The sequence below is a fragment of the Lutra lutra genome, chromosome 7 (assembly GCF_902655055.1).
Source record: "Lutra lutra chromosome 7, mLutLut1.2, whole genome shotgun sequence".
Taxonomy (NCBI): domain Eukaryota; kingdom Metazoa; phylum Chordata; class Mammalia; order Carnivora; family Mustelidae; genus Lutra; species Lutra lutra.
The window spans coordinates 3588217-3790988 of record NC_062284.1 but is presented as its reverse complement, the minus strand read 5'-3'; the positions used below and the strand labels follow the sequence as shown (position 1 = coordinate 3790988).

Genomic DNA, 202772 nt, shown 5'->3' with positions numbered 1-202772 from the left:
CCCTGCATCAGGCCCCACGCAGTTGGGAATCTGCTTGAGATTCTCTCCCCCTGTCCCTTCCTCCCCAACCCCCCCATCACCTCCTTCACCTGCTCTTTCTCTAGAGTGGGTAAATAAATAATTTCTTAATTTTTAAAAAATATTTTTATTTGTATTTTTAAAGATTTTTCAATCTTGAAATTTTAAAAATTTTGATTTAAATTTTAAATCTTTCTCTAGAGTGGATAAATAAATCTTGTTATTTATTTATTAGAGAGAGAGAGAAATAGCAAGAGAAAGCATGAGTCGGGGGGCGGGTAATGAGAGGGAGAAGCAGGCTCCCTGCTGAGTAGGGAGTCTGAAATGAGGCTTGATCCCAGGACTCTGGGAGTATGACCAGAGCCAAAGGCAGATGCTTAACTGACTGAGCCACCTAGATGCCCCAATAAATCTTCTTTTTTTTTTTTTTTTAAAGATTCCATTTATTTATTTATTTGACAGAGAAACAGAGAGGACAAGCAGGGGGAGCAGCAGTGGGAGGGGGAGCAGGCTCCCCGCTGAGCAAGGAGCCTGATGCAGGGCTCAATCCCAGGACCCTGAGATCATGACCTGAGTCAAAGGCAGACGCTTAACTGACTGAGCCACCCAGGTGCCCCTAAATATTTTTTTTAAAAGAAAGAATATTGAAAGAACTAATGGGCAGAAATAATTGCACTTGAAAATTGATTTGAATACCTAGAGTTCTTTACAGAAACTCTCAGGAGCTTAGGAGCTTCTAAGTACTTATGAAATTAAAGAAATATACTCTTTCTTGTGCAAGTCCTCATCACCTGGAAATAATGCTATAATAAAGTCACAAAGAAGCAAACAAATGGGTCTCCCACCACCCTCCTTTTTCCAGCTGTCCTCCCTGACTCCTGATACCAGGTGGGGAAGCATTTTTCTAAGTTTCTCAACTGTTACACTACTACCATGTATTTATTCTAATTTCCTCTTCAAGTTTATATTTCCTATTCCTGCCTCCTAAATATGGGTTTTCCTGAGGCATATGCCTTGGCCTTCTGCTCCTCTCTATATATACTTTCTCCTTTGGAAAGATCATATACGCTGATGATTTCAACTGTTGTTTCTTCACGGATGACTCACACATTTACATATTTAGGCATAACCTCTCTTTCTTCAGCTTTAGTCCCGTATTACTAACATGCCATCACAAATTCTACAAATCTTCCTGAGCACGGTGCTAACTCCTGCTTTAAATTAACTCACCCTAGGGGGTCCCTGTGTGCCTGGGCAGCTCAGTCAGTTAAGCCTCTGACTCTCGGTTTCAACTCAGGTCATGATTTCAGGGGTGTGGGGTTGAGCCCCGTATCTGACTCTGCCCTTGCACGGAGTTGGCCTGGGTTGAGATTTCTCTCTCCCTCTGCCCCTCCCCTGCTCTCGCTCAAAGAAATAAAACCCACTCACCCTATGGCTATCCCTTCTCAGTCCCAATTTCCCAGGTTTACAGGGCTGCAGTTTTCCCTGATTCCTCCTAATCCTTTTCGCCCACCATCCACTCCGTTACTAAGGAGAGTGTTAACTCGAGTTACTGCAACCTTGCTCTTCCCCTCTCACCTTTACTATCCCACACAGAAACTACCAGAGCTCCTCATCCATAGTGTCCTAGCCACTTTGCTGGCTCAGTGTTTGTAAAACATGGCTTGGAACGCTCACAGCTCCACATTCATTCCACATTTATTGAGGGCTCGCTTTGGGCAAAGCACAACATTACACATTCCAGAACGTAGGAATGATAAGGGTCTGTTTAGTCTAGTATGGGGAAGAGTTGTACACAATTTTAGTTCAAAATTAGAAAGTGGTACTATCTGAATGAAGAATGGTCCAGAAAGTAGGATGGACATTCAGCAGGAAAGAAAACTTATTTCTAGATGGAGAGGTCACATTTATCTGGCTTTAAAGACTGGACAGAATCTCAGCATCCTTAGAAGATGGGAGGGGAGGGTATTCCAAGGAGAAAGAGACAGGAGCGGTCTTTAGAAAGGTAATGGGTAATTCATGCAAGAGGTGCTTCCTGCGACCTTGCCGAGGGCAAGGAAGAACGAAAGGAGAACAGCAAAAAATGAAGTTAGAGTTTTTAAATCAAGTTAATAAATCTGGCCTTTAACCTACAGGCAACAGGGAGCCAGGGAAGATTTTTGGTCACAGTGAAGATCACAGCAGCTCTGTCAGCTGGGCCGGCGGCAAGTGACGCCAGAAGAAGGGTACCTAGGAGAAAAGCCGTGCGTTTTCCCCGTTCAGGGCTGGTAATGAGAACGTGGAGGGTGGACGGTGGGTAAGGAGAGTGGATGCCGGCGCTCCTGCAGAGGTAGGATCGACAGAACTTGTCAACGGACGGCAGTCAAGGGGGGAAAATGTCAATTGCGGACTTCCAAGCGTCCAAGTCGAAACCGGTGGTCACGCTAACAAAGCGGGTGCGCCGTCTGGAAGGACGGGGCCCGGTTACATGTGGGAAATCCCGCGGGCACGACCGCAGAACATCCGGGAAGGAACGGCCAAGACGCTTGGCGGTAGCTGAGCGCCGACGAAGTCAGCTGGTGCAGAGGGGGTTTTGGCAAAAACCGGTTCAGAGCGGACGACAGACACCGTCCTCCCGCCGGGCGAGGGGCGTGGCACCGCCGAGGGCCTCCACTGGAGCCGGCCGTCCCCGGCAGCCCTCACCTCGCCGGAAGTGGCCTCCCCCCCCTTCTCTCCGCATATTTCCTGAACGCCTGTCCCCACCCGTCACTGGCGCCCAGCCAGAGGGACACTTCACACACACATCCCAGGGAGCGAAGGCTGAGGGCGCCAGCGAACCTTGCCCTCCGGCTCTCCGCCCGCGCGGTCCGCACGTCGCCCCGATTACCCGCGACTGCGAAGAAGCCGCAAGGCGAGCCCGCGCTCTCGCGATACCTGGTGGGCCCGCCCCCGCGCCTGCCCGCCGGAAGCGGAAGTGGGGCGAATGTCGGCTTGTCGTTTGAGTGGCTGCGTTACCTTGGAGAGCTGAAGTGGCGGGCGATCTTTTGACCGCGGTGTGGGCCGGAGGTGGGTGTTCCTGCGTGTGTGGCGGGCGGGGTGCGGCCCGAGGGGGATGGACGCGGCCGTCGGCGGGCCGGTCGCCGGTTGGGGAGGCCACGGGGAGCAGGGAGCCGGGCGGGCCGAGCCGAGGGGCCCCACGGAGCGGGAATCCCTGTCGGCCTCCACCGGCCGTCGCGGCCGGGGCGCTGAGGGGCCCGGGGAGGGAGCAGACCTGTCAGGACCGTGGTGGGCAAGCCCTGCCGGGCCCTGCTGGCGGTCTGCGTCCGTCTCCCGGGCAGCGAAGGCCCAGGCAGGCAGTCGCGTCCGGCGCCAGTCGGCCGCGGGCAGCTGCGGATGGTGTTACTTGCACAGAAACGAGTGGTGTCGGAGGACGAGTCTGAAGGGCGGCCCCCTCCTGTCCACGAGGAGAACGGAGCTCGTTCCCGGTAGCGCTCGGACTAGCGTACTGGTTTAGAGGAGGCCCGGCGGGGCGCTTGTAACCAGCCGCCCCCCCATTCTTCTGAGGGTTCCTTGGAGGGAATCAAGCGGGTTTTTGCCGCCCTCAGATCGAAACAGCGTAAACATTAGCCACTGCAGCTGCCTCAGATCGCTCGGGTAAGTAAAGCTCGGATCCACCGGAATTCTGTTTAACTCTCTCAGGAGCGCGCATGAAGACGCTTGCCCACCTGTGGGAGGGGTCGTGGGAGTCGCACTGTGCCTTGCCCTATGACCTCTCCTCCCTGTCTGGGGGGTGTGGGCCGCCCTTCCGAGATTCCCGCATTCCTGTGGAAGTCCAGGCGCGGTTTTCCGTAGCTGAACTGACGACGACACACCAGTCAGCCAGTCCCAGACACACTGGGAGAAAGAGAACGCGTCGGGGTGGTGCCTCTTGCACCCGCACAGCAGTCTTGGTGTCGGTTTGCTGGGGTAAGGGCAGGAGGGTACACACTGGCGTATGTTTGAGGGATGCCGGGGAGAATCAAGGAAGGCGCGGTCTTCCACCATCACGTGTGTTTGTCAAAGGTGAAGTAACCCAGGAAGAAAAGTAACTGTCGGATGTCAGGCGAGAGGGCGAGATTCAGTTTAGTTTTAGCATGTCCCACACGCCCGAATCAAAAAGCAGGCTTTAGGAGTCTTGAGGCGGAGAGGAGAGCGACGAGAAGATGAAGTTAGGGTTAGGAGAGGCGGGGGATGGGAGTACTGACCACCGCTTGGCCGAGGAAGACGGCAAGGGGGCTACCTACAGAATAGTGATGGGGCTTCCAGGCCGTGCATAAGGATGAAGAGAAGTGAACTCTTGGTCCCCTGGCTTCTCAAGGATGAGGCTCTTGTGGCCTGAGCCAAATCTTTCCTCAGAGGTAGAGGGTCTCTGAGAGTGTGGGTGCAGAAATAGTACTCGGCCTGCAGAACCCAGCTGATAAGAGGTTTCAGGTTTGTTTGTTTTTTTTTTTAAAGCTGTTAGATAGTATTTATCATATTTTTCATTTTGTTCCAGAGTAAGACTACATTGGATGCCTCTATAAAGTACCCCAGAGTCGAGTAGCTGTTCATTTAAATGCCTATTTGCCTTTCCATTTTCACATCTTTTCTATATTTTCAGTTTCTCTTTCTTACTGGTTTTCTTTTCCTATAAACAACCTCAGCGACACTGTCCTGGGAAGACTGGAGGTCCTCATCCAGTAACCCCTTTGCTACTACTCTCTTTCTCTCGTGTTCAGTGAAGCATTTCGAAAGCTCACTCTATAATCCGTGTAGATTTCTAGTTCCTTAGCTTCCAGTTACTTCTCAGTGAACTGCCGTCCTGCTTCAATCCCTAGTACTCTAACATAATGACCTCCTGATGGCTAAGTCCAGTCAATTTTCTGCTCTTGGTTCTGTCACTGTGCCATTCCACACTGAGGACCATTCACTCTATTCTCCTGCCTCCTGCGGGAAGCTCTTGTGCATCTGATCTGTGTGTATTCTCCTCCTATCCCTTCTTTATCTCCAACTTCCCTATAGGTCAGTGTGCTCCAGGATTCTGTCCCTTGATACACTTCTTATTCCACAGCCTTCCTGAGAAATCTCATCCCCTCTCACAGCATTAACCATCAACAAAATTGCTGACGTCTCCCATATGTATCATCACCCTAGTTCTCAGTCCCAAAATGGGTAACTGGGAGCTGGTTCTCCCATGTGGATGTACATCCCATAACTAACTTCAGACTCCATAGCCTCACCCAGCCTTTTTCCTGTGGTTCCTATGGCACCACAGCCCATCTGGTCATTTGGCTAGAAGTCTGAAAGTTATCCTTTATACCCGCCCCCCGCAACATCTAGTCATTGTTGTCTAGTCAGTCAGTCCATTAGTCAGTGTAGTCCAATGTAATCAGTCCATTAATTTCTAATGGAATTCCTACCAAACTGCATGTGCGGTTGCTGCCTCAGATTCAGCGCTCCAGTCCTGCAGCAATCTGCCTTTGGTCTATCCTCACGAGTCTCTTCCCTACCCTGTTAGCAAAGAGGTCCTTCTAAGTAGTCAGTTTGCCCTAGAGGCCTCCCTGCTTAAACCACTAGGCTGAAGACTTCCCCTTTCCTACCAGAATAAGGGCAGGGTTGTTTGCCTGGAACACAGTTTTTCACAGTTTGGTCCCTGCCCATTTTTCCAGCTTTGTTTCTGGACATTCACTGTTTCTCCCTAAGTATCGGCACCAGGTCTGTCTCTTACACTAGACTGAGAGCTCTTTTGGGGGGGGGGTGGAGGCCCCAATATATTGTTCATCTTTATATCCCAGGTGCCAGTTAGCACAATGCCTGCGGTACTGAAGTCAGGAAATACTGAATGAAGTATCTAAAACCATCTTAAGTTTAAAAGTATACAAAGACTGTTACGCGTACCTTGCCTAAATTGTTCATTTCTTGGTTTTTCACTGTCAAGTGAGAGAGTATTATATTTTTTAAAATTCTCATAGAAACCTATTAAAACCTGTGCAGAATTTCAGGATGACAGACACTTCTGAAGCTGTTCCCAACTTTGAAGAGATGTTTGCCAGCAGATTCACAGAAGCTGACAAAGAGTACCAGGATTACCTGCAACGCCCTCCCGAGCCCCCGCCGGTCGTCGAGGAATGGACTAGCAGAGCTGGTGGGAACCAGAGGAACAGAGGCAGTCGGTATGTGTTACTTCAGGAGACGCAGGTGGCTGATGTGGGAGAGTACGGCTTTGCTCTGTGTGTCCGTTAAGGCCAGTGAGGCCAGGGACCAGTGTTTCTGTTCAGAACCTATACTTCGTGCCTAGTCACTGCCTACACGCAGTGAGTGGCTGGTAAAGATTTACTTTAACGTTTTGTCAGCCCCATGTGTTTTTTTCCTTGCTGTTCAGTTGTATATGTGTTTAATGTTGTTTTTTAAAATATTCTTTCTGTAGACTAACATTTTATTTTCTCTGCTAATATATTCTATGAACCTGGAGTTTTCTACAAAACTTTATGCTCGGTTCCATAAAGAAGGCCTTGTCTTTGGTTTTACTTTAACAAAGTTATATAGTGGGATTTCTTCTATTTCATAATTCAGAATAGCTCTTGTACAATCGAATAGACCTCAGTTTAATTCAGAACTGTCCTACTGTTGTGAGTTTCGTGTTGTGGTCTGCCTATTTCTCTGCAAAGTGTATCCAGTATAATACTGGAAGAATGATTTAGATCTTAGGAAAGTTATGAATAATTGTTTCTACATATAACATTCTGCAGAGAAAAGTGTTTTTACACTTTTGTTTATGGAGTATGAGGTTGAGAAATAAAATGCAGCGGGATAGATTTGTCATTTGTATTTTTTTAAAAGGGAAGTATAAAAATCTTTTTGTTTTGTTGTTGTAGGTTGCAAGATAACAGACAATTTAGAGGTAGGGATAGCAGACGGGGGTGGCCAAGTGACAATCGATCCAATCAGTGGCACGGACGATCCTGGGGTAACAATTACCCGCAGCACAGACAAGAACCTTACTACCCCCACCAATACGGACACTATGGTTACAACCAACGGCCTCCCTATGGTTACTACTGATGGAAACGTCAGCAGCTTTTTGTGAAATCATTTCCTCTGTTAACATGACAAGTTTGTGTGTATCTTCTGTTGGTCATAATTTTATATCTGATTTCAGAGAGTGGATTATAAACTTTTTAGAACTTGTGACTTAAAAAAAAAAAAAGATCTTACTAGAGATGTGCTGGTTCAGTATTCCCCTAAAAAGGTTGTGGATTCCATTGCCTGACTTCTACCTCAGATTCTTCTTTGTTTCATGACTTAATAGTGCTTTGAACTTGGTGTCTGTGTTCCTTGTTTGACCTCCAGGAGTTCTGTCTTTGTTTTACAGAGAAATAAAAATTATAAAGTGGAAAATGCTTGATTTTACTTTGTAAGATAAGGAAGTATCTGTGTACTCAGATTTTCTCATTCCCAAATTTTTACAGTGGTTAGTACAGTCAACTCACGAATGCACAACTATGCGCAGTTGTAACGTGTTGTACATGGCATCAGCAGTTGAAGGTAAAACGACTGTAGATGCTTCTTTTGGCTTTCGTTGTTGTGACTGTGGTATTTTTTTGTCATTACTCCAGGTAAGAGTGACGTCCACAATCGCTTTGGTCTCTTTTTAGAGGATGTCAAAAATAAAACCTTAAACTGGGGAAGGGAACATTCTCAGTTTCAGTGTCTTGAGCTAGTGGTGGGTGAGATTGGGGCACACAGTCATTTTGTTACAAACCGTGAGGCTTTTTGCTAAGTTAAAACAGATCAAAATTCACATGTTCTAAAAGAAAGTTTAACTCTGTAAATGTTCTCCTTTCCTTTTCAGTAGTGTGTATATAATGCTGCATTCCGACTACGTACTTTTTTTTATGTACTTATGTGAATTGATCATACAATGTTATATTCACTTCCAAACGTGCATCTTCGCTGCTTCCTCTCGTATAAATACCGTGATGCCAGAACTTCCTCTCAGACCGATCAGTATATTCCAGATCATTTTAATGGCCTTTTAAGTGCTTTCATTCAAATAAAGTACTTACAAGATTAAGCAATTTCTCTCTCAAGTTTTGGCAGTTAGACCATGCATTAATGTGATGAACCTTTTGGTTTTTTATTGCTGTTTCCTTTATATCTGTTGAAAAGGCTTATTTGGCTTAAGAGTAATATTAAGAGTAGAAACTTCATCATAGGGAAAAGGAGTATAAAGGCAACTCCCTAAACCTGCCTTCTGCTGCCTTCTCTCTTAGCACTGCACTCTAGGCCCTTGAGGTTGACTTCTCCATGCTCTGGACCCAAATCTCCCCTCTACTCCCCTTCATGAAGAGCCGTCCTTTCAGGTAACTCTTTGATTGGAAAGGATCTAATAAATCAGGTCTTCACACTGAGATGTAAATAAAATTTTAACAGTAAGATAAGGGTTTCCCTATACCCCTCTGATTACATCAGTAGGCACAGTGCTGGTACATCTCTTTCTTGGTACTGCAGATATGTAGCCTAGAGAGTCCAGAATGGCCTCACTGCACACCACGATCTCTGCAGGCGCGTGGGTTATTAAAACTACCCATCAATTGACAAAGCACAGGCACTGACTCACTGGGGTGGCAGCAGCCACAGCTTTAGAGCAGGACCCTCAGGGCTGTCTGCCGTGCTGGCTGCTGGCACTACTTAGGGGGACCTGTGGGCCCACGGGGCAGGGCTTGGAGTGAGGGATGGTCTCCAAGGAAAGGTTATTTTCTAATAGTATTGAAATATTCACAGATGGCCTGAGTATCAGCCCTGCTGGAAAATACGATGAGTCCTTTTAACATGAATTATTTCTGTATTCTGCATGAACAGCCCATGTGGTAGTGGTTTGTCTTTTTTTTTCTTTTTTAAACAGTCACCATTAGACTCCCCTCTATGCTTAAAACAGAGAGGAAATAAAAGTCCTGGTTTCTGCTTCATGTGGGAGAGACAGAAAATGACGTTAAAAATTTTAAGGAAAATTCAGAGAATGATCTGAAGAAAGAATTAAAATAGTGTTAAATGGAATTAATCTCAACTAGTCTGTTGTAATAGCCTATAGCATTAAGCCTAAGGAGCCCTGGCTTCCAGTCCTGTTCTTACCAGGTAGAGGACCTTGAGAAAAATTGGTTAAGCATGGAGCTTACGTGCTCACCTGTAAAACTGAGGAAAATACCCTGCCACTCTTCACAGGGTCATCATAAAAAAAGTGACCAGACATACAAGAGCTTAAGATAGAAACTAGGGCTTCGGACCATTAACCCCCACTGGCGCGTAACTGGTGCTGCATGAACACTGGCAGAGTCAATGGGAGGGAAGTATTGGTAAATTATAAAGCACAGTGTTGATCTAAAGGGTATAGAGTAACTGACAGAACATAAGGTAGAGCAGGAGACTTATTGAGAGTAAAGATTTGTGATTCTTAAGTGAATTAATATGTGAATTAGCAAAAGAAGAAATTCTGTCCTTCAGAATAGAACAAATTTCAAATATCAAAGAAAATTTATGTAAATATTGAGCTAAACTTAGCATTTGCTGTTTGAAATTGACACATTTTAAAATGTCAAATGCTGATTATGGAAACATACCAGATTAATATCCTTTTGAGACCAGCTTGTTAGAGACTTGAGCTAGAGGTTTGTTTTTTTTCTTTCTTGAGTGCTAGGATTTGAGGTTATCCAGATACTCAGAACCACGGGTCACGGTTCTGAGGACAGTTTGAACTCTTAAAACCCAGATCAGAAAAAAGCCATCTGGTGAGATTTCTAGCATGGTTTTGGTTTTCAAAGCTGCATTCCTTATAATGCTCAACAGACAGGATTTAATTTTAATTTTCCCTTTGAAATTTACTCACCTAAGGGAAAATCTAGAATTTTATGATAGAATTGAGTAGTGAAATGTCAGTTTTAAGTTTAGAATCCTAAAATGCAAGGAAATGATCTCTTGCCCTAAAGATTACTAGTAACAGTAATTCTGAATTCCACATCTTGTTTCTAAAGATAGTTTTTTTTTAACACCTTAAAATTTTTCCAAGACCCATTCCCTCTGATTCATTCAACCCAAACACGGATTTGGCTGTGTATGGAAACCTATGCCCCTGGCCTTTGACTTCTTTTATTTAGTACTATTGCTTATAGTGAAAGGCAATTTATTGTTTTCATTAGAAAATGTAGGAAATAGACTCCCAGCTCACAGCAACTTGTAGTATGATTTAATAACTTCAGTTAGCTGGGAAGCTGGCTTGTGAACGTGCTTACTTTGGTAGCGTTCGACAAACAGGTATTATAAACCTGAAATTCATATAAACCTTTTCATTCACCAAAAAGCTTATTTGGGATTTGTCTTTCAATATCTTGTATTTTAACCACAGAATCATATTTGAGATATAAATGAGGATTTTGAAGTACTAGGTAGACTTTGGCTAATTCTGTGTGAAAAACCCAATTATATAGGTCACTCAGTTCCTTCCTCTATATATAAATTTAGAAATGTGTGCTTTTACAATCCTCTGGCTTTTAATTTAGAATGAATTAAGGCCAACAGGAGTAAACACTCTTGACATTGGCAGGAGTTATGATGTTAATTTTTAGATTTCTACTTCAGAATTCACATGGACTCTTCGTGCTGTGTTCTGTACTATCTAAACAAAGATTTCTCTTGGCTCCGGATAAATTATTATGGAGCCAAATCAACAACTAGATTCAAATAGATTATACCATTGGACTCCAAGGTAGCCTTGGGCAAGTATCTCCTCGTCTCTAGAAGTCCACACCTCTACTAGGACCAAGTTTTGAGGAAAATAGGGACAGTAGTGGAGATCCCTGAACCCGTGGACGTTCTGGGAGAGAGTGGCCTGGGTCGGGCCGGCTGCATGGGCCCCATCGATAGGCCTGGACACTGTCAGGACGAGCCAGGGTTGAAGCGGCAGCTTCAGCTCCTGCACCGCTGCGGAGGCTGCCAGGTGCCAAGAAACATTATCTGAGGAGCTGGCTACCAGTGCCCTTAGACTGGGGAAGTGGAGAGAAGTTGTGGGTCACACCCCCCGGATTTTAAGACTTACAGGACAGGATGAGACAGTAAGAGGACAGGTCTTCCATCAAAACTGCTAACGTGTAATCCGACTGCCCCCTCGCAGGATTAAGTGAAAGCATTTACAGAAAGCGTGCGCCACGGGGCGGGGCACATGGGAGGTTGCAGGTCTGGGTCAGCTGTGCGCGCCCGGAAGTGCAGTGGGCTGGGGGGTACCTCTGAGCTCGCCTGGCGCAAGAGACGCAGCTCACACGTCTTTCCCCAATGTCTCCATGGGCTGATGGGCTAATTCAGTTGTTTTCATTCCTGTCCCTAAGGGACACACAGAGCCCCATGTATTAATTACCAGTTAGATTTTCTCTGGGTTTCAGTGACTTCTCTTGAGACAGCTTCAGGGGATTGATGTGATGATGATCTCATGGTTTTTTTCCACTGCCAGTGCCTTTAACTCCCTAAAGGCTCTCCAGCCTTTGTCTGAATTACATAAATAAAGCTGCTCTCATTGCTAAAGGCCAGAGCTTTTGCATTTGAGTGTTTTCTCATTTTAAAATTTCCTTCACTGTGTATGTTTGGTGTGCATACAAAATAATAAATACTGTAAAGAAGTGAAACACTACTCATCCGGCGATATGGCCTGTTGTGTACGCTGCTCTCTTACCGTGCCCACACAAATATGTGTAAATTTGATAGTTTTCCTTGTTTACTAAAGTGAGATTGTATATAAATATATATACACACACATCTATCATTCTTTGTTCAGTAATTATACATTAAAAATGAACAGCCTAATACTCTCACATATGGATTTTCTGTTGATAATATAATTATTCTCCAGTAGGTATACATTTAGATTATGTTTCCCCATTTTTGCTCATATACTCCTTGGCATTTTTATTTTTGTGTGTTCTATGAGGTATTCTCCAACGTAGAATATTAGGTTAAAACACCTATATTTTTAGTTAAGTGCCACATTTTCCAAAACACTGTAGCAGTTCACATTCCCAGGTGACAACATATGACTGTACATATGCGTCTCCCCTCTCCCTTCCTAGGGCTTCAACTTTTTGTCTAGATGGCCACGGGCGTTGTTTTTGAATTCCGAGAACTTCACTTGGTTTTATGTCCTTGTCAGCCATGCTTTGTCAGTGTTTCCCCTGGGATGCTGCACATTTTATTCCTTAAAATCCTTTTTTTCCCAATATTTTCTTGATTATATCTTGAAATCCTTGTTCTGTTCCACTTTTTGGGTTTTCAGGACCCCAATTATGTTGTTGATTTCCCTTTGCCTGACTTTTAGATCTGTCATTTTCCTTTCTTTGCTCACCTTTCTCCAACCTGCCCTCCAAATTCTGTGCCCTATTTTCAACCTCTTCTCTGTTGTTTCCAACGAGGCCTTCTTTTCCATGATGCTTTTGTTTAAAAAAGAAATAATCTGGTAAGCCACCTTTCAAGTGCTCAGTAAGCACATGTGCCTAGCAGCTGCCATCCTGACGGCACAGTTTCGGAAGAGGACTAAAGGCTTGGAGTTCCGTTGACCTGCCTCACTCCCCTCCGCCCCAGTTCTCCAACCCCCCAGGGTGTCTCTGGAGAAACACAAGGCCCTGACACAACCTGAAGGCCAGTGTGGTAGCAAAACCCTATCATGGCGGCGTCTCATGTAGAAATGACCACTGAGCCTGTGAATTACGCTGCCAAGTTTGGGGTCCCCCTGCCCAGCTCTGTATCAAAGGGATTAGATGGACCCTGTGGCACATAGCCAGAAAAGAATTACGAAATGCTGAAAAGCTTATCAACTGAAGTGTAGAGGCAGAGGAAAGCCTATCTGGGCAGAAGTAGGCGGTCTTCTCACAACCTTGAAAAGGGCAGCTCCTGTGTGAAGAAGTGTGAGTGTCCAGTGTTGTCCCAGGAGAGGGGCTGAGACATGATGAGTCTCTTCGATGGTCCGAGCTCCCTTGCCTCATCCCCTAATTTCTTTGGTTCTGATCCCACACTCTCCAAGCAGTCTTCGAATGATGACTGGCTTCTTGAAGAGATTTCCCAAAGTAACACAAGGTGCTCACTAGAGGACCCCCACTACACAGTCCATTTGGCAGGTACAGGTTCTTCACTCACATTAGTAAACTGGCATTGTGTTTAGAAATGAATTCCTCGCCAATTTTCCAGCCCAATTCCATTTTCAAAAACACCAGCTAAGCTGGAGATTTCTGAAAACTGCAGAATGGAGACACTCGGGGCCACGCTGACTCCACTGAGGTACTGAGCCAGGACCTCTGAGAACCTAGCCAAGGAGGTTACACCATGGAGCAGTTAACACCACACTCTGGCCGGAACCGAACTCGAGGAATGTGGGGTTAAGCCTAAGTAATGTCTCCAAGACCAGACAAGAAGGATTAGCGTGTGACACTGGTAGTCAGGCGCTACGGAAGACATCTCCTACTAGTGCTGCTCGCTTCAAAAGGAATTGTCAGTCCCTTCAGAGTTTCGGTGGCTTCCTGCTGTTGCATTATGGTGCCATCTCTTGGATGTAAACTGAAAATCTAGCTTCTTAAAATTTTTAGTCTCTACTCACATGCATTTTAAAAATCCATAGTGGGGGTCACAGTGTGTTTTGGGAACTTATATTTTGCATTACAGTTAAAAGGAACTACTTTACCAAATCCCTTACCACAAATTCCTGGTGGTGGGGGGTATGCTAGCAATTCATAGCCCAGAAAAAACCTGCCTCCTGAAGTCTGAGTTTTTGGCTGTTTGGAACTTTAAACACTGCAAAGGTGCCACCTACATTCTCCGGTTCTCTCCCCCACCCCCCAAACCCTTAGACACAAAGGAGCAGGAAGAAGCTTTAGAGCTTTTAGAAAATATCAGAGCTCTTCTCGGTGAGTGGCCTCTTTGTCTGTCGGAGGGGGTGATCTATGGTCCTGAAACCTAGACCTGTTGCCTTTTTGCCTCCATGAGGGAAGCGGGCTTAGGGCTGAAGCTGGCCCTGCTAGCTAGAGTGAGTCAGGTAAGGAGAGAAAGTGGGTCCTTGTGAACTCACTTAGCTGCTCCATCAGGCTAACCCCTAAGCCAGCCCTGCCTCTAGACTCCCCAGGTAGTGGGCCAATAAATCCCTTTGTTGTGTAAGCCAGACAGAGCTGGGTTTCCATTAATTGTCAAGGAAAGCATCCTAACAGTGATCCATGTAAAACAAAACAAAAGAACCACAAGTAAAATGCCGCTAGCACACACGCTGGAATGTATGGGGAAAGAGTGGGAAAAGTTCTGAAGCTGAGATCTGGTACAGTAAACCACTTTGGGGGGCAATATGGCATAATGGCTTCAAAAAGAAGGCAGCTGAGCATAACTCATGTTCTGCCATTAGTACTGGCTATGCTCTTGGGTAATCCAAGTGATTCTTCTCGTCCTTGGCTCCTATCAATAGAATAAGAGTTGTAAAAGATAATTTTTATTATTAGTCCTTGGGGACTTTGTATTTTCAAACATTTTGTCTACTAATCTATTTTCTCAGGTACTTAGACAAAAGCACAAAACTGCTTTGATTCTGATCAGCAAAGGTAATGAATTATTTACCTGACCAAATCACTGTAATTTGCATTGGATATTTAAAAACAAGGCATTTATTACTAGCTTTTGAACCTTTAATGTAGGAGAGATTCCTGATAGGCTTTTACAAATATGGAAAGTAGCTTCCAGGCCCTCTTCTTTTAAGGATCTTTGGAGATTCACAGGAACTACCAGATTTGAAGACTACACCCTCCAATGAGGACAAAAATTCAGTGACTTCCCCAAAATAATAGTAAATTACAAGTCCTGAAAACTTAGTTTTTCGCAAAATGCTCCATAGTTTTCAAAAGACAAAAAAGGCATTTTTGTATGTAGATAAGCCTTTTAAAATATAAAGACAGACCACAAAGCGGTGTGACAGTTTTTTTTCTGTCACTTGTAAACTCCAGACAAGGCAATCCTCAGAACCCTAGAGGTGCTGTGGAAACCTCTTCATTTACGATCGGCATAAAATGCGGCCAGGAGTCAAGGGACCGTGGTTCTGGCTGCCATCCCTCATGGTGTGATCCCGAACAAGTCTCTGAACTTCTGGAGAGTGGAAGCCCCATCACGGGATCAGAGGGGTGACAGGTCATCCTGAAGGTGTCTTCTAGCTCTGTCATTGTGTAATGCGATGAAATCGGACTGATGTGTTCCAAACTCTTTGGACGTCAGAACCTACACTGAACATACAGTACTTTTAAAATTCCTACTTCTCTTCTGAGTCCGGTTCTTAAATTTTTTTTCATGTTCTTCAGTGCCCTGAGGTATATTTTCCTACTGAACAGCCTCTTCACGAATAGCAATTAAAACGCTTCTTGAGGACGTACTTCTCATAACTCGCTTTTATTGTTTTTCAACTTGCTGCTTTAATTTCTCCAAGATCTCCTCTGCAGTTGTGGACGCTAACAGCTTCACCACTTTTTCACGAGATTTACCGCCCTGTACCAAAAGTAAAAAATGGTGTCAGGACGACTCACCAAACAGAGAGCGTGGGGATCGGCCGTGTCCTCAAGGCTGCCCTGTGGCCGCAGCCTTTCTGACCGCTGAGCTACAGCGCCTTCTCCTGTCAGTTCTGTATTCCTGGTCTAACCGATGAGTGTATCTTATGGTCTCCTTACTACAAATGTTGACAATTCTCCAGGGTTTTTACCTTCATATATCAATCTCTCTAATAAAAACTGGCATTCAAATTTCAAAACGAATAGAGTCCAGACGTAGAATACTGTGTTTTTAAGTAACTTTTTTGTTTCAAAGTGAAAATTATTTTCTAAATTACCAAATATTGGAATTTTCTATAAACTTTGTATAAAAATAATTCCAAATACAGAACTATTCTGTTACACATTTCTGAAAATTCAAAAAAAAAAAAAAAAAAAAAAAAACAACCCACCCACCAAAACAAATGCTCCAATTCCACAACCAACTGAGCCAAGAATTTCATTTGGAAACATCCTTTAAAGAAGGTAAAATCTGAGCAGGGATCATCTACTGGGGTAGAAGAGTGGGAAGCCCCTTTCAGGCCAATGTCAGAGCGTATGCACTGACAAAATCAGAAATGACCTGCCACAGGCGGGAGAGCTATCGAGGGAAGTGGCAGAGGGGAGAGATTTTTAGATGCAGCCTATTAACCAACGACCGACTACCAGCAAGAACCTGGATGCAGAGAGTGAGCCAACAGCAGCACGGCTGAGTCCCACTCCTGCAAGTTCTCTTTCAGTAAGTCTTGAGTGACACCCAGGAACGTGTGTTGTACACCTCACTCCCAGGTGACCTGATACCCACCCCCAGAGGAAACCCATGATATTAATGACTTCATCTCTTCCTCTCTCTTCCTAATGAGCTTCTCCAGGGAGCCAGGATAACGTGGGGGACCAGATAAACTTGATACGAGTCACTAAAGGACCCTTTCAGACTTCTTAACATGGTGATGACTTGAAGAGACAGACAGATCAATCTGACAGCAGGTACAGAAATACACGTAGAAAGGAGAAAATGCTCAAAATGGTCACAACCAAGGAATAAATGTACAGAGCGTGGTCAGCCTAAGGATCAAGCCAGTAGTAATGAAGGTGACTACACAGAATTCACACATTTTAGTGATTAAATGGATGAGAGTTAAAAAAAACAAAACACAAAAAACCCTAGCTTTTCAATTACTTGGAAAAGAAAGAACCCATATTTATAAAATAATGACTGATGTGTAATCATCAAAACTGTTTCCAGAGAGACCTACCTTATCCAAAACCACGTCACTCTTCCTGAGCTCCAAGACCTTGGAAAGGTACCGACAGAGCTCAGCATTAGCCTCTCCTTCCGACGGGGGGGCTGCTATGGCCACGCTCACCGCTTCCGCTGTCACGTCTGGAATGAGATCAGTGCGGACTGTGTCCTTAAGGAGTGAGGATATTTTGCAAAAGGGTTTGCATTTCCCTGGCACAGAGTGGGTTTTCCATCAATAACTACTGTGTGAAGAAATGAGCGAATAAACTACTCACACCTGAGGGAACGTTATAATAAATACGGCTCCCCCGTTTGAGGAAAGAAATGCAGAGAAAATTGACATTTTCCCTGTCCTGCAGACCAAGATGGGCCCGGACTCCTTCCTGGGCCTCACGCAACTGGAAACTGCCGGAGTGGTACACAGAGCCCTACGGTAGGATCAGGAGCCGGGTGTGAACGAGCCAGCCCACAGGTCCCACCATCAGGAAAATGAGAGCACTGGACTGATTCAGCTCACGTGAAATGCCTCTAAGGTTTTTAAAATGCAGCATTTAAACATTTACACAGCACTTGTATCCACTAATTCGATGGCACAAAAACATGTTTTAAGGACTTCACAAATATTAACTTGTTCAATCCTCATAAGAGCTTTATGAAGAAAATATTAATGCCACTATGATCTCTGGTTTACAAAAGGGGAAACAAATCCAGATTTGCCCAAGGGCACGTGGCTATAAAGCGATGTTGTGAGTCAAAGTTAAGTTTAAATGCATGCTTTGACATGCTGGGCCAAAGAGCTTTGCTCTGGAAGAGTACTCCTGCCTCCCTGGTCGATGCGGCCTCTATAAAGCACGCCTGGCCCTAGGCCCCCATGGTTATTCCGGAGAGAGAGAAATGTCTACTCAAAGGGATTTGCAAGTGAGCTGAAGCTGGTCCCCAGCTGGGGTTATGCAGGCATTTCCACACACTTACACCATGCCCGTGTGAACGACATGGTCACAGAATCCATAAGCACAAAGTGATACAAGCCCCCTCCTGTCCTGTCGCCAATTACCATACTGCGATGTGCCCTCTTCCGCATTTTAGTAGCTTTCACATCCAGACGGGTCTCACAACAGATGGTAAAGAAAGTGTTCACATGGATTCTGTCTCGCCGGTATGCAGAATACTTGTGTACCTTCTAGTGGCTGGCATCTCAAGACCTGACCACACACGATATACCGACAGCGGACCATCAGCCGCAACTACTCCGAAAGTGCTGGCCACAGGGGATGCGGCCCACACAGGCTAACGCAGCCGCTAGCACAAACCAGGCCCAGCACCCCAATTAGGAGGTCTTGTTTTCAAAGTGTAAAAAAAGAAAAGGAATAAAGAGCTTTGGAGGAGAAAGAGACCTTCACAATAATTCAGATCAATGGTTCTCAAACTTTTCCCCCACCCAGAATGCCGCCCCCCACACAAGTTCCCCTGGACTCCCCACATTCACAGTAAATGAAAACACAGCTACTCAGGAGCCCTGCCTGCTGGCCTCCCGGTGTCCACCTAAGAGATCCCTGAGGCACCTTTTTGGGCTCCATGGAATCACCTGAAAGCCTCTTAGTTCAATATCCCTTCCAACAGATAGAAAGAACTGGGCCCAGAAAAGTTTTGCATTTAACTCAAAACAAGTTCACACAGGAGCTGACGACCAGGGCTCTCAGAGACCAGATTTTCTCTTCCTCCTTGGGCCCGTGGTCTTTAAACTCAACCAAAATGTCTCTTCTTTCTTTCTCTGGCCAATGTCTCCAGTTCTGAAATAGGAGAAACTAATAATTCTAGGCTACATATCTTTCTAGATGTGTCCTTTCTAAAATACCATTTTTATTTATTTTTAAAGATTTTATTTATTTATTTGACAGAGAGAGATCACAAGTAGGCAGAGAGGCAGGCAGAGAGAGAGGAGGAAGCAGGCTTCCTGCTGAGCAGACAGCCTGATGTGGGGCTCGATCTCAAGACCCTGGGATCATGACCTGAGCCGAAGGCAGAGGCTTTAACCCACTGAGCCACCCAGGCGCCCCTAAAATACCATTTTTTAAAGGATTTTTTATTTATTTGACAGAGATCACAAGTAGGCAGAGAGGTAGGCAGAGACGGGGGGGGGGGGGGTAGCAGGCACCCTGCTGAGCAGAGAGCCCGATGGGGGGCTGGATCCCAGGACCCTGAGATCATGACCTGAGCTGAAGGCAGAGGCTTAACCCACTAAGCCACCCAGGCACCCCTAAAATACCGTATTTTTAAAAAGGAAAATATACAATGTTTTTTTCCATCGAACTTGGTATGCTGTAACTGTGGTATATTCATTCACTTTTGACACTGGATTTACACCTTTACATTAATTCTAAAACGGGGACGCTTCTAATTGCAGATGTGAGAAATACACCAACTGTAGATCAACCTTCAGCTCACCAAGGCAAAGGGAGGACGTGGGGGAGACTCCTCTCCCCCGCTTATGCCCCCCCCCCGCCCCCAGTGTCCACATATACCTGTGACAGCGTTTTGTTTGGACCCGGGTTTGGCATGGATGGCTATGGTGACACAACCTTTAGGATCAACTGCCACAGGACCTAAGGGAGGAAGTGGTCTCTCTGGTTCCTTGCTCTGGCTCTTACCCTAAAACGACAACAACCACCACACTACAACTTTACAGGCTATAAGACACCTTCCCACACGTTCGAGCCTTCCACGACTCTCTTTCTCTTTAAACCGGGACGAGCTAGTCGCGCCCGGGCATTTCTGGCCACCTGGAAAGGTTTAACAAGCATCCCCAACCAATTCTCGCACGAAGCCCTCGGATGAACCCAACCGAGTGTTCTTCCGCGCTGGGAAGACGGAATTCTGGCTCCCACACCTCAGTGCTGGTCCCCAGGCGCAGGGACCGCTTCTTACTCGTCCTTGCGTCTCCGGCAGCACGAGCTGACAAACTGCTGTGCGCAACCAGGCGGTTAGAGTGTGTGGGGACAGGAAGGGCCGGCCGCGGTCCCGAAGGCCTGCCCAGCGACGGAAGCTGCGGCCGGACTCCGCGTGCAGCGGGGCGGCAGGTGCGCGGACGGTGCGCACACGGGGAGCGAGGACGCGAGGCTCGCACCGGAGGCCCAGCGCGGGAAGGCGCCTCCCTGGGCCTCCGACGCCGGGGGACGCTGGCCCTGCGGGGACGCGGCCGTCCGGACAGAGTGGGGCGGCACAAGACCGCAGGAGCCCCGGGTCTGGGGGGGCCGTGAGCCGCGGGCCCCGCCTCTCTCCCTCACGCCGCCCACCCTCCCCCTGCTACGGGGCTTGCCACTGGCCTTGTTCGTCGCACCGGCTTTCTTGGGCATCTCGGCGCTTAAGGAGAGCCGGGCAGAGGCTCGGAGCCCGCGTCGCGACACTAGCGGCCCCAGCCCGCAGCCCAGCCGCAGCATCCCCGCGGGGGAGCCGGGCAGAGACGAACCGGCGCCGGAAGATCCCTCTACGCCTGCGCACGCGGGCAGGAGCGGCTCCGCAGGCCCGCGTCTGCGCTCCCGCCCCAGGGCGACCCCTCCCGGCCGGCGGGAGCATGGCCCCTCGTCCTGAACAGCAGCCCAGGACTGGGACGGAGAGCTGGGGCTTGGATCCCGTAGTGAGGGATGGCCTCCCCAGACTCCCCAGGGAGGAAGACTGTGTTACCGCTGGTCTTCTCTAGCCTCCTGAGAACAAAGGATAGCAGGGAGCACAGTCCATGTGTGGATGGAGCACCTGCTTTGTGCCCGGAGCTGAGGATTCCGCAGTGTGAGAGGAGAGGAAATACTCTGATGGGCGATGGGGCAAGAGAGGAGGCGGGAGGCGGGGCGGGGGGAGGAGAGAAGGACCCGCCGCTCAGACGGACGACGGCAGTGGGGCCGAAAGCGAAGAGTGGATCGTCTCTGGGACGTTCAGGAGCTGCGGCTGGGGAAGGAGACCTGGGTTTATAGTCTGCCTCCCCCCGACGACCTTTTGAAACATGCCATCTCTCTGCCCGTGAAGTGGGTTTTATAACAGTCTCCCCTCATACTGATGGGAGGCACAGAGGTGAGCTCCTCAGTGCACAGCCAGCACCCAGCGACCACTCTGGTGTCTATGAACACCAAACAACCATCCCAGAATGACAAGACATTCTCCCACCTCCTGAGATTAGATCAAGAGAGAAAAACTGGAGGCCACAAAAAAGGATCAAGCAGCAGAGAGAGGGCAGCACCGATTCCCGCATTCCAGTGACTCACTCCAAGGCGGCAGTGAGGCACTCTCACTTTGTGTTGAATTACCTCCATAAATTAAAGGTTAAACCTCAATCAGCTAGAACCCTTGTTCCCAGTGTCTTACACTCAACTTTCAGAAGAAAAAGACAAATGACAAAAACCTAAAAGGATAATAGATATTTATTTATAAAATTCCAGGGGATATCCCATATCAGTAAACAGTTCCATTGCTTATCCCTTCTACAGCTACCTTCAGTGACAATCATTGTTCAGTGCAGCATACTTGAAAAGCATTTGAAATGCCTCAAATGTCAAAAAAACATTAACCGCCATACCCAGGGCATGCCATACATCATAAGGTAGAATTACTTTCCGTAACAGTTACTATCGGGTGTTTGCTGGTTAATCTTTAATCAGAACCACACATTTCATCAATATTCCAGTTAGCTGAGGTTTATATCCACAAGATACCAGAGATAGAAAAATGTCCCTTCTTCAGCAATTTTGAGACCTCCGCCACCAACACACCTTACTACCTTCTTGAAAATATAAAATGAAGTACTATTTTAGATGAAAAATTTTTGTCCTAATTACTATTATTTAGAAAACCTTAATTCGTTTTAAGTTGTTACTTAAAAGAACTGACTTTTAACCATCTTCCCAAACTATTTGCATATCTTAAACTTAATTACACATAAGCTTTTTTTTTTAACAAGATAATCACTTTGGAGGGAAAAAGAGAATGTTATTTATATAAAAATTTTGCTTTATAAAAAAGTATACAAATGTTATTCTACCAGATATACTCCCCATCCCCTCCTAATACAGCTGTACCTGTGACATGAGCTGAGGTCAGAAATATGAAACATATCTTACTTCTTGGGTAGAACCGTGTAGGTGACAGAAAGTATACTTTTCAGCAGGAATGATTCTGTTGGCTATCTTTAAAATCTCAAAGTAGTCGTTAGAAAGGTCAGTATTTTATTCAGTTTCCTGTTATTGTAAGATTATCGCCACAATGCTGAACTGATGCTGGCTAGCTGGTGGCCCCCAGCAGCGCCGTCTCGACCTCGGGCACTCTCAAAGGCATCCCCCACACAGACACAAGGAGTACAATGGTGCAGTTTAGTGATAAAGAATCCAGTCTTAGACTCTACCTTTAGATCCTCTGTTTATGTCACATTATTGTGAATCTGTACAAACTCCATTTATAGTTTTAAATTGTACTATGTAACACGACTAATATACTACTATAAAATATCCTTTTTTGTAAATACATGGAGAATGCTCTTGGGCATTTATTAGGCCTACTTCTAGCAATATTCTGAATGCTAACAACCAGATACTTCAAAACTCCGAATATAAGGTCAGTTTTCTTAATTTTCTGAAATTAGTTATGTGAATTAATAGGAATTCTGTAGGAATACTGACCTGTCTCATTCCATATAACCTTCAGAATAGATAAGCCTGTTTAAGTCCAACTCACCTAAACTTCACAACAGTTGAAAGAACGACAATAACAACAATGAAACCAGCTGTCTGAAACTAGAATCTTTCTATAAAACGGTGGAAAGACCATGAGTCAGCTGATTTATGAAATTATACAAGGTAAAGCTGAAAGCTGCATTTTTTTTTAAACACTTATGCCCAGTTCTCTTTTCCTCTAAGGTTATAAGAAAATGTAAAACTCCTTTTAAACCATGCACAGAGTTAAATCAACATTTTTCATATCCTCTAAGAAACTAAAATGTTTCTTATAAATATTATAAATATTCATGACACTGAAACTATTTTTTGTGGCCAGTTTTTTATGCCTTTGAGACTAGATGGTACGCTACTATTTAGCCAAAATGTCCAGAATGCTGAATTATGTATAAAATATTATTTCTGGTATCTGTCCATCTTCTATTGAAGTGCCATTATTATTGCCGGGAGAACTGAAAAAGAAAAAAACAGTCTTGCTAGCAGTAGGTGTCTCATGCATGACTTTCTTCAATCCTTTTGTGCCATAGTGGGAGTCTGGACCCTAAATGAGAACAAAAGGTTCATTAGTAATTTTCATTTCATAAGCACTCAATTTAATGTGGTGCTTTAATTAGATTAATGATCTATTATATTGCATTATAATCCTTGTATGAAATTTTATGCTAAGCCATTTCATGGAAAATGAAGTTTTTGCTACAAAGTCAGTTAATTAGTAAAAATCTGAATGTAGAAGTCAGTTTTTAGGTTAACAGTGAACGGTTTTAAGAAAATAATTATTTTATCTTCTGTCAAACATTCAAACTCCTACTCAAGCAAAGGGCTACTTCTTGTGAAGAACATTTCTGAGCAGAGCTGTGCTGAGAAGCACTAGAGCACTTTAACTCCCAGCCTCCTTCCTTCCCCTCTTCCTAAAGGCTTTATTGTCAGGGACTCTCATTGTCTGTGGAAGACCCCTCTGTAACATGCAAGAGGAAATCCACCAGTTCACCCTCTGGAACATTCTGGAAGACTTACTTTGAGTGTTGCGCATGCCGTATAGCACACATTGGGCAGGATCTCTATGGGTTCTTTGAACATGACTCTGAATGTGTTAGCAGTCCCATCACAACTGAATCCAGTATCGTTCTGTCCCAGGGTTTGTTTCTTTTCATATTCAATGATCTGTAAGTTTTCAAAGAGAAGGTACACCTCAGTTACATCACCTGAAGCCAGGGTTCACAGAAAGGAGTATGGAACCCTGAGGAACAGCGACTGCGTCCCTGTCGTGTAATTCTTCTGTACTTACCGCGAACCCCCCGAGAGGTCTCTAATAGGTTGTCAAAAGCAGGGGGATGCCAGCTAACTGGGGCCGGGCTCCGATAGAGGGGTTTCCACAGAAGACACAGAGCTCGGGAGACTGCTTTTTAGAGCATCTGAATTTTATTTTTTATATTTTTTAAGATTTTTGTTTATTTGACAGAGAGACAGAGAGACAGAGAGATCACAAGCAGGCAGAGAGGCAGGCAGAGAGAGAGGGAGGAAGCAGGCTCCCTGCTGAGCAGAGAGCCCGATGCGGGGCTGATCCCAGGACCCCAAGATCATGACCCGAGCCGAAGGCAGAGGCTTTAACCTACTGAGCCACCCAGGCGCCCTGAGCATCTGGATTTTAGACACTGAGGAAAATGGGCCTTTACTCCTTGCTAGCCTGTGTCTTGCCACTAGAAAATTCCCTCAGCATTTCCTGTTATTTGCTGAGATTAAAATGACCTGAAATTCAGGTACGCAGATACTGAAAATATGAACATCGTGTTTTCGATTTAGCTCCATACTCCGCGCCAGGCCGCAAGGACACCCCCTCACGGAGCTTCCCGGCACCGGCCATGCACGCGGGGCGCTTCAGCACGGCGCCTGCAGCAAGCGCCCGCGGAGGGCGAAGCGGCTCCACCGAGGTCAATTTTACTCCATCGCGAAGGGGTGAGGCTGCACAGAGGAGAGTTTTAAAAGCTCCAGTCAGGGACGCCTGGGTGGCTCAGTTGGTTGAGCAGCTGCCTTCGGCTCAGGTCATGATCCCAGCGTCCTGGGATCGAGTCCCACATCGGGCTCCTTGCTCATCAGGGAGCCTGCTTCTCCCTCTGCCTCTGCCTGCCATTCTGTCTGCCTGTGCTCGCTCGCTCTCCTCGCTCTCTGACAAATAAAATCTTAAAAAAAAAAAAAAAAAAAAAAAAAAAAAGCTCCAGTCAGAGCTTCCCAGGACACAAAACCTGTGTGAGGGAACAGGCCATGCAGTGGCCAAGGCTCGCAGAACCGCCTTTTCGCACCCATCAGACAAAAACAGGGCAGTGGTCATCTCCGCAGGGACGGTGACTGGAAAGCTCACAAGGGGTCCCCCGGGGCGCTCTAAGGCCCTGTTCCTTGATCTGGCTGCCGGCTGCACAAGTGTAGTCAGTGTGTGACAAGCAAGCCACGTGTGCCACTTAGAAATACATGTACTTCCCTAAACGTCCCGCACAGTTCCATATAGAACTTAAAACCGGGGTGCCTGGGTGGCTCCGTCGGTTGGGTGACTGCCTTCAGCTCAGGTCACGATCCCGGGGTCCTGGGACTCTGTCCTGCATCAGGCTCCCTACTCACCGGAGAGCCTGCCTCTCCCCCTCCTTGTGTGCACTCTCTCTGTCAAATAAATGAATAAAATCTTTAAAAAACAAAACAAAGCAAAATAACAGGTAAAACTGCGGCAGGCTGGTGTCCCCCCACAGCAGACCCCTGCACTTCTCTGAACCCCAGTCACACTGGTTCACTGGGAGGAACACTTGCTTCGCCTTCTCCCTAAGGCTACAGGGAGAATGCCATCAGAAGCTATACGGCGGGCGCCACGGCTGCCACAGCAGACAAGGAAACTGAGGCTGGGAGATGCTGCCTGACGTGGCCACCGTCACACCTCAAGGTGGTGGAGCTAAGACGCAAACCCACGAGGGTCTACCTGCTGCTACATTTGGAGGGTGTGTGATGCTAGCCCCTGGGAAGAAAACAGAGACAAGTCCTATTTCTATTCATTTTACTGAGTTTTTATATTTTTCCATTTCAGTAGACCTACATCCCTGATGTCCTCTCTTGGGCCTGCAGATTACAGAGCCTGCTGAGGTGGGCTCACGGGTCCTACTGGGACGGGATCCAACACTACTTATAAAGTGAAATAGGGAGCACCCGTGAAAAGCTTTTATACCCCTCAAGAGGTCTGCTGTGATTTTACTGCACTTAACATGGTAAAAATAAAATTTTCTAACCTTTAAAATCTTTCAAATAAACAATTTTAGTGGGTTTTGGAAGTATTTGTTAAAAAATATTAAAAATGTCACTTTCTGGGGCGCCTAGGTGGCTCAGTCAGTTAAGCACCTGCCTTCGGCTCAGTTCACGGTCCCAGGGTCCTGGGATCAAGCCCCACATCAGACTCCCTGTTCAACAGAGTCTGCTTCTCTCTCTGCCCCTCCCCCTATTCATGCTCTCTCTCAAATACATAAAATCTTTCCCAAAAAAGTCGCCTTCTAGTTGGTTTGTAACGGTAACAAAATGACACAAGTAATGTAAATTTATCAGCCGATTCCTTACTTTATTTCTTTAACCAATCTCCATACCCAAGGAGGGACTCAAACACATAGCCCCCAGAATCAAGAGGTGTATACTCTTCAGACTCAGCCAGTTGGGGACCCATCAGCTGAATTTTTAAAAAAAATATTTATTTATTTAGTTAGTTAGTGATTTGAGAGACAAACAGAATGAGCAGGAAGGACAGAAGACTCTGCACTGAGCACCGAGCCAAACATGGGGCTCCCTCTCATGACCCGAGGCAAAACCCAGACTCAGGGCCTAATGGACTGCAGCCGCCGAGCGACCCAGCTGAAGTTCAAGGTGCCTGCAGCAGACAGGATTAGACGATGAGCGCGATGTCATGAGCAGGGCCAGGAATGCGGCTCTTCCCTCGGATGCCGGTGTCTTTGTGAGGCAGTGAGGCATGTTTTTCAACTGTCATCAAATGAGATGTTTGAACCAATCCGTATTTTGAAAACTAATGATGTATTCTGAACACAAAGTTCACCAAGGTTTTTACTATTAAAATAATATATTAATAACATTTTAGAGAAGGCAGTTATTTTCTACTGATAAAAGTTTTTAAACACTGTTTACTTCCTGTTCTCATTTCTATTTTTTGTTTTAACTTACGCAAAATATCAAAGTACAGTATTAACGTGCGCAGTAAATACAAGTCCAGCGTAGATGTGTTTCGAAAACAATTTTACTAACTGGTGTGATCACGACAGCAGGAAAACACTGGTTTACTGCAAGAGAATGCGAAAGGTCTTTAACTTTCTTCCAGGTTAAGAACTGGGGTGGAGGGACGCCTGGGTGGCTCAGTTGGTTAAGCCGCTGCCTTCGGCTCAGGTCATGATCCCAGCGTCCTGGGATCGAGTCCCACATCGGGCTCCTTGCTCATCAGGGAGCCTGCTTCTCCCTCTGCCTCTGCCTGCCATTCTGTCTGCCTGTGCTTGCTCTCTCTCCCTCTCTCTCTCTGACAAATAAATAAATAAAATCTAAAAAAAAAAAAAAAAGAAGAACTGGGGTGGAGAAGATCTAAAGCACGAGGCAGGGTCTAGTCAGACAATCAGAGATCAGAAGGTGTTCATAGTAGTTCTGAGAAATTAAACAGTTTCAAGCCCTAGAGTTCGAAGTGCCACAGAAAAAGCCAGTGGGTGTTTTAAGACGATGCACAGCAGGAATGACCCACAGAAGTGCTTCCTGGAGAAAGGAGAGCTCCTTCGATGCTAATGCTTCTAGGAAAAACCCCAGGACCCCAATTCTCTGAAACCACTCTTGATCAGTTGTCAAAGAGAACTTTCTAGGCTTTCTGATGCCTTTGATAATTATATTAAAATCTGGTTTGTCAAAATGAGATCTTACTGTAAAAATACGTTTGTTCTATTTCAATTATACAGTGAGAAAGAAAGTATACCTGTATATTCACTTGATAATCCGTGGGACCATGAATAGATCCGTATAAACCAAATCCGACAACAGAGATTCTTCTATTAACTGTGAACCTGAGAATGAAATCAGACATAAAATAATACACATAATTCAGTGAATATTCATATTCTGAAGGCCCATAAAACTTCTAAGTGTTACCTGGAATAACTAATATTACTCATAAAAAGGCAAACTGTCATAAATGTGATATCCTTGGAGGGGTTATCTGTTTACTAAAAAACTCTTTCTAGAGTAAATTTTAACTTAAGTAACTTAAGTAGAATTTGTGTTCTGTACTGTACATTTCTGACAGTCAAACATCCACTTTTACTGTAATGATAATTTTAATGATGTATTAGTCCAAATACATGTGCCCATCTCCTTCATGAACACAAACGTGTGAGCCATCAGGCCTGAAGCCCAGTGGCCCGAACTAGAAAACTTCTTGGCAGGATGAACACTTACTCAAGGCCTATCAGACTTGGGCACCGGGCCTGGCACCAGGGAAACAATGGTCAGCAAGCTCGTCTACCCACACTGCACCTGTGGCCTAACAGAGGACGCCAGTAACAGGCAAGTAAGCGAAGGACTCAGTCGGTAATTCCAGGTCGGGCTCAGAGCCGTGAAGGAAGCCGCTGCCGTTCCCAGAACACGGAGGTGCAGTGCGGGGTCAGGACCCGATTGACGCAGGCGGATTGGAATGAGATCTCCAACAACAATTACCAAGTCCAGTTCGGTCGTAACAGTTAAAAAACAGACCCACCTTACTCCATTTTATGAATGTACAAAAACTGACAGGAAGTACAAACAGCCCCGAAAGACCCTATGACCAGCGGTCATCGGTGACATAAAGCAGGGCCCCTCGGCCTCTTCTGTAGCAACGTCAGTGCTTGCTACTCCCACACACCGAGTCCTTCCCCGGCCAGATGCAGGGCTTCGAGATTTTACATTATTTCCTTTAATCATTATAACAGCTCTATAAACTCAGTAACGCAGGGCTGTTTTTATTATCCTCAGTGTTGACGGTTGAAGAAACTAAGGTTTAGAGAAATTAACTTGCTGGGTCACAAAGTGTGGCATAGCTGGGACAGGGCTGCAGACCTGCTTGGGCCAAAACGCCTGTGCTCTTACCCACTATAGTCCAGGGCGAGGACCGCCTCAAGAGTTTTAAATATATCGTTTATAACACAGGTTTTTTTTCTTATTTTAAAAATGTAGGGGCGCTGGGGTGGCTCAGTTGTTAAGCGTCTGCCTTCGGCTCAGGCCATGATCCCAGCATCCCGGGATAGAGGCCCTCATGAAGCTCCCTGCTCAGCAGGAAGCCGGCTTTTCCCCCTCCTACTCCCCCTGCTTATGTCCCCTCTCTCGCTGTGTCTTTCTCCGTCAAATAAATAAATAAAATCTTAAAAAAAAAAAAGGTAATATATTCTCTGTAAAAAAAATCAGAAAATGCAGCTAAACAAAGACAATTTTTAAAGCATCACTAAGTCTATGACCCAGAGAGAGGCCCCACTTATCCTTTGGTACATTCTCTTTCCAGACTTTTGGTTCTGTTTTCTAACAATGGGAAAGTAAGACTTATTTTCTATGATGTTGCTTTAAAACATCATCTCGGAACATACACACACATACACACACACACACACATATATATATTTTGCAACTTTTCATTTAAAAGGCTGAACAATTACTACTAGTCCACTACATTTAACTAATTTCTCATTGTTGGATAATCTAGGTTACTCCCAATTTTGTTATTATACAACAGTGCCATCATGAATAGTCTTGCAGGGCCTTAATTATGTCCCTAGTATAAATTCCTAGAAGTAGAACTGCTAAGGAAAATAAAAGGCATATTCTTAAAGCTTTAGATAAACATTATCAAATTGCTTCCCGGGAAGACTAGCACACTTTCCACCCCACAGGGAACAAAGATTGATTCTATCTCACGCTCAGCAGTCCTGAGTGTTTTCATGTCTTTGTGCCACTGAGAAACTGATGACTGACAATTCTATTTATATTTCTTTGATTACTAATGAGTTAAAACATTTGCTCATATGCTTACCGTTATTGGATTTTCTCTTTAATGAAATACTCATGTTCTTTTCCCATTTTTCTCTGCTGATGAGTGTCTTTTTCATGTGGATTTGAAAGGCCATGTTATATAGCTGTGCTTTGTCAGTAAACATCCACTATGGAAAGTATCCTGTTTGTCATTTATTTATTAACTTCATGGTGGCTTTGGAAGTAAAAATGCTGTATTATCTGTAGTCAAATTATATGATCTCTGCCAAGTTCAAAGAAGCCTATCTCACCGCACTGTAACATTCATCTCCTCTAGCACTGTCATGATTCCATTTTTTTAATGTTAAAATTTAACTTTATAAAGACAGTGCTAGATGGGATCAGAAAGGATCTAACTTGATTTTCCCAGAGGTTAATCCTTTCTTCCCTTTCTAAATTTCCTCCCTTATATTCTAAATGCTCATCTATGTTAGGCTGGTTTTTGAACTCTCTAGTGTGTTCCATACAACACTTATTTTAGCATTATAATACTTCTCACATTCGATCCATGCTGCTCTTTTAAAGAGAGAAACATTTAGTCTTCCAGGTTAACTTTAGAACAGTTTTGCAGACCACTCCTCCGTACCAAACACACGCAACTTCTGAAAGGAACTGCACACACAGGGTTAATCTGGAAAGATGCGGATTCCAGTCCAAGTTCTCCAGTTTTTCATAAAGGTAGTCGACTGTGTGTTTCTTAGGATTTATTCCTGCTCCTTTATGTTGTCACTGTAAGTGATATGTTTTTTATTTAATATTTTAACCGAATATCTAAATATTTTTCAAATTTTGTCTTTTTATGGTGGCAAACTACACAACAAAACGTACCATCTCAGCCATTTTTTAAGTGCTCAGCGGCACTGAGCACACCCAACCCTTGCCACCACCCGTCCCTGTAGCTGAATTCTGAGGACACGCAGGAACGCCACTGGCTCTTGCACGAACCTTTCACAAGTGGCCACTATTCTCTTTCACTGCTTCCAACAGATTTTTACTGATCCTGAGGTTATCCAGATGGATCCCTTGTTCTCAAAACGAGTCCGGTCCTCAAGAAGGCCAAGCTCTCTTTGCACCAAGGTGTAGGGCCAATACTGGCAGGGAGCCAGGGGCACCAGATTAACTGCAATGGTTGGGACAGTCTCCCAAAACAAAGAATCCCCATCAACTTTCAAGTGTCCTATCAGAATTCATGCAGGTGAAAAACTCGTTTATAACTACATGAGTTCAACCTAATTCTACCTAATTCCTAATTTATTTGTAAATAAACAAACCAAACATTTTTTGTCGTCGTTGTTATAAAGATGACTTCTGCAGAGAGGATGTGTCTTTTGTCTGTGCAAAGGATGGAATTAGGGCATTATAACTAGCCCTCTGTTCTCTTTGCAAAGTGGGGTCCCCAAGTCCCTAGCATCACACAGTGCTTCAACACAAACCACAGATTTTTTATGACAATTTTAATATTCACTGACCTTTACAAGAGGTGATCAATATAGAGCAGAAATATTATATATATATAATATATAAATATTACATAGTCAATTCTTGTATTTGTAGTAATCATATTCTATAAAGTTGCACAAATACTAAACCATTGCTCCTGGGGGAAACAGACACACACACACACATGCACCCCTCACATGGGTTATAATCCTAAAAACAGCTCATCGTAGTATATTCCATTTTCTTTATTTTACAAAAGAGAAAACAAAGGTTCAGAAGTGTTCCGTGACTTGCCTGAGGTCCCCCACCAACAGGTGCAGAGTTAGGGTTCACATGGCCCAGTGAACCTGCACGCCTGCACAACCCTGCGCTGCCCTCTCCTATCTCCGTTCGCACAGGACAGAGAAAATAAGAAGGCACAGAGCATCTTCTTGTGTGACCTCACATAGGAATACAGTCCCCAGCCCCAAAAAATTCTCCTGTGACTTAAGAAAGCACCGCAAGTACTGATCTGGGGAGTATAAATAAGTTTTAGCGAGTCAGCGAGTTGCAAATCTGTAAACAAAATAAATAAGAGTGACTGTATTTTGTTTTATTTGAAACCTTTAAAAAAAATGACACGATTAGCAGCAACACTGCTCCTGGTTTTTGACACATCAGGATGCTACACCTGTCCCCCGCCAGCATAGTGGTCTCGGCACGCTGGGGTGCATGCGGACTGCCTGCTTCTGTCTGTCCAGTGCCCACAGACTGAAGCACGGCTTTTACTTGATCTCAGTTATGGTTACTGCTCCATTACAACTAGGTCATCATGGCAATTAAAAGCAATGTGTGAAGCATACAGTCTATGAATTTCATCAGTTTAGTTAAGAGGGAATATAAAATATTTTATTATAAAAAAGAACTGGTACTAATGTAGATAATGTCATCTGCAAATAATGAAAAAGACTTCTTCCCTTCCAGTATTCAAGTATTCAATTCAATTCAAAATTCAATTCAGTATTCAATTTCCTTACTCTTTATGACAATCAAAAAAATCCCATCACCCAGAATTATAATACTGCTGAAACACAGCAAGGCTGGCCAGCATTGCTCTCTTGAGGTTTTGACAGTCTATCATGTGAAAGAATTTTTCTAGACCAAGTCTATGAACACTTACATCTGGAATGAAGGTGAGATTTTATCAAGTCTTTCTGACACCTACTGAAACAATCATATTCCTTTTTTTCTTTGGTCTGCTACTGTGGTGAATGGGTATTTAATGTATTTCCTAATACTGAGCCATTTTTTCAATCTTCACATACACCCTGTTAGCTCATACAGTACTGGTTTTCTGAGGTATTGCTAGGTTCAAGACACTGGTATCTTATGCAGAAGTTCTTTCTGTAGCAATGAGACTGACCTAGACATGTTTTTGTCTCATCAGACTCCTGTATAAGGGTTATGCTTCTTTTAATAATTAACCAAGAAGTACTTTCTCCTTTTAAGCCTCAAGGAAATGACCTGTTCCTTGAAGGTTTGATAAAACTCACCTGTAAAAACCACCTTGTGAAGGGACAGTTCTTTGATAACTTTTAATTCCTTCCACTGGTAATTGGTCTATTCAGGCTTTCTTCTCCAGTCAATTCTGATAATTTATATTTGCCTATAAAATGATCCATTCCATCGAGATGTTCAATTTATTAGCACAGAGTAAACTCAGAAGTAAAATAAAAACTGCCTTAGTATATGATATTATATCCCCACTATTAATGCTAAATGTATGTTTTCTTCCTTTACTATTTTTGAGGTTTATTTATTTTGATTTTTTTAAGAAACCAGCTTATGGATTTCTTAATTCTACTGTTTTAAATTCATCAATTTCTACATTTTTCCATTTCCCTTCTCTTTTCTATTTTTTTTTTTTGCTATTCATTTTCTAGCTACTTGAGCTGAATGCTTAAAATTATTTATTTCTACCCTGATTTTATTTATTAAAAGAAGGTTATTATTACTGTCCTTTTGTGTGACTTTGGCCTCATCTCATAAATTTTCCTATATAATATTCTCATTGTGAAAGATTAAGTAGTCCACAAATGCATTTATTTCCATTTTCACCCAATAATTATGAGTCCTCCCCCTCAGAATTCTATCTTTTAACAAACTTATTATTAGTTCCTCGTTTGATACTAAAGTGCCATCACCTAAGTAAAAATCCATTTTACAAAAACTGGTACTTACTCTATTTTTATATTTAACCTAAAGAAAACACAACAGAGCAAAGATAAATTCCTCAACAGGTTTATATCCACGTGTCTTTCAGGACTCTTTGATTTTTTTTTCCCATTCAAGCTTTTGTGACCTCCCGTGCAAAGGGAACACTCAGGCTAGATGCCCTAAGAGCAAGGGTTTGCTTAATGAAGGTGCGGAGCCCGCTGCCCAGCAGTGGCCATCGGAACAGAGCCCAGGCCGCAGAAGCCCGCCCCAAACCTTTCTACCTTCACTCGCTTCCTGAGAGGTCCTCGCAGTCACGGTCCAGCGAGGAGACGGCTGTGCCTCCCTGACTCTGGACCTCGGATCACACACAGTCGCAAACAAAACCCGGTCAGCGATCTGCAGCGGGAGCCTCGAGCCGGCCCCCGAACGAGGCAGCTACCTGATGCGGTCGCTGGTCCCGCTGTAGCCCCAGCGGCTCTCCACCTGCTGGAACCTGTTGACGCAGCACTCCTTGCCCCGCAGGCAGCACCGCGGCCGGTCGATGTATTCCACCCGGGGTTTAGGATTGACGGTGAAATGAAGAAAGAGATTGACAACCTCGCGGTCGGACAGAATCCCAGATTGAGCGGGACCTGCAGAGAGAAAGACAGAGCCTCAGGAAAGCGCCTGGACTTCAATTCCTAACCCTCTAATATTCACATGATAACGTGCATTCAATCTAGAGGACGTAAAGTAACAGAGAGGTAGAGAAATTCTGGTTATGTATTCAAAGATTTCTAAACGCATTTGAGGTTACTCTAGTGGAACATAAGCGTTAATAGCACTCCCTCTCTAATAAATAAATAAATCTTTAAAAACAACAACAAACAAAATCTTCTACAAAGAACTCTATAGATCCTCACTGGTGAATTTTCCTAAACACTTAAGGAAAAAAAACCACCAATCTTATACAAACTCTTGAACACTGAAAAAAGAAACATCTGTAACTTTTGTATGCGACCAGTAGAAACTTGGTAATCAAAATTCCACAATTTCATTCCAAGAAAGGAAAATTATAATTTCTCTCATGAAATAGTCATAAAAATATTTTTTAAAGTTTAGCAAATTAGGGGTGCCTGGGTGGCTCAGTGGGTTAAGCCTCTGCCTTCGGCTCAGGTCATGATCTCGGGGTCCTGGGATCGAGCCCTGCATCGGGCTCTCTGCTCAGTGGGGAGCCTGCTTCCCCCACCCCCCTGCCTGCCTCTCCGCCTACTTGTGATCTCTCTCTGTCAAATAAATAAATAAAATCTATTTATTAAAAAAGTTTAGCAAATTGGATTTGGTAACATAGGATAAAGAATGACAACTAAGTCTGGCTTATATAAGGAATCCAAAGTAGGTTTAATTTGGAAAAACAAGTGGAGTTCACCATATTAAGAAAATATGGCAAAGAGCATCTCTCTGCTTGCTAGATGGGATGCTGCCCAACTCATGCATTGCTTAATAAAGTCAATTCCGTATTTGAAAAAACAAAAATAAAGGGGGGAACTATTCTATCACTATCTGAAAAGAAGAGAAGCAGCTGATAAATGATAAAACTCTCAGCAGACTAGAAATATTATAAAATATTGTAAGTATTAGTGACAAGTAATATTATAGAAATGTCAATTATCTCCACACCAATCTCCAGATTCAACACAATTCCAATCAAAATCCCATGATTTTTTTGGGGGGGGGGGTGGAAACTGACAAGCTGAGTAAAAAATTTATTTATACAAAAATGCAAAAAGACAAAAAAAAAAATTAAAAAAAAAAAAATGCAAAAAGACAAAAAAGAGCCAACATAACCTTGAAGAAGAATAAAGCTGGAGAATTTTCAGCACCAGATTTCAAGATCTGGTGTAAAGCTATGTAGAACTGGTACAAGAATAAACAAATATAACAACGGAGCAGAGCACACACTCCAGAAACAGATTAATTCAAACAAAATCACCTGATTTACAACAAAGTTGGCCCTGCGATGGATGGGGCAAGGGTAGTTTTTTAATATGTAGTTACATGGGGAAAAATGAACCTTAACTTCTACCTCATACCATATACATGTGTGAGAAAATAATACAAAAAACCCCAAAAATCCAATTGGTTTACAGATCTAAATGTTAAATGTGAAACATTAAAACTTCTTTAAGAGAACTTAAGAGAATATCTTAATAACCTTGAGGCTGGCAAATTTCTTAAAGACACAGCCTTCACCTTACTAAAGAAAAAGATTGATAAATGAACTTCATTAAAATTAAGATTTTCTATTTATCAAAAGCCAAGACAGAGAAGCAACCCAAGTGCCATCGACAGACGAAAAGATGAAGAGGATGCAGTATATATTAAAAGGGAATACTACTCAGCCGTAAAGAAAGAATGAATCTCGCCATCCCCAACAACATGGACGGAGCTAGAGGGCATGACACTAAGTGAAGTAAGTCAAACAAAAACAAATACCATATGATTTCACTTATGTGTGAAATTTCACTTATGTATTTTCACTCTTAAAAAGACTAGCAAACAGGGGCTTGAGTGGTTCAGTTGGTTAAGTGACTGCCTTCAGCTCAGGTCATGATCCCGGAGCCCTGGGATCAAGTCCCACGTCAGGCTCCTAGCTCCATGGGGAGTCTGCTTCTCCCTCTGACTTCCCCTCTCATGCTCTCTCACTCTGTCTCTCTCTCACTCATAAATAAATAAAAATTAAAAAAAAAAAAAAACTAGCAAACAAAAATAAACAGGCTCTTTTTCTGTTTCAAAGATTTTATTTATTGATTTGAGAGAGAAAGAGAGTGAGCAAGAGAGAGCACTTAACTGACTGAGCCACCCAGGAGCCCCCGATCGACACTTCTGATGTTAACTTAGCGAGGAGTCTGCTGCTCTCTCTCTCTCCCCGCCGCCTCCCCACTGCCTGTGTGCACGTGCTCTCTCTCTCTCTCTCTCTCTCAAATAAAAATCTTCAAGGATGTGGAGAAAGGGGAGCCCTCTGGCACTGCTGGTGGGCAAACTGATACAACCACTCCGGAAAACAGTATGAAGGTTCCTCTAAAAGTTAAAAACAGAACTCCCCTACAGTCCAGCAAATCACACTAACTGGGTATTTATCCAAAGAATAAGAACCACTGACTCAAACAGACAGATGCACCCGGTGTGTACAGGAACATTACCTACGACAGCTGAGACACACAAGCAGCCCAGAGACCATAAACTGATGAATGGAGACAGATGATGTGATGCATGTGTGTACACACACACACACACACACACACACACACACACACACACACGAATAGGACTCAGCCATAAAAAAGAATGAAATCTTTCCATTTGCAATGACCTTGATGGAGCTAGAGAGTATAACGCTAACTGAAGTCAGTCAGAAAAGACAATTACCTGATGATTTCACTCACATGTGGAATTTAAGAAACAAAACAAATGATCATAGGGGTAAATAAAAGAAAGAGACAAACCAAAAACAGACCCTCAGAACTGATGGTTACCAGAGGGGAAGGCAGGACAAACAGGTGAGGGGGATTAAGGTGTGCATTTAGGGTGATAAGCACGAGGTGTTTAAAATAAAAACTAAAGAAGTTCAAAAACAAAACAAATTTAAAAGACAAAACTAATTTACAGGCCCCTCCTTTGGGAGGGAGAGCAGGGACCTGGAGGACCACGATGAAGGCTTCTCAGTACTGGTAATAAATGACATACTGATAGCAAGTGTGGTTCTGCAGGTGTGTTCACTTTATTGTGTGGCCGTTATACCTCAATAAAAAAGTTTGCAGAAAGAAAAAACATTGATTCCAACAAAAACAAATTCGGAGAAAATTAGAACATTTATGATAAATCAACAAGAAAAATGTGAATACCCAACAGAAAAAACAAAAGTCACAAATGTTAAGAAAAAATACAAATGGCCAGTAAATAAAAATATAGTTTTAAACAATAATGAGATTTCCTTTTCCCTTTAAATTTTTTTTTTTAAAGATTTTATTTATTTATTTGTCAGAGAGAGAGAGGGAGAGAGAGCGAGCACAGGCAGACAGAATGGCAGGCAGAGGCAGAGGGAGAAGCAGGCTCCCTGATGAGCAAGGAGCCCGATGTGGGACTCGATCCCAGGACGCTGGGATCATGACCTGAGCCGAAGGCAGCTGCTTAACCAACTGAGCCACCCAGGCGTCCCTGATTTCCTTTTCCCTTTAAATCAACCTGGCCATGACTTAAAAGCAGATAATACTCAATGTCAATATGGATAAGGAGAATGGGTCATAGAATGAAGACTCAAAACCACATATATATGCATATATATACACATACATACATACATATATACATATTTATTTATGAGATTTTTTTTTTTTTTTTAAGATTTTACTTATTTGACAAGAGAGAGAGATCACAAGTAGGCAGAGAGGCAGGCAGAGGGGGAGCGGGAAGCAGGCTCCCCGCTGAGCGGAGAGCCTGATTCGGGGCTCCATCCCAGGACCCTGAGATCATGACCTGAGCTGAAAGCAGAGGCTTAACCCACTGAGCCACCTAGGCACCCCCTACTAATAAGATATTTATTTCTTTGAGAGAGAGAGAGCATGTGCACACAGGCAGTGGGGAGGTGGGGAGAGGGAGAGAGCAGCAGACTCCTCGCCAAGCAGGAAGCCTAATCAGGGCTTGATCTCAGGACCCAGAGATGACCTGAGCTGAAGGCAGATACTTAAGCCACCCAGGCACCCCTGGGTCTCTCTGATTTTACATCAGAAGCGTTGAACAGGGGCACCTGGGTGGCTCAGTCAGTTAAGCGTCTGCTTTCGGCTCAGGTCATGATCCTGGGATCGAGTCCTGAGTGTGGGCTCCCTACTCAGTGGGGAGCCTTGCTTCTCCCTCTCCCTCTGCCCCTCCTGCTCCCCCACCCCTCCCCTGTTCATATTTGCTTGCTTTTTCTCTCTCCCATGCTCTTTCTCTAATAAATAAAATCTTTTAAAAAAAAAGCAGCACTGATCTTAAGAATCAGAAAGATTTATCATTATAACCTTGAGCAAGGCACTTAATACCTCTCAGGTTCAGTTCTCTAATCTATAAAAATATGATTTTTATATATACTCATAGTATTTTAAAAATATAACCTATATTCACTCATACATGTGGAATCTAAAAAAACAAAAACAAAATAAAAACAAATGGATCGGCAGGATCAGACCCATAAATACAGAGAACAAACTGGTGGTTGCCAGAGGGCAGGGGGGGGAGGGGGCGCTGGGCAAAATGCATGAAGGAGAGTGGGAGTCCAGGCTTCCAGTTATGGGATGAAGAAGTCACAGGAACAAAAGGCTCGGCATAGGGAATGCGGTCAATGCCACTGTCATAGTGCTGCGTGTTGACAGACGGTGGCTACACTGTGGTGAGCACAAGGCCTTGTAGGACAGAATCACCTTGTTGTGCGCCTGAAACTAAAGTAACCTGCATGCAACTCCACTCTGAGGGGGAAAAAGAACCCAATGCACATGTCAAAATAAATAACGTATAATGTTATCTTGAAGGGCTCTCAGGAGAAGTAGATGAAATCACACACACTCACACTCACGTATCATGGGACTAAAACTCCTAAACACCAGCTGCTTCTCCTCTTGCACACAAAGGCTGGCGGACAGCTGGTTGCACACAGATTCTGGTCAGGGTGCAGCCCTACCTGCTGCAAACTCCTCAATGGTCATCAGCGGAAACCGGATCAAGGACAGTGCTTTTCCTAGAACTTTCTGTTTGTTTCCAAAAGTCACCGGCAATTGTTGTCTTTGACATTCTGCTTCTGCCCATCGCACAACAGCTCCAAAAAGTCGACTTTCTCTAATACTAAGTGTGTCTCTCTCCAGAACTGCACAGAGTGTGTCTACAAGTAAAATACAAAAATAAAGCAAATTAGGAATATTTTGCTCTTTAACAAAACAATACCAACAAACAGCCTTACGTTAAGTTTTCAAATTTCAATAAAAAACAGGCTAGACACTTAAAACTATAAACTCTATATAGAAAAACATTGAAGAATGAAAGCAATTAAACAGCCAAGATTTCTTTAAAAAAAATTGTTATAAGGTTAACCCTCAACTCCTTATCATACATGGAAACTCAGGTGTAGTATCTCCTTGTGTATCTGTGCCATTTATCAAGCAAACCCCAATATCCAGAGTAAGATTAACAGTAGGTCAGTCAGAGAAAATGGCTTCAAATTAGTAACATACATAAATTCACAAAGTCTAGAGATAACCATTTATTCATTCCCCAAATACTCCCCATTAGGTACTCTTTATGTGTCAGGCACTGTTCTAGATAGTGAGGATACATCACTGAGCAAAAAGTTAAAGGTCTGCCTTATGGCACTTAAATTCTAATGGAGGTAAACATTATTATGTTAGATGATAAGTGTAGGACAAGAGCAGAGTAAGGGGAACCGTAAGTACAGTTTAAAATAGGACGGCTTGGGTGGCTCACCTGAGCTAGTAAAACTTGATCTGGGGGCATGGGGGAGTCAGCCAAACAGAGGCCTGGCCAGGAGTACCAGGACTACCTGTGCAAAGGCCCGCATATGAACGTGTGCCTGGCAACTGTGAGGACCCACCCGGAGGCCAGCGTGTACAGACTGCAGTGAGCAAGAGGGAAAAAAGTGGTCGGCGATGAGGCCACAAATGGGGAGCAATGAGGTGTAATCCTACAGTACCCTACAGATCATTTGGCTTTTACTCTGCGTGGGAAGGGGAACCAAACCCCTAGAGGATTGGGGGCTGGGACATTTTATGTTGTAAAAGGACCACGCTGGCAGCCGTGTTGAGAAGAGACTCTAGTGGGGGCAGAGTGGAAATGAGATCAGTTAGCAGGCTCCTGCCCTGAGCCAGGTCAGAGGAGATGACGGCCAGGACCAGCAGGAAGAAGTGAAAACGATCAGCTTCGGGATGCATTCGGAAGGATGACTCAGTGTTATGTCCTCACAGACTGAATATAGAGGGTGACGGAGAGGGGTCAAGGATAATTCCCGACTTTACAGTCTACACAACGAACAGATGACAGGGGCATCGACTGAGATGGGAAAGCCTGTGAAGGAGGTTTTGAGGGATGGTGAGAGGTGTGATCTGGAGTTTAATCCGGGACATCTTCAGTCTGAACTCCCTATCTGATGTCCAAGTATAAATGTCATGCCTGGAACTCAGGCCTTCACTTGGAATCCTTCTCCTTTTATCACAGGCAAAATTTAAAAAAAAAAAAAAAAAAATCAACTCGGCTTCTCTACAGTAGACCAGAAGCAGAAGTCCAGAGGGTGCCCTAGAGGCCAGCAGACTACAGTAAAATGACAGCTACCCACAACAGGGGCTGAGAAGAGAGGAAATCTGGAAAGTAGATGCAGGTGTCTGAAAAGCACTGGAGTCAAGAGTCTTTCATACAATGAGGAAGATTATAAAACACAGGGGCAGCTGCGTGGCTCAGTCGGTTGGGCATCCAACCCTTGGCTTCAACTCAGGTCAAGAGCTCGGGGTCATGGGATTCGAGCCCTGAGTCAGGCTCTGCGCTCAGTGGGGAGTCTGATGAGGATTCTCTCCGGCTCCCTCTGCTCTGCACTCACCACCTCCCCGCTCCAAAATAAATTAATAAATAAATCGTTAAAAACAAAATAAAAGCACACAAACAAACAAAAAAAAAACACTTCAGAGGTCTGAGGGCTTCACTATACAATAACTGATACTCATAATAATGAGCACGAATAATCACAAAATTCAAATAAAGAGGAGGATGCCAATACAGCAAAAATCAATGAAGACATTAAATATGCTTAAATTACCCGGTATTACACATCTAAGAAAAAATTTTTTCCTAAGATTTTATTTATTTATTTGTCAGAGATCACAAGTAGGCAGAGAGGCAGGCAGAGAGAGAGAAGAGGAAGCAGGCTCCCCGCTGAGCAGAGAGCCCGATTTGGGACTTGATCCCAGGACCCTGAGATCATGACCTGAGCCAAAGGCAGAGGCTTAACCCACTGAGCCACCCAGGCGCCCTAAGAAAATTTTATCTTAAAAACATTGCATTCTGTAATGGTCTACACACTAAGTATCTGGTCAGTATCAAACCACAGCTATCATTCCAGCAAAGACGTCTCAGTCCCCAGAACACAGCAGGGGCTCAATGATACGTTAAAAATGAAAAGGTCATACATATGTATTTTTTTTAAATCACGTTTTCCTTCTCTTGTAGCTGAGTAGATGAATATAAATTAAGGCTCCATAAAACTTTTCACAGGTAAATGGATGTAAACCCTTATGCCTCGATACTTGAAGGGTTAGGAATATACACTCACCATAACTGATCACTCGTCGGAAAACTGGATCTACTAATCTCTACGCTGTATGCTGACAAGCTTCAGTAACGATAAACACAAAAACTTAAAATATCAGCAGGGGGAAAAATAGCACATTATACTGCCTTTAGCATAATGTAAATTTGCTTTTTTCCTATCGGTGTGACCTATTGTCTTCTTCCCTTAGCAAACAGCTGTGAGAGAAATGGTAGCTCTCTACTTGGAAAATGGCAAGCACATCCCTCTAGCACGTATATTCCAATCCCAGAGGAGAAAAAGCTCCCCTGGAGTCTAAAACCATAAACTGCATGAAGAGCTCGTGGAGCTCTCAGCATCTAGGCTTCTCTTTCAATCACAATTTTTAACAAGTGCATTGGAGGCCAACTAGACTGGGTGTGGAAACACACAGGTCTTCTATTGGCAGCTGAGCCTAATAAAGATCATAAAAACATCCAAGACTGTTTTGCAAACATAATGCAAGGCTAGATTTTAACACAAGCAGCTGGGGGGGTCAAATCAAATCAACCAATATTTGGAGGGTCTACACCCCCTTCAGGGATTCCAGGTTCTGAGGGCGCGCCGACCACGAGGGCTACTTCGAAAACAGCTTCCAGGAGGAAGCCACCCAGATGCAAACAGTATTATGTCAGACCCAGAAAGAAGTACTTGCCAACCCCTTCTGGGGAAGAAAATCAGGATGAAGCAGTGATTCCTCAGCAATGTGGGTGGTGCCTGGGGCTCTCCGTCATCCAGTCAGTGGCCTACTAAGTATAGCGGGGAGGAATCTAGCCCTCGCCCTTCAGGATAATTGATGCGAAATGAGTATAAATCCTTCCCAAGGTACTGCCAGACGGACAGACAGAAATGCTGTCAATGGGATGTTATTGTAACCGAACACACTCACTGTCACTGAAGAGGGTGGGACGTTAGCTCTTCAGAAAGGAGTCACTGCAGAAGTAGAATTTGAGCCAAGACGTGAAGACTGAGTGAACTAGCCAAGGCGGAAGGAAAGGCAACGTTCTAGACAGTCCAGTTGGGTGAGCAAATGTTAACTCAGCACGTACTATGTTCTCCTGTCGTCAGCGTTCGAGACACCATGGTAAACAAGGCAAAGTCCCTGCCTTCAAAAGAGTTGACAGTCAGGAGTAGCTGGCTGGCTCAGTCAGTAATCACATGACTCCTGATCTCAGGGTTTTAAGTTCAAGCCCCATGTTTGGTGTAGAGATTATTGAGAAATAAAGTCCTTAAAAAAAAGTTTATAATCTAGGTGGGGAAGCTAGACAACCATCATAAACAGACAATACTTAAGAATTTCAAGTAGTAAAATGTATCATGAGGAAAATCAGTCAGAGCAACAGCACAGGGATAGTTCAGGGGAATGTGGTATCTACTCGGACTAAGGTCTGAGGTGTCCCTAAGGTCTAAGGTGGTCTGTCTCAGGTCTCGTTTAACTCGGTATCAGAATAATATAAAGGAGGAAGCCACATACAGATTCAGGGGGAAAGGATTCTAATCAATGGAACAATAAACACAAAGGCTTAAAAGAGAAATGACCCTAGCCAGTGCATATGAAAGGGAGAGAATGATGGGAGAGCACGGCCAGAGACTAGGTCAGGCACAGACTAAGGCAGCAGCGGGTGCTGTTTTCTCTTCTTTCTGACCTTCCTCGGAAGTTACATGGGATCATGAGACTGAGTTTGAAACAATGAGGAGTGAAAACGCCGGTTCCACTTCACGGCCAAAGCTTTCAAGATGGGGGTGTTCTCCCTGGCCATGCTTTTTTCTGTCTGCCAGCAAGATAGATAATAACAGACAATCACAGATATCGAATATACATTGTGTCCATCATGATGAAGATAGTATTTCAGGTCACAGGCCTGGGTCAGCTCTCTCAGCTCTCCTGTAACAAGAGTCAAACTCTTCCACTGTCCTTAGCCAGTCCCATGCAGCCCGGCTGACTGGCCGCACACCGCCCACCCCCCCATCCGCTTTTTCCTGTGGTTCCACCTGCCTCGAATGCCCTCCCCTCTGCACTACCCAAATGCTACCCATTCTTCACTGCCCAGATCAGACTCTCCCCATCAAGACTTTCCTAACGCTATTCAATGGGAGGTAATCATTCCATGTTTTGGATTTGCATAGTGACTATTTTCTATATCTCTAGCTCAGAAAAGGCAAATCACATTTTGCTGTATGCTATCCAGAATTTTCTGTGTCTTAACTCTTAAATTTCCAATATGTGTCCCTTGAGTCTCCAATTAGATCATAGTTTCCTTAAGAAAAATCACATCTCACTCTGTATGTCAATGACCCGACTATAATGTTGCGCAATGGTATGCATTCATTTTTTTTTTTTTTTACAAGGTTGTGAAGTAGATACAACCTTTAGGAATATATCACCACAATAAAGCAGCACTCTTAAGAGACAGACTTACCCAATTTGGTACAAAGTGCCACTTTACAATAACAGCCCACCCGGCAGCGAGGCTGACTGACACGGCATTACCGTCCATAGGCAGCACGGCCCTCCCACGGGCGCACTTACCGATATCGATGTCGGTAAAGCCCTCTGCGCTGATCGCATCCATCGTGCTTTTGTCTATCGTGTCGAGACAAAGACTAGCAAGCTGAGGTTCATCAAACAATCGAGCCTAAACATACAAAAAGATAGTTATTTTATTTTCATAGTTATTTTACTTTCAGACCATACATATTCAAAGTTAGCACTGCAAACAGTTAGTTATAATTGCTAATCATGTAAAACACCTATCTTAAATACCATTATAATGTGTACCTATTTTTAAAACTTTCCATTCTGTAGCCAGAAATGACAAGCCAAAAGCACAAAGGCCTTGCTTAGACAACAAGTTCACATTACCACTGGCAACCTTATTACTTTTCTTTTCATACGCTCCTATATATACACACTGCCTGGTTCTTATTCTTATTTTGATCATTCCCAAACACTCTAGGTTAGATGAGGCAGACATTATCATCCCATTTTCCAGATGTGGATCCAAAGGTATACTGACTTGCCTAACATGATCCAACTAGTTATACTGTAAAGTCATTACTTAAATCCGAGTTTTAGGATATTTTCACCAAATGGTATCAACTGTCAAGCATACCAGTACAAACAGACTTCTTTCCCCTTCCATTTTCCGTCTTGACTGTGGAGAGAGAATGAAGTACAAGAGTTTCAGAGCACGCGAGCTCTGGGTGCCTGAGGAAAAAGCAGGCCCAACAACAGAAAAGCATATAGTCCCAGGACCGAATCCTACACAAGAGAGAGCTACAGCCACGCACAATGATATGAACAAATCCCACAAACACTGACAAACAAAAGAAGCCCCAGCATAAATTGAGCAGAACTGTGCTGCAGGATTCCAAAAAAAGTCATCTGGGCTTTAAGAAGTCAGAAGTCAAGCTGATAATGTGGTTAATCAGGGTGCGTATTATAATTAACAAAAAAAAAGTTTGGGGCACCTGGGTGGCTCAGTCAGTTAAGCGTCTTTCGGCTCAGGTCATGATACAGGGTCATGAGATCCAGCCCCACACTGGGCTCTGTGCTGAGCATGGAGCCTGCTTAAAATCCTCTATCTCTTGGGGCACCTGGGTGGCTCAGTGGGTTAAGCCTCTGCCTTCCGCTCAGGTCATGATCTTTGGGTCCTGGGATGGAGCCCCACATCGGGCTCTCTGCTCAGTGGGGAGCCTGCTTCCCCCTCTCTCTCTGCCTGCCTCTCTGCCTGCTTGTGGTATCTTTCTCTCTGTCAAATAAATAAAATATATATTTTTTAAAAATCCTCTCTCTCTCTCTTCCCCTCTCTTTGCCTCCTATCCTGGGTTGCTAACTCTTTAAAAGAAAAAAAGATAAAATAAAAACAAAAACAAAAGAACACAAAAATAAAAACAAGTTTAGGGGCACCTGGGTGGCTCAGTGGGTTAAAGCCTCTGCCTTCAGCTCAGGTCATGATCCCAGGGTCCTGGGATCCAGCTCTGCATTGGGCTCTCTGCTCAGCAGGGAGAGTGCTTCCTCCTCTCTCTCTGCCTGCCTCTCTGCCTACTTGTGATCTCTCTCTCTGTCAAATAAATAAATATAATCTTAAAAAAAAAAAAACAAAAAAACCCCAGAAGTTTAAAAGTCAGTCGTGGAGGAAAGGGGCAGAAAATTCAAACTCTGATGAGATTTAAAAACCATTAACACTGGGGGACCTATGTGGCTCAGTTGGTTAAGTGTCTGCCTTCAGGTAAGGTCATGATCCTGGAGTCCCAGGATCAAGTCCTGATTTGGTGTTGTGGGGGTGGTTCCTGCTCAGCAGGGAGTCTGCTTCTCCTTCTGGCCCTCACCCCGCTCGTGCTCTCTCTCTCTCTCTCTAATAAATAAAATCTTTTTAAAAAACCAACAAAATGCTGAAAAAAGATGTGATGATAACAGGTATGCCGATGACCAAGCTTTCACCCTGGCCTAGGATCAGATCTATTTACATTTAACAGTATGGACAAACACAAAACACACGGAAGTATTCACCCCGGGTCACGCAGAATCCTGCTGACAATAATGCCAATTAACTAACCATTACCTGGCATGACTGATGAGTCTTCATTTATTTATAAAATAAAATCCATTTTCAAAGGATTCAGTAACTCAGATGCCACTGAATAATAAACGTCCCTAAACTCAACCGTTATCTTGTGTTTTATGGGGGAAAGAAGAGAGCAATGAAAACAGTGGATTAAATTTAAAATAGATATATATATGGGACCACCTGGGTGGCTCAGTCGGTTAAGAGCCCGACTCCTGATTTTGGCTCAGGTCACAATCTCAGGGTCATAAGATCGAGCCCCACATCAGGCTAGGCATGTGGTGGGGAGTCTCCCTGAGAGTCCCCCCTCCATCTCTCTGTGCCACCCCTCCTGCTTGCTCGTTCGCGCTCTCTAAAAGAAAATCTTTATTAAAAAAATAAAAGATAGGGGTGGCTGGGTGGCTCAATGGGTTAAGCCTCTGCCTTCGGCTCAGGTCATGATCTCTAATTTGCTTAGTCAAATTTTTCCACAAAAAAGATAAAATCTGATCTAGGAGGATAAAATTAACTCTTTCTTGTAATTTTCTCTTAGATTTTTAAAATTTAGAAATACTTTCCAAAAAAAGAAATATTTCAAATTTACAGAAAAGCTGCAAGTGAAAAGAACACCCATACACCTTTACCCAGATTTACCCATCTAAATGTTACTTGTCTTGTTCCATCATCTGCACTCTCTCTACACACACAGACACATTTCATGTATATACTTATTTGTATTTATACATACATATACATATATATATAAATGGGATAATAATGTGTAAGAAAACAGGCAATGTATAGTGTCTGCATGTGTACTTGAGGCAAACTGTTCAGGAATAAATGACACACATCCCTGCCCTTACCCTTAAATACTTCAGTATGTACTTCCTAAGAATAAGAATATTCTCTTATATAACCCATCGTGATTAACTTTGGCAAATAACCATATAATATTTTTACCTATTGTATTTCAATTTTGCCAACGGACCTTTTTTTTGAGAGTGAGCGAGGGCACACACATGTGCAGGGGAACAGGGGGGCAGGTGGGCAGAGGAAGAGGGAGAAAGACACTGAAGCAGACCTCGAGCCGACTGCGGAGCTGGCCCAGGGCTCAATCTCATGACCCCGAGATCATGACCTGAGCCGAAACCAAGAGGTGGTCACTTAACCAACTGCACCACACATGGGCCCCAAACCAATGTTTTTTTATAACACTTTTCCTTCTGGAAGAGGATCCAGTCTAGGATCATAGTTCATGCATTTTTAAAATATGGACACTAGGAGATCAGCTAAATAGCTTATCTAAAGATTGCAAACACCTACAAATCCAACGGGAGATTGAAGAGAAGAAGAACAGCAATTCTAGAAACAGAAAATCAACCACTTTCTGCAAGGTAGGACTGGCGGAGAAGTGAATCCAAAGCGACGGGAAGATAGACCGCGGGGGGAGGGGCCGGCTCCCGGCGAGCGGCGGAGCAACGGAGCAAAATCGGGACTTTTAAAAGTCTGTTCCGCTGAGGGACATCGCTCCAGAGGCTTAACTGGGGTGAAGCCCAGGCGGGGTCAGCGCGGCCTCAGGTCCCGCAGGGTCGCAGAAGGATCGGGGGTGTCTGAGTGTCGCAGAGCTTACCGGTATTAGAACGGGGAAGCCGGCTACAGAGACAGAGCCGAGGAGTGACTCTCAGCTCGGGGTTGCCTTGAACCGGTCGCAGGCTCGGTCGGCTCGGAGCGCGGCCGGAGGCCAGGGTGGCGGGAGTCATTGGGCGCTGTTCTCTGAGAGCGCACTGAGGAGTGGGGCCCTGGGCTCTCAGCTCCTCCAGGCTGGAGACCGGGAGGCCGCCATCTTCGTTCCCGTCTTCCAGAACTCTACGGAAAGCGCTCAGGGAACAAAAGCTCCCGAAAGCAAACCCAGCAAACCCGAGAGGATTACTCAGCCCGGCCGGGTAAGGGCGGTGCAACTCTGCCTGGGGCAAAGACGCTTGAGAATCACTACAACAGGCCCCTCTCCCAGAAGATCAACGAGAAACCCAGCCAGGACCAAATTCACCTACCAAGGAGTGCAGGTTCAATACCAAGGAGAGCGGCGGAATTCCAGAGAAGAAAGCAAAGCATGGAACTCAAGGCTTTCTCCCCATGATTCTTTAGCCTTGCAGTTAATTTTTTTTTCTTTTTCAATTTTTTTTTCTCTTCCTCTGCTAAATTTTTTTAACTTTTACCGTTTTCTTTTTTAACGTTTTTTAAATAGTTTATCTAATATATATATATATTTTTTTTCCTTTTTATATTTTTTATCGGCTTTCTTTTTTTAATAGTTTCTTTTTTTTTTTTCTTTCTGAACCCCTTTTTGTCCCCTTTCTCCCCCCTCACGATTTGGGATCTCTTCTGATTTGGCTAAAGCATATTTTCCTGGGGTTGTTGCCACCCTTTTAGTATTTTACTTGCTCCTTCATATACTCTTATCTGGACAAAATGACAAGGCGGAAAAATTCACAACAAAAAAAAGAACAAGAAGCAGTACCAAAGGCTAGGGACCTAATCAATACAGACATTGGTAATATGTCAGATATGGAGTTCAGAATGATGATTCTCAAGGTAGGAGAAGAATAAATGAAACAAGATGGGATTGGGAGGGAGACAAACCATAAGTGACTCTTAATCTCACAAAACAAACTGAGGGTTGATGGGGGGAGGGGGGTTGGGAGGGGGGTGTGGGGTTATGGATATTGGGTAGGTTATGTGCTATGGTGAGTGCTCTGATGTGTGTAAACCTGGCGATTCGCAGACCTGTACCCCTGGGGATAAAAATATATGTTTATAAAATATGGACACTAGTACATTTTTATCAAATGAAATTCTAATATCAGGAAGTATTTTAATGGGCCAACTCAACTATATTTGTAGTTAGTGTTTATGTTAAAACTTGTGTTTCAATTTTTGGTAAAAATTGTTTTATTCAGAATAGCAATATTTCAGTTACTCCTCAGGTTACACAGGTAATATTAGGTTTCCTATGGGATCTAGTGTTGCTACTTAGAGTAAAATATTTTCCCAAAATTTAGTTTGGGTCTGGCATTACCTCTGAAAAAGTATCAGTATGGTTGTTTCACTTCATAAAAAATGTTCTTCCCCTGTCTAACCCATGCTGGTACAGCATACTGGCCTTTTGTGTTAGCATGAAGCTGGCACAGGTCCTCTCAAATAAATGAACATGTTCAGTTCAAATGACTCACTTGGCTGAAATAAATTCACATGACACTTTGTGGGCTAAGTCACATGACCCCACCAATGAACATGTGCAATAGTACTGGGTTCTCAGACCAACAGGGCACTGAAAAGTTCCTTTTTGTTCTCTAGTGACATGTGTTAACCCTTACTACTCAAAGTGTGGTTCAGAAGCACCGGGGTCCTCTGAAAGCCCGTGAGAAATCCAGACTCTCAGGTTCCACCTTGGACCTGAACTAGAAACTGTACTGTGCTCATGGTTTAGTTTATCGGTTTCTGAATTTTTCACTCAATTTTTAAAATAAAAGTAATTAAGTGATCCTCTCCACATACCTTAAAAGCCTTGGACAGCAGAGAATCTTATGAATGCCTACTGCCGTATTAGATCTTCATCACATACTCAGGAGAGGAAGAAATGTAGGGAGACGCTGCCTCATAGTTCTATAACCTTGATTATTTCATGTCTCTGCCTCGACCTCCTTAACCATAAAATGGGGACAGGAAGAAAACGCTCCCCCAGAACACCTGCGCCTCCCAAAGTTACTGCCAAGACGGCACACGAGGGGCTGGCGCACCGGCGTCCCCCAGTGCGTTCTGCTGCCGTCACGCCATCAATACGCCACACCTTAGCCACCACTGGCTGAAGGTTGCGATCTTCGTTTTACCACTTGCTGTCTAATGTTAAGTAAGATGCTTCCCAGCGCTTTCATTTCTTCATCGTCCAAAAGGGGATAACAGTAAATTACAGCAGAGCTGGAACGCACGTAACCGTGGTAATTCTACCACATGCTGCGGTAAGTTAATGCGCTGATACATGCAAAGCGACCAGCTCAGGGCTGGGCAGGCTATATACGGACATCGGTTCTGAGATCACGTCCGTATGTCAGCATGTTCTTTCTTCCATAACTACACACGTGTGATGACAGAAGATGGGAAAAAACCCAACAACAGAAGGTACCACCAGACATTCTCTATGCAACAGAACGGATGCAAGGCCGAAACCCTGAGCTTGGGGCTCCGGCCCCAGCTAGCCTGCAGCTCAGCAGCCCAGGTTTTAGTTTTTCCATTTGGAAAATGAAAGGGTTGAGCAGGTCCAACACTAATACTCAATAGGATTACATATTATCAGCTTAGAATTTTTTTTTCTTTGTCCTCATTTTAACTTGCTTACCCCTGTAAAGACCCCATCTCCAAATCAGATCACATTCTGAGGTGCTGGGAACTAGGATTTCAAACATACATTTTGGAGACATAATTCAGTCCTTAACAAATGGCTATAGGCTAGCTTATAATTTTTTTTTTAAAAGATTTTATTTATGTATCTGACAGAGATAGCGAGAAAGAGAACACGATGAACAGGGGGAGTGGAGAGGAAGAAGGAGGTTTCCCGCAGAGCAGGGAGCCCAACACGGGACTCGATCCCAGGACCCTGGAATCGTGACCCGAGCTGAGGGCAGACAGACGCTTAACGACTGAGCCACCCAAGCACCCTTATCTTGGAATTTTTAAAACAATTCATATAAGGGTACTATAAAATTGTCTAAAGAGAAAAAACAGTGATTTATTTATAGCTAAAGTATAAAGTTCAGATTACAGGCATCTAATAAATGCCAACTAATATGGTAAAGACTGCTTAATGGTTCCATAGATGTGTTCAGTACGTGAAAATCCATCAGCCTGTGTATTTACGGGAATGTGTACTTCTCTGTATATATACTGCCATTTAGTGAAAATGTTTAAATATCAGAGAAAGAGTATTTCATATAAATCTTAAATTCTAACTCCTCCAAGCTTTCAGATTAAGTCCAAAGACAGTAAATCTTAGAACTTTTCTGGACTTGAAACCTCAATTTTTACTCCAGATCCAACAAAAATTAAGACCAAAGATGTCCAGAAAACCTCATGCTATCATCATACTCTCAAATCATACCAAGAACAATGGATGTTTATTTCAACTCCAACCATAAAGAATTATGTATCTTTGAGTCTACTTAACGTAAGGCTTCACTTCTCCACCTATATGATACTGTATGGACTCTAATTTGCTTTTCTATTCTAAAAGCATTATGAATCTGATATAGTTCCCTGAATGGTACTATAAAAATAATTACATATACTTTAGGTTAATGATCTAGAACTAATTCTCCAGGAAATATGAAATACTCATATGTAGTTATACTCAATCTTTAAAACTATGATGATACACATATTAGCTACATTTACTTACCTGAGTAAGTAACATAAAGGCATTATCTGCCCGAAGATGTTTGGTGAGAAATTCCACACAATGAGCTTCCAGGGCTGGGACTGCATATTTCTTAGCAGTATACAGAGTGGTCATAACTGTCTCTGGGCCAATTTGAACTTCATCTGAATACAGAAATCTGGAAAGCAATTGGGAAATGACAGAGATGGCCATTAATATTTTAGACAAGCAATCCATCAGAGTGAAACCTCTGAGGAATATTTTAAAAGATAATGAGCAAACTGAAAAACAACCTGATAGTGATATGAGACTTTGCAGGCCACAGGGCATTTGCACATACGTCATCTCATTTATTCTTACTCAGGCCCGAGAAGTAGGTAGTGTCTCCATTTTACTAACGAAACTGAAGTTAAGTGAGATCTCAAGACAGACCCATCTCTCTTAAACCAAATTTTCAGAGGTCTTTTAGCACTCCACTGCAGTTCAGGGCAGCAGTGGTTCACTTACATCTCTTTCACCAAAGGATGTTCATTTAAACAAATGTACAGGTAGCTGAAGTTCACATCTCTAGATGACAAAACATTCATTTATTTGCTGATAATGGTGTCTTGTTATTCTGGGCATCTTTTAACCTTTCACTGTTATTCCCAAACTAGCACAATGCCCAAAGACCAGCATACTGAGTCTTTGGAGGAATAAAACAATTTAATAATATCATAAACGACTCATGTTGTTTTGTGCTTTTGGGTATCTAGGTTTAATTTTCTCTCAAAACACTTTATCAGTCCGATATTGCCTCCTCCCAGTTTGCTGCTTCTAACTGTTAGACTGCTGGATAGACCATCTTCACAGAACTGCAAATAAGGCAGAAGATTCTCAGTGAAAGCCTGGACAGTTCTTGAGCGATCTTGGGAGCTTCTCCCTATCAACTTTAGGCCTCTTTTGTGGCTCCTCAGAGACCCTGTATATACTGCCCAGTTCTCAACTATATACAGGAAGCTGGGAGTGGGGGACTGCAGAGAAGGATGGCATGAAGAATAAAAATTGCATTTTAGTGGGGTGCCTGGGTGGCTCAGTTGGTTGGGTATCTGACTCTTGATTTGAGCTCAGGTCATGATCTCAGCCATGGGACTGAGCCCCACATTGGGCTCCGTGGTTAGCAGGGAGTCTGCTTAAGATTCTCTCTCTCTCTCTCTCAAATAAATAAATCTTCTAAAAATTGCATCTTAGTGATATTAAAGACATCAGAATAATTATATGTATATTGCTAGGATCCAAGTCATAAAACAAGAAAACCCATTAATATTAACCCATTAACATTAATGTAAATATGAAAATAAGAAATAAGAAAATAAGAAAGAAAGAAAATAAAAATAAGAAAATAAGAAAACCCATTAACATTAACATGTCTCCGAACCCTCTATTACACTGGAGTGAAGGAAGGAAGTTCTAACTCATGTCCCCACCCTCTACTGTTCCACTTCCTCTTCTTTCATTCCTGTCTCCATTATCACCACCCAAGATGAAACCCCAGCCCATGACAGCCTCCAGCCTGTCGCCCTAACCAAATGCCTGTGCGCCTCTAACAACATCTCTGTGCTTACAACTATCTCTAGCCGAGACTGTTCATTCTCATCCTCCTCTATAGCTCAGCCTTCAAAGTGAGGGTTGCTGATTCTCAGGATCACACCATTTAAAAAAATGTTTTTCCCCAAAACCTTTTTAGAGAGTCAAGTCAACCGGCTGTATTACCCTCATAATATTTTCCTTAAAGTTACGTGCCACATTGTGATGAGTACAGGGAATTAAAAAGCAAGTAAGGCATCATCGCTTGCAAGTCAGGGGAAGGGGGACGGACAGAAAAGAGAGAGAGAAAATCACCATTTGTTGATTTGTTGATTCAGCGCTCCCACAAGGCAGGCAGTGGCTATTACCCTGCACGGGGAAGGTGGGGAAAAGATCTACCAGAGAAGCCGCTGCTTCTGGGCCCAGGCCTGCTTCCAGGGTGAGACTGGCAGGCCCCCCAGGTGAGGGCTGAGTGTTCTCAGGACCTCAGGCTCCGGTTTGAGCCCGTCCCATCACTGCCAGCTCTGGGGCTGGAAACAAACTATCATCGTTGTTCCTTTCTGAAAAGAGAGTGACAGCATTTCCTTCATCATGCTCTCGCGAGGATTAGCATAAACCGAAAAAAATGAAATGTTTTAAATAGTGCCTGACAAGTACTCAGCCTCGGCAAATGCTGGCTGTTTATTTTACGTTGCTTCATTTCTTCCTCTCTGCCGCTCCATGTTTCAGAAGCTGTCCGTGCCGCTGTCTCCTGGCCTTCCATTCCCCCCAGGAGCGCGCACTCACGTTCTAAGAATTCCTGCTTCTTTCTTAGTCACGCCTCTTCTCCTCCACGGCACTGTGTCTTGGTTTCATGGCGGCAAAAACGTCTTCAAGCCTCCGAGGTGATATTAACCAGAGTGTTTCCGGTTCCCTTCTGTGGCCGGTTCTGAGGATCAGCTGCTCTGGGTCTCGGTGCACATTCTCCGCCCTCACACGTCAGTGATCAATGGCGGTCTCCAGTTCGGCGTTCCAGCAGCCGGTGTAGGTTCCCTTGCCGCTGTGTAGATGGGCCTACTCTCCAGGTAAAAGCATCCCCGAAGCGAACAGGCTGGCTGAGAGCTCTGTGCGTGTGGGAGGCCTGTTGACTGGCGCCTGGACCCCCTAATGCCATGACTCTAGAGTCCCTAAGCTCTCCCAGGCAGTTTGTTCAGTTTATTTAAGAAGAGCCTGCCAGGAGGCTGTCCCTAGCGGTTAGTCTGCAAGAGCTGGCCGACGGTGCATCTGTAAGCAAGCTCCACGTCAACTCCGCCGGGGGCGCCTGGGTGGCTCAGTCAGTGAAACGGCTGCCTTGGGCTCAGGTCATGGTCCCAGGGTCCTGGGATCAAGTCCTGCACCAGGTTCCCTGCTCAGTGGGGAGTCAGCTTCTCACTCTGCCCCTCCCCCTCCGCTCAATCTCTTGCTTTCTCTTTCTCAAACAAATAAAATCTTTTTTTTTTTTTTTAAGATTGTGTTTATTGGACAGACAGAGATCACAAGTAGGCTGAGAGGCAGGTGGAGAGAGAGGGGAAGGGAAGCAGGCTCCCCGCTGAGAAGAGAGCCCATGCAGGGCTTGATCCCAGGACCCCGGGATCATGACCTGAGCCAAAGGCAGAGGCTCTAAACCCACTGAGCCACCCAGGTGCCCCTCAAATAAATAAACTTTATTAAAAAAATTAATTCCCACATTTTAGCTCCACCTTCTCATTTCACACATCTCCCTACCAGCTCTGGCCTAGAACCACTGGGGGATGTGGGGGGGCGGTCTGCCAGGGAAGCCGGCTGCAGCTCCCCGAGCTCTGGATTCTGGGGTCCTGTCACCCCCTCCCTTTCATCAGCAGCACACTCTCAACTGCTCGGTCCCTTTTCCACAGTTGGCTCCCACCCCATCTCCCTCTTCCCCTTCACTCTATCAGATTTAAGAGAAGGCCTACTGCATGCTCCGTTCCCTTCTTGAATCAGAAACCTGTGACATTTTTTTTTTTTAAGATTTTATTTATTTATTTGACAGAGAGATCACAAGCAGGCAGAGAGGCAGGCAGAGAGAGAGGAGGAAGCAGGCTCCCTGCTGAGCAGAGAGCCCGATGCGGGGCTGATGCCAGGACCCTGAGATCATGACCTGAGCCGAAGGCAGCGGCTTAACCCACTGAGCCACCCAGGCGCCCCAGAAACCTGTGACATTTTAATTTAAAGGGCAAGGTAGGAAGAATCTTTAATCTGCTTTAATTTTTTTTTTCCAGGCAAAATACCAGAGTTATAAAATAAAGAGCAGAAACATGGGGCCTTTATCACCATTTGCCTTTGTATGTGCCGCGGCAACAAGGAGACAAACGCCCATGTTGAAGGACATGGTCTTACAGGCCTCTGCCAGGGGCTTTGTCAGCGAGATCTGCAAGAACGTCCTGGATAAACGTCTGCTTGAGATAAGACTAAAGGATGACGAGAGGGTGGGAAGAACACGCCAGGAACAACAGAGAATTGTTTTTAGGCTCTTCTATTTGAGATACACACACACACACGCCCATTCAAATGCTTTTATTAAATTCCACTTTGGTAATATACCTTTAGCTTATAGCAAGGAATATTTTTTTTTTAAGATTTTATTTATTCATTTGACAGACAGAGATCACAGGTAGGCAGAGAGGCAGGCAGAGAGAGAGGAGGAAGCAGGCTCCCTGCCGAGCAGAGAGCCCGATGCGGGACTCGATCCCAGGACCCTGAGATCATGACCTGAGCTGAAGGCAGAGGCTTAACCCACTGAGCCACCCAGGCGCCCCATAGCAAGGAATATTTTAAAGAAACATTTACATCTAAAGACAGACTGAGGATACTGTTGACTTCAGTAATGCCTTTTTTTTTTTTTAAAGATTTTATTTATTTATTTGACAGAGAGAAATCACAAGTAAGCAGAGAGGCAGGCAGAGAGAGAGGAGGAAGCAGGCTCCCTGCTGAGCAGAAAGCCCGATGTGGGGCTCGAACCCAGGACCTGGGATCATGACCTGAGCCGAAGGCAGCGGCTTAACCCACTGAGCCACCCAGGCGCCCCTCAGTAATGCCTTCTTTATGAGCAAACTTCACAAGCATTTTCTCGTTGGTCAGATTATCAGACAGAGTTGGCATTCACTAAGCAGATACTTTGTTTTGTTTTTAATCTGACAAACACTATGAACTGTACTGACTAGTTAGGTTTCTCCGTTAGCTGCTAAACAACTAAAATTAAATTTGTAGGGGTGCTGGGTGGCTCAGTTGATTAGGCAACTGCCCTTGGCTCGGGTCATGATCCAGGAGCCCTGGGAATGAGCCTCGCATTGGGGTCCCTGCTTGGTGGAGAGCCTGCTTCTCCCTCTCCCTCTGCTGATCCCCCCCACTTGTGTTTGTTCTGTCAAATAAATAAAATCTTTAAAACAATTAAATTTAGGGGCACCTGGGTGGCTCAGTGGGTTAAGCCTCTGCCTTCACCTCAGGTCGTGATCTCAGGGTCCTGGGATCAAGCCCCTCATCTGGGATCTGTGCTCAGCAGGGAGCCTGCTTCCCACCCCCCCCCGCCCCCGCCTGCCTCTCCACCTACTTGTGATCTGTGATAAATAAATAAATAAACCTTTAAAAAAATTTAAATTTCTAGCTTACCTATAGCATGCATTTTTATATTAGCTTCATCTTGGCTTTATTTCTTACCTTTTGTGTTTTTTTAAGATATTTTAAATTCTTTCTGGAGCAATGCAAGTTATAAATGATGTTCTATTAACAATAAGGGGGGCCCCTGGGTGGCTCAGTCAGTTAAACGGCTGCCTTCGGCTCAGGTCATGATCCCGGGGTCCTCGGATCGAGCCCCGCATCGGGCTCTCTGCTCATTGGAGGGCCTGCTTCTCCCCCCTCTGCCTGCCTCTCCGCCTACCTGTGCCGTCGCTCTCTGTGTCAAATAAATAAAATCTTAAAAAAAAAAAAAAAAAAAAAAAAAGAAATGGAACTCTGTGTTTCCCATACTTTCTATGTGCATTTTTCTACAATACCTAGCTCGGTGTGGGCACATGGCTAAGCATTAATCGGTACATGTTAAGTAACTAGACAATTCAGTACAAGTTTCTATGTAACACAACTGAGGAACCATACTCACTTCTAATGAGAAAACAGACTACTTAAAAATCCAGGAACCATGTTGGTTCGTATTTTACTTATAAGTTTCTTACCTTCTATTTAATTATTAAAATTGCTATAATAAAAAAAATAAGCCAAGGTTTATAAAATATAATTTAAAATTAATCAATTACCACAGGTTTTTGTATTTTTTTAGAAAGACTTATCCATTTATTTGAGAGAAAGACAAAGGGACGCCTGGGTGGCTCAGTTGGTTGAGCGGCTGCCTTCGGCTCAGGTCATGATCCCAGCGTCCTGGGATCGAGTCCCACATCGGGCTCCTTACTCAGCGGGGAGCCTGCTTCTCCCTCTGCCTCTGCCTGCCACTCTGTCTGCCTGTGCTCACTCTCGCTCCTCTCTCTCTCTGACAAATAAATAAATAAAATCTTAAAAAAAAAAAAAAAAAAAGACAGAGTATGCGTGCGCTGCGGGGAAGGCCAGAGGGAGATGGAGAGAGAGCACCCCCAGCGGAACCCCCACTGAGCGCAGAGCCCAATGCTGAGGGTGATCCCAAGACCCTGAGATCACAACCTGGGCTGAAACTGAGTCAGATGCTCAACCAACTGGGGCCACCCAGGTGCCCCAATTCTTTGTATTTTAAAATGAACCTTTCAGCCCTCATTTACTACCTTTAAGGACAAGAGCACAAGAGAAATGATATGTCATTAAACTACTCCTTTTCCCCCACCCTAAAGATTAAAGGTTTTCTAACCTAATTTAGGTTATATTTAGTAAAAATTTTAAAAAGCTACGGCAAGGGTGCCTGGGTGGCTCAGTGGGTTGAGCCTCTGCCTTCGGCTCGGGTCATGATCTCAGGGTTCTGGGATCGAGTCCTGCATCGGGCTCTCTGCTCGGCGGGGAGCCTGCTTCCTCTCTCTCTCTGCCTGTCTCTCTGCCTACTTGTGATATCTCTCTCTCTCTCTCTCTCTCTCTGTCAAATAAATAAATAAATAAAATCTTAAAAAATAAATAAATAAAAAGCTATGGTAAAAACTTGATCTTAAATTACAGAAACCATAAGATCGTGCATAAGAACCTTTGGATCACTACTGACTCATTCATTAAGGACTCCCTCTTGGTTGAAACACTTTCTTCAACTTGACTTTCAAGAAAGATCCCAGGCTCCTTGCTTTCCAGTCTAATTCACTGACAGCGGTGTCTCAGTGTCATCTTATTCTCCTCAGCTACAACTCCACACGGTAGAGGCCCCCAGGGCTCATCCTGGCACCTCTTTCACAACCGCATCCCCTCCCTGGGTAACCCCATTTGGTCTTATGGTTTAAAGACCATTCACTCTTAGCTTTCAAATTTATGTTCAGCAAGAAGCTCTTCCCTCAACTCCAGGTTCATATTTCTGGCTGTACTCTTTTTGAATGCCTTAGAAGTCTTCTTGGTTCTACCTTTACAAAATACAGTTGACCCCTAAACAACACTGCCATTAGGGGCATGGCCTCCACTCCCTATCCCCCTCCCTCCAAACGGCTGAAAACCTGCATATAACTCTCCCAAAACTTTACTAATAGCCTACTGTTGACCAGAAGACATATCGACAACAATTAACACATTATATTGTATGTTGTATTATTATATACTGTATTCTTACAATTGCGTGGGCTAGAGAAAAGAAAATGTCATCAAGAAAATCCTGAGGAAGAAGGGGTGCCTGGGTGGCTCAGTTGTTTAAGCGTGTCTGGGTTTGGCTTGGGTCATGATCCCAGGGTCCTGGGATGGAGCCCCACATCAGGGCTGCTTGGTGAGCAATCTGTTTCTCCCTCTCCTTCTGCCCCTACCCTGCCTGTGCGTGTTCTCTCTCTCTCTCTCTCCTCCAATAAGTAAATAAAATCTTTAAAAAATTTTTTTAAATAAATGCATTGGGGTGCCTGGGTGGCTCAGTCAGTAAAGCATTGGACTCTTGGTTTCAGCTTGGGTCACGATCTCTGTGGTTGTGGGATCAAGCCCCATGTTCGGTTCTGTACTCAGTGTGAAGTCTGCTTCAGCTTCTCTCTCCCTCTCACTCATCCTGTCTCTCTCTCTTTCTCAAATAAATAAAGTCTTTTTCTTTCTTTTTTTTTTTTTTAAGAAAGAAAATCCTAAAGAAGAGAAAATACATTTACAGTACTATACTGCATTAAGTGGGGAAAAAAATCCACGTATACGTAAGCCCACATAGTTCAAACTCACGTGGTTCAAAGATCAATCATATATCCACAGTCTGACCGCTTTTTATCCCGTCTATCACTCCCAAGCTGGTAGATATAACCCAGTAGCATACCTCTTGCCTGGACTACTGCAAAAGCATCTTAATTCAACTCCCTGATGCCCATTTTACTTCCTCCCCAGTCTAATCTCCAAACAATTGCCCAAATGAGTTTTTAAAAATGTAAATCAGATCATATCACATCTGCACTGAAAACTCTCCAAATGTTTCTCACCACACACCAAAGGCCTCCCGTAGGCTATCCAGCCCTGCACAACCTTGTCCAGCCTCTCCTTTGGAACTCATTTTCTACCACTTTTCCCCCGATTCATTCTGCTCAAACAGCACTGGTTTATTCTTGAAGTTCCTCCAGCAGGAGAAATTTAGGACCTCCGACATGCTTTGCCTTGCTTAGAATGCTCCTACCCTCAGAGCTTGATCATTTTTCTTTAAAATATTTATCAGTACTTGACATTTTATCTTTGCTTCTCCTTACTAGATTATAAACTACCTGAGGGCAGGGACTTTGCTTGTTCACTGCCGTATCCAACATCTGAAGCAGGGACTGGCACAAGGGCACACAGCGTTTCTCAAATGAACAACGAAGAACGTCACTTCAAGGTCAGGCAGATCAAAACAAGCAGGTTTTTATAACATTAACTAATTCAATCTGTAAACATAATAAAAGTAGGCCCAAGCTAACTTGTTTTCCCCACTCAGCAAGTACGAACTATGAGACACCTGTTTGTCACACAACAGTAAGTAAGGACAGCATCTACGCTCCACGGCCGGCCAATACCTTTTGGTCCAGGTATCATGTAACAATCAGGCCAGATATCATTTCAGAACAGAACAATGACTGGAATCTGAAGAAGGACAAAAACCATGACCACGCTGAACACAGGAAAATTTCAAGGACTTTAAAATTAATTCACCTGGGGCGCCTGGGTGGCTCAGTGGGTTAAAGCCGCTGCCTTCGGCTCAGGTCATGATCTCAGGGTCCTGGGATCGAGTCCCACATCGGGCTCTCTGCTCAGCAGGAAGCCTGCTTCCCTCTCTCTCTCTCTCTGCCTGCCTCTCCGTCTACTTGTGATCTCTCTCTGTCAAATAAATAAATAAAATCTTTAAAAAAAAAAAATTAATTCACCTACTTTCTGTTGACAGGAAAGGATTGAGTGACCACCAGCTTCAGTGAAAATACCAACTAAACATTTTTCCCTCTTCGTTCTTACTCTACCCATCTCTAGTTTTAAAGGAAAAAACTCGACAGTCTTTTTAGATCAGTGGCTCTCAGATTTAGCTGGTATTATTAGTATTTACAGAGAGTATTAAAAATGCTCTCAAGGCCCCACCTCTAAACATTACAATACTTCAAGGAGGGAGGAAGGATCTGCACATTTAACAAGTTCTCCAGGACGCAATGCAGGTAGACCAACAAATCCCTTTAAACACCTATAGTGTAGAAAACCAATCCTCCTGTCAATGCCAAACCAAAACCAAAAAGACCTAGATCCTAGCTTTTGAGCTGGCTTTTTCCTCTCTCTTTATAAATATAATTTAACTAAACTGCAGAAAATATGCGAAACAAAAAGAAGGAAAAAAAGGCAATTATCATCTTAGCACTCCAACACGCTTCGGGTGCGCTTCCTTCTCTCCATATCTCTGGGTACACGCTGGCTCTGCTCCTTCTCACTTTCATTCCCAGCAACAGAGCTTCAAGTGCTATGTATTATACACATTTCCCATGTGAACAGCATCACCTGGTCTTCGTCAGTAGCACACTCAGTCGCATTACCCTGCTCGAGGGCCCCTATGGCTGTTTATCTAACCATTCCGTCGAGCGGACTACCTCCTCCCTACTGTAATAATCCAGCCGTAAACATTTTTATATACAACATTTTGTACAGTACCTGAGTCCTGGGGGGGGGGGGGGGAATCTATAGTGCCAAACTATTTTACCACCACCTGTATCAGAGAGGACTTTTCCAACAGATCTCTAAAATACTGAGGAGCCCCACCTCACCCCACTTACATTTGTCTTGGGCTCAGGTCACAATCCTGAGGTCCTGGGATCGAGCCCTGCATCGGGCTTCCTGCTCAGGGGGGAGTCTGCTTCTCCCTCTGCCCCTCATCCCTGCTCTGCTCTCTCTCTCAAATAAATACAATCTTTTTTTTTTTTTAAGATTTTATTTATTTATTTGACAGACTGAGATCACAAGTAGGCAGAGAGGCAGGCAGAGAGAGAGGAGGAAGCAGGCTCCCCGCTGAGCAGAGAGCCCAATGCAGGGCTCGATCCCAGGACCCTGGGACCATGACCTGAGGCGAAGGCAGAGGCTTAACCCACTGAGCCACCCAGGTGCCCCCTAAATACAATCTTTTAAAAAATTAAATACTGGGAGGAAAAAGTGCTTTGCTTTTAATTTCCACTTCTTTAATTACTGAAGTTAAACATTCTTTGTTAATTAGCTGTATTTTTCTCTACCTATCTATCCTGCCCTTTATCCATTTATTTATGGGATCTTGATATCTTCTACTTGGTTTAACTTTATATTCAGCTTCCCACTGAGCTTCCTGATTGAGCTTTGAGCCTTCGTGGACTATGTGCCTGTTCACTGGTCTGTTTTTTGCCTCTGTACCAACCAAGACTGTGTTACTTTGGTGACACACTGTCGTCAGGCAGCTAAAACCCTCTCGATGTAATGAAGCACGCATGATCTTCCTTATGAGGTTGCTGTTACCCTGGCCAGTCACTTGACTTTTCCGGGCCCCGATCCCACTTGTAAAAGTGTGGAAAACACCACCTACAGCTCCCCAACCGGACTTTCGTAAATACAAGCTAATAATGCCAAACGACTGGCTCCCTTCCGTTAACCACAATTAATCAGAAGTCAATGTATTACCCCCAAGTAAGCCAAAAGCAAACTCCTAAGAACACCGGAGTCTGGCTTCGCTTTTAAGCGAATGTGACCTTGTCTGCAGAACCGCGGCGGCAGGAACGGCCGCGCCTACCTGTCCCGGTACTCGCTTCCCTGGGCCCCGACAACTCAGACACACACTAACAGCGAAACCCGAGTCAGGACCTCAAACACACACAAAGGCCCTCGGTCCCACGCGACTTTTCCGCTCTCCCCCTCTCCTCGGCAAGAACCTAAACAAAACTACGTCAGCAGGCCCCGGGCCCAGCTGGGCCCCGCCGCAGCCCCGCCGCTCCTCCAGCCCCGAGGCCGGGCCCCACGCCCGGAGCGCACCCGAAGGGCTCGCTGAGCGGCCGCAGACGCGCGACGGCGCCCCGACCGCGGGCGGCCCGGAGGCGACAGGCCGGCGCGCGCGGCCAGCGGGGAGCCGCTCACCTCAGCAGCGCCAGGAAGGCGGCGGGCTCCACGTCCGGCAGCTCGATCTCGGCCGACGTGGTGGCCATGCCGCCGTTGAACATGGCGTCGAAGACGGCGCTGCCGGCCGCCAGCACGAAGCGGTGCGCGGGGATGCGCTGCGGGCCCCCGGCGGCCGCGGCGCCGCGGCCCTTCCCCAGCACGAAGCGCACATCGCTCAGCAGCTCGGAGTTGAAGAGGAAGGCGAAGCGCTCCTTCAGCGACGCCTTGGTCGCCTGCCAGTTGTACAGCGGCTCCCGCTGCAGGGGCAGCAGGGGCCCCAGAGAGGACGGCGGAGGCGGCGACGGAGGCCCCGCGGCGCCCGGCTCCGCCTCGGCCCCCGGCACCTGCTCGTCCGCAGCGGCCGGCCCGAGCGAGGCCATCCTCCAGCGGCGCGGCTCCTCGGGCTAGGCAGAGAGCTCCCGCTGCCCAGCCGCCATCGCCGACGCCGCCCCCGGAGGCCGGTGCCGCCTCGGTGCCTTCCGGGAAAGGCGCTTCCGGCGGCCGCGCACCTCCCCGGCCCCGCCCAGCCCCCGGCCCCGGCCCGGCCCCGCCCCGCTCGCGGCTACCGGGCGCGCGCCTTCGCCACGCGGGGATGCGGGCGCGCGTGCGACCGCCCGAGCCGGGCCGGCGCAGCGTGGAGTCGTTCGCGGCGGGCGGGGCGTCGTTTTCGGCGCCCGGTGCACCCCTCCCCGGGAGGGCCGACGTACAAGCCCCCGCGTCTCCTCCGACCCGGGGCGCCCGCCCTCGCCTCAGGCCCCTCATCATCAGCTGGAGCGCCTCCCACGTATCCCAGGGGCAGGTTCCTGGGCTGTCCCTTCAGGAGATTCCCGGCGTGGAAATGGGGGGCACCGAGGCCTCGGCAAGGGAGCGCGTGGGAGGGCGGCAGGATGACCCACGGGCCCCCTTCCCCAGTAATTTCCAAGTCACCCCTCCGGAAAGGGGCGGAGCTTGGACCCCTCCAGGTCGAGCAGCCCACATTCTTCTGCTCTAGTGTCTCAGTGACTGTCACTGTGGATCACGGAACGTTTTTTAACGTTTTACAATCCATTGCTAAAAATTCACACTATTTTAGGGCAACCCTTTTGGGTCTCTTCCCTCCCTGGGAACTCTGTACCATCACCTTGATATCACTCAAACCTTGTTTTGATGCCCACCAAAAATAATAATAAACAACAATATTTTAAATATCAGAAAAAACCCACAACCTCTCAAATGTACCAGAGGTCAAATAGTAGAGGCCGCATTATCAACAATAATTATAATAGCAGAAAATATGAGGACACTGCATATGAAAACTTGTGGAATGCAATCAACGCTGAGTTCAAGCTAAAGTATAGCCAAAACCACTCTTTCTGCAAAACTGGAAATAATAAAATGAAATAAAGTAGAGGATTCTGGGAAGGTGGCAGAGGAGGAAACCCCAGGAATCTGTCTCCCCTCCTAGACAGCAGCTGTTGGCAGGATCTGTCTGATGTGGCTATTTTGGCTTTCTGGATCCTGTTAAAGGCTGGTCATTTAGGGGAAGATTTGGACTAGACACTGCTGTTAATTTCTGTCAATTTCAGTTCTGTGCACAGAAGCAGCCACTCATCCCTCAGCCCCAACCACATGGAAGGGAGACAGCTGCACCCAGCCTGTGGGAGCCACGTGGGCAAAAGGAACCTGCCTTCCAAATATCTGGGCTCCGGGCACTGATTCCTGCTTCTAATCCCAGAGTCCTAAGAGGCGCGGCAGGTTGTTGAACTTCCCGCTTTGTGGCAAGCATCTCCCTCCTCCAGCTGAAGTAATTTCCACTGCATTTAAAAGACCAGTACCCAATTCACCCTCCTTCATTTTTTCACCATTTCCCCTTTGGGGACACTGAGCTCCTCCTCAAGATGGAGGAGCCTTTGTAAAGACAAGAGATTTGTGGCTGAGATCCCGAAGGGCCACGCTCTAGAAGTAGGGGTTACACACCAGTAGTTAGAGAAAAATTAATTAGCTACAGCCAATCTTTGACAAATTCAAGGTGCTCTGTACAAGCTGCCATAAGGAGACTAAATCATATTAATCAAGATATATTATCCAGAAAGTCAACATTTTTTTCTTCTACAATGTTGTAGGGGAAAAATTAAAATTATGAGGCATGCTAAAGAGGCAGAAGAGATAGAGAAGGACCAAGACTAGACAAGAGAATCAGATCTATGGATGGTTCGGATATTGGATTTATCAGACAAGGACTTTAAAACAACCATGTTTGATATGATCAGGAAAATAGAAGAAAGATGGAGAATTTCAACATTTAATCCATGAAAATGGAGGCTCCTAACCTGAAAAAAAAAATACTATAAACACATTAATACCTAAATAATGTGTGTTTAATAGCCAAGTAGAGCAGAGCAGATGATGACTATAACTAGAACACAAGTCAGTAGAGGCTGAAATTGAAACACAGGGACAAGGGCAGAAAATACAGAAAAGAATGTATGTCTGTTAATCGTATGAGAAAGGACTAATATATATTGCAGTATTAGAAGGGGAACAGAGAAAGAGGTGGGACAGCATGTGAAGAAACACTGGCTGGACACTTCCTAGAGCAAGTGTCCCAAGAAAACCAGGTAGAGCTGCATCACTCTTTTGGACATAGCCTGGAAGTCATGCAAGGTTATATCCACCGCATTCCATTAGTTACAGATGCTAATCTGTAATCTGGCCCATCCAGATTCCAAAGGTATCAGAGAATTTGTGGACATGTTTCAAAACTACCACACTACAATAGCTCTGGCTGTTGAACTCCTAGGTATATACCCAACAAAAACTAAGACATATGTCAATCCAAAGAAAATATGGAAGTGTGCCTAGCAGCTTTACTCATAATAAATGGCCAGTGATTCTCAATAGTAGAGTACATAAATGGTGGTATAGTCATACGATGAATGAAAAAGAACAAACCTTAATCCTGAAACAATATGGATTAATTTCATTACTTATTGAGCTAAAGAGCCAGATGAAAATACATCACGATTCCATTTATATGAAACTTCACAACTGGCAAAACTAAGACGTGGTGCTAGGGGTCAGAATAGTGATTACCTTCCACTGGATGGTTGACTAGGAGGGTGGGTGAGGGAAACTTCCGGGTTAACAGAAACTTTCTTTATCTAGAACTGGTGGTAGTTCCATGGGTGTTATTCAGGGTATATATTACTGTGTAAGAAACCAGCCCCAAACCCAACAGTTTGAAACAGTTACTTGTTTTTCTCATGAATCTGCAATGTGGGCAGGGCCTGGCAGGGAATGCTCATGTCTGCTTCACCCAGAATCATCTGGGGTGGCTTGACTGGGGTCTAGAAGATCCCTTTCCAGGGCTCACGCCCGTGGCTGCAAGTTGATGCCGGCTGTTATCTGGGAGCTCAGCTGGAGTTGAGGACCCAGAACCCTGGTTTCTCTCCGCATGAGCCTCTCCGTGTGACTGGGCCTTCCTCACAGCATGGTGGCTCCAAGGGCACATGGTGGTCTGAGAGAGAGACAGAGAGAGATAGAGAGCGCACCAGGAAGAGGTTCTATCTCCTTCTATGAGCTAGGCTTGACAGCCACACAGAATTTCACCTCCCCACTGAGGTGGTCACAAAGCCCTGCCCAGGTTCAAAAGGAAAGGACTTGGATTCGACTCTTGATGGGGGAGTGGCCAGCCACATTGTGAGAGAGCCACATGGGACTGGAGACCTTGTTAAATCGTCTTTAGCAAAGACAGTAGGCTGTAAGTATTCACATATGCAAACTAATGTTAGTTTTCTACTTGGGACTTGTGTCCTCTACTACATGTAAGTTGTACCTCCCAAGAAAAGTAAAATGTGAACGACTTATAAAAGTATATATTGAGATAAAGGCACAGGTGGAGACTGACAATTCGTGCCTTTCTTTCTTGTGTAGCCACTCAGCAAGGGTCACTATCGGTCATTATCTGTTTGATATGTACACTTTTAGACTATTTCTTGTATACTTAATTAAGAACATTGTCTGTCTACCTGCCTATCCAAGCACATAAACCCATAAATACAATTTAAAAAATAAGAACAGTTTCATATTGTTTCTGAAGCTTGATTTTTTTTTTTTTTTTTTTTTTTTTTTTTTTTTTTTTTTTACTTAATACCTTGTGGAAATCTTCCCGGGCCATGCAGTTGGGAGCAGAGTGTCTTCAAATGTTCAAAGAACAGATGCTAAATAAATTATCGAAAGCTTAGAGGATGGGTTCCAAATTCACATTATGACATTGACTCTGATACTTAACCCTGAGACAGCTCACAGGAAGGAAGCTACAGATAGACAGACAGACATCAACCAAACACATAGATGGATAGAATATGGGAATCTCAAATATGGTAACAGCAAATTACATTTGGCACTAGTGGAGAGCATAATTAACCACAACTAAGTGCAATTTATTCAAATAATTCAGAGGTAGATCCATATAAAGAAATGGCACTGGTAATGATTACCTCCACTACGGACATCTCAAGCCTAGTATCAAAAAGACGTCTCCATATATTCTTTGACATAATAGTTTCCCCTCTTGGGTATTGATCTGATTTAAATATATTCCCATCTTGGTGAAATGACATAAGTACATGGATATCACGACAGTTTTATCTGTAATAAGAAGATGGCAATTTCCATCTTTTTGGGTGGCTCAGTCGGTTGCGTGTCTAACTCTTCATTTCAGCTCAGGTCGTGATCTCGAGGTCGTGAGAGCCAGCCCCGCATGAGGCTCCCTGCTCAGTGGGGCGTCTGCTTCTCCCTCTCCCTCTGCTCGACCCCCTGCTCATTCTCTCTCTCTCTCAAATTGATAAATAAATCCTTTAAAAAAGAGAGAAAGACCTGGCTAAATTACAGTATATTGGAGCACGATACAGCCATAAGAGAAAATAAATGAGGCAGTATGATATGTACTGATAGGGAAGCAGTTCAAGTTATATGGTCCAGTGAAAAAGGAAGATTAAAAAAAAATAGGGGTGCCTGGGTGGCTCAGTGGGTTAAACCCTCTGCCTTTGGCTCAGGTCATGATCCCAGGGTCCTGGGATCGAGCCCCGCATCAGCTCTCTGCTCAGCGGGGAGCCTGCTTCCTCCTCTCTCTGCCTGCCTCTCTGCCTCTTGTGATCTCTGTCTGAAAAATAAATAAATAAATAAAAGTCTTAAAAAAAATAGTAAAATGAACTACAGGGGCACCTGAGTGGCTCAGTCAGTTAAGCGTCTGCCTTCAGCTCAGGTCGTGATCCCAGGGTGCTGGGATTAAGTCCCAGGTCAGGCTCCCTGCTCAGCGAGGAGTCTGCTTCTCCCTCTCCTCCTACTCCTCCCCTTGCTTGTATTCTCTCTCTCTCCAATAAATAAAATCTTTAAAATAAGCTATACACTGAAATAAGGCAAAATTTAATAGGGCATTATAGTGCATGACAATTCTCCTACGTGACAATGTATTATTCAACTGTTGACCTTGTCCTCTCTCTGCCCCAGTTTCCTTGTCTGTATATTTATTATTACATCATAATAAAAGCTCTATCATAATATCATAGACACAGGCTTTATGGGTCTGAATCTTATACAAGAAATTAATGCAAAATCAAATAGAAATTCGGAGTATGGGTCTTCATTGCACCCAGCCTTTCAAATTTTTGTTTGAAATTACCAGAAAAATTAGAAGAGGTTATAATTGAGGAGATAATCATAACAAAGCACACTTTTTTAAAAAGATTTTATTTATTTATTTGAGAGAGAGAGAGTGAGAGAGAGCATGAGAGGGCAGAAGGTCAGAGGGAGAAGCAGACTCCCCATGGAGCTGGGAGCCTGATGCGGGACTGGATCCCAGGACTCCAGGATCATGACCTGAGCCGAAGGCAGATGCTTAATCAACTGAGCCACAGGCACTCACAAAGCACACATTTTTAGAAAGCCAAAAAATATCACAAATAGCGCAAACCCGGAAAAATAACATTATCCTTTTTTATCAGATAACTGCCTGAAACATTTCAAAACAGCCCTGCCGTTTTGGCTTCATACCCTTTGATTGTCGCTTCACATAAAAATGATTTTGGTGTGTCATTTCCTAGAGAAAAAAATGAAAAATTATTTGTGTTTTTCCTCCAGCAGGATAAAAAAAAATTTATTATTGGCTATTCAGCAAAGTTTCTTGAGTATTAGAACTTGTTGATGAAAATATGCACATTTTCAGGACTATCGTGAAATCTGGGAAAACCCTCTTAACGCTCTGTGATGTTTCTTTTCTGTACAAGCTGTAGCCAATCCTTAAACAGGACAGCAAGAGAGTTGTGCCCCACAAACCCAGGCATTCCAATATATGTTATTTTGTGTGATTCCTGTTTCAAAAGAGTATGATTATCTTTAAGTATAATCAATGAATTATCAAGACTATTCCTGACAAGGCAGGACTCCTTTTTTTTTTTTAAAGATTTTATTTATTAATTTGACAGAGAGAGAGATCACAAGTAGGCAGAGAGGCAGGCAGTGGGAGAGAGAGAAGCAGGCTCTCTGCCAAGCAGGGAGCCCAATGCGGGGCTCAATCCCAGGACCCTGGAATCATGACCTGAGCCAAAGGCAGAGGCTTAACCCACTGAGCCACCCAGGCGCCCAGGACTTCTTTTTTGACCAGGTGGTCATAACCATATTTTACACTTTGATGGACTAGAAAATATTCCGCACGCTAGTTTCTGTTGCCATATATTTTTAACTTATTTTTCTCCACTAACCGTATACTGCTAGAGCTGGGACCCAGAGGGGCCCATTTATATTGTAATAGCACCACGTTGGGTGTAGAGAGTACTTAAAAATAAAATCTTTAAAAATGAAAAGAAAAAGGGTTCCAGCTCTGTACTTTTGTGTCGTGATGCTGGGTAAGTTGGCCTAACAGGGAGGAGGAGTATTTGTGGAAGCTATTTCTGTAAGGGGCATTGAGCAAAGTTGACTGGTAACCATACAAGGAAATCCCACTAAACCTACCTGAATGTATTCCGGACTCAGCTTCTCCTTAATGCCAGAGGCCATTCCAGCGATATTGGGGTACTGTGAAGGAAGATTTGTCAGAAACAGTGGTTTCTTAACCAATTGTCATTGCAATATCTTACTCTGCAAATTTTACCAAATATAACATTGTGTGAATAACGTGCTAGAGCCCCTCCCAGGGTCCAGGAGGAGGTTTGTGCAACTGAAGGGCCGCGAAGCTTAGCTTCATTCAATACATTATAAATCTGCCTCTGCAGAGACTTGATGGGACAGTTAATCGAATTAATATATGGAAAACAGACAGCCTGGCAAGAGGGTAAGTGATCAATAAATATTATCTATTATACATTACTGATACAGAAATAAACAGACAAATACAGCAGACTAAGAAGTCCAGAAACAGGTCCAATTTTATGTGTGTATGTGTATGTATATATGTACATATATACATACACACACATATATATGTGTGCATATATACATGTGTGTGTATACATATATGTATATATACGTACATATGTGTATATATGTATATATACGTATATATACATATATACACATATGTACGTATATATACATATATGTATACACACACATGTATTTTTAAACTGGAGTTAGATTATATGTCATTTTATACACCAAAATATATACCTGAAAGAATAAATCCATATATAAAAGATGACAATAATAAAGAAGAAAAAGAATAACATTAAGATATAAGAGAACCAAAATGAAGTGCAAGTGAAATGATCTGGTCTTGAGGTGGGGAATGCTTTTCTAAACAGAATACCAAAGACTAATCCATAAAATACAAACACTGACGGATTTGACTACATAAAAATGTTAAAGTCCTATTTATCTACAAATAAAGCATAATATTCTTAGAAGTAAAAAAAAACACAGGAAAAATTATTGTATAATTTATGATTTTATGAAACGGGAAGTATCCTTTACATATAAAGAGCCCTTACAAATCAATAAGACAAATAGCACTCATCTCCTTTCTTTAACAAAGGACATGAACATGGAATGCATAGAAGTATAACTTATTGTAAGAGTGATTCAGAAGGGGCGTCTCGGTGGCTCAGTTGGTTAAGTGTCCGCCTTTAGCTCAGGTCATGAACTCAGGGTCCTGGAACTGAGCCATACATCAGACTACCTGCTCAGTGCAGAGCCTGCTTCTCCCTCTGCCTCTCCCCGAACTCGTGCTTCTCTCTCAAATAACTAAATAAAATCTCAAACAAACAAACTGTGATTCAGAAATGTGTGTCACAGTTTAAATCTACATATCTTTCTTTTTTAAAAAAGATTTTATTTATTTATTTGACAGACAAACCACAAGTAGGCAGAGAGGTAGGCAGCGGTGGGGAGGGGGGGGGAAGCAGGCTCCCTGCTGAGCAGAGAGCCCAATGCAGGGCTCGATCCCAGGACCCTGGGATCATGACCCAAGCTGAAGGCAGAGGCTTTAACCCGCTGAGCCACCCAGGCGCCCCTTGGTACAGAATTTAAAAACAACAACAAGGATATCAAAACATGATAATTTTTAAAAATGAAAACAACCCCCTACGGCCAATAATACATTATATGTTAATAAAAAATTATAAAAATTAAAAAAAAAAGAAAACAACCTAGGCAGATGATTGCTTAAGTAAATTATTGAACAATTGATCGTGTAATGGGGCAATAAATGCCTACTGAAGAGTGTTTACGGATTATGAGAGAATGTTCTCGATCCACAATGCTGAGGGAAAGCAGGCTACAGAAAAAGGTGTGCAGCCTCCCATCTTGCCCTAGGGGCTCAGAGTACACCATCTTGTTTAAATATCTGAATTATGTATATCAAAGACCGGATGTTTACAACCACTGTTATGAATGTGGTATTTTTCAGTGTGATGGGATTGTGAGTGATTTCTCTCCCTACTTTTTTATTTGAGGGTAAGAAAGGGTCTTTTTTTTTTAATAAAAATATTCTGAGATTTGGGGTGCCTGGGTGGCTCAGTTGTTAAGCGTCTGCCTTTGGCTCAGGTCATGATCCCAGAGTCCTGGGATCAAGCCCCGTGTTGGGCTCCCTGTTTTGGGTCGAGGCGGGGGACGGGGTGGGAAGTCTGCTTCTCCCTCTCCAACTCCCCCTGCTTGTGTTCCCTCTTTTGCTCTCTCTCGTCGAATAAATAAATAAACAGAATCTTTAAAAAATATATATATTGTGAGATTTGACTACATATGATTTTTGAGTTAGGTAACCGGTAATCTTTGGCAAGGACAGTAGCATGCCCACGCCATAAGATGGTTTATTTCTTTGATGTTCTCTGACCTGCTATTAAGTATCACCTCCCATTTGACTAAACACAACTTAACTCAGATCCACACTCAGCGCAAACCCCTAGGTTCAAGGCACTAGACATGAGATTGCCAAGATGACTAGAACATATGACTTGCCCCAGAGAAGCTAATAATTTAGTAGGAGGGGGAAACCCACTGGGACTTACTTAGCTAGAAATAAAACGTCTTTTTTGGATTAAAAAAAAAAAATGCCCTAGCAAAGGCAATTTGCCATGCCCGAGACTAAATTCAGCTTACTTAAGGAGCCCTTCTTTCTTTCTTTGCTTGTCATTGCTTTCTGGAATTCAGCCTAGGAAAGTAATATATGTCACCATGTGTGCTAGTTTATAATTAGAACAAATGTGAGGACTTATAAGAAAAAGACCTATTGGCAAAAAAAATTTAGTAAAACTCTAGAAAGGCAGGCAGGAGAGAGAAGGAGGAAATGATCTATTTTGGAAATTAATTTAATGCCAAAGAAAGAGGAGACATTTAAAAAGTATAAAAGGCAATTATTATGTCCTTAGGATTTTTTACATTCCAGGAGAGCACGAAAATGTAGCTGCTATTGGATTACCCTCGATTTGAAAGGATGAGCATTGTAGGTATAAATAGAAGCTAAGGTCAAGAAGCTAAAGGCAGAAAAAGACTCACGTGTCCCGCAGAGGCCGATAAGCATGTGAAATCATAGCCCCAGCTCATAAGGCTCCAACCATGCCTGTGACCCGAGTTTGAGCTCCAGGGAAGAAGGGGAGGGTAAGAGTCAGATGGACCCAAGGTTGCCCTTCTTGTAAATCTCAAACCAGCCCCAACCTTGAGCAAACTTCACTCTAGCTGGAACCCAGAGCAGAGACTTAGTTCTAAGATCTCTGAGCTGACGCAGTCATGTTCTTCCCACACTTCACTGGTTTCCAGCTGGGTATCAACAACACAGTTCAGAAAGGTGTGGTTGGCCTTGGCCCTAAAATCCCAGGGGAGGTTGCCCTCGCGGTTAAGGGTTATTGGTTTCTGAAGGTTTCCTGGGGGCTTGCCTGAGAAGACTTTTCTGGAAGCATGGCCCCCAGAACCAAAGAGCAGACAGGTAGAGGGTCACCCCGAGTCCGAAGCAGCTTGCTTTTCTACCGTCTTTCCACACCCTAGCCCCTCACTTTGCTGACCTCCTCTGTCAGAGTCCCCACCATCCGTCTCCCCACTTGGACAGAGCAGGGCTGTCCAGCTTTCATTCTTCTCCTCTGTCCTGTCCGCTTTCATGTCTCCTCAGACTGCAACAGGACACGTCCCTGAGTCTCCCCTTCCCCTGCTGCCTAGACCGTCCCCTCTGTCTTGGGCTCCAAGTGGCAGTGAGCTACCTGGGCTCTCTGTGGGTTGTCTCTCTCTTCTTTACGTCTGACCCCCATCCCTCGATGTCAGACTGTTTTTCAGTAAGAGGAGAGAGAAGCCAGGGATGTTCCTCAGACAGGCCTTGCCTCCAGGTAGAAAGAACATTTTCTTCTGACTTTGCCTACAGGTCATTCTTCTGGACCTGAATGAGAATCGATTGACCGACACACAGTTTTAGTCTGTGCCTCGCCTGGGAGAGGGGACAAGTCTACCCACAACAAAGAGATTTCTAGCCCTGAGGTATTTGGCTCCTGGCTGAGAACAGGAGATCATGTCTGCACTCCCTTTACCTGTGGACCTCTCCTATCTCCAAGATTCCCTCGGGCAGGAACATTCCTTGGATCCAGCTTTCTGGGAGATGAATGTGGGAAAGCTGTTGTTTGTAACTTCAAACAGCCCTGGTTTCTTCACTCCAACAGCTGTCACGTTGGCTGGCCCCAAGCCAGAGCATGGTTTATCTTTACTGCTTTCCCACCATATCCTTAGGAACCCCCGATCCTACAAAATTCTCACGGACTCCCTGAACCCATGATCTTATGTCAAAACTTCACCCTGTTCCTCTGACCTCATTAGAGCTTGCATTATCCTGGGCCAGGAGAACAGAACTAAATGTTAGGTTTTTAGCTGACTAATTGGTTGTTCAATAAAGAGGAGTGTATAGGGAAGCTTGACTTGTTAACCAAGTAGAAATCTAAGTCGGGGTACACTGAGTACAGTGTATGTAGACACTGCAATAGTTGTTCTAATGATAATTTCATGTATCTATTATGAATCCTTCATAATAACTTCTTTTTTAAACCCTGGCCTATTGTTCTTAGATATATGTCCTCTTTTCTCTCTTTTACAAATGGTCGACCTCACACGATCCCCCCAAAGTCTATTCCAGATCTAAATGTGAAAGACTCCCTCCGAAAAAAAAAAAAAAAAAAAAAAACAAACCAGGAGAACATACTGGAACAGACAGAAATGTCACAAAAAGGAAATAAAGAGCATTTCGCTCACCAAAGAAAAATGAATAAGTTGGCTTATAGTGAAATTAAGAACCCCTGCTTAGCAAAAGATGCCAATGAAGAGAATAAAAAAGGCAAGTCATAAGTTAGGAAAATATATCTGAATACGTACATCTGACAAAGAACTATCATCCCATGTGTGTAAAGGGATAAAAGAAAGGAAGCTAACTGAATACAAAATGGGCAAGAGATTTGGGTAGACCCTTCATTAAGGAGGTAATGCAAAAGGTCAGAAGCACAGGAAAAGCTTTTCGACATTGCCATCATCAGGGAAATGTAAGCTAAAACTATAGTAAGATACCACTGCACCAGGACCACTATGGCAAAAAATTAAGTGGCTGGTAACAACAAGTGTTGGCAAGAACGTAGAACAATCAGAATGCTCATACTATCCTGATGGGGATGTAAATCAATGCCGTGGTTCTGGAAAACGATTTGACATTATTTCACAAAGGTGAACACACCTATCATCTATGACCTAGAGATTCGACTCCTAGAGATAATTCCAACAGAATTACGTACACATGTTCGCCAAAAGCAGACTCCCCACTGAGCGAGGAGCCCGATGCGGGATTCGACCCCAGAACCCTCGTGACCTGAGCCAAAGGCAGGTGCTTAACTGACTGAGCCACCCAGGTGCCCCATAGGAGTGCTATCTGTGATAAAATCTAGATGCTAGTGTTCATCTTCAGTAGAACAGAAATATAAATTGTGGCCTACTCATGCAATGAAAATCTACAGAAAATGAATTGATACATGTAACAGAATAAATGAATTTCATAAACATACTATTGAATTAAAAAGAGCCAGACCCCAAGGAGTATATGATGTATGATCCTGCATATGTAAAGACCAGAACCAAGAAATGAATCTTTGGTGTGAGAAGCCAAACAATGGAAACGGCATGAGGGGGGCTTCTGGTGTTGCTTATGTTCTGTTTCCAGATCTGGGTGTTACTGAAGGGGAGTAGAACCCATTTTGAACATTCACTGAACTATACATTCAGGACGTGTGCCAGTTTCAGTGAAGATTAGATTCCATTAGAGTTTTCCAAAAAATGTTGGAGATCTGTTCTGCAAATGCTTGCAGTTCTTCAAGATGGTTTAGTCAAGAAATTTTCCTTAGGCTCTTCCTTTTACCGTCATTTTCCTTGGATCGGTTTTTGCCTGAGTATTGGTGACGATGTTCTGCACACAAGAAACGGTTGTGTTTTATTTCCCTCTTACACAGTGTTCCCTCGTAGCCTTCTCTCTCTAAAACAGGAGGCTTATCTTCCCAGAGCAGGGAAGGGTGAATGTTTGGCCTCTTTATTGAGGTGAATGGTTTAAAATTAGGGTGGCTAGGGAGAAGATGCAGTGTTCACTCCTGAGCTTCTTTTAGCCCCCAGGAATCCAGGCTTGAGAGCCAGCGGCCCCGCCATGGATCTAAAGGGATGAGGGTAAGGTGACCCCACTGCCTGGACCTCCTGGTCAGGGGCCAGATGGACAACGTGGTAGTGATTCAGTGGAGCCCATAGGCCAGTGAGAGCCAAGGTGAGGTAGGGCCAGCTGGAGAGCAACCCTCGGGCTCCAACCAAGAGAAACAAGACTGGACTATGGGTGACAGCAACCGCAGGGGTCAGCTGTGGACACCAGAAGCCAGGGCCCAGGCCAGTTACACTTCAGTGGTCACCAGCCCAACACAGGCCCAAAGGCCAGCATGAGGTGGCAGTATCTTGAGGTCCCACGGGGTCCCTTCCCAGAACCCAAATGCTACTGGAGATAAGCTGGAGAGGTGAGTGGGTGACGGACTGAGTGGTTTTGCCTCCAAGGCAGCCTGACTTAGATCAGTCACAATCCCGGCTTGGACTAATTGTGCTGGAATAGACTAGAATACATTTGTTTCCTTGTCATCTGATCAGTGGGACCTGGAAAGACCAGATCACTTAAAAATAAACAAAGGAGCTGTATTTCAGCAGGCAGCACTTCTGACCCTAGTGTGACTAGATTTGCAGCTCTCTTCTCCTCTTTTGTTCATTCTTCTTTGACTTTTTTCAACGCGTAAACTTTCACTGCTGCTGAAAATAGTTCGTTTTAGGACTTTTTCTAGGTATTTGAACAGAATTTGAGAAGAAATCTCCTGGCACTGCAACTGCCCACCATCATCCCTTTCTTCATGAGTAAAACAATTTGTTTCTCTTACTTTGTCAACTTATTCATCATCCGACCGTCTACCTAACCCACCCAAACAATAACCACGTGCCAGGTTTTGACCTAGAAGAGGAATGGCAGTCTTGGGGTGGCTCAGGCGGTGCAGTGTCCAACTCTTGGTTTCAGCTCCGGTCATGATCTCATGGTCATGAGGCTGAGCCCCACGTTGGGTTCCACACTCAGTGCGGAGTCTGCTTAAGACTCTCTCTCCCTCTGCCCCTCCCCCGCAAATAAATAAATAAATCTTCGAAGATGAATGGCAGACCTTGCCAACAAATTTCAAAGACAGAGGGCATGCAGACAACCAACATGTTCCCTGGTCACCGTCCCACCTACGCCTGTGGGCTTGTTTTCACCTCTGGTGTCTAGGCATTTTCACTGTCAGCCAGTCACTGCTCAAAGCGCTGCGTTTCGGAATCATAGGACACGAGGACAGTAGTCTTGGAGAGCTTCCTTGCTTTGGAGTATCTGCTGCCCCAGACCTGGAATCAGCCTTTTCCTCTAAGGAACCTTCGTTCCTTTTAGTGAGAAATATATTTAGAAACCAGAATCTGGCCTCTAAGGAAGTTCACTTATTCTGGGTTGGTTACTATTTCTAGTTCTCTTCAGTGGACAGAGATGAGAGAAAGAAACACAGGAGAGGAGCGGATTTTAGAAGGTAAAGGAAAAACCAATTTTTCTCAGTGCTTTTTCTGATATTGATCATTTAGATTGCATTTTTATTATAATAAGGAATACAGCTAAAGTGCCTTTATTTGTAGCTTTTCCCCCCTTTGAATTCATTTGCTGAGGATAATGTCCTTTCGTAGCCTCATTAGGACAGAGGGCAAGAACACTCAGGTGTCTTCGTAATTATTTCCTCAGAGACTATATGCAGGACCTGCTACATACTTTGCGGCACCCTAAAAAACGAAAATGCAGGCCTTGGTCCAAAAAGCAGTAAATAAGTAACACTAAGCTACTCAAACGGGAAACTTTGTTTTTTCCACTGTCCCTCCCTCTTATCCCCTCCCCATTTGTCCTGGTGTTTTCTGTTTGCTATTTAATTTAATGTGCCCATCCCTGGGCACAGGGATACTGACAGGCTCACAGGTGCCCCCAGGAGCCGTCCCCAAGCAGCATGTCAGGACCATACCAGCTGCCAGTGCCCTACCCCCAGCCAGCCACCTGAGTGATGTCAGAGATGTTCCCCTCCCATGGACCTGCTGCCCCAAGCCATTGGGATGGGCACCCAAGGGCACTGCAAACTTCATGCCAGGACTTGGAAGGTACTAGGTCTGGGGGTGGGTGAGGGATTTGCCCTGTGGACTGTCTGCTGAATGCACCATGGCATTTCCACTCCTGGGGTATGTCAGGTGCGGCCAGGCCTTCCTCGGAATCAGCACAGGGTGTATGTGCCAAACTCGGGTCCTTCCCATTCTAAGCCAAGGCCCCCACCATGGATGAGGGTGACCGTGGTTGCTGGGCAAGAGCTGGGAGGGGAGGCCAGGTAAGGCCCAAGGCACCAGGGAGGAACACGTGACTTGAGTTGGTCCCTGGGAAGCAGGGAGGCAGCAGGAGGGGGCAACAGTAGATGAGCCAAGGTTCTAAGCCTTGGTGCATGCCCCATCTGCCCATCGGACTTCACCTACAAAACATAAATTCAAAGATAAAATCTCCCAGGAATTTAAAGATGGGGACAGCAGAGCATAAAACCTACTTAGCATAGGGTCCTGTGTGACTGCACTGGTCCCATGCCCATGAAGTTGTCCCTTCCTGTATGGTATTCAGCAGCAGGTTTTAAAATACGATCAGGGCCCCTGGGGTTCTTGGGGGCTCCAGGGGTCCTGTGAGGTCAAAACTACTTTCAAAGTAACACAGAGACATAATGTACCTTCTTCACACTCACTGTCTCAGGAGCGCAGGCTGAGCTTCTCCCAAAGTTGCCTGACAGTGGGGTATTTTAACAGGTTGAAAGCAGAAGAGAGAATTCCGCTGTCTTTTATTAAGCCAGGCATTCGAGAGGTTTTTAAAGGTGTCAAGCAATCCCACTCTTCTCCCTAATCTCTGTTGTGGAAAATAAAGTTATTTTCCATAAAAGCATTTTGCTCTTATTTTAAAATTTTACATATTTATTCCTCTAGGTATTCTTTTTGTTCTTATTTTAAAACGAATGCCTAGGGGCGCCTGGGTGGCTCAGTGGGTTAAGACTCTGCCTTCGGGGGCGCCTGGGTGGCTCAGTCCTTGGGCATCTGCCTTCAGCTCAGGTCATGATCTTAGGGCCCTGGGATCGAGCCCCACATCGGGCTCCCTGCTCTGAGGGAAGCCTCCTTTTCCCTCTCCCACTCCGCCTGCTTGTGTTCCCTCTCTCGCTGTGTCTCTGTCAAATAAATAAACAAAAAATCTTAAACAAAACAAAACAAAAAACCCCCAAATACCTAAAGATACTTTACATTTCCCCGCTTTGATTCCTGACACAGCAAATACCGATAGGTATTAACCCCAAACGAAAGCTCAAAAGCTCGTGCACTTCCTCAATGCTTTCTTAAGTAAATACATTGTAAACATTGAGGTTAAATTCATAGAACGCAAAATTAACCATTTTGAAGTGCACAGTTTGGTGGTGTTTAGCATAATCGCTCTACTGTGCAACCATCCTCTGTTTTTAGTTGTGACATTTCATCGGCCCAGAGGGAAACCCCACGTACATTAGGCAGTCACTCCCTGTTCCTCCTCCCCTGAACCCCTAGTAACTGATGGATCTTGAGTTCTGTCTCTATGGATCTGGCCGTCTGGTATGTTTCATACCGAGGAAATCGCCCGCTCTGTGACTCATCTTTCACAAATACAGTTTTTTTTTTGTTTGTTTTTGTTTTTTGTACCATGTTTCTGAGGCTCACACAGGGTAGCACGTACCAGTACTTCACTCCTTCTTATATCCCGTTGTACAATCTATATATCCTATTTTCTTTATCCATTTATCGGTGGGTGGACATTGGGGTTGTTTCTACCCTCCAGTTGCTATAAACAGCGATGCTGTGAATATTTGTGTGCACGTATTGCTGGGATGTGTGTTTTGAGTTCTTTGGAGTATGATACCTAAGAGAAGGATTGTTGGATCATACGATGATTCTACATTTACTTGTTTGTTTAGAGAGAGACAGAGAGTGAGTGTGGGCACAAGCGGAGAGGAGGGGCAGAGGGAGGGAGAGAGAGACGCTCTTAAGAGTAGGTTCATGCCTGGGGCAGAGCTCAACATGGGGCTCCGTTTCAGGACCCTGGGATCTTGACCTAAGCCCAAACCAAGAGTTGGTTGCTTAAGCGACTCAGCCACCCAGGCACCCCTCTACATTTCATTTTTGGGGGAAGTGACAAACTATTTTCCAGAGCAGCTGCATCGTCTTATATTCCCACCAGCAATGTAGGATGGTTCCAATTTCTCCACGTCCTCTACATTTGTGGCTTCCCATTTTTTTGATCGTAGTCATCCTAGTGGGTATCAGGTGGTACCTTCTTTGTGGTTTTGGTTTGCATTTCCCTAATGATTAGTGATGAGCATCTTTTCATGTGTTTACTGGCCATTTGTCTATTCAAATTCTCTGCTCATTTTTAAACTGGTTGCCTTTTTGTTGTAGAGATGGGCTGTTTTTTGTTGTAGAGTTGTAAAGGTTTTCTATATTCCAGATACCAAACCTTTATCAGATACATGATTTACAAATATTTTCCCCAATTTTGTAGGTTATCGTCTTACTTTCTTGGTAGTGCCTTTTTTAAAAAAAAAAAAAGATTTTATTTATTTATTTGACAGACAGAGATCACAAGTAGGCAGAGAGGCAGGCAGAGAGAGAGGAGGAAGCAGGCTCCCAGCTGAGCAGAGAGCCCGATGTGGGGCTTGATCCCAGGACCCTGAGATCATGACCTGAGCCAAAGGCAGAGGCTTAACCCACTGAGCCACCCAGGCGCCCCTTGGTAGTGCCTTTTGATGAACAAAAGTTTTAATTTAGATTAAGTCCATTGGTTTGGTTTCTCTTTTGTCACTAGTGGTTTTGGTGTCATTTCTAAGAATATCTTGCCAAACTCAAACTCATGAAGATTCACCCCGATGTTTTCTTCTCAGAGTTCTTAGTTTTACCTTTCACCTCTAGGTCTATGATCCACTTTGAGTTACCTTTTGTATATTGTGTGTGGTGGAGGTTTAACTCCATTCCTTTGTGGGGGGATATCCAGTTGTCCCAGCACCATTTGTTAAAGAAATTTCCTTTCTCCATTGAATGCTCTTGGCATTTTTGTTGAAAATCAATTGACTGGAGATTTTTGGACTTATTTTTGGTCTCTCAATACTATACCCATGATCTATATATCTGTTCTTATTCCAGTACCAAATTGTCTTGATTCCTTTTTAAAAAAATGATTGTATTTATTTATTTGGGAAAGAGAGAGAGAGAGAACACAAGCAGGGGTGGGGGAGGGGCAGAAGGAGAAGCAGACTCCCCATGGAGCAGGGAGCCTGATGCGGGACTTGATCGCAGGACCCCAGGATCATGACCTGAGCCGAAGGCAGATGCTTAACCAATCACTCAGGCACCCTGTCTTGATTCCTATATCTTTTTTTTTTTTTAAAGATTTTATTTATTTATTTGACAGAGAGAAAGAGAAGCAGACTCCCTGCAGAGCAGGGGAAACCCGATATGGGACATGATCCCAGGACTCTAGGATCATGACCTGAGCCGAAGGCAGTGGCTTAACCCACTGAGCCACCCAGGTGCCCCATGATTCCTATACCTTTGAAATTGGGAAATGTGAGTTCTCCAGTTTTGTTTTTCCTTTTCAAGGTTATTTTGGCTATTCAGGGCCCCTTGCAATTCTTTTTTGATTTTACAATCATCCTGTCAATTTCTGCAAAAAACAGCATTGGGATTTTTATAGAGCTTTTATTGAATCTGTAGATTACAATGGGCAGTACAGCCATTAAAAAAAAAGATTTTATTTATTTGAGAGAGAGAGCACACACAGGGGGAAGGGACAGAGAGAGAGGGAGAAGCAGACTTCCTGCTGAGCACGGAGCCAGATGCAGGACTTGATCCCAGGACCCTGGGATCATGACCTGAGTCAAAGGCAGACGTTTAACCAACTGAGATACCCAGGTGCTCCCAGTATTGCCATCTTAACAGTATTAATAAGTCTTGTAATCCATAAGCCCAGAATGTCTTTTCCATGTATTTAGATCTTTATTTTTTTCAGCAATGTTTTGTGGTGTTCAGTGCACAAGTCATAACACCAACTTGGCTGAATTGATTCCTGTGTATTTTTATTCTTTCTGAAGCTATTATACCTGGAATTGTTTTTTTTTAAGGATTTTATTTATTTATTTGACAGACAGAGATCATAAGTAGGCAGAGAGGCAGGCGAGGGGTGGGAAGCAGGCTCCCTGCTGAGCAGAGAGCCCGATGCGGGACTCGATCCCAGGACCCTGGGATCATGACCTGAGCCGAAAGCAGAGGCTTAAGCCACTGAGCCACCCAGGCACCCCTGGAATTGATTTTTTTTTTAATTTTATTTTCAGATTGTTCATCACTAGTATATAGAAGTATAACTGATTTCTGCATGTCAATCTTGTATATGACAATTTTGCTGAATCCAGTAATTAGCCCTAATAGGTTTTCTGTGGCTGTCCTCTTTGGGATATTCTATATATGATGCTATCTGCTAACAAAGATAATTTTACTGGGGCACCTGGGTGGAGCAGTCAGTTAAGCATCTGACTCTTGGTTTCGACTCAGGTGATGATCTCAGGATTGGGAGGTCCAGCCCCACGTCGGGCTCTGTGCTTATCATGGACTCTGCTTGGGATTCTCTCTTCCTCTCCTCTGCACACCATCCCCCCACTTGCACATACTGTCTGTCTCTTTCTGTGTCTCTCTCTAAAATAAATAAATAGATCTTCTGGGGCGCCTGGGTGGCTCAGTCAGTTAAGTGTCTGCCTTTGGCTCAGGTCATGATCCCAGGGTCTTGGGATCGAGCCCCATATCGGGCTCCTGGCTTGTCAGGAGGTCTGCTTCTCCCTCTCCCTCTGCCTGCCTCTCTGCCTACTTGTGCTCTCCATCCTTCTGTTAAATAAATAAAATCTTTTTAAAAACTTTTAAATAAATAAACAGATCTTTAAAAAACAATTTTACTTCCTCCTTTCCTTTTATCCTTTTTTCTCCCCTTCCTCCTTTCCAATGTGGAAGCCTTTATTTCTTTTCTTGCATAACTGCTCTGCCTGGGACTTCCTGTACAGTGACTAGCAGTGGTGAAAGTAGGTACCCGTGTCTTGCTCCTGATTTTAGGTGTAAAGGTTTTAGTCTTTCATTGTTGAGTATTTTAGCTTTGGGTCTGTTGAGTGTTTTCAGCACGAAGGGTCGCTAAGCTTTGAGAATGTCGCGGCTGCTGCGGGAATAGAGTACTGGCTCCGAACAAGGCTCTGAAATCCAGTGCCGGGCTTCAGGTGCGGCGGGGTCACCTCCTTGCTTCACGACCTTGGACAAGCTGCTGAACTCTTGGAGTAAATGCTCAATAAACATTAGCAATTATTCAAAGAGCTGAACCAATTTCAATGTTCCCTGGCACTTTCCGTATTGCTCTTTTCCTAAAGTCAACCCCACATAGATTGGATCATTTGACTTTGCTTTTGATTACTTAACAGAGAGAGCCTCATTTTTCTTTTTTTCTTTTTTTTAAGATTTTATTTATTTATTTGACAGAGAGAGATCACAAGTAGACGGAGAGGCAGGCAGAGAGAGAGAGAGGGAAGCAGGATCTCCGCCGAGCAGAGAACCCAATGCGGGACTTGATCCCAGGACCCTGAGATCATGACCTGAGCCGAAGGCAGCGGCTTAACCCACTGAGCCACCCAGGTGCCCGAGAGCCTCATTTTTCAAATGACATCGATATTCCTGTGATTACATTGGAACGCGAGGCAGTTTTTAAATTTTTGTCACCGTTGCGGCTTTTTCCCCTTTTTAATCTATTTTAACTGTCCAGTTATACTCTCCTTATCAGCTGTCTCACACACTACTCTGATGCAATCAACAATAAGATAAATAACCGAAGTGAGTCCGGTGTATACCCCCATTATCAAAGCTGTTGTCATGTTCATAAAAATAGTATTAGGGCTCCAAGGACATTCAGGAGCTGGAATGATCTGCCCCATATGTTCTGAGCCTTTGAAAGCAGCCACGGAGGCTGAGCGGTTGCTGAGATGGCTGCGGGGAACTAAATATGACCTTCCACGAAAAAGCATGTCATGGCCAGAAATGCGATTCAGAACAGCGGGCTGGGTTTCAGAGTCCACATCCCTAGGACATGCCGCTCTCCGGTTACAGGAAAGTAAATATAGACCAGCCTGATTATGTGAACACATTTCATTTAACTTTGCCCATCTCTACTCATTTCCCAGCAACAGACACAAGATTAACCCAGTTCTAAGTAGGTCGGCTTCTTACTTCCCCATCCGCCTCTGAAAGGAACCTTCTTTCCGAGGCTGGTTTGTCTGCCTTCGCTCTGAGGTCATTCCCTCGCTCTCTTGCTGAATGATCTCCTTTCTTTCTTTCTTTTTTTTTTTTTAAAGATTTTCTTTATTTATTTGACAGACAGAGGTCACAAGTAGGCAGAGAGAGAGAGGGAAGCAGGCTCCCTGCTGAGCAGAGAGCCTGATGCGGGGCTCGATCCCAGGACCCTGGGACCATGACCCGAGCCGAAGGCAGAGGCTTAACCCACTGAGCCACCCAAGAGCCCCAACGATCTCCTTTCTTTCTGGAGACTTCAACTCTCCCTTCCTGCTGGCACTTTTTGCTGGTACCCACAAATACTTACATATGTCCCCTAACAGAAAAGGTGTCCTCAACCCTCTGTCAGCCTCGAAGTGGCCCCTTTCTTTCTCCTTCCTATCACAGAATCTTCACGGCACGTCTTTATCTCTTGCCATTGCCCAAGCCAGCAAGAGTCTGGCTTTGGCCCCACTCCGCTGAGCACCTCAAGGCTGTTGACTGACTGGTCATCCTCTAACTGCCAAATCCACATTTCATTCGATCTTGCTGGCTGTGGTATGGGACCAGGCCCTCTGCCTGGGTTTTATGCTGCAGTTTGGTGATTTTTTTTTTCATACCTCTCTAACCTTTCCTTCTCAGTTTCTTGCATGATGAGCTCCTTGTCTGTCCCCAGCCATAAGCACTGATACCTGATTTCCCTTTCCTTTTTCCTCCTCCAAACTCACTCTCTGCACAACCTCATCTGTTCCCATGATTTCAGCCAATGCAGGTGATTCTTCTGTCTCTGTCTTCACCCCTGATCATTCTTCTTAGCATAACCCTGGTTTGGGATATCTGAATGTCCACTAGAAATGCACCTACTGGAGCCCCACAAGCACATCAGACTGAGTCAATGACATCTCCTTCCCTGGAACTTCCTCCAACACCTTCTAAAGTTAATTGCAGCTACCCGGCTTAAAAAAAAAAAAAAATCCAGCTGATCCTGGTAATCAAGTGAAAAGAACGTCTGGCTGTTTAACTTTAGCCTGTGGCCTCAATAGATCAGTTGATGTCCGAATGCAGCAGAATTGTGTTCTGTATGTGGTAAAACTGTGTTCAGGGCTGAGGGAAGCCATGGGCTCACACCCCTGTCCCGGTGTCAGCGGGAGCTCTGGCTGCAAAGCTCAAGCCTTTCCTGGCCTGCTCATTGCTAGTGAGGTGAGCGTGGGCAAGGTTTTCAGCTCACTAAGCGGCCACTTTTCCATCTCTCAAACAAGGATAACAGCATTGTGGATCACCTACCTGAGATAACACAAAAGTCGGGATTCTTCCATCAGACTCACAAGAAATCAGAGATCTTGTCCAGGATTGGCCTTTTCTAGTAATTCCAAAGCTCCGGGAGACTTTGAGACTGGAGACAGGAAGAAGTCTGGGCCGCCCAGTGTAGCTTCACGTCCTTCCTCATCACGTGCGGGCGCGCCCTGGTCCAGAGTGAACGTGAGCGCTCGTGAGAGCTGCATGTGGGGCACTGCGTGCGGAGAGGGGGCAGGAAACAGCTTCGCTTTACACTCCGGTAATGACCCAGCTCCTGCTTTCCTGTAGGTTAGGCCACACCAGGTCGTCCCTTCCCGGCTTGTTTTCCATAAGGAACTTAAATAAACCAGTTGCATCCTGGCAAGTGCCTCGTATAGATAAGGCCTTTTTGTTTTCCTTCCCCTGTAAACGCTATCAGGAGGTGTTTAGGAGGAAGCTGACTTGGGGCATTTCTTTTTGTCTTTTTGTCCCCCTTCAAGACTCCTGGGTCTTGAAGGCAGGAACTATGACTTAAGATCACTACCTACCTCTTATCTCATCTTTCTAGGCTGTAAGACCAAATTTCATTTGGGCGACAACACCTACAAGGAAGGCACCGGGCCACCGAGAAAAGCTGTTAATTGGTTGGAGTCTCGCCATTCCCCTGTTCGCGCCTGGTCTGCAAAGAGCGCACAAGCAGCCAGGGGGACGGAAGGCGTCCGGGAGCAGGCTCTTGGGAAGCATTTCGCGGGCCAGTCAAAAACAAAAGGAGAGAGGGGCGCCGGGCTGGCTCAGTCCGTGGAACCTAGGACTCTTGATTTAGGGGTTGTGAGTTTGAGCCCCAGGTGGGGTGTGGAGATGACTTAAAAATGAAAACATAAATCTAGGGGCACCTGGGTGGCTCAGTCGGTTAGGTGGGCTCAGGTCATGACCTCAGGGTCCTGGGATCGAGCCCCACACTCGGCGGGGGCGTTTGGGGGGAAAATCCCTGCTCAGCAGGGAGTCTGCTTCTCCCTCTGCCCCTGCTTGCACTCTCTCTCCAATAAATAAATAAAACCTTTACAAAAATAAAATAAAAATAAAATAAATCTAAAAACATAAAAAGATAGAAGCCAAGAGAGCAAAGAGCTGTGTGTTGACCAGTTTAAGGGGGAGAAGCCACCGTGCTGAGGATGGGGGTTAGGAAGACGGAAAGTGGTTCTGGATCCTCAGTGACATCCTCGGGCAGCTGCAGTAAACCGGGAAGCTGCTTTCTCCAGGATTCTTGTCATGTCGGATTTTCATCTGTCTTCATGGCTTAAGCCCAGTGTGAGTTATCTTGTTACTTGTAACTCCAAGTGCTCCGAATAGCCCTGCAAAGTGGTCCCAGTTCTTTCTCTCCTAGTTTCTAAAACTTGGTTTTATTTGGGCAGCAGCAAGCCCCAGGGAGGAGGACCGTCTCGGAGCCTTAGAGGAGAATCCAACAGGTTTCACTACATCTGAGCCTTCGAGTTTAGTAGAAATTCATATCTCCGACAGTTAGAGAATGGCTGTTCCTTTCCTTCTCCCCAGCCGGTGGCCATTCCTAATTCCTCCTCTGGTCCCTGCTCCTCTGATCCAAGTAGCCACAAACTGTGATTTCGAGTCCTAATTAGCTTGTCCTTTCTGCCGTCACCCTATCTGCCCTGATTGCAAACTTTGTTTTTTGGCTTCCATTACTGCTCCTCTCCTCCTTCTGCCCCTGTTTCAGCCACCTCGATCTCTCCACGTCTCTCAGGGTAAGCTTCTAAGAGAGCCAAACAGAACCTATCCCCCTACAGCGTAAAATTGTCACTAGCTTCCCTGCCTGGGGTTGGGGGCGGGTGTCGTTTGCACAGGCATTCCTCTTGCGCACCAGCGCTTGGAACGGTGGTAAAATGTACAGTCTGTGTAGTCCTTACAGATCCTTCCTTCCTCCTTCTCTCTGCTGCCCACCATTAGGCCAGTTTCTTCCATGCTGGATGTCAAGCAGGTGGTGAACCAATGACTGAGCTGTGAACGTGGCTGTCAGGACAGTCAGTTTTCCCACAAACAGAATTCTTATGGACTATTCGTTAATCAAGACCCCACAGTTTGAGTTTATGTAAAGTGACAAAAGCCATCAGCCCTGCAGCAAGTTCACCAATGAACTGGTCCAGGGTGAAACTGGTCCCCACTGGATTAGCCTCAACGTCTATCCCTGCCCATTGAGAGAGCGGCTTTTTATCCCAGCAGTCAGCCGGCGTCTCCTGGATTGCTGGGTTGCGGAATTTCACAAAGTTGATGAAAGCGATGCCGGAGAAAGGCATCTTATTCTACAAAAGAGAACTTGATCATAAAACCAATTAATAAACGAAGAACAAAGTGGCAAAGACGAAGACGTGATGGGTGCCCCGAAGATGGCGATCCAAACATGAAAGCATTAAGAGCTCCCTTTGGGAAACTGAGTCCTCTCTTGAACGCTTACGCCGAGATGCCTATTTTGGGATCAAAACTGTCTTGTTGCAAAAATCAGCAATGAAATGAGCGCTGTCTGACGCTATCATACCCATTCCGTTTACTGGTTTATTTTTATCAAAGTTATATGTGTATCGAATGAAAGTACATGGACAAGGCTTGATCTGAAGGCCGGAGTCCCTGACCCGACCTTCCCACCTTTGATTTCCGCCTCCAAAGGCGACCTCCCCCAGTGCTAGCTTTTGCTTGCGTATTTCCAAGTAACACATTGACGCTGATATGTTGTGATTTTTCTCAGGTCTCAGGGTTATTTATTGACTTTCTACTATGGGGAAATGATGACGGCGTGCTTAGTTTCGACTTCCTCTCGCTACTTCAGCCTCAAACTCTGTTGTTTCTCCTCTAAGTACCTTCACACAAAACACTCGGTCACCTAACGATTCCATCATTTTCTAGAGATGGCTTTTCTGGAGTTGCCTTCCTCCTGCCCTAAGCAGCCTGCACGTTCTCCAGGCTACACAGCTGCTACCCCTCATCCCGGGACCCCTTGGCCCTTTCATGGGCTAGAGCTTGTTTCTGAATCCCACGTCCTCCCCTGCATTTGACACGTCCCTGTATCAGTGCAACACATCCTCCAGGAGCTTTCTGAGAAAAAGCTCAAGGGAGATTGATTTTTTGAGAACTTACATTTCTGAAAATGCCCTTTTGGGGGGGGCACCTGTTACCTGATAGTTTAATTTTTTTCAAGCTTTCTTTCAAGTTAAATTTCTGAGCTATCTGGACCGAATCATCTGCAAACTCTCCCACTAAAAAAACACCTGAAAATACTCACATATAATTCGTATAACAGAATCACTTAAGCACATGGCTAGACCTGCACAAACATAAGGGAAAGCCCCAGAGGCTAAGAGGAAACCAGGCTTGGGGGCTTGGAGTGTGTGAGTGATAAGGCACGTGCAGCTTAGGGAGGTTGTCCTTTCAATAACTTGGAAACTTGGTTTTCACGTCGATACTAGGCTGGGACACCTGGCTTGAGTTCACTGGTTGCAGAAGGTTGAAATTGACATCGCTGAAGACAGCTGGGACCTTCAAGGAGATACACACCTGTGATAAAATGGTGAACCACCCAAACAGCATTTCCCATCATTTAAGAGTTAAAAATGAAACTTATGTGTCGTGACTTGAATTCAGAGTAGGGGGGAAAACTCTCCCTTGTGAAACTACAGCCATTCTATACCGCTGTTTGAGATGTGAATTTCTACCACCGTCATGTTCTGTGAGGAAATGGCTGATTTTCCCATCAGGCTCCTCTGATGATCAATCGCACCTCTCTTCTCGATGCCTGATTTAGGTTCGCAGATGTCGTCTGTCTCTAGCTGGATTGGGACAGTGTTTCTCAGGATGTAGAAGGGAGCAACTTGCTTATTTTCCAGGCTCTGCTGTTGTTAATGTTAGATGACAGTTCTGTTTCTCGTCCTATTGTAGGAAATCCCAAAGATTCTAGGATCTGTTTATATTCGGCATGTCTATCTAGATTTTAACTCAATTCAACACAAATATTTACTCATGCCTACTAGATGGCAGGTGCCAGGGTTCACTGAACAAGGAACAAATCGGAAACAAATTCCTGTCCTCCTGGAGCTCACAATTTAGAAGGGAAAGGCGGATCATAGATTATATGCACAATGGATAAGAAAGTTGTATAGCATGTTAGCAAGTGGAAAGTGCTCTGGGAAAAGGGAATGAGTAGATCAGGGTAAGGGAGGTTGGTAAACTTAGCGGGGAGAGTTTAGTCTTTTTAAATTTTGATTAGTGGGCCTTCTCAGTCTTGAGTACTCCGGGATTCCTTGAGTTTAAGAAAATATTGTTGTTCCTTCTCTGGTAATTTTCTCTCCCTACTTTCTCTATTCTTTCCTAATCAGACTGATGCTGGATCTCTTGGGTTCTTCTCCACGCTCTCATACTGTCTTCCTCTTTCTTCTTCTTGCTCTACATTCTTTAAGATTCCATGATTCTAGATTAACTGCTTGGCCTTGCACAGCATCGAAATTACTATTCAGCCCCTTAACTGAATTTTTCCTATTGCAATCCCATTTTTCATTTCCAAGAACTTTCTCTTGTTCTCTGTTCCCTTCTGATGGCCATTCCTTCCCCTTAGGTGACACACCTCAAGTTTCTCTAAGGATATTAATTGCAATTTTATGAAGTCCTCTCTTCCTTCCTAAACTGTTCTGTTTCCTCCAAGGTCAGCTTTTCTTTTTCTTCTTCTTCTTTTTTTAAGCTTTTATTTATTTACTTGAGAGAGAGAGAGAGGGGACACAAGCAAAGGGAGTGGCAGAAGGAGAGGGAGAAGCAGGCTCCCGGCTGAGCAGGGAGCCTGATGTGGGGCTCCATCCCAGGATCCTGAGATCATGATCTGAGCCAAAGGCAGGTGCTTCACTGAGTGAGCCACCCAGGCACCCTCAAGGTCAATTTTTCTGTTGGTTTAACTTGACCTTCCTCTTCCATGCTATGGATTTTCCTACTACGTTTAGCAACCTCGCTTTTCTGTTTGCAGACATGACGGAAGGGCTGTGTGAATGAGCCTGGGTAGCTTCCATGAGCCTCTGCAGATCTTTCGGCCCCTTTCCGGCCTCTCCCTTGGCCAACAGAGCCGTCTGAGGGTTCTCTGGCCATGGAGTTCCAGACACAGAAATCTTTTTGGGTACCAGGATGAGAGGCAAGCAGTCAGTCAGGCTAGGGACCCCCACAGTTGTCCCAGAGGGTCCTGCTTCATTCCTTGGCCCTACAGCCTGCCTCAGACCTTCTCAAGGCAGACCGCCCAGCATCTCCACAGAGCAGGGCTCCAGATTAACACCCCTGCCTCCGGCTACTCCTCCTGAAGACAGAAGGATGGCCTGATGGAGTGGCCCGCGGCGCCGCCCCTCCCTGAGCGCTGTTCAGAGCCGCCTCCACTCCGTGTCTATTTACTCTGAACGTGGACCTGCTCCTTGTCTCCCTTGGGAGGCGTCCCAGGTGCGAGCCTTACGTTCCCTCTGCTCTTCCTCCAGCTCCGCTTTCTGCTCTCAGCCGTCAGCTGCTGCACGACAAATCACCCCAAACTTCAGTGCTTAAACACCAAAAATGAGTTCTTTTCTTATGATCCTGTGGGTTGACCATGCAGTTGTTTTGCTTCATGGGGGGCTGATGTCGGGAGGGTCAGGAGGTCTGGACCAGTCTTCCTCCATGTGGGGGCTGGCTGCTGGCTGGGATCTCAGCTCGGGCTGTCAGCCCATGCTCGCCTCTCTGCTTGGCTGCTCGGGCCTCCTCACTGCACGGTGGCTGGCTTCCAAGACAGTATCCCCAGAAGACACACTGTAACGTGTAAGCTCTTACCGATATCTATTTCAATTACGCTAAGGTCCCACTGGCCAGAGCAAGCCAGCCACACGCCAAGTCCAGAGTCCAGGCGGTAGGGATCTACCACGAGGCATGAACGGTGGCAAGTGTGGCTCGTGGGGCCACCAAAGCAAAGGCTACCACAGTCTTCTAGGTATCTTTCACATTTCTGGTTGACCAGGAGTATCCTTTCTTGTTTCAAGTGCTGGATTATTTCTTATTTCTTAAAAATATATAGTTATTGGGGTCACCTGGGTGGCACAGTCGGTTAAGCATCAACTCTCGGTTTCAGCTGGGGTCCTGATCTCGGGGTGGTGAGATGGAGCCCTGTGTCAGGCTCTGCTTGGGATTCTCTCTCCTTCTGCCCCTCCCCACTACATGCGTGTGCGTGTGCGCTCTCTCTCGCTCTCTCAAATATATATATATTTGTATAGGTTCCTACCTACGTAAATATATATATATAATATGTGTATACACACACACACACACACACACACACAAAGATTTTATTATTTATTTAAAAGAAAGAGAAAACATGAGTGGGGGGAGGGGCCAAGGGAGAGGGAGGAGCAGGCTCCCCACTGGTCAGGGAGCCTGGCCCAGGGGTGACCTAAGCTGAAGGCAGATGTCATTCAAGCACCCCCCAAATATATATACACACATTTACTAGCCAGTTAATAATGTTAATTATTCTGTTACCTATTATGTCACCTCTTGAATCAGAGGTTCAAAAGGCATCTAGAGTAAGGGAGGTAACTGTCAAGGAAGCCCCCTACCTCCTCTCCAATCACTTCTGTCCAACCCAAACCCTAACTAGGAGGTCTTTCTGCTATCCCCCAGGAGCGGTCTGAATACCGCGGCAACCCTGGGTTTGAAATTCGTCCTTGTCCAAGTGTTCAGCTCCTTCACACAGGAATGTCAAGTTGCCCTCCGTTGGCTTGTCAAACCGTAACGTTCTGTCCTTACTTAACAACGTAGACTATTTCTTCCTTCTTGCCAGCCCCTATAATTTCAAACTTCCTATGGTCTTGTTTAATGAAAACATTATTATATGAAATGATATTCCTCAAGCATAGCCTGGAGGACATTGCTGGATACCCTTTGACCCCAGCTGGAGATGGCTTCAGGTTGGCAGGGAGAAGAACCCTTCGGGGGGTTGAGAAGGTCTGTGAGGTGATGCTCTATCTCCGTGGGAGAGCTCTGCCCCCATTATAAAAAGCAGCACGGCCCCACGCCAAACCTTCAGAGAGTTGCTTATCTGGCGAAGTTCTTTTGGCTCCTTGAGTAGGTCTTGGCGCCATGCCGATCACCCGCACTGAGGCTGTACTGAGAGACAACTGTTCAGAATTTGATTCTATATTTATTGTAGGAATGTTGCTAAGGACATACTGTATGACACAGTGTTCCTTTAAGAGGAACCAGGGAAGAGCTTCTGAACAACTGATCTGTTTTTATCCTATGGATACTGTGAATGTTATTATGTTTCCTTCCTTGCTTTGGTTGCTAGGAAACCCAGGGCAACGGTCCAGGCCCCAACCAGCGAGTGCACTAGACCTTTTGACAAACATTTTATATCCTAACTTCATCTCTCCTTTCATTTATTTCATTTATTTCCTTCATTTCATTTCATTTATTTCCTTCTCACTTTCCTGCAGACTTCTGTCTTTCCCTCTCCCTCTATCTCTTCACCTCCCCTCCTTTTTAAATTTAAACCCCACCTTCCCTTCCTCTCCCCCTTTTTCTCTCCAGTCCACATTTATTGGGCATCTGCTCTATGCCTGGCACTGTATTAGGTGCTGGACAGACAGCAGTCGTCACCCCAAAATGCCCATGTCACTAACTGCAGCCCTTGTCAGGGTACTCATGGTTACCAACGAGAAATCTAGTGTTGAGTGTGACTTAGTGTTTAGAGTGACTTGGGTTTCTCTGAGGGGTTTCATCACTGTCTGGTGCCTTCTTTGGACAGGATCCTAGTGGTCTACCCACTAAGTCACAGCAGCCTTACCTTGGTCACTCTCAGGTTACTTGTCCCGTCCCTATATACCCCACAAACCAATTTGTTTGATGACCCCTTGCACGTTCATCTAGAGCGTGCAGACTTTCATAAAAACATGAACACAACGTTTAAAGGAGGATTAAAAAGGGCGAAACAGAAACGTGCAGAACAAGAGCTCTGGGGCTGGGGGCCAGCAGACGTGTGGGCTGACTTCCACTTTACTCTTTCAGAGGAGTTATTCTGTCTTAACCCTCCTGACGTTCTTTCTTAGCTCCTGATGACCAAGTTCCCTCATGTTCTGCTTTCACTTCCCCTCTGAGGCATAAACGGGCATGGTGAGGGCTGCTTCAGTTGAATTCCTGATCTGTCAATTATTTTGAATCAATGTGACAAAAACCTGTGTCTTTCTTACCACAGAGAATGGTGCGTACCTCCACGGGTCTATTTTTGCTTGCTTGCAGGAAGCTTGGAGTCAAGTTTCACAGCTACAATATTAGTCTCCATGGCTTGCAAGATTGATGCTCCTAAAAAACATACATACACACAAACTCACAACAAAATAAAAAACCAAACTACTCTGTTGTCTGAATACCATTTAAGTCATATCCACCCCTTTTTCAAGATGGGAATTTAATTCCTACTGATCGGCATGGAATAGAGCTCCGGACCTCAGCTTCCTGAGCAAGGAGGCAGCTGGCTAAGCCTGTAGCGCATCCATCCACCATTTCTAAGGTGTCCAACATGGTGCTCAGTGAGCTGTGGCAACGTGGGTCTAGGGACTTAGATTCAGTCACTGGGCATAGATTCACAGATATAGCGACTGAATTCAGGTTCACCCTCTCTCTTAGCCTTTTGACCTTGGGCAAGTCACGTCGCCTCTTTGAGCTTCACTTTCTCCATCCATAAAGGGCTCTCTCCTTCTTCAGAGAGCTGCTGTGAAGCTTAAAAGAGATAATATTAGTGGAAATACCCTTGACCCTGGAACAACATGGGTTTGGACTGCATGGACCCACTTATACGTGGATTTCTTATATGTAAATACAGTTCAGTTCTGTAAATGTATTTTTTCTTCTTTATGATTTTCTTAACGTTTTCTTTTTCCTGGCTTACTCGATCATAAGAAAATAGTGTAGAATACAGATAACATACAAAATATGCATGAATCAACCATTTATGTTATTGGTAAGGCTTCTGATCAACAGTTTTTGGGGAGTCAAAAGGTATATGCAGATTTTTGACTGAGCGGGTGGAGGGGGTCCCTAACCCCCCTGCATTATTCAAAGGTCAACTACACTTTGGAGTCTCCACAGTACAGTAGTGTTGTGGAATGAGATTATTTTCACTGGGTTTGCGCAGGTTGCTGGGGAGGGTTTCTAGCACACAGGCTCCTCGACTACAAGAGTTCTGGCTACTCATACTTTCAGCATTAAGAGAAACTATTATCAAGAAAATCATAATCTCCAACATGTATATCACAGCACCTGAGCTTTGAGGTGGCCCCGGGTCTCTTGCGGACTCTGAGGGAACAGCTCCTGAGGTTGGGGTGTTGAATGCCTATGCCACTGCGTTCAGATGCCCTTGGGCTGCTCTGCTGGGAGCAGGGCTCACCACCCGCTCTCTGGCCATGTCTGTTACTATTCTCTTTGTCTCTACCCTCTTCCTGGGACAGGGAATTCATCTCCTTGCTATTCAGCCACATCTCCAGGCTCCTGACCCCCCAGATCTACATCTGTCGTTTGTACCTCTCTTGGTGCCACAGGCTGGTATCCCCAGTTGCCAATGAGACCATTCCTCCTGGGAACCCATGGGCACTGGCAGCCCCACGTGTCTGAAACCAAACCTGTGCTAAGCCCCCACCTCCCAACTTTCTCCCCTTACGATCCCTCTCCAGACCCTTTTCTTTCTTGAACTTCCTTGGTTCAGGTCCTCATGATCTCTCGCTGGACCATTGTTCTAGCTTCCTAGTTGGCCTTCCTGCCTCCTGTCTCTCCTCTTTCTAAACCGTGGTCCCCACCAGCTGCCAGGCGGGGCTTTGAAGATGGTACTCTCTCCCACTCATGAACCTTACATGTTCCCTGCACTTGAGGTCTTCCGAGATCGAGTCCTGGGTCACCTGTCCACCTTCACCTCCTGCCAGCCCCTTTGTGCATGACATCCTGGTATTTTCAAGCAAAGCAAGTGACTTGAAGTTCACCAAGTGGCATGTGCCCACCCATTTCTGCCATCACGTGTGCTGTCTCCACTGCCTGGGAAGCCCCACCCGTTCCTGGTCTGCTTGGCCAGCTTCTACTTGCTCTTCAAGTCTGGGCGCAAGCCTCACCTCCTCCTCGTAGCTTCTCTTGACTCCTCCAGACAGAACCGTTGGTTCCTCTAACAAGCTGTACATACATCTTTGACGCCTTTTATGGTAATTGTTTACATATCCCTTTCTCGCACCAGATTGTGGACTTCTTGGGAAGATGTGTTTATAATTCATCTTTGCATGACCATGTCTTAGAACAATGCTAGCAACATGGTAGACTCTCTGAGGACACTTGAATAAGCTTATAAGTGATTTAATATCACACCCATTCTTGACATTAGCCAGCAGAGAGCACAGCTGAAGCCAGGAGAGTACGAGAGGGGGAGAAAGTTCTAGAACCATGATTCCGGTACAGATGCCACTTGCCACATGTGGCCGTTGAGTGCTTGAAATGTGACTAGTCTGAAACAGAATATACTGTTATGTGTAAAATACATGAAATTTGAAAGACTTAGTGTAAAATATCTCAATATCTTTGACACTGATGACTTGTTGAAATAATCTTTTGGACATATGGCTTCAATAGACTCTATCATGAAAAATAATTTCACCTGTGTCCTTCTTCTTTTGTAATGTGGCTGCTAGAAAATTTAAGATTACAGGGGCACCTGGCTGGCTCGGTTGGTGGAGCGTGTGACTCTTGACCTCGGGTTCTTCAGTTCAAGCCTTATGTTGAATATAGAGTTTACCTAAAAAAAAAAAATTAAGATTACACATGCGGCTCACATAGTTCCAATGCACAATGATGACTTGAGCATTCATTCACTGAACAATGATTTCTTGAGCACCTCTTCTGCTAATAGAAAGGATAGGAATAGAACTATAAACACGACGGGTGCATTCCTGACCTTGCCGAGCTTACGTCATAATGGAGAGAGAGACACAGAACAGAAAGCAGACACGTAAGCAAGTTAATCTGGAAGAGTGGAAGCTCTCTGAAGAAAGCAAAGCTTGATGCAGGGGGAGGGAGGCCCAGGATGGGGGTCAGGTGAGGTCTTCTAGAATTGGCAGCATCAGAGCCGGAGAGACGAGGGAAGGGGTAGGACACGGGAGACAGACCCCGACAAACTGTGGGGGCACAGACTTGAGAAGTATTTGGAAGGGAGCGCCGGCAGTGCTGCTGGAACCAGAGGAAGGGGGATCGGCCAGAACTGAGGTGCATTCCCAGGTGTCTGGCTTGGCCTGTCGGGTGAGGGGTGGTGCCACCAGATGAGAGGAACCTGGTCTCGTGGACAATGAGGAAATCCATTTTGGCCATGTTGACTGTGATGAGTCTGTGGGACGCCCATGCGGCAGCACTGAGGGGAGACGCCAGCAGGAGGACCGTAATTTGGGATCTCTCAGCAGAGCTCGGGCATTAAATCGGAGTGTGCGTGAGAAAGGAGAGAAGGTGGCGAATGGAGAGGAGCCACTGGCCCAGGGAGCCATGTCTACACTGGGACGTAGTCATGCGTGTGCCTAGGTTGAGGGGAGGGATCCAGGGCAGCCAGAGGGGTTTAAGGTATAAGAGAGAAGGCAAAACTCATGCAGCGGGGTTTGGGTGGTGAGGGAGGGGCTGGGCTGACCTCAGGGATGGGCTGGGAGGAGAGTGGGGGGCTCAAAAGGGGGTTTTGTTGTCTGGAAGAAGAGAGAGTTTAAGGACAGTGACAAACACCCGGAGTAGTTGTGAAGGAGGGTGACATCCAGGTCAGAGGTAAGGATGTCCCTTGGGAAAAACTTCGGCTGTGTCACGATTTGGGCCAAGGTTTTATCATTACCTCCTCAGAGTTAGACCCAAGCCTCCCAGGAGCACCTGGGTAGGGGAGCAGGAGAGCTGGCTTGGGAAAGTGCAGTGGCCCCAGAGGGGTAGGTCTCGGCCTCTCTGTGGCTCATCTCTGTCCTCTCTAAAAGGAGCCGAATGATGCCCTCAGGCCTTGGGCCGCTGCAGGCTTAGTACTGAGTACCGCTCTCCTCTCCGGGTCGCCGGGCTGCTCTGTCTGGCACTCGTTGTCCTTCTCTTTCCCGGGACAGCAGACCATGCCAGGCTGAGTCCCGGGGGTTCTGAGACCTCGCCCCCAGCACGGTCAAGCAGCCTCGGGCATACTTGGTGCCCGTCTGTCTGACGGCGGTCTGAGCCCTCAGCCCTGGCCTCCCTGTGCTCATTCCCTGCGCAGGGCCCCGAGCCTCCGGTCCCGCAGAAACCCGGCCTCCGGAACGCTACCTGGTCTCTCAAATCATAGGGTTTCTCCCAGGGTGAGTTTCAACCACCAGAAACGGGAATTGCAGGAGACCCCGGTGTTCCGAGCGGCTGGCGGGCGGGGTCAACCCATACACAGCGGCTCAATTCATCCCCTCCTGCGCTGCGCGCGCTATTCCCATTGGACAGAGAAGGGAAAAGACCAAAGAGCTAAGTAACTTGACCAAGGTCAGCGGCACGCGAGCGAGCAGCCCGGGTTTGACCCGGTTCTCTGCACCGAGCTGTGCCCGCTGCCCGCTGTCGATCCACGGTTTCGGGATCATCGTCCCTCCCGACCCCCCGGCCTAGGGCTCCCCACGTGGATGATCTGGCCGGGCCCTTCCCGCTCCGACGCCGGCGGGTCTGACTCCACCCCCCGCCCCACCCCCGCCGCCCGCAGCGCTGCCCAGAGCCTCTCCAGGTCGTCGAGGATCCGCGACCGGCCGTGCCCGCCTCCCAAGCCGCCGCCACCTTCCCGCAGAGCGCGCGCCCTCGGGACACCTGTCCCGCGCCGAGGGCTGTCGCCGCTCTCGGGCCGGGGCGCGGCCAGGGCGCCCCCCGGGACCGCACCGCGGCGCTGCGCTCCCGGGCGGCTGCGGACCGGCGCGCCGAGGGGGCGCTGCTGAGGGCGCGGCGCGGGACGCCCCGAAGGGCACGGCCGAGGGGCGCGGGCGCTGCCGGAAGCTGGGGCGGGGCGCCGCGCGGGATGCGCTGAAGGGCAGGCGGCGCGGCGGCGGCGGCGATGAGTGCCTCTGCGGCCACCGGGGTCTTCGTGCTGTCCCTCTCGGCCATCCCGGTCACCTATGTCTTCAACCACCTGGCGGCCCAGCACGAGTGAGTGGGCGCGCGCGGCTGGGGGCGGCGCCGGGGCCGGGGGTGGGCGGCCAAGTGGCCTCGGCGCCGCGCGAGCCCCTGGCAACTTTTCCGATGGGGCTCGAGCCGCCAACCGCTGGGCTTGGGCCGGCGGCCCGTGGGGGCTCCCCGCTCCGGGCCGGGGGAGGGGAGGCGCGCGGGGGGCGCGCGGGCCGGGGGAGGGCGGGGGGCTGGGTTCGGGCGGGCGTTCCGGCCGTTCGGTGAGGTTCTGGAGCCCAGTGCGGGGCGCGCGCGCCGGCCCGGGTGTCCGGGGTGACGGAGGTCAACGAGGCAATGCCCCTGCCCTTGAGCCCAGGGGTGGTGGTGTGGGGGCGCAGACGCCGCCAGCTGCGAGCGTGGCCGTGTTCCCTCGGGTTGTGCCGGGTTCGTTTCGCATTTCACAGGGACGTTTCCATGTATGGACACGCACATACTTCTCGTTTCCTATTAATTTTAGAAACTGTTGTGAATGACTAGCAGAAATAGCCCCGGGCCGACAAGCAAAGACCCGGGTTCTAGTCGTGCCTTTGGCACGACCCGTGTGGCGTGGCCTCAGTTTTCTGGTCTGTGAAATGGCCTATATTTGTATCCTATTGTCAGGATCCAGAGAGACCGTTTTGTGTAGAGGCGCGGGGTAAGACGGCACGGGGAAGGGTGGCCGAGCAGCTCATGGCCAAGGAAATGGGTGGGGCTGACAGGCCACAGATGGGTTGGTTCAAAGCCCCGCCTCAGTCTGGTGTGAGGGATCCCAGGCTATGCCACCCTGCACCAGGCAGCTGCGGGCCTGCCCGGATGGTGGGAGAGGTGCCAGGCCTCCGTCCCTGCTGGTGTTCCCTGCTGTCCGTGGCGGCGAAGAAGTTAACCTGTTAGGTTCCCCCAGCAGTTGGTGCTGAGGAAATTGCATCAGTCTGCCCGTGGCAAACCCCCTCCAGTCTCTGAGCTGGGGATAAGGGTCTGCCTCCAGGGCGGTGACTTCCTTCCCCCTTCTCTCTCTCTGCTGGGGCTACCACTTGCTGACAGCCTTATCCAGATGGCCCTCATCCATACAGAGCACTGCCTGGACACTGGCCGTGACTGCCCTTGGTCTGACCCCATCTCGGGGTACATCTCCTGGGAGCTGCAGCTCTGGGCAGCAGATGTCTCGTGTCTGTGAATACAGTGTCCACAGTGGCATTGTGCGCAGTGCAACAAATATTTATTGAGGACATATTCTGTGCTTGATGCTGTTCCAGGTGTTGAGGATATAGCTATGGACAAGCTAGGAAAGGTTAGGGAAGCAAGTGTTGAAACAGACATCAAAAAATGGGGTGACATGAGTGACTGGGAAGGTGACTGATGGTCAGGGGAGGCTTCTTGGAGGAGGTGGCTTGAGGTGCAGGAGGTGGGCATGGGAAGAGGTGGGGACAGAGCCTTCCAGGTAGGGGAACAGGGAGCAGAGGGAGGAGAGGGGTGTGGTGGCTGGGTGCAGGGTATCTGGGAGGGAGAGCAGTGCGGCTTACTGAAGGTCTGCATGTCCTGGAGAGGGTTTGGGGATGACTCTGAGATTTTGGCCTCAGCCCCTGGCAGGATGGTGATGGCATTTACTAAGCACACACTGAATTATGTATTGCCTTGTAGTATTGAGCACATCGCTAAGCCCTGCAGAGTTTTGAATAATTGGTTCCAGTCATTCTTCCCATCCCCCTGCAGGTAAAATCCCAGTGACCTCTGGCTCCTCTGTCCTCTTCCTCCACTCCCCCCTCCCACTGTCCCCTTCCACACTGGCCCCAGGCCTGGGCTAACATCTGTTTCCTCCCTGCGGTTCCCCACCCCAGGCCCTGCCAAGCCTCCCCCAGGAACTTCTCTGCCCCAGCCCTTGCCTCCTTGCCCTGGTTCATGCTCTTACCTCTGACTGGGAGGACTTCCTCCCTGACCTGACTGTGGCAGCCATCCCTGATTTGATAGCCTCAGGTACCACGCCACCTCCCTCCAAGCACACAGGATCTCTCCATCTACCTGGCCCCCTGGGATTGCGCTTCTCCCACGAGAATTCCCTCGCTGTGGTCAGAACTCACCTTCCCAGGCCACAGCTCACCGTGGCGTCGTGTGGCCCAGCCCGGGGCCTTGTGCATAGCAGGCATGCGGTCAGGTTTGGATCAGCTCGATTAGTTGAAGCTTCCTTCCCACTAGGCAGTTTACGAAAGCCTGAAAACCAGAAAAAGCAAGGCAGGTTACGGAGTCAGGAAAGAGTTAGGATCCGTTAGTCTCATCGTCTCTAACACACACACACACACACACACACACACACACACACTTTATCTCTCTTCTCACGCTCACCCATACACATCCCCTTCATGGAAGGGCATCAGTAACCCCCTCGCCCCCAGTCCAAGACTAGCAAAGTTTTTACCCTTTGTTGTGTCTCAGCAGCCCCCCGCCCCCACCAAGTCCTGCCAGATCCTTCTCTCTCAGTTCTGAGCTGGTCCTGCACTTGGTGGTCCCTGGGATACGCACGGAATCTGTGGCCCCAGTTTCTCTTCGCTCCTTGCTCCTCTGCCAGGTGGCAATTGTGAGAGCTCAGTTTACACGACCCTCACACTCCCCTGAGGGCGCCCGCTGTGCGACGGTGCATAGGTCCTGGTAGGAGCAGGGATGGGGGCCATTTCCTGGCCACCACCTGCCTTGGGCTGTGATTAAAGTGCTTGTCAGCTTACATAGCACACTGGACCTCTTCGCTTCTCATGGGATGCTTCGGTCCAGCATCATGTTCCTGACCCACATCAGCTTCCTCCTCCATCCTTTGCTCTTTTGGCTTATCTCTACAGGAAGAGTCACGGATGTGCACCACTAGAAATTTCCTACTTCAGCATCCTACCTGGACATTGACATAATCATCCTCATTCTTATCATAGAAGTGTATCATCCTTCTGTCATCTGTCATCCATCCATCCCATCATCCATCATCCACCATTCACCATCCATCATTCATTCATTCATTCATCCACTCATTTGCCATCCATCATCCATCCATCCATGTAACCACCATATATCCATCCATCGTCCATCCATCCGTCCATTCACTATCCACCATTCATCATCTATCCACTATCTATTATCCATCTATCCATCCACCATCCATCTGTCCATCCACCATCCATCCGTCCATCCATTCATTCACCATTCACCATCCACCAACTGTCCATTCATTCATTATCCACCATCCACCATCCATCCATTTCTCCTTCTTGGCTTCTTCTCCCCCTCCTTCCCTCCTTCATCCATTCATGAATTCCCAAATACCCTGACAGGAGTTCTCAGGAGGACTTTCTTTGTCATACTCATCCAGGAATCTTGAAAAAAAGCTGCATATTCCCTTGCCCCAGCCCAACGGATTCTGATTCTATAGGTGGAGGACGGCATTTGGAAATCTGGGTGTTCCTGAGGCCCAGAGCCCATTCCCTGACTCTGTGTGGGCCTGGGGGCAGGTGCTGGGGATGCAGCTCTCCTGCACCTGCAACCAGTCTCCTGGGGGCCCATTTACCTGCAGCCTGGGTGGCTCACTTCCCACCTCCTCACTGAGCTTTCTTACTCTGGGGGCAGGTTTCTAACACCCATTCCAGCTGCAGGGGGGGGGCGGGTGGAGCGAGCTTCAGCATGAGTTTGCCCCTCAGGTGTTGGTAGGTATTGTTGGGTCCTGGTGGAAGCTGTGACTGAGGAAGGTACTTTCCAGAAGCCCCAGGGGCATATAGCAAAGGTGATCCAGAAGATGCTCTTGGGCTGTGATGGTGTGGATGGGGTTTCAGCGGAGGAGGCAGTGGTATAGTGGACCATTGGAGAGGGCCATGTGATCCTGTGTCTAGCCCTGCCAGCCCTGCTGGGTGCCGGGGTGTGAGAGAGAACGCATCTCTGCAGGACTGGAGGTGACCTCCTGGGTGAGAGCGCTCAGAGTCCACTGAGACTGGACCCTCCATGAGACAGGGATGGATGACCTCCATTCATCCACAGTGCCTGGCCCGCATGGGTACATAATACATTTTATCCTTAATGTGTTTTAAAGTGAGTTATAAAGCAGATGATGAAATGACATGGCTTTCTCAAGTCGCTCAGTCGGGCAGTGGCAAATGGGGTCCTAGACTCCAGGTGTCTCGACTGCTAACTCAACCAAGCCTCACGCCCTAGGGCTGCCCCACGGGGAACGGGCCTTGGACCCTGGTCTCCTTGGTACCATGTCTTTTGTGCCCACCCCAGCCTCCCCTTACCTTCTGGGTGTGGGTTTGGACTCTGGCTTGATGGCCCTGGTGTGGGGAGCTGGCTTCCTTCCTTTGGGCCGCAGCTCTGGCCCAAACTCCTCCCTCCTTGGATTGGCCTTATTCTTTGGTCCCTTTGATTATACATGTGGCCTGGGGCCCTTCCTCCTGGTCTTTCTGGAAGGTGTGTGTAGCTGAGACTCCTCTGTGCTCCCTGGAGCGCAGTCCAAGGGTTTCCGGCCCTGAGAGAGGTGACAGATTCAGCGGTTAGGCCCGTCAGTCACCGGGGAACAGTATTTGGAGGTGCCGGGGTGAGCTGGGGGGGTGGGGCAGGGACCGTCTTCAGGGGGCGTGGGATGGCGTGCAGGGTGCGGGTGCGCAGGTTAGGACGAGGGGGAGCTGGTGCTTCCAGTCCCTGAAAGTCGCACGGGTGACCCGCAGGGGCCAGAGGGCTGCAGGCCCACCCAGCTCAGCCTGCGGCACTGGAGCTGGAGGCAGAGGCAGACGTGGGGCGAGAGCATTCGCAGCCAGGAAATTCCATGTATCCATGTGTTTATTTCGGTAAGTGGCCGCCTCCCTGTGCTGGTCGTTGCAGTTCCTGGACAATCGTGGCGGTTGCTGCCCTCATCTTGCTCCTGGTGGCCCTGCTGGCTCGTGTCCTGGTCAAAAGAAAACCACCCCGGGACCCACTCTTCTATGGTATGTCTCCGCGGGAGGGAGGCGGTCGGTGTCCCCCTCACGGCGCAGCGCTCGGCCTTCGCCTTCCTCATGCCCCCCGTGAAGAAGCCGTCTGCCTCCAGTACCCTGAGCCCCACTGGGGAAGTGGCAGGAAGCAGGAGTGTTTCAGGGCAACAGTCCTCCCCTCTAGACGAACACCTCCTCTGGGCCGTGGACCCCACCCTTCCCCAGCGGGGATCGTGGCAGAAGGTCAATGCCAGGGCCAGGCAGGAGGCGCCTCTCTTCCTGCCCCCATCCCCAGCCGTGCTCTGACCTCTTGCAGTAGCTCCTTCCCGGGCTTCCTGCCTTTGCCTCGCTTCTGGCCGTTCCCTCCACCTGGCATGGAGCTGAGCTGCACAGTGTCTTGGTCCGCACGTTTGCATGATGAGGAAATAATAATGCTCCCCGTGGGGGTTGCTGCCTTCAGTGATATTAGTCGAATATTTAAGCAGTGCCTGAAAAATACCCACGTACATTCCATAAATAAAAACACCCCGATCCAGCACTTACTACGTGCCTGGTGTGGCCCCGAGCGCTGGCCCCGTATTAGCTTATTTAATCCTCACGACAAGTCCTCTCCACTTACAGACGAAGAAGCTGGCTCCGGGCCGCTGAGACAGGTGGTCAAGGTCATGCAGTGAGAACGTCACTGACCCCAGAAGCCAGGCTCCTCTTTGCCCCACGCTGCTTCCGGCAAAGCCGTCCCCGCCTTCGAGCGCTTCCCCTGCTGGGAGCTGGGCTGGGCCTTCCCTGGTTCCGTGTCTGCGTCAGTGAGGCTGCGGGTCAGAACCCCCCAGACCTCGGTGTCCTGCAGCAGCAACAGACGTTCCCCATGTTTCCGCCGCTTTGCTGAGACACACTTGACATCCGACACTGGGCGGGTGTGAGGGCTACCCTGGGATGGTGTGACACACGGCCACACCGTGAGACCCTGACAAGGTCGTTCACCGTAGGGTCCCTCACGTCCCATCATTACCTTTTATGGCCTGTGGTGAGAACACTGAGTGTACAGTGAGGCCTCGTTAACGCCGCGCTGACCACTTACTCATCTTGTCACTGTCGGTCTGTAGCCCTTGACCAGCATTGCCCCGTGTCCCCCCCTCGCCAGCCGCTCAGCCACCGTTCCAGCTTCTGTTCCCATGAGCTCAGCTTGCTCGGGTTCCATGTCCATGAGGGAGACCACACAGCCTCGGTCCTTCTCTGCTGGCTCATCTCACTTAGCGTAATGCCCTCCAAGTCCACCAGGTTGTTGGAAATGGCAGGACTTCCCTCCTCCTTTCTTACGGCTCAGTAATACTCCATTGTGTTTACATGTATCTTCTTTATCCATTCGTCCATCGACAGACTCTCCAGGTGTTTCTAGTCCTGGGTGTAAACATTTAGTGTCCGTGCTCATGGCTCTGCCCATTGGCTGGGACTGCTGTGCGTCAGGCTGTGGGCCACGTCCAGAGCTGCCCCACGTCTCCTTGTTGTTGGACCAGCAGCTCCCCCCGGTGGGCCTTTTTCATGGCAGAGGAGACGGGGACGTGGCCATTGTCACTTTCATGCACATTCCACTGGCCAAACCACGTTGTGTGGCTGCATCCACCATCAATGGCATATGGGGATATTCTGTGCCCACTGTGGGTCTTGGCAAAGGCGGGGAGGGAAAGAATTGTAAGTAACTAATTTCTCCCACCTCGCGCGTAAAAGACCCCGAGGCTTTGGCAAATGATGTGACTTGTCTGAGGTTGGACAACCAGGGGTGGAGGAGTTGGCCCTGAGTTCAAGGCCCACATCGTTTCTCCTGCCCCCCACCACCTGCCTGCGCTCTGACCCCAGCCCAGCTTTCAAGAGTGTTCTCCTGCTGCTGTCTTTCCACCCACTCCGTGGAGTTCACGCTTAGCTGACTTGGGTCTCTCCCAGCCCCCCAGGACTGAGCACGGTTTCGACACCCGCAGCCGTCTGGTCTCGTCTGTGTCCTAGCCCGAGCATGCTACATCCTTGGGGCCAGGCTGGTTGCCTCAGACCCAGCACAGGAAGCCCCCGTCAGCCTCAGTGATCTGATGCGAGTGCTTTCTTTTCGGGGGACATTTGGTGGCTGATCCTGACAGCAAGATCTGGAGCACAGGCCCGGGAGGGCACGGGGAGGCTGGGTCTGCGGGGCAGGGCGCCCGCGTGGGCCTTGCAGCCTGGAGAGGATGTGAACGCCGCGGCCCCGGCTGCAGACTCGGCGAGGCCGGCGCCCCTTCTCTGGGAAGTAACGTCCCGTTGATTCTGTCACGGCTGTTCTTCTGTCCACCTTCGAGTTCTTGTCCTGCTCGTGCCCGCCACATGGTTTGTGAAGGGTACAGCTTGAAAATGCAGCCTTGCTGATAAACTAACATGCGCTAAGTTTGACCCCTTGCCGTGTAAAGGCCTTGTTCCGTAGCTGGCTGATGCTGGGAGCTCATGGGCCATTTGGGAGAGTCTCACAACCTGAGTGAGAGTCTCTTGAGACGCTGTGGCTTGGCTTGTTTCACATTCAATGTGCCGTCTTGTACCCATTTTAAAAAGCACCGGCCTTTCTTCTTCCAACTTGCCCGTCGGTCACTGTCCGTCTTCGGGCTCTTCAGTGTGGAACAGGCGAGCATCGGGCGAGCTGGCTGCAGGGGAGATGCGGGTGTGGCCCATGGCAGCCACTGGGAGGTTGTGGAGGATGGACAGGGTGGCCGGGTAGGCTCCTGTGGCACAGAGTTAACGGGTGAGCGTGTGATTCTGTCCCCGCGGGGCGTGTCCCCTCAAAGAGCACTCCGGCAATGACGCGGAGATCCATGACAAGGGCGAGGGTCCTTCTGTGCAGGAGGGTCCTTCTGCTAGTCCATCTTGACAGTGCCCACAGCGTCTTCTGGAAAAGATGAAGCCCAAGTCACTGTTTTCGGTGAATGCCAAGCTCTACGTCATTGCCTCCCAAGCTGCTGCTTTTTAAATCTGGCCACCTGGCTGGCTCAGGCATGTAGCGTGTTGACTCTTGATGTCGGGGGTTCTGGGTTCAAGCCCCACAGTGGGTGTAGAGCTTACTTGGCAGAGAGATAAAGACATAAATAACGGCTTCTTCCTTTGCTCTAGTGTATGCGGTGTTTGGATTCACCAGCGTGGTGAGCCTCATCATAGGCCTGGAACAGGACGGAGTCATTGATGGGTTCATGACACACTACTTGAGAGAGGTACGGAATCGCTTAGTGACCTTAGCCTTACGCCAAAGGGTCGGCCACCCACGTCCCGTCGCTCAGAGATGACAGAGGAGATGCCTGAATCTAGTGTTAAGGGGGTAGGACCCATGGTATTTCATTTACTGCCACAGACGTAGGTGGTTTATTCCTGTGGAGAGTGAGGCAGAAAGTCGGGATTAAATCATGGGAGGCACTTTTCAGCGTTGGGTCTGATCCCTCCTCCCTCACACCTGGTCCATTAACTTTCTCCTTTGCTTCTATTTAATATAAGTGGTACACTCTAAAGGAGTTTAGTGTTTGGTGTCTTATGAAAACATTACCATATCCAGAAGCCCAGGCCGTTCTTAGGTGTGTTAGAGAACACCGAGGCACTGAAGGGAGCCAGTTGGTGTTGAAGATCCTCCCCTCCCTGTCATCGTATTGTAGGGCTACCTGCCCTTGAGGGACTAGTCCTCTTTCCTTGTTTCATGGGGTGAGGAATCCAGCCCGAGAGGTTAAGTAACTTACTCAGGGTCACACAGGAAAGTAGTCTTGCATCTCTGTTTCAAACAATGGGGAGCTTCGTATGTTAAGCAAAGGGAATTTGGACTTTATCTCACATTTGAGGGAAGATTTTAAGTCAGGGAATAATGCAGTCAGCTCTGGGAAGGATGGGCTTAAAGGCGACTGTCAGGGCTGGGAGCTGGGACACAAGTCAGGAGGCTTTGCAGGGCTGGCAAGGGTGTGGGGATGGCTTAGGCAGAGCCAAGCAGAGGAGGTGGGGAGGAGGGAAGAATTCCAGAGGCTCTGAGTGGTTGGAGTGGATGGGACTCAGGGATAAATTGGGGGTGATGGGGAGACGGTCGAAGAAGACATCTGCCTCCTGCTTTGGGGAAAATGCTAGTGTTGTTAAACCCGAGGGATTACAGGAGGAATTCTGTCCCACAGACAGGAGTTGGGCAGTCAGGGCCCACTGTGGAGACAGTGCGGGTTTGGTCCCCGACGGTCGCAATAAAGCAAATTTCACAGCACAGCAAGCCAAGTGAAGTTTTTGGCTTCCTGATGCATCTAGAAGTTATATTTACACGATGCTGTAGTGTGAGATCTACAGTCTAAAGCCCGCATATACCTTAATGTTGAAATACTTTTTTTTGCTAAAAACTTGCTATTATCTGAGCTTTCGGGAAGTCCTCCTCTATTTGCTGGTGGAGGGTCTTTGCCGTGAAGTCGCTGGCTGTTGACTGATCAGGATGGTGGCTGCTGAAGGCTGGGGTGGCTGTGACAGTTTCTTAAAATGCGACAACAGTGAAGTTTGCTGAGGACAGGGGGAGAGAGGGCGGGCTGCAGGGAGGCGGAGCAGTCAGACCACACCCGACAGTCGCCGTCGCGTGTGGCGCCCGCACACGGTCCCAGCAGTAACATCAGAGGTCACCGGTCCAGATCACCATCACAGATCTAATAATGGAAATGTTTGAAATATCATCAGGATTGCCCGAACGTAGCCCAGAGACACAAAGCGAGCAAATGCCGTTGGAGGAACGGCATTTCCTGAGAGACTTGTGACGCGGAGCTGCCGCAGACCTTCAGCATGTGAAAACACCATGTCTGCAGGCACCGTAAAGCCAAGGTCTGCCTGTACGCAGGGAAGAGCTGGGGCTGGAAGCGGTCAGGGGAGGCCCCATTGATTTAGTGACGCTGCTCTAGCAGTTTTTTAAATGGCAATGACATTGGAGGGTGAACATTTTCCAGATGGACGAGGGGGTGGAGGGCCCTCCAAGGAGAAGGGACGGCTTGAGCGAGAGCCTGGAGGTGAGAAACAGCAGGGGTCTCCCCAGGTCAGCCCGGGTGCAGGTGTGCAGGGATGACGCAGAGTTCATATGGGGACATGTCGCATTTCGGGTGGTGGAGGGACATCCGGCAGATGTCTCTGTTGGCAGGGCTTTGCAGGTCTCGAGCTCTGAGGAACATTCCTGACGGAGAGGTTCGGGGGCCTTCAGAGTATACACGGTACCTGAAGTCTTGCTGGGGAGAAGGGGGAGCGCTAGGATGGCCGAGGCTGGAATGAGTGGAGGCCATGGTCAGAAGAGCCCCCGCACTCAGCGGACTGTGAGGCCAAGAGGGAGGTGGAAGAGCCGGAGAGCTTGGGACCTCCTGAGTCCGGGACAGGGAGGTTTTGGGGAAGAGGTGGCTGCTGAAGGGCGCAGACGTTGGGCTGGTGACGGTGGCAAGCGGTGAGGCACAAAGGCTGTGAGAAGGTGGGAGGGGGTGTTGCTCTGGGCAGGCCTGCAGGGCCAGGTTCTGGGCGCCCGGCTGCCAGATCGGGGAGGCAGGGCTGGGCCTGCAGGCGACACCTAGCCTCGGGAGGCTTTTGAGCACAAGAGCAACGTGTTAAGAACCAGGCCTCATGCCCCTTCGTTTGGCTGGTGGATTGGAGAGGAGGGGACAGAGAGTGCGGGACTGGCTCCGTGAGGGGCATCGAGGGCTTGAACGGGGCTGTGCGGAGAGGGAGGGTGGCCCGTGGGGAGCTCAGAGAGAGAGAATTGACTGGACTTGCCCACAGACTGCAGAGGAGAGAGGAACGACACAGACGGCCTGTGGCTTCGAGCCAGGCAGGCTGGGTACTGGGCTTGGCAGAGGGCAGAAGCTGCGGAGGGAAAGGAGTTCAGGGGGTTGGAAGGGCCCGCGGGCCGTCCAGTTCAAGACGCCCATCCGGCTGCCAGGAGAGGCCAGCTTTGGCTCCGAGGGCCAGGTGTGTCGGCGGGAAATGAAGTCATGACATTGGATTGGATTGTCCAGCCAGAGCACGTTGGAGAGAGAGGATGCGGGCCAGGCATGAACACACAAGTCCAGCTGCTGTGTTACTGCCACTTCCTCCACGGCCTGTATTCCATCTGATTCGTGGGGACAGACGACAGGGCTGTCCCTGCCCCGGGAGCGTGAGGCTTCAATGGGGCCCCTCGTGGCTGCTGCAGACGGGACGGAGGGTGTCTCGGGGGATACACAGGGCAGGAGAGCATGAACATGGAGGAGAGGAGGAAGGAGAACGAGGGGTGTCAGAAGGACACTAAAACCTCCTGCGAGTCGGACTGTGACTTTCTGCGAGCCGTCTGGAGGAGGGAAACGTAGCGCATGCCATAATCTCATGTTGATAAAATTAATTTCTCAGAAGTGTGGCTTTTGATGGTATGCTGCATGCTGATGCTTGCCAGGTGACCTTAGGCCGGTCCTACCCCTCGGAGCCCTGTTTTCTCGTGCGTAGAGTGGGCGGAGTTGTGTGTGTCCCGTAGGATGGCTGGGAAGGTTGAGGGTGGTGGGTGCCCGTCTGTCTGTCTGTCTGAGAGCCCAGGTGCGGAGCAGCCTCAGCCCCACGAGCCTGGGGATCGGCACGCGGGGCAGCTGGTGGCTGGGCGGGCAGGGTCCTCTCTGCAGCCCCTCCGGCCAGAGCCATGCGCCTGGTCACAGATCTGACTCAGCCTCGTGAGTTAGCTGTGCCACCCTGGTTGCCCGTGATGTCACCTGCCTTGTGTCACCGCCCACGCGTGTCACCCAATGCATCAGATGATGGCCAGGCAGGCTCTTCAGCAATAGCAGCTTCAGGGTGAAGTTTGGGATTCGGCCTCAGTTTGTCTCCGCGGACAAACACAAGCCAGCTCCCTGCTCCGCTCTCCTCGGAGCCCGGGCCGGTGTGTGCGGGGCAGTCTGTGTCCGACTGAAAGCCGACCCCTTTGACTCTCTCCTTAGGGTGAGCCGTATCTGAACACGGCGTACGGGCACATGATCTGCTACTGGGACGGCTCCGCTCATTATCTGATGTATCTGGTGATGGTGGCGGCCATCGCTTGGGAGTAAGTCCGTCCGTCTGCTTGTGTGTCCGTGTCAGCTTAGCCGCCGAGACGCGCTTGTGTAAGGAAACCACAGGTGGGGCAAAGGCACGAACAGGTACCCAGGAATGGGGAGATGTGCTCCAGGGACACAGGCTAGATGGGAGTCAACACAAGGTCTTTCCTTGGCACCGCTGCCTTTGAACATGTCCCTTTGTACGATCCCCAGCCATAGGGACAGCTTGGGCAGACCCTTCCGCTTCTGACTGTTGTCTTGTAAGGACAGTCTCGTCTCCAGTGGGCTCCTCACATGTTCATGCACGTGGGGCTGAGGCACAAGGGCAATCTTACGTGAGGATTTCTGGTTTCTGGGGATCCGTGCCCTCAGTTGTGATATGTCAGGCCTGTCGTGTGGGGCACGGAGGTGCGCTCTCCGGAGACCCCGGCCCAGGACACTGCATGCACAGAGCCCTCACGTGAGCGGTGCTCTCACTGGCTGAATTTGTGGGACTTCCCTGCCCGTGGTGGCATGCCCACTGCTGCTTTCTGCTGGCGTCCCTGTCCCCAAGAACGTGTACCCTTTGGGACAGGATCCTCTTAAGCCTGGCCACCTTCCCAGGCCTCCCCATGGCTCCAGGTTGGAGAAAACGATGGATTCTTGCCCAGACAAGGTGGAAATTCACCTCGACCCACCGCCTGCCCCGAGCCTCTGCGCCCTGAGTCATGAGCCCAGGGACAGCTCTAGTCATTCTGGGACTCTTCCAGGTCCTATCCTGTCTCTTCATGAACATTCCCAAGCCTCCAGGGCGCACATCAGGTATTTCTGAGAATGCCTGGGCTCTGCTTGGAGGCGGCCGGGAGTGGGTTGGGGCTTCTCTGGGTCCGTTAATCTCTGCTGGGAAGGTTTTCGCCGGTCCTGCTGACAATCCCAGCCGTTGTGCACTGGCCTCTTGGGAAGCAGCAGCCCTTGGCTTGGGGCGTGGGGAAGGGCAGAAAGCGCAGTGTGGCCCATCTGCCCCCCTCCAGAGAATCTCCCTGCGGTCTCTCATCGCCCCTTATGGAGTGGGGATGAGCAGGGGTACCAGCCGGAAGAGCTTCTGGCCACCCTCACCTGTGAGGATTCGGGGCCTGTGCCCGCCGCTCCGTTAGGACACAGGCTGGACGGCCCTGAACCCTTCATCCTTCTGACACCAGGGAAAGTCCACTTAACATCCTGTTACTCATACTTACAATACCTTAAAGCATGGGTCCAGTTTCCTTTCTGTCTCAAACCTTCTTTTTCCTTCCCTGCCGTGAGCTTCACAGGACACAGTGAAACGCAGGCCTCCCTGGACTGTGACTGACCTGTTGTAGTTTAACAGGTGATCGGGGTAGAAGTGTACTTCCTATTCAAAAGGACACAAATAGGGTTCTGTCGTATCACAGATGGGGATGAAATTTGACCAGTAGGGCCCCTTAGGGTTGACATGACTATCGGTTCAGTAAGCTGAGGTTCGCACACTTTACTAGTTAGGGTAATGCTAATCACGTGGGTCATCTTTCGCTAATTGTATCCTAACTCGAGTGCACTAAGCCAATATTTTTTCGTTGCAGGGAAAGTTATAGAACCATTGGCCTCTATTGGGTTGGATCTATTATCATGAGCATTGTCGTTTTTGTGCCGGGAAACATTGTGGGTAAGAAACTTCACCTTAAAATTCATTCTGCTCTTCTGAAACAATGTTCATAGACAGAGAAACTGCCTTGGTCGTTACTCCAAGCCTACCAGATAGCGGTATGCCGAATTCTTCCTTTTCCCCTCTGTCATCTCACCTTTTAAGAAATGCTTTTGAGCAACTTTCAGAAGTGAACACTGATCGACGAGACCATCAGCGACTCCTGAAATTTAGGATTTAGAGGGGGTATTTGTGTCTGTGGCTCCCTGCAGTGAGCAAATATTTCTCATTTTTTTATCATATGTAACTCTTTGACACATTCAATAAATGTATTTTATTTAGTATTAAGAGTATTAAGGCTCTCAAAAGCTACCGTGAAAGAGGTTATCGTTTATGTGTGTAAACAATCAGGGCATTATATTAAATATTCTTTAAAAAATACGGTGGCTAGGACATGCTGGTAATGAGCACCTTGTAGTTTTAAATTGACATGTTTTATTTGGTCTCATAAAGAATATTGCCTGGTCCACAGCACAGTGTTAAAGTTACTTGAGATGAGTGTCCTGAATGTTACTCGTGTTTAGAGATGCTTTTTGGCAAATTTTGGACTTTGACTTTTTCTTTCTTTCTTTTAAATAGGGAAGTATGGAGCCCGCATTTGTCCTGCTTTTATCTTAAGCATACCGTATACTTGTCTTCCTGTCTGGGCTGGTTTCAGAATCTATAATCAGCCATCAGAAAGTTATAATTATCCCTCAAAGGTGATTTTATTATGTTAACTGTAACCTGTTCCCAAACTCACGGGGCTCGCTGACATCTTCTGGCTACTGGCTCAAACCGTTCCTCTGCGCACTGGACCATCCGGGCCAGTCCATTTGACGGTGCTGATTCTGTGCACTGTTCACACCTCAGTTACAGTGGCAGAGATGGTCTGTTTCTGTCTGAACCCATCTGCTTCAGCTGGACGGTCTGGGCTTTCTGGAACTCCCTGTGCCACCTGTCACATTGGCTGTTCCCATCAGATCCTGCTTTAGTGCGTGGACTGTGTGGTTTGTCTGGGGCGCTTAAAGGCCTGGTGTTTAGGCCTCTGGGCACCCCTTGCAGAGAAGCCAGTGCCTTTACCGCCCCAAGGGGAGGCTGCAGGAGTCCTGCTGGGCAGGGCAGCACACACAGCCTCAGGGTCTAATTTACCAAGGGATCCAGGCATCCGGAGACTGGCTACAGGACGTCTTCTAAGACACTTCCCTTGCATTCATGGCTAAGGTGGACAAGGTGAAGCAACGCTGGCTGGGCAGGTACTCTGTTAAGGTCTTCACTTCTAAGCTAGTGACATCTAAGTTTCCTTTCCTCTTATAGGTATTAGATCATTAAGCAAGATCCATAAAGCAAAGTGAAACATGGAACGTGAATTACTAGCGATCTTCAGAACCTGATTATTCGGTTGACTGTAAGACTTAGTGGAGTTCATTAAATGCATTGTAATTTATAAAGCTCATTTGTAAACAATTAGACACCTGCTGTGCACACTCAGGGTGACACACTGACATCCTTTTGAGTAATCAGGTGGTTGTTAAACAGCAGGAAGTAGCCAGAGTCTTGGGCTCCACCACTTTTAAAAAAGTCTCCACATCAGTGTGTCAACACCACTCCTGCTGTGAGACACAGAAGACTGTTCAATATCATTTTGTAAATGTCCAAACACAGTGATGGCCAGGGAGAAATGGCCATCGCCACACAGCACGGACAGGAACATAAATCCACACTTGCTCCGTGAGGCAGTTTGGGGCTGTCATTAGCCTTAGCAAATTTCACCCCATTACCCAATAATCCCACGTCGAGGGCCCTGTCCTCGGACGGTCGTCAGAGAGATGCGGTCAAGATTTTCATACAGGATCGCTCATCATCACATGAATGGTGCAAATGCCCAGATGTCCGACAGTGAGAGAAGGACTGAAATACGGTGCTTCCGCGTGATACAACGTGTCAGGAGAGGTTTTAGTAACGTGGGAAGTCTTGTAAAATAGGTAGATGTTAAGTGTCAAAAGGACAAATACAAAATTGGTTATACATAAAGTCATAATTTTGTAAAAAAAATACACATAGATCAGATAGGTAAGTAGACGGATATCTCCAGAGAAACAGAGTGGCTCCTAATAATGTGCTGGGTTTATGGTTGACCTTTTTAAATGAATATATCTTACACTGATAATCACAAAACTGTTACTGCAAGAAAAAAACAAAAAACAAAAAAACCATTCATAGAGCGCAAAGGGCCCTTCAAGACAGCCCGGCCCCATGTCCTCATTTCACATGAGCAGAGCAGAAGCAGAGAGGAGGCGGGACACGATTTTCCTAGGTTGGGCGGCCGGTGGTTTATGACACGAATCACCCATCCAGAGAATTCTCTCCCCGTCTAGCACCAGACCGCTTCCGCATCCGTGGATCTCTGATGCTTCTCTGGCGCTCGGGGCCTGCTCATTGGTACAAACTCTTGTTTTAGGTCATTCACGAAGCCCAAGCAAAGGACCTCATGAGAAGACCATTGGATTTAATGCTGGTCGTGTGTCTCCTCCTCGCAACTGGATTTTGTCTGTTTAGAGGACTGGTAAGCGGCACAGATCACAGGAACGTTAAAGAAAACATATATTTAATCAGGAGTCCTAGTGCCCCGACAAAGCCCGGCCAGGCTTGCTGCCGCTCTCCCACCCGCCAGGTCGACCCCCAGCCTTCCTCCCTCGGGGGTGGGGGGCGCTGGGCTGCCACGTGCACCTCCTTTGCCTCCTTGCACTAAGCCCACCCAGAAGTCTCTTCCTTCCCCGATGTTAGGGTCCCTGAAAAATGAGCTCGTAGAATCTCATTCTTTTGGTTTCTTTGTTGTTTCTGCTTTAAATGTCATTGTCTTTGGGAAGGGTCGTTCCTGAAGTTGCCAGTGACACTGTGGCACAGAGCATGCCTCGTGTTCTCAGGGGTAGGGACAGGGTAGTGAGGCGGGGTCCAGAGCAAGGAGTTAGAGTCCTGGCTGTTTACCTGCTGTGTGGCCTTGGAAAAATAACTTAACCTCTCTGACCTCAGTTTCTTCTGCTGTAAAGTAATAGCACCTACCTTGCGGTGCCGGTTTGACGATTAAATGAGAGAACAAACATCAAACACTTAACAGAGGTCCTTAGATGCGGTAAGTGTTGGCCACATAGGGTTACTAGTTACGATCTTTATTGATGGACGGTCCTTCGCAATGCCGAGTACCATGATTTGTTCTTAGAGGAAACGAATTCCAGTGGCCAGCATCATAGGAGTAATTATACTCCGTTTCGGTGACAGTGACTGCTCTCAGCCTGCTGGCTTGCACAGCAAGTGTGAGGCGAGTGGCAAGTGTGAGCTGATGTACCTGACCCACTGTCTTGGGGTCCTTGAACCATACACTCTGTGCGGCTGGCTGGGCTCAGAGCAAGAAGCTCTGGTCTCCAGCAGTAGATCATCAGAAATTTCCCGGAGTCGAGTCAGCTAATGGGAGGAGTGGCACAGGGAAGGGATGTAAAGGAGAAGGCAGAGCCGGAGGGTTTGCTCAGAATACAGAGCAGTAAAACTGTTCCGTTTTTCTTAACTAATCTCCATGCCCAACATGGGGTTTGAACCCAGGCCCCCAAGATCAGCAGTCACTCGTGCTACCAACGGAGCCAGCCAGGCAACCTTAAAACTGTTCCTTGGTTAGTTTGTGTCCCAAAGAGAAGAGAACAGCAACAACAAAAACGAGCCCCGGCTGTATCCCTGCAGAGCCGTGTCCGCTCCTCTGTGCACAAGGAAGATGTGGGCATGGGGGCGGGACTTTTGCAGATGGGCTTTTCTGCCTGGACCTGTTTGTACCCATTCTGTCACTGGGCCGTGTTCCCAGATGTCATCTAGGCAGGACATTTATGACCAAGGACACGAGCGATGCAGGAGGGAGGTGACTCAGAGGGACCTGATGATGTGCCAGGGAGACTGTGTCTCTTCCGTGGCCAGGAGTCTGCTGTGACCAACTCTGCTCTGCTCTGTTCCCTCAAGGCAGACACGGGACGTGGCTTCGCACAGGACCCTGCTTTCGGCTCACCCTTTACTGCCCCCAGAGGCCATGTGCTCTGTGAGGCGCTGCAGAGCGCAGGAGGCTGTGTTTTAAATTCTGCAAAGCATAGTGAGAGGAGTTTGGGCTAGCAATGTCCTTTTCTTCCCGCACAGAACAGCTGGCTAGTTATTTCTTCCCGGGAAGAGTGAAACTGGTCATCTGGTGGGAGCGGTGTTTTGGCCAGTGGGAGTCTTGGCACTGAAGGAGCACCCAGGGATAGGGCATCACGTATTTCCTGCTCCACTTAACCTCTTCGTCTCTTCAGAGGAGATCTGCAGACCATTGCTTTTCTCTTCCCTCCTACTGATAAGCTTCTACCATATGCCATTAAAATGGCCTGTGGCTGAACCTGGAACCTTTAGCCGTCCCAGCTAACGCTGAGAATCCGATGTGATTGCAACTATGTAATGAATTTGTTTTTGTTCCCAGATTGCTTTGGATTGCCCGTCTGAGCTCTGCCGATTTTACACGCAATTTCAAGAGCCCTACCTAAAGGATCCCGCTGCTTATCCTAAAATCCAGGTCAAGTAGTTATGAAGCCCATGGTCTTTCTAAATGGGTGTTCTGTTCTTTAAGAATGGGAACATGGGGACCCATGTAGGAAACGGGAGTGAATATTCTCAGAGATAAAAACGTTCATCTTTTGTGCTTTTCATCAGGCGGGGCTGACTGTGAAGTTGCTGACGATGTTATTTCTCTGTTCAATGCAGATGCTGGCGTATCTGTTCTACTCTGTCCCTTACTTCGTGATTGCGCTCTATGGCTTGGTGGTTCCGGGATGCTCCTGGATGCCTGACGTCACGTTGATGCACGCCGGAGGTCTAGCTCAGGTACTAAACATACGCTCTGTCCACAATGTCCGCTGCGGGTCTGGCTGTCCTTGTTGGGAATCTGAGAAACATCTCTGCTTGGTGTTTCCAGGGGGTGGGAAGCAGGTCCTAGACTTGTCCCCTTTGGTTCCCCAGTGCCTTGGGAGGCGTTTCTGCATATGCATTTCATTCAGATCGCGCTATAACCATGTAGCAGTGTGTCACCCGCTGTACAGGTAAGGAAGCTGAGGCCCAGGGAGGTTAGCGATCTGTCCCAGGTCACACGCCCAGCAAGGGGCCCTGCTGGTTCCCTGGGGTGGTTTCCCTGTCTCTGAACACCATGGCTACTAACAAGAACGGAGAGCTGTCACCTTGTAGGTGTCTATCTCACACCAAAGATGTCAGAATTCTGTTGTGCTACCCTGCACTGAGCCAGGGAAACCGGGTTGGAGAACATTCTGCTCCCAGTCATGCCTCTCTTCCCCCACTACTCAGTCCAGCCCCTGGCCTCTTAGCACAGAACACTTAGTGGGCGTTCAGTGAATGCTTACTTCATTGAACTGGAAATAAAATTATCTATGGAGGTGCATTCTTACTCAAAGTACATTTTTACAAGCTAACAGTTGGCAAGACAAACTGATCTTATGAACAGGGAAGAAAATTATTCAGTAATTTTATCTTCACCCCCTCTCACTATAAATAAAAAAGAAACAAATGAATCTACCTTGTAAAGTCACTCTTGCATCTTGCTCTTTTCAAGCAGAACAAGGCTCATCTGGAAAGTGTCAGTCATAGTCCTGGTATGGGACGGCAGCACGATGCCCTGGTGTTTACAGGCTGGAAAACAGCTGTGGCAGTCGGGGGTTAACACTTTGAGCTAAATCCTTCTTGTCTGAGGTAATTCTCAATTACAGAATTAGAATATTAGTATCAAAAAAGTTGGTACAGCATCTGGAAGTAAGGGTTCCTGTCCTTTCCTTGAAGGACTTAAGACGGAAGAGAACTACTATTTGCTCTTTGCAGGCCTCGGAATAGCGGATTCCTCAGGCCAGTATCTTTCAATACCAACTCTAAGCTGACTTTTAAAAAACTTTATTTATTTGGGAGAGAGAGAGAGTGAGCGAGCACAAGCAGGGAGAGTGGCGGGCAGAGGGAGAAGCAGGCTCCCCATTGAGCAAGGAGCCTGATGCAGGACTTGATCCCGAGACCCTAGGATCATGACCTGAGCTGAAGGCAGATGCTTAACTGACTGAGCCACCGAGGCACCCCTATAAGCTGACTTTTAATTTTCTGTCTTTAGGCCAAGTTGTTCCCAGCCTCCTAGACCGAATCCTAAACTCAGTCTTTTCACTTGGCTGTCTTGGAGTTAGTGTCTAAAATAGCACTCCTGACCTTCCCTACGCCTTATCCTCCACGTCCCCCATCCCTGCAAACAGCCTTTGCCATGCCCTCACCCCTACGTGTAGCACGTTGCTAGGTCCAGTTAGCTCTGTCTCCGGAGTAATTGCACACCCGCTGCTTACAGCTTCTGGCCCTGCAGTGGTCCGTCCTGCAGTGGTCCGTGCGCGCGTCTGCTTACTTCGTGGAGGCAGAGCAGGCTAAGTGTTCTGCTCACTTGTCTGGGTGAGGCCAGGCTGTGTGCTCTCCTGGCATAGCAAATACTCAGTGGCTTAGCACAGTGAAGTCTGCCTTCTTGCTTGGGCAAAGGGCATGGGGGGTATTTTCAGGAGCCAGGCCTGGCATCAACATGAGTGCAAGGGAAGCAGATCCTGTGGTCTTCCCGTGCGCCCCAGGAGGCCTGGAGTGACAAACACAGCACAAGCCCTGCAGTTCTGTTTGGTTTTCAAAGCCTCACTTAGAGATAAGAAAGCAGAGGCTCAGGGCAGCTTGTTACTTGCCTGGGGTCATAGTTACTAAATGGCAGAATAGGGATCTGGAATCCTGTCTGACCCCATTGCCCAGGTTTTTCTCCACCCGTATCCTTCCTCTCATGCAGACGTTAGCCATGGTGGAGTCCTACCCATCGGCACAAAGCCAGACCTTGTATGGGCACGGGGGAGCCGGAGAGTCCCCGGGGCTGGGAGGCAGGAACGTAGGAGCGGGGCTGCGAGTGCCGGGCAAGGCCAGGGTAGGTCGGGGTAGGCCGGGGTATGTGGGGAGAGCGCTTAGGAGCTGCGGCAGGTCACAGGGGGAAGTAAACCTTGGCTTCTGCCTTCCTGGCTTCATTCTCCTGCGCCGCCCAGGAGAGAGGGGCTCCCACCAGCCTCACTCTTACCGGTCCCTTCCTCGAGATAAGCTTGCTCAGAGTTGACAGTCACGGTCCCTCTCCAAGCCTGGGGACCTGTGTCTGCCCCGTAGCAGGCCCGGCTGCAGAACCCGGACTATCCCCGTCGAGGAGGCTAACAAGAGTGAGGCCACTGTTGGACCCAGTCAGGTGGACAGGGGGCAGTCAGGAGGCTTGGGAAGGTCACACCTTGGGGGCCTGGGGGTGTGCTTGAAGTGACAGCACTAAGACGAACCCGGGACTGTAGCTGCTGGTGAGGGCTAGGCTTGCAGCCAGGCCGGCAGCTCTGGCCCAGCGCTCCTGGGAAGGCCAGGGGGCCAGCAGACAGCTCTGGGCAGCAGCACTAGCGGCTTCAGCCAGAGCCCCGGCCTCGCAGGAACTCTTTGGCTTGTCCACCACAGCCCAGTGCCACAAGGTAGCCGGAGGCTACAGACTAGATTCTACAAGTGCCAGGAGCGGGTTTCTCCCCACCCAGAAATGGCGTCGTCTGAGAACTGGGTGTCTGATCGTCCCGACTCTGCGCTGGGCCTTAGTATCTAGCTATAGTATCTAGCTACTCCAGAGTTAGCCAAAGGAAAAGTTATAAATCACCCTGGAAACAAAGTGCCCACAATGAGAATGTTCCGTAACTGGTTTTCTGCCTAGCCAATACTTGCTTACAAAACGAGTTCTTGTCTTGTGAGGGCATCTGATACACTGATCACAGAAAACACCCTCCATAACCCACCTCGCATCCCTCGCCTACTAAAACTGCCGCATTCCTCGTTTAGAAGCTCTATGCACTCACGATCCCACTAATTTTATCAAAGTTTGCATTTCTTGAAAGGCCTAGTGGACTCCTAAGACTCTGATTTAATAGGAAAAAAAGTGAAAAATTTCTAGATCAGTACAAGTCAGTGGAAAAAACATGTGAAGTCCTTACAGGGTCCCTGATTTCAGATCCTATACGGATCTGTAAAATCTGCAGTCTTTAAAAATCAAAAACATAGGGCGCCTGGGTGGCTCAGTTGGTTAAGCGACTGCCTTTGGCTCAGGTCATGATCCTGGAGTCCCGGGATCGAGTCCCGCATCAGGCTCCCAGCTACATGGGGAGTCTGCTTCTCCCTCTGACCTTCTCCTCGCTCATGCTCTCTCTCACTGTCTCTCTCTCAAATAAATAAATAAAATGTTAAAAAAAAAAAATCAAAAACATAAATCAAAAAGTAAAAGAAACAGCACCTGGGTGGCTCAGTGGGTTAAAGCCTCTGCCTTCAGTCAGGTCATGATCCCAGGGTCCTGGGATTGAGCCCCGAAATACGGCTCTCTGCTCAGCAGGAAGCCTGCCTCTCCCTCTCTCTCTGCCTACTTGTGATCTCTCTCTCTCTCTGTCAAATAAATAAATAAAATCTTTAAAAAAAGTAAAATAATCAAATTAAATTAAAACCAGGTCACATTTTTATACCAAAGAACCAGTGGGGACTTATTCATAACTCAAGTGTCTTTTCCTATAAAATTCTTATTGTAGGATTGAAGTTCAAGTCTAGTTTGAAAAGTATTCCAGGTTGCTTAGATCCACTTATTATTAGTACCTTCTAGCAACTGAAGAGTTTTTCTCTGCTAAAATATCACTGAGCATTAGAAGAAAACAATCTAGTCAGTATGGTTAAGAGCACAATCTCTGGAGAGACTGTGTCGTGTCTCAGCCTGTCCTTGGGGAGCTTGTGACCTTGGCCACCTTGGATTCCTCTGCTGTGAAAGTGAGGATAATATAGGAGCTTTCTGCTAAAACTGCTGGGAGGGGACTGAATGAGGGCCTCTGTGTACAAGGCTTAGAGCAGGGCCTGGCACAGAAGGCGCTGTGGGTCTTTGTTGCTGTTCTCATCGTTGGTTTAAGATTCCCAACAGAAGTCTGGAGAGGAAGTGCGTTGTGTTGCTCAAAGACTCATTCATCTGAAGCCATGTGTAACAGATATTATTACCTAAAGATCAGAGGGACTGGGAAAAAGATTTGGGATGGACTCCCAGTGGATTTTGGCAGGGAGCCTACCGCCCGTCCAGTAATACCCACAGCCCTGGAAGCAGGAACAGTCCCGCCTTGGGTGGGGAGGTGCCCCTTCCCACTCGCAGTTCAGACTCTCGCACTCCCTGGCTACAGCGGGTGCTGTGTCCTTTCTCACAAACGGGTCTAGAAGCTTATCTGTGGAGAATCTGGTTGCAGAGTTGACCCTACTGAAGGGGAATTTTATGTTTTTCCCTTATGGAAACCATTAGGAAAAACCTGAAAGATTTCAGAAGAACATGGATAATTGGGAATACTAATGCAAATTCTAATTTAATAGTTTACTTCAGTGTAATTCATTAGTAAACATCTTTATTTAGCATTAAGATTAGAGACAGACCGTCTTGAATTAGTCAAAAGGTCAGCAAGGGGATCTAAAATAGAAGAGCCCACCTGAGTTGTCAGCAAAGGAGAATTCCAGATCATGATTCTCTTGGCATTGTCCTAAGCACTCCACAAAGATCAGCTCATTGAGTGGGCATAGCAACCCCTATGAGGTAGGCTCCATTATTATCCGACTTTTCTAGATGAGGAAGCCAAAAAGGTTACATACCTAACCCAAGGTCATGCTGCTGGTGGAGCTGGGATCGGACACTGGCCGTCTGCTTCAGATGCAGTGTTCTTAACCCCTGGAATGTGCTGCTCAGAAAACCCTAAAAAATGACATAGTTCTGGATTAACTATTCATATTTGTATCAGCCAAATAGCCTGGCTGCTGTCCCAGGGCTCACATCAGTTTTGGCCTAGGATACTTATGTGGACACAGGGTAACTTTCACCTCTCCTTTCGCATCAAGATCATGACTTTTAGTCATCCTTTCCATGTTGTCTGTAAATATAAGAAAAGGGAGTTATTAAAATTTAACCATTCTTTGCCTTTTTTTTTTTTTTTTTGCCTCATTTTCCATTCAAATCATCCACTAATAAAAGGATCAAAGCCTATCTTTGAAATTTACTTGAAGTGAAAGCAGGTTTAGAACAGCAAGAAAGACTAGGGGCTCAATGTCACATCACTGAATTTGGCAGAAATGTCTGGGCTCCACAAGTTGTACCTGTGAGCCTGGGTGACAACTCAGCCGCATGGAGCCCAGAGCCAGCGGGTGCCAGGCTGAGCTCTCGGCCCTGCCGTCCGTAGGCCTCGTGTGCTGGGAGCAGCATAACACGGGATGCCTGTGCAGGCCCTTAGCAGCTGTGTGCTCGGGGAGGAAACCGTTCTCCGGGGAGATGGAGGTTTTTCTGAAACTTCGCAACTCTGGAAAGGGGACAGCACAGGTGTTGGAAGGAAGCAGTGGTTGGGGGGCTTACTCAGCGGGAGGTGTGGCCACTGTAAACACACCTGTTAGAGCTGCAGGCAGTGCCAGAAACTGCGGGATACGGGCCCCAGGCTTCTCACCTGCAGCCACCTCTCCGCATAAGGAACGTAGATCTGTACCCCTCGGTTAATAATTCTGGAGAAGACAGGCCTACCGAAATAGGTATAAAAATAGAGAAGTGCTTTGTAGAACCTTTTTGTATTTTGACAGTCACAAGACCATTGTTGTTTAATGTTTATTGATCTCTAACAATGCGAGAGGCGCCACACGAAACATTAGACACGGTACCTGCCCGGTGGGCTTACAATCTAATCTAAGGACATGATCATTTTGTAACGTTGCCATGATTTTGCGGTTTTTGAAAATGAGGTATTAACTGCACTGGGGAGTGCAGGAAAAGAGCCTACGGAATTCACTGACTTCTTATGCAGGTTTCCTTATGCAAGGAGGCATGATTGCTCCTATTAATCTCTGAAAGGATGGTTGGCATTTCCCCAAACCTGGTTATTTCTGTCATGTGTACAAGCGTCTTTAAAGACAGAGACACCAAACCCACATTTCTGAAGATCAAGATTCATATCTGGTCTCTAGTCCAGAAGTTTGGTTATATTATTCAGAAAAACACTGTTACTCAAAAGAGGCCCTAGGGAAAAACAGCAACAGGGGCCAAACTCCTGGTCTGTGTTCCTAGAACCGCCCAAGAGCGGCTTCTCAGGGCAGCCTCTCCAGTGCCCTTAACTTGCAAGGTCTTTTGTCTTCAGAGGCTGGAGGTGGAATGCTTACCATCTGCTGGGTGCTGTCTGGGCATCTGCCTGGGGGACGTGTGTTTGGGGGCCGAGCCCTCCCAGAGCCTCCTGGGTCACAACGCAGGGGTGGACAGTTTCTGTGTTGGTCCTTGGTAACACACCACACTAATTTCTTATCTCCAGAGAGTAGCAAAACTGTACTGTGAGGTCCCTAGAATGTACCAGTAATTTGTAAAAATGTAGCCTGTTAAAGTACCCGTCACTGATAGAAATCCATACACATGCCACCGATGAACGCGTGTCTTTTTCTTCCCATGATAAAGTCAGGTGCTAAGGAGCACTTTTATCTGTGAACCACTTAGCAGAACAGACTGATCTCATACGGAAGGAAGTGTAAGGTAACTTGTATGTATGTGAAGCAAATTATTTAGTTTTTCATTCTTATTATTCTTCTGTGACTTCTTTGGATTATAATATCTTCTCTCTTCACTTTGTTCCTGATGAACTAATAATCCATCACTTGGATATATTTAATTTCCAATCCTTTATTCACATACAGTTTAGATTTCAGTGAGATATGAAAACGCAGAGTCCAGGGTTACATTTTGTAACAATACGAGAACCCTGAGAAATCCTCACTGGACGCCTTTTCTGATACAGTTTTCCCCTGTGCTTACGAAAAGTATCAAAAAAGATACATCCTGAATGCATGTTATAACAAGTATGGACGGACCAACCGGAAGCTCTATCTCAGATGATGCTGACCGGGACTGGTTTTACTTCTAAATAGACTAGACTTCAACTTGAAAAGGTTGCTGGCAGGTACAGTTACCATTTTATAAAGAGCAACCACAGTCCTACTCCCATCCAAGTTGGTGACAACCCTACATACTAGTATTTTTAAAGTTGCATAAAAAACCAATGCTTGAAGAAACCAACAAAAAATATATAACAAAGGGCTCTGAGCTCTTGTTGCAAGGAACAGGTCAAAGACTGATTTATGACACCAAGGTCCTCAGTGCTTCTCTTTAAATAGTTGTATTAAAAATATTTCCACTTTGTAAACTCTGTACTTTCTTCATCTTTATTGGAACACATTTAGTAAGCCACAAGTGACGGCCTATATAGATCTCCAGAATGCAAATCAGAAAAAAAACAAAAACAAAAACACCGAGATTTTGCTCAATTTTTCTTTTAAACTGAGCCACTGGTGCTTGGTACGGGGCACTGGATGGGTGAATAAACAGCGGCATGATAAAGCCTCGCTAAGGAAGGTTTACTTTATTTGAACAGTTATGTTAAGACTGGCCCTAAATTTAATGAAATCCTGAAGACTATGGATTGCTTGAGTACTGGTTTCGAGGGCACAGGAAGCAGGGTCTGAATGAATCACCCAGAACACATTGTGAATCCAACTGAACACAGAATTCATGCTTACCTCCCCCCCCTCCTTTTTTTTTAAATGCAACAGGCTCAGTTTTCTCACATCGGTGCTTCTCTTCATGCTAGAACTGCTTATGTCTACAGAGTCCCCGAAGAAGCGAAAACCCTTTTTCTAGCATTAAACATAGCATATGGAGTTCTTCCTCAGCTCTTGGCCTATCGTTGTATCTACAAACCAGAGTTCTTTATAAAAACAAAGGCAGATGAAAAAGTTGAATAAAAATATTATTTCATGTTCTTCCTCTCTAGATTACTGACTTTTGTTATCCTGATACTGTTATATTGTCCCATTTCACTCCCTTCTCATACAGGGATACTTAAGAATACATAAATTCTTGTTCTGCACTGTATGTGAGCTCTCATATGGTTTTGTGTGGGTAAAATTTTCTTTCTTTGAAGGAAAAGTGAAGTTGAGAAACGGTTTGCTTAAAGAAATATATTCAAAATTATCTGTGAATAAACTTGACCATCTATTTCCATATTGTTTGCACATATTAAATATAACTGTAAACAATTACAATTAAGCTCCTACAATAGTGAGAATGAAAATGAAACTATTCAAAAGTGAATATGGCCTACGCATATTAAAAAATTCAAAACAACAAATACATACTGGAGAGATACTTTTTGCATATAAGACATATATGCATCATTATTAACCTCAATATAACAAGCAAATCATCACAGTATTTTAAAATGTTAATTGAAAATGTTTTCCCAAGGAAAGTCTATTATATTCACTGCTGTTTTAAAAAATTGCTTTTAGTAAAATTTTTTTGTGAGCCTAAATAGCTAAGGAGAGATTGATAACTTTATCATTACTCTTAATGAATACTGGTTTTATCGGTGACTGGAAATATTTCTATTGTATTTCTGTGTATATTTTTAATAAATTTTTTTGGCCTTTTATGAAAACAAATCTTATTAAACTGGAAACATTTTGTATTTTTTTTTTTTCAGAAACAGTTTTGTAGTCTCTAGGGTTTTTATTTTAAAAATCTGTCAGTTACGTGTTCCAACTCAAAATGTCATCTACATTCTCCTTATGTTTTAGTGTGAGCAATGAAGGGGATTTCTGATGAATTAAATTTCGTTAATTTAAAATTAAATTACAGCACTCAAAACTAAAAAGTACTTCTAAGGGAGAAAGAACTGGATTGGCATCCCTTTTATCTTCTAAAGAACCTTTCATATTTGGAATTATGAGTATAGAGAAAAAAATTGGTATTTGTTAAGCGAGAGAAGCAAACTAAAAATCCGTGCGCCCTGGAGGGGTAAGCAGACTGGTGCTTTCCATCCACTCGGGCGCGCTGCCACCAGCACCAGCACCATCGCTGTGCTCAATGGCCTCGGGCTTTCAGAGCAGCTCACATTTTCTCTTCATGTTATTTATTAGCTCTTCACCACAGTAAGAAAACAAAAAAGAAATGGGAGTCCAAATCAGTGCATGGATAATGTCAAGTGTGCGAATTTAGGGTCCACTGAGCTGGTAAATATTATCTGAGACGTGCAAGCAATCATGTAGCCATTCCTCTCCCTCCTCCATGTTTACAAAAAACTTAACACCCAGACAGTGTGCAAAAAAGAAAAAGAAAAAGAAAAAGAAAAACCCTCACCTGCACTTGATTCTATTGTCAACTTGCTGTTAACAATTTTTGCTTTAATATATGAATTACATTAATACCTCACATTACATAGATGAAGCCAAATTACACTAACTTCGTTGTTTACAACCTCAAATCTTACTCCCAGTACACATTCCAATAAATTTATTCTGTAAAAACAATACATTTTTTTGTTTTTGATTTTTTTTTTTTACAGTAAACTTTTCAACTACAAACCTCGAATACGCAAAAGATGTTCCAAGGACAAGCATAACAGGATTGATAAAACCCAAACTGACTAAATGTGTTCTCACAATATAAGCTGGCATAAAAATAAATAAAATTCTCTATTATCACAATAGCAACAATAATGTACACATAATAATGGTTTGTGGATGAATATTAACTATCCTAATTCTAGTTCCAAAAGAAAACAATGGTTCATTTAAAAGTCAATGCTTGGTCTGGTTTCCCATAGGGCTACTGCTGATTCCAGCTTTAAAATGTAAATTATCCACCTTGAGTGATTAGCTCAAATTGTATTGGCATTGGGGAAAAAATAAATCATTGCCTTTATTTTGGAATAACACAAAAGACTCACTAACTTCACATATAAAAACTGAGTTTGTGTACGTAACAATGAGTTTTGAGAAGTATAAGCTGTCGACTAGCTATTTCTAATACGGAATAGATATTTTACAATGTGATTAAACTTTACACATGGCCTCAAAACTGAAGGACAATTTAATTTCATCTTCAATATGCCAACATTATGTGTTTAGGAACTGGTTCCTGGGTTCTGTCACAGAGAGGAAATCCCGTAAGCATTATGTTGAGTGGTCATTTTTAAAAAGTGCTAATTTATATTTAATGGAGTGTCTGGTGACAGTGGAGTAAAGGCAGGAGAATGATGAACATAACTGCCTTGATAAAAGGATCCTAGACATGTATAAGTCTGTGCAAAAATCTTGATAATCCTTAGTGGTTAAGGGCAACTTCATGCAACCAAATAACATGAAATTAAATCAATAACCTTAAAAAAGGCTAAAATGTCTTTTTTCCCCCAAACACAACAGAGAGGAATGTGAATAATGTACATACAAACTGGGGTTCTGTCAATGACAACAAGGAGTATGTGTTGGTTCATATCAAATCCAAGATTATTAGACAACCAAATGTATAACCTTCTTATGGTTTTTCTTAATATGCAGCATTCATTATGGTAGTTAGGTCTGTAAAAAAAAAAAAGAAAGAAAACAAGACTTTAGATGATTTGGGACATTAACAATAAGAGCTCCATACCTGTAAAGTACATAATAAGTGGGATTTCCTGAGATTTTAATCTGTACTGCAGCGTTACCAGTACTCAGCAAGAAGAGCCCGGTGAGGCTGTGCTTGATACCGGTCAGCTCAGCAAGCTAGGTGCTAGGGCATCTGTAGTGTGCCATTCAAAAAAAGGAAACAAAACAATAAACTGTCTACTGTCTGGCAGGGACAGAGTGCAGTAGCGTGCACTCGTACAGCTCAGGACAATGTATTGCTGGGATAAAGTCACTGGAGAAATTGAGATAATCCATCTTTGTGAGGACTGTGGTGTCAGAAAGAAAGGTAAGCTGCTTCAAATTTAAAAAGCATTTGGAATGTACGCAAATTACTCTGTATAATATTTATAACTTAATTACTTGGGACATATGGTTCGAAGACATACAAGATTTAACAAAATCAAGATGTACGTACGATAAGAAAGGAAGTCTAGATTTCTTTTAAAATTTAGATGGCATCTGTGTGACAAAATATTTCCATTTCAGAAAAGAATTGTTTCAATCCGGGTCCTACCATAAATCCTACCAGGTTACGTTTCTTCATAGGGACGCTGTTTTTGTTTTCTTCATCATTAACCCAAATACCTTACTCCCCCTACTCCCCATGCTCTCAAGGGACAAAGGAAAGAGGGATTTTGGGCGCCCCCCGTATTTCTTCCTAAAACAGACTGTTTCCATTCTTTCCTTTGCTAAGTGAATGAACTCGCTTGTGAGCTCATGAGTACTCACTCGTGGGTATGTTCTCTCATATATAGTCCAAATCTATAGTGTACATTATGCCATATATAAATAATTCCAGGACCTCCAAATAGGAAAAGCTACTAAACCTCAAGATGGCAGAAATACTTTTCTTGGGGCACCTGGGTGGCTCAGTGGGTTAAGTGTCTGCCTTCGGCTCAGGTCATGATCTCAGAGTCCTGGGATCAAGCTCTGCATCGGGCTCTCTGCTTAGCAGGGAGCCTGGTTCCCCCCTTCTCTGCCTACCTGTGATCTCTGTCAAATAAATAAATAAAATCTTAAAAAAAAAAAAAAAGAAAAACACTTCTCTTACAGCCAGCCTGCTCTGTTCTACCTGAATGAGAAAGTCAACTAAAAAAAAAAAAAACAATAAAAATCATATTTCAAATCTGTGAACCTACAAAATGCAGTGACTAGTGACTCCTAATTATTAACACATAAAAATACTAGATATGATTATACTCACAGACTTTGGGGGATTTTCCTCCCTTGTGAAGGAGGAAGACACCCATTTAAAGCAATGAAAATTTATTAACCAAAGGAATTTATTTAACAATGTCTTTTCACTAATACCAATGTGAAAGGCGATAAAATCTGTGTGGACATTGGCGGAATATTCATAGCGCCGACGACTCAAGCCGTACTGAAGAACATTTTTGGGACAGATGGTCCCAGAGCCGCCTTGGAATAGAATTAATGCTCCCAACAAAGAAAAGGTGATATCAGAATGTGACCACAACTGTAAGGACATGGGATTTTGGTGGGGGTGGGTGGGGGCGGTGTCTTTCAACAAGGTACTGTCGAATGGGTGCTTATAAAAAGCAAATTACAAATCCATTTTTTAACTTGTCATATACCACCACGACTCTATTAGCACCTCCGCATCAAAAACCGTCTTGCTGATTCACAATGGTACGTATTCTGGACATGGTGCTCGGAGCACGTGCTAGCCTGGACGTCTCCTCCAAGTCCGCAGCAAGAAGTGGTTCACTCTGTGCCGGTGGCCGTGCTCTGCGCCAGGCCACCCTCGGTCAGATGGCAGCCGACTAACGCAACCAGGCCCCCCAAGGCCCACGGACTCGAGGCACAGGAAGAGGCTGTGGGAGGGCGCAGAGTTGAAGGAGCCCCGAACACAGTGGAAGTGATGAGATGGTGGAAGTCACAGGGTCTTTTCACGGAGCACCATTGTCACTTGACAAAATGATGACAGGTAAACTATGGTTATTCGGACGCTTTCTCAGAAGTAAGTGAAATGAGCCTATTCCCTCAAGGAAGACAAGTGGAAGTATTTGTTGCCAACAACGAAACTTGAGCTTTTAAGTGAAACTTAGAATTCTGGAAAACTTAATCCTCTACAGTCAAGACTTCCCAATAAGGATTTTTCTGACAAGATATACCTGGTATTTAAAAATGTGATTAAAAATACTTTATAATGAAAGATTTGGAAGACCCAACTAATTCAGGGAGCCAGTATCTTCCAAATGGGTTAAGAGCTATTCACAGTGCCAGACAGTCCGACAGACTTTATTAACAGAATACAGAAAGTTCAGACTGCACATGGCTAGTAACCTTTCAGAAAATACCTCTTATACAGAGCTGGTGTAATTTCAAAGAAGAACATTCGCAATGATCTGAAGAAACTATTAAAATACTTGTATCTCCACTTTCCAACTACATATCTATGTGAGGCCACCTTTCTTCATATAACTCAACCAGAGACTGAAAACAGAAGCAGATATGAGAACCCTGATGTCTCGTATTAAGCCAGACATTAAAGAAATTTTAAAATGCAAAACATTATGGGGCACCTGGCTCGCTTTCAGTAGAGCGTGTGACTCTTTGATCTCAGGGTCGTGAGCTCAAGCCTCATGCTGGGTACAGAGGTTGCTAAAAAAATTAAATAAAAACTTAAAAAAAATAATAAAATGTAAATCAATGTCTTTCTTCTCAAAACACTTTCTAAAAAATGTATTTTTCATAAAAATGTTACTTATATTGAGTATTATTTTATAAATTAATAAATATCTTAAGTTTTTATTCCCAATAAATGCTATACCTATGAGCATTAAGTAAATGCTCACAGGTATAACAGAAGCTCTTTGGGGCCCTCAATAACTTATAAGTGAATTAAAGGGGTGCCGAGACCAAAAAGTTGGATGAACCACTGGCTGAGCAGATACTGAGTACAGGGTTAGAAAGAAGGCGGCACAGATAACTGGGATCTGAGTACAAAGGCCAACATGTGCCGAAGTAAGGAGTCTGGACTTGATCTTGAGAGCACTGGGGAGACTAAGGATATAGCCCCTTACTGCAGAAAGAAAAGGTCAGGGCGGGCGCCTGGGTGGCTCAGTGGGTTAAGCCTCTGCCTTCGGCCCAGGTCATGATCTCAGGGTCCTGGGATCGAGCCCCGCATCAGGCTCTCTGCCTGGCAGGAAGCCTGCTTCTCCCTCTCTCTGCCTGCCTCTCTGCCTACTTGTGATCTCTCTCTGTCAAATAAATAAATAAAATCTTTAAAAAAAAAAAAAGAAAAGGTCAGGGCTGGAAGGATAAAAGCATGGACACTGCTTAGTGGTTACAGCAAACGCAGCGGCTGTCCTCCCAATGTTTATTCTATCCTCTGCTCTTCCCTGCTATTATGGTGGCCTTGTGGTTTGGGGACCTGACTCCAGCTCCAGGAGTGGGGAGAAACTGACTGGTCCCAGTCTCAATATCAGTGGCTGGTTCAGGGATGGGTGACTTTAGGACAGGGTCTCCAGCACACCCTTGTGTAACGCCCTCTCCCGCTGAGTGTGGGCCGGACCTCGTGAGTTACTTCTAACAGGATGAGGAAAAAGTGATGGGAATGTCACGTCTGCGATGAGATTACGGGAGACTGGCTTCTCTCTTGCTAGCACTCTCTCTCGTGGATGAAGCTTTCTGGCATGACGGAGCTGCCTTAGGGGGAGGCTCACGTGTCAAGGAACCTAGGGGGCCTCTGGCCAAAGTTAGGGAGGAAATGAATCCCGGCAACATCTACTGAGTGAGCCTGGAAGAGGACCAACACCCCAGCTGAGCTTCAAAATGATTTGAGCCTCTAACACCTTCTTCGCAGCTTTGGAAACCCAGAGATGGAGGGCTTAACAAGTTATGCATGTCCAGATTCCTGATCCAAGGAAAATACCAGATAATAAATGCTGTTCTAAGCCACTACGTCTTGAGGTAATTTGTTACACGGTGTCATTGCCACAGCAGGCCCGAGCCAATCGGTGCACGGTCCTCTTGTCACAAAGATGAGTGACTACTTCACAGCCCCGTGGATCAAGAAGGGACGCTCCAAGTGTTCTGGAGCCTGCCCTTGTCTGCCTCATGCTTTGAACTGTCAGGAGCGAGGATGTTGTCAGAGCCTCTGGAAGTAAAGGGGTCCCCAGAAGTCTGTGGGTTCCTCCTAAGAACCTCTTCTCTCCTTCCCTCACCAGTACTTATAACCACACCACCATCTGCCTCGAGACCCTCAAACCTTTTATCCTTATGGCCTATGCTTACTGTAGTTACCAAAGACGGGCTCCTGGGCGTGTCACTTCCTACATGCTCACCCCAGGCAGCTGTGTCCATGCTGGTCTATGACTTCATCTCTTAAACTCTCCTGCCCCCACCCAGATTCCTTGATCTCTTCCACCAGGCCCCTTGGAAATCACAGTCCAGCCACGAGCAAGTCTTCCATATTCCCAACTTGCATTTCTCGGCTATTCTGCCCCCTAATTTGTTCCAACAGAAACCTAGTTCTCCCTGAGGACTGTGCTGCTGCTTCTCCCGCAGGCCTCCCGTGGGAGCTCTGGTACCATGGGCCCGGAGGCGGGGAAGGTGTCCTTCCTGATCGTCACCGCTGTTCCTAAGCCATTCCTCCTCTCCCCTGTGCTCTCCTCCAACCACCCGGTCCTCCCAGTTCTGAACTGCCATCCCTCCTGCCTATAGTCCGCCCCACACCGCCGGGGCTACTCCTTACTCCCACTGTCATTCGGTATCATCACCACTGGGAAGCCTCTCCATGCAGAACTGAGAACTGTCTTCCCCAAACTCCGACCTCTCAGTGCCTTGATTCTCTCTCCTCCTCCAACCTCGCTCACTCACTGGGGCAAGTGTTTCTCACGCCCCGGAAGTACAGGAGTCCCCCACAGATCTGCACTCTCACTTTCTTTGGTCAGCTGTGGTCGGGAAGCAGACGGCCTCCCCTCTGACTTTCCTTCCATCGGAAGGTCAACGGTAGCCTCCGTTACAGGGGCTACATCACTCTCCTCGCTTCTTCTCATCTCACAGGCGCTCTGTCATCTCCCTTCATCAACCACAGCAAGAAGGGTGAGTACCGCACAGGAGGTATTTTGAGGGAGGTCACTTTCACTTAACTTCTATTACAGGATATTGTTACAGTAGTTCTATTTTATTAGCTACTGTTGTTACTGTCTTACTGTGCCTTACTTACACATTAAGCTTTATGACAGGCACATACATGTAGGTAAAAATACAGTATATATGGGGTTCATACTATCCACGGTTTCAGGCCTCCACAGGGGCTCTGGCAATAGAGCTCCTGCAGATAAAGGGGGGACAGCTGTATTTGCAAACATGGTTTTAAGCCGCTCTTTTGGGGAGTGGAATTATGAAGGCAGTTTTGGTTGTCCTAAGAACTTGGGGGGCTGTCTGGTATTTTACAGGCAGGCGTCAAGGGACCTGTGCCACGAACAGCGCTCACCCAGTGAAACGTCCCACTCAAGTACCAGCCCCACCTGCAGGGCGACCACCACCACAGCTCTTCAACAACCTGTTGGAACACCGCACTCGTCCACCACCACTTGTCCCCGGTTCTCTCTCTTAAGCTAGGACTCTACCTTCAATAATTCTCTGATACTGAAAATCTGTTGACCCACTCCCTTCCTCATGCCTTTTTTTCTCCTTCCAAACATATTGGTTCAATGATCCATCACTGTAACTGCTCCCTTCCTTGCACAAAATCCATTTCTGCCTCCATCCCCCTCCATCCTAGTTGCACTTGATTCTCTGCCTTTCTGTGGTTGCACAGTTGAATACGCCTGGAGAGGATCGCACACCCATCCCGACGACTGTTCTCACTTTAAGTCACGGCCTCAAGTGAGCCCTCACTTCATTCCCCAAGTCTATCCACTCTTCTCATCTTCTAGGGGACTACTTTGTCCCATTTCCTCTCTCTCAAAATTTACAACACTGCTTCCCGGTATCAACTCTCAGATGCTGACCTCACTTCCTGAGAAAACAGAAGCAATCAGATGAGAACTTTTACAAACTCTCACCCTAAGTACCCACTTAACCTGCCTTCCCTCCCACCTCAGTGGGGGAGCCAAGGGGTCCCTCCAGATGTGCTCTAGATCTTACACCTCCTTGTCTTCTGAAGAGCACTGCTTTGGCAACTCCTTCCTTCATTATCATTTTGTGCTCATTCATTCCTCATGTGAATCCTTCTTACCAGCACATGGGCTGTAAATTTTCCCTCCGGAAAAAAAAAAGCCCCTTTTGACTCTCTCTCGGACCACGACTATTAAGTATTTGAAAAGAAGTTTAAGATTAGTCTACTAGCCGTACAAGGCATCAGGACTCATTGTACAGCTACTATAACGAAGAAAAGTATGATCCTGACCGAAAGAACATAACAGAGAACCTAGAGAGTGACCCACGGCTGTGAGAGATGACACTGCAGGTCAGAGAGGGAAGGAGGGATAATTTAACAAATGGTTCTGGTTCCCATGGTTATTCTGTGGGGAAAAAAGGCAATAGTCCTACCTCATCTTATAGCCCCAAATCAATTCCAGATGGATTAAACACTAAAATGTTAAAAACAAAACTTACAAATTTAAAAGGAAATACAGGGGGAGTATCTTTCTGATCTTGGGAAAGGGACAGGTTTCTTAAACAAGACAGAAAGAATGCTAACCACAAAAGGAAAAGTTTGAGACATTTGATTACTAGAGAGAAAGTCTGTTCACCAAAAGGTATCATTAAAAAAATCAGACAAGCTACAAGTGCGGAGAAGATATGTACAAATGCACACGACCGACCGCACTAGTCAGAATCCAGAGTCTGTAAAGGAGTCCTACAAATCAGTCACCAAAAATAGTCCAATAGGAGAATGGGCAGAGATACAAAATCAAGGAGATGCCAGAAGGAACCTGGATGGTAGATAAACGAGTGAAAAGAAGCTCAACCTCACTATTCATCAAAGAATTGCAAACTAAGACTATAATTTACACTCATGATTATAAGCAAAATTTTAAAGTCTGAAAATGACACGTCAGTCACAAGAAAGCCAGAGCGGATGGCCAGAGTATGAACTGGCCCAGATACTTAAGGATGTCCTTGGGCTTTCTCTTCTAAAGTTAGCAACCGTGAGCTCCTGAGATGGCCCGGCCAGCTCTCGTGTGCAGTAAAGACCCTCTCGCTCCTGTGCACGAGGAGGCGAACAGGAGGGTGTTCACAGGAGTGCAGTTCAGAATTGTGAAAACCCGGGAACAACCGACATGACCGTCAAGAGGAGACTGAATCAAGTGTGGTGTATTCGTAAGGCTGAGTGTCACACAGCAGCGGAGAGTTAACAAGCTACTCCGCGCACAACCGCGTGAGGGGCTCCTGGAAGCACACGAGTAAGTGAACGTCACTGTTGTTTAAACAGCTCAAAAATGAGCAAAACTAAACAATGTATTATTTAAGGATATACCGATACATTAGGAGCAAGAATTCTGAAAATGAAAGGAAATAATACAACACTAGTGATTATCCCTGGGTAAGAAGAAGATGGGTCAAGGGGAAGAGTATGGAATTAGGTGTAAGTTACTGTTCTGTTTTAGGTTGAGTGGTAGGGTTACTGGTATTCATCAGAATACCACATTAAATGTATAGCACATATATATTCTTCTGTATATGACAAACGTATTATTAAAAATGGGTTAAAAATAAAAGGATCTGACTTTGCACAGAGTGGGTCTAGAGGGAACATACGTCAACGTAATAAAGGCCATATAGGAAAAACCCACAGCTAATTAAAAGCTGTTCCTTTTTAAGATCAGGAGTAAGACAAGGATGTCCGTTCTTGCCATTTTAACTCATGTCCTAGCCACAGCAATTGAACAAGAAAACAAAAAGGCACTCAAACCGGTAAGGAAAAAGTAAATCTGTCACTATCAGCAGATGATGTGATACAGCAGATAGAAAACCCTAAAGACTCCACCAAAAAACGATCAGAATAAATGAATTCGGTAAAGTTGTAAGACAAAATTAATATACAGAAATCTGTTGTTTCTACATACTAATAACAAAGTAATAGAAAGAGAAATGTAGAAGGTAATCCCATGTATAGTTGTTCCAGAAAGAATAAAATACCTAGGAAGAAACTTAACCAAGTTCCTGACAGACCTGTTCTCTGAAAACAATAAATCACTGATGAAAGAAATTGAAGATGACATCAACGGAAAGATATTCCATCTCATTGACTGGAAGAACAAATATTCTCAAAATGTCCATACTACCCAGAGCAATCCACAGATGCAATGCATTCCCCATCACATTACCAAAACATTTTTCACAGAACTAGCACAAATAACTACTAAAATCTGTACTGAACCACAGAAGATCCCAAATAGCCAAGGCCATCTTGAGAAAGAAGAACAATGCTGGAGGTATCATGATCCCAGACTTCAAGATACACTACAAAGCTACATTAATCAAAGAGTATGATGCTGGCACAAACAGAAATATATATGTATCAATGGAACAGAAAAGAAAGACCAAAAATCAACCCATACTTACATGGTCAGTTAATCTTTGACAAAGGACGCAAGAATGTACAATGGGGAAAAGACCGTCTCAATAAATGGTGCTGGGAAAACCGCACAGCTCCATGCAAGAGTGAACGTGGACCACATTCTTTTTTTTTTTTTTTTTTAAGATTTTATTTATTTGTCAGAGAGAGAGAGTACACACAAGCAGGCAGAGAGGCAGGCAGAGAGAGAGAGGAGGAAGCAGGCTCCCTGCCAAGCAAGGAGCCCGATGCGGGACTCGATCCCAGGACCCCAGGATCATGACCCGAGCCGAAGGCAGTGGCCCAACCCACTGAGCCACCCAGGTGTCCCGTGGACCACATTCTTACACTATACACATAAATAAACTCAAAATGGATTAAAGACGTAGATTTGAGACCTGAAACCATAAAACCCCTAAAAGAAAGCCTAGGCAGTCATCTTGGACATGAGGCTTAACATTTTTCTAGATGTGTCTCCTTAGAAAAAGGAAACAAAAGCAAAAATAAACCACTGACACTTCACCAAAATAAAAAGCTTTTGTACAGCAAAGGAAGCCATCAACAAAATAACAGGGAACCTATGGATCGGGAGAAGATACCTGCAAATGATGTATCTGATAAGAGGCTAATATACATATATCTATATCTATTTCTATATCTGTATCTGTCTCCTACAACTCAACATCCAATATATATAGAACTCATGCAACTCAAAACCAGAAAAACCAAATACTCCTATTAAAAAATGGGCAGAGGACCTCAATAGACATTTTTCCAAAGACATCCAGATGGCCAACAGACACATGAAAAAATATTCAGCATCACTATTCATCAGAGAAATGCAAATCAAAACCACAAGGAGATGGTCTCAGACTGGCCAGAATGGTGATATCAAAAGGACAAGAAATAACAGGTGTTGGCAAAAATGTGGAGAAAAAGGAACCCTTGTGCACTGCTGGTGGGAATGTAAACTGGTGCAGCCCTTGCGGAAAACAGTCGGAGGTTCCTTAAAAAATTAACAGTAGAGCTACCACATGATCCAGTAATTCTACTAAAGTAAAGACACTAATTCAAAAAGATATATGGGGGGGGGGGGGGGGGGGCGCCTGGGTGGCTCAGTGGGTTGAGCCACTGCCTTCGGCTCAGGTCATGATCTCTGAGTCCTGGGATCGAGCCCCGCATCGGGCTCTCTGCTCTCTCGGGGAGCCTGCTTCCTCCTCTCTCTCTGCCTGCTTGTGATCTCTCTGTCAAATTAAAAAAAAAAAAAAAAAAAAAAAAAGATATATGGGGGTGCCTGAGTGGCTCAGTCAGTTAAATGGCCAACTCTTGATTTCTGCTCAGGTCATGACCTCAGTGTCCTGGGATCAAGCCCCACGCGAGGCTCCACGCTCAGCAGGGAGAGTCTGTTTGAGGTTTCTCTCTTGCTCTCTCCTTCCGCACTCCCCAGCCCCCTACTCTCGCTCTCAAATAAATACATAAATAAATCTTAAAAAAAAAAAAATAAAGATCTATGCACTCTTATGTATACTGCAGCATTATTTATGAAAGCCAAGTTGTGGGAACAAACTAAGTGTCCATCCATAGATGAACAGATAAAGATGCGGTATCAATGGAAGCTGACTGAGCCATAAAGGAAGGCGATCTTGCCATTTGTGACAACACGCGTGGACCTAGTGAGGATTATGCCAAGTGAATTAAGTGAGACAAAGAAAGACAAATAGCGTATGATTTCACTTCTATGTGGGATCTAAACAGAAGCAGACCCATAAAGACAGAGAACAAACGTACAGCTGCCACGAGGAGGAGGGCCAGGGGATGGGCAAAATGGGCCCATTTTGTCCAGGCTTCTAGTTCTGGAATGAATGAGTATGGGACAAGGTACAGCAGAGAGAATACAGTGAATGGTACCGTACTGGTGCTGTGTGTTGACAGGTAGTGGTTACATTCGTGGTGAGCACAGCACAAGTACAGACCTGTCAAATCACCATGTTGTACACCGGAAACTACTGTAGCATGTGTCAACCGTGCTTCAACTTAAACAAAAACTGAATGAATAAATGAACGGATCTCAGGCTCCTTCTTTACAATCAGGCTCTCACCAGCTATGTGACCCTGGGCCAGTCTCTCCAGCCTGAGTTTCCCCAGGTACAAATGGAGATGATACATCCTGGGATTTGTGCAGAATCAAGTGAGACAACGCACAGATAGCACTGAGCAGTCTATGGCACAGAGTAAGATGTCAGCCATCACTACTCCCGAGTCTGCTGCTGCTGCTACTTCTAACAGCAAGTATTTTCTGAAGTGCTTTCAAGACATCTGAGTTGAAATGGTTTCATGAACCATTAGGAAAATGGATATACAGGAGATACAGGGTGGGAAGTCACCAGTAATACATAATGGTTGAAACCAGGAGTGGGGAGCAGATGAACGCAGGGGAAGCTTTCCGAACAGCAGGACACCAAGACAGACGGAAGGAAGTGATGCAGGAGCAGGAGAGGCCGGTGACCTAGAGGCAAAGTCAGGAGAGAAGGTGGCTAGTGGCTTTAAATGCTGCACAGATAAAATAAAAACTGACGACGACCCTGACCCTGCATCTGGCAACGAGAGAACCGCCATGGACCTTTACAAGAGCGATTTCTATCAGTGGGGACGAAGCAACACGAACGCCTGGAGGAAGGCAGGAGAGGGTGAGGGACCGGACACTGGAGCCAAGAAACTCGATCTGGAAGTTTAGAGATGAAGAGAAGAGCCGGGAGAGTAGGATACATGGGGGAGGGATGCCTAACACTGTTTCTAGGCAGAGGGAAAAGAAGATAAAGGTCCAGGGTGATAGGTGACCACTGACCGGGTGAGGCCTTGGAGAAAGGAGGAGAAGGAGACACGATTCTGGACCGCGGGAACAGACAGGTGCAGAATAATGCTTCTCAGACTTCCATGTGCACGTGAGTGACCTGGGGGTTAGTTAAAATGATTCGCACGGCCTGGGGTCGGGCCTGGGATTCTGTATCTCTAACAGGCCTGCAGGTGACACTGATGCTACCTGCCCACCGACCACACTCTGAGCAATACGGGTGGAGTCACCGCTTCCTCTGGCACAGATGTGCAGACAGAAGGGAGATCATAAAGGGAGACGAGTTGTGAGGGTTCTGCTGTATGCGTACTGAAGCCAGCTGGGACGAAGACGGCAGGTGCGATAAAGAGAAAATCAAACGAGTCAGGTACTCAAGACTTTGGTGACTGTTAACAGGACTGTTCCCAGGAGCTCTACTCGCAAAGGTAACGACAGAGGACTTGTTACTGGAAAGTGGTCAAGGGAAGAACGATACGCAGAGGACAGAGTAAAGCTGAGTGGCTAAGAGGGATGAGTGAACAATGAGAATCACAACTGAGGAGTGACTGGATAACGGCAGGAAGGAGTTGTTGAGAGGTCAATAGTACTGACTAGAACGGCCCAGCACTCAGCTGAAACCAGAACCTCACAGAAGAACAATAACAACGTATTTTGTGGATTACTGTTTCAAAATGATTTGCCACTGTCCCATTCGTCTTCACAGAGAAAAGACTTAACAGAAAATGACCAGGGGCAAAATGTGCCTTCACTAACACTTTTAAATTAATAGAGGTTAACAGAAGTTAAGATTGAAGACATTCACATGGCCAACAGACACATGAAAAAATGCTCACCACCTCTCATCCAGGGAAGCACATGTCAAAACCACAGTGAGCTATCACTTCGGACCTGTCAGCACGGCTGGAATCCAAAAGTAAGAGGTAACGAGTGCTGGCAAGGATGTGGAAAAACGGAAACCGCGGCGCACTGCTGGAGGGAGTGCTTACAGACTGGTGCGGCCACCGCGGAAAATAGCAGGGAGGGTCCTTAAAAGGTGAGAAATACTGGCAATTCCACTCGTGGGTATTTATCTGAAGAAAATGAAAACACCAATGTCAAGAGATCTATGCACCGCTCTGTTCGCCGCGGCACTATTTACAGCAGCCACGGTACGGAAGCAGCCCACACATCCAGCGACAGGTAAGTGGATAAAGACGTGGTGTCCGTGTACAATGGACGGTTACTGAGCTGTAAAAGGAACGGGAGCTCGCCATCTGTGACAACGTGGACAACCTAGAGGGTGCCATGTTAAGTGAAACAAGTCAAACAAAGAGACAAATACCATCCGATTTCATTTGTCTGTGGAATCTACAAAACAAAACAAAACTCCGAGTCCCAGATACAGGAGACAGACTTTGGTTACCACCAGCGGAGTGGGTGAGATGTTGAACCAGATGAAGGGGACAGAGAGGTACCAACTTCCATCATACAGCAAGTCAGTCACAGGGATGCAAAGGGCAGCATGGGGAACGGGGATGGTAATGTTGGCGTAACTGGGTATGATGATGGATGGAACCAGACTATCACATGAGCATTTAGTACCGTCTGTCAGTGTGGGCTCACTGTTGTGTACCTGAAAGTCATATGCTATTGTACGTCACCTACACCTTAAGACAGAGTTAACAAAATTTAAAGTGGACGAGTCTTCCCCTTCCGTACTTTAAATACCAGTCTTCACGTACTATTGGAATACTTAAATATTTAAAGTCCCCATGGGGACATTAAAGTCCAAACTCCTAGGAAGAAGCTGTAGTATGAAATCCCCTATTGTGCACGTGCCGTCTTATAATAAAAGAAATATAATTATAAAATTTTAAGGTGGCACTTCATGATTTCAATATTGCCCACCTTCCTTTTTAAAAGACTATCAAGTTGTGGCAGTTAGTTTAAAAAAGAATAGACCTGTTCCTAGAGTCCAAACTGAGAGGCAGGTGTAGACCCCCGCCCTCTTGAGCTCTGGATCATTATGCACCCAGGAGCAGTGTGGGACCCTCCCGGAGGCTGCTGGCCCCCTGCGGCCACTCGTCTACGGGGACAGGGCTTGCCGCCGGCGGCTCCGAAGCACCCGGTCTTCTAGGTAGAAGAAGCGTGAGACCACGCACCGTCCTTACCCCTTCACTGGTTTTCTGCAAGTCTGAAGTCGTGTTCCTTGTGTCATTGCCGGCGTCTCCGCCCTCAGAGCTGCTTTTGTTTTCCTCTTCTTTGCAGTCCTTGTCATCTTCATCTCCTGGAGATTTCCGGGACTGTTTAGAGGATTTCTAAACGTTTGGACAAGTTAAAAATTATAGTCAAAAGCACAACTCCAATGCACAAGTGTAGGTAAGAAACACAGAAGTGGCTGACTTACATCCAATCATGGGGCTCACTACAGGACATACCAGCACCACAGTGCGGTGTGCCGAGGCTGGGCCAGGTGACCTGGGACACACCGTGTCACCTCACTGGGCCTCAGTGTAACCAGCTGGAAAAGGAGGTACAGGTGCACTCGATGACTTGTTCGTTCTTTCCAGCAGTGCAATGGTAAAAGCAGAAAAGAAAGATTCATGGCCCCGAGGCACTGCCAAAGGATGAATGACAGCCAGATGGACAGCCCGGCGCCACCTTTGGGGGCTACTGGGCTAGAAGGCTTCCCCGAATTTCACAGCAGAAACTCAGGTCTCAGAAGAGTGAGCTGAACTAGCTAAGACAATAGATGAATATTCATGTTAGGACACCTGTTGAAGCTGCCTGGTTAAGAACAGAAAACATTTATATCACCCTGTGATAGAAACTAACTTTAATCTTTTTAAATTAGGGATGATTATTGAAGAGCCCGAGGGAACCAGCCCTTATTTTCTTATCACCTTACCTTTGAAATCAAGATGAACTCCAAGGAAGATGAAAATACAGTTCTAGTTTACAGCCAGAGCTGTTTTGCAGAGAGCATTAAAATGATCAAAAGCTGGCCCCGCTGTGCACCTTTAAGAAAGTTTTTACTTTTTTTTTTTTTTTTTTTTTTTTACCATTTCACTAGCATGTCCTCTCCAGAATTTTAAGAATCTTTAAGCACACGGCAAATAAGAGCTGAGGCAAAACTGATTTAGCCATGTCACTTTCAGTCTTCCAGAAATAATTAGCAAATTGGAGCTTCCTCAGACAATCAATATTTTAAACCCAACTTCCAAAGAGAAAATATCTTCTAGCTACGTGATGGAGCATGTAATTACACTGCTTCTATTTTACTTAACTGAAACCACCAACCAAGCCCAAATGTCAGTTTAAAATGAGGTCATCTTGGGGCGCCTGGGTGGCTCAGTGGGTTAATAAGCCTCTGCCTTCGGCTCAGGTCATGATCTCAGGGTCCTGGGATCGAGTCCCACATTGGGCTCTCTGCTTGGCAGGGAGCCTGCTTCCTCCCTCTCTCTCTCTCTCTCTGTCTGCCTCTCTGCCTACTTGTGATCTCTCTCTGTCAAATAAATAAATAAAATATTAAAAAAAAAATGAGGTCATCTTTACTTTTTACAGGAAGGAAAAGCAGAGGTTTAATAATCCAAATGTGGAGTGTCTACAGGTAAAGCTAAGATCAAGTATGACAATACAAAAAGCAAACTACTTTTTGTTTTCCTAGTAAATACAGTATAGTTACTGAAATGTAGTAACCGCTGTAGGTAGTAATTCTCAAGTAATGGTTTCTGGCCTACAGTTCTTCGAGGTAGTAACACACAACTCCCTAAAGTTCACAATGCTTACCAACGATCCTAACGAGCAACCCCACCGTGAAACTGTAAGTGCTACCGTTTGGCACAAGGACCAGAATTAGGATAGTACAGAAGTTCTGCTCAAGGGTCACATTCAGTACTCGAAGAAATCTGGCTGCCCAGCTAGATTTGGTAGCGCTGCAAGGCTCTTAGCAAACTCCGATCATGGCAATTCTTGTAATTCCGGGGAAGGGCGCTCCAACTGTTTCAGCACTATAGTCTTGAATTGGTTGGAGGTCCAACTCTTGCCACCTTTGTTTTTTAACTAAGATGACTAGTGGGGTTAGCATCATCACCAGTGTTGTGAGGCTCTCTGACCTGCCCTACTTTATACAGTAAATAACGTGTGTGTAAAATATTCTGACCAGCACCTGTCACGGCTCAGATAGGAATCATTCATATACTTACTGCCGAAGAGATAGACATATAACTTCCTTCAAATCTGCTTGCTGACTGAGATGCAGTTAAAAGTTTGTGAACCACTGGTTTTCAGTGGCAAAGAAAGATACTCAACCTTAAGAAGAAGGTGTAAAAAAAGATAACCATACTCAACAAAAAGGAAACATTTGGGAAGTCAAGGCCAAAGGAGATTATGTCAGGAAAGTGCTTCTCTACATGTGGTTCCCAGATCAGCAGCACCAGCCTTAACTGAAAATTTAATTCTCAGACCCACACACCCAAGACCTACTCAAACAGAAATTTAGGCAGTGGCTTAGCAATGTGTGTTTTTTTTTTTTTTTTTTTAAGATTTTTATTTATTTATTTGACAGAGAGAGATCACAAGCAGGCAGAGAGGCAGGCAGAGAGAGAGAGAGAGAGAGAGGGAAGCAGGCTCCCTGCTGAGCAGAGAGCCCGATGCGGGGCTCGATCCCAGGACCCCGAGATCATGACCTGAGCCGAAGGCAGCGGCTTAACCCACTGAGCCACCCAGGGGCCCCAGCAATGTGTGTTTTTAATAAGCCCTCCAGGTAATTCTGATGCGTGTGCAATTTTGAGAACCACTGTGCTAAGTTTCTCACTCAATACTAAAAATTAAAAATCATTTATGAGCTTCCAAAATTTTTGTGTTTGTGCATAATTTATCTTGACAATAAATAAAATAGTAAAAAGTCAAATTTAAAAATCATGGTTCTTTAGTGATCATGGAATTTGTGATCTTTGGAAGAAAAAGATGATTCCTTAATGTAAAATAGGTAAACCTTAGTAAGTAAAGTATATCTTTACCCCTTCACTGCTTTGAAATTATATATCCACATCAGGTCTGAGCCCCATGACTTCTGGTCTTCATAACGAATGAGGAAATAATGACACCGAAAAGCCGCATATCCACACTAACAAATGCCTCAGATACCTCAGATACCTTAGAAGGGTACAACACATCACACAGCTCAGCAGGCAATCATAAATTTAAAATATCAACTGAATTGGGTATTTATGTGAAATCCAAAATACTAAAAAACAAACAAACAAACAAAACAAAACCATCTTTTTAAAAATGCAATGGAAGATACAGTCTGACAAGGAAAATTCTAATTATTTTGTTGTGATTTGCAAACTTTATCCCCATTCAAGGCAGATACCATGTTTCTCATTAGGTACGCAGGAAGTAATACGTGATCACACAGTTCCACCTGTATGCTAGCTGGGTGGACTTTATAGATGGTAAAATAAAATGCTGATAATCCAATCAGCTCCTGGTACTTGGTTTTTAAGGAGCTGCCTAAGTCTGGCCAGCCACTAAATACCAGAATTTAAAGGGAAATAATTTATCCAAGTAGTCAATCCTGTGAAAGAACAATTACAGTGAAACCTGTACCAATCTCTGGTCTTCAAAGATGTATTTATCTTGCTTTCCAGTTTCTAAAGGTGAACAATTTTTACAATCTCATAGTTTGTTCAACTGCATATCTACATTACTGTATGAAAAACCTAGACTTTCAGTGTGTATATCTAAGATCATGTCACTCCTCTGTTTAAAGCCTTCAATAAACGATCATTACATTGGGAATAAATCCAAATTCTTTCAAAGGCTCAATCACTGAGCCTTTGCCTGCCTCTCTCCCTCTTGGTCACGATGTTCCAACCATGCTCATCTTCCTTCAATTCAGGACACGCCAGACACTTGCTGCCTCAAGATTTTAGCTGCTCTGCCCCATCCAGCCCTCCTCCTCTCCTCTTCCTTCAGGCCTTGGCATGAACTTTGCCTCTTCAGAAAAGCCTGGCCACTCTATCTAAACTACATGCTCTTCCCACTCACTGCCTTCAGATCCCCTCATAATTTATATTTATTATTTGGACAGTCTTTAAAGCAGAAAGACAGGTTAGGAGTAGATCTTTCTCTTTACGTAGACGTGTTGTGAATGGTACCAGGTCTCCTATATTCCTAAATTCTTCCAAGTTCATCTGGAGGTTCCTATAGGAGGCATACCTACGCTTGTACCCTTGACGAAAGAACAGTCCTTCTCTAACTGAGAAGCGGTATTTTCAGGGCCAGATCAGCCCTGAAGATGCCCTCACGTCTAAGGTTACCGTCCTATTCCCCTTGGCTATCTTACTGTTCCTGGAGGCAGAGGTCCACAGAGCTAGGATACCTCCCTGCACGCAAGGAATGAATTAAGAATCATCTAAAACCTTAAAGAACATGCACATAACATTAATAACAATGGAAAAGGTTCTCAGTCACCTTTGAAGTGTAGGACTTTTTCCGTTTTGAGCCTGCTTTTTCATTCTTTCTTTTGCCTTTTCCATCTTCTTCTACTCTATCGCCTTCCTCCTCACTGCTTGCATCTGCAGTGTTCCCGCCTTCTCCCTCAGTTTCTGAGGAGCTCTGCTGCTGAATTGCCTAAGAAATAGCAAGATATTGGCTAATTACATTTTTGAAAAAACAGTAAAGAATGTGAAAAGAATCGTTCTATTTTAACCTGAAAAGGTTCAGCTTACTTTTAAGATTTTCAAAATAAAGGACTGTCAACTTCAATTTTCCATGACCACTTGACTTGAACCCTCTTGGGTAACAGAATTATATTTAATCCAAAACGTAACTGGAGCTAAAAAGAATTCTGATTTCAAACAGATGGAGGGTAACTACCAGTACAAAGGACACGTAAGAAAGACCCCAAAGAGAGTTAAAAACCAAAGAAATGAGATCTAACAATGAAGCAAATCATTACCTGGTACCCAGTAAACTTCACTCCTGGGTTATTCTCTATTTCCCACAATCCTTCATTAAATCCTTTCCGCTTGTTTGACTTTCCAAACTTGTCTTTGTATTCCTTATATGGAAAAAGGTCTTTCGGACCTAAAAATGCACTGTAGAGATAGATTAGAAATAAAATTGATACTCTGACCTTCAAATACAAACTATTTTAAATATCACTATCAACTAAGGTGTCACAGTATATTTTAGTAAACAAATTAAAAGTATACATAAACCCTCTGAGTTGGGCACATATCATAAAACAGTTTACATATAAATATATAAATATATAAGGTGCCTGGGTGGCTCAATCGGTTAAGTGTCTGACTTCGGCTCAGGTAATGATCTCAGAGTCCTGGGATGCAGCCCCATATTGGGCTCATACACTCAGCAGGGATTCTGCTTCCTCCTCAATCTCTCTCTCTCTCTGTGTGGCACCCCCCCGCCCCGGCTCGTACTCTTGCTCTCTCTCTAATAAATATAATCTTAAAAAGTTTATAAATATACTTCTAGGCAGAAAAAAATGGCCAGCTATATAAGCCAGCAATTCTAGACCAAGTAACTTGGATTTTACTTTTAAATTAGCAATTTATTTTTTGTTTTAAAACTTTCGATTACACACGTAATTTTATTATTTTTATTTATTATTTTTTAAAGATTTTATTTATTTATTTGACAGAGAGAGAGATCACAAGTAGGCAGAGAGGCAGGCAGAGAGAGAGAGGAGGAAGCAGACTCCCTGCTGAGCAGAGAGCCCGATGTGGGGCTTGATCCCAGGACCCTGAGATCCTGACCTGAGCTGAAGGCAGCGGCATAATCCACTGAGCCACCCAGGCGCCCCTACACACGTAATTTTAAAGATGACCACTTATATCATCACCTTAAACTAAGACTTATTTATGTTAATCTTCCATAGGTAAGGGTTTTGTGAGATTTACAGTAAAATACACACACTGATTATAAAAAGTGACTTTAACTCTATATATCACATTAGTATAATTTATTCACTATTATTTCGATAAATTAAAAAATCATTTCAGTGATTAATGAGGCACAAACAAGAAAAAACTCAGATGTAGCAAACACAGAATGTTATGCAATTTTTTTTTTTTTTAAAGATTTTATTTATTTATTTGACAGAGAGGTCACAAGCAGGCAGAGAGGCAGGCAGAGAGAGAGGAGGAAGCAGGCTCCCTGCTGAGCAGAGAGCCCGATGCGGGGCTCGATCCCAGGACTCTGAGATCATGACCTGAGCCGAAGGCAGCGGCTTAACCCACTGAGCCACCCAGGCGCCCCCCGAATGTTATGCAATTTAAGCTTTTTTTTTTTTAATTAATTAATTTATTTGACAGACAGAGATCACAAGTAGGCATAGAGGCAGGCAGAGAGAGGGGGGAAGCAGGCTCCTTGCTGAGCAGAGAGCCAGATGGGGGGCTCGATCCCAGGATCCTGGGGTCATGACCCAAGCTGAAAGCAGAGGTTTTAACCCACTGAGCCACCAGGCGCCCCTTAAGCTTTATCCTAATTTAATCATAACCAGAAAAAGAAAATGAGTTTGAATAAATCCTGGGGCCGGCTAAGAGATCTGAGCATTCAGACCAGAGTCTTCAGTATCACCTGCAACATATCAAGCTGGTAAATGAGACGGGAGAGGCCCACATCCTGGCGGACACCCAAGAAGCTTACATTTCAAACTGAGATTCAGAGAACCTTCCGTCCGACAGACCTGACCGAACACCCGTGAAGGGTCAGGCCCTGCTGCCGTGCTGTGGATTCTGTGCGGAGGAGCGGATGAGCACCTCTGCGCTCAAAGAGCACACATGCTAGGAGGGCGAGCAGGGTTTGGACAGACACAGAGAGCAGAAAGCACAGTACCGTGTGCCAACATAGAGAATGCAGAGAAGGGGGATGGCAAGGCTGGGGGTGCCATGTGGTCGCTTCAGATACACAGATCGCAGAAGGCCTCCCTGGCCCGGGAGGTGAGGAAGCAGGCCGGGCAGTATTCCGGGGACAGGGGCACATTTAAGGAAGAGTGAGTACGACAGGCCCCGAGGTGGGAATGCCTACTGTGCTGAGGAAATGAAGAGGCCGGCGTGGCTAGAGTGAGAGCAGGGTGAGAGGAGGTCCGAGAGGGGACCAGCTGGGGGTACAGAGTACGTGGGGCCTTGAAGGCCGCTATCGAGGCTCAGAGTCAGATGAGCAACCATGAAAGGTCTGAGAAGACACGTGACGATTTGTGTCTTAATAGGATCATTCTGGCTGATGAGCTGAAGAGAGACCGAAGAAGTGGGCACTAGGTAGAAGCAGGGGGACCCATCAGCCCCCCGGAGTGATGACAGTGACTCGGGCCAGGGTGTGCAGGGTGCAGTGGACGAGGGGCTGCTGGACCCTGAACTCGTGCCCGTGAAAGAGCCGACGTGACTGTTACTGGGCTGGAGACGCCATGTGAGAGAAAGGAAGGAGGTCAGGCTGTTTCCAAGGTGCCAGGCAAATGCTGGGAAATGAGAACAGAGTGGCATTTACCAAACTGAAAGATCTTTGAGAGAACAAGACTTGAAGGTGAAAAGCTCAGTTTGAGATGTTAAGTTTGAAACCCTGGTTTGACATCCAAGTGAGGAGGTCAAGTAGGCAGCTGGAGATGTGATTCTGGAACTCAGAGGAAAGGTCTGAGCTGGAGATATCAAAGCTCTGAAAGGTGAGGTAACAGTGTACTATCCATCTTTATCAATTCCATTTTCTGGGCCATCTTCTCGGGTGCCCTCCCTCATCAGGAGCTTTGTACTATACTTGATGCCATTGCTCAAAAAACTTTGTTTCCCACCAAAATATATATATTTTATACATACATATATATATATGTATGTATGTATGTATATGTACACACACACACACACACACACACACACACACACACACACACATTCCATTTTCTGACTGGGTCTTAGTACTGATTTCCTCATTGCCTAGCTGATCAAAAACTTTAATTTGACAAAAATATCTGGGGAAGTTTTCTGCCCCAACCACCAACTCCCTTGACCTTTAATTGCTTGGTCAACATGATTCTATCTCACTGAATCCAGACATAACTTATTGGGTTACTGGACATTTTAATCAAAGTCATGTCACAGTCTTGTGTGACAAATGGAACATGAGAAAAGAAATGGACTTTAGGCATGCCCATCTGACTTTCTGAGAAGTTTGTCAGGCCTTATTCAACTATGGTTTTGACCTTCCTCCAGCAACAGACTCCGAGTGTAGGAATTAGCCGTGGGCAAGGCTGCCGAGGGCCCATGAGCTGCTGCTGCTAACCAGAGCCTGCCTGTGCTTCTCTGAGGCAGGGCTCATGGTTCCAGTGGCCATCACAGCTGTGGCCAGAAACAAGAGCCCTGAAGGAACTGTCTTAAAACAATGTATTTTTGACACACAACCTTGTTTTCTCCTAGATTACAGAAAGATAATTCCGCACATCGAATTTTCTCCCAACTGGTTAGCGACCCCCCATGTTTCACAAGTCTTAAAGTGTGGGCCAGGAAACAAAACCGTTCGCAGCTCCATGCTCTGTGGATGGTTTCCCTCCAGGCTAAGGCACCTTGAGAAGTGTCCGAACTAAACCTGCTGGGCTGTTACACGGCGGAGACTGGGGGCTTCAACGACCTTTCTGGGCACCAGAATAAATTCAAGGCGATGTTCTGAGGAAACCTCTAGTCTGCTTGGGGGTGCTCCTCTGGCTGACCAGCACACAACTTTCTTGTGAAGCTCCTCACCTTTCCTATACTTTTCCCTCTTTCTTTTATGTCTTTTTAATTTAATTTCACCCAACAGCGATTATTTTAAACACTGACCATTGGCCAGGCACTGTGCTGGGCACTGTGCCCACGGGAGTAAGCCACCCCCACACCATCTCCGCCTCCGCAAAGAGGCTAAACACTGGGTATGTGCCAGGCATACAGCCTCAGGCTCAGGGCACCTAATACCTAATACACAGTCTGCTGAAACTTGAACTCACTGCTGGCTTTGTGAGTTCATTTTCCTCTAGACGTTTAAAAATCTACCTCTGGATGATCAAACCAGCAAAAAACTCACATATGGATTGTGTGATACTTCTCCTTGGTAGCAGAACCACGTTCACTGAACTGAGGCCTGGAATGATGCCACTGGCTTCCATTAGGGATGCTGTAAAAAACAGCGCTGTGAAACCCTTCACACTGTTCACTGGAACGATCCTATTACATTCACAGCAATATACCAGGTGGCAAGCTCTTCGTTCTACAGTGCATTAAGGAATGCCTAGAAAATGTTTACTAAGTAAATAAAAGTGACCACATAATGTCAGTAAATGGTTGATTTGTCCTATATGGTGGAAATGTGATAATCTTTTTTATTAATGCCTGCCTGGTCCCAGAGATACAATACAATCATTTGGAAATAGGTCCTAGAGAAAAAGCACAGTAATGATATAGATGTAAACTGGAGACAGGAATGGAGCAAATAGAAAAATATGTATCATAAAGCCCTTTGCACTTATTATAGGTAAAACATTAATCTCTAAACTTTCTAGCAACCTCTATGGAAGAAAATATGGTACTGGTGCATAGTATGTACGCAGTGTCTTTTTTTTTAAGATTTTATTTATTTATTTGACACACAGAGATCACAAGTAGGCAGAGAGGCAGGCAGAGAAAGAGGGGGAAGCATATCCTCACTGAGCAGGGAGCCCAGTGTGGGGCTCAATCCCAGGACCCTGAGATCATGACCTGAGCCAAAGGCAGACGCCTAATGACTGAGCCACCCAGGCGCCCCTACACTGTGTTTTTAAGATAAAAACAAAAGAAAATAAAACCAACTTTCTGAAAGAAACAAAACTATGTCTCACATGAAGCCAAGAAATAAATATGTCTTACGGGCCTTCGGTCTCCTAGCTAGCTCTCTTTCTTTTTTTAATTTTTGTTTTAATTTTTTAAAAGATTTTATTTATTTTTATTGAGAGAGAGAGAGGGAGCATGAGATCGGGGAGGGACAGAGGGAGATGGAGAGAGAGAATCTCTAGCAGACTCCACGGCGAGCACAGAGCCCGATCCAGGGCTCGATCTCATGACCCTGAGATCGTGACCCAGCTGAAATCAAGTCAGATGCTCAACCAGCTGAGCCACCCAGGCGCCCTGTGTCTAGCTCTTTCCAGGTAAGAATGAAGATGTCAGAGCGGCAGAGACCGCAAGCTAAGAAGTTCGCGCCTGGCTCTACTACTTCAAATGAACACAAGGGAGGGCCCTGAACCTGAAGACTGTAAGAGGACAGTGTTTAGCTTTCCCCCACATCTGCAGTTCCTACTCCATTATGTCCTTGCTCTGACGGGACCACAAATATTTCCACTGTGTCAAGACTGCCAACTGTCTCCTAGTATCTACTGTCTTCTTTCTTTTTATTAATGGATTACTCCTTCCAATTATTTCCCCATTAAGAGTTGCCCAGCTGGTGGCCGATTTCCCAATTCCTGACAGCAACACGTGGCCACATGACCCAGTCTGTGCCACTGCACTGAATGCAAGTGTATGTGATATATGCAACTTTCTTGTCATTTCCTTACAAAGAAGTTACCTGTTCATGTTCTCTCTTTTCCCCTTCCCCTTACCTGTAAGATGCGCAGATGCTGCTAAGCCGTTTCCTTTGTTTGTTTTTAAATAAGCAGAAAGGAGCAACACTCCAGGCAATGATAGGACAATGTGACAGAAGGAACCTGGGTCCCTAGAGCACAGTAGTAGTCTACTCACCTCCATCTACCTGCCTATCTCTGGATTGTTTCAGAGAAAGAATTTTCTGTATTATTTGAGACACTGTATTTTGAGGTTCCTTTATTTAGCAGTTTAGCCTGTATTCTAACCAATGCAATTTAAAAACCTTATTAAGGTGGTATGTTTGCTTCAGGGTTCAACAAAATGAAAGAGCCTGAGACAACCTAATTTTGTTGTACAATATATAAATGGATGAAGTTTCTCTAAAAGGAAATGTACAAGAGCAACAGAAGAAATTTACTGGGAGTGGTAAGGAGATACCTTAGGACTTAAAAGTGTCCTAAAGGAGATTCTGGGTGATGTCCAATATTTACAAAGAAATAACATTTCGAAAGCAAAATCAATGCAAAATCTTCACATTAAGAAAAATACATTATTGGGGCGCCTGGGTGTCTCAGTGGGTTAAGCCTCTGCCTTCGGCTCAGGTCATGATCTCAGGGTCCTGGGATCGAGCCCCGCATCACGCTCTCTGCTCAGAAGGGAGCCTGCTTCCCCCTCTCCCTCTGCCTGCCTCTCTGCCTACTTGTGATCTCTGTCAAATAAATAAATAAAATCTTTTAAAAAAAAGAAAAAAGAAAAATACATTATTAAGCTTGGTAATTTTATACAATTGTGATCCTTTTATATAATTGTGATCCTTTATATAACATATAAAATGTTGTAGAACAGATATAAACATCGTAGTCTAGTAGAGTCAAATTAGAGTTGCTGAAGTTTTAAGTTGTTTTGCTGACTTACGTTTCATGGGTGCCAAAAAAGAAGATAGGATACTTGTTTGCTGGGGGCTTCACAGCTCCCTCTGGGAGTTCATCAATCTGTTAAAAATAAATTTAGTTATTAAATATTCAGTGAAATCATGTAAAATAGCATAAGCATGATATAAACATTGTTCTGATAATTTCAAAATAAAATTATTCTAATCAAAATCCCAATAATTTTTCTTTTTTGAATCTTACAAATGATTCCAAAGTTCCTATTTGGCCCACCATGTGGAGAGTAACACTGTAAATTGATTATAACCATTATAATACATAACCAGGAGCCAAAACTACTCATTTCCTTTGACTTGACAGAACTGCTGCTGGGAATCTGTCCTAGTGAAATAGTTAAAAAGAGTAGTATTAAGAACAAAAAGCCCCAAAGATGCACCTTCTGGAGATGACAGTGAATTTTTACACACCCCCACACCCCCAGAAACACGTGCTGTAAGATAAAGAATTATTATGAAAATTAACTCATGAAATATATTGTCATTAAAAATTATCATCTCTTGCCTGGACTTTTGCAAGTCTCTCTTACCACCCATTTAAGCTAGCATTACCTTTTAAAATTTCATTTTATTTTTTAAGTAGTCTCCACCCCAGCGTGGAGCCCAATATGGAGCTTAAACTCATGACCCTGAGATCATGACTTGAGCTGAGATCGAGTCTGATGCCCAACTGACTGAGCCACTCTGGAGCCCTCCTGTTTATTTTTATTTTTAAATATTTTATTTATTTGTCAGAGGGACAGACTGAGAGACAGCAAGCAAGCACAAGCAGGGGCAGCGACACGCAGAGGGAGAAGCAGGCTCCCCACGGAGCAAGGAGCCCAACACAGGACACGATCCCAAGACCCTGGAATCAGAACCTGAGCTGAATGCAGACGCTTAACTGACTGAGCCACCCAGGTGTCCCTAGAAACCTTTTAAAACAGACATTTGATTATCTCACTTTCTTGCTTCAAATCCTTCTATAACTTTTCATTGCTTATAGCATTCTTAGCTGTGCATATGAAACCTCTGGAACTTTAAAAAAATTATACTTCGGGGGCGCCTGGGTGGTTCAGTTAAGTGTCTGCCTTTGGCTCAGGTCATGATCTCAGGGTCCTGAGATTGAGCCCCACCTCGAGCTCTCCTCCCACAGCCTGCCTGCAGCTCCTCCTGCTTGTGCTCTCTAATAAATCAATGAAATCTTAAAATATATATATTGTATACACACACACACACACACACACACACACACACACACACACACACACACACACACCAGTCCTCCCCCAGGGACTTACTGATTCCTACATATAGCCGGGCTTGAGGTCCTCTAGTAAGATAAAGTTGAAACCCTTCAGCTATTATGTACTTTTACATCCACAATTCCTTACAGTGTGTCAGGAAATGGTCCTTGCCTCACAAATCTCCATCCGCAGCCCCAGCCTTGCCTCTGAACTCCTATGACTTGGACAGGGCCACACGGACCTGCAGGCAGGAAACTGCCGAGGTCTACAAACCACTTCCACTCACAGGTCCTCCAAGCAGCTCAAGCTGAAGGAAGCCTATGAAGAGGAGAAGGGGCCCAACTGCAGTTCAGAGAGCAAGAGGCAGGGCGTGGGGCCCGGTCCCCCGAGGAGCTGTGCAGGCCCCCCTCACTCACACACAGCGGCAGCCTGGGGAGGACACCAGCACACGCTCACCCGGAACCCGAGGAAGCCCGTGTCAGAACAGACACCGGGTGTGTGGAGGAAAGGGGAACTTCGAGTCTAGAACATGTAAAGTCCTGCTTCCGATTTAAACTGCGACATCAAAGGTATCACCTCATCTCTTGGGGCCTTGACTTTCACATCTGTAAAATGAGGTGGTTGTACTTGGTGACCTCTCGATTTCCTTCAAGTCCTGAAATACCATGGCTTGTCTAAAACGGAACTAACTTCCCTTGAATCTGTTTTTCTTAATCTTAATTATTGGTATAATCTGTTACTAAGAAAGAAACCTTCATCTTTTTATTATCTCCTCAAGCCCCATATTCAGTTTTTCATCTAATTCTCCCAGATCAGCTCCGGAAATGTCTCTCAAATTGATCACCACTCCCACTGGTAAATTTAGTTCCCTGAACAAGCTCTCATGATCTTTCAACAAGGCCGCTATAGCGGTCTAAGTATCTCCTTATCTCCAGGCTTCCCCCCCATCCCACCCCATTACATTCAATACTGCCCTACAAAGACAGTTTAAAATGAATTAATTTATTATTATAATATATTATTATATATGTTATTGTATAATATATAATGTATATATAATTATAGTATACTATAATTATATAATTATAATAATAATTATTATTATCAATATAATTCACTAAACATTCAATAATACATGTGTGTGGCAATATATGGTAAAAGCCATAATTTTATGGGGCATCTGGGTGACTCAGTGAGTTAAAGCCTCTGCCTTTGGCTCAGGTCATGATCCCGGGTCCTGGGATCGAGCCCCGCATCGGGCTCTCTGCTCAGCAGGGAGCCTGCTTCCCCTTCTCTCTCTGCCTGCCTCTCTGCCTACCTGCAATCTCTCTGTCAAATAAATACATAAAATCTTTAAAAAAAAAACATAAAATTTTCCATCTTAACCATATTTAAATGTATAGTTCAGTAGTAACAATATTCATTGTTGTGACATAGATCTCCAGAAAGTGACTAACTGTATTTTTAATGGACCAAAAAATGGAACTTAAAATGGAAATACATGTTAAATATGCGGTGGGCATACTGTTTTGTCACTCTTATAAAAAAAAAAACTGAAAGTATACAATTTAAAAAGAAATCTTTTAAAACCTTCTTTCCAACAAAAATACAACTTTTGGTTAAACTCTTCTTTTGCTATAATGTTACCTAAGTAGCATCTACTGCAGACGTCGCAAAGTGATGGCCCTTGGGCCATTTTTGGCCTGAAAATAAATTTTGTTTGGCTCATACAGAGTTTTTTGCTTTTTAACTGAATTAGTTACCAACACTTTAAAATGGGAAGATTCACATTTAAATCCACGTTAATAGCTTCTGTCAAAAAAATATAAAAGACGGGGATAAGCAAGAATTCCCACAGGGCGACAGTTTGCCAACATTTTCAACGGTTGCCACCTTTAGCCAAAGTATGTGCCCTCAAGTATGTTTGTTACATGCCCACCGCTTTCTAGATAATGTAAATGCTTGTGTTCCTTATTTATATTGTTTACCTGGCCCCTTGGAATATTTGAGTCTGTGTCCCTGTAATAAATACTGTCAAAAATAGCATAACCAGCCTTACCACCAGTAAGCTGTTACTGCATTTTATTGAGAATCTTTGTGTTTTTTTTTAACTTTTTAAATTTTATTTATTTCTTTGACAGAGACAGATCACAAGTAGGCAGAGAGGCAGGCAGGACCCTGACCCTGAGATCATGACCTAGGACCCTGAGATCATGACCTGAGATCATGACCCAGGACCCTGAGATCATGACCTGAGCCGAAGGCAGAGGCTTTAACCCACTGAGCCACCCAGGCGCCCTGAGAATCTTTGTTTTTAACTCTTGAAAATTAAGACTTTGGCAATTCTGGAGTAACAGGTTGTTCAAGTAGATACATCTTCCTGAACTAACTAAAAAATGTACCTCCCAGGCACTGTTTTTTGGCACCCATAGTCAACGGCAAGTGGCTACAGGACTTTGTCTTCAGAGTTTGTTTTTCTCTACTGTTTCTGTTTTCCAGACTCTGTACTTTGTATTTTTACTTTTGTTTCTGGTTCTTGGCTATGTTTGGTTTTGATTCTGGTTTGTACACAGCCAAATGTTATGCCCTCTTATAGGATGCTGGTGACCTCTTGCCTTTGGGAATGACATGGCAAAAAAAAAATCTGGTGTATTAGTCTTTTCGTTTGCAGAAGAATGTCTGGCTTCTATTAGAAAGAAGAAAAGCCCTTTGGAGACCTAGATCAGTGAATGTGTGTGTTCTGTGCCTCCTTTAACCTGGACCTGAACCTGTAGACCTGAAGCCACAAGCTCTCTGTGTTTGGACTTGACAGTACAAACCCCTTCTTTTGTGATTTTGAAACATTTTTCTACCCAGAAAAGGGTCTTAACAAATTACATATAATTTTCTTAAAATAAAAGAGCTCTTTTTATTGGTTTGCAGATACTAATATGACTTACAGAAATGTGATATAAAGGAAAAATAAATAAAAATACACATTACATAAACATAAGGTTTCTTTACATTACATTCATATATAATATGAAGGAATATAAAACCTAAGAATCCTCAGGAGAAAAAAAAGTGAATGTACAATATGTTCAATATGGTAGCCTTATTGTTCTTTATTTATTTGTCTGCTTTGATCATTAGAGAGACACTCAGGGATGTCAGTTAGAGACCAAGCCTCTATCCCTTGAAGTCTACAGGTCTACAGCCCTATGGGAGGAAGGCAACCTCTTATTTCCCAGAAAACCTAAGAGTTTTTCATCCCTGGACCTTCACCCTTAGTGTTTCCTGGGGACTCACTAGAAATGCTAATTCTCATTCCAGAATCCTAACCAACTGACTTAGACACCTTGGGAGTTAAGCCCAAGAATTGAATCGATGTTTTAAGAAGACACGAACTGATTCTGAATTACACTGTAAGATGTTCCAGCCTCTTGCTGTGGTTCCTGCGGGTGGACTGCCTTCATTTCTTGTGATTAATATGTCTCAATTTATCTGCAGGACTTTTGCACCGAGATTGCAAAAATGCACCAATGCAGGATTGTTTTCCTAAAGCTTTAAAATGTATAAAATGTCAACATTTCTGTTTTTTATTAAAGGAGTACTGTATTATGTTCAATGTGGTGACCATCTAAGAAAAAAATCCTTCTCACAGAAACTGATAGGTCAGAGGCATCTATATAAAAAATCCAAATTTAAGTAATCAAAGTGAACAAATCAGACTGGTGATGATTTTGGTGTAAAAACAACTGTGTAGATTTAATCGTTGTAGAATGTGATATAAGCAAATGTTTTATTTTCTTAAGTAAAATTTGGGTTGGTTTTCTAATAAAGACACTAATTACACTGGAACTTCTTAAACAGGTCTACTGATACCAAGCTAATATTAGCTTAATATTGTCACTAAGTTTGTACCCTCAATCCTCTTCAACTATTTGCCTGCCCCATCTCCACCCCTCCCCACTCTCGTAACCCAACAGTTTCCTCTATGAGTCTCTTCAATTTTATAAGTTTCTGGGTTTTATTTATTTGTTTTTTAGATTCCACATAAAAGTGGAATCATATGGTATTTGTCTTTCTTTTTTTTTTTTAAAGATTTTATTTATTTATTTGACAGAGAGAGATCACAAGTAGATGGAGAGGCAGGCAGAGAGAGAGAGGGAAGCAGGATCTCCGCTGAGCAGAGAACCCGATGTGGGACTCGATCCCAGGACCCCGAGATCATGACCTGAGCCGAAGGCAGCGGCCTAACCCACTGAGCCACCCAGGCGCCCGGTATTTGTCTTTCTGTCTGACTTATTTCACTTATCATAAAACCCTCCAGATCTACCCATGTTGTCACAAATGGCAAAGGTTCACTTTTTATGGGCAAGTAATATTCCACCATATACACACACAGCATCTTCTTTACCCAGTCACCTCTCGACACACACACTTCCATATCTTGGCTATTCTAAATGATGCTACAATAAACAGGGATGCATAGATCTCTACAAATTGATATTTTCATTTTCTTTGGATAAATACCAGTGGAATTGCTGGATCGTATAGTATTTCTATTTTCAGTTTTTTGAGGAACCTCCTTACTGTTTTCCATAGCGACTGCACCAATTTACATTCTTACAACAGGGTATGAGTGTTCCCTCTTTTCTACATCCTTGCCAACACTTGTTATTTTGTCTTTTTGATATAACTGGCTCATTTTTTATTACTTATTCATAAGATTAAAAAGGGTGAGCTTATAAATTCATTAATATCGAATATTTATTGAGATAAAACAAGAAGTTGGCTTTCTCTGTTAAAATAACAAATTGGGTCTTGGAGTATCCTGTCTGTTCCTAACACGATGTGGTTAAAAAAAACAGTATTCTCAGAATAATTCACGTAGCTAGCAGAGATGCTGTATTTCACTAGACTTCCTAGTGACTTCCTAGAATTTATACTGTCTTATCCTTAAATTTGTTTTTAAACAAACAAAAGTTCCTTGCTAAAGAATTATGGTTCTTAAAAAACAAAACTGGATTACCATCATCCATGTTCACTTAAAACATTGTTTTTTTAAGTCATTATTCATTATTTTCAGAAATATAAGTTCCTATCTTAATCAAGGGATCAGATCTTCTCTGAGAACTCTCGTGATGCCGCTGAGATCAGAGTACTTCTGGGAAACAAATTATTCTGCTCAGGCTGTGGTGTAAGACCTGAAGCTCAATACTGCCAGCCCTCCAAATGATGAAAACAAGGCAGCCACACTCTTCCATGGGAGCCCCACTCTCTTGATACTACGAAGCCCACCTCCCACTGCCCCTGGTTGTTCACTCTACTCCTCAGTGCAACCCCCACATGGTCCTGTATGGCATGCGGTGTCCTCTTCCTCTCAGATGTGAGTTCATGTAATTAATAAGCTGTGGCCTAGTTCGTCTGTCCGGTGATGTGTGTTGAGGCATTCCCATAACCATCTGGTGGGAATCCCTCTCTCAGCAACAGGGTGAACAGGAGGGTATGAAAACCCTGGAACCAACATTAGGGGAATCTAATCAGGATACTAGGGGTTAGGGGTTCCACACTGGTAGCTTACTGGTTCCGTTCACTGTAGTCCACACAGCAGTCCGGGGTGGGGGTGCAGGGGTCCTAAGAGCCAGAAGGGTAGGCAAACATAGTTAAGCTCCCTCCTTTGGCAATGCCTTTTCTCTCAGAAGTGCCCTTGGCCCATTCCCTTACTTTGTTCAAATCTCTGCTCATATACTACCTCATCAGAGATACTTCCATACAACCCAATTAAAAATAGCACCTCTCTGGGACACCTAGATGGCTCAGTTGGTTAAGCATCCACCTTCGAGGGTCCTGGGATCGAGTCCCACATCGGGCTTCTTGCTCGGCGGGGAGCCTGCTTCTCCCTCTGCCTGCTGCTCTCACTGCTTGTACTCACTCGTGCACGCTCTCACTCTCTCCCTCACAAATAAATAATTAAAATCTTAGGAGAATAAAAAAGAATATAATCTCTGTGCAGGGGAAACATGTTCTTTACACAGTAGCCCAAATGCCTAAAACAGTGCCTGATACATGCATAATACTCCTTGAGGACCAAGGTTTCCTTATTGACTTAGGACATGAAGAAGTCTACACTCGCACATGGAGAGAATTAGTGATTCCAACCACGAAGGGAAGAGAAAGCATATCATGGAACACTTTCAATAACAGGTTACTAAGAAAAAACTATTCTGAGGTTATAGTATAAAGGAGTCTCTATGCTTAAGAAAAAAAAAATAGGAATGACAAGCAAACTTGTCCCTGAGTATGCCGATAAAGATTTGAGGGGCTAGCAGAAAAGAATAATGAAAAGAATAGAGAAAAAAAGACTATTTTAGGTATCAAAGTGTATACAATGAAGTTAAATTACAGAGGAGAAAAAAAAAACTTGTGATGTTATTCTAAAAATGGCTTTAGATAAAGAGTTCTACAAACAAGTCAACAGATTTACTGCAGGCTAAAATGAGGAAAGCACATTACAGAAAACAGAAATGTACACAAGATAAAGGGGAAAGAATTCTTCTTTTTTTTTTTAATAAACATATATTTTTATCCCCAGGGGTACAGGTCTGTGAATCGCCAGGTTTACACACTTCACAGCACTCACCATAGCACATACCCTCCCCAATGTCCATAACCCCAACCCCCCTCTCCCAGCCCCCCTCCCCCCATCAACCCTCAGTTTGTTTTGTGAGATTAAGAGTCACTTATGGTTTGTCTCCCTCCCAATCCCATCTTGTTTCATTTACTCTTCTCTTACCCCCTTAACCCCCCATGTTGCATCTCCTCTCCCTCATATCAGGGAGATCATATGATAGTTGTCTTTCTCCGACTGACTTATTTCGCTAAGCATGATACCCTCTAGTTCCATCCATGTCGTCGCAAATGGCAAGATTTCATTTCTTTTGATGGCTGCATAGTATTCCATTGTGTATATATACCACATCTTCTTTATCCATTCGTCTGTAGATGGACATCTAGGTTCTTTCCATAGTTTGGCTATTGTAGACATTGCTGCTATAAACATTCGGGAGCACGTGCCCCTTCAGATCACTACGTTTGTATCTTTAGGGTAAATACCCAGTAGTGCAATTGCTGGGTCATAGGGTAGTTCTATTTTCAGCATTTTGAGGAACCTCCATGCTGTTTTCCAGAGTGGTTGCACCAGCTTGCATTCCCACCAACAGTGAAGGAGGGTTCAAGGGGAAAGACTTCTTAAAATGTGACTATATTTGGCTTAATCAACAGGTTATTCATCAATTTAACATTTGAAAATAACACTCTGTTAAAGAATCACAAGCATGACTATATGGGAATCGTTCCCAAAATAACAATTCAAAAAAATCTCTAGAAAAGCAGTCCCTAATAATTTTAAGTATGTAAAAACCATCACCTCTTAAAGTTGATAGAGCAATTTTATAGACATTTTGTTTTTTACTCCACAGAGCTTTGGAAACCTTGACAATTTTATCTTTAAAAGAATTATAAGTAATTTTGAGAGGTCATGATATACTCAGAATGCAGGGCTTTTAACCTTGTGGTAGGCTCTCTAGGGGGCAGGCTGGACAATTAACTGCAGACCTTCATTAGGACTGCTGATTCTGGAGACGGGGCATGTGCTGGGTATTAACTCATCCCTCATCCTCATGGTACACCTTAGGGAAGGCCAGTCTCTGACAACTGGAAAAACTCGGGTTCCAAAAAGGAAGGGATTTGGTTTATGATTGTCATAGAAGATCTTCACTTAAACCTCCAGGCCCTCAGTTTTTTTTTTTTTGTTTGTTTTTTAATTTCATAAGTCACATTTTAAATTGAAATGTCTAAAAATTTGGCCTATTCCTTCAGCTCTCCCTCAGTCCCCACAGTCTTCTAAGCAACTGTCCACATGGGTTCAATTTTGAAAAGGTATGAAATACACTTGTTTTTTAGGTTTCACTTTTACTGAGGTAAAAATTTATATATATAGTGAATTATACTGATCTTAAATGAATAAGAATTTGATACATCATAGACCCATATAACCCATCCTAATCAAGCATATAACATTAAGTCAGCTCAGAAAGCCTCCTCATCCTCCCTACCAGTTACTGCAGACCCACCAAAGACAACCACTTCCCAGATTTCTGTCACCAGAGATCAGTTTTGCCTGTTTCTCAACTTAAAATTTAAAAATAATAATAATAAAAATTTTAAAAAGGGAAGAAGTCTTTGTTATTGGCCTCTTCTACTTAATGTGTTTTGTTGTTTTTTGTTTTTTAAGATTTATCCATGTATTTTTGAAAGAGAGAGAGTGAGAGAGAGTACAAGTACGAGAGAGGCAGAGGGAGAGCGAAACTCAAGTGGAATCCACACCAAGCTTGGACCCTAACACGGGGCTTGATCCCATGACCCTGGGCTGAGATATGACCTGAGCTGGAGCCAGCAGTTGCCTGCTTAACCAACTGCACCACCCAGGCACCCATTCAATGCGTTTTTGAGATGACTTCATATTATTTAAGTAGTTTGTTGTCTTCCACTATATCCATTCCCCTGGGGGTGTACTGATAGGACATTTGTATTGTTTCCAGGTTTGGCTATTGTGAATAAAACTGCTATACACATTCTTGCACTCTTTTTTTTTTTTTTTTAAATATATGCTTTCAGTTCTCTTGGATAAATACCCAGGAGCGTGATTACAGGGTAAAGCCTAGGTAAATGTTTACCTGTGTAAGAAACTGCCAGACTATTTTCCGAAGTGGTTACTGTGTCGTATTGTTCTTTCAAACAATATATGAGAGCTCTCCTTGCTCCCCATCCTGACTGACACAGTACGGTACGGCAGTACAGCCAGCCTTTCCAATTTCAGCCATTCTGTTCGGTATGAAGCGGAATCTATTGTGATGATCTTTTAACACACCAAACTGCCACAATACTCTGTGCACTGATCCAAGAGAAATCAAAGCACATGACCACACAAAGATCTGTACGAGGAGGTACACAGCAGTTTTACTCACAAGAGCCCGGCCTGAAAGCAGCCAGGCCTTCACCAGCAGGAGAGTGGCCAAGCGATCTGCGGTGTTCTCATACACGGGAATAATATTCAACAATAAATAAGATGTCGTGATAATCATACAATAACATGGATGAACCTTAAAAACATGTTAAATGAGAGAAGTCTTACCCATAAAAGAATACTTACTGTGTGATGCCATTTACACGATGTTCTAGAAAAGGGAAAGCTACTTTATGGTGAAAAAAATCTTAACATTGCTAACTTCGGGGACTTAGGGATTTGAAAGAAGCATGGGAAAATTTTCTGGGACGATGGCAATACCCCATATGCTGATTGGGATTTGGGTTACGTAGGTGTATATATCTGTTTCATCCTATGAAACACTTAAGACTTAGACATTCACTGTGTATTAGTTTTCCTCAAAAAATGTAAATAAATGTTAAATTCCAGTTAATTATATGCATGCTGAAGTGTACAGGATGAAATTCTATGCAAATTCATTTAAAATACAAAAAAATAAAGTGGATTGATGGATAGAGAGAGATTGTTAGAAGGATAGAAGTGTGATAAAACCAACCTAGGAAAATGTTAACTGTAGAATCTAGGTTGTGGGTATACAGTGTTCACTTTGTATTTTAACTTTTCTGTATTTTCAAAATACTTTGGTAAAAATATGTAGAATGGAGATAATAGGAGGGTAGTAGACCAAGTTGGTTATATCCTTGTCTTTTTTTTTTTTTTTAAGATTTTATGTATTTATTTGACAGAGATCACAAGTAGGCAGAGAGGCAGGCAGAGAGAGAGAGAGGGAAGCAGGCTCCCCGCTGAGCAGAGAGCCCGATGCGGGGCTTGATCCCAGGACCCTGAGATCATGACCTGAGCTGAAGGCAGAGGCTTTAACCCATTGAGTCACCCAGGTGCCCCATATATCCTTGTCTTTTAAGATAGAAAGTCAACAGACACTGTCTAGTCAATAAATTCAGATGAGAAAGGAAACTGTCGTACTTCATTATAAGCAAAGGTTGATTAGTAAAACTGTACATACTTTAGCTAAAAACAATTCAAAAAGTAAAACCACCAAAATGTCAATTACAGAGACTATACCAATTACACTGCCATATGTGAGTCCATATTCCTGTATCTTCACTAATAATGGGGATCTCAATTTGCTATGTGAAAAATGGTGTTTTAATTTGCCCTTTCTTAATTATAGAGGACGTTGGACACCTTTTCATATGTTGAGTTATCTGTTTTATGTTTTCTATAAGCTGCTTTTCCAAGTCCAATACTCATGCCTCTACCGGGTTACTGATCTGTAAAAGCTCATTTTGTGCATATCTATATCTCAGGCCTTTTCTTTTTTTAAGATTTTTTAAAAATTTATTCATTCGAGAGAGAGAATGAAGAGATAGAGAGGGAAGGAGAGGGTCAGAAGGAGAAGCAGACTCACTGCTGAGTGAGTGAGTGCTTTTCCAAGTCCAATACTCATGCTTGTACTGCTGAAGGCAGTCACTTAACCAACTGAGCCACCCAGGTGCCCTCTCAGCCGTTTTTTACTCTACAAGTGTTTTTTACTCATCTATCATTTGTCTTGATTTCATCTGCAACACTTTTTTTTGGCCAGCCGAAATTCTAAATTTTTATATAGTAATATAGTAAAAGCTATTAATCTTTTTATTTAAGGCTTATGGGTTTATATCTTGCCTAATAGGCCTTTCCTATTCCAAGACTACAAAAAATTTTTCTCATATTTTCCCTTGTATCACTTTTGTGGTTATAATGAATTATTTTCTTAAGCTAGAAATGTGCTCAACTTTAAGTGTGGGGAAATCAGCACCCACATAAACGATTACATAAACGAAATATAAATTGCTACAAACGTTTAAGAAGTGGATATGATTTCATATATTACAAAATTAAAAACACACATACCACATGTCTAGCAATTCTACTTCTAGGATCCAATCTATTCTATAGAAGAGCAGGAGCATGTAAAGATAAACCATCCAAGATGTTCACCGAAGTTCTCCTGCCAAAAGAAGAAACAACTAACGGGCCATCAGTATCGAAATGATTAACCAAATGATGCCGCAGCCATCCTTGGCATATCCATAGCCAAGATCTGTATGTATTGACTTGGAAAGCTAGCAGCATTATCAAGGACAAGTGAAAAGAGCAAGCTGAAAATGAGAAAATGGTAACTGCATCAAATTATGTGTGTGTGTATCTGCACCTACCTATCTCTATCTATCTACAAACGCTTACATAAGCGTAAGAAAACATTAGGAAGGATATATTGCCAACTATCACTGCTAGTTACATCAGGGCAGGAGGCCTGGTAGTGTTACAGAACTACATTTCTGAAACTAAAAACAAACCAAAACATTATTTTCTAAGAGTAAGTCAATCAAACTATGAATGCTTAGGGCTTGCCCCAGAAAGTCTGATTTCAAAAAAACAAGAACTACAGAATGCAATTTTTATTGGGTAAAGAATACTTGGATGATTAAACTTCTGAGACTCAGAAATCTATGTCAGCTGAAGATGACTTCTTTACACCCACGAGAACCTTGCCTAACTGGATAGAAACAGTGTCTTTTCCCATAGCAAAGGGGGTTTGGCACAAGCGTCCGGTTCCAAACCCAGTTTGAACTCCTAGGAAACGGTATTTGTAGAACTCTGCCCTTGCCTTCTGCATTTCCCCAGCAAGGACTCTTGGCTGGTTCTCCGCCGGTGAAACTTTCATTATTACACACGAAGATTTAGGTAGCATGTTTTAATAGAAAGAGAATTTATTGCTTCATCCAGATCTTCCAAACCTTGCTTCCCCCACCAAAGAGCTTAAAGAAAGATAATTATGTAAAACAATATTTGGATACTTGTAAATCCAATTCACAAGACTTATGCCAATTTGGGCATATCTTTTATTTTTGGTGTCAATTTCACTGGGCTTTATGTTGTCAATATAAAGTGATATGCACTGTCTGCTCTTTTTCCTTTACATTTTATTTTATAAAATTACTGTCATCTTTCTGTTCAGGTCTGATAAACAGATCTTTCTAATTTGGGAGTAATCTTTACCTCCCATTATTTTGTGTTAGGTTGGTCTCTTACAAACATTATATTGGATTTTATTTATGGGTCTAAATGGAGAACATCTATGCTTCTAGTATAATATTTGGCTTTTTATGCCTCTTTTCTCTCTTCATATTTACCTTTATTCTATGAATTAAACTCAAATATCTTAATTTTTTTTTTTAAGATTTTATTTATTTGTCAGAGAGAGAGGAGAGCGAGCGAGCACAGGCAGACAGAATGGCAGGCAGAGGCAGAGGGAGAAGCAGGCTCCCCGCCAAACAAGGAGCCCGATGTGGGACTCGATCCCAGGACGCCGGGATCATGACCTGAGCCGAAGGCAGCTGCTTAACCAACTGAGCCACCCAGGCGTCCCAAATACCTTAATTTTAATTCTACAAGTGCCTCAAACATTTCAAGGACACTATTAAAACAACAGTAATTACACAAAAACATTAAAACAATATTTACCTATTTATTCTAACCAAATAAGGTATCTAGTGCTTTCTCCTATCTTCTTCCCTTCCCTTTCTCATTATTAATCTTTCTGCCATCTCTTATTATGTTCCACTGTTTGATTTAATAAATTGGTAATCATTTTCCTTGTTACAATAACTATAAGCCACCACCCAAAGCAAATGCCTTCAAAGGATTAGGAAGAAAGCAAACAGCAGAAGAAGCAGGATGTCAATATGGACTACTCGAGTGTCAGTTTTAGCTGCAGATCCAAGAATGTGGTCAAAACTCCTTGTAGGGGTACCTGGGTAGTTTGGTCGGGTGAGCCCTTGGCTCAGGTCATGATTTCAGGTTCCTGGGATGGAGCCCGATGGAGTCAGCTTCTCCCTCTCCTTCACTTCTTTCCCCCTGCTAGTCCTCTCAGTCTCAAATAAATAAAAAAATCTAAACCAAACCTCCTTGTGAACTTTAGCTCTAGCCAAATTAAAAAAGAAAAAAAAAAAAGTTGGAGGTAAACAGAGTTGATAAAAGGCTCTCCTTTCCCCTAGCACCTTGATGTAGGGAAAAAAGCATCAACAAGACCACTTGGAAGAGCTTATGATATGTCTTCTAGAACTAGAGTCATAGAAGACCAGTGATTGACTCAAGACTAAGAAATCTTGGGAAAGAGTACAGATTTGCTGGTGGTTGTTCTCGTGGCAGACTGAAATGGGTGATGATTATATTGGCATTGGCTTGTACCTCCGAATTTTCTTGTGGTTAAAGATGCAAGTTTTCCATGCACCATTAGCTAGAGATAGATAGTATGGGGGTTGTCTTAAATCCTGTTCAGGAGGGCCACCTGGAGGTGAGGGGACCAAGCTGAAAGATGTCCAAGGAGGAGGGAGTTTTAAGTGACTACTCAAAAAAGAGATACAATTGCCTGTATCAAGAGAAGTGAAAATGAGATAATCCCAGGAATACTGGTGGTGGGGTGGTACGCTGCTTCTAAAATGGCTCCCAATGATCTTTATTTCCTGGTACTCATGGTCTGTGTACTCCTCTCTCAAGTGTGTGCTACATCTCGTTACTTTCTTCCAATGAATAGAATATGGCGAAAGTGATAGGATATAACTTCCAAGATTGGGTTACAAAAGACTGTCACTTCCATCTTTTTGATTCTTCCCCTCTTGCTTGAAGGAAGCCAGCTGCCATATTGTGAGTTGCACTGTGGAGAAGCCTATATGGCAAGGTACCAAGGGAAGGCTCTAGCCAATAGCTTGTGAAGAAATGAAGCAGTTGGGCTATTGGCGCATGAGGAACTGAATCCTGCCAACAACTACTGGAGTAGGCTCGGAAGCAAGTCTATCCCCGAGTCAAGCCTTAATAGGACTCTGATCTTGTGAGAGACATAGAGGTAGAAGATCCAGGTAAGCCATGTCTAGATTCCAGATCCACAGAAACTGTGAGATAACAAACGTGTTGTTTTAAGCCACTAAGTTTTGGAGAGATGTGTCATGTGCCTAAAGATAATTAATACTGGGGGCTCTGAAGAAACTGCAAAAGAATTCATAAGCAAAACGATCAGCTGTACACAGTTGCTAAGTCCAGACAGCATCAACACCGCCTCACAACAGTCACAGTCAGGTAAGAACTTTCCTGCCACCTTCTGCTCCACTTCCTGCCTCGGGGGCTGCAGAAATGCTGGAAGAGCAGTATGTCATGTAAAGTCAGAAAAAGTAGCTGACCCCTCCTCCTTCCCACTGTAGTAGGCCAACCTACTTCAGGAGTTAGAAGATTCTTTGGAAGGGTGAAATTCTGGCTTTAAATAAAGTCTGAACTTTTAAAATTATCACATAGAATTGACCATATTTCTTACAGAACTTGGTTTGCTTTTGTGACTAGACCTGATCTGGGGGCTTTTCTTTCTTTTTTTTTTTTAAAGATTTTATTTATTTATTTGACAGAGATCAAAAGTAGGCAGAGGGGGAAGCAGAGAGAGAGGAGGAAGCAGGCTTCCTGCTGAGCAGAGAGCCCAATGCAGGGCTTGATCCCAGGACCCTGGGATCATGACGTGAGCCGAAGGCAGAGGCTTTAACCCACTGAGCCACCCAGGCGCCCTGCTTTTCATTAGCAGAGTGACCAGAATAGTTACTGGACCTTATCCAAAGAGACAGGAATGATGCTAGCATCATGAAATGGCTTTGAACACAGAGTAGAAGCAAAACAAAGCTTCAGGTAAGTAAAATGAGGCAAGACGACACAGCAGTTAAATCACAGAGGAAGAGCAAAGGTGGGAGACCTGTCAAGATGAATATGAAGTAATGCATGAATATAAGACTTAAGAGAAAATCAGCCAGGCTAGCCCCAATCTTCTGTAAATGGTAGCCTCCCAACCCACAGGCTCCCACACTGCTCTAGAAGTTCACATAATTAATGACAGTCATGATGTCCATTTTAATCTCAATGTAAAAATCAATAAATACACTTACATCTATCAGAATGGCCAGAATCAAAAAAGACAAGACATAACAAGTGTTAGCCAGGATGTGAAGGAAAAGGAACACTTGTTCACGGCTAGTGAGAACCCAAACTGGTGCAGCCACTGTGAAGGTTCCTCAAAAAATTAAAAATAGAACCACCATATGATCCATTAATTCCACTCCTGGGTATCTACCCAAAGCAAATGAAAACACTAACGTGAAAAGAGATGTGCCGCCCTGTGTTTACGGCAGCACTATTTACAATAGCCAAGATAAGGAAGCAAGTCAAGTGTCTAAAGCAATAGATGATGACTGGATAAAGACACAGTAATGCAGGCACGAGGCAGTAAAACTCAGCCATAAAAAGAGAGATATCTTGCCACTGTGACAACATGGATGGACCAGCGGGAATTTTACTGTCAAGTAAGTCAGAGAAAAACAAATACTCTATGATTTCACTGTATCATTTCATGATGAATACGGAAAACAAACTGATGGCTGCTAGAGGGGAGGGGAGTCAGGGGGCAGGCGAAATGGGTGAAGGGGAGTGGGAGGTCCAGGCTTCCAGTTACGGGATGAGTAAGTCACAGGAATACAAAGTGTTGCACAGAGAATATAGCCAATGACACTGTAATAGAGCTCTATGGTGACAGGTGCTAGCTACAGGCCCGGTGAGCCCCACATAAGGTACAGAGTGTCAAATCAATACGTTGTGCGCCTGAAACTAACATCACATTGTGTGTCAACTATACTCAAATTTTTTAAAAAGCATATAATACATAATATTTTTAAAAATCAATAAATATCATAAATATTTTCTAAAACTGAACAGTATGAAAGTATCTTCATACCTATTGAACAGATACATACAGTAAATGCTAAATAACTGTGCTCATGATTCAGATATTCAGTGAGGTTTCTCACTCAACTGAACATAGCTACCTGTGGGCTTGACCACTAATCTGTTCTAATTTCTATTCTTAGGTTATACCCGAAACAAACTGCTGGTTAAAGACCAAAAGCTAAGAAAACAAGAGGAAGATGGATGTTTAACAGAAGTTAATGAAGGGAATAAAATGGTACTAATCTTGTAAATTTACTTAAAAATTATTCTTACAAAAATAAAAATAAAAAGTATTCTTTTGAAAATGGAATTTATCTGGTCAATATCAAGATTCTCCATTTGAACTAGCACTGAAAGGAGAAAAAATGGTGAAAGTATACCCCAATTTAGCATTTTATTTTTTAAAAAGTTAATTATACTTTAGGATTATAATTTTGGTGACTATCTTTCCCATCTTTATATATAGGCACATATACTTTACACAAATGGGATATATCACGGAAATGATTTTATCCTGGGGATCCTTCTTCTTTTAAACAGAGATGAGTGTGTTTGTTTATTGAGTGAATGAATGAGTAGAGACTTACCTCCACAATCTCCCTCAGATTTACTTATCCCCAGACAAGAACTATCTAGAACTATGCTTTTCTCTACCTTCTTATAGATACAAATGTATACACAGGCAGAAGTTTTTCTGGAAAGAGGGAGGCTACTGTGTTTCACACGGGTATACACAATGAATCATATTTTATAAAATTGTCTGCATCATTCAAGGTACTTGACTTCAACCAGCTGCATAATAATCTAATGACTGGATAACCTATAATCATTAAACTTTTCCCTGAGGGATTGGGCATTTACCCTATTTTTAGTGTTTTTGCCCTTTAAAAAGGCTATAGTAAACATACTTAGATTTTTATGTACTGGTGCTTCTATTCCCAGGAGACAGATTTCTAGGAGTGAAATTGTTGGATCATAGATTAGAGATATTTTTCATTTTAATAGATATTGCCAGGCTGCTTTCAAAGAAGGCTGTAATAATTCACATTTCCACTAAGGTATGAAAACGACCTCCCTTCCAATCTTTGACAGCATTAGGTATTACTGTTCTTTTAAATTTGCATTTCCCTGATTAATGATGAGGTTAAGCATCTTTTCATAGGTGTACTCGCCATTAGAACTTACCCTTCAGTGAACTGCCTATTCAGATCATTTTTGCATTTCTCTACATAATACTTTTTACTATTCGCTTGTGATATATTGACCTGATATCTGTAATTTCTATTACAAATATATTTTTCTGTTACATAGCATGTCTACTGACCATTTTCTTCTTTTGAGTTCCTGGATACCACATCTCAAGGCACCTTCCCCTTCTCCCCGCATCCACTTCTTGGCCTCCTTTCCTAGTTCCTCTTCTCTGTCTACACTCACCCTCCCAGTGGTCTCTTTGGACTCCAAGGTTTTGAATGCCATCTGTATGCTGATGAATCCCGAATTTCTACCCCTTGAACTCTAGACCTCCCTTCTGAGGGCTTCACACTCACATACTTGGTGTCTAACAGGCATTTTAAATTCAAGGGATCTAAGAACAAACTCTTAACCTTATGGCCCAACCTGCTTACATTTCAGTATTCCCCAGGTGAGTAAATGGTATTACTGTCTAACCAGTTGCTCTCAGTAGAAAGCAAGAGGTCTTTATTGATTTACTTCTCTCCCATATAGATATATTTCATCTAATACTGAATCCTTCTGATTATAACCCCCCAATATATCACCGAACTAGCCACTTCCTTCTGTATTTGTTGCTGTCCCCCCACCTCTGGTCTACCCCACCATCATCTAATGTCTGCACTTCAATAAAAGCCTCCTAACTGGGCCCTTTGTATCCACCTCCCAACCCCCTACCTCTGCCCCCCAACAATCAGTTCAGACTCTAAACATGATTCAGATTATGTCATTCTGCCCCAAATTCTCCAAGGACTTTCCATATTTTTATTTTTTTATTTTATTTTTTTTTAAAGATTTTTATTTATTTATTTGACAGAGAGAGATCACAAGTAGACGGAGAGGAAGGCAGAGAGAGAGAGAGAGAGGGAAGCAGGCTTCTTGCTGAGCAGAGAGCCTGATGCGGGACTCGATCCCAGGACCCTGAGATCATGACCTGAGCCGAAGGCAGCGGCTTAACCCACTGAGCCACCCAGGCGCCCGGACTTTCCATATTTTTAAAAACCCTAAACTTAGTACTAAAATTGTAAGACCCTACATGATATGAATTTTGTCCATGCCCTTGAACTCCTCTCCTGCCCTCTTCCCCTAGTCCTGGCTCTTTATCCGACTCACACTTCGCTTCCTCAACTCCCTTAAACGCCAGGCTCATTCCTACTTTCCCCCAAGAAAGTAGTAACACTCTCTCCCATAGGACGTCCAACTCTTTTCAAATGTTACGTTTTCAAAAAACCCTTCCTCAATCTGCAGAAACACAAACACACAAATCAAATTATATGCTGTCCTCTTACCTTGCTTTCTCTTTTTCCACAGCTTTTATGAATTATATTAAGTTACATATTGCTTTGCTTACTTTATTTTCTGTCCCCTCGGAACTAAAATGTAAGCTTCATGAGGATAGGAAATTTGTCCACCTTGTTCACTACAAAATCCTTAGCACCCCAAACGCTGTCTGGCACATGGCAGGAATTCAGTAAGTTATTTTTTTAAAACCAATTAGTAAGTGTTTATTACTTATTTTTTGACCCTGATCATTGTAAAGCTAGCCTGCCTATGCTGGAAGCAGCCAACGCACAGCTGTAGCTCATTCAGTTTTAATGTTGGATAATATTCTTACGTCAATATACCAAAACTTAATTTTCCATTCTTTGTCAAAGGGCATTTGGGTTATTTCCAAGTTTCTTTTTCCCATTATGAATCATGCTGGTGTGAATATTCTTTTTATACATCTTCTAGTGAGCATGTTTATGTGTTTCTAGGGTGTAAACCTAGGAACAGAAATGCTGAGTCAGTGGACCCCGGTGACTCAGTCCATTACAGGTCCGACTCCTGATCTCAGCTCAGGTCTTGATCTCAGGGTCATGAAATCAAACCCTGCGTCGGGCTCCATGCTTAGAGTTTCAAGTTCATTAAAAGAACTTTTTTTGTTGAACACAGCACTTGGTTTTAACATACTCAAATTTATTAATCTTTACTTTCATGGATAGCTCTTTCTGTGTCTTGACAGGTAATTCTTCCCTATTCTAGGGACACAATATATTCCCCATATGCCCTAAAAGCTTTTCACACTTTTATCTATGTAGAAATGATTTTTATACACTGTATGAAACGGGATCTAATTTCTTTTTCTTTTTTTTTTTTAAAGATTTTATTTATTTATTTGACACAGAGAGATCACAAGTAGGCAGAGAGGCAGGCAGAGAGAGGGGGAAGCAGGCTTCCTGCTGAGCAGAGAGCCCGATGCGGGGCTCGATCCCAGGACCCTGGGATCATGACCTGAGCCGAAGGCAGAGGCTTTAACCCTCTGAGCCACCCAGGCGCCCCTGATAACCAGTTTTGATTTGTCCTGTCTTCTGCTAGAGTCCATGATGTTTGCAAGCTGACTCTCTCTGAAAGATATTTATTTGATGCTTATTTTATTTGTCTCTAACTTCTTTTGCTTTCTAGATACATTCTGCAGAGTCTGTCTTCTATTTGGCTATTTTCTGGAGCACTGATTCTGCTTGCTATTTGAGGTGTCTATGTACTCTCTACTCTGGCCTTTTTATTTAAGAGACTCACTATACACATACTATTTTTCTTCACTGGAAAAAACACCTGAGAAACACAAGTGTGGTAGACTACCACAAAGAAGGGCTTTCTCTCATAAGGCATAGCATGAAGGACTTTTAAAAAGCCTGGGAAGAGGGAAGAAACAGCAGAAAGGCTGAAGGAAGAAAATACATGCTTTCGTATCTAGGATAGCAGCCATTAACCCTGAATGCCTCTGGAAAGGAACCTGTGCTTTCGACTGCAGATACCAGACGAAAGACAAAATCATTGAATCAATGTACAAGTATGATAACTCATCAAATGCCTCAAAAATTTAACCTAAGGTAGCATTATGATTGTAAAGGTTTAGAACTACCTGTTCAAAATTCATTCTACTGTAATCTATCTATTTTTACGGATAAAAATGGGAAGATAGTTTGTCTTTCTGCCAAAAACACCAATGTAAAAATAAAAAACAAAAGCAAAGAACAAAACAAAACAAATTTTGATGGACACGTGCTCCTGACAGGGTTGCTCAACAAATACTTAGTGACAGAAGGAAGGCCACAGGGCGAGCACAGCAACCTACGCCACCGTGAAGAGCCGACGATGGCAAGTACGCTGATGAGGAAACTAATGTTAACTTATCAGGTTTCGGTGTAATTGTCCATAAAATAAGAACAAAACAGAACACAATGAGCAAACTGTTATATTTCTATAAGTGGAGGACAAGACTTAGTTCCTGTCACAATAGTGTTCCCAAAATACAACACTTTTTGGTTAATTTTCTCAGAGACTCCTTCCTTTAGTTTCTGCCTCAGGGATGAAATTCATCACATGAAAATTTCAATTAATTCTTGGTATAAAACAAAATTAAACCATATTTAGACTTTTTTTTTTTTTTTTTTTACATTAAGTAGGCTCTGCAACCAACAGGGCTTAAACTCATGACCCTGAGATCAAGCGCTGTGTGCTCCAACCGACTGAGCCAGCCAGGCGCTCCATAAACCGTATTTAGTCTTTTTAAAAAAGATTTAATTTATTTACTTGACTGAGAAAGAGAGAGAGACAGCGAGAGAGGGAACACAGGCAGGGGGAGTGGGAGAGGGAGAAGCAGGCTGAGCAAGGAGACCCATATGGGACTCAATCCAGGACCCTGGGATCATCACCTGAGCCAAAGGCAGACGCTTAACAACTGAGCCACCCAGGCACCCCTCCCATATTTAGTCTTAAAATATGATTGTTTTTGACAAATAAAGGTAGTGGCTTAGCTGAACCATCTTGACCACCTTATCTATGCAAAAACTCATTTGATCACTTAGATAATCAGTCACAGTTATTTTCTAAACACGATCTTATTTTCCTTGTTCTCAAGTCTATCCAACTGCCTCATCTAAGGCTAAGCCTGGACAAACTAGGTAGGTTTGCCTTTAGTCTTACCTTTTTTTTTTTTTTTTTGAAGATTTTATTTATTTGACAGACAGAGATCACAATCAGGCAGAGAGGCAGGCAGGCAGAGGGAGAGCGGGAAGCAGGCTCCCCGCTGAGCAGAGACCCTAAGATCATGACCTGAACCGAAGGCAGCGGCTCTAACCCACTGAGTCACCCAAGCGCCCCTAGTCTTCCATTTTTATCTGTCAGTAACTTCCACTCTTGTTCCAGTCTACGCATACGATAACACAGATCACAATGACCCTAGTACCTAATTTCCTAGCTCTTTCCTGCTGTACATGTGCTACCATAGAATCTCACTGTCTTGAAAACATCTCATTCAGAGTCCTGTACTTTGCTTGTATACATAAATTACAATAAGCACAACAATCAACAGAATAAAAAGGCAGCCCACATAACAGGAAAAAATATTTGCAAATCATGTTTCTGATGAGTAGTTAACATCTAGAGTATATAAAGAACTCCCATTAACTCAAAAGCCAAAAACAACCCAATTAAAAAATGGGCAAAAAACTTGAACAGATATTTCTCCAAAGATATACAAATGTCCAACAAGCACACAAGATGATGTTCAAAATCACCAATCACTAGGGAAATGCAAATCAAACCCACAATGAGATAGATACCATCTCACACCCACTAGGATGGCAACTACCAAAAAATAAAATAAAATAAAATAAAATAAAATAAAATAAAATAAAATAAAATAAAATAAAAAAATCCAGGACTCCTGGGCGGATCAATTGGTTGAGTAGTCTGCCTTTGGCTCAGGTCATGATTCCAGGGTCCTGGAATTGAGTCCCACATCTGGCTCCTTGCTTAGCAGGGAGCCTGCTTCTCCCTCTGCCTGCCAAGCCCCCTCTGCTTGTGCGCTCTCTCTGTCTCTGACAAATAAATAAATTCTTAAAGAAAAAAAAATCCAGAAAATAGCAAGTGTTGGCAAAGATATGGAGAAATTGGAACTTTTGTGCACTGTTGGTGAGAATGTAAGATGGTATATATAGTTCCTATGAAAAAAAGTCCCTATGGCATTCCCTCAAAAAATTAAAAATAGAATTATCATATAATCTAACAGTTCTACTTCTAGACTCATACCCATAAGAATTAAAAGCAAGGTCTCAAAAACATATCTGTACCCTTATGTTTATAGCAACATTATTTATAATAGCTAAAAAGTGGAAGCAACCAGGTTTTCATCAGTGTCTGAGTGGATAAACAAAATGTGGTACTACATATAATGAAATATTATTTAGTCTTAAAAAGGAAGAAATTCTGACAAATGCTACAACACGGACAGACCATGAGGACATCATGCCAAGTGAAATAAGCCAGTTGCAAGATGACAAGTACTGTATGATTTCACTTATAGGAGGTACTGAGTCAAATTCATAGAGACAGAAAGTGGAACAGTGGTTGCCAGGGCTGGGGGTGAGGGGAGAGGAGTTACTGTCTAACAGGTACAGAGTTTCACTTTGGTGAAATGAGAGGAGTGTTAGATGGTGGTGATGGCTGCTGAATTACACACTTACAAATGGTTAAGACGGTAAATTTTATGTTATGCATATTTTGCCACAATTAAAAAGAAAAGAAAGTGAAAAACACATAAATAGCTCATCCCAAGTCTGGTTTTGATCCTTTCCCTACCTGAACTTTTAATTTTCTAAGTTAAATCAGGTTTCTCCCTAACTGTCAAAATACTTGAATTCCACATGTCCTCTTCTTCCTCTCATCCCATAAAGGTGAGTAAAGAGGAAAATGGATTTTAGAGCAGCTCTTTCTACTAATTTGCTCTGTAACCCCGAGCAAATCACTCAATCAAAAAGATTAATGAATTTTAGTTTTCTTATCCATCCCCCCCCCAAATAACACAACAATAATATAACAACAGTGGAAGTCATCTTAAATCTTGTCTTAGGAGGTACTATCATTTAACTTTCTTCTCTCTCTTTTTTAAAGATTTTATTTATTTATTGGACAGAGAGAGACACGGTGAGAGAGGGAACACAAGCCGGGGGAGTGGGAGAAGGAGAAGTGGACCCCCAGCTGAGCAGGGAGTCCAAGTCAGGGCTGGATCCTAGGACCCTGGGATCATGACCTGAGCCAAAGGCAGACTGTTTAACGATGAGGCCACCCAGGCATCCCAACTTTTCATTAAAGACTTCAAAATTATTTGCAGCAAGTGAAGAAACAATAGAACAAAATGTAAGGTAAGGTTCATTTAGGATGCAGTGTTATGTCTCTCTGATGAATAAGAGTACATAATCCTATCATAAATACTACAGAAATAAATTTTCAAAAAATAGACAAGAAACATTCCCTAACTCATTTTTTGAGAGGGGGCCAATATTCCTCTGATACCAAAACCAGACACAGACATCACAACAAAATAGATCAATGTCACTTATGATTAAAATGCAAAAATCTTCAACAAAATACCAACTAGCAAACTGAATCCAGCAACATAAAAAGAATTATGCCCCACTTATATCAATGGACAGACCATCCAGACAGAAAATCAATAAGGAAATAGTGGCTTTGAATGACACATCAGACCTGATGGACTTAAAAAATATATACAGAACATTTCTATCCCCAAACAGCAGAATACACATACTTTTCAAGTGCACACGGAACATTCCCCAGGACAGATCACGCATTAGATCAGTATATTTAATATAGATCAGTATATTTAAAAGATATTGAAATCCTATCAAGTGTCTTTTCTACCACAGTGGTATGAAACTAGAAAATCAATTACAAGGAAAAAAATGGAAAAAAACACAAACATGTGGAAGCCAAACAATATGCTACTAAACAACCAGTGGGTCAATAAGGAAATCAAAGACGAAATAAAAAACACAGGGAGAGAGATGAAGATGAAAACACAACAGCCAAAATCTCTGGGAAGCACAAAAGCAGTTCGAAGAGGGAAGTTTATAGCAATATAGGCCTACCTCAAGCAGCAAGAAAAATCTCAAACAACCTAACCGTACACCTAAAGAATCAGAGAAAGCACAGAGCCCATAGCAGAAGTAAGGAAATAATAATAATAATAATAATAAAAAATAAAGATAATAAAATAATAAGGATAATAAAAATAAATAATAAAGATCAGAGCAGAAATAAACAAAGTAGAGACTAACAACAACAGGAGAAATAAATCAACGAAACCATGAGATGATTCTTTGAAAAAATAAGACTGATAAACCTTTAGCCAGACTCCTCAAGAAAAAAAGAGAGAGGACTCTAAGTCAGAAACAAAAGAGAAGCAACAACCAACATCACTGAAATACAAAGGGTTGTAAGAGATTACTATGAAAATGATATGCCAACAAACACAAGTCCAGGACCAGATGGCTTCACAGTTTTATTCTAGCAAACATTTAAAGAACTAATACTTTTTCTTCTCAAGCTATTACAAAAAAATAGAAGAGAAAGGAAAGCTTCCGAATTCATTCCATGGTACTACAACTGTACAGAGACATTACAAAAACAAATACACGAACAACAAAAAACCCACTACAGGCCAACATTTCTGATGAACACAGATGCAAAAATCTCCCCCAAAATATTAGCAAACTAAATTCAATAATACTTTAAAAGGATCATTCACCACGATTAAGTGGGATTTATCCCAGGGATGCGAGGACGGTTCAGTATCTGCAATGGGACATATCACATTAACAAAATGAAGGATAAGAACCATATGATCATCTCGATACAGGAAAAGCCTTTGAAAAAATCCAACAACCATTCATGATAAAAAGTGTCAACAGAGTGGTTTTAGAGGGAACATACCTCCACTTAATAGAGGCCACATATGCCAAATTCACAGCTAATATAATACCAATGGTGAAAAACAGAGCTTTCCTCTAAGATCAGGAACAAGATAAGGATGTCCACTCTCACTACTTCTAGTCAACACAATCCTGAATGTTGTAGCAGTAATCAGAAAAGAAAAAAAAAAAGGCATCCAAATCGGTAAAAAGTAAGTAAAACTGTCACTATTTGCAGAGGACCTATTATATATAGAAAACTCTAAAGACTCCATCAAAAAAACTACTAGAATTGGGGCGCCTGGGTGGCTCAGTGGGTTGAGCCGCTGCCTTCGGCTCGGGTCATGATCTCAGGGTCCTGGGATCGAGCCCCGCATCGGGCTCTCTGCTCAGCGGGGAGCCTGCTTCCTCCTCTCTCTCTGCCTGCCTCTCTGCCTGCTTGTGATCTCTCTGTCAAATAAATAAATAAAATGTTTAAAAAAAAAAAAAACTACTAGAATAAATGAATTCAGTAAAGTTGTAGGATACAAAATTAATATACAGAAATATCTGTTGTGTTTCCATATACTAATAATGATGCAGCAAAAGAGAGATTAACAATCCCATTTATATTTGCACCAAAAATAAAATACCTAGAAATAAATTTGACCAAAGAGGCGAAAAGACTTGTACTGTGAAAACTATAAAACACTGATTAAAAAAAAAAATTGAAGACAACACAATGGAAAGATATACTGTATTCATGGACTGGAGGAGTTAATATTGTTAAAATGTCCATAACTGCCCAAAGAAATGTACAGATTCAATGAATCCCTTTCAAAATACCAGTGGCATCTCTCACAGAACTCGAAGGGAACCACAAAAGACCCCAAATAGCCAAAGCAATCTTGAAAAAGAAAAACAAAGCTGGAGGTAACACAATCTGGCTTTCAGGATACACTGTAACAAAACAGTATGGCCGTGGCACAAAAACAGACACACAAATCAATTTAACAGAATACAGACCTCAGAAATAAGCCCACGCTTATATGATCAATTAAACTATGAACAACGAAGCAAGAGCACACAATGAGTAAAAGATAGTCCCTTCAATAAATGATGTTGGGAAAACTGGACAGCTACATGCAGAAGAATGAAACTGGACCTCTCTCCTATGCCATACATAAAAATAAACTCAAAATGGATTGAAGACCTAAATGTGAGACCTGAAACCATAAAACTTCTAAAAGAAAACAGACAGTCACCTCTTGAACACTGGCAACATTTCCCTAGGTATGTGTCCTCTGGCAAAGGAAACGAAAGTAAAAATAAATTACTGAGACTACACCAAAATAAGCTTTCAGAGAAGGAAACCAGCAACCTACTGAATGGGAGAAGAATATCTGGAAATGATATATGCAATAATGGGTTAATATCCAAAATATATAAATAACTTATACTACTCAACAGCCAAAAAAAAATCTGATTAAAAAGTCAGCAGAGGACACAAATAGACATTTCTCCAAAGAAGACATTCTGAAGGCCAACAGACACATGAAAAGACGCTCCGTGTCACCAGTCATTAGGGACATGCAAATCCAAATCACAATGAGAGATCACCTCACACCTGCTAGAACGGCTATATCAAGAAGATAAGAAATAACAAGCGTTAGCAAGGATGTGGAGAAAAGGGAACCCTCATGCACTGTTGGTGGGAATGTACATTGGTATAATCACTGTGGGAAAACAGTATGGAGGTTCCTCAAAAAATTAAAAATAGAAATACCCTATGACTCCAGTAATTATACTATGGGGTATTTACCCAAATAAAATGAAATTCGGTAAGATAATATGAGCCCTGTATTTACTGCGGCATTATTTACATTAGCCAAGTTATACAAGCAAACCAAGTGTCCGCCAACAGATGATGGATGAAGAAGACGCGGTACACATATACAATTATTACTCAGCCATAAAAAAGGATAAATCTTGCTATCTGCGATGCCATGGATGGATCTAGATGGTATTACGCTAAGTGAAATAACTCAGACAGAGAAAGGCAAATACCACACAATTTCACATATATGTGGAATCTAAAAAACAAAACAAACAATACAAACAATCTTAAATACAGAGAACAAACTGGTTGTTGCATGAGGGGACAGGGTTATAAAAAGTGACAGGAAAATAATCAGATTGGCTAACACTAGAACCTGCTCCAGCATAACAGAACATTATAAAACAAAGAAACTAAACCAAATCATTTAAGAAGTGAAGGAAATAAACTCACCTTTAGGAAGAAAGACCAAAATAGAAGACAGTTTGGAAGCACATTATTTGGAATGGGGAAAGCATTTAATTCTACCGAACAGAGGGGAATGAGCTAGACACTGACTGACTGACAAGGAGAAACATCTAATAAAAGAGGACACTTTTAAGATTAATGGGTTAGCACTGTTATTGGGTTTCATGTTCATGGAACAACGTATAAGAAGGGTCAATCAGTATTCAATGTCATGTGTACCAACCATGTGTGATGGCAGACTGGGAAAGCTAGAATGATAGGGAAGGAAATGACTCAAACTTCCTTAATAAAACTGGTTCTGATTTTTTTTTAAATTATGTACCATAACCCAAAGACTTTATCTCAGGAATGTAAGGTTGGTTCAACATATCAAAATCAATCAACACAATACACCCTATTAATAGAACCAAAGACAAAGACCACATGATAATCTCAATAGACACAGGAAAAACATTTGAAAAGATCCAACATCTTTTCATGATAAAAACATTCGACCAACTGGGAATAAAGGAAATATCCTTAAGCTGATAAAGGGCATCTATTAAAAAAACAACAACAACAACAACACAAAACCTTAGTTAACATCATACTTAATGGTGAAACACTAAAAATTTCCCCATAGGATCAGGAACAAGATGAGGACATTCACTCTGATTTCTTGTCAACACTGTACTAGAGGTTCAGCCAGGGCAATCAGGCTACTGGGAGTGTAACGTAGGAAGCAGCACTGGAAAAGAGTCCAGCAATTTTTCAAACATAGAGTAATAATATGACCCAGCCATTCGATTTATAGGTATATGGCCAAAAGACTGAAAACATTAAGTCCACACTAAAAACTGTAACACGAATGTTCATCACAGCAATATCTATAACAGCCAAAAGCAGAAGCAACCCAGATACCCACCAACTGATGAGTGATTTTACGAAATGTGGAATATCCACACAGGGGAATGTTATTCAGCTATGAAAAGGAATGAAGGACTGATGTTTGCTCTACACGGATGGAATATGGACAAACGTGACACTAAGTGAAAGAAGCCAGACACAAAAGGCCACACATCCTACGATTCCACTTCAGTGAAATATCCAGAACAAGCAAATTCATAGAGATAAAGTAGATCTCTGATTGGAAGGGGTATGGGTAGATGGGGAATGACAGCTTCATGAATACAGGGTTTCCTTTTGGAGTGGTAAAATGTTCTGGAGTTGCCAACAATGGTTGCACAAGCGTGTGAATGTAATAAAAACCACTGAATTACATCATTTTAAAGGGTGAATTTTATGGTATCTGAATTCTATCTCAACAAAAAAACACACATATACATACTGGGACAGAGTAAGGTAAATTCTAGGTACGCAAGCACAATTTAACATTTAATATCTGTTTATATAATTAATACAAAGGCTAAAAGAGAAAATGTTATGATTATTATAATGGATGGTAAAAAAGGCATTTGACAAAATGTAACTTCTTTATAAGAATTCCTCGAAAAACAGGAATACAAGAATATTTCAACATGATAAAGACTATCTGAAAACAGACAAAACCATAGAGTAATAAAATAAGACGTACTCCTAAAAACCAAGGAGACAAGAACGTCAATTATCTCCAATGCTTAACACTGTTCTGAAAGTTCTAGTTAATATGTTAAGAGAATTCGTAGCCTGCATAACAAGTATTGAAACAGAGAAGACAAAAGAATTATCTGCATATGATTTAAGAAAAATTGTATCACTAGAAAAACAGAATTAAAAAGTACAGTAGAATGGGGTCCCCGGGTGACTTGGGGTTATGCAGCTGACTCTTGACTTCAGCTCAGGTCATGATCTCAGGGTCCTGGGATCGAGCCCTAGGTCATGCTCCACACTCAGCAGGAGCCAGCTTCAGGATTCTCTCTCCCTCTACCCCTCTCCCCGATCACTCACTCCCTATAATAAATCTTTTTTGAGAAATAAAGTATAGCAGGATGACAAATAAGTAAAAATAAAAAGCTCTGGCATGTAACATCAGAGACCAGGTTGAAAACTATAAAAGAAAAAGACTGAATTTAGTCCTTCAACAAATATTTAGTTTTTTTTGTGAGCCAGACACTGTTAAAGGCATTAAGAATTCACCAACAAACAAGGGGCAAAATAAAATAGAAAATAACTCTATTAAATAAGTAAATTATTTAGTATATAAGAGAGCAAATAAAGAGCTATACAAAATCAGAGCCAAGGATGAAGATGGGGTTATATTTTAAATGGATGGTAAAATTTCTCGTTGGCGCCTTACGTAGAGACTTAGAAGCGGTCTGGGATGATGTAGGAAGAGCCTGGGCAAAGTCCCTGAGGCAGCAGCATGACTGGCACATTAAGGAGCAGGGAGGAGGCCCCAGGCTGCACTGGAGCAGAGAAGAGAGGAGGTTGTATGTCCACTCCGTTTTAACATGTGGCAGTGCCCACACTGCTGAGAACAGATCTTCAGAGCGCAAGAATGGAAAGGGAGACCAGCTAGAAACTGACTCAAATAATATATTTAAGAGACAATACTGGCTTGGATAAGGATAGTGGCTGTGGAAGTTTTGGATTCTGCACATACTCTGAAGTTAGAATTAAGAGGATTTGCCAGCACACTAGGTGTGGGAGAAAGCTACAATGTCGGGGGGACACCAAGGTGCTTGTTCTGAGCTACTCAGATTCCATTTATAAAAGCACCAGCAACAGGAAACACCCAGTAATTTTTTAAAACTGTGTGGATCCTTTAGGAAGAAAAACCACAAAACTCTACTGAGATAGAAAAATAAACAGAAACATTCCAAACCTCTGGCAGGCATGTTTCAATGTTTCAATACGGAAAAAGGGTCATTTCTCCTATTAATTTACAATTTAATTCACTTCCAACTAAAATTCCATTGTGATTTCTCTTGAAACTCAAGGTATTGCTAAAGTCAATCTAGAAAAACAAGTGAAAATGGTTCAGAATAATTATTCTTAATAAAAAGATTAATTATGAGAAACTTGCTCTTTTCTACCTAAAATGAATATCCACAGGGCTTCCTCCCTTCCTTCGATTCCCTGTTTGAATGCCAGGTTATGAGAGGCTTTCCCTGAACATTCTTACATAAAACACAGCAAGATCCTCTCTTCACTCTGTACCACTGCTAGCACTTCCTGTCCCCTTCAACTACCTTCTTGCCTTAGAGAAGAATCACTGGACGGCAGGTTCTTTGTCATGTTCTGTACCGGGCACTCGGCCTGTGTGGGGGACAGTGCCTGCCGTAGAGTAGGTGCTCACTAAACAGTGCTGAATGAGTGGCTGAATATACGTGCACTGCCACAGACAGAACGCACACTCCAGAGCCAGGGATCAAGTTTATCATTTACTATAACTGGGCAATCTTTGGAAAGATTCTTAAAATCTCTCTGAACTTCAGGTTTTTCATCTGTAAAGAAGGGGCATCAACATGAACCCATCACACAGGGTTACGTGCTGACAGATGAAGTTAATGGCATATAAGTTCTCGATAATTAGTCCTAAGACTTTCTCTTAACTGTTCTTCCTTGCAATAACCCTACTTTTAGATCAATTTCTATCCCATATTCTAGTTCCACCCTTTTTTAAAAACTACCCAGGAAAGGAAGAAACTATTATTGGCTTAGCTTCAACTATGTGTCAGGTATAAGTTCTCTCACCAACCTCGTGGGGGGAGGGGATACCAAGTCCATTTCAGAGAAAAGGAACCAGAGGCTAAGGGAGATTAGGTAATCTACCCAAGACCACAGTCAGCAAGTGGTAGAGCTTCATTTGAACCTATACTTTTGGCTCCAAAGTAGACGCTCTTTCTGCTACCCCACACTTCCTATTTCTTCTTGCATGTGAGTCCCTTAAATATTTGAAAATCACTATCAGCATGTACATCTTTCCTTCTTTGACTAAACATTCAAATCCCTGATTATGTCCTTATATGTCTTTCTCTCTAGGTCCCTCATTGTCACGAATTCATTCTAATTTGTTGAGGTCTCTTAATCTGTGGCATTTTAAATTACATCTGACCCTTGAACATGGATTTGAATTGCAAGGGCCCCACATTATATACATTATGTGAGGTTTTTCTAATACAGTACTGTAAATGTATTTTCTCTTCCTTATCATTTTCTTAACAATATTTTCTTTCTCTTATTTTATCATAAGAATAAAAATATATATATGTGTTAATCAACTGTTTATGTTATTGGTAAGGCTTTTGGTCAACAGTAGGCTACCTGTACTTAAGTTTTTGGAAAGTCAAAAGTTATACTTGGGTTTCTGACCATGGGGGTCATTGCCCCTAACTCCCACCCCCTCACTGTTCAAGGGGCAATTGTAATTATTTTTTTTTTTTTAAGACTTTATTTATTTATTTGACAGAGAGATGATCACAAGTAGGCAGAGAGGCAGGCAGAGAGAGGGGGAAGCAGGTTCCTTGCTGAGCAGAAAGCCCGATGTGGGGCTCGATTCCAGGACCCTGAGATCATGACCTGAGCTGAAGGCAGAGGCTTAAGCCACTGAGCCACCCAGGCACCCCATCTGTAATTATTTTTAAAGGGAACAAAATCTTGTAGAACCCCAGCTGTCATAAAATTTTATCATGTTCTAAAACATGCTCAAATATAGCAACAATATATTATAACCATATACTATAAAACCAAGGTTAATTTATATATTAAGTAGAAATGAAGTAACATCAATAAAATCCAAATTAATGATATCAATTTAATATCTTATTATTTTACTGAAATTATATCCTGTTTACAACATGAATATGTCTCGGTTCTCTTGCATTTAGCATCCTTACTATGCCGTGGGCTGTGTGATGAATCAGACTTCACACCACTTTTCTCTATCTGAACGACCAGCAGGCTTGCATTTGCATGGCCATCTAGACCTCGTTAGTGACCAGTAAAACGTGGGAGATGAGGGAAAAAGAGCACCTAGGATAATCTGAGGTCTCTGTCTTTTGGGGTGACTGTCTGAATTGTAATCTCTCACGGAAACAGAAATATTTAAGCAGGGAGGGGCAGCTAGATTCGTTTTGACAATGAATTTGTGGTACCCAAGAGATGGCTAGATGGAGCTGCTGAGATGGTAAATGGACGTATGGGTCTAAAGCCCACAACAGTTGATTCTGGGCCTGAAACGGGGTTTAGAAGATATTAAATGGTGGCTTGAAGACAAAGAAGATCCTGCAAAGGCACAGTCAGAGAAGTGGAAGAACCTTTCGAGAAAAGAAATACAGGAAGGAAGCCAAGAGAAAAGAATTTTTTTTAAAGGCGGTATTAAATTCCACAGAGGCAAAAAAGGATTGAAATGTGTTCTTTGGACTGGGATATCACGGTGACCTTTGGGAAAGCGGCAGAAAGACAGTAAAGTCAGTTATTTAGGAAGCCTGGCTACCAAGGAAAGCAGAGGGAGCAGTGCCTAGAATACGGGAGAGAGGATTATTTCTGGCCAGGAGAGAAAGAGCGAGCAGAGGGGAGAAGGCTGCTGAAGTCCCTTCTGTACTCCCAGGACCTATGAGAACACCTGGGACATAGCAAACATTCCAAAAATACTTACTGAATGTTGCAGGCAAGGAGGAAAAGGGTGGAATCAAGGAAGAGGAGGGTTTTAGTAAAGAGCACAGGGAACAGGTGAACCGGAGGGAAACAAATATTTTTTAATCATGTTAAACTCCAGGCTGTTTGTGTTCAAAATCCTTGAAACAATCTGGCAAACAAGTCCTTCCTGTTTCCATTTTATAGAAGAGTCCACTGAGGCCAAGAGATTAGGCAATCTACCCAAGGTCATTCGTCTGCTGAGGGACAGAGGCACCATGCAGACTTGACTTCCTCTGCCCATTAAGCCCTTACTCTTCCATTTCACCTTGAAAATGAACATACAGAATATATGAAGGTAAAATGATGTGCCGAAAACGAGGGGGAGACATCTGAGTTGGAGAACAGTAAAGGGATGCTGGAACACCCAAGAAGGATGGACAGGGGCACTGAGGACCTAGAAGAAAGCAATCTGTGGCAGGGCCGGGCTGCACACTTTGTGATGACGGCCTGCCGGCTGTAGGAGGCACCCACTGGAGCAGACAGGGACGACTATAAGGATGACCCAGGAAGCGGTTTCTAGGATGAATGTCTCAAAGTAGAAAAGGAGACTAGGGTGGGAGAGTCTAGCTGATCTCGGAGGTGAAATCTGGGTAAGGAGAGGCAGTGGATGCGGCCAGAGGACATGGAGAGGTTCCGGGCTCACTCCGAGTGCACAGTAACACTGAGGGAGGAACAAGTGCACTGCGGCAAAGGAGGCGTCCCCCCGTCACTGTCCTCTCGTGTCACTCCAGCAAGTGGCTCCAACTGCCCACTCCCGCTGAACTGCTCTACTTCTGTAATTTGCTCTTAGCGCAATATAAAACAAGGGACACACTTGTTCTGGGTTACCTGATCCCTAGTAGCTAAATAAATCCTTGCCCAGACAAGGAGCTTATTAAAAACAAACAGTGGAAGCCATCATATTTCATAACTCTATCACAGGCTCTGTCTCTCCCCGCCTACCTGGCCTCCCACTGGGTAGGGCGCCAGCGGACCCCCACAGCAACAGAGGGACTGAGCAGGAGAACGAGCAGAGCTCGAAGTATCTGGCATAGCACAAAGATTAACCTAATTGGATCCTTCCAGCTCCAGGATCCTTCCATTCAGTACAGCGGGGGTGTTTTCTAACAGACGTGTACTTGCTTTGTGTGAGTGAACCAGCCGGATGTGAGATCCTAAACTGTGTTTACTATACCTTTTCAGAAATGCACCTTTTACAGAAACCGAAGAATGCCTTACTACCATCAAGACTAGGTTCTCTCTACCGAGGCTGATCTAATAATAGCAAGGAAGTCTCTTTTTGATTAGACAAGTGATTTAAAAGGAAATACAGAACCACTAGGAACGTTAGTCCCATGACTACACCCACCTCAGAAGGTACCACACCATGGCTACAGCACAATCAAATGCTCAGGACTACTAACTCGTTTCAAAACTTGTGCTATTGTCGGGCCCTTGGGTGGCTCAGTAAAGTGTCTGCCTTCAGCTCCGGTCATGATCCCAGGGTCCTGGAACTGAGGTCCTGGTCTCTCTCCCTGTGCCCCTCCCCCTGGCTCATACTCTCACTCTCAAATGAATAAATAAAATCTTAAAAAAAGTCCAACTACTGTCATATATATATATATATACACACACATAAAACTCACATAGATTAATTTCCCTTTGGCCTAACAGACCAGACCAGTGGTTTTTAAACTGTAAGAAGTGAAACCGATTTAGTGGGTTGCAACCTGATTTTATACAAAATAAAAATATAAAAATATCAGAATGCATCACATATAGTATGATTTGGTGAAACCTTATTACTAGTGTGTGTGTGTGTGTGTGTGTATGTGTATGAAATTAGTAGTTATTTCTTACTATGGGCTTTATTTCTTACTATAGTACAAGAAAAGTCTGAAAGCCACTGAACTAGACTGCAACAGAATCAATCAGCAACAATGACTCATTTTCAAGATCTAAACATTTTCAAAATTATTGACTGAATCCTCACGTAGCAGTTCAGTGAGGGGAAATAAGAACACTTATGTCTTGTTTGAAAGTAGTTGGTCTCATTTCGAAAGTCAAACAGAGGTTTAGAGGGAATTAGTTTTCAATCTAGTCAACATATGTAACTCTAAAAAAAAAAATGAACCAAGGATCTGTCATACCACTCCCTCTGAATATGCATTTCCTCCAAAGTTAAAGACGCCATTAGCACAAAAGTTCTACTTCAGGGACAGAGAAAAAGGAAAAACAGATCTGAAGACATGAGTTTATTTTTTGACATTTCTTCCTACATAAAAATTTTTGAATCTTCTGTGACACTCATTTTTATATTGGCAACCACTTCTGAACCGAACAAACCCAGTCTTTCTAACAGCTCTCATCTTATATATATTTTGCAACAGAAACTGAGACGTTATTGTTATCAAGAATTTTCCAGTCCCCGTGGAGGCAACTTCGTTATGGACTCCCTCCACTCTGACAACTAGATAACGTCTACTTCCGGGCAGCCTTATGGACTATGATCAGATTGAGAGAGTCCACTCAGAGCTCAAGTGTCTGTGCTCAAGTGGGAAAAGTAGTTTTCTCACAGATCCTTCCTGTGTGCCAACGCAGTCCAGTTCAGTCTGCTCCCAAAGACTTAAGCTTGAACCTCCAGAAATGGCCCACCACACTTGGGAATCTGAGGGAGGGGTGCCAATGAGAAATGCCCACAATGCTCAGAGCCTAGAGCCAAGTCAATATTATAAAGTCACAAGAAAACTACTGAAAGACACCTGCCAACCACAAGAACATCCACTGAGACTTTACTAGGTTTCTACCACTGTATGACAAGGAGTTTGGTGCTCTCCTGGTAGGTAACTGTTAGGTACATCTTAACATGTGATTCCCAGGGAAAAAGAAGGGAAAGCAAATAAAAATTTAATAAACACAATTTTTTAAATTTAAATTCAAGTTAGTTAACATATAGCGTGATACTGGTTTCAAGAGTAAAATATAGTGATTCATCACTTACATGTAACACCCAGGGCTCATCACAAGTGCCCTCCTTAATTCCCCCCAACACCTCTCTTCCAACAACCGTTAGTTCTCTACAGTGAAGTCTTTTATGGCTTGCCTCCCTCTCTGTTTTTATCTTATTTTTCTTTCCCTCCCTATGTTCATCTGTTTTGTTTCTTAAATTCCACATGAGTGAAATCATATGGTATATGTCCTTCTCTGACTTATCTCACTTAGCATAACACACTCTAGTTCCATCCACATCATTGCAAATGGCAAGATTTCCTTTTTTAAAAAGATTTGATTTGAGAGAAAGAGAACACAAATAGGGGGATGGGCAAAAGGCAAAGAGAGAAGCAGGCTCCCCACTAAGAGTGGAGCCCAACATGGGCTTGATCCCAGGACCCTGAGATCATGACCTGAGCCAAAGTCAGACACTCAACCAAGTGAGCCACCCATGGGCCCCAGGATTTCACTTTTGATGGCTGAGTAATATTCCTCTGTGTGTCTGTGTGTGTGTGTGTGTACACACACACACACACACACACACACAGACACAGACCTTTTTCCATTCATCAGGTGATGGGCATTTGGGTGCTTTCCATAATTTGGTTACTGTTGATAGTGCTGCTATAAACACTGGGGTGCATGTGCCCCTTCGAATCAGCATTTTTAATATTCTTTGGATAACACCTAGTAGTGCAATTGCTGGGTCATAGGGCAGCTCTGGTTTTTAACTTTTTAAGGAACCTCCAGGCTGTTTTCCAGAGTGACTGCATCAGTTTGAGTTTCCACCAACGGTGCAAAAGGGTTCCCATTTCTCCACATCCTCACAAACATCGGTTGTTTCCAGAGTAAATTTTAGCCATTCTAATAGGTATGAGGTGGTATCTCATTGTGATTTTGATTTGTATTTCCCTGATAAGTGATACTGTGGATTTTTTCATGGGTCTGTTAGCCATTTGTACGTCTTCTTTGATGAAATGTCTGTTCATGTTTTCTGTCCATTTCATAACTGGATTATTTATTTTGGGGGGTGTTGATTTTGATGAGTTCTTTATAGATTCTGGATACTAGCCTGTTATCTGATGTCTTTTGCAAGTACCTTCTCCCATTCCGGCAGCTGCCTTTTCGTTAATTCTTTCCTTTGCTGTGCAGAAGCTTTTTATCCTGATCAAGTCCCGAAAGTTCATTTTTTTTTTCTTTTAATTTATTTATTTGACAGAGAGAGATCACAAGTAGATGGAGAGGCAGGCAGAGAGAGAGAGAGGGAAGCAGGCTCCCTGCTGAGCAGAGAGCCCGATGCGGGCCTCGATCCCAGGACCCTGAGATCATGACCTGAGCCGAAGGCAGCGGCTTAACCCACTGAGCCACCCAGCCGCCCCCGAAAGTTCATTTTTGCTTTTGCTTCCCTTGCCTCCAGAAACATGTCTAGTAAGAAGTTGCTGTGGCCAAGGTCAAAGACATCGCTGCCTGTTTCTCCCCTAGGATTTTGATGGTTTCCTATCTTACATTTAGGTCTTTCATCCATTTTAAATTTATTTCAGTGTTTGGCATGAGAAAGTGGTCCACTTTCATTCTTCTGTCCAGTTTTCCCAACACCATCTGTTGAAGAGACTGTCTTTTTTTCTGGTGGATATTCTTTCCTGCTTTGTAGAAGATTAGTTGACTGCAGAGGTGAGGGTTCATTTCTACGTTCTCTATTCTGTCCCATTGATCCATGTGCCTGTTTTTGTGCCAGTACACACTGTCTTGATGACTACAGCTTTGTAATACAGCTTAAGTCTGTAATTGTGATGCCTCCCACTTTGCTTTCTTCCTCAACATTACCTTGGCTATTTGGGGTCTTTTCTGGCTCCATACAAATTTTAGGATTGTTTGTTCTAGTTCTGTGAAAAATGCTGGTGTTATTTTGATCTGGATTGCACTGACTATGTAGATTGCTTTGGGTGGGTAGTATAGACATTTAAACAATATTTTCTTCTAATCCAGGAGCATGGAATGTTTTTCCATTTCTTTGGGTCCTCTTCAATTTCTTTCATTAATGTTCTACAGTTCTCATTATACAGATCTTCTACCTCTTTGGTTAGGTTTATTCTTAGGTATCTTATGGTTTTTTGTACAATTGTAAATGGGATGGATTCCTTGGTTTCTCCTTCTGCCACTTCATTACGGGTGCAGAGAAATGCAACAAATTTCTGTAGGCTGACTTTATATCCTGAGACTTTGCTAAATTCATGTATCAGCTTTAGCAGTTTTTTGGTGGAGCCTTTGGGGTTTTCTATATAGAGTACCAAAGTATAGAGTATAGAGTGAAAGTCTGACTTCTTCCTTGCTGATTTGGATGCCTTTTATTTCTTTTTGTTGTTTGCCAAGGCAAGGCCTTCCAGTACTATGGTGAACAACAGTGGTGATAGTGGATGTTCTTGTGTTCTTGACTTTAGGGGAAAAGCTCTCAGTTTTTCCCCCACTGAGGATGATATTAGCTGCAGGACTTTGGTATATGGCCTATATGACACTGTGGTATTAATAAACACAAATCTGTAACTGAATTAATGTCTGCTTACAAGTTAGGCAGACTATATATATATATATATATATATATATATATATATGGTCACACACACACACACACACACACACACACACACACACCTCCCCATATATGGTCTATAATCCTTTTAGCAAACTTATTTCATGTACATTTCAACATTTGATTCCAAGGAAAAATGAGAAAGAAAATAAGAATTATCATCCTCCCTATTTTACAAAGAGGCTATAATAAAAAAAAGATGTCCAAACCTGACAAGCCAAGACAGTGGTGGAATGAAGTATGTGTATTTTAACTCCTGGTGTCACTGTTCTTTCCAACATCACAGGAAATCTTACTCAGATACCTGGAGGATATCCCTTCTAAAGGCTTAAAACTCACCAGTTATCAGATTACTTCATTTTTTTAAAAAAGTTTTATTTATTTGACAGAGAGAGACATCAAGAGCAAGAACACAAGCAGGGGGAGTGGGAGAGGGAGAAGCAGGCTTCCTGCCAAGCAGGGAGCCCAATGCGGGGCTTAATCCCAGGACCCCGGGATCATGACCTAAGCTAAAGGCAGATGCTTAACCACTGAGCTACCCAGGCACTGAGATTACTTCATTCTTTTTACCTCTATGTGGTTCCCTGTGACTATACATCTATTCCTGACTAACTGCAGCAAATTCCTATTTGGTAAGAAAATAGAATAGAAAAATTCACTTACTAACACAGCCGAGAAGCTATTACATGTATGAATGGCAGTGAAGTAACACAGGAAGATGCTGTTACAGGGATTAAGAATACAGTGGCTAGTAGTAGTTCTTATGATTTAGCTTCTAGGCTCTACTGAACCAGTAACTCTCACGACTGCTCCACCTGGTATTCAAAGTGTAGGTATCCTCTCACACATAAAGGTTTTAGAACCTACACTACGTCAACACCATGCTATTCACCCAGAATTGATTTTAATGGGTCTCTGCTTTCTCTGTACGCGTAACTAACATCTTACTTAGTTTTTACTGCCTTGTGTCAAAGGGCTTGCAAAGACATACAGACTAGAGAAAAATAATTAATAAAAAAATAATGTAGGATAATACAGAATAGTAATAATATAATAACGTCACAATAAATGTTCTCGGACATGAGAGTGCTGGCCTCCCTGCTGCTTCTCAGTACTACATATATACATAAATGGTCTTCTTACGCACCACCAACAGCTTCTTCAGTCCCTTTACCTACTCGTTACCACATGTCTTGTGTTCCTGTGGCATTCTTAACGATCTGGGATTAACACACTTGCTCAGTACGGAACCTTAGGTGAATTTCTTAAGTTTTGGTTTTCTTACATCTTAAAGTAGCGTTATCAGATATTTGTCCTCACTTGTAATCAAGACATATATGATATATGATTTGATATGTCACATATGATTGATATATATATATATACTCTGCCTAACATGTAAACAAATAAATTCAATTAAATATTTGTATTTATTAAACTGACAAATATTTTTGAAAATTTGAGTCCTCTACTTACAATGAATATGTATGGAAACAGGTATTCTCTTATTCTTCTACTAGGTAAGACAGTCAAAACTTCTCTGGAGGACAATGTGACAATGTAAATCCAAAGTTTTAAACCATGCACATGCCACTTGACTGAGAAATTCCGAGACTTGTCCTGAGGAAGTTAACTAATGATTTAGCTTAATGCATGTTTCTCTGAGTCTTATTTTATAGTATAAAGCTGGAAATTGGGGGGCCTGGGTGGCTCAGTGGGTTAAGCCTCTGCCTTTGGCTCAGGTCATGATCTCAGGGTCCTGGGATGGATCCCCGCATCAGGCTCTCTGCTCAGCAGGGAGCCTGCTTCCCCTTCTCTCTCTGCCTGCAGCTCTGCCTACTTGTGATCTCTCTCTCTGTGTCAAATAAATAAATAAAATATTTTAAAAATTAAAAAATAAATAAAGCTGGAAATAACCTAGATGTCCCTATAAAGGAACTGGTTATAATTTATAACAAATAGGTCTATACCATAAATCAGCAGATACAGCTACTACAAATAATGCTATAGGAATATATTCATTGCCATTGAAAGTTCCCGAAGATATAGTGTTTAAATGGATAAAAGGCTACAAAACTGTATAGAACTACAAAAATTATGTACTTATACATGTAGGTTCATATTCATGATGCTTATGACAAGGCAGAGGGATAGTAATCTTTCTACAATGAATATTATTACTGAAGTAATAAAAACTTTTTACACAGATGAGATACTTATAAAAGTCAATCCATTCTCTCTTTTAAATAGCTGAAGACAGGGGCGCCTGGGTGGCTCAGTGGGTTAAGGCCTCTGCCTTCAGCTCAGGTCATGATCCCAGGTCCTGGGATCGAGCCCCGCATCGGGCTCTCTGCTCAGCAGGGAGCCTGCTTCCTCCCCTCTCTCTCTCCGCCTGCCTCTCTGCCTACTTGTGATCTCTCTCTCTCTCTCTCTGTCAAATAAATAAAATCTTAAAAAAAATAAAATAAAATAAAATAAAATAAAATAAATAGCTGAAGACAGTTTAAAATAGTTTACAATATGAGCAGGGGTTCCTGGCTGACTCAGTGGAGAAAGTGACTCTTGATCTTGGGGTCGTGAGTTCAAGCCACCTGTGGGGTGTAGAGATTACTTAAAAAATGTTTTTTTCTTTTTAGGAGAGCAAGCAAAAGCAAGCGAGCCAGAGTGTTAGGGGGAGAGGGACAGAAGGAGAGGGAGAGAGTCTTAAGCAGGCTCCATACCCAGCAAACAGCCCCATGCAGGGTCCTATCTCATGACCCTGAAATCATGACGGGAGCAGAAATCAAGAGTCAGATGCCTAACTAACTGAGCCATCCAGGTGTCCCCAAAATAAAATCTTTAAAAAAAGTTTATCGTGGGGCACCTGGGTGGCTCAGTGGGTTAAAGCCTCTGCCTTCGGCTCAGGGTCCTGGGATCAAGCCCCGCATCAGGCTCTCTGCTCGCAGGAGCCTGCTTTCCCCCTCTCTCTCCCTGCCTGCCTCTCTGCCCACTTCTAGTCTCTGTCAAATAAATAAATAAATAAAATCTTTAAAAAAAAAAAAAAGTTTATCGTATGAGCAGATTGTTTTAGATGCAAGGAATACTACTGACCTTTAAGGATCCTCTATAGTCAGTACTCTGTGGTGAAAGACATTTTTTTTTAAGTTCTAATTTGTTACAGACATTTTTATAAAATACATGAAAGATGAAATAGTAGAAAAATAGTCACAGAAAACATAAACTTCATTTTAAATTCATAAACATGAAGTTACTCTACCAGATAGATTTTAAAAATTTTCTAAATTCTTACTTTACATTTCTGCACCTATCTGGTCCTTGACAGGTTAATGGTCCACAGACCGTGCACCCAGTAAGCAAGGCTCTAAGTGATTAAGAAGCCTTTTGGCAGTGGACTAATCACAGCTTCAAGTAGACTGGATTCTGATTGAACATCTGGACAATCTTCTGCAACAGAAGGTAACTTTCTCCAATAAACAGGAGCATTTGGGCTCTTCCTCTATTAGGTTTACCATATTTACTAGCCTATGATGTTTTCCTACGCTAATAGATATTTTCAATACAGTCATATAATTTTAAACTGTCATTTTCCAAAAGAATGAAACTCAATCTCATATAGTAGAAACCTGGCTTCAGAGAATTAACATTTTCCAAATCCCGGGGAAACAGTAGTCATTAGGGCACTGCAAAGGGGATGTGCCAGAAAAACGATTCAGTAGGTTGAAATGGGAGCAAATGTACATATTGATACTGAGGCTTTAAGTTGCCTATCTGTTCCCAGATTTAAGCAGAAGAAAATGAGACAACGTGCCAGTCCCTCAGCAACATGAATATAGTCCCCAGGGAAAGGCTGAATGAATTCCTGCCACTCTACCTGAGGGATGAACCAATGATGGGCTACTCTGGACTCATGCCAAAGACCAGGAATATAAACATCTTATTTCATGTTGAGATTAAAAAGAATTTAAGTCCCAAGTCATTCCCTGAAATTATGTAGCTTGGTCTCCAGAAATAAAGGTTCAGAGTTTAGTAACAGCAAAGAAACTGAAAGTACTGTGGATTAGAACTAAGGATTCTCAATCAATGTTTAGGTATGGAGGGGAGCCTGAGTGGCTCAGTTGTTAAACGTCTGCCTTTGGCTTAGGTCATGATCCTAATATCCTGGGATCAAGCCCTGCATCAGGCTCCCTGCTTAGCGGGAAGCCTGCTTCTCCCTCTTCACCCCCTCTGCTTGTGTTCCCTCTCTCTGTGTCAAATAAATAAACTCTTAAAAAAAAAAAAAGGTAGGAAACTTTAATTATGTAATTATAATATTTTTAAATTGTTGAAAATTTAATCTGTTGGTAGAAAAATGAAAAACTATACTTAGCACAGTGCCTTAACACATAGTAGGTGCTCAGTAAAAGTTTAGCTAAGAGTTTAGCTCTTCAAGCTGTCCTAGAACAGCAATCAAGTGCCTTTTTTTTTTTTTTAAGATTTTATTCATTTATTTGAGAGATTAAGAGTAAGAGCAGGAGCACTGGGAAGGGGCAGAGGGAGAGGGAGAAGGCGGCTCCCCACCAAGCAGAGAGCCCAATATGGGACTCAGTCCCAGGACCCTGGGATCGTGACCTGAGTTGAAGGCAAACCCCCAACTGACTGAGACACCCAGGCGCCCCCAAATGTTTTATCTAGCTCTCGACTTCTTAAGAAGTCGAGAGCTAGATTAAAAATACCAGCAATGATTTAGCATGAAAGGATTAGAAAAACTAATATAGTTAAACCAAAGACAGGCAGAAACCAGAACTAAAAAGAAATGTAAACAGAAAGCTGTAAAGTAGTAAACGAAGTTTCTCAGACAGTCAAAAAGGAACAGGAAGATGCAAATTGGTAGCACTGAAGCCTTAAAGAAAAAATAAAATTCTCACCTGAAAGCTAAGAATGGTCAAATTCAATCCATGAAGTCTGAAGTGTTAGATTCTTTTCTCCCACTTCAAAGTATGAAGTTGAGGTAAAACTTACACACAGGATGGGGTGCAAATCTTAACTGTGCAGTCTGATAAGGTTGAGTGTATCCACATCCAGATCATGATAACAAACATTTTCGGAGCTTCCTCCCAGTCTGTAACATCCCCTCCAACCACTACGAACTGATCCCCACTTTTGCCTGTTTTCGATGGTCATGTTATCACACAAAATCTATTCATGTTGGCTTTTTTTCACTCAATCCCAAATTTTGAAATACAGCCCTATGTTTGTGGGCCTCGGTAGTCTGTTCCTTTTTACTGCTGAGCAGTACGCCACTGCATGAATGCGCTACGGTTTGGTTTAGCCGTTCTCCTGCTGATGAACATCTGGGTTGTTTTCAATCTTATGCTATGATGAATAAAGCTGTCATGGGTGAGCCTTGTCGCACAAGCCTTTTGGTGGCCATAAACACTCACTTCTCTCGGGTATATGCCTAGAACAGACTGCTCAATTACAAGATAGGTGTGTTAACTATGGTAGATTGGGCCAGTTTTCCCAAGTGATTGTATCTATTTACTCTTCTATTAGCAATACTGGAGAGATCTCATATAAGGTTTTTAAATTTAAAAAGAGTTCTTGGTTGAAATACAAGAGTTTGGGGGACTTTTTTGTTTTGCTTTGCTTTTTACTTCCATCTTTCAGAGCAGGGGTAACATACAGAGAGTGCTCACGCCTCAGAGGATATACAAGATAATTTGGGGGAAGGGTGTGAGAAGAAAATAGTACAATTTCTATTTTAGTTTCTTATTCTTTTACCTACAAAGTAAATTTTACAGATATTTAACATATAAATGGACACCGGTGTCCTTATTCAGATGGTTGTATTTATTCACTTTGAGCACACTGTGATTTACTGCCATTTCGGAGTGCCTAGTTGAGCAAAATTACGGAATATTCACTTCTAAATGAATTCTTGCCAAATGAACAAGTGGATAAAAGGAGTCCTACAAAGATAATACCAATAATGTAAGCACAAGCAAACAAGGAAATGGCCCAGCTGACAGTTCTATTATAGAAAATCTCTTAGAAAAACTGTGACTATCTAGTCAGATCTCACAAGAAACAGGCAAAAAATATTCCAAAAGTTATTTTTAAAAATACAGACTTAATCTATTACTATCAATATTTTGCTAATAAGAATTTTAAAACATAAATTACATCATCTGTCATCCGCTTTCTTTTGTATTTATTTTACAATGTAGGTAGCAATAGTGCATTTTACATGGAGATATAATTTAAAGTAAATTTATATATATTAGGGATTTTTACCAATAGCGCACATGATCAATATGATTCAGAGACTCTTATTTTAGCATAAGTATTTTTAATATCAAGCTAGTTAATCCGTAGGTACAAATAAAACTTCTATTTTTAAGTCATATGCAATCTAAAATATATTCCGTTAGAAACAGTTAGTTGACTACGAACGCTAATATAATGCATCTGAACAGGGAAGAGGACAGGAATTAACTGGGAAGAGCCACGAGGGAACTTTCATGGGTACTGATACTACCGTATATCTTACAAGGGGTTTGGATTATACCAGCGTATACATTAATCAAACCTCACTGAGTGGTACATTTAAGTGTGTTTCAGTTTACATAAATTTTATCTCAAAAGGCAAGAAAAAAAAAAGAAGAAAAAGAAGAAAGAAAGAAAGAAAAAGGATCTATAAAAAATACTGACCTCTAGTTAATGATAATGCACGCTGAAGTGTCTAGGAGTAAATTATACTGATGCCTGCAACTTACCTTAAAATGGATTAAAATAAGATGGACTGCTGTACGGATGGAGCGATGGATCGTGAATCACAAGATAAAGCAAGTGCAGTAAATGTTAATTGTAGAATTTAAGTGGTGGATATAAAGGTGTTCACTGGACAACTGTTTTAACTTTTCTATACACTTGAAATGATTCATGACAAAAGGTTGGAAAAAATAACCTATCTACTCAAAAGCTGAAAATTAAAAACAGTGTAGTGATACAAGGGGAAAGTCAGAAATCGAAAAAGGAAAAAAGGTAGGAACACCCAAACACCGCTGCTTGGTACTTTTACACAACTGAATCTGTGCGGTGAGAATTATGCCTGTTTCACAGGCTAGTAAATTAAAACTTAGAAAGATTACAGAATATGCCTAAGGTCACAGAGTATGAAGGGCGGCCAAAAGCGGAATCCAACCTGACCAAATTTGCTAAAGGAGTGAATCCTCTGGGCCCACATTCCTCATAAGGGGCTGCCTAGGACCCAACAGCTTCCCTACGGCAGGGAAGCTGCTTCTCCATTCAAGCATGGACCTTCTTTGATAGAAGAGTCCTCCCAAAATCTGTCTCCCCCATGTTTTTCCTCCTAGGTCTGTCTGATCCCTTGGGGCCATACAGAATCTAATCCCCACAAGACTGCCTTCATATCGAATGACAGTATTTGAAATATGAAGAAGTAGGATTTTTTTTTCCAGTTAGCATTTTGTAACATCATCTACAGACATCATCTATAGCGAGGTGTAAAATGGGGATAATGCCTTAGTGACCTGGAGTGGAAGTAACATGAGGACATCCATGGAGCATACAACATGGTAACGACCAGAGTAGGGACTCACATCTTTTTCTAACCCTTACCTTTCCTTGGAAATTACAACATGCCACTCAGTATAAAATACCATTTTATAAAAAAGAAAACACATGTTCTTTGAGGAGTTTACGTTAAATGGGGAAGAGACACAGATTTTTCCTTCCTGTACTTATTTTATCTAACAACCTGATTCTGTTTCCTCATTTTATTTTCCATTTTGCCTTGGTTTGGAATTACAACTTCTAGGAATTTTGTGTGCAATCAGATATAGAACTAGGACTACTTCTACTGCACTTTTTTGTTTCAAAATTACTACAGGTGGCCAACCTAAGTAAGCAACTCGTTAATGAAATTTTAAGTTTTGGTTTGTTTGGTTTGGTTTTGTTTGTTTGTTTGTTGACTCTCCAAAGTTATTATCACAGCCTAATGGAACCTGAACCTCACTTGAAACCAGAGATTATTAGTATTGGAAGAAATCCTAGAGATGATAATTTTCTAATTTCAGAAATGGATGTTCAGACAGCTGAAATGATTAGTCCATAACAGAGCCCAAACCCAATACCAGGCCCCCCAATTCCCAGGCCAACTGTTTTTTGTGTTTTTGGTTGGGGTTTTTTTTTTTTTTTTTTCCTGTTTTACAATCGCGGAACTAAATGCAAAAAAAAAAAAAAAAAAAAGTGATTATGTCCACCCATTACTTCAACTTCAGTAATTTCAGCCTGGCCACCCGTGATGTCACTTCCTTTTGTGAATGGGTGCCCCCCCCCCGCCCCGTCTAGCTACCTTCACTTGACTGTAATACAACATTTTAGAGCTCACACTCTTATTTATGCCAATATTTCCCACATCTATTCTGTTCCCCAAGGATACCAACAGAGCCTCCAAGATGCCCTGACCCTCCTTTTCACTGTTATTTCTCCTTTCAAACAACTAACTGCCAACTAGCATAAAAATCAAAAGTAAACGGGGTTTATTTTTAAGACACAAAGCACACACGGCAAGTGTTGATCTCCTCCTCGCCCAAAGGAACCGATTAAAAAAAAAAAAAAAATTAAGCCTGTGTATTACACGCAGATGCTTTCGAGAGAAAGAGCCAGCCACGACCTGGAAGAGAGAGCTATTGTGGGCTGTAGCGGGAGGCCGACGCGAAGGTCTGGGATCCGACCTAAAACAAACATGGAGGTGAAAAGGCACCGGGAGCTCCGCGGACCCACCAGCCGGGGCAGGGCTGCGAGCTCCCGGCTACTCCGGGTGGGTCTGCGGAGCGACGGGCGGCGGGCAGGCGCGGACGCTAGGACAATGATGCGGCCGGCGGGGCTCAGGGGAAACTCAACAAGTCTGGAAGGCGAAGGAGGCGCCGAGGGATGGATGAACGGCTGCCAAGAGGCTCCTGCTGGCCTCTAGATGACCACTAGCCCTTTCCAGGATTCGCCGCCGCGGCCCCCGCCGGCCCGCCGCCGGCCATTTGCATCACGCTCCCCTACGTGCCCCGACGTTCGCCCGGGACCCGGCGGCCCACCCGCGACCCTGCCCGCAGCCCTGCCTCCCGCCCGGGCCCGCCGCCCCCGCGCCGCGGTTGCCCGGCTTCCCCGCCGCGGGCCTGCCCGGGCCGGAGCCGCCTTCCAGAGGGGGCGGAAGGATGGCCGCCCTCGCGGGGAGCGGGCGCGGCCCGGAACCCTCGCCTCCGGCCCGGGCACGGCCTCCGTGCGCAGCGCCGCCCGCGCCTCCAGCCCCGGCCGCGGCCGGCTCGGGGCGCCCGGGCTCCGGGCCGAGGCGGATGGAGGAAGGGGGCGGGCGCGCCATCATGAAGGGGAAAATGGTGGGCGGACGGGCCCGCCCGCGGCCGCCGTACTCACCCGGGCCGGCCAGTGCGGGTAGCCCTTCATCTTGGCGAAGACCAGGTCGCCCGCCTTGTACTCGCGGGGCCGCGGACGCGCCATCCCGGCCGCTTCCTCCCCCGGTCGTCCTTGGTCGCCGCGAAGATGCCGGGAGGCCGCCCCCCCGTGGGCCGACGGACTGCGCCGCGCTCCCCGCGGGCCTCGAGCGGGCGGGCGAGCGGCCGCTCCGACGAGGGGAAGCGGCGAGGCGGCGGCTGAGGCGAGGGGTGGGCGGGGGGCGCAGCAGGCCCGGCAAATCACGGCCCGGCAGCGGGGGAGGGGAGCCCCCGGCCGCTCGGCTCTCGCCCGCGCCGAGGTCCCCGCCGCCGCCGCGCGCTGCTCACAGGCGCCGCGTCGCCTGCCTCATGCCGCCGCCGCCGCCGCCGCTGCCGCCGCCGCCGGCCTCCCTCCCGGGCTCCCGGGCGCGGCGCGAGCGCCGGGCCTCGCGCCTCCTCCGAATTCCTCCTCGGGCAGCGACCGCAAACACGATCTTATTATTGTTCTCGCGCGCGCTCAGCATCCCCCCCGCCCCGCTTCCCGCTCCCCTCCCCTCCCTTGCCGGCCGGTTAATTCCTAGGTACACGGCCGGCTTTCGCCCAGAAACCGAGCGCGCCAGCCCGGCTGCTCCGCGGGCGGGCGGGCGGTGGGCGCGTCCTCCCCCAGCACCAAAGCCCGCGCGGGGCGGGCGGGAGCGCCTACTCCGGGGGACGCCCGCCGCCCGCTCTCTTTTGTTCTGGGCCCGGAGCTGCCTGCCGCAGCCCAGCCAATCACCACCTGGCCGCCCCCCTCCCCGCCGGCCCGCGTCGCTCTAGAGGGGCGCTCCCCCACCTCCTTGCGCCCCCCAGTCCCACGCCCGGCCCCCGCCTGGCCGCCCCCCGCGGGCCACTGCTGCGGGTG

At 44.6% G+C, this 202772-nt stretch overlaps 6 protein-coding genes and 1 long non-coding RNA gene across 26 annotated transcripts; 3 read left to right on the top strand and 4 right to left on the bottom strand.

Moving 5' to 3' along the window:
- The first annotated feature begins 2941 nt into the window (after positions 1-2941).
- On the top strand, positions 2942-7413 carry RAMAC (RNA guanine-7 methyltransferase activating subunit). Of its 5 annotated transcripts, none has more exons than XM_047738409.1 (4): positions 2976-3063; positions 4303-4453; positions 6010-6188; positions 6891-7413. In XM_047738409.1, exons 3-4 carry the CDS (start codon positions 6019-6021, stop codon positions 7075-7077), a joined length of 357 nt encoding a protein of 118 aa, XP_047594365.1. In that variant the 5' UTR covers positions 2976-3063; positions 4303-4453; positions 6010-6018; the 3' UTR covers positions 7078-7413. The 5 variants fall into 5 exon arrangements, with proteins under 5 accessions (XP_047594363.1, XP_047594365.1, XP_047594366.1 ...); XM_047738410.1 differs by lacking the exon at positions 4303-4453 and adding an exon at positions 3603-3651; XM_047738407.1 differs by lacking the exon at positions 4303-4453 and having other exon boundaries at positions 2942-3063.
- Positions 7140-20319, bottom strand: C7H15orf40 (chromosome 7 C15orf40 homolog). Of its 5 annotated transcripts, none has more exons than XM_047738405.1 (4): positions 20163-20319; positions 19362-19488; positions 16853-16980; positions 7140-8422 (listed from the first exon to the last, which is right to left on the bottom strand). In XM_047738405.1, exons 1-4 carry the CDS (start codon positions 20274-20276, stop codon positions 8402-8404), a joined length of 390 nt encoding a protein of 129 aa, XP_047594361.1. In that variant the 5' UTR covers positions 20277-20319; the 3' UTR covers positions 7140-8401. The 5 variants fall into 5 exon arrangements, with proteins under 5 accessions (XP_047594361.1, XP_047594362.1, XP_047594360.1 ...); XM_047738406.1 differs by lacking the exon at positions 7140-8422 and adding an exon at positions 9681-11385; XM_047738404.1 differs by lacking the exon at positions 7140-8422 and adding an exon at positions 11938-14484.
- A 911-nt stretch (positions 20320-21230) lies between these two features.
- On the bottom strand, positions 21231-63358 carry BTBD1 (BTB domain containing 1). 3 transcript variants are annotated; one of them, XM_047738396.1, is made up of 8 exons: positions 62854-63353; positions 51610-51766; positions 44141-44246; positions 38947-39144; positions 33691-33883; positions 27538-27625; positions 23568-23714; positions 21231-23094 (listed from the first exon to the last, which is right to left on the bottom strand). In XM_047738396.1, the coding sequence occupies exons 1-8, from the start codon at positions 63252-63254 to the stop codon at positions 22936-22938; spliced, it is 1449 nt and encodes a 482-aa protein (XP_047594352.1). In that variant the 5' UTR covers positions 63255-63353; the 3' UTR covers positions 21231-22935. The 3 variants fall into 3 exon arrangements, with proteins under 3 accessions (XP_047594352.1, XP_047594354.1, XP_047594353.1); XM_047738397.1 differs by lacking the exons at positions 21231-23094; positions 23568-23714 and adding an exon at positions 26260-26552 and having other exon boundaries at positions 62854-63358; XM_047738398.1 differs by lacking the exons at positions 21231-23094; positions 27538-27625 and having other exon boundaries at positions 23612-23714; positions 62854-63357.
- A 14020-nt stretch (positions 63359-77378) lies between these two features.
- LOC125103739 (uncharacterized) lies at positions 77379-86193 on the top strand. The gene is made up of 3 exons (XR_007128485.1): positions 77379-77423; positions 85530-85749; positions 86114-86193. It is a non-coding gene; the product is annotated as an uncharacterized LOC125103739 (long non-coding RNA).
- A 5850-nt stretch (positions 86194-92043) lies between these two features.
- On the bottom strand, positions 92044-125092 carry LOC125103737 (basic proline-rich protein-like). 2 transcript variants are annotated; one of them, XR_007128484.1, is made up of 5 exons: positions 102981-103208; positions 100797-100926; positions 96227-96364; positions 93805-93897; positions 92044-92698 (listed from the first exon to the last, which is right to left on the bottom strand). XR_007128484.1 is itself a non-coding variant. In XM_047735566.1 (5 exons), the coding sequence occupies exons 3-5, from the start codon at positions 103114-103116 to the stop codon at positions 98692-98694; spliced, it is 741 nt and encodes a 246-aa protein (XP_047591522.1). In that variant the 5' UTR covers positions 103117-103210; positions 122115-122214; positions 122897-125092. The 2 variants fall into 2 exon arrangements, 1 of the variants encoding a protein (XP_047591522.1); XM_047735566.1 differs by lacking the exons at positions 92044-92698; positions 93805-93897; positions 96227-96364 and adding exons at positions 98692-99186; positions 122115-122214; positions 122897-125092 and having other exon boundaries at positions 100817-100926; positions 102981-103210.
- TM6SF1 (transmembrane 6 superfamily member 1) lies at positions 98585-128274 on the top strand. 9 transcript variants are annotated; one of them, XM_047735558.1, is made up of 11 exons: positions 98585-98724; positions 103564-103667; positions 106773-106870; positions 110597-110700; positions 112270-112352; positions 112971-113092; positions 114832-114936; positions 116860-116952; positions 117141-117260; positions 118000-118136; positions 128159-128274. In XM_047735558.1, the coding sequence occupies exons 1-10, from the start codon at positions 98633-98635 to the stop codon at positions 118105-118107; spliced, it is 1029 nt and encodes a 342-aa protein (XP_047591514.1). In that variant the 5' UTR covers positions 98585-98632; the 3' UTR covers positions 118108-118136; positions 128159-128274. The 9 variants fall into 9 exon arrangements, with proteins under 9 accessions (XP_047591514.1, XP_047591515.1, XP_047591513.1 ...); XM_047735559.1 differs by lacking the exon at positions 128159-128274 and adding an exon at positions 125091-125299 and having other exon boundaries at positions 118003-118136; XM_047735557.1 differs by lacking the exon at positions 128159-128274 and adding an exon at positions 125091-125299.
- On the bottom strand, positions 127667-202396 carry HDGFL3 (HDGF like 3). The gene is made up of 6 exons (XM_047735567.1): positions 201855-202396; positions 152875-152951; positions 146322-146460; positions 145835-145993; positions 141526-141672; positions 127667-127898 (listed from the first exon to the last, which is right to left on the bottom strand). The coding sequence occupies exons 1-6, from the start codon at positions 201936-201938 to the stop codon at positions 127893-127895; spliced, it is 612 nt and encodes a 203-aa protein (XP_047591523.1). The 5' UTR covers positions 201939-202396; the 3' UTR covers positions 127667-127892.
- Between the last annotated feature and the right edge of the window lie 376 nt (positions 202397-202772).

Excerpts from the sequence above, each read along its gene's own strand:
- RAMAC (XM_047738407.1), top strand. The coding sequence starts at position 6,019 with ATGACAGACACTTCTGAAGCTGTTCCCAACTTTGAAGAGATGTTTGCC. Across the intron at positions 6,189-6,890 it reads CAGAGGAACAGAGGCAGTCG|GTTGCAAGATAACAGACAAT; the intron begins GTATGTGTTACT and ends TTGTTGTTGTAG.
- C7H15orf40 (XM_047738402.1), bottom strand. The coding sequence starts at position 20,276 with ATGCTGCGGCTGGGCTGCGGGCTGGGGCCGCTAGTGTCGCGACGCGGG. Across the intron at positions 16,981-19,361 it reads CAAACAAAACGCTGTCACAG|ACGTGACAGCGGAAGCGGTG; the intron begins GTATATGTGGAC and ends ATCTCATTCCAG. Across the intron at positions 15,559-16,852 it reads GTGACGTGGTTTTGGATAAG|GGCGGTAAATCTCGTGAAAA; the intron begins GTAGGTCTCTCT and ends CTTTTGGTACAG.
- BTBD1 (XM_047738396.1), bottom strand. The coding sequence starts at position 63,254 with ATGGCCTCGCTCGGGCCGGCCGCTGCGGACGAGCAGGTGCCGGGGGCC. Across the intron at positions 51,767-62,853 it reads GCCTTCCTGGCGCTGCTGAG|ATTTCTGTATTCAGATGAAG; the intron begins GTGAGCGGCTCC and ends ATTGCTTTCCAG. Across the intron at positions 44,247-51,609 it reads CCTTTATGTTACTTACTCAG|GCTCGATTGTTTGATGAACC; the intron begins GTAAGTAAATGT and ends TTGTATGTTTAG.
- TM6SF1 (XM_047735556.1), top strand. The coding sequence starts at position 98,633 with ATGAGTGCCTCTGCGGCCACCGGGGTCTTCGTGCTGTCCCTCTCGGCC. Across the intron at positions 110,701-112,269 it reads GTGGCGGCCATCGCTTGGGA|GGAAAGTTATAGAACCATTG; the intron begins GTAAGTCCGTCC and ends TTTTCGTTGCAG. Across the intron at positions 116,953-117,140 it reads CTGCTTATCCTAAAATCCAG|ATGCTGGCGTATCTGTTCTA; the intron begins GTCAAGTAGTTA and ends TGTTCAATGCAG.
- LOC125103737 (XM_047735566.1), bottom strand. The coding sequence starts at position 103,116 with ATGTATAATCAAAGGGACCAAAGAATAAGGCCAATCCAAGGAGGGAGG. Across the intron at positions 100,927-102,980 it reads TCCAAACCCACACCCAGAAG|GCTTTCGTAAACTGCCTAGT; the intron begins GTAAGGGGAGGC and ends TCTGGTTTTCAG. Across the intron at positions 99,187-100,816 it reads CTGGGCCACACGACGCCACG|GAAACGAGAAGTATGTGCGT; the intron begins GTGAGCTGTGGC and ends TAAAATTAATAG.
- HDGFL3 (XM_047735567.1), bottom strand. The coding sequence starts at position 201,938 with ATGGCGCGTCCGCGGCCCCGCGAGTACAAGGCGGGCGACCTGGTCTTC. Across the intron at positions 152,952-201,854 it reads ACCCGCACTGGCCGGCCCGG|ATTGATGAACTCCCAGAGGG; the intron begins GTGAGTACGGCG and ends TATTTTTAACAG. Across the intron at positions 145,994-146,321 it reads TGAAGTTTACTGGGTACCAG|GCAATTCAGCAGCAGAGCTC; the intron begins GTAATGATTTGC and ends GCTATTTCTTAG.